Source organism: Thunnus maccoyii, chromosome 3 (assembly GCF_910596095.1).
Source record: "Thunnus maccoyii chromosome 3, fThuMac1.1, whole genome shotgun sequence".
Lineage (NCBI taxonomy): Eukaryota > Metazoa > Chordata > Actinopteri > Scombriformes > Scombridae > Thunnus > Thunnus maccoyii.
This window is the reverse complement of record NC_056535.1, coordinates 4,610,781-4,833,281: the sequence shown is the minus strand read 5'-3', so window position 1 is coordinate 4,833,281 and position 222,501 is coordinate 4,610,781. Positions and strand designations below refer to the sequence as shown.

The 222,501-nt window shown below is 39.4% G+C and overlaps 1 protein-coding gene and 3 long non-coding RNA genes across 7 annotated transcripts; 2 read left to right on the top strand and 2 right to left on the bottom strand.

Annotated features, from left to right (window-relative positions):
• Nucleotides 1-75,994: 75,994 nt before the first annotated feature.
• LOC121891194 lies at nucleotides 75,995-77,915 on the bottom strand. Its single transcript, XR_006094057.1, has 3 exons — nucleotides 77,880-77,915; nucleotides 76,303-76,459; nucleotides 75,995-76,180 (listed from the first exon to the last, which is right to left on the bottom strand). It is a non-coding gene; the product is annotated as an uncharacterized LOC121891194 (long non-coding RNA).
• A 6,508-nt stretch (nucleotides 77,916-84,423) lies between these two features.
• LOC121891189 lies at nucleotides 84,424-85,910 on the top strand. The gene is made up of 3 exons (XR_006094053.1): nucleotides 84,424-84,949; nucleotides 85,502-85,599; nucleotides 85,745-85,910. It is a non-coding gene; the product is annotated as an uncharacterized LOC121891189 (long non-coding RNA).
• Nucleotides 85,911-92,386: 6,476 nt separating this feature from the next.
• Nucleotides 92,387-210,222, top strand: epha8 (eph receptor A8). Of its 4 annotated transcripts, none has more exons than XM_042403951.1 (20): nucleotides 92,387-93,165; nucleotides 122,240-122,304; nucleotides 145,715-145,768; nucleotides 147,120-147,263; nucleotides 147,909-148,058; nucleotides 154,933-155,248; nucleotides 182,608-182,763; nucleotides 182,969-183,394; nucleotides 186,406-186,530; nucleotides 189,393-189,555; nucleotides 192,081-192,213; nucleotides 196,072-196,139; nucleotides 196,460-196,585; nucleotides 197,186-197,371; nucleotides 199,553-199,614; nucleotides 202,211-202,420; nucleotides 206,268-206,417; nucleotides 206,505-206,695; nucleotides 207,658-207,816; nucleotides 209,059-210,222. In XM_042403951.1, exons 1-20 carry the CDS (start codon nucleotides 93,078-93,080, stop codon nucleotides 209,171-209,173), a joined length of 3,087 nt encoding a protein of 1,028 aa, XP_042259885.1. In that variant the 5' UTR covers nucleotides 92,387-93,077; the 3' UTR covers nucleotides 209,174-210,222. The 4 variants fall into 4 exon arrangements, with proteins under 4 accessions (XP_042259885.1, XP_042259875.1, XP_042259898.1 ...); XM_042403941.1 differs by having other exon boundaries at nucleotides 202,211-202,438; XM_042403964.1 differs by lacking the exons at nucleotides 92,387-93,165; nucleotides 122,240-122,304; nucleotides 145,715-145,768; nucleotides 147,120-147,263; nucleotides 147,909-148,058 and adding an exon at nucleotides 153,265-153,335 and having other exon boundaries at nucleotides 202,211-202,438.
• On the bottom strand, nucleotides 145,779-153,164 carry LOC121891185. Its single transcript, XR_006094051.1, has 4 exons — nucleotides 152,800-153,164; nucleotides 148,141-148,272; nucleotides 147,110-147,256; nucleotides 145,779-146,961 (listed from the first exon to the last, which is right to left on the bottom strand). It is a non-coding gene; the product is annotated as an uncharacterized LOC121891185 (long non-coding RNA).
• Nucleotides 210,223-222,501: the final 12,279 nt, after the last annotated feature.

The following is a 222,501-nucleotide window of genomic DNA, read 5'->3' as shown; positions in this document are numbered from 1 at the left end:
CCATGGGCACTTTTTGGCTGCTGACAGCACTGTCAGCCAAAGAGTTGATCACAGTGGACAGTATAGAAGGAGATGGCAGAGATGCTGGTATGTGTCTGTTTGAACAGGAGTTTAGCTGACTTCACTGGTTTTAACACCGGGGCTGAGAGCGTTGCACTACTGTCCTCCGCTTCCATTATCTCGCAACTTTGTGACTTCTTATTTTGAACTTTCAAAGTTAAACACAAAAAAATCTGCATAGCAGAGATATGAAAAGTACCAGGCTTCTATCAGTCTTCTTCAAGCTTATTCACTCCAGAGGCTTGTTTTTTAGGAGCTGTGCCTCGGACAACAACCTCTGCTCATCCAGACTTCTGCAGGACATCATAAGTGAATTTGAACTCTGGTAGGTAGCTTAGGTTCAAGCAGTATATCAGTCTAAATAACACACAATCAAACACAATCAATTGCAGTGTTCCCCCTAACCACTGAGGACCTCCACACCTTCAATCAGGACACCAGTGTTCTCTGGGTCATCTCCAGGCTCCACACCCTCCCTCTGTATGTCATAAACTCCCATCACAGTTTGCTCCATGGAAGTGTTGGCCTCATTGTCTGTGTTCTGTGGAGTAAAATATGACAATAAATAGTCGACATTTTCTGAGTCTAGACAAAGTGTGACAAGAGACTGAAGGCAAGACAAAATTAAATATGCTGATTGCTGATAATAAAATTGTCAGTTGTAAAATTGTCAGTTGTAAAACAAACATTTACGAGGAAAAGGCATACAGTTGGAGATGTGCATTAGTAATGCAGATGCATACATTACAAAAAAAGTATAAAGTGAATCTTCGGTTGGAAATCCCAATGAGCACTGAAAGCATTCATTGGAGAACTAGTAAGGAGGGGACAAGTGAGGGAAGTGACACAGAGACAAACAACCACTATAGTGGAGCTACAGACTTTAGCTGCTACAAGAGTATATGGATCAGTCAACCACATCAAGAACACTGCATAAAACGGTCCTGCTATTATCTAAGAACCATTCAAAGCCCACCTGCAGTTTCCTAGAGGAACTGGGTGGACAGTTTTTTCTTCATGTATAGTCTGCATCTTCATGTTATTGAGAGATTTCAATTGATCAAAATTTGTAAGAGACATGAGTTTCCACCACTTTTTATAACAACAGTGTACATCCACCCGAAGGCAAATGCTGCCTTTGCCTCCAGCACTATCTTTGATGTAGTGCAAAAACTGTAGTCGATTTCACCTGATGCATAAACTTCATATTGGGTGATTTTAACCATGTCTCCCTTAAAAAGACACTTAGAAACTTTTATGTCTCCTGTCCAACCAGGCAGGATAAGACATAAGATCTTTGTTATGGGTCAGTAAAAGACGCTTATAAATCACTCCCACTACCCCCACCAGGCCCTGTGAATCATAACTGTGTGCAACTACTGCCCATATATAAAACAGTTTTAAAGAGAGAAAGCACAGACAAAAGACATAAAAGACTGGACAGAAGAATCTGTGCTCTGCCTGCAAGAATGACTGCACTGACTGGGACATGTTTAAACAGTCTTGTGGTGATGATTTGGACAAACTTATTGATGTAACATTCTCATATGCTGCCTTTTGTAGGAACATGATCATTTCTTGTAAGCGAGTTAAATTTACCCAAACAACAAACCATGAGTGACCAAATCCATTAAGTCCAATATACAGAAAAAGAAACTTGTTTTTAAACAGGGAGTAGCCTCTGATCTGCATGTAGCTACCAAGGAGCTGAAAACAGAACATTTAAAAGAAAAACAGATCTATAAATCTGAACTACAGAACAATATGGCTGCATACAACCTTGGTTCAGCCTGGTCTAGCATGAAAATTGTAGCAGGCCTCCGAAATCCAAAGAACAGCAGTCATGTCACTTTGGATGTCTTCAATTCAGACACTGAGTTTGCTAATCCCTTAATCGTTTTGATACTTTTGATTTTAGTAATGAAATTCAGGAACTGAGTCACAACCTTGAAGACAATCAGCACTTTGACATAGACCAAAAGGATGTTGAAAAGGTATTCCTTTCAGTAAGGGTAAATAATGGACCTGACAACATCTGTGGTTGCTTATTTAAATTTTGTGAAAAAGAATAGAGTCCTGTATCCAACTACATTTTTAAGTCTTTACAGGCACAGCATGTACCGTAAGTCTGGAAGGATGCTGTGGTAGTCCCTGTTCTGAAATCCAGTTCCCCTGTAATGATTTTAGACCAGTTGTTCTCATCAATTTTAATGAAACCTTGGAAAAACTTGACTTTTTAACTAATAGAACACAAAAAGTGAGGGTAAATAGAATTCTGTCTGAACAAGTTTGCTCCTTCACTGGCTCCCCAGAAGGATGTGTACTTTCGCCCATGCTATTTATCCTCCACACAAATATGTGTCAGAGCAGGTGAGAAAATAGGACCATTCTAAAATATGCAGATTCTGTTATTGTTAGTTGGCTCCAGGACAATGAGACTCGCCACAGCTCAGTCATCTATGACTTTGTCAAGTCCTATCTTCAATTAAACATATCTAAAACCAAAGACATGATAATTGATTTTAGAAGAAATGCCCCCACACATGAAATCATATCCATTAAGGGTCAGACAGTGGGATGTGTGCAATACTACAAATATCTTTGGACAATTATTGACTCAAAACTGAACTTTGAAGCAAATTGTGAAGCTCTGTGCAAAAAGGGGCATTAGTGTTTGTTTTGTTTGAGGAAACTGTCCTATTTCCATATTGACAAAACCATGATGACCTTATTCTATCATCCTTTTATTGAATTGATTTCATCTTTTTCTTTGATGTCATGGTTTGGAAACCTATCTTTAAAGAACAGAAACTCTCTGAATCAAATTGTTAAATGGTCTTGTAGGCTGATCAGTAAGTCACAGCTTAACCCAGCATCTCTGTACACCAGAAAGTTACAGCGGATAATCAGCTCGATTTTAAATGACGACTCCCATCCTTCACACAGTGAATTCCAGCTTCTTCCCTCTGGACAGAGGTTTACAGTCCCAACAAAGCGGTATAAAAATAGCTTTGTTCCAGCAGTCATCAATCAAATGAACAAGACGTAGCAACATTGCACAGATGCTATAGAAGCAACGTTTATTTATTTTTTTTACCTTGTATTTTACCTTATTTATTCTAGTAGATATGTATTGTAGTGTTTTTTACAGTCATTTTTCTCTTTTTAAATCCTGATTATTGGAGCCTTGAGCACTTTATCATGTTTGTCTATTGTCTGCACTGTTTGTAAAATGTGTGTCAATATGGATGCCTTGTCTACAGCAAACCAAATCTACCTACTGGTATAAATAAAGTAACCTGAATCTGAACCAAGATTTATAACCTTAGATTTAATCTAGGGAGTTAATTTCCCCAGATTATTAAACAGCATTTTTCTTTTTGTTTTGGGGCCAACTAATAGGATTTCAGTTTTGTCCTCATTTAACTTTAAGAAATGATTGCTCATCAATTTATTCATTGCCACGAGACAGGTAGGAATGGAGTTTATAGCTACAGCATCATTTGGTTCAGCAGAGATGTACAGTTGTGTGTCATCCGCTTAATTTAACACATTGTGCTCTCTGATGATGTCACCAAGTGGCACCATGAAAAGTGAATAATAATGGACCAAGGTAGCTCCTTTCTCTGCAGACAACTGCTTTGGGGTCAGCATGTCTCTCAGACACATGATCTCCAAGACTGACGTAAATCTTTCTCCCTCTGATGTATGTTTTGAACCAGTTTAACACACAGCCAGAAAGACAAACCCGGTTTTCCAGATGATTGATTAGGATATCATGGTCAATCAACCTCTAGAAGGTCTAAGAGGATTAGAATTGAGACCTTATTTTCATCAGAGTTTAGTCTGAGGTCTGTGGTCTGAGTTTATTTGCACTAAAACTATTTTTTCAAGTATCTTACTAATGAATAAAAGGTTGGATATCGGCCTATAACTGGTCAGTGCATTACGATCTAGGTTGTGTTTCTTTAGTAAGGGTTTAATAACGTTTGGGAAGATGCCTGTTTGAAGAGATGTATTTATAATCTTCAGGACATGACTTGAAACACTGTCGAACACCCGCTTAAAAAATGTCGTAGGTACAGGGTTAATACATGAGGTGGAGGAGTTACATTCAGTGACAGTCTTGCAAAACTCAGTTAATATAGTACAGGTGAATTTTCCCATGGTTACATCATTTTTACAGGATTTGCTCAGATCATCTGTGTTTACATCAGCAACAATACTGCAATACCGGCTCTAATTGAAGTTATTTTGTTATATGATGTAAGAATAATATGTTGGAGGGTAAAGGTAAAGTAATCTTTTCTTGCCAGTCATATTGCTTTGTTATAGACAGTCATGGCTTCCTTGTATATATTACAGTGAACTGTGAGCCTAGTTTTCCTCCATTTTCTTTCAGCCGCCTGACCGATTCTCTTGATCTCATTAACACTGTTATTGTTTAACCATGAGAAGATTGTGTCAGTTGACCTCTTTTTAATCTTTAGTGGAGCGGCAGTATTTAAAGCAGATGACAATGTATTGTTGAATTTTTCAACCATTTCATTTAAAAAGCAGTCATAACTGTATGGCTCAAATGATCTCATAATATGAGAAAATTTGTTTCAGCCTTGTCATCTAGGAATCTCTTTTGAACCAAAATTTCCTTTTAGTTTTTGTTAGGATTAGATTGTCAGAAATAGATGATTCAAATACTGAAACGTCAAAGTTTAACCCTGTTGTTATTACCAAGTCTAGAGTGTTACCATACTGATGAGTGGCTTCATTTACATGTTGGGTGAGTTCAAAACTGACTGTGCAGTAAATTCATAGGCTCCATAGCTTTTTATTAATATGAATATTCAGGTCTCCATTCAGATTTGACCTATCATGCCTAGTGATACCAAGTGAGATCAGCTCTGTAGAAATAGTGATGAATATTTTGCTGGCCAATATAATGTAATGCTAAGTACTGATAATTCTGCTTTGAGTTCAAGAGCAAGATATGCAAACAATGTAAATTCACTTAGGTCAATGTGATTACACACTGTTTTGTCTAATTGACTGATAGAAATTATAGTTTGAAGGACAAGCCTCTATCAGTGTTGCTACACCAGTAGTGCTGTTTAACTAGGTCTCAAACAGAAACATACAAATGCAGATTCTTCTCAGTTATCAGATCGTTAACCAAAAGGTATTTGTTAGCCAACGATCTGACATTAAAAAGAGCTCATTTCAGCTGTAGGGATTCTGTGACAGGAAAGGAGACTGGCTGTGGCTGGACATTGACAAATTTAAGATTACTGAGACAGGTACCAGATGGTCTGTAATTGCTACAATGTGTTTGACCATGCCACCAGCTATTTAACATCACTGGCATGTTAAAGGACGTGGCATGGGGTCTGTCTCATCTTCAGTGGACACCTGAGTGGTGATGTCTGTGGTTCTTGCTGTTCAATACATCATCAATTTGACTGAGAGTTTGAACCAACTCCTTGATTGGTGAGTATATTAGAGGGAGGAGGGGAGTCATTGGGTCCTTGCAGCTTTAACTGACTCCTTGATTGGTGAGTGTGGTGGATGGGGGGAGGAGGGTTGTTGGGTCCTTGATTGGGACAGAGTCTTCCTCTGAATGCTTTGGGTGATGTGAGGCAGAGGGTCAGGTGAAGGGGAGCACTGTGCTGTGAGGGGGGGAGATCCTGGCGGGGCTACTTGTGTGAACTGTCCTTCACGATTATCCACATATTCTTGTTTGGGTATGGCATCCCAAGGGCATGACATAGGTTGGCGACGAGTAGTCTGGATCCAGTCATATTTGGGTAAACCCAATCAGGCTTAAAGTTGTCTAAAAATATTGAAATTGTCAATGAACTTTATCCTATGGGTGAAGCATGCCAATGTCAGCCATGTATTCATGATAACTGTGGTAACTCCTGCGATGGTGCTAAGTTTTCACCTGGTTCCTTGTGTAAGCCTGCATTTACAACCTGGCGACCTGAGGGTGTCAGAGTGTGGAATTACTGCAATGGGGAGGGTCATTGGAAGGACTAGTATCCGCTGTTAAAGTCAAGAGTTAAGTGTCCTTCACCATCGCCTCCACATCATTCACCTTCGCCTTTGCGTCGTTTGCTCCCACTATGCTATGCTCAGTTTTGGAGCAGAGACCATTATGTATGGATTTGAGTACTGGTTCTGGTACTGGCCTGATTCCAAAAACTGGTTCTGGTTTTGAGCTGTTCCTCGGCAATGCTTTTGTGTCTTTGGTTGGTAGTGAGGAGCATGTAGTGATTTTGTGACTGACTTTTTTTTGTATGATAAAGCCTGTATGGAGCAGAAGAGTCTATAATTGTAACAATCTCATCTGTGCTAAAGAACAATAAAGCAATCAAGCAAACCCTTCTCAGAATGCTTCAGTATAGGGCTGGGCAATATGGAGAAATAAGTATCACAATAATCATAAGAACTTTTTCTCAACATATCACTGTATCAGCTCACGTGATATCGCGGGTCATGTAATTTAGTTGATGTTAATTACATTAAACTGCATTATCATGCAGTTTAATGCAGTAAGATGTAATATAATGTAATATAAAACTGCAATTTTCAAATGGTATTTCAGATATAATTTTGTGAGAAAATTTTATATGTGCATTTTATTATCAGTTTGGACAACAGATTTCTGTATCACAATATGATCCCATTGAAAGATGGTTAACAATGATATTGAATTGTTGCCCAGCCCTGCTTCAATATAAGTATATGGAATGCTGTGCAGCACAACCAAATCCAAATTTAGACGCTGATACATTGTCCAGAACAAAGAAGAATATTTTGTACAACTGAGATGAGTGAGAAAGGGCCCAATAACATCTGAAATATATGGGGAAAAAAAGAATTTTCAAATTTGAAATGCTTCCATCTTTGCTTTGAATGAAAAACCGTGAAACTTGAAGACAAGAAGTAGGACTAAGGTCAACATGGAGAAAAGTCTCCATGAGGAAAAAATGAAACCTTGCTCAGGTAACTCAGGGACTGCTCATAACCAGGGGGGCATTTCACAAAGCAGGATTAATCAGTTAGTCAGATATTGAATAGCTTCTAATAATTTAATGATTAACCATTTTCAAAATGTATAAATGGATCATATTCTTAACCTCATATTAAGTTTACTTTACAGATTAAAATCCATAACATCGAAATATACTTACCTGTCCAACTTGCTAAGCCTGTTTTGTGAAATACTCCCCTAGTCTTTTGTCTTTGGATACCATGCACGTCAAGACATCTCGACAAGTAGTTACCATTCATTTCTGTATTTCTCTGTTCACACACACTTCCTGCTCCATCCATTCAACCCCTGTGTTCTGTCCATCACTCCCCTCCATCCACTGTCTGTGGGCCAAAGGACTCTGGGAAGTGGCACTTGTAGTCCAGGCTGTAATGCTGTCCTCCATGGTGAAGGATTTGCTGAAGAAAAACAGTACAACAGTCAAGCTTAATACTAACTATAGATATAAAAAATATTCCATATTCAACTTTCATTTATTTCAAACTTATCCCCCATCACCACTGTCCAACAGTAGTTCATGTTGATGAATTAGAAAGCGAGCAAGAATAACTAACTTAAAAACTGTCATCAGATGGGCTGAGCTGTCAAGGTGCTTCCGCTGTGATGACACAGCAGCAGAATTACTTAACTAACTTTAGTTAATCTAACGTTAACTGATCTAGCTAATTTCTCATTATCAATTAATTTATGATATACTTGTTTTTCCATCAACATTATTACATAATAATAATGCCATAATAATAAGCGCATACACAGACAAGAATTTAAAAAGCACAAGCGGCACAAATACATTCTGTGTAGATGTAGTTAGCTTACCTTCTCTCAATACTTAAATGTCTGTTGGAGTGAGTACGGGAATCACTGCTCCCAGAATGGTGACGACGACCACCACTCTTGTTTCATCCTCCTTGCTCTCATTATCCCATATGTGTTTACCAACCACTTTCAGTACTATCCCATTAATCTGGGAGATATCCAGCGAATTAAAAATGCTTTTGTTTAATAGCATCTTGTCCTGCCATAAATACTGTGAACTCTTTCATGCTAATGCTTAAAATTAAGTGATTAACACATCCAGCAGGGGGCCACTCTGCCTTAATACATAGGCAATCTTCCAGTTCTCTCCCATGTCTTCTTGTCTGATACATATATGGGCATAAGGTGTAACAATGACAATGTATTTAAATGCATATAAAATGATACAAGCAGTAATGAAATGTACTCTGAAAATAACACAATTCAACAAAATAGCCCTGCAAGAAATCACAGCGATTATTTCATTTATAATTGATTATTTGAGACAAGACAATGACAACTGATCCGCTTTCTCTGTTATTTAGTTATGTTTATGGCAGCAATACAGTACTTCTATTTGAAATGATAGTAAACAATACAGCCTACACAGCTATGTATACATCTGTATGAATGTGTGTGTGTCAATCCATTTGCATGTTGCATGCACATGTTTTTTAACATACATCTTTGTATGTTGTGTTGTAAATATGTGAAGGTGGTACCTTATATTATGTAATATGTACAACATGGAATTATGAACATTTATTGTCACAACCACAATGAAAAGAATGGAACAGGGTGGCTTTAAGTATCCATGACCAGCAACTACCAGAGAGAAAGATGTATAGGAGTTTAAATTAAGAAATATTGTTAAACTGAGGGAGAAATGGATGCAGCCTCTGATTAATAGCCTGGATCTAATAAGCAGCCAAGAGACACCTAGCCAGAAGACTCATTGGGTGTAAGGAATTCAGGTCTTTTTTGCACTTAACATATTTAGTAAATCTTATCACAGTATGGCTTCTCAAATAAAGTTGACTACTAGCCATCATGCAAGCTACAACAAAAGACTACATTTTAGCTTTTACGGCCCAGTTTAAAGTTTATATCAATTAATCACCGAATGCACTTCAGCAGAATGAGGACATATCATCACATTGTAGAATCTTCACCACACAATTGTCTTATTCTGTGAGGGATTGAGAAATTTGGCATTAAATTACATGTGACTGTATCAAAAGGATAAACTTGGTTGTGTGACAACTAAAAGTGAATGAATAATAACTTTGAAAAACAAAAATAAAGCTTCATTTGGAGAAAAAGATTGCATCTTTTGCTTTTTTCCCTCATAACTCAATGAGGGAATGTTCAATTAAAGTGGTTTCTACTCTTTATTCAAAAGTACCAAGCAACAACTTATTTTCTAAATTCAAATAATGAGTACACATAATGAATAATAACAATAGATACACAGTATGGATATAAAAAATAAAGTCTGAATAATTACAATGGAAAGCCTAAAAGCAATAAAAAAAGAGCAAGTTCTGTACTTCTCTTTTGTGTGAGGCTGAGCATTTTCTTGATATATGATCAGATTCAGGTGTCAGAAAAATTGTGCTAATTCACATTACCAATTTATAAACTTTTCTGATGTCATCGAATAAGTGGCCAGTTAGTCCATGTCTGCGCTCTTTCCCAAGCCAGTAGTTACACTCAATGACGCAAATGTTTCTTCGTATGGACCGTTCACATAGGTTACCCCTGTAGCACTAAAGCTCTTCTTTGTAAGTGCGTCATGTACACTTCAAGTGCTGAGTGTGGACGCCTGTTTGTGGGTGGACAAAGATTCAAGATTTAGTTTATTGTTTATTGTCATTTTCTTGTGTATTTGCATACACAAAAAAACAAAATGCTGTTCCTCCCAGCCCATAGCATTGCAACAACAACAGAAAGGATAAAGATATACTGTCTATCCACAAATTCCCTTTAAAAAATGATAAACACATATAAATCCCAAGAGAAAAAAAAAAGAACAAGCAGTTAGCAGCACACAACTCATTCCACTCTCATAGCCTGTGGTTCACCTGAAAGTGAATGTAACCCTGCTGCTGAGCAGAGTGTTGTATGCCCTCCAGCAATCACTAAGAATTTGACTACCATCTACTACATACTTTTGTATAATGGGTAGCAGATTCCTTCTGGAATGGTGTCTGTCCAAATTTAGTATTGGCCTTCGGCATGTGGCCTCCACCTCTAGCATCCCAAAGACCCATGAATGGGTTCTTCTCCATGTTCTCCCAAATCGTCCACGGCTTTACTACTACAAAGTAAAACATAAATGATACCCTCATGTTATTATTCATGAAACTGAAGGATATGACTTAAAAAAAAAAGATTATAAAAATATTCTTATCTTGTAAAAAGTGTTAATATCCTCTCTCTCAGCCATTCATATTCTCTCTCTCTCTCTCCCTATATACATATATATATATATATATATATATATATATATATATATATATATATAGTGTATATAGTGCATAAACCCCTCATTACAAAGATTAATGCACATTTGAGAGTTCAGTGGTGCAAAAACCATAGGTACTGGTCTACAGAGATGTGGAGAAAAAAGTGATATGGTTAGATGAGTCATGCTTCACCATATTCTCGACAAGTGGGCAAATGTATGTGTGGTGAACATCAAGAGAATGGTACAGGCCTGAATGCTTGACCCCAACAGTGGGGGGCATTTTGCTGGCATGGTTTGGGCCCACTTGTCCCCTTAGAGGGAAGGGTCACTGCAAATCAACACAAAGTTACTCTGGATGATCACCTTCATCCTATGATGAAACATTTCTATCCTGATGGGAGTGGTCTCTTCCAGGATGACAATGCCCCCATTCACAGGGCATGAGGGGTCATTGAATGCTTTGATGAGTATGAAAATGATGTGAATCATATGCTATGGCCTTCGCAGTCACCAGATCTCAACCCAGTTGAACACCCATATGAGATTTTGGGCTGACGTGTTAGACAGCGCTCACCACAACCATCATCAAAACACCAAATGGGGGAATATCTTTTTGAAGAATGGTGTTCATTCCACCATTAGAATTCAGAGACTTGTAGAATCAATGCCAAGGTGCATTGAAGCTGTACTGGCAGCACGTGGTGGCCCAACACCTTACTGAGACACTTTGTGTTGGTTTTTCCTTTAATTTGTCAAAGAAGTCTCGCTCTGCAATCTCACTGTAGCTTAGTGTTATCTAAAAGATTTAAAAAACAATGGTTCATGTTTGCGCATTTCCAAATTGTGCCAACAAAATGACTACTTTTGTTGGATAGGGGCACACTAAAGTTGTGGCTAGTTGTGCTAAAAATGGATGCTGACACTCCTGTCCATACACTGCACCTTGCAGACCATCAGGTCTGCAGTGACCATTTTGACCAGGACTACTGCCAACCAAAGAATAAAAGAAATCCTATACCAAAGCACAAATTCCTAATGAAAAATTCTGTTCCAAGAGTGGAGAGACCTGCTGCAGACAGAGTGGAGGTAATGTTATTAGCTAAAGTTACTGTGTTCACTCGGCATCAGTATAACGATGAACGGGATAACAGCAAAAACAATCACTCAATAAGCTTGCATATTCTATACAGTAGGAGATATCACAGAGATACTCACTGTCAATGAATGATGATGGTAGTTACTAGGGATGTGCAGAGATCCCAGTATTTGTATTTGTATCTGTATTTGTTGAGGCAGCAAAATTATTTGTATCTGTATTTGTATTCGAATAAAAGTGGAAAGAGGCTTAAAAATCCTGGTTTTGTTTTTATGACACTTTTAATTTTAGAAAATTAAAGTGTTACAATAAGTGTTCATGAATAAACTACCTTACAAAGGAGGTCCCCACATTGGGTCTTGAACTGGAGTCTCCCAGATCATAGACGACTACGCTGATTACTGAGCTAAAACTTTACTCATCACCTCATACAGGCAGACCTCTTCCTATTTATACACCCATAACACAGAGACACCACACCGTGTAATGTGTAGGGGGGAACTTCAAAGGCAATTATTGTGTTGCACTTCATTCATTCTTCATTTATTGCCTATTTTTTGCAACCTTTGAGGAAAGGAGAAGGGGAACAACAGGTTATGGAGAGTCCCTTGGGAACACTTTGCTTGTGTCAGTAGCTCAGCTTTATCTCTGGGGAACACCCCCAAATAATTTTTTAAATATTTGTATGAAACAAATATTCGTTTAAAACCCACTATTTGTGCTTTGCCGAATAATGTATTTGTATTCAGGCACACCCCTAGTAGTAACTCAATGAGCCCATATATATGTTCTGTTCTAATGTCCACACTGAAAGACTCATTGAATAATTCTCTCTAGCATTGCCAAGTTGTAGCTCTATAATTGTGTAATGTTTACACCACACCTCAATACCATATGGCTAGTCTGATTTGGAAGACAGGGAAATTGCTGTACACTTACACGTTTTTCTCCCTTATTAGGACCTGTATGAAAATAATTTTTAGTTGGCGCTGTAAAATAGGAATGTTGTTCATACTTTGATGTGGGAAAAACCTACTTCTTTTTTACTTTTCAGAGAAGTGATGTTGGTGATGTTTCTTCAAAAGAAACCAATTCTGCCTCCAACTTGGGCACAATCAGTGGTAAGTTTTGAATTGAATTGTAACCACTCACCATTGATTTTGTCTGTACAAAGACCAGACTACCACCGCATCAACCACAATTTTGACTTTCTTGCATATAGCTACTGAAGATGTATCACAAGTGAGTTGAATGGCTTGTCTTGTCATCTTTGTAAAAGGAAAAACTCGGCTTCATCATACAGCTATCAACTCTGCATAGTACTGCTGTTGAAGTTAGATTGAAAAAAAAATTATCAACACATCATTGCTGTTAGTTATAAATTCCAAAACTATCCTGTCTAATCAATCTCAACAGGAAGATGCAGAGGAACCTGCAGTGAGCGACGTCAGCATGAGCTTTAGAGAGATGGAAATTCTGTTTCCTTTTGCACCACCCAGCACCACCTTGCTTTCTAGCCCAGGTTCTGTTTCTGGCTCTGGCTCAGGAAGCTCCTATGGAGATACTCCAGGAGGATGGGCTGGAAAAGAGGCTGGTGAATGAATCAAAGCTCACTGAACTTTATAAAACATGCAGCAAATGTGGCTGTTGCATAGTTGAGAAAAAAATTACAATTAATTCTAGCCAAATTAAAATTCTGTGGACCTGCCTAAATGGACAGAGAGGGATGGCTGAAAACAATCCTCTGATATGCGCAGCTACACTTTTTATTGGAGCAACACACATGGGCACTGGGCTGAACTACTCGATGTACAAATTCCAAAGCAAACCCAGTTTTATGCCATTCAGTTGAACTAACTCATACCCATTAGTCAGTATGCATACAAAGATTCATTCCAATTTTCAATTCAATTCAATTCAATTCAATTTTCAATTTCAATTCAATTCAATTTTTTTCAATAATTTAATTTTATTTATATAGCGCCAAATCATAACAAAAGTTATCTCAGGGCACTTTTCACATAGAGCAGGTCTAGACTGTACTCTTCAATGATCAATATCACAAAATCATGGAGCGCCTCACTTAGGAAACAGCATCTGGAATTTTACTGTGAAACAGTATAAGCTTTGTTTTTTTCCCCAGGTTACAGTAGCAAATACTACTCTTTCCAAGACGATGCTACAAAAGAAAACTTTCGTTTTGACTTGGTTGAGGTAATTCAGCGTGCAGTATTAGCCTATGTAAAAATATCTCTGTTTGGAACCTAATACATCTGTTTGAAACCTTATTTGACAGGTTGCCAAATACCGTGGATATGCCATATCTGATAAGTCATTGTTATGCTCTAAGTTACAGAAGAATCCAGGTCTGTAGCGATGGAGGTCATGGGGTTCCAGATGGGACTGAACCACTTGCTGTATATGGGAGTGGATGTAGGTGCTTTCCAGGCCCACAAAGCAGTTGTGATGGACACAAATCTCCTTCGAGACTTGAAGCAGATGGCACACTTCAAGCACACTTCTGTCTTGATGCCTTTTATGCTCTATGTAAAGCACTTTGAATTGCCTTGTTGAAATGTGCTATACAAATAAACTTGCCTTGCATTGCCACACTGGTATGGCTTGTTCACAGAGTCATATGTTTTCATTCCTTTACCTGTAGGTTCAACACTTAGTAAAAAAAAAGTCCACTGCTGTGAGGACTAGTACCACTGCACTACTGTCTACACCACAATAATAGTACTAACACTGCACTACTGTTTTACTGTCTATACTACACTAATAGACTAGCACTAATGCTGCTACTACTTTTACACCCTGCTAGTAAACTCACTTTCTCTATTTCTAGTTGTACAAATATTTCTACCAACATGATTATTAGGTCATTTCTCATCTGTGGATGTAGCACCAACTGTGGTTTTCAAGCTTGTACCAACACAGGATCTCTGGAGATTTACCATTCTTCCATGCTGAAGTATGCTCAGAAGAGGCTGCACTTCAGTGTTGCCAACTATTTTCAGTGGGAAGTAGCTAAAGCCTATAGGAAAAGTCGCTAGATGACGTCATGTGCTAATTTGCATATCAATGATGTCATGATGTAATTACATACATACATACAAGATTATAAAATATTTAAAGAAAAGTAAGTTAAATTAAACTAAACTGACTATAACTAGCTATTTAATTAGCTATTTTTCTTTTCAAGCAGCTCCTCAATGTGCATCTAAATCTAGTTCTAATTTTAAAAAACTGTCTTATTTAGCCTGTTGTATCAACTCTGTAACTGAAGTATCATGAATAGAGAGATGGTCATGCACTGGAATAAATTCACTATTGTTAACTGTCTATTTTGACAAAACAAAATCAAACTTAGTAAGTCAAATCATTTAGAATAAAAACAAGGATCAATGATTGGTCTTTAGGTTCACACATTTACAGCTCATTCACAACTCTGTCTTGCTGATGATCGGTCCACTGAATGTGCTGCTGCTGCCCCACCCACTGAACAGTCAATCCAGAGAGCCACATTAGCGCTCATTCACTGAGAAATACTGGCGACTCCCTGTCAAGGAGAGAAGTTGAGGTCCATCCAAAAAGTCGCTAGATATGTCGCTAGCTGCTTTTATGAAAAAAAAAAGTTGCTAAAGGGGTCTGAAAAGTCGCTAAATCTAGCGCTCGCCAAGTTGGCAACACTGCCACAGGCAACAACAAAGGAGGATAAAGATGTGATAAATTACTGGAATGTCTAGTAATAGAGCCTGCACAGTCTCCATTGTTATGTTATGTTGTTATTGTTCACTAGCTGGGAAAATATGTTGTGCAGAGCTCAGCAACATGTTTCATGAGATATAGAGTGGCATTAGGAAAATGTCGAAATCCATGAAACATCTAATGACCACTGTAATATCTGTAAGATAAAGAAGAAATATTATGTGTCATACTTACCTTTGTATTGAACCCGAAGAGAGACCCCAAAACAGACTCATACTTGACCAGGTTGGACTTGTTAGTATTGTTTATACTTTACTGTGGTATTTGCATTGACAGTGATTGTATTCAAACATTTGAAATGGAAGACAAACAGATGTTCTGCTATTATTATAAAGGTTGGAGCAGGTTCAACAGACTGCTTAGCAGTACAGTCAAAAGTGCAGTAATTGAAGAGTCACTCATGGGATGGGTGTGTATACAGAATTATATCAAATAATTCTGAACATGTCCTCTGCCTCCTTGAACCCAGTGTAAATGGAGGGGTACTTGCTTCTGATGGCAGGAACAATGCAACTAGGCAACACTCTTCTATTGCCATGACCAAGGTGCTCTCCTTTGAACGCCCACTCCAGCACCACACAGTAGGCCGCAATTCTGCACTGGCTTGAGGAAAGGGTCAAGTTGATTTGTGAAAAGCATGAAGCAAAACTAAATTATGCAACAGAGATTACACATTAATTAGAGACATTTCTAGGAAAAGAATGCTACTTTATACTTCCATTCCACTACATTTCAGAGGGAAATATTGTACTTTCTACTCCACTACATTTATTTGACAGCTTTAGTTACTTTTAAGATGAAGATTTGACACAATGGATAATATAACGAGCTTTTAAAATACAACACATTGTTAAAGATGAAACCAGTGGTTTCCAACCTTTTTGGCTTTTGACGTCTTACAAAAAGCAGTGTGTAGTCGGGGTCACATTTCACATGTCTATGAGTTGTTAACAGCTCCACCAAATGGTGATTTTTCCCTCTAAACTTCTCACATGGTTTCATTTCAATAAATGTTCAAATGATCCAATATTTCAGCAAAAATCAAAGATTAGAGAAAAAGTCTAAAAACTGAAAACAGATTTGTGTATCAGAACTTTGTTTTTTCTTCTTTCCTATTATCTTTCCCATTAATCATCTCACGACCTCTCAGATTTATCTGGTGACCCTTTAGAGGGGCTGGACCCCTAGGTTGGGAACCACTGGACTAAACCAGCTAACTGTATATAAAGTAGTTGAAACTAGCTCCAACTCTAGCAGCTGCAACAGTAACATGCTGCTCTAACACTGATGCTTCAGTATTAATAATCTAATGATGTCATGTATAACAATATATCAATCAGAGGGACCAAACCACTACTTTTAATTTTATTTAACTACATCAAGCTCATAATTATGTCTGTTTAACTGGTTCCACCATTATGTGTGTATGAAGAATTTTTAGGAAGGACATAGCTTTCAATGACCATGTTACTGAGTTTCAATGCCTACTTGGACAATGAAAGAGTGCTTCTTAATTTAAAATCATTTTGAATTAACAGTACTGCCATTAATACATAATAACAAACCTTGACAAATATAAAATACTTAACACTGAGGTACAGGTTTCAAATATCAGTACTTTATTACCAAATCAGCACAATGGTTGAGAGGACTTAGTCCCGTCAATATCTTTATGAAAATAAAATTAAGAATCAGAGGTTTGTCTGGGTGACAAACATTTATTATGTTACACTTTGATGTAACGCTTCACCTTAGACAGACAAAGCTATATAAAAAAAAAAAGGTCAGTCAAAAAATCACTACATGCTCCTCACTACCAACCAAGGACACAACAGCATTGCAGAGGAACGGCTCAAAACCAGAACTAGTTTTGGGAATCAGGCCAGAACCAGTACTCAAATCCATACACAACAGCAAAGGACACAAAGGCGATGGTGAATGACGCTTAACTCTTGACTTAAACAGTGGACACTAGTCCTTCCAATGACCCTCCCCATGGCTGTAATTACACAGGCAAAAAGGTCAAGGCAAAAAGGCACAAGATCACCTAGGGGTATATAAGCTGTGAGCCTGCAGCCTGCAGTCTTCAGTTGGCAGTTAATGTATAATCAGTAAAGCCACGGAGGATCAGCCAACTCACACTGTTTTCCATTTGTTCTTTTAGGTGGTTAAATGTCATGTTAGCATTTATACAGTTTTTCTATTTAATGTACTGTTATGTATTGTAGTGTGTAATTTGTAGTTTGTCAGCGGTATTTGCGCTAGCTTAGTGTCCTAAACTGGGACGAGTTGGCACTAACTTGCCTTTTATGCTGATGGTTATTGTCTAATTATACCTGTCAAAACGCCAAAGGGAGTCAGATGTAATGTTTGCCTGACTCCACTGATATATATGTATGTGTACGATTTAATGTTAGAGTGTTTTGTAGTTTATATTTTGTTTTATTAATTTTCTTATAATGGTTAATAACGTTTATTTTCAGTTTGTTTATAACGGTTAAGAGAATGTAGACAGTTAGAGTCAGAGCCCGAACAGCTGATTAGCAGCGCTGTTGTTTACCGTTGCCAAGGCAACCAGGCAGCTCACGGAATGCAATATGTCACATGTAGACAGAGATGATGAATGAGAGAGATTATATTGTAATGTAAATGTTGTGTGACTGAAGTTATGAGGGAATAAGATACTGGAAATGATAATAAGAATTATTATAGATATAGATTATAGATCATTGTAGATAATAGACTGATATAGCGTTTTCAAAGCTCTTACATAGATTTGATCATTTTTAATATCCTATTTTATATATATATATATATATATATATATATTTGTGATTCTGTAAGCCTATTGGTCTTAAATGGAAATAGCTACTTTACATGATTACTGTATTTTGAAAAATTGAAATTTTAATATTATAATGTGATTTTGATATTGTATTGTTGTTGTTTTGTGTTGTCAATGTGTTGTTCCAACTAAGTTCAGTTGGCAGTTAATGTATCAGTAAAGCCACGGAGGATCAGTCGACTCACACTGTGTTTTCCATTTGTTCTTTTAGAATAAATGATTTTCTGAAATATGTCTCCCCTTGAGTGAGCCTATACTCTATGGGTGTAACACATAGAGTGTGTACTCCCGCACTACTGTGGGAGTTACCACAGTTATCATGAATAATGGCTGACATCAGCTTGCTTCACCCATGGGATAAAGTTCATTGACAATTACAATATTTTTAGAACTGTATAGACCACTTATAACTTGATGAATTTACACCCAAAATGCTGTCAAAACATTCATTTATAATTTCCACCATAGCCTCCATGATCATCGATTGGGAAAAGGTGCATACATTTATGAGGGAGAGTGCACAGTTAGAGAACCCCAATCATTTTCTTTCAATGAAAAATAGTCTCCTTGAAGCTTATGACAAACCTCAAAAACAAGCTGAGATGCACCAGTGAAACAATAAACGTTTGAAACAGCTGTACTGTATTTTGAAACAGTCAATAAAATTCAGTAAATAGCAAAGCAAATTAAGAAATTAAGAAAAAGAAAAAAAAATCGGTTATAATAATCATCTCCTTATAGTGATCAACTTGACCCAGACAGACATGATCACTATAAGCAGTTTCCACTGTAATTAGAATTAAAATAAGTTCTCTTTCAAATCAAACATCCCAAGATATGAGTGGAAAGTATTGTTCTTGCAACTGCATTTATACCCTTTTTTTTTTTTTTTTACTCAAACGTAGCTTAACTATGTCATAGTGATATGCTACTTCAGTACACTTTAACAACAAATATTATTGGGACCACTAAAGAAAACTGCAGATGAACACTTAATATCCAGGAATTGACATTATACACACTACAACTGACTATCTCTGTAACAAATTGCCCACGATTTCACACGTTGCCCATACACGGTCCAGCCATATGCTAGCTTTTGACCTGGTCTTGTTTTTGGTCCACGCTGATTTTACTACATGGATAATTGTGGCTGGAACAGTTGTACACACACTTGTTTTCAAAAATCGTTTCTGTGAGTGGAGCAGTCATATTCACACACAAACACACAATGAATGCTTTCTATTCAACTGTTAGAATAATAGAATAGAATAAATACAGATTTTTGGACATTTTATCAACATAAAAAAATTGAGCAAGCAACAATATGGTAATTTTTCACTACTTCTGATTTATTTATTTATTTTTTGCAATGCACATGTGTAGATTGTAATAATTCAGTGTTTTAAAACAGTGTTAATATGCATATTGTTGAAGTCATGCAAACATCTTGCTGGACTATTTGTAAACTTTGTTTTTATTATGGGCCAAGAATATTTTGTAGGTTCCAATGTCTATTTTATTGCATTTTATAAATGTGTTTAAGAAGGTTAATTGTTGCACTTAGAACTTTAAAACTTGAAATGAAAGAACTCATACACAAATCCTGAAAGACTGTTTTATGGCTGTCTTCTCAATGAGCCTTGATTATTTTGTTAGCAAAATATTCTACATGCATTTGTTACAAAAGTTGAAAAAATGTTGGATGTTAAAAACCTTAAATGACAGAAGTGCACACATTTTGCAAGACTATTTGTAACTATTTATTTGTACTAAAAGTAAAAACTGGCTCAAGATTGATGCACCAGATTACACAATGGCTGACTATCATAGATGATATTCTAGTGATGGTGAATCTAACATGTAAGTTAAAAATGAAAGAAGAATATTTTGCAAAAGGCTGGGGAAAATGGTTAAACTCTAAAAGGAAAACAATAAAAATAAAGTTTTTTTAAAAAAAAGAAAATGTTAAAAGCTGGCAGACGCAATAGAGCAGACAAATGGCAGCAGTGCTTGATGTCACACTCACTGTGGAAAAGCAGCTGCTCCGCCAACAGATCCATCCGTTCCCTGGCGCTTTGGGCGTCACCAGCATCTCCCTCAAAAGGGTACATGCCTGTCTTAAGTCCTGTAGTGTTGCCTCTGTTTGGTCAACGTCACAAAGAATGTCCAGACTTTTTGAGGACTGTACTGGAATGCACAGTGAGTCACCAAGATACCAAACCAGCACAGTCGAGGAAATAACCTCAGTGAGTTGCAGGAAAATAGGAGTTTGTCAGTGCGCCAGTGAATAGCCTTAATAGTATAATACATGAAGTCTTGGGCTTGAATATTTACTCAATGTAAACATTATATATAGTTTTGACAAGAGCTTGGACAACATGATACACAACATGTAAAAAAATAAAAATTGTTTCCTAAGGTCATATCTATTTCAGTGTTCTAAAATTCTTGATTATGAGTGAGATCATAAATCTTAGATGTATTTCGACAATGACACATGAACTTGAAGTCAAAGCCCAAGTAAAAAACATCTGCACTTAAAAGATCCATAACTTTGTATTTTAATTTAAGTTACACAATTATTATCAAGTATGGGACATTTTGTTCGGCATGTTTTTAGTTAATCTATTTGTGCCTGTTGTATATATTATCATTAGTACCAGTAAATGAAGCAACTCCTGCAAGCTAGTTCAGGAAGCCCAACCCGAGTTGCTGCTCCACTCACATGCTATACTCCCCTCACTGTACTAACATATATCCAACATACCCTTATAATCATGGTGGCATACTTAAGTCATCAGTGCTCTGATCACGCTTTTACTGCACAGTCTCCAAAAGTTTGATTCATAGTTCATAATAATAAACTATTTCCTTACTGAAAATAGTAAAATCTTTATATTTTTGGGCTGGTGTGTGACATGCAAGTGGTCAAATTGATTGAAGATAGTAAATATCATCATTGACCATGAAATAGTCAAAACTTAATATAAATGTTAGAAAGATGGAACCAAGCAAAACAACCAAAGCAAGATAAACCATTAATTTGGTTACACTCAATATGATTTAAAATTTTTACTTTCACTTGTGAATAGAACTAATGTGTACTGGCAGATATAACCTGCCCCCAATGTAAAAATTGGCAGGCTGTGAGACTCCTCAATTCATCCTCTGCACTACAACATAAAAAATAGTTTTGTTTTTGTGACTTGTTGTTTGTTGGATCATTTGTGTGGTTTCCGTTTTTGTTAGTGACATTGAGGGGCTATAGACTACATTTTGTTGTGCAACCTTGTGTTGTAAAATGATAACAAAAATGAATCTTGAATGAATCTTTCATCTTGAAATTATAAAACTGCATAATGGGCTGTGAGAAAACTGAAAGCTTGACAGACATAGCAACAGTAACTATGAAGGGTGGAGCTTAATGAATAAAGTTTGTGACATCATTCCATCTTGCTTGGAAGATCATTTTCCTTTGTGACATCATTCTATCTTGTTTTGATGAATTCCCTTTGTAGTCTTAGGAGAGTAGGAGTAATGAGTAAGGGAACACAGTGTTCAACAGGAAAATACTCTTTTGTTGGAACACACGCAACAAGCATTTGTAACTTACAAATATTTGTAACTTACAAACATCAAAAAACAAAGACAATGTACAACCAAGAGCTGACCGACACCATTGAGGCACTCCGCCAAAGGGAGCAAAGGGAGGTTACCATGGTCAAGAAGAAAGAGGCTGTACAAAGAGAAATTCAGAGGCTTCAGAAAGTTCTGCAAAGTCAAAGAGACTTAACTGAAGACATTGTAATGAAGTCCTTTGACAGGCAGGAAATGCTTAGCAAAAAGATCGCCCGCATCAATGTGCTCAAAGGCAATGAGAAGGTCCTGAGTGAGCAATACAACCAAGAACTTCAGGGCCTAAAAAAGACGAATGATGTCCTCCGAACTACCATCAAGAATCTCGAGGAGCAATGTAGAAGAGAGAGGTTCTTGAAATATGAGGCCATGAATCTCAACATCTTTGAGTCAGAGTCTGACAAGGAAGAGGAAGACCAGAGGGAGAACAAGACGGACTCCCCCCAGGCAGCAGAGTGTGGTGAAAAACCCAAGAAGAAATCTCGGTGGAAGAGATTCATTGGATTTTTCACCCACTCCAGGAAAGAAAAGTAGAATATCCAGCCATCTACACAGACCCGGTAACTGTTTGCATTTCGCTTGAGCTATACGTGTGTAACTTTGACTAGTATCAAATCTATTTTTCCTCCCTGGGATACCCACACAACAACAATATAACAGTTATAACAATTATTCAAGATTCAAGATTTAGTTTATTGTCATTTTCTTGTGTATTTGCATACACAAAAAAACTCCCAGCCGACAGCATCCTTTCTGTTGACAACAACAACAGAAAGGATTAGGATATCTATATCTATGTATGTATATATATATATGTATGTATACATGTATACATGTCTCAGTTGGATGTAGACAGCTCTTGTATGTCAACGAATAACCAGCACCGATGGGGGTGTCATATAATCCATTTTGCTGTCCAGAGAACATTAGGCAGCATGATTGTTGGAGCTGCTGGTTTGTATGGGTTAACAGTCTAGCTTGCACTCCTCCATGCTTGCCCTGCTTCCGTGTCCTGTCGTACCACTTTCAACGTTTCCTCTCTGGCGCAGCTCCAGGCTAGTCCGTTGTCTCCCTTGGGCCCACTAGGCGTAGCAGACAAAGCTCTCCCAGCTGATTTAGCTCCCGGCCAGTATTTCACGTAGCAAAAGTAGTCTTTGTTACAAATATCCAAAAGAAATTAATGATCATAGACATATTTCCCTTGCACACCACACGATGACACAGACGTGGACATGGACAAAGACAATGCATAGTCGGACCTAGGAGAGGCCTCTGCAAACATCGGTCGCGCCACCATCACACCAGTTAATAGAGAGAGAGAGAGAGAATACCACCAACAAGGACCCCTTAATTTCTCTTCTTGTCTTCACAAAATAACTTCTGCTAGCTTCCTCAGTGAAGTTTCTGGAGGCAGTTAGCAGTTCACAGCTAACTAGTTGTTTTGAAAAAAAATATATCCAAAGATGATATTTCTCTTCTGTTCTTGCTGATTAATGCTCTTCTTTAGAGTCTTTTCTGAAGATTATTTGAAGGTTATTTTGCAAAATGTCTTTTTAGGTCCAAGTTTGAGATGTATTCATCTCTGGCGCAGCCACTCTCTCTCATAGAATATAGCAAAATTCAATATAAATAATAAAATAATAATCAAAAAAGATTTTCACACATTTCACTTAGTGTTTTCAATACTACATCCACATATGTTTTTTGTTATGGTTTAATTCAGTTTAGATGGAAACTAATTTAAAAAAAAGTATTGTTCAGCATTTGGTTTTAATAAAGACCCACCAGTGAGTGGGATGATCAGTTTCTCCGGTGAGTTGGGCCTGGTTTTTGCTAGAGAAAATTAGTATTTGCATTAGCATTAACACTGTTAACCATAGATTGAAAATCCACTGTGCCAACCAAGCTAGCAGCTACCGCTAGGGTCAGCTCCACCCTCTCACCCAAATAAAGTCACTACTGGCTCCAAAAGTCAAACATGGCGACAGTCAAATCCAAGATGGCGATGGTCTAATCACTACATTCAAGGCTTCAAAATCAAGCTCCCAGGAACAGCGCCAGGCTGTGAAGCCAATTTGAAATAATGGCCAAACCGTGTAATTACGTCACGTGACGCTATTGGGCCCAAAAAGACTTTTTTCCATAGACTTACATTGTGAAAGAGATGTCTGTAAGTCAGTGAATACATTTTTTTGACTATTCTCACAATCAGAATTTGATCTGTTCAGTCCGATCACATTTCGAAAGCCTAAAAGAGCCGCATGAGTGAATTGTTTTATACCCGTTCAAGTTAACCGGAGGGCTAAACTGGAAGTAGCCGGCTTGGCCAGAGAAAGTCACGAATGCTCTTGCTCTATGGGCCCATGATACTGGAAGATACGGGTAATTTTATATGCGGAAGTCGAACTTTTTTGGCTTCATGCGCCACTGAGCAACTTTCATAGGAATGAACGGGGCCCTGCCTTCGATGCTGTATCCAGTTCTATTTATACATCCATGTTCAAAATAGCAGTTCACAAACCAATGGGTGACGTCACGGTGACTACGTCCATGTTTTTTACAGTCTATGGTTTTTACTGATTTTAGTGTGACTTTGAATAGTGTTTTCTTACTTATGGAACAGAACCAGTTTAACCTGGCTGTATAATCAAATTGAAAGCATTATAAGAGTTATTAGTGGACAATATTAATGTGAAGGAATTCCTTGAGTATTTGTAGACACTTTAACACCAAAACACAGCTGCTAGCCACTAGGTGTGTTACTACAACCTGTTACTTCAGTTCCTTTTGTTACAATTCAGTGTTAGCGGCAGGCTAGCAGCTATCTTTTGGTGTTGAGATGCCTACAAATACTGAACTTGTTCCTTCGTCTGTTCTCCAGACCTGTGGAGTTGCAGTCCGGACTCTGCAGTTGAAAGAAAGTTGGTGTTGTAGATAGAAAGTGAAGTATGACTGTGCAACTGCGTGGGCTCTTTTTCGCCTCCCACTTACTCAGAAACTGATTTTGGTGAGACTTCAAAAGCAGTAAGAACCATGAACTTGGTGTGCCATTACACCCCTAGGGTTAAGTAAAGAGATACAGCCTGGAGAACACTGGAAAGAGCCAGGCTAGCTGTTTCCACCTGATTCCAGTCCTAATGCTAAGGTAAGCTAATTGAATTGTGGCTCTAGCTATATAGCTAATGCACAGGCATGAGAGTGGTATGGTATTTTCATCAATTCCCAGAAAGGACGCAAATAAACATGTTTCCAAAAATGTCCAATTTTCCACTAATCGGTTTTTTTAACCACTTGAGGGAAGACCACCATAAAAGATCTGAAAATCATTGATCCAGATGGACGTTTGCTGGTCATTTATTTTTACAGCAAACCTCCTGAACAAAGTAAGATGAGTTGAAATGCTGATCTATTGAATTTAAAATAAAAAGGTTGAAATTATAAGTGTTCAGAAGAAGTGATTTCAGATTTAAACCTATAAATGGTTCTATTTTCCCCGACAGTCGACATGATAGCAGAAACAAGGCTGATGCACTGCTTGTTTTTAATTAAATATTTAGCTGTCCGTGAGTTGGTCATCCTGTCTGTGAAGGTAGGTCACAGTAGATTTCTTGGAGATGTCAGTGAACCATGTCAGCCTCTGGGGTTGCAGGATGTCCCGATGTAGGTCCACTGCAATTGATCTCACACTTTTCAAAGCATGTCCAACAAATACAAAATACCAAACAATGTTGCTCCTTGTTCAAGAATGTATAAGTCACATTGGTTTTAAAAACCAGCAGCAGCACACTTCCAGTGTCCTGCTTTGCTAGTCATCTGGCTGAAATGCAACCTCTGACTACAGAAGTCGCGTACGCGTTCAGTGTAGTGTTGGGCTTATGCAAAAGCTTCCTGCATATTTGATTTGTTTCGCCGGGCATGATGTAGTAACTGGGCTGTAGTCAACCAAAGAAAATTTTGGTTGACTAAAATTGTACATAATCTTCAAGTAATCAATTAGTCACGCGCGCGTGTGTGTGTAACGGGACAGAGTGCACAGTAAACTCAGCAGCCACACATTTCTCCGTTCTGTAGTTCACTGTTTTGTGTCTTCAGGTTATGCTAACCCATTGTTGCTAACTTTGGAGCTAACCCCCTTTACTTTTCCAGCATTTGGGGAAACAACAGACGTGACTTTTTAGCATTTATTAACTGACACACTGTAGTCTGTTCTGTACATTTACTGCCAGACTGACAACTTACTACTAACCTTTCCCTCTGCCCCGCTCGCATCCACCGTCACTTCTCTGCCCCTCGCTCTTTCCCACTCGCTACGCAAACATACTCCTTAACGGAGCCACGCTACCAATAGTTTCCCAGGCAACGACACAGAGGTTGACTCACGTACCGGAACAGTGCTGCACTGAGACTCCCAAACGCTATCAAATGAATGGATATTCATTCGGATGTCAAATATTAAAAAATATCTTTTTGGGGGCTGGCAGGGGTTCAGGGGTGTCATTATGGAGAAACACAGATTCAGTAAACGTTGAGTACAGTTAGACCCAGCAGTCTCCATTAGGTTGGGCGAGTTGTTTTGAATACAGCTCTCTCTGGAGCCACACAAGACTTGATACAATTTTTTTCACATATGTAGTGGTACTCCCCAGCAACGGGTAAACGGTATCATTTCACTACGGAGATAACGGAACATATTTTAATAATGGTGTTGCACTCAGTCAGTGTTATGGGTCTCTCGTTTGTCATCTGACCGTAGGGTAATCCAGGCTACCTTGGCTAAGCTGGCTAACGTAATGAGCATGCTAGTGGTGCGCTGCCAGAAACATTCTCTAGAATTATTGTTCTGCATGTCGGACTAAGTGGATTATTAAACTATTTTGACAGTAATTCAGTAATTCGCGTCATGGAGTGTATTCTTCATACAACTGTACCATGACGGTTCGGGACAAATACACGTACCAAGACACCTCTACTTAACACACAGGTTAAGTAGAGATCAGTATCAATATCTGATTTTACTTTCAGACAGAAAGTGATTAAGCACATTTAAGAGTGTATCTTTAGCGTATATAGAAGCTTCACTATGTTCACTAGTGAGCAGGTAGTGTACCATGGGATTACCAGATTTTTTTAAAATTTTTTTTAAAGAACATAGCTGCCTGTTGCTGTTAGGAACCAGGTTGATGAAAGTGAAACAAACTGAAGATGTGGGCTGTAAAACCAAAAGAATGGGCTGAAAGATGCTAAAATGCTCTGTAGAGCCGAGAGGCGCTGCAGATTTGGGTGATAATTCTATGTGGGTTTATCACTGTGAGTCAGGGCTTTCACATTATACAAAGTCATTTGATGCATTGCTAATATAAAAATACTAAGTGCAGCTTTAAAGTTTGGATTTTCAAAAAGATCACTGTGAAATTGATGGGAAATCAGTTTCTCTCTCTCTAAACAATTAAACCATGACTATAAACATATATGGAGGTAATGTTGAAAACATTGCAAGTGAAACGTGTGAAAATCTTTTATGATTTGTATTTTATTATTTTATTGCATAATTGTCATAACAATGTTGTGTGGGAGGAAAATAGACTTGAAGCTTAAAAATATGCCTCTGCTTCTCAGTATTATAAAAAACACAGATACACTTGCACCTTTTTTAACTGAAGGTTATTAAGAGTCAATCTCACAAGGGCAGCCTCCAAATACATTTACTGAGGCTCTAATATTGATAAGTTCCCATTTGATCTAGGTAGATTTTTGCCTGTCAGTGTAGTCAACATAGATTGTAAAGTACTTATTAAAGTCCTGGCTCGAGAATATTTTAGCAGATATTATTCATGAAGACCCGGTAGGGTTTGTGAAGGGGAGGTCATCCTAAGACAACCTCAGACAGTTGCTCCATCTTATATGGATGAGTCATCAAGAAAACGCCCAGTAGCAGGCTTCTCCCTTGATACAGAGAAGGCATTTGATAGGGTCGAATGGGTACATGTCTTGGAAGCTTTTGGTTTTGGGTCGAGACTTGTCAACTGGGTTAAAATAATCTATACAGAATCAAGAGCATCAGCACTCACAAATGGATAAATGTCCCCCTTTTTTCAGCTCTCAAGAGGATCAAAGCAAGGAGATCAGCTTTCGCCTTTATTGTCCACTTTATTTCTAGAACCTCTTGCAGTGGCAGTAAGGACGGAAGTGGGAATTAAAGGGGTGAAGGCAGGGGGCAGGGAACATAAATTATTTTTGTATGCGGATGACATTCTTTGACTATCCTCAGACCCAACTTCGTCAGCCCCTATTTTTTTGGAAACAGTTCAAGAGTTCTCACAGATATCTGGTTATAAAATTAATTGGCACAAGTCTGCGGTTATGCCAGTGTCCAAGGTGTGTCATCCTGCAGCAGTTAGTGCATTCCATTTCAAATGGACACCATCAGGGATGAAAGACTGAGAATGGAAAGAAACCTAGAATCAGTACGTAAAAGCTTTATGATCCAAGAAGTAAAGGAGACCTAGCCTTGCCCCATGTAAACCTTTATAATATTGCATTTGAAATGGTAAAGCTAGCCAAACATTGGGCCAGCTGTAGTTCAAACCTTGGAATGACACACATAGAAAAGGAAATCACAGCCCCATTCAAACCAATCGAGACCTTGACACAGAATGCTGTGGGTAGTTTGATTGGTGAGGAGAGGTATACAATACATGCAGCATTCTAGAGTAGTGTGGGCTAAGTTCCCAATACAGACAAAAGTACTCCTCTATATAGAATAATCCATCTGTTAAAATAGGAAAGACAACTTGTTTGTGAAAATCCTGACTGGAGGGGAATTTGAATAAGATTGGAGACCTGTATAATGATAGGGTGTTTTTATCATTCAAGAGATTAGTGAACATTTCAGTCTGAAAGAGAACGGGGATTTTCAGCAAAATCTTGAGTGAACTTGATTTCATCTTACAAAATTTTCTTAAGCCTCTTAAGTTCTGTTTGGAGAGCCTCTTTGCTTTTGCACATGGCATCCTTCTCCTCCTTCACTTTAACTCTGTCAGCCGTATGCCTGAATCTTTCTGCTGGGTCCAGGGAAATTGTCTCATCTAGTTCCTCCTTATTGATGGACTCCTCTCTCAGTTCCTCCTCATCAATGAGTCCTCCTCTTTCGACTCCTTGTCAGTGGAGTTTTCCTCTTCCTGGACAATGGTGCTGTTTGTTTGGGTTGAAACTTCTTCAGCTCTGTGGAATAAATAGCCACGTGGTGTAGGTTGGTGGGCAGTAGTTGTAGGGCCCTGTTGTCCCTTCGCAGGACCTCATTATCATGGTACAGCGAGTAGTTTTCCTGGGTAAGCTTCTCATTTTCTTGGGAAAGTGTCTTGTCGGAAAAAGTTTTCCTGGGTTCGAAAATCCTATTTTTACATTGAGTGCAAGATTATATCTGCCAGTACATTGGCCAGTAAGTTCTGTGAGTTAAAGTAAAAATATTACATCATATTGAGTGTAACTCAAATGAATGGAAATCAAGTAAAAATCTTGATGCTTTATCTTGTTAAAAAAAAAAAATTCCTTCTTGTTCTTTCTACAGTTACTATTATTTCAATAATGACAAAATAGTCTAGAGTGAAGGCCCAAGGCCTAAATGCACTGGAAGCGTCTGATGCGTTTTGAAGTACACCTATTGTTTTTAATGGCCGAACACGCACTAAAAGCGTTATGAGGCGCGTCAAAATGTCTTGACGGCCAAACTCCTACCTTGTTTCGATTTTGGAGCGTCAAAACCTCTGAAATAAAACGTTATATTCTGATTATTTCACAGCAGTCACGTTTTAAAGCATAAATGAATAACCATCAAACAGTCAACAGATGATTCACTGTGGCAAAATGACAAATCTGTGTTGGTTCTGTGGTGTTGGCATTTCAAATCTGACGCTTGCAGTGCGCCATAGGAGCATCAAATGATGCGCGTCAATTATCGCTTTCAGTGCGTTTGAGCCTTGAGATTCCAACTGCAGATGGAATTTGCTCAGTTGTCATGGAAATGTTGATGTACAAATGTCCTTTATCCTGAGTACTTTATCCAAGTCATCCATGTGTTTAATTTTTGTTGCTGTTGTGATTCTAATTCTGAAAATAAACAATTAAAAAGTACAAATCTATCAATTAAATTACAATGCCTTTGTAAGGGAATATGTGGAGGACTGGTACTTGCTTTAATAGCCTGTCTGCCTCTCTATCCCCAAACACATTCCTTAGTTTTTTACTTTTTATTTTTATGGTCTCTCTAATGTTTGCCTTTTTTCTATGATTACAAAGTGTGCTGGTTTATCCGTTTCTCCAGAGTGATGAAACATATCAAAGTGGCATGCTGGGAGATCTGTGAGACATGAAGCAGACCTGCCAACCTGTACGCATTTTACATAGCCGGTACGCATTTCGACAACAAAGTATGCTGGTATGATTTGTCACTTTAAACTACGCAAAAAGCTGGTGACGCCTGTGAATTCAGTTGTGCATGTTCAGTACTCAGCAACAGTGTCTAGCTTGTCGAAAGACAAAAGAGTTCAACCAGTTGTAGGGCCGGATTCATTCCCCCCCGCCTTCACTCAAATATCAGGCGGGGATGAGCATAATTGACAAATGCTTAATGCCACAATGACATCGATTTTATCCGTCTTTCCCCCTCCTCACTCCGGCTGGCTGGTTCCTCAAGTGAGGGCACTTCTTTTAACTCCTCCGCAAAGGTAAACGGACTGGGGTGGATGTGGAAAGTTGAAATTGTGAATTTAGTTAACTAAGCTTAACGCAGACCTGCCAATCTTGGGAAAATAATTAACATTAATAACGTTAGCCTAACATTACGTAGTTTGCAAGCTAGCTTGCTTATTCACCAGGCATTTAAGTTGGCAAAGTAACGCTAAGTTATATTGTCCGTGTGTCGCGGATGTTAAACGTGACTTTTCATAGTACTGTATTCATAATTATCATTGCAGCCAAACCTGTAACTGTAATAAGAGGGGCAGATCATGGCACGATGAAAAAAAGCGAGTGCATGTACCGTGGAAATAATAAGTTACATAGAAATTTACCGGGAGGTGTGTGTGTGTGTTTGTGTGTGTGTGTGTGTGTGTGTGTGTGCCTACTCTAGGAAAATTTCAAGGAAACACCCCCATTGCAAATTAAGTATAATATGTAAGGAGGGATGTGATTGCTTCTACAGTGTCAACAGATATGTTCATGTTCATATATGTTCATATTCAGCCTGTATTGACATCAGGTCATCATACCATTAAGTAATAGCTGTCCTATAATGAGAACAGTTGTATTAACCAGCTCTAAAATATTTATTTCACCATAGCCAACAGTACTGGCATCTGCAGATATTTTTGTAAACAATCTGTTAATGGTATAAATAATTTTCATGTCAGTGCTTCCCTCACGTCTTTTCTGTTTGACTGCTGCATGTATGTAAATGATGCACTTTAATGCATCTGTATGCAAATTATGTACAATAATTAATTGTGCGAACAGCAGTGATTTGTGTCTGATGCATCTGGGTTGCCGAAGTGGTACTCAAAAAATTTGTCTAGGGTTGGCAGGTCTGGAGATGAAGGCTTGAGTAAATACGAAGTGGCATCCTCTGGGGCTGAAAAATGAAGCCAATCCAGAAGTACCAAAAACTGCAGTTCCTCAAATAGCCACTTGAAGCTGGCTCCAAAATTGAGTTGATTCCCATAGACCCCCAAGTTAAAATGCCCAACTTTATAGCAGAAATAAACATTTTTACAGCCTGGTACAAAAAATGGTTTTGGTCTCTATAGCTATTTTTCCCTTTCAAGACAACTGTACAGGGAGCTGATTTATTTTACAACTCACCCATTTAAATTTATTAAGCCATAAAGTTATGCATAATTAAGGACATAGCTGCTTTGAGTGAGCAACCAGGCTTCATTCAGCCCGCCTCAGCTCCACTTCTTTGCCAATTTTGGATTAGTCGGGAGTGAGGCGGAGTCAGACACTGCCAAGATGGCGACGGCTGGAGCTTCTCACTTTGAGCTTCAGAACCTCAGAAACAAATGGGTGACGTCACAGTGAATACGTCCATATTTTTTACAGTCTATGGTAAATACGAAGAAAAATTTAGTGACAAAAGCCGGTTCAGCAGTGTATCCTGCCACTTGTGAGTGAATTCTCATAAGGAGAAGCACAGGCTCTCCCTCAGCACTCCGCTTAATGAAGAACTTCCTGTCTGACAAAAGGCCTTAGTACACATTTGCACATTTGTACATGAGCAAACACACATACACACTAAACAAAATTCTCAGCTTGTTATTCCCCAACAACTTGGGATGTCACTCCAAAGGGTGTTGGGGAAAAAACTAATTTGCTCCAGCCTTTCTGAAAGGTTTTTCTATTTTGTGTTTGCCCATTTTGCTCTGTCTACTTTTCAAGAAATGAGAAAATAATACACTGTCCTTTTTTGAAAATAGACATTGGATTTGGAATTGATTTGTTTGCCCTCTGTTTTTTTTCCATTTTTGTCAGCTTCTAGTTTTGGGGTTTGTCTTTGTTTGGTTGTTTTGTTTAGTTCTCAAATAATGATATTAACGATTTTAGATTTTGATCATTTGCATGTCACACACCAATCCAGTTATTCAGAATTTTACACTTTTTAGGGAGGAAAGTCACTGAATCAGCAAAGGTGCACTAATCAGTTTTTTTATTATTAACAATGGTTCAAACAAAACACCCTAATCAGTAGTCACTCTCAGCTTTCTGGAGCTTTTAACCGACTTTAGCTTATTATTTTGGTTTTCTGGCTCACAAAGTAACTGTTTGGTTTAGCCTCAGTGCCGTCATCAATCCTGTTTAAAGCCGGCAGTTGTTTTATGCAAAAGAGCTCAGATAAACCAAATGTAAGCAGCACCAAACATTGTGGAGCATTTAGAAGCTAGACAGATATTCCTCAGTAGTTGGTGATGACCAAAACAAAGTGAGATGGAAAGTGAATATTGAGTGAGAGTGAATATTTCCAAAGGAATTCTAATGTTGTTGTTGTTTCTGCAAACAGGAAACTTTTGCTAACATGCTAACCACCAAATTTGATATGTGTGATGTCCAGCTTATTATGGAGGTCTGTTAATAAGTGCATGGGCATAATATGATAATAATGCAGCTTTAAAGGAAAAGTTTGACATTTTGGGTAAGAGGTTTATTTGCTTTCTTGCTGAGAGCTAGTTAAGAGGATTGATACCACTTTCATGTCTATATCCTAAGTACAGAGCTAGAGCTGGGTGTCAGTTAGTGTAACTTAGCATAAAGACTGCAAGCAGTAGTAAACAGCTAGCCTGGCTCTGTTCAACATTACAAAAATACAGTCTTAATCCTATTCACCTCTGTATTTAACACCCAGACTGAGTGGTATCAATATTCTCTCAATTTAAGACAGATATTGAAACTTTAATTTAAAGCTGCATTAATCTAATTTTCTAATGTATATAAAGGAAGGAACATAACAGGATGTAAATATTCCTCCAGCTGGTTTTAATACATGGAGACCCTTTATTTTTTATTTTCCATTTGTTGCCAAAGTTTACTGTACTGGTAGCTAATTCTGTGCCCCACATTTATTTTGTTTTGTTTTCTTCTGTTACTTATTTTTCATTGATTTACTGTAGTAACTGGTCTTGTGTGTCATTTAGTTTGTATATATTGGAATTATTATTATTATTTTTCTTTTTGCCATTTTTTTTCTTCAATTTATACAATTTCAATATACGCTGCATTAATCACTTTTTGGTCAGTCAGGGACAGAACTCCACCACTCTATTCCTCCATACACTAAAAATCACACTTATAAAGCTGATATGGCTAATGCGTTAGCAAAAAACTGGCAGCAGACATAGAGCAACATTAGCATTTATTTTGAGTCTTGTTAATGTAAGTCCAATTTTGACTCTCCTTTTAGCTCTGTTTTGGTCTCCATCAACTCTTAAGAAAGGTGTCTGGCTCTTAAGCAACTAAATGATCCACATTCTTCACCAGTTAGTTGCTACCTTTGGCTATCTGCTGATTGGTGCTACTTTTCTGGTGTTTTTTTCACTAAAAGCACCTTGCTGCAGCTGGAAACAAAGTTGATTAAAGCGATAAGAATGAACCAAACAGTAAATCTGCTGGCTGTACCCTAAAACTGGAAATAGAGCGCACTATTTAAACAGACATTGTAAAACATGGAAACTGATCTGAATATTTCTAAAGGTGTCTTCTGGACAACTCGTGTGGTGCTGTGATACAATCTACTATAAATATGTAATTTTACACACTGCATGAATCCATATCCATCTTACTGGAGCCAGACTACACTAGATGATATCATATTTTTAATTAAAACCCCGCATCGCCTGCTGTCAAATCCAATTACAGGACTAACCCTACTTTGAACTTTTACCCAAACAAATCAAATCATGTCATTCCACAAAGTTTCACCTGTTATCCAAACCCATCATCCGGGAGGTCAGGTGAGAGGGGGGGTCCCGTCCAAATGACTCTGGCTTTGGACCTCCCTCATCTCATTTTGCTGCCATCAATAATCATGTCTGTTTGGTATTATGGTATTTGCGCAGAAAAGAACTCTGTGAGCATCCAATTAGCAACCAACAAAATCAACACAACCTGTCACAGTGGATTATCCCAAACCCTCCCATCCATCCCCCACCAACAACCCCCCCGCCCAACTCTCCCACATCACATGCTGGTTTGCTCCACCACCCTATTTACATTTTTATTGGCCAATTATCTCCCTCTCTCCCCAGTCTGTCTGGGAGCAGAGCACTCAGTAATAGGGGGAATCTCAGCTATTCTCTAATTGAAAGACTTTCTGGGGATTATGGAGAGGTCAGAAATAAAGTTGTTTTGAGAAATCATAAACATAAGCCTTTTCACTCACTCTGTTGAGGAATATTATTTTTTCTCCAGCAGCTGTTTATCATTGCAGGAGTTTTTTTTTTTCTCTCCCAAGCAAAGGGGCTTATCTCTCGTCCCTGAATACTTTAAGCAGAGTCTGGAGCTCTTATTACCAACGAGGAAAAACAGGGAGGGACAGAGGGATGATGGGACTTTTAGATGGGTTGAATTAGCCTTGCATGTGCCATTCGCTTTTCTCTTCAATCATTCATGCCTCTGATGTGTCATGATGTTGTAATGTAAAGGTTTGACAACCCTGGGACACGGAAGCCACACATAAACACGCACTCGTGTTATCCCGCCACATCCATCGCTGCACGCTTTAAGGGATGATCCTGACCCACAGAGGGTATGGTTCTTAAAAGGAATAAGGCTGATATTTTGGATTTTAATTGGTTAGTTTTATTCACCAGATGCTTTTCACACCAGGAGGAGAAAGTTTAAGCCGGTTTACAGCTTGCTGGGTCCCTTGGTTTTTGGGACAAATGCTAACAACGCTAACCAGATGTTATTTAAGGGCATCTAGGGGACAAACTTTGAAGTCTTTGCCACCACATCGTTTCTGCTGAAGAAATATAGCCATGTAAAGTTCAAGATTTCAAGCAAACTCTGTAACATACTGTACTCAGGTGAGCCACAGATTTGGAAATAGATATTTGCTGCTGTATAAATAAATGATTTTGTGCTGTTTTTGGTGTGTTTGTGCATATGTTTGTCAGGTATGAATCGTAGGTGATAGGGAGTATGTTAAAAGTTTTTTCCTGTTTTTGAAAGGAGAGGAGGTGCACTAAATTATCTTCAAGCATCTCTCTAAGCAGCAGTTCTTTTGTTTTATTTCTGCTCCATTGGACTACAGATTAGAGAGAGACATGAGGGATGGGAGACGGGGAGGGGATGACATGTGAAAAAGGTCATGGACCAGATTCAAATCCATAATGCACCAGGACAGCGAGGCTTAGGTTAGAGCCAGACAGAACGTGGACAGGACGCCAGGTACCACCTACGCCTCCTGTAATCAGCCATTTGTGGGCAGTCATCTTGTTAGTTTAGGTTGAAAAGCAAACTACATTGGTGGAGTGGAAGCAAATGGAAGTTAAGCATCTAGCTCAATCAGTTTAGTGTGGCTGTATTGTTATATACATTTAGATAGCAGAGATGTAAATCAACTGAATGATGAAACTCCCCAACCTCTTAAAATACCTGAGTAGAACCAGAAAATGTTGCAAAGGTTCATCTTAGTGAAAGAACACGAAGCCCCTGCGTGTAGGATTTTAACATTTCTGACTTTTGCGACTACCTGTGGTAAAATCAAAAAAGACACTGGGTGCAACAGTCCAGATAAGGAAACTAGCCTGAAAGCAACACAGAGGCTGCAGCAATTTTTACCACTGACCCACTTTCCTACAAAGAAAAAAATATACCATCAGAATCATTTTAAAGATGCTGTAATCCCACAAAAATTCCAAACATAGAGGTGTTAAATATGTATGCTGTTTTGTCTATTCCCCAGCACCTACGCTGCTGTTAAGGGGTTAGTTTGTGTAGTTTGGTCTGCAGTTTTATTTTCCACTCTCACTCTTGAATGAACAGATGGATTAGCTGGTATAACATTTAGCCAATATCACTCTCACTTTCACATAGAAGTATCTAACTGGCTTGATTTTTATTAACACAGTGAGAGCACTTCTAGGAGGAAGGTGTCTGTGCTTGGTAAATATGACTGGATGGTATGCAACTTGGTGCAACTTTGGTGCTCTGGAAAAGTCTTTTTGAAACAAAGACAGAAGAACAACAAAAGCAAACAAGACTAATAGTCTATAGCCATGCTAGTAGCTCTGTTAGGCTGTATTTAATGTAAATGCTCACAGCATGCTAACATGCTCCCAATGATGATGCTAGCATGTTGATGTTTAGTTATGTTGAAGTCTCTGGTACATTCAGAGAAGCTCCAAACTCTGAGATGAAAGAGTCAGCTGTACTGTTTTGAACTACTGTATGTTGTCTGGGAAACAAATCCAGATGGGAGATAGTAAGCAACATGGTTGCTGTGATAAGGATGATGTAAATCTGGAGATTTGGTTGCAGGTAGGGTTACTGTCAGTGTTGCGTCTCAGCAACAAACCAACATGCAACTACTAAGATGTATCCCTCTACCATGGGTCGGCAAAGAAACACGATTCAGGGAATCACAAAGAGAGAATTTCATACTTGACACTGTACCTTTGAAAGGTATACCCTTTTCATTTGTATAACTCAATCTGCTGAACCTTCACATTACCTGAACTTTAGCATGCTTTTTTTGCACAGACATTTGTCTTTGTCATGTGCAATCACTTTGGATAGGGTTCATTTCAAGGCTGGTTTGTAAAGGAGGAATGATACAGCCACCAGCATACATGACAAACATAGGAAATGTGAGACTTGAAAAAACCCTTTAAGATGTAAAAAACAGTTCATTCATGACCGCAGGATAAAAAAAGATAAGCCCTTCATATAATACTACAGAATTTGAGAGGTGAAGATGAAGGTGATGATGTAAATATTTTGTATGGTACACAATACATAGTGTTGCTTTGTTTCTTAGCACTCTGCAGCGCTCCCTGGTGAATGTGTGTGTATGAGAAAGAGGCAGGGAGGCGGGAGTGAGGAGGTAAGAGTAAGAATGGAGAGCCAGACAGAATAGAGGAGAGGAAGAGAACATGTAAGTCAGTGATAAAGAGTGTGTGTGTTTAAGGTTCTAGTGATTGCTGGCTGAGGAGATAAGTGGACGGAGTTTGCAGCCCAACAAACAGCAGCCATGAGAGGAGCGGAGAGGAGAGGCTCTTGGGTAAAGACGCGTGCTGCACTTAAGAGCCAATTACCCACCATGTACACATCTCCTCCTCCTCCTCCCTTTTTCCTCCGCTATCTCTCCCTCTCTGCTATCCAACATGGCACTCATCTTAGTTTAATGGCCCACAGGGACTCCAACACACTCATTCCTTCACACACACATACAGGCATGTTTGCATGTGTGCAGTGTGACTGCGCACACAGAGATCCGCCTCATGATGTGTGTGTTTGCAATCCTTTAATCTCTCTTTTAACTCTCTGTTCTTTTACTATCTCATTCCTTCTTTGCCTCACACACACACAGACACACACACACACACACGCACACACACACACACACACTCATCTTATTTTAATGCGTCTGAAGGGGAGGCACTCAGCAGCACAGCAGGGGGGCTTCCTGGCAAGTCACGGAAGCACTGAAAACATACACTCCTGCTCACGCTACCACCATACACACATAGAAACACACACACGCAGGGATGCAGAAACTGTGTACATGCAAACACATAGAATAGCACATAAATAACACACAACATCTCAATGCAGGAATACACACATGCTGACTGTTGTGTTATGCAGGGGACATGCTACATCACAAGATCGCAATAGAAAGTAAAAGTCCTCCAAATTCCGTGACTGGGAGGCTGAAAACATTCTTACCAGTCTACCAGTACTAGACAGGAAACTCTGCCAGAGGCTGTCCTGATCCGACAAGGTCTTTTGGTCTTTTCATCAAACCAACTGAATCACGAACACTTGCTTTCACTTTGCACAGAATTTTTTTTTTTACAACAATAACATTTTCTTTTTCAAAAAGGTATGGTGCAAATGGTCCGTGAGCATTCCCAAAGTAAGATGTCAGCGATTATCAAAGAGAATCACGAGGGCATCAATTAATTTACCAGATTTCCAGTGGTCTAGCTGATATCCCTGCATGTCACTTTGACATTTTTTTCACTCCGTCTGCCTACTGTGACTTCATTAACAACCAACCGTTGATAAATCTGCCTGCTGGAGTGTGTATTCCCTGCTGGTGTTTCGGCTTTTTTGATTTGATCAATACTTGCAAGTCCTTGAGAACACAGAGGGGAGAAAAGCTCGGTCAGTTTTAGAAGTATAATTTTCGGGCTACAGAAGAAGAAGAATAGTGATTGTTCAAGTGCCAAAAATAGCAGGACAGCCAGTGTTGGTGGTTGGCTTCTCAAGAAGTTGCATAAAAAGTAAGGAAAAGTATACTCAACCATGTTGAAAAATGTTTTCTTAAAGGAAGATTTCTCCACATGGGAAATATGAGAAACTTGGGAATTTGCATTTAAAGAGAAATATAATCATACACAAGTTCTATCACAGAGTAGCTTTCAATTTTGTTCAGTTTTGTTAGAAAAGACTGATGACTGGCCAGTTTTCATCACATCTCATCTACTGATGGCGCCAATTCCTACACACAGGCCTCCATAAATGGAATGGTAAATGGACTGCACTTATATAGCACCTTTCTAGTTTTCTAACCACTCAAAGCGCTTTACACTGCATGCCAACATTCAACCGTTCACACACACATTCATACACTTATGGCGGGGGCTACCATGCAAAGTGCCAACCTGCTCATCAGAAAGAGAATCTAATGCATTCACACACACTCGCAAGCAATGTGGGGTTCAATATCTTTCCCAAGGACACTTCAACATGCAGACTGGAGCAGCCGGGGATCGAACCATCGCTCTACCTCTGAGCCACAGCCGCCCCATACTGAGATGGCCATTAAACACTTGCCAAACTGCTGCTGGTTTCGGCCATCAGTGCATTTTAACAGATTATTAGAGGCACATTTCTCTTGACATTTAATTTTCTAAGTGACTGCTGTCTGAATTGTTAAACTGGTAGCATACACGTAGGTGCACTTGGAGCTCAGGCCCAGCCAACCACAGGGCTTCTAAAGCTGATAAATAAATAACAGTTAATAAATACATTTTCTTTTTTTACATTTTTCTCATAGAAACTGCCTCAGAACATGTACAGTATAGTACCATTATACATGTTCAGTGTTTACATGTTTGTTGCAGTTGTTTCGATGTTCTTTGAGGGGGGCCACAGTTTCAGACTTGGAAAACCACTGGTTTAGATAATCTGGCTAAACTGTCTAATCAGCTGACTGTGCCTGTTTCTTGCCCTGTAAGACTCTGTTGCTGTGTTCTGAGCAATATAGAGGCCAGAGCTATAAAAATACCACAAAAAGACCCAAGCTGTAAAAAATCTGAGATATCCTTCAAACAGGACATTTATTTAAAGCTGTTCTAATCAATATTTTCTTTTAGTAATGGATCGAATGACTACCTATAATGTAAAAGGTCTCGCTTGTAGTGATGAAGCCACAAAGCATTATAACCCCTTTAGCATCTTTCAGCTATTTGTTTTGGTATTTCAGACCAGCATTACTGCTGTTGGGTTCAGTCTCACCGCTCTTATTGATTGTACCCAGCAGCAGCTGGCTCTGGGAAACCCACTGTTCACTACCTGCCCAGCAACAAACGGCAGACACATTAAGTTCGTGATTAACTGGTGAACATAATGGAGCATTTGTCTCAGTAGTTGATGTAGACTGAACAAGAGCGAATTACATTACATCACATTACATTACATTGACCAGGTGACCTGAAACACGACTCCAAAGGTAATGCTAATGTTGCTCTGTGTCTGCTGGATATGCAAACTGTTTGCTAACATGTTCACCATATCTACTTTATCAGATGATCATATATCAACATTGTTTATAGCTTGTTCCACTGCTGCAAATCAGCTAAAAAATGACATATTAATGCTTTACACCTGACGTTTAAGTCTCACTTGCTATTGTACTCTGTATTCCCATTCAATCAAACTTATTTGCTCTAACATAAATAGAGAATTAAAACACGACTAACTGTGACACAAAAGTTGAAAAACTTTTCGTAACACGGGACTTTTGTATTTAGGAGAGGAAATATCTTGTAGTGTGTGACGCTAAGCCTCAGTGCAGTTGTTTTGATGTTTCTCACAGTGGCCAAAGGGGGGGAAGCCCGACAGCACCATTTCGAATTGCGTCTCTGGGACAAAGCCTGTTTTTGTTCAGCCCTGTATGCGCACAGAGTCAAAGCGAGGCCAGTGGGCCGAAAGTCTCATGGTCCATAATCCTGATTTTACACTGTAAACAAACCAGCTGCATTCTGTTGAGATGTATACCCGATACTAAAATATCAAGCTTATCAGCCATGGACATAAATATATTTCCAAATGGCAGACACTCTGATTGTTGAATCCCTTCTTCAAGATCCGAGTCCAGCAGACAGTAAAGACGAGGATGGCCCTTGTCATGCTATGTATTATGCAAAATCCTGCAGTTTCCTGAAAAAAGTTGTGTGAGGTTTTTAGAGCAGAACTGAACTGAGCAGAGCGGGACACCAAGTTGTGGTGCTGGTGGCGGTGTGTGGCTTTCAACTACAGTAACAGATGTTTTATCAAGAACACCCAGTGCGCATGATGGGATGTTTTAAAGGTCACTGTTATTCTGTAATAAGAAGCAGTTTCCCAGAGCTACACCATCCTCTACCTGTCAGCAAATAACAGACCTGCAGTGTTTAGCTGCAACTACTGTTCACTGAACAAAAGCAAGGTGTTATTTGGATATTTTCAACTGTTAAAAACATCATGCTAGGACCTGGGATGCAGCTCTTTTACACATTAGATATAGATATTAGAAATATTCATTCAGGCTATCAAATGTTCCCCTCCCATCACTGGACTTAAAGGGAAATCTTGGTATTTTTCAACTTGGGTTGCAACTTATTCTCATAATTCTGACCATTCTGAATCATCACTTTGCACTCACCACATCTTTAGAGATGCAGGAAATGTGATGGCAAAAAGTTTAGCTTTAGGAAGTCTTGCTTGTAGCTGCTTGTTTTGCCGGTGTTGCATTTCCTGAATCTCATCATCAAAGGTGTGCAAATAACGTAAATTTCTCATATAAAAGCTGGTATTCAAATAATGTCCGATCTCAACTACTAGCCAGGTGTATGTTCAGCATGAATAAATAAAGGCCGGTTGCTAATAAAGGCTAGTTCAAAACACATTTAAGGGGGTGGAATCAGCTGTAGCAGCCTGCTACACCAGCTCATATAATACATACAAAAATGTCCATTTCTGGAAGTGCTGAGTGGCATTCACCTCATCTTAGGGGAAAAGAGAAAAGTGAAAAGAATGGAGTTCATTGGTGAATGGAAGCACCATTTCTGTCAGAAGAGGGAAACTGAGAGTATGATGAGTCTTACTGATGGAAATAGTACCTTGGAAATGGACATTACAAAGGACCTATCAAGACAAAAGGTCAACATGGAAGAAGTTTTGAGTTTGCATTAACTAGGGAACAGGGGAAAATACTATTTGAGAATTTATGGTAGTCAGAGAATAAGACCCAGGTTGAAAAATACCAGATTTTCCCAGTTTCCCAGTCAATAGCTCTTTTTACTTACAATATATTTTTACTATAATTATGTTATTTCAAATTTTAATTGTAAAATGTATCTATATAGTTATATCACTTTTTCTCTTACTTTGTAGATACTTGTGTTTTCTCTTCTTTGATTGTTATGCACCACAACACCAAGGCACATTCCTTGTATGTGTAAACCTACTTGGTAATAAACCTGTTTCTGATTCTAGCTGCTGGAGGTTGAGCTAGTTTGAACTAGTTAGTCCAGTGGTTCCCAACCTAGGGGTCGGGCCCCTCCAAAGGGTCACCAGATGAATCCGAGGGGTCCTGAGATGATTAATGGGAGAGGAAAGAAGAAAAAATAAAGTTCTGATACACAAATCTGTTTTCAGTTTTTGGACTTTTTTCTAATCTTTGATATTTGGTGAAATATTGGATCATTTGAACATTTATTGAAATGAAAGCATGTGAGAAGTTTAGAGAGAAAAATCACTATTTGGTGGAGCTGTTAACAACTCATAGACATGTGAAATGTGAGCCCGACTACACACTGCTTTTTGTAAGACGTCAAAAGCCAAAAAGGTTGGAAACCACTGGTTTCATCTTTAACAATGTGTTGTATTTTAAAAGCTTGTTATATTATCCATTGTGTCAAATCTTCATCTGAAAAGTAACTAAAGCTGTCAAATAAATGTAGTGGAGTAGAAAGTACAATATTTCCTTTGAAGTGGAGTGGAAGTATAAACTAGCATCAAATGAAAATACTCAAGTAAAGTACAGTAGTACCTCAAAATTGTACTTAAGTACAGTACTTGAGTAAATGTACTTAGTTACTTTCCACCACTGGCAGACTGGGAGACAGTGCTCTGTCACATGAGCAAATTGCGGTCAGATCCAACATGAAGTGAATTTTTATCTTGCTTTAGCTGTGCAAATGTAAGCGTTGCAGTGTTTTACATTGTGTGTGTTTTGCCTCCAAACAGTTACTGTAATGAACATGTTACCCTGTTATCTGACTGACAGGACAGATGTTTGTTTTAACACCATGCTCTGACTGCATGTGTGTGTCTATGAGATAGCTCAGACTGACTGATTTTAACATTTTCTTCTTGTTCTTTCCTTCCTACTCCTGTCTCCATACTACAAAACATCTCTGTTTCCTTAATGTACAGACATACAGTCTGGGATTACTGCTAACTTTTAAGTTTCAACATTTTTACCCATAGCACTATGTAGAATGAATCATGTCTGTTCCAGTCTTTCCTCTGTCTATGCATTCATCCTGCTTCTAAAATGCTTCACTGTGCATCATATAATACATCAGATGGGCAGCTTTTACCACATTTGCTGTGGAGAAAACAGGAGCAGTTTTATGACCAAAGAGTGAGCGGGGAGCAGCAAATAAAAAATTGGAGCGAAGAAACTGCTGCTTTGCTCACATACATCTACTCTGATGTTTGTCACTATCAGACCAGGGAATGTTGCAGTTTCAACATTCGACCTGAAATGCTGATATAAAATACTTTTCTTACAAGCTACATGTTATATGGAAAGGGTAATTTGCAGTGATGAATTTACATACTATTATCACTCAATAATAGTATGTAGCTCTACAAAGCTAGCCTCTTTAGCCCATTGTTTTGGTATTACATCACATTTACTGTATGGTTCAGTCTCACTGCTCTCATCAACTCAGTTTCTACAGTAGCTGCAAACACACCATACACTAGCACCATGTCCCATTTGTGACCTCAATATTTTATATGCTACTCTGTGATCCGGTCACATAGTGTTCCCTGTGCAAACCTGAGAGGAGAAGTCAACTGAGGTTACATGTGGGACTATTTCTTGGTCGCAAGCAGTTATTTCCTAGAGTCCTGTTGTCACCGTCAGGTTGCCAGGCAACAAGCGGAGGGGAACGTTATGTGACCGAGTTACTGAGTAAGAAGGGATTCACGCCAGTTTGAGTAATTGATTTGTGAGTTTGAAGGTTTATCAGACGCCAACATGCAGCACAGGAGTTTATAATACTCAGAAAACAGGATTTTACAACTCTAGAAAGTTATCACTGCAACTATTATTCTATCTTTTGTCACAACAATTGCGAGGTAAATGGTAGAAATACTCAATCATGTTATAAAGTAATCCACCAGGAAAGTGTGCTTGCATGCATGTGATTGGCCAATGCTGCCATCGCCACGTTGTGTCGCAGCAAAAGTTGAGCCTGGTTGATTTGCCAGGCAACTCTGCATTTTTTTCCCGGAGCCGTCTGCATTGACAGCCCTGCTGCACCGCCAGACTGGCCTCATTCAAATGCATCAGAGGAGTGTGTTTTTACATGCAGGTCTAATGTCGGTATGGAATACTGAGGTCACAAATGGGGCTGACACACGGGTCAAAAATCTAGCGGCTACATTACTAAACATTCCAAACAACTCCTACTGAATGCTAATGTAAATAGGCAACTCTTTGCTAATACTTAGGCCATAACAACTTATGATGATAATATGTCAAAGATGTTTTTCTGTGTGTTGAGGAGTTCAGAAAAATCAATCAGTGCTACTTGAAGTTGATAAGAAACCAACAGAATATTAATTTTGAAAAAAATTCAATACATCTAATAATCTAATTATGTTCAAATCTTTAAATGACTTTGGCAAGCAGCTTGTCCTGGTTTCCTGTTCTGTTTGTGTTGAATATACCTCTCATGGCTCTGCTCTGTGCTTGATTGGAAATGTGTGGAGAGCTTTATTGCAAATCACATGTAGAGAGACAAACGTGCCACGACTTGATCTTAACAGCTAATTACTTTCTCAGCTGCAGGGGAAGTTTCTGATGAAACACAAGTGACATTATGTAGACCAGGTTTAGGATAATATTTAGTGATAATCACATCACAGCACAAAAGGTAGCAGCTCTTAGCGAGCCGCTGAATCAACCGGCCTGGTTGAGGCGTGGGATCAGACGGCTTTTAAACCCACATGCAAAGAAATGGATCGCTCTGTTTCACAGTGTGCTCTCCTTCATGTTCATTGATACACTGAAACGAGAACAAATGGCGGACTAAATTTTTCAGGGGAGGAATCTGCGGGGTGCAAAAGCACATGAGATACCCTGAAAGACACACTCACACATGCGCGTACACACACACACACACATTCACACACATATGTCCCGAGGCGCTTATATCACACACAAAAAGAAATAATTCAGCTTTGCACTCAGAATCACCTCTGATAGTTCCCACCCATGAAATTTCAGCTTTGGCAAAGAAGCAGGCACAAAAAAGAGAAGACCAAAACAAATCGCACAAACACACGCAGACACTCATACACACACACGCCTGCCAAATTTGGATTTGGCCAGGGATCTGTCTCTCACTCTCTGTCTCACTCGCTGTCTCTCTGTCTGTGCTGGTGATTGGTGCCTGGTGGGCTGAATGCCACGAAGGGGCAGATGTTAAACTCCGGTCCTCTCCTCTCTTACATAACTCTTGTTTTATCGGGCCAATTCCCTGTGGTGTAATGAGGCCAATAAAATCAGTGCCTCGTTAGCATACTTATGTAAGCTGAACTAATGAACTGGGCCCAATCCCTCAGCCAGGACGAGAATCGGGATATATTTAGGGAGTGTATATTTATATGTGTATAAGTATTTAATCAATACTGACTCAATTAGTAATGAGGTTGTCATGTCTTTTTGTTTTTTGTCAGCCTCTGTAGTCAGAAGTCAGCTCCACTTTGTGATCAAGAGCCATGGAAATGGTTTATGGCGGCAGTCAACGCATTCTCCCTATAATCCGCTGAATACTTGCATTAGTGAACGAAGACAGCCAGGCGGCATAGCATAAGCCATCCTTAATGCTTTCCAGGGTGATAGCTTGAAGGGGGGGGGAAAGACTGTAGAGGGTGAGGGACGGGTCGAGGAGCGGATGAAGCAGGAGGAGGCTGAGAGGGCTGGAGAGGAAGACAGGGTTAAACTGGGTGAGGTTAGACATGTCAAAGAGAGGAGAGGAGGACAGAGCAAGAGGAGGGCGAAAGGCAAAGACTGGAGGGGGGGTCAATAGGGGAGAGCAGGGAGTCGAGGCTCCTCCATGGGGGTTTGACTTCACCCCCACTGTTCCCTTTGCTGCTTTTTTTTTTACTTATGTTTGGAATCTCACTCACATTTCTTTCATGACATCTTCGCCAGGCGTTGTCCATGCATCGATGCCTTGCCCTCCTTCCACTGTCTGCTCCTTCCTCTGTCTTTGTCGAGGCATAGTGGGAACTATAGGTGTGTGTGTGTGTGTGTGTGTGTATGTGCGTGTATGTGTGAAGTGTGTATGTGTTATATCTAAGCTGGAGTTCTAGATAAGCCTCTCCTAAACAGTGGGAGATCGACAGAACTGCAGGCCGCCAGCCAAGATTAGGAACACCCACCCTCTGAGCAAAACCCTCTGGAAACCAAACACACACACACACACACACACACACACACACACACATATACATGTACATATGAGCTGTGGTGGAAAGCAACAAAGTACATTTACATTTATTACGTACAGTTCTGAGGTACTTGTACTTTACTTGAGTACTTCCATTGTATGCCAGTGTTTACCTCTACCTCTCTACATTTCAAATATTGTACTAATCCACCACTACTACATATATTTGACAGCTGTAGTTACTTTGCACATTAAGTTTTTACACACAAAACACATGACCAACTAATAAAATATAAGGCATGGCCCTAGAGATACATTCAGAACCTGAAAATCCACTTCAATTAACCATACAACCCCCCCCCCCAAAATCTCAGTTTTCAGTTTGTTGCTCAGGTGTGTCTGACTGCGTGCTGCTACGCCTGTCAACCGTCTATTCTCACATGGTACATATGCAGTTTAGCTCAGTGAGGGTGGCAGATTTATCTCTAGAAATTCATGGTAATTTTTGAAACAATGGGCTTTCGATTTCAGACAGACATAGACAAATAGAGGTTTCTCATTTCTAGCTGGGGGGGACCATCGATTTTGTTGGTTGAAATGTCAGCTGTCACTGGCAAATCAGTTGTAGCTGGCCAGCTAAATGACATTAGCTCCATGAGATGGTTGAAAATGGTCTCCAGCTGACTTTAATGTCTCTGACTAATTTCTTATAAAATGAAACCTTGTAAAACTATAAAATGTGCATTTAATACTAATACGATCAGTAAGCTATGATTGAATACTCGCTGTTGGGGATGGTGATGCTTCAGGTGCTAGTTAGTTTGTGGTATTTTCCTGTTTTTATTGGCAGAGGCTTTTGACAGAATGAACAATATGCATCACAAATCTGTTTCATGTTTGACTTTAAAGGGGCTGTCATTGCATCAAGTTTCTATAATAACAACAATGTATGAAATGTCAGTGTGTAATATGAGAGGTGTGAATCATAATGATGAACCTGCAGAGAATTATCAGCGATTTCAGCTCATTGTTTAGCTGTCTGGCTTCAACTTTACTGTTTTGGTTCACTCTTCACTTATAGTCTCCTGTCTGCTCCTAAACGATTCCCATAAGATTGGTTAGAATAGTTTTGTTTCTGTAATGTGATTATCATGCGATTTACCAATCAGTATCTACAGTATAATTAAGTTTCTCATTTTCCTCTCAAGTAAATGTTTTTATTGTGTTTCTAGTATTTCTATCAGAGGAGGAGTATTTTTTACATTGTAATTTTTAATTTTATTGACTGCTTTTTCCACCACTGCATACAATATGAGGCTCACACTGTAGGTGTTCACATACACACACACACATATAATGTAAAAACACACACACACACACACACACACACACACACGCGCTATTTCAGTTTGCTCCACATTCAACGCTCACATTCTCAGTCCCTTCTTTTCTTCCGTCGGCAATGTTTCCATTTGGCAAAGTAGCAAGGCCCAAGACAGTAGTCATCAGAGACCTGACTTTATCTCTCTGTTTTAGAAGGGGAAGAAGGGGGGAAGGGAGGGCGGGAGGAACGGTGATGAGGAAGAGGAGAAGGAGAGGCGGCTAATAATTGCAGCTGGCTTGTTTTAATTGTGCCCGGAGTCCCTCGCGTTTTCAGGGGCCAATAGTGGGACTGAGGCACTGTTGTGTTGATCAGCACGTTCTTTTCTATATATATAATAAACACACACAAACATTAAGCCACAGTGGCTCACACACACACACACACACACACACACACACAGTGTTTTCGACGGCTGCCAAGCTGTCAACAATCACAACAGCGGCCATTATGTGCAGCCGTACCACTGCCCCCCTGCATGGCTCATTCCCAAAAGTGTGTGTTTGTGTGTGTGTACAGGATGTTTGGGAGCGTGTGCGACTATGTTCTTTGAATCTTCAGAACATGTTGTCCAAAGGAAACTCTGCCAAGAGAAACACTGACTGCAGAGTGGCACCAAAGCATTCAACAAAAATCTAAAAAAAAAACTAAAAATCCTCTTTGATTTAGCTCATTTGCATAAAGAAGCAGAAACCCTCGCTGAATTTTAAATTTACGGTTGTCTTTAACTGATGCCTCTGATTCGCATCAGTAAAGTTGACCAAGGTTGTAGTGTTCAAAAGCAGCAAACTACAATCAACCTGGTGGAGAAAACCCTCTTTAATCAAGAGGAGAGAAGCATGTCAAGGAAAAACTTTCCTTACGTCTAGTCTACTTTTTTCTCACCCGTCTTTTGTTTGATGTGCTCACGAGAGAGACAACGGAGAGAGTGAGTGAGTGTGTGTGAGAGAGGTGGAAGAGACAGAGAGTGAGTGAGTGTGCATGAGGGAGATATTCATTATTTGGATAATGAGTCCATCTGGGACAGTATGAGACAGTTCACTTCCCCGGTGGTCAGCTCCAGCATTCAGGGAGAGGACACTTCTCCAGCTCGGAGCTAGAGGACCTGGAGCAGTGCCGCGGCCTCGTTAGCATGCCTACCGACGATCGGCGCTACCGCTGCTGTGCAGAGTTCTGTACGAGAGCACCGTCAAGTGTGTCTCTTCAGGAGTTTCTCTTTATCTACGGGGCTGTGTTGTTTTTGTCCTCGGGTTCAACTGTGCTCAGTGAATTCAGGGGGTTTTATTGTCAGCGTGGCCGAAGCAAAAACAGGAAGTGACAAATCCTGCTTTTCAGTGAAAGCTGTGTATCTCCATAAGTGGCAGCTTTACAAAAGGTTGCCCTTTTTGACTGTTTACTGTGGAGCATGTAAACATTATCCAGTTATTTTATTTAGTATGCATGAAAATATTTCTGTAGCTTTTGTCAGATTGGTTAAAGTAAAGTTTTGACCCTCATTTCCACTGTTGGGCAATAAAGCTTTTTAAAAGTTTTTAGTGAACAGTCGTATAAGGGATTACACTATGAAATTCAGTGATGACATTGCAGTCATCAATCTCAGTAATGCTCTGGTACTTTGTCCTTTGTTTGCTGACTTACTAGGAGAATGATACCAGTTTCATTACATTGTGTTCAGTAGACAAACCGGTCCAGTTACATGCCAGAAATGTGAAAAACTGTAAAAATATTGCAGAAAAGTTTGTGTGAGTCTTGTCTGAGGTGGGGAAGTTGATGTATTGATGAATACAAAATGTGACAAAGTGCAGTAGAATCAGACTTGGTGAATAAATCCACTGAAGAGTGGTCTCAGCCATTCACTTGATGAGTATAACGGATACAAAATGTCCCAAACGATGAAATTAAGGATACTTTAAGACTCAAGCTGTTTGGTGAGATGTAAATGACCTCTGGTGTGTTTACCCGCTCTGTTAGTTTATACTGGTGTCAAAGCTTTAAGTTGAATACAATACGCAGATCCACCTTTCCAGTCAGTCTGTTTCCCAGGGAACTCTGGTGTGCTTCCTTTTTGTGGTTTGAAAGCAAAGTGGACAAACCAGGATTTTATACGTACACTACACAATTATGTGACTTTAACAAAAATTCACAAGATAAACTACTATTACATTCATCTGCTGATCATGGACCTCAAGAAAGTGATTTTATTTGCGATCACTTGCGATGTAGGAATGTAGTGATTATCCCTTAAAAAGTGAAAAGTTAAAAAGAGTGAAATGTAGTGATCCCTGTTGTGACTGTCTGCCTGTGATATTAGGGTACAAATCTCCTTTTTTTGGCCTCTTTTTAGCATTATTTATGACATGTAAGGACCAGTTGCAGTCTAGACTAATAATAGTCATGATTAGTTATTCGTTTGTGAGCTCAGTATGACACCAGAGAACAGAAATAAACACAGTGCAATGCATGACTTGCTCCAGACTTTGATTTTCCTCTGTGGATCCAAGTAACGCTGATGATGCAGGATGACATCACCAAAATGCTCCAGTGAATTAGAAATTGAGGGTTACCTCTCAGTCCATATGACTTCATGTTTACAGCTCATGGTTTGTTTGTTACCGTGAACAGGAAGAAGACAAGGAATAAAAGGCAACATCATTTTGTTTCTACTAACCAACCGACCCAGAGCTGCCATCTAGGTACCCTAAGCATAATTGCTTTATGGTGCAGTTAATAAATATTTAAATTCCCCAAAATTATGAAAAAGCTAATTTTTCCAGTGTTGGAGTGTAACGAACAGTAGATCATTGATGTGTGAAGTGATTTTGAGGACACTATACTGTATGAGTGAAGTTGAAGATTTTTGTAGTATATCTTTTCAGTGTTGCACTTTTTAGACGGTCCCTGTCTACTTGTCTCACAGCCAGCTGTACATAAAGACCATGTTATTAGTCCAGCTCAGAGGACAGTTAGTTTGGGTGATAATTCGGTTGTATCTCGTTGTCTACCTTATTATGGTAGGAAAGAGGCGTTGTTTGTGTTTTAACAACATTTTGCTTATAAGTTATCAGCGGCGCTGAACCAACCACAGGTACATGTAACAGAGTTACATGTACCTGTGGTTGGTACATGTATGAGGAGGTATGAGGAGTTCACACAGCTGGAACATTTTATTCTTTTCTTTTGTATACTTCTTAGTTTCACGTGGTGTGCTGTGAGGTGCATCCCAATTGCTGGAATAAACAAAGTATGGATTTTTCCATAGAGTTGAGCCGTCAATTTAGCACCCATGGCTGATGTGATTTTACCCCGGCTGGGTTTGGTGCTTGCTTCCCGATGGGAGAATCAGAAACGTTAATCAATAGACTCACTTGCTTTCTCCCTCCCTGACTCCCTCTTGTCTCTCTCACCTCAAAAACAAGCCAACAAAAGAGCTGCCTGCCCTCGCCAGCAGTGCGGTATGCGTGAAAACAACTTTATGGCAAGAAGTCAGAGCCCTGTAGTCTCTGAAGTACCTCTTTGAATATGTCATGTTGTGACAGCGCATTCTGGCTCCACCTTTTGTCTCTTCTTCAGTCATGGCACGGTGTCATCCTCCTCCTGTTAGTCTTCCCCTCCTTTTCTCCCCTGAGCCAAAAAAATTAAAAGAAATTCGTTCTTGGTGGACAAGGTCTGCAGGAAAGAAGAAAAGCCAGTGTGCAAGGTCGGAGATAAGTGGAGGTATTAACTTGTGGAATGAGACAGAAAGAGACCAACAGAGATGTACATGCACGCCTGCCTGTGAGTGCACACGGCTGCATTCAGAGCTGCTGCTACAGTAGCACACAGGAAGAAGGCAGGGACACTTCCCTTGTCATTAATCACACTGACAGGCCTTTTGTTGTCAATTAGCAGCTGTGTTCTGGGGAACATTACTCTACTGTTCCTGATTACACACACACACACTCACATATACACATACACACATACACAGTTACATGTTCATGTGGGACCGTGTGGGTGCTGGTACCAACCTTGATTGAACCCACAAAGATAATTGGCTTATTTCTGCAACAGTTCTGTGTCTGCTTAACTGGCTGTTTCTACAATTCGGTGGAGTATCAAGACTAAAATCTAGGCTTTTGATGATAAAGTTGTAATATTTTGAGAAAATGCTCAAGGGAAAGATAAAGAGAGGAACACACAACTTTTAACAATAGATTTACTACAGAAAACATAGTATAAGCAAGGATAATGTAAAGTATGTAAATCAATAACATCAGTGCATTATTTAGTGGGGTGCATAATATATAAAGGAAATAAACTCAAGACTAAACCCAACAAACCAAAGGTCCAGGAAGAGAGATATAGGCTGACTGACAGGTTGTACCCAATTATTGAGTACCACAATACCTTCAATAACCTTCACCATGTTGTTATTACTGCAACCATGACGATGAACATCACCTAACCTTAACAAACTGGTAATTTTTACTGTAAAAAATTAAAAATTACTCCATCACAAATAAAACTCTGAAACTGAATTCAAAATGTTACTTAAGTAGAAGGGGGCCTGCCCATTGGTTCGAAGGTCCAAAAGTGGCGATATATTTTTTTTCCTTTTACAAGACCCAACTCACCCAAGTTCATTAAGATGCAAGATGCAACTTTAAGAATTGTTTTGCCCCTATACCTTGCACTTTTGTCCTTTTGGACGTTACATTGAAATACATTAATGTTGATTACATACATTGCAAAATGTATCTAAAAAGAATAAATGTACATTTTGTAGTAAACTCTTCACTCTGATATGTGCTGTTTCCTTATAGTTACATTTTTAATAGACTTGATAGAAGTGATTCTCACCTTAAATTACAGTTCAATTACAGTGCAATTATATTCAATTACAGTAACAGTAATAGCAATTAGTTACTTTCTAACTCAGCAAATGTAAATGAATAAGTGACCATCTTCACATTTAGTTGACATTCATTCATTTACAGTAATATCTGATATACAATCGAGCTGGACTGTGCACATTGAATATACATACATGGTCTAACTCCCTGAGTAGTGTTTATGGCTTTGTGAAAGCCTGTGGGAAAGTGGACAGTTGACATGTAGCTTAGTGGAGTTCTGATAAGAGAACCTCTGGCTAACTTCTGCACTGGGCAATTACCATAGTCTCCTATGGCATATAAACACTGATCACCCATGTTAATAAAGTGGGAGACTCAATTACAGCAATTCTCTTGTAGTAATTCACCACAGAGTTTGTGGGAATCTCTCACTGTGTGGAGGGCAGCTTGATTACAAACAGATATTATCTTACATTTGGTGTATTAAGGGCAGTCACCTCAGTGAACTTTGCAGACTTCTTGACATGATGCTATTCGGTTCTCATTTCATTACAGAAATCTTTAACTTCTGCAGCTGCATTTGTTAGGAATTATTTTGCTAAACAGTGAAAAGCACATGGGATAACACCACCCGTTTGCATATTTGTTGTGGTACAACTTTTTACTTGTGTCAGGAGGTATCCATTGAAATCTTCAAACAAAGGCAGAGTGAGCCCACCAAGGACCCCGGTGCACAACACTTTTGCTCAAATGCAGAAGTGAATGAACACTGAATGTCATGTGCTCTTCCCCATGCACACTGCACACCTCCAACAAAGTATACTGCTGCCTTATGTACGGAGCCAGAACAGCAACGGTTTCATTTTGGCATCGAAAATAACATTTGGCATTGAAAACAACACCTGAACTGAAAAAGGAAACATTGGCACTGAAACAGGTATTGGCACAGAAAAAAGTTCCATGGAAAAATAAAACATGGACATTAAAAAAATTACAATCTTATTATTTTATTTTGATACTTTTTGCATTATGATGTTTTTCAATATCAATCTTCAGATTTTTTCTTAATCTTTCAGTGACAGATTTTTTTTTACGCTGTCAGTATTTTTTCAGTGTCACTGTTTTTCAGTTTCAACTTTCTGTCAGTGTTTTGGCATAGAGAGGAAGGCCCTTGCTAGGCCTTCATTACCCAGTATGCCTTGTAGTCTGATGAAGATTGGATATCCCAGGGCGATATTATCATGACAGAGATTTTGAGCCAGACTGTTGTAATTTTCGCTCTAGGACTGTTAATATGTCACTTTATTAAGATTTAATATTTTTTTAGGCAATAAAGTTACCATGTAGATTCCCAATATGTGGTCAGTTTATCCAAATAACGACTGTTGTTGTTGAAAGTTGAAACTGAAAAACAGAAAGTTGAAACTGAAAGTGACACTGAAAAAATACTGACAGCATAAAAAAAATCTGTCACTGAAAAAAGACATTAAGAAAAAATCTGAAAATTGACATTGAAAAACACATCATAATGCAAAAAGTATAAAAATAAAATAAAATTATAAGATTGTAAGATTGTAATTTTTTTAATGTCTGTGTTTTATTTTTCAGTGGAACTTTTTTCAGTGCCAATACTTGTTTCAGTGCCAATACTTGTTTCAATGCCAATACAACTTTTTCCAATTTAAGTGTTTCAATGCCAATGTTTGCTTTTTCAGTTCAGGTTTTGTTTTCAATGCCAAAATATAACTGATGCTGTTCTGGCTCCATACCTATGGGCGTAATTTATCTGTTCTGTATTTAATTCTGACCCCAACAGAATGTTTATGCCCTCTACCAGTAATGCCCAATGAGAGTGATTCTTCTGTGGAAGTATGCCTCTCAGAACTGGCAAGCTCAAGTACAGAAGCTTGTGGGCTTTTCAGAATTTGCGTTCAGTCAGAGATCAAGCAACAGTATCTGGAGGTTTTATAGATAGGAGGTGTTTGTCCATGACTGCTGTTTGTGGGCCAATGTACCATGGCTCAGAATAACTATTAGAATCAATCCATAAATTCGCTGGACACACCAAGCAACACACAGTGCATATTCAGGGACCAATTAGATCAAACTTTGCTAAATCTACAGTGACAGATGGGCCCAATATAGTCTTCCCTTCTCTTTCAGCAGTTTGTCCTATTTCTACTGTCGTCTTATTTCTGTCACTTGGTTTTTCATCTGAACATGTGTAAACCTCCTTTTCCTTTCCTTGTTTGCACCCCAGGGTGAAGGCAGACTCCACAGCCATATTCACCATTAAATTGCTTAAAATTCTGTTGTAATGGCCTTGCTACTGAATCACACACACAACACAATGGGTGCACTTTCGGGTGTCTCCGTGACTGATCACTAGAATGCTTCCACTCAAAACCAGCTTGTGAAAAATTGGTGCATTCCTCCACAAATGGTTTGAAGTAGCAGGTCATGTCTGGCTTTTGGGATCCAAACCACAAAGCCCATAAAAGTACATGCTTATCTCTACTCTCAGGTGGTATCTCAACACAGTAATGCAACACAGTATTGGCCAAATACTGAATTTAGAGGACTGAAAGACTGGTACACCATCATAATTAAATATAAGGGACAGGAAATCATCTTCACTGTTTGATTTCAAGGTCTGATATAAGGTGTCATCACATATATCATTTATTACATGCCTACTATTGTCATCAGCATGAAAACAGAGATACATGCATACCTTGATTCTCAATAATATCTTTCAGCTGATCCTTTAAAGGGCAAGTCCATTATTATTATTATTACTTTTGCATTACGTGGAAGGGGGTAATGTTCTGCTGCATCTGCCGAGGGCAACCCAACTTGGCTGACAAGTTATCAGAACTGAGTGAATTGTGAAAAGTCCATTTGATAAGTTAATTTACATTTTAAGTGACTGACGACGACGCAAATAAAGTCTTCAGCTGTTTCCTACTGTCAGAGGAAAAAACCTCCATTATTGTTAAATTTAACAGAGCTGAGCTTACCGGTAAACATCTACTCCTTCTAAAAGATAATTTATGATTTCTTATGACTCATAAACAGACACTAACTCATTCAGCAAACATTTAACGTAATTCAGTATCAATTTTAGCTCCATGTAAAGTGAATAAACGCGATGTTTCCCAGATAATTTCCTGTCTGACTTAATGATGCAGTTTACACATTTTTATAACTGCTGATTTATTAAACTACTGAGTGAAACATGACACAGAATTTAGCAGAAGACCTCAGTAATATATAAAAAGCCTGTTTTGTCAGGTAATAAACGTTATCAGTGTCTGATAACCAATAATGACACACTGTCATTATTTATACTTAGGCATTCTGATAAGACTACCTCTGTTGTCTTCTGCCCTTGATAATTAAGTGTATTTTGACATAAAAATAATTATGTTTTATGAGGGGACAGAGCTGTGGTCAAGGTCTGGTTAGGTTTAGGCACAGAAAACACTGATCATGGTTTGGGTTAAAATGATCATTTGAACATCAAGGGAGAGAGTGTATTTTTGGAGCAACTGGCCTTCAGAGCAGTGGGCTTTTGTTTTCAGGATAACAGGCCATTGGACTAATGAGCTTTTGGTCCAAAAGGACATTTTTCAAACTATTGGGGTTTCGGAATAATGGGCCATCGGACTAATGGCATGACACCAGTAGAAGTACTTTAGTATTATCAGCAAATTGTACCTAAAGTAACAAAAGGCTTCTTTAAGAGTGTTATATAATATTGTATATTATATTGTTTGTTTGTATTATTAATACATGTGAGAACATTTTAAGTTGTAGTTCAAAATGTGGAGCCAATTTTAGATACTTTGAGTAGATTACTAGGAATAGTACTGCATCATATAAGTGTAGCATATGTTTTTAATTAATAATAATATTATTACACGTTATTCATATAGCACCTTTCACACAAAGTGCATAACAAATTCATATTATTTTATGTAAAATCCTGAAATTAACCAAGTGGCAAATAAATGTAGTGCAGTTAAAAAGTATAATGAAATGTAGCAGAGTAGAAGTATAAAGTAGCATAAAATGGAAATACTCAAGTAAAGTACCTCAACTTTGTACTTAAATACAGTACTTGAGTAAATGTACTCAAACCTACACACATCATAAACTGTATTTATTTTCAACAGTGATTAGTAACAGACCAGCAACGTATTTTGTCATTTAGTTTAAGGTACTTGTTGGAATAAAGTTATAATATGATACAAATGTAATTTCATGAGAAAAAGTTATTGTGAAAAACAACTTTACTCTCATGACATTTTAAATAACTTTTAAATAGGACTTTATTCTCAAAATATGTTAAGGTATAACAATTTATATTACAATTTATTGAAAGGTATTATATATGGTATTATCTTTGTGATGACAAACTGCAAGAAAATATATGTGTACAGTCTCTTTTTTGACCCTATATATAAAACTAGTCATTGCTCCATCTAATCTTTGTTTCATTTCTTACAAGATTCTGAAATAAACAGCAGTCTGTAACAATTTGAATGATGTGGATGTTTCTAGCCTCATTACCATTTGAGACAGTCTCTCACCAAAACAATCAGTAGAAAACCGTGCATAATGACCATGTAACATGGCCATTACTTATGAGTATGCATTATCATGGTTACGCATAACTTGACCTTTGAAGTGTTAGACAATATGCAATTTGGAATTTCTCACCTGATACACCAAACTATCTCTCAAAGCCATACACACTTTGAGGGGTGATTATGGATGCAGCCACATGCTCTGTGCCAGTGGCTGTTGTTGCTTTGTCTGTTAAAGCTTGATGAAAGTAAAGCCTATTTTAACAAGACAATTCTCCATGTAGTGGGTTTAATTTAAGTATGGCTGCTGCATGGCACAAAGAAATATGGTTGAAATAATTGCCGTCCTTCACTCTCTGCAAACCCCAGTAGACACAACACATCCATCTAAAGTTGATTTCATTCATATTAATCAACATAAATCATGTGAAAACTTAATGTTCGTCTCCTCATAGGTGACCTATGAGACCTGAACAGTCTTGTTTGCTCTGGCCCTGTGAGAATGTAAGTCATTCCCAGAAAACAGAAATGTTGAATGGATGAAACACTGAGAGAAAATGAGCCTCATGCAAGAACATTTTCATATTCTTATCTGAAACTTCCTCAAAACTTTTTCAATTGGCATGATCAATGCCCCCAACTTGCTATATAAGACTATTTGCCCCCTCTACTTGTGTGTGAGTCCCATTCACAAAAATGGCACCAAAAAGCAATAAGAAAAACGTCACAACTGCAGGACTTGAAGAGCCAGTGTGGCATTGAAGCATCAGCTGGTGACTGGTGATGATCTTCAGAAGAATGGAGACAAAATAGAAAACTTTGTGCTGCAACAAACTTCTCAGTGCTTTGGTGAACCTGACTTTGTTTTTTCACAGAATATTATGTTGGACTTTGCCAACTCTGAATACACAACAGAACAACAGCGACTGTGTTGCCTGTCACATGGGCAGCTGCATCCATCTGCAGAGGTTGAGCACAAACAGATCCTGGTTCCTCATCGTCCATAGTGATTGGTTGTAGTTTTCACCCCTTCATCCACCGTTGTTTCCCAAACCAAGCTGAAATGGAGACTGCAGACGTGGAGGTTTTTTACCGTCCACCAATGTGTTCTGGCAGCATTCTGGCTTGCGTGCAGTTCTCAGTAAGTTTGCAAAGATCCGCATAACTAACTCAAGCACGCCGTTTGTTTTAATGATTCTTGCATACTGTTATGATATATCTGGACTCTGGACTCTCCCCTTGGTAAAGAGATATAATGCTGATCACTGCTAACTTTGTTTCTGTAAACACACCATCAGTGGCCTTGGATATGACCATGTGCAATGCATTCTGGTTGTTGTAGGATTTTCACCCTTAGAGCAATAAGGTCATCTGCTGCCTTTTTCTCAGTTTTCTCTAGTCATAGGGCACCAATTTTAAAAATAATTGCACATTTGCACTACATAGTTGACCTAGTTTTAAGAAACCATCAGCAGTACAGCAGTAAATGGGGGACCTTCCATCACTTCAGACATTAGAGTTATTAGAGATATCTTAAGTGTGTGTAGTGAAGTGGAAGCTTTCTGTTGGTATCATTAAATGGAACACCAGGGATCAAATTAGATTCTTCCTCTGGGGACCCTGAATGTACTAAAATTAGTGATGAACCGATAGACTGACTGACTGACATCACCACAATGCCACGCTGCTTGCATGACTAGAAACAAATTTTAAAAACTAGACATTGAAGAGACAGTAACAGTGGTGGGAGCTATTTTTTTGGGAAATCATCATTTATTCATCTACACAGCCACTCTGTACAGCGTCTCCAGCCACACTCAGGTATATGCTTGAGGTGAAGAACATTAGTGACCTTGCATGTTAGCATGTTGTGCTTGTTCTGAGAGATGTACTGACCAAGCTCACTCACATGAGAATGTAATATGGTCTCATCTCAGTTGTAAACTATCAAACAATGAAGCCAGACGTGTGATAAAAAATGGTTTTGCAGTCATGCTTGGCCTTTGTTACTCATATAAGAACAAGAGTCCTGATTCAGTTTGCTTCCCACATCCCTTTTAACGAGCTGATCAGGAGAACCTGCTCAGTGATTCCAAATCACCACTGCAAGATGCACACTGAATACAAATGTGCATCGGCTTCATTTGTGTCATTTAATTAAAGTGTTGACATTGAACAGTGAGCTAGAGAAAGACTGTCAGCTGAATCAGTGGATAACTTGACCATGCAGATGGACAGTAGCCAGTTACGCACACACACACACACACACACACACACACACACACACACACACATACAGACACACACACTTTCTCTCACACATAAATGGATTTACAGTGTCTGGTGTTCTTTGTCCCTCTGCTTTATCTCCACTCTTGGCAAACAAATAAATAGCCTACATTCAGACGAGATAAGCTCATCAACTGTATGTTTGTGTGCAGCAGTTGTGTGTGTGTGTGTGTGTGTTTAAAGGCTTTAAACACTGCTTTAAGGCACCACGGGTATTATGCCCCCAAGATGAAAAATTTTGGATTCAGGCATTATCCTATGCGTGCATCTGCGTGCATGTTATCCTGACAATACTTCTGGGTCAACTCGCTCAGCATTGAACTCTATTTGACCCTACCTCCCATGATGCAACACTCCGAGTAACCTCCCACGGCTTCCCACAATTCCTACCATCCCTTTTCAATCACAGGCACAGAGATACATTCAGACTCGCAGATAGACACACTTAATGCGGGGATGCTGACACAAACTCACAGCTCCATCCTCTCTGCCGGAGCTGCTGCTCTCTTTCTCAAAGTGACAAAGGACTCTAAGGCTGTTTGGTGACAGTCTTTGTTTACCTCCCTTCGCTCTCTCCTCCTCCTCTTCCTCCTCCTCGTCTTCCTCTCCCTATTCCTCGCTCAGTTTTTTAATAAACCACCCCTCTGAGAGAGTCTGTCATGGATAAAGAGATCCTCAGACCGAGACTAGGATTGAGAGGGGACGACCCTGTTGTCTCTGCAGTGAGTTGCACAATACGTGACATAGATCTATTTTCGTACTCTCTTATTCAAGCTTAGGAGTGTGTGTGTGTGTGTTTCCTTGCTGCCTCTATGATGATAGGTCTCTCTCACACTCTCTCTCTCTCTCTCTCACACACACACAAACACACACAGTGGGGCCGTTGCAGTTTATCAGCTGCAAAATTTGTCCCCTATCGATTCTACGCCTTAAATGAAAATTGGTGCTGGGAGAATTAATCATAAAACGCTGCGAAATGAATTGACATCACTGTTTCCAGCTTGTAAAAAAAATCTCAAGGGTGCGAAGACAGATAGCTTCCTCTAATTATCCTCGCACGTACACACCGGCAGGCATGCCCATACGAACCCACGCACACGCGCACACACACGCACACACAAGAGGCACTTCCTTAAGGCAGGTAGGCGTCCTTTAGAAGTGTAAATGAGCGAGGAGATTTGTTTGGAGATGACAGAGGGGAGGATAGGAGGAGGTGTCTGCAGTCAGATCAGATGGTCTTACCTTCAGTGTACTTAAAGGCTCTACTCACTGTTATGTTCCGCCTCAATGACAAGTATTCCCACTGTGACTTTACGTTTATATTATGAGGATATGTAAGAAGGAATCAATGACCCAGAAACAACAGTAGGGGGGGCCTTAATGATTATGGAGAGAGAAATCCAAGTTCAATTTTTCTGAGAGCTGTAGAAGAAAAGGAAATCATCAATATTGTTAGCAAGTGTAAGAATAAAATGTCTACTGAGTGGAATGAAGTCAGTAGGCAAATAGTCAAGAACGTCATTGATGTCATTGCAAAATCACTAACTCATTTGTAACTTGTCCTCTCAAACTGTTACATTTACAAGCAAAATGAAAACTAAAAGTTATTTCATTAAATGAAGCGGGGGATAGACACCACTTTCACGGTTCTTTACTTTCCTCATTCTCTAAGATACTGGAAAAACTCTGCATACACCTGTGTATAGACCAAAAAAAGTATGCTGTGGGAGTATTTATGGATCTAAAAACAGCTTTTGATACCATTGATCAGAATATATTACTCGATAAATTGGAAAGGTATTAGAGGGATTGTGCCAAATTGGTTGAGAAGCTATTTAAGAAACAGGCAATAATTTGTAAAGATAGACGACTATAAATCAATCCAAGTAATGGATATTACTTGTGGAGTCCCTCAGGGGTCAGTATTTGGCCCCAATTTTTTTTCATCTTGTACATAATTGACATAAGTAGAGAATCAAAAATATTGATTTTTATAAATTACTGAATTACTGTATGGATGTATGGGGTAGCATGTACAAAAGCAACTTACACTCATTATGCATACTTCAAAAAAGAGCCATGTGGATAGTTAACAATTGCCAGATATCATGAACACATGTTATTAGAGTCACATGCTCTGAAATTGGATCTGGTGGAATTTAAGACAAATACTGTATAAAGCAAGAAACTATTTACTTCCGGGTAACATACAAATAATGTTCTTATACAGATAGTGAGGTTATAATTTAATAGGAAAGTTTAATTTAAACAAAACAACATCGTGTTTGTACCACTCTGAAGAGTATGTGTATTTCAATTGGCAGGGTAAATTTGTGGAATGGTATATAATTCAAGCGAAGTCCAAATATAAATCAATTCAAGAAGGTGTACAAAAAAAAAATAAAAATTAAGAGGTATAGTGATGATGAGGAAGGGTTGATAGGATGAATGTTGAGGTAATTGTTTAAATTATATCTGATTGACACTAGGTGGATATTTGGGCTGTACATAATAGCACTGAAGTAGTTGGTTGTGAGCTATACATATAATATTGAGTTAATCGTTTGAGTTATGAAGAAGGGGTAGGACCATATAAGTGTACAATTCTTCCTACTCCTTTTCAGACATGTAATATTTATGTATGTTGTTTATTTATGTTTATGATACTTTGTTTATTGAGAGTTTGCTGTATATGTTTACTGTCTTGTTTTGTTTTTGTTTTTTATTTGTTACATGTTTGAAATACACATACAAACAAACAAACAGATAATAAATAAATGGTTCTTTAATTATAGTGAGATATTCTCATATAAACAGTGTTTGTTTTGCTACTCTTTATTGCTGATTGCTATGACATAATATCTTTCCTGGGAAAACTCATCTGTCACACAGGAAGTGATGCGCTTCACATCTTCAAAAGCAGCAACAACTGTTTGTTTGAGATAAACAGGAAAACTACACTCTGTGTTCAGTGAATTTCAGAGGTGGCACAATTACAAGAAAAGTCAATAGAAAGAGGAAATTCGTAAATTGACAAGATACATCTATGTGAGTTGAAAATGTCTGAGCAAAAACAATTCTAATATTCTGGAGCTTAATAAACACACTGCAGCGAGAGGAAAACGGAGACTGGAGGGAAATAATAAAAAGAAGTGAAGTTACTGGAGAGTTCTGTGTTCAGTCTGAGGCAGAGCTGAAACACATAAACACACACAGAGACACACTCCCACTCAGCTAGCTTACAGCTAACATCCATACAGTCAGTATATTAGCTGTTTGAGGCAAATAAACACAACTGGTCCAGCAGTCAAATTCACTTCCTGTCTCAGCGCACCTTAAACCTGCAATAACTGATGTTAACTGATGTGTTGTGTGACCACAACATTGACATATCATCACATTTCAACTTCTTATTTGCACATCCAGCAGTTACGGAGCATCATTATCATTCATTTGGAGTCATGTTTCTGTCCATCTGGTGAATACAAGACCAATATTCACTCTCTTTTAACTCTGTTTTTGGTCTTTACCAACTCCTGAGTGAAATATCTGGCTCTTTAGCTGTTAAACGCTCCACTATGTTCACCAGCTAGTCTACAGCTAACTGTGTCTGTTTGCTGTTTGGTACTGAGCAGGTAGTGTCTTTGAGCAGGCAGTGGCTTTTTAGAGCTTTTTCTCTAAAAACAGCTGCCTGCTGTGGCTGAAAACAACACTACAGCCATTATACCAAAACAGTAAAGTTACAGCCAGACAGCTAAACAATGAGCTGAAACTCACTATAAAGCTCGGTAAAGCCGAGGGGAGCTGCACTAATAATTTTCTGTAGATTCATCACTATGAGTGATGCCTCTTACATTACACACTGTCATTTGATACATTGTTATTTTAAAAAATATCAATTAAGAAAAAAGTAGAGCAGAGTTGTGCCCTTTGGTTGCTGGAGCTGGACCCTACACAAGTACATGTGGGTGAAAAGTGAACTGTATTAGTAAGGTGTTGTTCGACCTCAAGCCTCCAGAGCAGCTTCAGTGTTTCTTTTTCATTGATTCTCCAAGTCTCTGGACTCTGGAGGGATGAACAGCATTCTTCAAAGATATTCTTCTCTCATTTTGATGGAGAGTAATGTAGGTATATTCACATTAGATGTCCTTTTAATGACATTGTCTTGTCTTCAGCCCCTAAAAAGGATGTGATTTGATGGTTTTGATGAAGAAGTATCTGCATTCAGGTCTAGGCACACCCAATTATATTTTGTGCTCTGTAACAAAATTAATTTACATTTTAAGCTTCTAAGAGTTGCTCTGATCCTCACCAACTTAGTCATGAGTCAGTATATGCGTTAAATGCCACATATTGGCCTTTGCAATAAATGTATCTCTCTCACTTGAAGGGCTTTATATGACCAGCTTCTTTTTAGCATCACTACTGCACACGGCCATCACTGCTGCCAGGATTACTCAATATGTTCTGATTTAAATCTAAATATTTTGTGCAGTACAAGGGTAATCTCTTGTCTAGATGTGTTCTTCCTGTTCTTAGCACTATTGTGTATAACCCTATTTCTGTGTAGGTCGATTTTATTTATAGAGGTCTTTGAACTAACAAGTTTGTCACAATGTGATTTACAGAGAACAAGGGCACAAAAACAGATAGAAACAGGGATAATGAAAGCACTAAAACAAGTACTTCACAATCTCTGTGAAACAGGCAAGAGAGTGTGCATCAGTGTTTCAGTTAGCCTTGTGTCACCTTGTCACATTTGCTTGGTAAGGTGAGCCAACACAGGTGAAAATATTGTCCTGTGGCAGCATGGAGAGTCTGTCATTAGAGCTGTCATCACAGAAACAAGGATACAGGTTTAAATCCTTCCCCAATACCAGCCAGTGGACATGTTCACTCAGGTTTTTCCTTGGATGAAAAATAATTATTTAATGCATGTTTGTTTAGTTAAATTACATGACCATGCTCTACTCCTCTCACTGCAACATATATCCGATGTACCCTTCTAATTATGGCAGTGCACTTACTGTAAGCCGTCAGTGCTTTGCTCATTCTTTCGCTACCGTTCCTGCTGCCACACCACTCACCTGAAGACCATGCTGTCACTTACAGCTAGGGGTTGGGGGGAAAAAATGATTCTTAGATGCATCGCGATGTGGACGTGGACGATTCTGCACTGATTCACAAATATCAAAAATCGATTTTCTAAATGTTAGTTAATAACGTGACGTTGACGGGACCAAAAAGGCGGAACTCAACTGCGAGGGGCAGTGCAGCACCATAATTAATCAAAGAAACTATTTTTTCAGGCAAACCAGCCTATGAAATGCTACCATGTCATCCTGACTAGATACCTTCATTACACCTCTGGCACACAGAAGTCAAAGCAACGCACACTGAGCGGATTAACCGGATGACAAAGAGATTTTTTTATTGTGTGTATTTATCATATTGAGCTACTGGAAACCATCCATTTAACCTGTATACTTTTGACATAAACCGCCTTGTGATGTAGACTGCATTAACACCACTGTTCATATGTTGCATACCACATGTTACCATAACAACTTATGAAAAATTGATCCAATTCTGAATCTCTCTATTTGTGTAACATAATATTGATTAGTGTTGAAGTAAATATGTGTTAAGTCCACAGTACCACTGTAGTGTAAAGGCAACATAAGATATAAGAACTATTGCTCTGAGTGTAATGATGATAATAATAATAATAATAATAATAATAATAATAATAATAATAATAATGATAGAGCCTGTTTGTCAGATGCCTGATCAGAAAAATACTGGACCTCAAATTCCTGTGACACATAGATTAAATTAATCACTATTATTTATTCATTATTTATTATTTATCAATTTATCATCAACCAATTTCAATTTATCATTTATCAACATATCAGAATATCCTTGAGATGCTGCAGGGATTTCATGAACTGAAGAAGCTTTTCATACAGTATAAATCAGCTGTGGACACCAAATAAATACTGTATTGATCATTTATTTGAATGTTAGACACTAATGTCTATTAGATTGTTTGAAAATCTGATATTGGAGCTTAAATTTCATCATTTTATTTCAGCCCAGTGCAGCAGGGATTTGCATCTCCATTACAACAGGGCTACCCACTTGAAGGTGTGACAATACAGTTCAATCTAATCTAATCTAAAATAGAGGAAATCCAAGCAGGCATCAGTAGCCTCTACAGTGTACAGTAGATACTGTTTGCCATCATTTTTGACTACATTTTTTGTTTTCATTTTATAATAAACACTTTTTTCTGTGAAGCACCTTCTTGACTTTACTTTCAATGATGCAATAATGATAATAATAATAGTAATAATAATAATAATAAACAGGATAAACAAATATATAAAGCATTGTGTGCCCCCTCACAAAAGTCAAATGCCCGTCCTATTGATTTGCTGTAGTGCCTGGTCTATATATATATATATATATATATATATATATATATATATATATATATATGTATATAACAACTATAGGGTTATATGCAGCGATCCCCCCTAAGCTGCATCTTTCCATTGAGAGAGAGACACTGTGCACATTTAGGCAGGAGGCACAGCAGTGTAACTTAACCAGGCGTAGATGTAGCAAAAGTTATGCGTTTTAAAATGAAAACATATGAGGGTGGATGTAGCCTTAATGTGCTTGCTGTGTGTTTGGTAACAGTATATATGATTTATTATCAAGATTATGTTGAAAGTGACAGTACAGTATACTGTAGTATATGAAAGTAAAGTCAAGAAGGCGCTCCACAGAAAAAGTGTTTATACAGCAAAAACTACATTAACAAATTCAATCACTGAAAAGATTGCAGGACTACAGTAGAAGTGTAATTCTTCAAAGGATGTGACTGAGAGTGTGTTTACAGTATGTAGGTGCATGTATGGGGGGGGGGGGCATCCTGCAGAAAAAGTTTGGGAACCTTTTCTTTCAGTTGTCTTGTCAATAAATCAGATTAAATGTTGTTTCTGGAATTTGCTAAAGAAACGCATCCCAATAATTTTAACAGAGTCTATTATGGCTGTGCCCAAGTTTATGTATCCATACTTTGCACAAATTATGGCATTAAAACTTTAGAGGGGAAGTCAAGAAGGAAGCCTCCTACAAAAGAACCAACATTCTCCCCACAGAGACCAAACCTGAGGGAGGCTTCTGCCCTCTGTGCATCCGGCAGAGAAACAAGCTCAGGGTGCAAAATGTCACAGAGGCGCCGCAAGATAAACACGTAAAACCACTTCATTGATGTCAAACAGTAACTTTACGTTACACATCTTACTTTAGTTTATTTAACTTATCAGAAGAGCTGTTTAAGTTAAATATCAGCTGAAATGAAAAGATTGTCTTCAGGAGTCAGACAGCTCCACTTCCAGTGTAGTCAACCAGCAGATCCACCACCCATGCAGGGTGCTAGCACAGCCATTGGGAGCAATTTGGGGTTCAGTATCTTGCCCAAAGACACTTCGATTTGTGGACCGGAGGAGCTGGACGACCTGCTCTCCATTCGGGAATACTGTACCTGTAATCTGCCTTGCTGTTCTGTATAAAAAGGTACGGATACAGAGTGGGGGGGCAGAGTTTCTCCGCCAATAAGCTGGCTATGGAGGTAACCACAGAGCCGGATTGACTCGGTGTGTAAAAGGGACAGCCGGCACAGCGGCAAAGGGAGATGACGCTGTTGTGTTAGCCGGAATTCACACCAAATCAGTACAATGCAGGGCAGTACAGCTGCAGGGTTGAGCGGAGGTGTGGATGTGTTTGTGCGTTAATCAATCAATCAATCAATTTTTATAGCGCCAAATCACAACAAAAGTCATCTCAGGGCACTTTTCACATAGAGCAGGTTGAGACCTAACTCTTTAGAACGTTAGAACGTAACCACTGTGAAACAATCAGAACATAACGTTTTATGTATCTGATTCACCAGCTTTCTCACTACTAGCGCTCCCTCTCTTCATCCACTCTCTAGCTCGCTCGACCTCAGCTGCTCTCTCTCTCTCTCACTGGTGCTCTCAGCTCTCTCTCTCTCTTTTTCTCTCTTCTTTTTTAAAAATGACTCAGGAAGCCTACAGAAAAAGTCTAACTTAACTTTTAACGTTACCAAGTGAAGAGAAATGTCCTCCCCTCGTCCTAGTAACGTCTTTGTTCTCCCTCATGGCAGAGTTTACTGCTCTGATCAGTCTGCTATGTAAAAGCACACACAGAGGCAGCTTAGTGCTGAAGTGAATGTCAATGATTTGGAAAATATCATGCCTCTGCAGAAGTGTGATGCGTTCTAACAAGTCAACGAAACACAAAAGTGCAACACAAACTGATCCTTTGATGAGTTTTTCACAGGCATAGGTATTGACAGTTTTGGCAGCTTTCATGCGCCCTCATGGCTTTTCTCCCGCAGCCAAGGATCATCAAGTTGGCAGTCCAAAAGTCTCAAAATTGTTTGGTGGAAGGGCCAGTGATACTTTTATCACAAAGAACAGTTGTCCTAACCTGATTCATGGTGATCAAATTTTAGCGGATCATGGATTCATCATCACAGATGTATGACCTCCAGGTGTAACTCTGGCTCTTCCAGCATTTAGTTACAGAAAGGCGTTGCTTGGAAAATGTCAGAATCAATGTTGAGCATGCAATTCGAAGGTTGAAAGGTTTTAAATTTTTGAGAAATGTAATCCCTGGTAGGGTAAAAAAATGTTAATGACATTGTAAGTATTTGTGTGGGGCTATGTGACTTGCAACCTCAGTTAATTCAGGGGGAAAGAGGAAGAAGAGGCATCTGAAATGGATAAAGGTGAAGACATAGATGAGCAAGAAGGAAATAAATATTTATGTGACATTGCAAGGCAAATGCATCTGTCTCAAATGCTGTAGCTGTACTTTCGTAATTTTCCTTGCCCCTCCCTCATTACTGCCACTGAGGTGCCTTTGAGCAAGGCCCTTAACCCCAACTGCTCTAGTGGAGCTGCTCAGTGGCCAGCAGATCATACACTGGTTGTACTGGGCAGCTTCCAGTTATGAATGTGTAACTGTGTGAATGTGATCAGGACTTTCCTGAAAAAGAGAGCATTGCTCTCAGTGAAAATTCCCCTGAATAAATAAAGGTTAAAAAAAAAAAAAAAAAAAAAGGTCCATGACCTGGCCCTTGAATGTTCTCAACTGTCTGGCACCACGTTTTTCCAAGTGGATTGGTTCCAAGCACACACTGGAACCAAGCCGTGCCTGTGAAGCCCTAGGTCACAACATCTTTCACCTTGTAAAATAGTCCTGCTGTATGACTGCAGCACTTCCCTCTGTTAACCATACAGTCATAGTTCACACCTACGGCTTTGCCATCCTTCCTCTGCAGAGTTAATTCAACATTATGATAGTTGTTAATGGACTATGAGTATCGGTCAGGTCCTTTTAGACTGATTTGTTCATCATCTGGTGAAGTGTGCAATATTTGGCCAACCTATCCAGAGCTTAGGCAATTTTGACCCTCTATGAGTAACATGTAGTTGGCAATTTGTTGCCACCGTAGTAATGGCAGCACCGCTAGATGGCGGAACACATGAGGCTGTTGTGGGATTTGTCTTTATGCTCTGAAGCTACATTTTCTTGGGGTGGAGTCAGTATTGTCACTCCCCACTCCCTGCTGTGGCGAGCTCAGTGCTTCCTTGTGGGGAATGACATTAGGCTCGTTTGAGATGAACTGCGCCTTGCCTGGAAAGCGGGCCGGATCAGGCGGCAGTAGCAGGGAGCGGTGACAAAAAGCTGCAGTCATGACAGTTTCCAGCAGCCTTCCAAGAATATACAGGAAGTCACAAATATTTACATCCTGTTAGATCAGATCCCAATTCAAGAAAATGTTATTAGATCAATCTACTCAAGTAGCTACTCAATCACTAACATTGTTTTAATGATGTTCTGTATGATAGTGTACAGCCTATTAAAATTACCTTGTGATAATCAAAACAGCATTTATTCTGTAATCTCAAATATTAAACTATTAAATTCTTTTACATAGAAATTTAATCACTGTAGCAAGTGGACCACTACCTGCCAGTCAACATGCTGACCATAGTCAGCTGCCGTCAGACTTGTCAAACTCATTCACATCTTATTCCAGAGATATAGAAATTCAACTAGAACAGAATTATTTGTATCCAGTGTAATTCTGTTTGTCTTGCCTTTAGTTTTGTGGAGAGGTTCTGGTATAAATTTTTAGCTTCCCACCACTCCTGCCTAGATGTTTATTTACCTTAGATTAATGTATAGCCTAGCTGACTATATGCAGGTCAAAGTGTGTTTTTATATGTGAATGTCTTTGTGTACATATCAAATCGATATTTATTGTATAAAAATGTATTTTTAATGTGCAAACAAATAAATTAATTAATTAATACTCAAAATACCAGGGGACAGGAGCAGAAATACACATCTGTAGAGGACATAACCTAGCTCATATAATACATAACTTGTCATTTAATGTATAACCCTTGAATATACAATTATCATTTAATACATAACCTTTGAATCTAAGTATGATTTCCTGTGTTACTGGCTCCCTTCCGCTGAACTTTGCTCGAACTTTAACTGAACATTAACTGTCCCCCGTGCAAATTTGAGACAAAGGGTGAGCCTTCAATTGAGAAACGCCTTAATCAATCATCCATGTGTTTTTCTCATTGAGTGTAACTATTGAGTCTTTGTTCCTATGCATATAAAAACTCTGATTCCTCGGCAGATGCTGACTGTCACTTTGTAGGTTTCGGTCCTTTTGCACAAAAGATAAATAAATATACAAAAGCCAAATTCCTCTTTCTTGGTCTCCTTTATTCGGTCTACTTCCACCACAATATCCTTTATCTGTAAAATATTCAGACTGTCTGGGCTTCACATCTGTACAGAGGAGAATCTTTATGTCACACTTGTTAGCAAAAGTTTTATGTTATTTCAGTTCATAATGCTTAGAATTAGATAATGACAAAATGTTCATATTGTGTCTATTTGGCTGATAAATCATCAACCACACATCTGAATTCTTAGTACAGGATCAGACTGATAAAATCAAAATCTTTACAATCACACAAAAAATGAAGAGTTTCTGTACAACGTCATGTTGTTGATCAAACACCTGAGCCAATCAGCTCTTTCACCAGGGGACAGCCAGGCGTTACCCATCATGCCCTGATCCTTGCAGTCGGTGGAGAGCACCTGGCCCTAAAAACTGCGGTCTGTACTGTGTATTAGAGAAGCTGTCGTGGGACAAATATCACACAGGGATACAGAGGATGTTTTCAATGTGAGCATCATTTCATTTACAAACAATTTTTACTAAAGCAATATCTTTGGGCACATTCTCAATTGTGAAATGACCAATAGTGGACTTGCGCACAGAAATTAGGCTACACCTGCTGACACACAACTTGATAGAATCTGTTACTACTACACATAGCTAAGGCTAGTCATATTTAGCAGTGTAATTTGGTCATTCTATCCTTTAGTTTAGCATGGCAGTGGATTAGAATGATAAAGTTTTACTTGTGAAAGCTGCTCAGCTAAAGATGGCTTTTCATTTATGCAGTGGGGAGGAAAAACATGTTCCAATTTTTGCTTATTCATGTAACCGTTAACGACTTTGTGTAATCTTAATTCACAGGCACATTTTTTTCTACTCAAAATCTTCTTTTCATAATTATGGTAATAAAGTACATGATACCTAAAAATTCCTTTTAAATATTGTGGAAAAACTAGTTGGAACAACTTAATTTAGTAATCTACTTAAAAACTTTACACCACCAGTGATTAAGTATGTGGTAATTAAAAATATCTTTGATTGTAGAGTGAAAGCTAACCCTCAATGTAGTTTGTTGGTTCAACATAATCTTATCAGAAGTTGTCATAATTCAAAAAGCTTGATGCAAACATTAATTTGTTGAGCCAAAACATTTGTTTTTAGATTGTGCGAGCAACAATCCCATTATTGTTAATGCTGGCCCTGGTCCAGACCTGACAGACTAAATAGTGGAGTTACATTTGAAATTTAGACAGCATCTGCCAGACAACGAACAAGAAGGCTCAGAGTCTGACTCTGAAAGGTTGTGAGTTTTAGTTCATAACTGTTATTTCATTGCTGGGAACTGAATGTAATTAATGTTGTCAGTGTTAAATGTTCTAGTCAGAGTCTGATCTTCACTGAGCGGCTAACATATATCCCACTGTAACATTTCAAATCTAATAAAAGACTTGGAAAGAAGCTTATATAAAGCTTATGTAAAAGACTGCAAGATAATTGCAAATGCAAGCATCAGTAGGCCTACTAGAGTGAAAATTAGTTTTAATGTCTGAAATCTTCCCAGGTACAAATAAAATATTTAAACAAATTAAGTCACAGTCATAACTCTTTTGACCAAAGTATTGTGCTGACTGTTGTATTTGCCACTCATTGGGGAGTGACTGTATGGTGTCATGCAGTGCTATACAGAGAGACTAATTAGCCAATGTGGTGCAGGATACATGGATGGCGACTGCAGGGTTGGAAGGGGAACATGGAGAGGGAACAAAGGAAATGGAAGTTGAGGATTTTGAATTTAGAAGCAGGAGAGCCTCAGAGAAGAGAAAGAAAAAGAAAGTTGATTCATTGAGTCATAATGAGAGTGAACATGAAAAAGAAATCAACATGGTTGGACTTAAGATTCAGGGTTTGATAAAAGGTGCTGGACATGGAGCTTTGTCAGAAAAGCACACTGTGGCAAGATAGATTAAGAATGAAGTGGGCGAAGTTAAACTGATCGATATAAAACGATCCGGCTTGATAGTAGTTGAGTGAATGTCAAAGACAGATGGAAAAAAACCTTGAAAATCTCAATGTTAGGTGCTTGGATGGATGTGTACTCATGTTTTCCATTTAGCAAGAAAGCTCCAATAAAAGCTGTTGTTGATGGAATCTCACACTGAATGGATGTACAGATTCAAAGAGTGTAAAGGGGGTGATGGACAGCTATGGAATAAGAATGTACGAGACAAAATCCGTTATGCCAGTGTCTTCTTTGCAAAGGGACTCATGCAGCATGGGAGAATAACTGTCCAAAGAGAGTAAGAGAGGCAGAAATAATCAGGGTCAGATCTAAGAAGACACTTGAGCATGAGGAAGTAGGGAAGAAATGTTTATGATGTGAGACAAGCAGCTGGAGGACAAATCAGTCAGGAACCATGATGAGTTTTGCTTTTATAAGGATCAGGTGAGGTTTGTGGCATTTTTCACAGTGATTATTAACTGTACTGCAGCAGTAGAAAGAAAATCTGAGAAAATTGACATAATTGTAGATGCAGCAAGGAGATCTAAGAGATCTGTAAGGGATCTCTGAAGAGCGAGGAGCAAGAAAACACAAGAGCAGCCTTCACGGAAGTCTTTTACCGGCTGACACGCCCCCTTATTGGATATCAGTTACTGATTGGATGCTGCAGCTGATCGGACTGATCGGATACATCTCTGTAGTTTTATACCAATGTGGAGACAGATAACAGATTAAATTTAAGTGTATCACTCCCAAGTTTTATATTTTATTTCTTTTCTGATTTATCGTCTAGTTAAAAAACTGTGTTAATTGGTTGAACAACAAAAGAACCATAAACAACTTCATTTATTAGAAAGATTTTTCTTTTCATGATCTTGTTATTTCCCCCATGAACTTTTATTATGGATAAAGTTAAAGTCAGGGAGAGTCTGTCTGTCAGCAAGAAACACAGCTTAAACACATTTATATTTTACATAATTTGTCGTTATATCTATTCAGTCACATGACACTATTCAGACTGAAAATTCCTGAGTGTCGGGTTTGAAGTTACATAATTTCAATTTTCCCTGAAACATTTAGCCTAATAAATAATTTCCAGTGTTCAAAAGACACTGTGATCATATTCTGGGTTATTCAACAATGAATTCACAATCAGAATATCAATAAATACAGATGCAAATAATTCATAAATATTATGAATGCATTCTGCCAGTAGAAATGGTTCATGTGCCTCTGACCAGGACACAGTGCACAGTATAAATACAGAATGTGGGTTTTTATTCATGTGCAGGTGTTTGTTGAACAGGTAAAAGTCATTGAACACACCGCTCTCAACCAATACCCTCAAGGTTCAAGTCCTGTCCACCATCAGTTTCCTGGCTACAGAGACACTTGAGAGTGAAATTGCAGATGGGGCTGGGATATTGCAACCTTCTCTGACCTGTGCCATCCCAAATGTTTTAAATGGCATCATAAGGCTAATGCCCGACCATATTAAATTCCTTTGTGATGAACAACATCAGAGTAATGTGGAGAGGGGGTTCAATGACATTGCTGGACTGCCAAACACTTTTGGAGCAATAGACTGCACCCACATGTGCATCAAAGCTCTATCTACCGACTCCATCCAATTTATGAACCAGAAAAATGACCATTCCATCAACATGCAGGTAATCTATGATGCTGACTGCCACATATTCAACATTGTGGCCCGCTGGCCAGGAGGTACCCACTGCTCCACCACTATTAAATCTAAACCTTATATTTTGTTTATGCTAAACTGTTTTAGATTGTTTAGGTGGCAGGGGATATGGCCTGAAAACATGGCTCATGACCCCATTTGCCAGTCCCGTAACCTTCAAGAGGTGCGCTATGACCACATCCATGCCCACACACGCACCATAATAGAGCACACCTTTGGGCTGCTCATGGGCCATTGGATGTGTTTGGACACAGTGGGGGGCACCTTCCCTGAAGGAAGCTGAGGTGTGCAGAATCATTCTGGCATGCTGTGTTCTTCACAACACTGCAATGACTCATGGCATTCCTCTACCTCCTGGAACAGAGCCGCAACTAGACTGCAGGCCACATGACGCACAGGATGCACAACCAAGTGTGGGACCTCCTGGCAGGGCTGCAGGCCTGCCATGAGTTAATGCAGCGTCTCTAATGATGGTTGATGAAGTTAAATGTCTAATTTTAAAATAGCAAACTGAATAATACTGTTATGAAATAACTGGCTTTTCCATGTTGGACACTTAAACATGTTCCCTTATTGAAGCCACTACATTTTTCTGAGGTGTGCTTTGAGAAGTGGAATGTGTGGCTGGCAGCTGGGAGTGAGAGGTCAATGGCATGTCATCCTCCACTCCAGCATCATCTGAGCCTACAATTCAAATTCGTTGTTTGCATTGCTATTTTCATTTGGATGAAATGTGCATGTTATTCTGATTGCAATTTTCGTTTGAATAAAATGTTTGATTGCATTTTGTGCTCGTTAATTACAAAAAACAGAGGCAACTGCAAATATCATCTTACATTTATTAAATAAATTGTTGAAAGTATCCCACTTGTGGATGTTTGTCCAATAATTGCGGCAAGTCTTTCATCTTGGGCTGACATCAAGTGGTCCTTGTCCTCCGTCTGTTAACTTCTTTTTCTTTTGGTCTGTTATTCTTTTTTTGCATCAACTTTTATATCAAATCATTTATTTCTTACCTCAGCCACAGTTTGTATATCAGGGGACACAACATTCACTGCCTCCAGTTATTGCAGCCCAAGTTTCATGCTTTTTTCCCTATTGTCACTCCCACGGAAAAACTTTCGGAAAACTGTGCCTTTTCTGGCTTCCACCTTGGACACTATTGTCTTGATTTCTTCAGTCGTTAGATTCTTAAACTTTTCTGCTTTAGGGGCCATGCTTCTCCGCTTTCTCCTTGGTGCACCTCTAGGCAAACGCACATATGGTTGACAAATTAAAGGAAAAAACTGGTACAGGTCTGAATGCTTGACCTGAGAGGATCCGGTGGCTCTGTTATGCTGTGGGGGGCATTTTGCTGGCATGGTTTGGGTCCACTTGTCCCCTTAGAGGGAAGGGTCACTGCAAATCAATACAAAGTTGTTCTGAATGATCACCTTTATCCTATGATGTAACATTTCTATCCTGATGGGAGCGGTCTCTTCCAGAATGACAATGCTCCAATTCACAGGGCACGAGGAGTCACTGAATGGTTTGATGAGTATGAAAATGATGTGAATCATATGTTATGGCCTTCACAGTCACCAGATCTCAACCCAACTGAATACATGAGAGATTTTGGACTGATATCCACCATCATCAAAACACCAAATGAGGGAATATCTTTTTGAAGAATGGTGTTCATGGTTCATGGTGTTGGCATTGATTTTACAAGTCTCTGGAACTCTTCTGGAGGGATGAACATCATTCTTCAAACAGATATTCTCTCATTTGGTGATATGATAGAAATGTTTCATCATAGGATAAAGGTGATGACTCAGAACAACTTTGTATTGATTTGCAGTGACCCTTCCCTCTAAGGGGACAAGTAGACCCAAACCATGCCAGCAAAATGCCCCCCACAGCATAACAGAGCCACCAGATCCCCTTACTGTATTGGTCAAACATTCAGACCTGTACCAGTTTTTCCTTTAATTTGTCACCCGTCTGTATCTCCTTATATAGAGAAATGGGGGCCTGGCAGTATGCAGATTGCAAAGATTCTGATTCACTAACATACACATGGTGATAAGAACAAAATCAAAAAACAAAAAGTTAGGCTAAAATGACCCAACTCCAGCTCCATATTTAACAGACAGATATGAGATATGACAGATTTTCTCATCTCCCTCCTGGAAAGATAGCAAATAAGCACAATTCAAAAATTAGATTAACTTTAATGGATCATTAGATGAAAGACACAGATACTTGAACAAGGTCATGATGTAAAAAATGCTCTTGTGTGTGTTTTCACCTTGTAAATTTGTATTCTGATTGAGGAGACTTCACATCCTTCACCCATCATGCCTTGCCTTTATTAATATGACCGCTCCCTTTCACCACAATGACTTTTTTTGGTCTGATATCCTTCAAATATTCAATCCATCTGTCTTCATCTTTTTGTCTTTTTCCTGATTTAAGAAACAACAAGCCATGTGTCACACAGGCAGTCTCTGACCCTCAGTACTGCCACATGCACACATACAGAGTGACACACACACACACACACACACACACACACACACACACACAGTGTCTGACAGGGTCTCGGTGGAGCAGTCTGTCAGTCTGTCAACTCTTGGGGTTTCCAAATAAGTCAAGACAAGCTTTCTTGGACAGAAGATACAAGACAACTCATCACTTTTGGCTATTCGTCTTTTGGGATGTCAGTCTTATGCTGAAATGTCATGTTCATCGGAGAACACGAAACAGGAAAAAAACAACCAAAATAGAACAACCACAAAGACTTTGGGTCATCATGTTGTAGATTCAGGGCTAATTCTTGTTTTCATGGAAATGGATTGTTAGGAAATGGTGTGTATTGTGAGAGGACACTTGAGGCTTAAAGGCAGCCAGCTAATTAGGACTAAACTGTATTAGCACAACAACAACGCTGACCCCTTCAAGCCCCCTCTCCCTCTTGCACACTCACTTTCTGATTTTCTCAGACGCACACACACACAAAGAAATGAAAATACAGCTCCTTGTGTACACTCTTGTAAACACGCAGTCATACACAAAGTGTGACCTCGTTATTGATGTTTTGCTTGGTTAAAACCCTCTCACGGTCCCTGCTGCTCATGGCTGCTCTGAAGAAGAAAAAAAAAACAGATTGGCCAATTAACTGTCAACTACTCAACACCGTGTTCTTTTTTACTTCAAGGGTCTATGTAATAATGGACCATCTTCATCTGATTTGTGTTTACTGACACATAATCACTGTTGTATCGATGGTATGAAATTGGGTTTGAAATCTGTAAGACAATGTACACAGTTCAAGACTAAAAGCCTGTATACCAGATAAAGTTTGAAATTCTGTAAATTAAAATTAAATAGTGGCCAGCCATTTATTTAAATTAGCAACCGTATGTGTTTTACATGTATTATATACAGTATTTTAACATTTTAGTAGGATGTCTCCCTGTTTTCCTATTGCTCCTGTTTTAATTTACTGTTGATGGAAATAATTTCCATCATGTTTACCTGTTGTCTTTATAAATTTAGGATTATATGGATCAACACAGTCATGCTGCACTCAGTGCTCTACTGTTCTGAGTTTCTTTATGAAACAAAAATACTGTTTTCATATATTGTCCAGATATTCTACTTTGCTGTTTTTTCATTCAGTTTAAGCTATTCAATAAAAGTCAATGCTTCCTGCTCAGATATGTCAAATTAATTCCAGCAGCTCAAAGAAAAAAAAATCCCTCCCTGTGTTTTTAAAGGGGACCTATTATGTACATTTTTTAGGTCTATTTTTTTATTTTTTGACTCCACAAGAGGAGCTTTGCATGATTCACAGTTCAAAAAAACTCATTATTGATCTTATACTTGTCAAGATGGTGAGTGGAGCAGGTGGACCCAAACGCAAGAGACAGCAGGCAGGCAGGATACGATGCAGAATATTTAACGAACAATATAAAGTCACTGAAGACACTGGGAACAGGAACCAGGAACATAAACGCAGGAACACCAAAGATACTTAGACACAGGAACAAGGGCCAGGAACACAGGACATAAACGCAGAACAAACGCAGATGACTTGACATAGAATGAACAGAAAACCAGGACTTAAATACACAGGGTGTGATTGCAAACTGAACACAGGTGAGGGAAACGAAACACAGGTGAAACACATGAAGTAATCAACAAATGTGGGCAAACCCAGGAAGTAAAGCTAACAAGAAACAAGGAGAAAACATTTCAAAATAAGACAGGGACTAAAGTAATCAGACAACAGGTGACACAACACACGGGCAGACTGGGAGCTGATAAACTGGGGAAGACACTAGGAGCAGGGCTGGGCTAACAAGGGTGATGCAGGGCAGGTGAGAGGAGGTGCACATAAACACAGGAGGAACACACAAGGGAAACAGAGAAAACCAAGAGAACAAAAACAAAGTCCAGGCAGAATGTGACAATACTTTATGCAGCCCCTCAGTTCAGCCTCTGTATCTAATAGAGTCTAATAGAGAGCTCCTGTCTTTTCAAGGACCCCATTCTGATGAGCCCACTCTGTTCTGATTGGCCAGCAGCTGCCGAGTGGCAGCCATATCAGAGTCGTGTTAAGTTGCTGCTAATGCAAACACAACATATCCTGCTTTACTACTTTAAATTGAAAGCTTTTAAATAACTAAGTAAAATTGTGAACTTTATTGTGGAGAATTCACAGGAAGTGAAACGTTACTCACTGAATTAGCAGAGCTTTATTAACAACGCTAAAAACCAGTCAAAATAACAAGATATGGACATATTTGGAGCTCTTTGTTCAGCAGATCAGTTAGAAATAATGCGGGGAGGAATAATACAAGCAGAAACAGCCACAGCGATGATGATATTTTATGAAGAGCTGCGGACGACCAGCACACGTCCAACAGGTAAACTACTCATTTTACTTTGCAGTGCTGTGTAATGGGGTCATGGATGATGTGACTACCCCCAAAACAATGGAAAAATGCCATAATGTTAGCGGAGCGGAGCAGTGAAGTTGCGTAGATGACCATATAAAGAAATCCATCATGAGCTGACATCGGCTCAAGCTGAAAGTGGGAATACCGTTGGAAACCAAGCTTTCAAATTACTCCGAAGCTGAGCTGTTTGCAAACAGGGATTACTTCTACATACGTTTACCTCATTATTTGACACTTTGGCCACGTTAAACATGAACATCTGACACTAACATTATATATGTGCTTGAAAATAAGGAAAAGCATAATAGTTGCCCTTTAATGTGAAAATGCGTATGAAGGTTGAGTTTGATTTACACCTAACACAGAATGAAAGAACAGCAAAAGAAGCAAGTGGAATTAATAAGTGAATGAACACTAATTCTGTCAAAAAGAGGAACTTGGAACAGCAGATTGGCATGACACTTCCTAAATTTTTACTTATCTTGATAAATCCATAATAATACACATTTCAGCAGCATTATACAGGCATTTTACAGAAATAGTCATATTACACTCAGCACTCTGCTGCTCTGACTTACAGTTCATTTTGACTTTGCTGTTTTTGTCTTAGTTTTAGTTTTTAAAGCTAACATCAATAAAATTCAACACTTCCTGCACAGATGTTTTACATGAACCCTTTCTATGTTGCAACGGGCATAATTCCTCCCTTTTCTAATAGACTTCTAATTTGAAACATCTGCAGGAAGTGTTAAAGGATGTGGCTGGCAATTTTCTTTATTTTTCTTATTGTCAACAAATCTCATGTGCAGAATCAAACCAACAATAAGTTGATCTACTCAAAGTATTGTGTGTGTATCCAAAGCCTGATATATCTTATTCCTCTGTGGCATAGACCTCCGTTGTTGTTCAAAAACTATCAAACACATCAGTGAGCAACACTGTTACACTGGGTTACATGTTCCAACACCTCAAACGACTTGTTAGTTTGTTTAGAAAGGGCCCTGAAGACTTATAACAGCGATTACGTTTTCAGTCTCTGGAGAGTTGTCCCTTGTATAGCAGGTACCACTTAGCATGAGCAGTAACGCGATTTCCTTTAGAGCTTCTCTAGCTTGTTATGCTACATATCACAACCTCTTGAATTTGTACTACGTTGTACATTGGGAATTTCTCAAAGAACTTCAGTACAAAGCTAAGGTTTTTCTAATGGATCCATCACTTAAACCGGTCTCCATGGATTATATTTCATTGTCTCAATAGAACCTGAAACACATGTCCACCAACATAGTCCCGTGCATTATTTAATCAGTCTGAAAGCCAGCTTAGTGCTGTTAAAATGAACTGTATGTTGTATTTACCTTTTGTGCCTTTTATAGTACAAGTTATTCCATCTCCCCCCTCAATTGTTTTTACACTGGCTTTTTTTTAGAGGCCAACATTTTTGCTTGTGCTGGACTATTGAATGTTTGGATTGGCAATTAATTGAGACTCAGCCATAATTCAACACAGGCTTTTATCCATGAATTTACAGCATGAAAATAAAGCCTCAGCTTCCATACTTTTGAATGTATACAAGGATGATTCATGTTGTTCAAATAGATATTTATTGCTGTTTGTATCAGCAGTATAAATGTTTCACAGTGTCTATGTGAAGGGTCAGTGTTGCTACATACCAACTGAATAACCAACTGAGAAAAATTGAAAATACAGTTGATAAATGATAAAATAACTTTCTCTGCTATTAGTTAACAATGACGCCGCTTTCGAGAAGATACTTCAATGTTGATATGTTTAGCTGTATGCACAAGTAACACAAAATGCCACATTTTTAAACTGCAGAACCTCTAATGTAGTGCAACTAGAAGCTGCAGCAAAAACATACATGGACCTGTGTGAAGTACCGTATAAGAAAGCACAGGAGAGAAAAACGAATGAGGCAGCAATCAGTAACATATGCAGGTAAATTAGACTGAATAATCAACACTCATTACTTGAAGTCTAACATACTAATCAGGCTGTGAGCAGTCTGTAGTTTGTAGCCTTGTCTGAAGGAACTGATTTCAAAACAGATTACATCGCTTTGTGTAAATGTGTTTTAGCAGTGCGTCAGACTTGGCTAGACAGTCAGTTTTGACAGCTTAGAGTTGAATTCTGTTTGGTTCTGGCTGCTCAGTCAAAAGCAGCTGGGTTCAAAGGAAGCATCACAGATAGCCAGCAGAAGACTGCAAATGTTTTAGCTGAGATGTAGGCTCATTAAAACCAGCAGACCTAAATGCTCTGAGAGATTTCACAGGGTTACACACTCAGCTTGAACAAGTTGCTCACAAAATGTCTTGCTAGAAGGAATCATCTTTGAAGAGATGATATTAATCCTACAATGAATATCATGATTAGCAGTAACATTAATGAAAGCTGGTAAAAGGTCCTCTAAACAGACCCACAGAGCTCAGTGTGTCCATCTAGACTTTTGTTAAGTTTGTCGGGAGTACAGTTGGGTTACTTATGGTCCAGCTTTGTCTAGTGGGAACTAAAATTGCATTGTAGGGATTTGATTTCCACTGAGATCACTTCTAATGTAACATACCCTCGATCACATTACAGTATGGGAATAAAGTGTCACCAAGCAAACCATTGCAAACTTAATTTTCAAAGTTTGATAATTATACACTTTTGTTTATCATAGCAGCCTAGTATACCTAAAAGTTACATCCATATTGGACAACTCTATAACTCCATAACATTCAGTGCTAATGCAGGAAGTGGTGTAGCTTTTATGTAGCAAGACAGAAAGTAAGGGTGTGAAGGTCAGAGTGGTGGATGGGTGTTTTTTTTTTGTGAGACTATTATGCAGATCCTATCATAGATCTAATATTGATGCTTGCTTTTTATTAACTATTACCATGATCTTTCCTTAACCTTAACCAGATGCATAAAGAATTTTAAAAACATTGGCACTGAATGTAAAAAAAGTTATTGAACATAATCCAGGGTTCTGCACCATTGTCCAATATCAATGTTATTTGCCCGGTGCTCGAGTTGAACAGTTACAGTACTGTATTAGATTTGTTTTTAACCTTCAGTCAGTTCTAGATTGATGTTTTTTGTTTCCATAAACACTTTCTTGTGACTTTTTATTTTTCTTGACAAGTACTGCCAAGACCCCTAAGCCTAAGTGTGTGGGCAGTGATTACGCAAAGCAGCAGCCTCATAATGTTCTCTAGGCTTTAACCAGGTCCTCTTGACTGAAATTCCTCCATCTGACTCGCCAGAACCCTCTATAAGAGGTGCCAGGAGTAGACAATGTCCAATCAGATATGTTGAAGCCTCTCAGTATTGTTGGGGTAGGTGGTGCCCATTAGAATGAGAGAGTAGAGTGGCGAGGCAGCAGTTTCTACTTCATGATTGATGCACTCTTTAAAACCTCAGCTCTGAGGTTGCTTCACAGCTAATGTAGTGAATGTCGGTTGTGTAATACAGTGCAAAGCTGAATTTATAGGCAGCATGAATGCATAAAAATCAGTTGAACGAAGCAGATGGAGGCAAACACGCAGATTATCCATAGCAGCAGAACAAACCGACGTGAAGACGTATGTCCTAGAGTAATATGTGGTTATCTCAAGTCGTATGCCTCCTCTTCATTATGCTCTGTGACGGGAGCAAAAAAAGAGAGGCTCTGGAGGGAAATGAGAGCAACTACTGGAATTTTTCTGGTAAGTTTAGAAATAGGTTTGGTACAAACATACATACAGAATACACACTGCACACAGAGTTGGTGTTTGTTGTTACATAAATATCAGTCCTGTCAGTCTGGGAACTGGACCATTTGCAGTTTGTGAATAAAAATCTGTCAAATTGTGAGATGAAAAGTTGCTTTGGAGGCAGGCTCGAAGGATAGAACATCACATTTAAAAAGGGCACTCAATGCTCCACAAACACCATTTCTGACAACATTGCCTGATGTCAGTTTAGTGCATCATGCCAATGTTTACCATGTAAGTGCATGCTTTGTTAGCATTACCTCAAACTACAGCTAGGACTGAGTTCAGTAGGTATGCTATAATGAGCAGGAAGTTGGCATAACTGTGAAATGTTGTTGGTGGAGCTAAATAAAAAATTGAATGCATTTGACCGTGTTCCAATATTTACCAGCCAATAGTAGAGATATGTTTAGATAAATTGGCTGTTGTTGATGGTATTCATGCATATGTGTTTTGTACAATATTGCATATGTGCATTTGCATATGTGTTTTAATGTATACATGTATTGCCAGGGGCTTCAAGTTGACAGTGAGATACTGTCTCTGCATTTCAACAGTCAACCCTCTAACAGTTACATTAGCAAATTGGTGAAAGCTGACAATTGTTTAAATGTGCTGTAGATTTTAGAGGGACTTTGACTGTATGGATTTTTTTCTTTATGGATTAGGCAAAATCTGCTGCATCAGTTAAAGTGTATCTGTAAAAACGTTGTATAACTTTATATCATCTTCTACCATCTGCTTTTTTGATATGGCTATTTTAGTAACCAAGTCCTATCCGTTGCTGAATATTTCACCCTCATTTTTTGCAGCCTGTTATGACTCAACTTTAGTCACAAAGCTCGTCTCTGCGAGCTTACCTGTTAAGCCCAGAACTTCTGACCCTGAACTGTGTAAGCTGCAGCACCCTGATAAGACAGTTCACTGACCTTCATGTTGGAGAGCAGAGATGAGAAGTGGGGGATGATAAGCAAAAAAGATGAAGAGATGCAATAAGGTCTTTGCAGGTGATCTGAATAGTTTCAGATACTCAGTGTTTGTCTGTTGCTGTTGCCAGAAAGGTGAGAGGAAAATGATTATCTTAAAAAAGGTGAACATGTCAGGACACTGGAGTGGACGGCAGGGTTGTAGAGTCTCACTGGTGCTGCATTTGCTCAAACAAGCCATCCAGATGAGAGGAAGATTAGATGAGATGAGTCCTGGCTGATTCAGCTGGCTGACTTTGTGACTGCAAATATACGGTAGTTACCTTCATACAGGGATGTAGCAGGGAGGGAATCCATCTGAACTTGGCTCACTTACCTATTAAGAGAAATAACGTACGCCTTATTTAGTCCTATAAAAAACAAATGTCATAAATTCTTAAATAAGGAAAGAAAAAAAATCTAACAAAAACTCAACATTTCCTGTAGATGTTCCACATTAAAAGTGGCCAGGGGTAGGCTTTTATTGTGAAACATATGTGCAGGAAGAGATTCAAACAATAGCCTTTCCAGCATTAACAAAAAATATGCCTAAATTTGCCTTAGAAGGCTTTAATGTGAATGTGACATCTTTGCAGGAAGTGTTGATTCTGATTGTTTGTAGCTAAACAACAAACCAAAAAAAGTAGAACAGGCTACAATTATTTAAAGATCGAACAAGTGAATGAGTTCTGTTACAAAGAAAAACTCAGAGCAGCACAGTGTTGGCATGACTGTTGTTTTATAGCAATGTAGAGTAAATTATCCTGAACATAAACATGGAGGAAGTTCTTGAGTTTGTATTAACAGCAAAAGTTATTCACGTCAAATTAAAACTCAAATATACTTAGTTTATCAATTGGAAATGGAGGCTCTTCTCTAATATATGTCTGTTGCAAATAAGGGCTTCTTTGAACTTGACATGTCCCTACCAATATTTTAACGGATCTCTAGCGATCGTGCTATTTTAACTCCACATAATGTTACCAGTAATGTCTCTGCAGGTTGCCAGGTTTGTGTGTTTTCTGGGAAAAGTGGGTTATTATGATAAAAGCTGTGTTCCAAATCAGGGGCCATATCGTTTTCATCCATTTGAAGACTGAATGCATCACAGCGGAGCAACAAGACTGTACCATTTCAAAGGCTCATTCAAATGGGGCCAATAAATGCAGCGTTCTTTTCCCGAATTTGGAGGATCAAACAGCTGGATCCTTCGCAGCCCAACCTATCCCAAGATTCATTGCATGTTGGTGATGATTACACTTTTAAATGTAAGTATTAGGTTTCAACTCACTCAAATAGCCAACAATACAAATGTTAATAAAAACTAAGAGGCCTTAAAACCTCAAATTTTCAACGTTGCTAGCTAGCTTGCTACTTGGAGCCGCTGCACTGCAGCTTGGCTGCCTGCATCCAACCTAAGTCACAGGTTCAAAAGTTGACTTATATCTTACTGAGATTTTATAGATAATTTATACTTCATATTATTTACATAAATGGACCAAGGTGAACAAAGATGGACAGACCCTGCTTGCTTTTCAGACAGTTGACTATCACTTTCAAAGTCCAGTACAAGTGTTGGGAGTGATTACATGGCTAACCTGAAGTTGGTTATTTAGCTACTTAAGCTGCTTTTGTTTGGTGGTGTGAAATGTTTTTTAAACCCATAACAGGGCATCCAAGTAAAAGATTTCTGGGGGAATTTGTGTCTGTTCTGCCATGTCACCTTTTCCAATCCAAATCAATCCATATCAAGTTTGCATCCCTGTGTCAACATGATTGATTAGTGTTTCCCTTTTTTCTTGTTTTCTCTCTGTGTTTAGGACAATTCTGGAGAAAATGAGCATGCTGGACAAGGTGACTCTCCTGTGAGCAAAAACAAAAGAAAAAAGAAAAAAAGGGACAATTAAAAAAATAGCAAGTATGTACATCTGATTTTAAATTGAAATATTTATTTACTGCGCAAGTTAATAAACACACTTTTTGCTGAAATTTGTTTTGCTGCTGCTGCTGCTGCTGTTGTTGTTAACTGCAATGATTGATTTCCTCTGCTTTATGACTGCAAGTGTCCAGGGTCAGGAGAGGCCATGAGTGGGGAAACCCACTGCTGCAACTTGGCCTCGGTTTGTCCTCATGGATGACGTGTTGGGACAGAGGCATTCCACCACACCCACTGTCCTAATTACCTCCATCCCTGAGGACACACCAGGGCCAAGTACAGCAGTGGATGACCAGGAGGAGGAGGAGGAGGAGTAGGAGGAGGAGGAGGAGGAAAGCCAGCCAGAGCCACTTAAGAGAAAGAGAGATAGAGAGAGGATGAGCTTCTTCAGCTCATGAAAAAAGACATGAGGATAGAGGGAGGCAGAGGAGAGGAGAGCAGTGAGAGAATTGCTCTTCTCTCTACTCGAGAGATTTATTAAAAAATAAAAAATATTAAATGAATGAATTAACATAACGTAATTTTTAAATACATTGTTTATTTCATGTACAGCGGTCTTTACAACTATTTACAACATAAATAAAGTACATAAGGAATAACAGGTCCTTGAAAAGTCTTAAATTCAGTGTTATAAATATTAGGTCTTAGAAAATGTGTTTATGTATACTTTAGTTCAGCTGAGCAGGGAGTCCCCGATGGTGCTGCTGGACCTGGATGGGCTGCCACAATAAAACCCTGGTGTCTTCTGTCAGGGAGACATCATCTGGGCTGGTCTCCAGAGTGTGTTTGGGGATGCATCTCTCCAGCGTCTACCGCATCGTCCATCGACTGGGTTTGCAGAGCCGAGCCATTCGACAGCTGTCACTAAGATGTTTTCAGAAAGAGGCAAGAATAAAAGATGGTTCATAGAAAATACTACTTCACAACCTTATTTTGAAAAAAAGAAAATCTCACCACCAAATATTTCAACAGACAAAACTGTTCTACAAAACATTTGAAATAAACAGGCTTTAGCATTCTTTTACCTGTCTGTATAAAAATAGTCGTGGTCAGGGGGTAGCTCCTCCAGGGCACACACCTCTGCAGACAGCTGGTCATGCCAGAGAGCACCACTGTCTGTCTCCAAACCAGCCTTCTCCCCCTCATCCTCTTCCACATCCTCCCCAGGCTCATCCTCCGGGGCCATGATGTCACCAGCCCAAAGGCAGATGTTATGGATGGCACCTGGAAAGGTAAAATGGTTAAAAAAAAAAGAAGAATGAAATGAAATTGTACCTCCTGAAAAAATAATTCATCCTTGTTGATTTACTCTTCTTCAGTATTACTTACGTGAGGTACAAAGATGTGGTGAGAGATGACCCAGAAAGTGGTGTTCATCATCCCAAAAGCACGCTGTATAATGAAGCGTGACCTGGAATGAAAGATGTTGAAGCGTTGGACTCCTGCATCTTGTAGCGCTATCTATCTATCTATCTATCTATCTATCTATCTATTCAACATGTTTTAGCTGATTAATGACATGACCATTTTTTAATATTAAAGTAAGGTTAGGGTTATTTTAAATGTGAAATCATATTGTCAAAGTCAAATGACATTAGCCATATAATATACACCAACTAACTGTTATTAACTAGCTAACGTTAGCTAGCAAATTACTGTTGGCTAAAAGCACACAACCAATCTTAATTTACCTGCCCATCGTCCTCTCCCAGCTTGACCTACATCACACGCTGGTGCTGGCAGTGAAGCAGTAGTAGTGGAGTCAGTGATGAACGGTGATGAATCTGAAGCAGTTACTATTTATTGTCTAAATGTAACAGAATATATTTTTTATTTCACATTTTTAGTTTATGTCTGGCATCATTTTATGACACGCTGACCGGTGAGCTGCAGCCTCTCAGGTGAGCTTTGATGTCATAGTGAAAGATCTCGTCATAAGTTAAGGAGCTGAATGAAAACTGATAATAAGTTTTTGAGATCATTTAAATCTGTCTAAGCCTGAGCATTGTTGTGTCTCTGTCGTGAAACTGTTGAGTTGTGTCGCCTAAATCGAAACACTGAAACGACCGAGCTACAGAATCTCAGGTGAGGTTTGAAAACCTCACAGCAGATAGTCGGTTTAAACAGGTTTTTCTTGTAACACTTATTGTGAAAATCTATCAGATGTCCATTTGAAATATTAATTTTAGTCTCAGATTTATATTAACTTAAATGTAAAATATCTATTTAAAATCAGAAATAACAAATCATGACACACGTGTGGTTTTAGGAGAATTATACCAACAAATACATATTCAATTAAGTAAATGTTTTGCTGAGTCAGACACTGTGTGTATGTGTGTGCCACGTGTGCATATGAATGAGCAAGTGCACATATATAACTGTATATTTTGTCCGTCCCCACTAAACATAAAACTAAATCTACGCGATTGGAAAATAAAGTGCCCTGCTACTATGTAACACTTAACAGTATATGTATAAAGTAAGTAAAGGAGTATATTCTTGGGGGGGAAAAAATGCTTTTCTGATAAAAGCAATTATTATGTTAATTGGTGATGATAACAGTTGTCAAGTAAAATTATAGCTTTCAGTGTCATTCTATGGTTGGTTAGTTTATAGTTGAAATTAATTTACCTGAAATGAATTCACTTGCTTTGAAGTGACTCGATTACACTGAGGTGAAATGAACTGAGCCGAACTGATCAGAGAACTAAAGTGAGAGCGGCGACGGAGTCACTGACTGTGTTTTGAGCAGCTCTGTCACTACCGCGCTATATTTAGCCAACACACACCAACAAGCCCCACAACAGTAGGCACGCACTGACCCCCACCATCTGCTCACTCTCTCTCTCTCTCTCACACACACACACACACACACAAACACACATGCAGTCACGTATACGGTACAAGCACACATCTTAAGGTTTTAATGCCAACTGGTGCCCACAGACCCCCTAGGTGAACCCAGGTGGAGTTACTTAGATTCCTGTCACGAGGTGGTCTTACACACACACACACACACACACACATATACAGGGGGACTCCCCACTTTGTTGCTGCGGAGACAGTGGTTCGTAAATTTCCTCATTATGGAGGATGCATATACTCTAAGTATACAACAACAAGGTTTCTCAAAGACTTACTGTGAGAGCAGAGAGCTATGGGGAGCCATTTTAATGAGCTTGCCTGTGTGTGTGTGTGTGTGTGTGTGTGTGTGTGTAGGTTCAGTCTGTGTATATAATACCACATCTATCACGCATTTATATCCCTCACACTGCTTCAGTTATGGTAAAAGCACAAAATGACCCTACACTATTAGTATTATTCCTCTTTGTGTCCACATTTATATTCATATTCTGAGTCATATCCCCGCACTATTATTATTATAATACCTGTGCCTCAGAGCACTATTACTCACACACTCTCGGACGTTTTACTTTGAATGTGAAAATTTTCAACCGCCTCCCGTAGCCAGAAATGAGAGAAGACTTTACACCGCTGCCTAAACTGAGATGTCTCACTGATGTGTCTCTGCATAGAAAATCAATTACTGAAGATGTGAAAGGTGACTGAGACAGCAGCCAGGGAGATTTTCTGGGGATACACATCTATTTTCTGGTTCTATACAATGCAATAAAATGGATCATGTTTGGGTGCGAAAACACAGCAAATATTTTATGGTGAGCTGCTTCAGGCTGCACATCTTAATGGAAAGTCACTGTACATTAGTGGATGTTTTTTTTTTTTTTTAAATATTCTCCATGTTATGCTGGTAATAGAAAAAAAACATAGATTTACTTGTTCTGTGTTTGAACTCTTTTTGTCAGCCTGTCCCTTACAAAGTATCTTTTTCTTCTCTAACAAATCCCTCTGGTCATGCGTTTACATCAGAGACGCTGACAGAAATCAGTGTTTTTTGTTTTTTTTTCTGGTAAAGATTGGGCTTTAAGGGTTCCAAGAGCGTTCTCTCCTCTACTCTTGAAAGATTGGAGCGTCGGAGTGAAGATGACAGTGTTGTTGTCCTCACAGGCGTGCAGCCTATTAGACAGGCAGACTGACAGTGCAGCCTAGTGGTAAAGCAACGGAGCCTCACACATGAACACACACACACACACACACTGCAGATCAGGGACAAAACAGCCACAGAGAATAACGACGTCTGCCTGAGTATGATGCGTATCCCTCTGCATCTGAGTGCGTTTGCGTCTTACTCGCTCCACCCTTTACTGAGACATTGCACGTAGGCACAAGGCTCCCCTATACATGCTGTGGAGGAACCATTATAAACTCACACAGAAACCTCTGTGTCTCCAGGCTTGAGGGGGGGTGGAGGAAGGAGTTTGGCAGGCGCGGCGCTGCCTGAATTTGGCCTGGACACTCATCACAACTAAATCTCCATCTCCTTCACTTGAACAGGCCAGCTGCATGTATGTTCACACTCAACATTCAGGGACATTCCTCACTTATAAACATTTTGCAGGACAAGTGTGACTCCTTTTTTTCTTCCTGTTGTGCGTGCGATGTGCATCAAGCGGTCCCGCGACAGTGATGCTTCAACAGCAGCAGCAGCACCAGTCTTGTTGTGATGGCAGCCGAGCGGCGACAGTGTTGTGCTGCCGTGTCCTGGGGCTTACAGGGCGTACAGTTCAGTTTGGAAACTCAGCATGGTAGCAGTGCTGGCAGACGTCTGAGCAGGGCGGTGACACACTCACCCTGTACACATTACAATAAAGTTACAACTCAAGAGAGCAGCTGGCCCCGGTAAACAGAGGGATGTTGGTAAATAGCTATAATCCATCATAAGGCAAAGAAAATACAGCATCACTGATAAAGCTTATTAAGGAAACCTTTAAAATGATCAAATATTGAATAGTATTTTAAAACCCAAGTAATAACATAACCTAAGAATTATTATTATTATTATTATTATTTTTATTACATGTTAGTAGTAGTAAGTGTTACTGCAGTACTGTTATTGGTACAGTAGTAGTTGTAGTAGAAGTACAAACTACATTATTGTTATTAGTTCTATTAGTTCTCATAACCGTTAGTTCTATTATTATTAGCTATTTATATTATTATTATTATTATTATTATTATTATTATTATTATTATAAGTATAAATTTTGCACATGACACATTGTTAGTTTTATTAAATTAGTGGCAGTTGCAGTAGTAAACTAAATACAAATGACATTATAATAAATATTATTTGTTGTAGTACAAATTGTACCAATTACACATTATTATTATCATTATTATTATTATTATTAATTATTATTATTATTATGATATTGGTTATATAGTAGCAGTAGTAGTATAAGTGTCTTGTAGCTATTGTAGTAGTAAAATTACAAGTACAAAAACACAATATTATTCACAATATTACTCAATATCAAACTCATTTATATTAGCAGTAGCAGTAGTATTAGTAGCAGTATTAATAACAGCAGCTGTAGTAGTAATTTTATATAATATAATTCTGTTTTTAATAAATACAGAATCAGTCTGATGCTAATTGATATGATGAACACTAAAAGTGTATATTGTTGAGATTAAAAGTTCATTGTTGACTGAGCTGACAAAAGAATCTCACCTTGAGGTCCATTTAGCAGCTGTTCCAGAGCTTTTGATCATATTATATGATCTAAATCAAGAGAACAGAACAGGAACAGCTGCTAAATGGACTTTGAGGTGAGATTGTTTTGTCAACTATATTATTATTATTATTGCATCAGTTTAACATCAGTTAACATTAATGGAGTTGCGTTTAGCTTTAGTGTCAGTGCGGTAAACCACAGTGTGTGTAATCATCGCTCACTTCAACACAGCTCAGGTCATTCTGAAGCGGTGTGTGTGTGTGTGTCTCGTGCTGCAGTGTGACCAGAGTGAAACATCTATTGATCAGGACAGGTGCTGTGATCTGAAACATTTGCAGAGTTCCTCACCATCACATGAATCAATACAAGATCACAAGCTGCGTTTACATGCATCCATATATTCCACTAATAATTGGAAGAATAGCCCAATCAGAATAAAAATGCCTCATGTAACCACCTCGATCAGAAGAGACTGGACCGATCGGAAGGAATTCTCAGTCGGGTTGAGAGGGGTGGTGTAAACCTTTGATGATACGTTCAATAGGAAAATATTAGTGCCTGATAATCATGTAGACACTTAATCTGATCGTTTGTCTCTGTCTCTGTTTACTCCACATGCCCATCACATCACACATTAGGCGATGTGACGGTAGAGAGAGAGAGAGAGAGAGAGAGAGTGTGTGTGACAGAGTATGAAGTTAGCAGCTGTGAACGTAGCAGTACAGTGTGTGTACAGTTTAGGCTGTTTGTCAGTGAATAAATGCTACAACTCCTGAAGATCAAATTAGCCGCTCCTAAACAGAGAGCGGAGAAATGTCTGGCTGCTGAGTCTCTCCTGAGTTTTACTCAAGCAACCTCCCCCCCCCCACACCCCTCCACCCCTCGGTTGTTGGGCTGACGGTGGCCGGTAGGAACATTTTGACATATCGCCCTGATGTATTCATCACTTTTGCACTTTTGCACAGCAGTTCTGATTAAATGTGTCATTGCATATAAACACCAGAATGTATTAAATCACATCCAATGTAAACAGTTGACCCGAAATCTTCAATCTGAATTTCAATCAAAATGAAAAAAAAATGTTCATGTAACCACAGCTATAGTCCTTGAACACACACACACACACACACACACACGCGCGCGCACACACACGTGTGGATTCACTCGGCTGCATCTGAACATAGATAATAGCTTTAAGAACGCAATACAGAAGATCGATAACCGATCATTGTCCTTGAGCCTTGAGACATGCTGCTGTTTTCAGTCCATCCCATCAGTCAGATATTTGCCACTGGGTAGGTGAGAGTGTGTGGGAGAAGCAAGCCAATGACAAATGAGGGTAAATAACAGGGAGAGGGGGAGAGAGGGATGCAGTGTGCCAGCTCATGACCCAGAGAGATAAACAGAAAGTGAGAGTTGGCCAGGCAGGTAGGACAGGAGGGTGTGGCAAAGAAAAGAGCATTTAGTGAGCAGCGCCGGCCGATCCTGCGCTCTAATTGGCTGCCGAGACTTTGACAGACGCGCTTGTCCCTCCCCCCCTCCGGCTGCCTGCTGAAAGTGTATGTATGTATGTGTGTGTGTGCGTGAAGGAGCCGGCAGACTGAAGCGAGCCACAGAGGCAGGCTCTAACTCCAACCCAATGAGCTCGCAGCCCTCACACTCACACACACTCTTCACACACACACACACTCTCTCCTCAGCCTCAGCGCCGGCTCTCGCTTCAACCCTGGGACACAGAAGAAGAAGAAGGAGAGAAGAGAGAGGCAGTGAGTGGCAGAGAGGGAGAGTGAGGGCGAGGGAGTAAGAGAGGAGAGAGGGAGAGAGGCAGAGGGAGACTGGCGGGGTGTGAGGGAGAACACCATGGCTTCAGATCCGGGGCTGGCTGCGATGCTGCTATGGACTATATCACTACAAGCTCTGGGCACCGCAGGAACTAACAGCAACGAAGGTAAGAGAGAGTGTGTGTGTGTGTGTGTGTATGTACAGACAGAGTTGAATAATGCATATTCTCTGACAGCGAGGATTAACTTCATACATGTGGAGCTCTCTGAAAACACATGAAACAGCAACGAGCCGACGTGACCCATGCGTGACACACACGGGTCAACAAATGTATACACACACACTTATAGATAGTGTGTTTGCGTGTGACATGACATCAAAGTTTGCTGTGCACAACAACTCAAGAAAATCCAGGTGATGCTCATATGTGTGTGTGTGTGTGTGAACTCGTTTTGACATTGCTCATATTTGCCCGGTTTGCGTGTCAGTTGCAACAGCGCATGTGCTCGCTCTGGGGTTAGGCTGTGACGTGAAAGTGTGTGTGAGAGTGTGTGTGCCGTTTCCATCCTGACCTGAGGCAAACATCTTATGAATCAATCACACTTGTGTTTTTCCATTTGAGCTTCTTAAAGTGTGTGTGTGTGTGTGTCTTCTTGTCACACACACTCTGCTCCCTTAAGCCCTTGCTTGGGTTTGTTTACTTCCATTCTCCCGTCCTTCATCTTTCCACCACGAGACGGAAAACTGTTGTTGTCACTTGTTCAACTAATGCCACACACACACCCCACAAAGTCCCCCCGGCACCTCTTTTATATGTGTGTGTGTGTGTGATAGGGTCCCTGACATAGGTCTGGTCTCAAGAGGCTGAGTGACAGCAGCGATTCGACTGTTAGGGCCTTCATCGCCCCGGCGGCAACATTCAGCTTACCGCTGCAGGAAAAAAGGCAGCAGAAGAAGAGATAAAGCGAAAAAAAAAAAGAGATCAGTACCTTGGTTCAGGTGGGATCATCTCAGCAGTGGAGAGGTGAGGGCAGGCCACTTATCCTGTGTTAAGCTCTGTAAAGTCGGGACGGGACAGAGCAGGAAGCGAGGACTACCATGCAGTCAGACAGACAGACAGACCGACCGTCTGTTCGGCCACATTTACAACCCGCCATTAAAATCTTGTGTTATTTATATGTCAGGTTTTTATTTCCTACCCCTCTCCGCTGCTCCTATTTAGAGCATTTACCATAATTTTGCAAATTGACTTCCAGGTCAAGTGTCTTCATCTTTCCTTCATTTATGCCTTCGCTGTTTGATTCAAATACATTCACTCTCTCCCGTGATGACTGCTGCCCTTTACTGATTAGCGATTCAGTGCGATTAGACGCACATTCCCCCCCCGTTACCTATACAGAACCTATCTGACAGTCAGCATTCAGTTGTAAGTGAAATGGAAAACAAAGAGTTCCTGATGAAAACTCTGTTTTTCTCTCCATCATTTGTCTGAATGTGTTTTCACAGTTAAACCGCCGTGTTACTGATCAATCGCTCTCAATTTATAAGTTAAACACGAACAGCTAATGAAAATTAGATCACCACAAAAAATATGCCTCCTATGCAAAAAACTTTTTTAATAAATATAATCTAGTTTATTATTTTGTTTGTATATCATATATAGATAGATCATATGTAGGTCTTATATATTAAATCTAGACTGTGAGGCGCATTTGGAAACCTAAATGATTCACTTTGTATTAAGAAAATAGACTGAAGCTGGTGATATTTTCCACCAATATTTATTCACTTTTTTTTTAATGAATTTAGACATTTAGGCATTTTTTCCTTTATTTGATAGTTGACAGTATGAAGGGAAAAGAGGGATACAACACTCAACAAAGGGTCCCGGCTGGGATCAAACTGGGGACACAGCGATCCAGGACATCACTGGGATTTTCAATTTGGTTTCCTAAAAATGAAGAAAATTCAGTGTTTCAAGGTTGTGAATCCTCCTTAAAACAGAAATGAGACCATCATGTGACACTAAAACTTAATTTTGTTGAAAACATTTTACTTCTAACGAGATAATTAATTTGAACCTTTACAGAATATATTCACCAATAATTTAGTGGGAACCATTTAAATTGTCTGATTGGAGTCTTTTCAGTTTGAGGGCTTGAAGTATATAATTATGGCTCATAAACACAGTGGTGGAAAATTGTGAGTAGAAATATTAAATGGTCTTCTAGGCCTCCTCTAAAAACTTGTATTTGTTGTTATGAGATGAAAACGGAGGCATCCAGTGGTGGAGGACTTTCCTATGGTGGCTTCCAACATGGTGAACTTGAAAACATGATGATGAAGTGGATCCTATTTCAAAGTTTCAATCGATGTGTACGAATCCATTCGATCCAATTGATTTCTATTCACACCACTTCACCTTAAAAGACGTCTCTGTCCATGAATAAAGTCACCAGAGTTGTGAATATAACGTTCCCTAAGATTAGATTGAGCTCTTAGCCCGCACTCAAATTAATATAACTAAACACAAGAAAAACAAATCAATTTTTCAAGGTCCTGCAAAATAGTAACCACTGCTTTCATTCTATTTTGTAAAGTGATTATGGGCAAAATTGTAATTAAGCCCAAATAAATAGCTCATCTCTAAACGCTAACAGATTTCTTTTTTTTTTTTCTTCTTCTTTTGTCGGGTGTCCCATTGCACTCTTAAGTGATAGTACAGAAAATTAATTTCTCTTCTTCGCTTTGGTTTGGCTGCAGTCCGACTCGAGGGCAATTACAAATATTACATGTACGAGGAAAAGAAAACCTTTAGAATGAATTAACAGCTGGAAATTAAATTGGTGGAGGAGCAGGTAACACTCACTCAGCCCTGCAGAACTCGGCTCGACAAAACACACACACACACACACACACACACACACACACACACACACACACACACACACACTCATACACGCAACGCTCAAGAGCACGGACACAAGAAAGACGCTGTGAATGATTTTTAGATGTAAAGTGAAAATGTGACATGGCCATGACCAGCCATTTTGTTATTGTCCATTGTTCATGTTTCTAGTCATATTCATCTTGTGTAGATACATATAAATGAGGAGGAGAGTTTTATAAGACTGGTGCTTCCAAACGCTCCACTACTCACTGACACAATGAGGTTTTTTTATTGTATATGTAAGTCGAGCCGCTTCACATCATAACTCTAGTGTCCTTCAAACCCTGTCATTTATTTGTGTTTGGAGCGCTGTGTGTGTGTGTGTGTGTGTGTACATATATGTGTGTGTATGATTGGTAAGAGGGCGTCAGAGCTGAAGGAGCGAGACAAAAGGAAAGCCAGCCTTAATATTTTGACATCTCATAATGTTTTTGCATATGTCTTAAATATTAGACACACTGTGCACGATTATTACACAATCATATTGCTGCTGCTTTCTATCCAGAAACAATAAATACAGAGAAGAGAATGATCTAGAATCAGTGACAGACCAGCAGGGATTTAGTGGAGGAAGGTAAAGCCTCCACCGCTTAGCTTACCCACATATTTCATTTGCAGGGACGGAGCGTGGCACCTTATAAAGTGATGTAAATCTGAACGTTCTCTATGTGAATTCATAACAGAAATTGTGGGAAGATTTGTAGTCTCAGAGGTAAGGTCAAGAGTATTTAAAAGCACTTTTGTTTTTTTTGTTTTTTAAATGTTTTTATAAAGTGAAAAAAGAGCAAATTGCAGTAAAAAGGTGCTCTAAGAGGCATACAGTCGCTGTCCTGTGAAAACCATGTATCTCCAAAACATTAACTTTTCATAAGTGATAAAACAGGTTTTTATTTTCAGCTTTGTGATGCACATTTTTTCAAATAATCCAATGAGTTTTAAATTATTATTTTGGTAGTGATATAATTTTCTCAATCCCTAAAGTAACACACAATTCTTCTGTTTATGTGAAAAATTCAAAATCACCAAAATCAGGAGGTACATGGTTGTCATTGGACGGCAAAAACACCTTGAAAATGCAATGTCGGTAAAACTGTGATCTCGCTGGCAACCTTTTTCACACATCATCCATCTGACTCTTTTCCCATTTTTCCTCATACTCCACTGCAGTGGTTCTCAAACTTTTTATAAGATTTATCACCTCAGAAAACATTTGGCTCTCCAACTACCACCATCATGACCGACGTTAAAACAGTGGTGTAGGCCCAGTTCAGCTGCACACAGTTCACACAGGAGGTAAATTTATTCCTAATAAGAATATTATTTATTGTTGACTGTTGTCAGCCAAAACCACGCTGTACACAGGGGTAGCACTAAAACTGGCACTGAAAGTCTTCCACACAACTCCCATACAACGCAAGGGCAGCCCTTCACACACACACACACACACACACACACACACACATACACACACACATACAGCAAGTGAGAACATTAAGAATAACAACTGCATACCAACAACCTGCTCAGGGATGATGATGATGATGATGATGGAAGTCAGTCAGAGCTGATATTATGTTAAATGCTGCACAATAATCATGATTTTTGTATTAATTTGAATGGCCAACAACGTTCTACACCAGTTTTAGAATATTTTACACTACAACAGACAGCAAATTTGAACAGCAACATGCTGTATGTCAAAGCAGCATAGTACCATATTCAGATATGGACAGTTCACAGACAGAATGCAGGTTTATTCCTAATCAGAAGATGATTTATTGTTGACTGAGCCACAGCCACGCTATACGGGTAGCAATAGAATGAGGCGCTTTATAACACACACACACACACACACACACACACACAGCAACTGAAAACATTAACTCTGAACAGGCCATAGACAGTGCTTTACAAACAGGCTTTCATTGAAGACCTCCTGCTCTCTCACTCTTGCATTCTGGGGTCTGCCGGCAGGGAGTTGACTGTGTTCTGGCAGGGTAAGGGTTTTTGCTGTTTGGCTTTGGGGCCATTATTGGAGAAATCAGAGATTCTTTTTTAAAACATGGTGAAGTGCAGTATTGATACCTAACGCACCATTACCGGTCACTGATATCCACGATCCTTTGCGCCTAGCTAAGAGCTCTGCATTTGTGCATCAGATACACTTAAAATACATTCAGTGTCCTAAATGAAATCAAATCTCATAAAAAAAAATAACAAAGGGTTGATTTCAACCATTTAACAAACAACCATGTTTTATAGACTGCTTTTGCTAAAATGTTTTAAAATTTTTAGGTGAAATACAAATAATATTAAAAGTTGGCCAGCATGTTGGTGACTATTGACAATGTACATAAGCCTAAAGAGAAAGGCGCGCCTGTGAATACAGTCTGTCTGGGTCAGTCGAGATCGGCTTCAGTCTCAGGTTTAGCTCAGCATCCATCCTGCTTCTGTATTTCTTTTTAATGACGGCAAGTGAAGAGAAGTCTGTCTCGCACAGATATGTGGTCACAAAAGGAAGGAGAAAGCGCACGGCCTTGTCAAAAAGCACAGGGTATTTGCTGTGTTGCTATATCCAAAAGTCCAACAACGACTGACTTCTGAAAGCATACTTCAATGTTTTGTTGCAAGACAGTTCTTTGGGTTGTCCTTGGGTATTTCAAAGGTTTCGATGCTGAACGGATTTCTCATCCAGTTGTTCGCTTCGCCCATCGCTGTGAAATATTCATGGAACTGTTGTCTGAGCGAGATAAGGTGCGCAACGATGTTGTCCCCACAACATCAAGGGTCAGGTCATTGTCAGACACAAAGCTGTCCAAAGTGGGGAAAGCTGAAATATCATCTGTCTTGACTTTGATTTCGAACAACTCCATCTTTTTCAGCTCTGCGTTGATTTTGTGCTGCACATCAAAAAAAAAAATGACGGAGAGTCCCTGTAATCCCAAATTCAATTCATTTAAAGAGGAGAAAATGTCCAACAGGTATGCCAGTTGACTGTGCCACACAGTATCTTCCCCTCATCAAAAACTTCTGATGAGGGGAAGCTCTTCTCCTGTAAGAACATTTGGACTTCTGTGTGCAATTTGAAAAGCCTCAAAGCACCTTCCCTCTTGATAGCCACCTTACCTCCATATGAAGCATGAGCTGCTACTCTGCTGTGGTGACTTATCATAGCCTTGACACCATCTGTGCAGACTCCAACATACTTTTTTCTCTTGGACAAACGCTGTATTTATGGTCTGCAGAAATTGACAGAATAGAAAGTCCTCCTGAGCTGCACCATCATGCTCATTTCTGATGTAAACAAGCAAATTGGCCAAATCTGCAACATCAGTCGTCTAGTCTAGCTGGATAGAATAATAGCGACTACTTTTAATGCACTCAGTCAGTTTATGTTCAACGTCATCTGCCATGGCTCCTATTCTCTGCGATACAGTGTCGTTTGAAAGTGGCACCAAGATGAACTGTTTGGCAGCCTTCTCCCCACACATGATGTGTGTCATCTCTTTGGCTTCACTGGTGCTGCTGAAGTAGCCACTAGCACTTGTGCTCGGTTCACTGTCGTCCACTTCAGTTTCTGCAGGGCTTCTCGAAATACTGTCCTTCTGATCCGCACCATTCTTACTAATAGTTCCTGTTTGGAGCCACGATAGCAACGTTTTTGAACCATTTGTCATTTTAGCTACCTCCGCTTACTATCTTGCCATCACAGGTTAGCTTGTAACTAATCATGGATGTTTGCGTGTGCTACTACCCGACTACGTAGCAGGCTGATATCGAAACAAAAATATTACATGAGGGGCAAAAGTTATTTTAAGTCCCATTACAATGTTCTCGTGGTTAAGGTATTTTCATTTGTAGTAGTATTTTGATATTATTATATGTTTTTAAATTAATTTTATTTCATTTTTAAAAAATATGTCAGAGATTCCTCCATGTACCACTAGAGGGAGCATGCGTACCATAGTTTGAGAACCAGTGGTCTACTGTAAAATAAAGTCTAAAATATGTTTAAGAAAAAAAAAAAAAAAAAAAAAGTTATATTTGCAATTATAAAAAGAATTACATTGTATTTATAATTGTGGTTTATTATGTTGAGTTAATTGGGAGGTTGGGATGGATCACCAACATATTTAACCTCCTACTTAAATATGGAGTCTGATATGTTTAAATTTTTTTATTACTATAACTGGTAATATGGAGACCCAAGGCATTCAAAATTGAATAAATAAATGATAAACAATAGATTATGAAATAAATAACCATATGAATAAATACAGACAATATACAGTATATAATATTTATATACCATTAAACTGTGAAATAATCCAATATTTTATTTTGAACACAGCTCATTATTATGAGATTTTATGAAATTAGTTAGTGCAGGTCATTTTTAGTTCAGTCCAAAATTGTATTTAGGTTATTTCACAATGTCATGGTTAGACTAAATATACTGTATACACTGTATATTTATTGGCATAACTTATTCATATAATCATTTATTTTGTAATGTTCCATTTATCTTATTTTGAACACATTGGGTCTCCATAGACTGTAGTGTTTTCCTGCTACGATAACAAAATTGAGAATCCCACATTCCAGATTTTGCTTTAGATGCTTTTCTGCACTGACAATAAAGACTGAATCACACACTCCTCCTAGAACAGAACAGTTCTTCCTGTTACATCTGAGGAAGAGGTACGAACTCAGAACATGACCACTGTGATAAAAGTCCTTTAAACTAGGAGCTATTTGGTGTTTTCAAGAGAAAACTTTTGTCGGGACATGCTGAATCTGTGTAATTTTGAGGGATGAAAATTGCAAAATTTAACTTACTGGTACAAAATACTGGTCATTAGTGTTTGAATCTGCTTCAAACATACAGGGAGCAGGAAATGAAGACCAACCTTGTTGTATCCAGCAGCTCCCACATTTGTTGTGACCATGTACTCAGTCATTTGCTGTATAGAGGTGGTGGTTTCCCTGAGCAGCCCCTCCTGTCTGTGGGCACTGTCCCTGATTCAACTCCTGCACACAGTTTCACACTGTCGCATTCCCAGCGAGGATAGAGAGCGTTCCTTCAGGTTGTTGTTAGTACTGAAGAACATGAAAAGACCCATGCAGAGAGCAGGAATTGCTGCTAATGAGCAAACTGTAGGTGGATGATTATTACCACATACCTCTGCTGCAGGAGGACCAAGAGCAGGGAACAATGATTAGCAACAAAGACTTTTTTAGGGCATGATTTTAAGATTTGAACACGTAATTTAGAAGCAACAAAATCTCAGGGAAAACAGGAAATGAAGAGAGAAAAGTTGAAAGAAGTCTGACTACTGGGAGCTGCAGTTTTTTCTCTTTGTACAATAAAAGGCAAAGACAAATTTTAGCTTGTAAGAAAATCAAAAAAAAAAAAAAAAAAAAAGAAGATTTTGATCACTGCTACAGTCGGCTCGGATGCTGCTGTTTGTATTGATCTCTCCTCAATCAATAGTGTACCTGCCGCATGTTTAGTAACACATAAAATAAAATAACACCAGAGTTTTCATAATTAATAGCTTGGAGGGAAAACCTTTATGCCACATATTACTGAGAAAAATATTTATTGTGCTTAGCGCTCAGGTTATTTGAGCGTGTTGTCCTTTTCTGTGTCTACACCTCAGTATCTTGCTCAAGGACACTCCAGTACGCTTACTGATGAGACTCGTCGCTGAAAAGAAAGATGTTTTCCTCCATATTTCAGCTCCTAACACCTATTATCGACTCACGGAGCGGCCTGTTTCCACCTCCTCACCGCACAGAGCGGCCAAACTATACCCCAAAGTCTCACGCATCAAAAATAGATCACCACCCTCATCAATCAGTCTGTCAGTTTGTGTCTCTCACACATACTCTTGCTTCTTTTGTTTGTGTTGCTCAATAAGTTACAGCTGTCAGTTCGGTCAATAATAGATAGAAGACAATTAGGAGATATGGTGGGCTCTAGGAGAAGTCTGGGAGGGGTTGTGTTCCATGCTAACAGAGCGCTGTATTAATAAGTCATGACTTCACCATGAAACTATGAAAGGATCTTTTAAATGAGAGGTTTATTAATTACGCTTTAACAGCAAAGGACTGTGATTTACTTCTGTGTATCACTTTAAAAACAATATAATTTATCAAAAGTAATGTCATTAATTGCTGAAACTGTGCTTTTACCTGGCTCATAACCTGTCTCACTTTTAGCTTGATAATAACAGTTTCCAGTGTCATCCTGTGGGGACTAAGCCAATATGTGCAGCGTTGTGGGGGCGCATTAAAAAACCAGAGATGGCGTGAACCTTTCCCTCTCTCCGTCTGCTGGTTTGTCTTAACACAGGTTGCTGTCGGGCAGCTGGCTGCTCCCCCTTTTCTCCCCAAGGCACCGGTCTTTATTGAGACATCAGCCTTGTTAGCCAGCTGTCCACAGGAATATAGAAACTACCAGATCAATACAGTCGAGTCTGTCAGTCCTCCTGAGCTGTGGCCAGGAGCAGGCCAGGCCTCAGAAAGCAGCGGCCTCTCTTGAGCCCTTTCTGCCCATTAGCGGGACCTGATGCTGGGCTGGCCAGAGTTCAGCAGCCCCTTATGCCGGCTTGGCTACGCTCAGTGATTGCAGTTGTATTGTTGGGTAATTTATGTTTCTCTGCTCTGCTAGCATGTGGAGTAGAAGATCCCTCACTGGGATGGCTGAGGATAAAGCAAAGGAGTGAGAGACAGAGAGAGAAGGTTGCAGGCGACGCTTTACAGCTCTGTAATGGGCTGGTGTTGTGGTTGTGTTAGCACATCCCTCCTGGAGAGAGATCTCTATGATGTTCCCTTCATGGGGACTGATAAATGACAGAGATCTGGCTCTGCAGCAACACCCTCCTCTCCTCAGTCATAGACAGACAGAGGAGCACAGCGTGTGTTAGAAACAAAAGAGCGGCTGTGTGATAGAGGGATATACAGGCAAAAGAGAGAGAAAGACTGAAGGAGAGAAACAAGAAGAGTGTGAGACGGTCACGGAGAGAGAACAAAGTGAGATGAGGAGAGGGAAAGAAGGGGGAGGCTGCTGTCTTAAATGCGTCTCTTCAAGTTCCATCGGCGGGTGTCTTTATCAACACCAGCGGAGAGCGCCTAGCTGATAATTTGCTGCTCTCAATTCCCTTCAATCCATTAAAGGATTTAAATGTTCATTAAGTTTAATAGAAGCCCAGCGAAGGTCTAATATGCTCTGATAAACGTCGACAAACCTGCCAACCTGTTCCAATTGCTGCGGCAACAAAGAGCCATCCAACTAATAAGGTCAAACTCAAAGTTTGTGCTCAGCTCACTTTGTGAAGAGTGTTTCCTCTGAGTCATATGCACTCAAACAGCAACAAGCTGAGAGTCCAGACTAGATGACAAAATAATTTGTCATTGCTCATTTTCCAATCTGCTACCTCTATGGTTGAGGTTCAGTTGAGTTTGAGCGACTAAAAGTACTTGTTAAAGGTATAGAAAAACTGTGATCATGCTTAAAAGAAAGCAGTGTTGACTGTTGGTAGGATCTGAACGTTGGTGTCTCAGATCTCCTGTACAGCCTGGCCACTGCACTGGCAACAACACACAGCACCACTTTTGCAGAACTTTTAACATGTGTGGAAACATTTCCTGCACTTTTTACAAGTTTAAAAGAGGGAAGGGGGGAATTCCTTGCTATTTCTATTTCCCACAAGACTGTTAGGGCCTTACTATAGATAAACTACCTAAGGTTTAGCTGTAAAAAATATCCTCTAACCTCTGCTGAGAGGTGTCTTTAAATCTTTAAACGCAATAAAGCGCACCCTTGCTCAATTTCAGTTTAATTCAGCTTTTGTTGCTACAGCCTTACTTGGCCTGGTATGACTAGTAGCTTATGGTGACTAATGTTAGCTCACGTTAGCAAACTTTAGCTAGATTTTATTATGTAACTGTCATTACTGAATATTTGCTTACTTTATTTAACACAACTTTAACTAAAACATTTTAACCAGATGTAAACACACCCTTCAGTCACCAGCAGACAGGCTTCTTTGTGTCCTGCTTGTGACTCACTCAAGAGAATCTTGGGAAATTAAGGTAAAGTCACTGTGCCTATATTGTAGTTACCAGCTGTGGCCACAGTTGCTGCTGTTCAGCAAAAGTTATAGTCTTGCTGCCAAAGATTATGTCATCTATTGGCGATTACATAAAAGAAAAGCCTATAATATGTGATTCCTAACAGTGTATTTGTAATATTTGTGAACTTGTAAATGTAAAGTAGTAAATGACAGTGTAAGGGTTTATGCTCAATCAGAACTAGTTTGTATGATAAGTTGTCTGAGCACGCAAGAAATAAAACGTGTTTATGCTTCCAAAAGGGACAATATAGACCGTCCAGGGGTACATGGTGCACATTTTCTGACAGTCTCACAGTGTTGCACTCAGTAGTTGTTCACATGAAAAGTGGCATAAATTGAATTAAACTAAAATAGAAAAAAAGACAGCTACAGAGAGAAGTTCAAACCCCTGCTCCTCTCTCACCTCTGCAGTGTTGGATGTGAATGTCGAATTGTCAGTTTTGGAGAGTAACAGAAATGGCTGGAACTCCTGACTATTCAGCCTGAAATCTATGAAAATGGTTTTGCTCCTCCACTGTTACTGTATCAAAGTCATTTGCTCTCCAGGCCTGACCACTTCTCCCCAACACCTTCCCTTAGAGATTTTGTGGCCATATAACCATGAAATGCTACTTCTGCCTTTGCTTCTGAGAGACAACAGTCAAAAGAGGTCCCTCTCAGGTAAACCTAAACATGGGTTGTTTTAGGTACTCGAACAAAAGCCTGATGCTGTCATTTTTCTGGTGAGGACAGTCTTGAATTCATAAGGCGCACAGCAGGAGAGATTTGCAATCTGATTGTGACACGTAAGCTAGATGCTCAGGTGAGTCCCAAACAGACTGTGATGCAGGCTGATGGATCTCTCCTGTTTCCATAAGGAAATAATGTGTTTTACACCCAGTGATCTGTCCATATATCACAGGCCTGATGTAATTAATATGTGGACGGCGGTGGGGGGAAGCACATAACTCATCTCTCATCTGATGAAAATCCAAAATGCACACACAACACAAACAGATGCGTGCACACACACACACACACTCCATCTAACCAAGTTATCTATGTGAGGATGATATTAATGCCTGGAATATGTGAGGCATTAGTCTAAAGGGAACGGAAGCGTTTATAATGTCTAACTTATACACACAGATAGGGAGAAAGAAAAAGGGAGGAGAAGGTGAATAAATCAAATGGAGGGTATTTTGGCAAAAGGTTTGTAAAAGTCTGTTTCAATGTCTTGCATCAGTGCCTAGCCTGTGAGTTACCTCCTACTGAACCACAGCATTTAGTGTAAAAAAAAAGAAAAAAAAGAAAGAGTGTTAAAAACACCCTCTCCTTGTTTAGAGGACAGGACTCCGTGTGGTAAATGAAGCCTAAAAACTACCTTTGCCTGTCCTGACCTCTTGACTCTTACAGTGTACCATCACTGTTTTACAGCAAATTCATCATTACTCCGAGACACATCCAGAGCACAGGACAAGATGTTACGAGTATGTCTAGATCCTTTATTTATAAAAAAAAAAGTCTTACAGTCAAAATAATTCACAAAGGTTGCCTGCTAAAGAGGGAGAAACTGTAATTTAGCATTTACAGCACAATCTCCCAGACTGCCAAGCCATTGTGCCACCTGCAAGTAATTTATTTTATTACCACTTGTAAAAATGTGTTTTATTTCCCTTCTTTATCTATTCTCTTTTAGCACAGCCAGCTCTGTGTTTTATCACAGTGTGAATGGCTAACACGACTAATCAGGGCAGTCATACGTATGTGAGGAAGGTCTTGTAAAAATACAGAGAGCAAACTCGATAGAAGAAGATAAATCATTTCAAGGTTGATTCTGGGAAGTTGCCAGAAAAACTGAGAAAAAAACAACAGCTAACTGAATTAAATAATTATCATTTAAACTGCAAGAGTCAAACCTGAAAAGAAAAAGAAGACTAAACTTGTAGACAACCCTTCCGGTGATGTTTAATGGAACGATCCAGTAGCGTCTAACCCACAAAAAGAGCCAAAGCAGGGAGTCCAAATATTCCTTTTTTCTCTCTCTCTCTGTACTGTCATCTTCTGTCTTTTATACTCGGCCCTTTTAAATGCATGAAGCTAAATTCATTCATCTACTCACACTCATACTGGATTAACAACAAAGCTTGTGTATCCCTGCGAGGCCTTGGAGCTGAGACAGTGTTGGTGACGCCGGAGCAACAGCTTTCGGTTGTGATGACAGAGGAGGAAAAAGCTCGAGTTAGCTCTGCAATGCAACTTTCTCCACTCTGACATGTCATCCTTCAGGGAAAACAAACACGTTAATACAGCAGCATGTCATCACATCAAGTGTTAGAATTTATGCTTTGATACTGAGTCACGCACCTCAGTTCCTGTTGTTTTTATGCTATTTTTAACCTCAGACTGCTTTATTTTAGTTGTTGCTAATAACACTGAGAGTCACTGCGTCGTGTCGCGGTGTCGCTGCATGGACAGCTGGTGGCTGCGTGACGGCGCTCATTCAGGCGGACGGCATCAGGACTTTACTGTGACTGGGCTTCACACACACACACACACACACACACACACACACACACACTGATACGCAGTCAAGAACATGTAAGCAAAAAGTCATACACATGCATGTGGACACCAAAAAGAAGACTACATCAAGACTTATTACTCACTCATTAATCACAATCATCATCTATTACTGCTGGCTCAGTGCTCCATGCTAATGTAATATGACACAAAAGAGACTAGTTGTTTTCTTAGCAGGTGGAGCTGGAGAGGGCTGGAAGGTTGGGAGCTGTTAGATATCAATTCACAATGGATGAATATGTAGATACTCTTGTGAAGCAGCTAAAAAGGAGAGAGGCTGCATGGTCTTCTAAATTTGTTATTTCAGTAATAGAGGCAATTTAGAAATTTTAAACTGCATCTGGATCCGCATAAAAATACATATAGTGATAGGCAATTGTGGAATATATGTATCGAAGTTTGCAGTAAGAAAACAGTGTAAATGATCCTTAGCCTGTGACCTAATTTAAACACAATTTCTTTTCTCATTTCATATCTGTTTACAGGTTTTTGAAATACCCTGCTAACAATCTGACAAATGGGTCTGAAAACATAACAGAGCCATATAATAACAGCTTCTGACAAACGGTTTTTTTTGCTAAAGGATTAGCTTTCCCTCTTTGATCTGCCATTCTTGTAGTATTAATATGCTACACTGTTAGCATAGAGCAGCAGTGCTAATGACCATACATACAGAAATGATTGTATTGCCACTGTTCTCAGTGCTGGTTATTAATAACACTTTACATGTAATAAATGGTACATAACACACTAACGTAGGTGTAAACAGATGTAAGTGTTTATTAATGTATTTGCCTGTAACTCCTGCTGTGGGCAGCAATGAATGGATGGTGGTATTTACACAGAAAATGAATGACAATATAAAACACAGTTGTAATTATAGAAAACATGTCTTCATAGAAGAAATGATCATATTTGACAAATACTGTACCTTAATAAACATGTAAAAATGACTCCATATCTGCATTATATTGTGTTATAAACCATTTATTTAAATTTTATATACTGCTTATAAATGTTGAATAGAGGGACTTAAAGTAAAGTGTTACCAGTTGAATGATGGTGATACAGCCAGTGTTACTTACGGTCAACAAATTCCATAAAAAGGGTTAGTCGGTCTCTCAATAGTCTCTGCCTTTTGTACCCTGTCTGTGGAATCAAAGCCTATTCATTCCTAATGAATGGGTCACAATAGCCTACAGTTCATTTGCTATAAAGGCACAGTAATTTCACAAAACAGCTGACCACTGTAGTTATTAGCAACTGTTAGTTAAACAGCAGGAAATGCTTTTGTTGGGGACTGTTTTTAGCTGCAGATCAATACACATTTAATGTTCTAGTGAATATTTACCACAGCAGAATGGTGTATGTGGGATTGACTCATTGACCATAATACAGACCAGACATTTGGACGTCTCAATGTTTTAGTTTTTTATGTCATGTTAGCGAGCTTGTTGCAATAATAATATGAATACAGCATATGGAGATTGAGTAGCTAAGTAGGCGATGACAGACTGGTTACCTCACCTATGGATGACTTACTGCAGTTTCTTGCCAAATCATATCATTTCCTTGAGACCTGGAATCAAATGTTTTGTGGCCCGTTACCAGTCACAGGCCTGGGGTTGGGAACCCCCAGCTTTAACTAGCATGACTAGTGTACTAATGATTTTTCATGAAACAGAGTCATGACCACCTCATGTAGTATAGTATGTGTCCCACTTTATCATGTTATCTACCAATGGATACAACGTCTTCTCTCACTTTAAGCACACACACTCCAGAGCAGAAATAGTAACATGACCGTGGCACGTAAGTTGCACTGACTGACAGTAATTATCACCATTCATCATTAAGCATAAGCCAGGGATGATAAGAGCTCTTTATGTAAAATGTCAGCTCACTGAAATGATGAAAATGATTAAAGGGCATCAGTGTGAAATAGAGACATACTGTACATGCTGCACAAGGGCTGAAACAAGCTGACAGCGCGGGGGCCTGCGGGTGGAGCAGCCAGCGAGGGAGAAAATAAATAAAGAATAAAAGTAATTTTATTTATTAAAAAGGAAGGCAGAGTGAGAAGCGGGCTGGTATAGAAACATAACAAAGATCTCTAGGCTGCAAGTCAAGTCCGTATTGATAAAATATCGCTGTCATCTTGACTCTCCTATTCTCTCTGCTCTATCTCGCTGCCTTTCTGTTGAGCGTGGCTAACCTCTGCGTGAACTCTCTCTATCATAAATCAATAGGTTGGGGCATACTTTGTTAGCTTCTGCACAGGCAGGCCATGCTAAAAGTCAGCGGCTGTGTTTTGTTCAGCAGGTGTTGCAGACAACGTCAACCCAGATCTCTGTGCACGCTATCGGCTGCAGAAATCACACTCTGTCATCTGCTTTCAGACTCTCTTCTTCTTGTTTGCAACACCCCTCTTCTTTCTCACCACCCCCCCCCCCCCCCCCTTCTTTCCTCACCTCTCCTCTTTACCTGCTCTATAAATAGCTCCACATGCTTCTCCTCCGCTACGTCTATACCCCTCTGGATGTTTTCCCTGGGGGAGCCAGGCAGGCCTGGGCAGCAGTATAGCCTGCTATTCACTCCTCTCCCCTGGGAAAGGATGAGCCTCGCTGGCCCTAAGCATCCTCCACCCTCCATCATGCAGCAAACACGATGCCTTGCAGGGATATACAAAGCAGGGTCCCGTGCTCCAGCCTGGGAGCACCTGCTAAAATAAGATATGAGGGATTGTGCAGGGGTGCGCTGGCCAGTGTAAAGCAAATCATGTAGTTGCCACTCCAGCAGAGGAGCAGCCACTCCACTGCCCTCTCTCTGTGACCCAATCTTGTGATTTTGGAAAGGAGTAAACTGGGGCGTGTTTACAGGATAATCTGCTGGGGTTTTTTTTGTTTTTTGGGGGGGGGGGTTTGTGGTAGAAAAAGCGCTGTCTCTAGTGCATTTTGTGCTGATATTATAGAAAAAGTTGCATGCTGCACACTTCCATGCTTCATTTCCATAACAGTTTCAGATATCTGGCGGTAATGATGATATGTGCTGTTGTGTTTCTAGTGTAAAAATACTTGTAGCTTACAGTGGCAGCAGATCCGTGTATGCATGTTGGATTCCTGTGTATTTTGTTCAGCCATTTACAGCGTCTGTGATGTGGAGCGATAAGACAGTCGGCAGCCTTTTAAGTGCGAGTTCCCGCCTCGCTATTGTGATTGAAAAAAGATTTCATGTCAGGACTGCTTATCAGTCAATTAGAGACACATGCATATCCACAAATACTCTGCAGGTGCTGCACGTGCAACAAACGCACCGAACACACACCACAACTAGAGATAAATCTGCATGTCACATCTCCTAATTAAATCATGAATTATATAACAACAATAAAGACAATATGCCGTCTTCATCATAAGATTCTTCCCATGTTAGTAACAATACATCAACACAAAAATATTAGAATTCCGTACTATGCTCGTCGTCTCCTATACTATTGATTCTGTAAAATCAACAAATCAAAAATGCATGAGCCAGGTAACGATTTCATCAAAAAACTATCAAGCATGTTACGGTGTCCTATTACTCTGGGATAAAGCTAGAAACAGTTTAGTACACCTAAATCAAGTCAGTCCCTGTTCCCTGTCTGCTGGAGTCCCCTGAGGGCCGGCTGTGCAGCATGGTGCCCATCTGCAGCCTGCACAGTCCTGGAGGGTGTCTGCGGTCACAACGTACTGGACAGATTGTTCGCTGTCTTCTTTACTTATATTTTCATAAATTAAAAGACGTGATTTGTTTGGCGTATTAAACTATTTCTGGAATTATTCCAAAGCAAATGCACAAATCACTTTTTGAAAAAAAAAACGGTGGTGTTTTTGATTTGCTCATTTACAGATTTCGCCGGGTCAATCACACACGGTGAAGTGTTTCATTACGAAATGTGTTTTCTAGCTGATTGTGCATATTTTCACATTTTCCTGATAATGAACATCTGTGGTTCACATGTGTTCAGACATGTCCTTCATATGACAGCAGTACAGTATGCGGGTATTTTTCCTGTTTTCTTCAGTAGAAGTAGCGCAATAAAATAGCAACATAACAATATAACAATGTCAATGTTACAAGTAAAAGTCCTTCATCCAAAGTAAAAGTACAGATTATTACAGTCAAAATGTACTCAAAGTTTAAAGTACACTGTATTATCATATATAACATGATTTGATTGTTAATACTGGTGCATCAGTGTGTTAGCAGCATTTTACTGTTGAGGCTGCTTGAAGTGAAGTCTGAACTACTTACAGTTTTAGTTCAGTGATTTTCAAACTAAGAGTCAGTCCCCTCCAAAGGGTCAGAAGGATAAATCTGAAGGGTCATGAGATAATTAATGAGGGGGGAAAGAAGAAAAAAAAAAAAAGTCTGTATTTATGTTTTGGGCTTCTCTCCACTCTTGTAAAATTTGTTACTTTCCTGCACTGGTCAAAACATGTTCTCAACTTTTGAGATCCAGACTATTGAAAATGAAGCAGGGCCCTTGTACCAATGAGACCATTTTCAGTCCACCTTTGCAATTTTTATGGCAAAAAACCCCCAAAAAAACGCTGATTTCAAAAAATGGACTGGTATGCCAGTGGGTTTGCTCTGTTCTCTTTTTAGAAAGTTTTCTTTTTCAGCACATTTTTTCGAGACACACTTTTGCTGCAAAAATGAATAATCGCCAAACACTAAAAATGTATGTTTTTATCAAGGACAGTGGTGATCTGTTATAATGTTTGTGAATGTGTGTGTGTGTGTGTGTGTGTACCACTGCCTGGTTACTGTTGTTGTTGGCAGTTATAGGCTCTGTTTACCACTTTAAACCTCTAAAATGTCATTCCTCGCACTCACAAAACAAACAGACAGTTGACAGGAGAAGATGAAAAGTTGAAAACAAAGTGTTTTTTAGGGGGGTGTCATAATAAACCTCTCGGCTGTCTTCTCCCTCCATCCGTCTGTACTGCTTTCTCTGCACCAAGGACAAAATGCTTACACCACAATGGAGACACACGGAGAAAAGAAGGGCCTCTGGGGAGAAGAACTTCAGGGAGAGTTTGGAAAAAGATGAGACGAGGAGGAAGAAGAGGAAGAGGAGGAGGAGGAGGAGGAGGAGGAGAGAAGAAGGTTAGTGTAGGTGTAGAGGTAACGAGATGAAGCTTTAATGATCCCTGTGGGGAAAATAGGCCACTGCTGCAACAAATACTAAGAGGACAGAAGAAAGAAAGAGAGAGAGAAATAGTGTCAGCAGTAGCAAGCTTGAAAAGATATTACCAGGCGGAGTATATATGGAAAGGTATGGACTGCAACAATGGTAACTGAGACGTATAAAGTCAGCTTATGTTCTGTTTAGGAATATACCTAAAGCATGAAAATGTGCAGTGTCTTGACAAATCATGACAAATCATTGGGAAAAAAATAGGATATAAGGGAGAAAAAAGGTGAGATTAAAGTAAACAAACACATAAAAATCCATTAACAAGGAATTACAAATGTTAATACATATATTAAATATTCTGCTGCTTCTAAAGAAGAGAGACTGACTGGTTGTGCTACTACATCTCTGGCTCCAGTGTTACATGCTAACTCTCCATAGCATACACTGCTAGGAGTGGGTTTCCTCCAAGTGCTCTGGTCTACTTTGACGGTCCAAAGACATGCAGCTCAGTTGAGTTGGAGACTCTTAATTGGTGTGGTGGTTGGTGTGAATATGAGCGTGAATGTGTTTGGCTGTTTACCTTTTCCCAGTGCATGCTGGGATAGGCCCCAGCCCCTTACGACCCTGAGCAGGATAAGCAGGTATAGATAATGGATGGATGGATCCTGATATTATACAAAGTAAGATGAGTGGCCTTTTAGTTATTTTAATAATGTTGCAGATGTGTTATTTACATGTACACTATTTGAATTTAAAACAAAGGCATCATTATTATGACTAATTAGCTGATGAATCCAGGCAGTAGGTCTATATCATGTTCGTATTCATTACAGACCTGATCATTCACCTATCTTTAGCATCCAAAGTGTATTGATAGTTTCTTCTTTCTCACTGATGGGATAAGGCCAGTGTCTATGTCACTTAGCATAGTGTTAGCTAAATTGTTAGCATAGTACCATACCAACAATGCACTGATCATTTCATTTTCAGATATCAAGCACTGATCCAATACCTTTTTTTTTCTCAAATTTAAAATCTGTGTACCACGCTGCTTAGCGCTCATTGTGATTATTTTTGAAGAGGCCAGGGATTCCTCTGGTGTTACATGAAGTTGTTGATAACTATTGTCTGTGTTGCTGTGGCCTGAAATATCTTATTCCTCTGTGCCATAGAGCTCCATTGTTCTCCGAAAACTATTAAAAACACATCAGTGAGCCACACTGTTGTTGTGACATACCCCTTCATTACCATGAACACACACACACACACACACACACACACACACATTGTAGTTTATTTTGACTCAATCCTACACACACTGTCCTGCTGCCAGAAATACTCACTATAGCACCAAATGTGGATTAATCCGCATCTGAAAATAGTCCCTTTTCCTCATGTTTGAGTAACATTTCCTACAGCATCCAGCTGTTTTAGGAAACTACTTTTTGAAAATGAAATCATATACTTAAAAAAATAAAAGATTTACATGTTTGGTGGGAACCAATGACTTTGGCTTGAGGAGGAGGAGGAGGAGGAGGAGGAGGAGGAGGAGGAGGAGGAGAGGAGCAGCACAAGTAGTTTGACATGATTGTTTGTAATTGATGACAGCAGCCAGAATGTCAGGCTTTTTTTTCTATAAAAACGATTAATTCCCTGTCTACACTCTCAACCAAGTGTAACGAGCTGCCTGCATACAATGTCAAGGACTCTGTCACCACATCACTTTAAACTCCTAATATAAGCACTTCATTGTCTTTTCTTCTTGTTTAACTTGGTTAGTACCATGGACTCCATGTCTTGTGATAATGATCATGTTATAACTGATCAGCCATTTTGCTTTACATCATTTTCTGTCGCCAACAGGCATAAACTCTCGAAACAGCCGGTTCCAAGAAAATCTGCACGTCTGTAACCTGCATCGATGCTTCTATCGATCGTCTCCTCCTGCGATAAACAAGAGAATGTTATTAGAACACACAAAGTTTGACTTGATGGTGTTTTGTTGTTCTGAGTTTAGTGATGTGTGTGACTCATCACCTGATGAGAAAGGAAAATCTGTGACAGTGGGGAGCAGCAGTGAAGTTAACACTTAAGGGAGGAGCGACACTTAATGCACCGATTGTGTTACTTTCATGACGAGGTTAGTTTTAAAAAATGTTAGAAAACATTTTTAAATGAGAGTACAGGATTCATTTGACTTTTGCTACATGACACTGTACTTTAACCTTTGTAATACAGCATTTGTAAGCAGTATATAAACACTTAATGGTTTATATCTATACACTATAATGTGCTTGTAGTAGATATTAGGTCACATTAGGTACATTGATACAACAGTTATTCAATATGCAATCATTCACAAATTGATTTAAAACTGTTAATAAATGTGCTCATAAACAGCTGAGCTTCATTCTTGACCTTGGAAATAGAAATCTGATGAAAAGTTTAACTCAAGGTCCACTTACTAAATTTTACTTTCAGCAACACCTCATGGCCTTGAAGTTTGATCAGTTGTCATGGAGAGTGAGAATGCATTTATAAATACACGAATACTTCATTAATAACTAAAATAAAATATATATTGTATTGTCAGTCAGTCATTATCTGATCACTAGTTATTGATACTTCACAGGAAGAGTTGAAATTATTGACAAATACATGAATAAACATTTAAAAATGTCCTTTTATCTACAGTTATAAACCATTTATTAATCACTTATTTATGGCTTATAAATATCCGATAGGTAGTTTAAAAAAAGTGTTTCTAGTTTTCTGCAATGAGAGAAACGTGTTCAGTTAATTAGGTTTACAGCAAAAATAAACAGTATGTAGAAATACTACATCCTGGTTATCATGATGTAGAAGTAAATTACACGGTATGGAAACAGGGCCAGCAACCAGGAGGAAGCTGGTATATTGTGCAGTGACATATGTCAGTTTGTGGGAAAGCAGCTGCTGCAACACTAATATGTTATGTATTGGGTGAGATCCCAGCTTGCAGTTTTGCTCCCATGTGTTGTGGTTTATTTGCAGTCCATTTGTCATCCAGAGAGCCACAAAACTTTGTTCCCTACTCTGTAAAAAAAAAAAAAAAAGGATTACTGGCTGAGTAAAGTTTGTAAAAGTCAGTTGAGAGATTGTTTTTTTTTTTTTTTTTTTTGGAAGCACTGTTTACATCTTTTTACAAACCAGACTTTTTAGGGAATCTGTTGCCACGGTGACAACTGCATCAGGAGAAATATATGAGAGGTTTTCAAGAAAAATAAAATGTATGCACAGATATACAAATTGTGGGGATAAATTGCAATATAGTACACATTACAATATTCTAATATAAGTTAACAAACAGGCTGGTGTCCAGGATGATGAGGATCCTCAAAAGCTGATTTCTAGATCAAAAAATAAACATGTGAATATTTCTGATAATATATTGAATGATAGGATGGCTGATTTTGACTTTTTTAGGCTAAATTTTTCTACCTTACCACAGACCAAAAACTAAGTGAATTATAGTAAAATAACTTTGCCCTTTTTATCACATACCTGGGAGTGTAGAGAACGGATTCAAACATGTACACTATAACATAAGGAGATAACATTTACAGAATTAAATGAAGTTTAACTGCTAATGAAGTTAAATGAATGAATGAATAAAAAGTGTAATTTTACATTTTTTAAATACTCAGAAAATTGTACAGAATTTAGTTGATGGCTTATCAAAAATTTCTTGGGAATTTTGACTCGTGAGCTCTGTATTTCTAAAATTCTGACTAAGGGCCCGGAATATGCTGTTTGCAAAGTCACAATATATTTATTTTCTTATTTGTAGATGCATGGCACCTTCTAGTAAGCGACAGCCTTGGTATCCAAAATAAAACTTTTTTTTCGTAGTAAATTTATCATGCAGCACAGTCGTGCCTGAGAAATCATGTCTTGCTTAGTTTATGGTTTTGATGTGGAAATGCTTGAAAAGAGCGGCTTCAAACAGCCGCCATGCTGTCGTACTCGAGTGTCCTTGTGTGCGGCAATAACGTGACCCACTACATTCATGCTCCTTTCCCCTCTATTTGCTCACAGGCAACAGATTGATATATTTTTCAATCAAAGGAATCAATGAACATCTTTAATTGTATTCCACCTTTCATTTCACATGTCTAATTTTGTTCTGCATACAAGCCATCACCAGTCATCATCAGGATTACTGTTGTAAAAGTGTTAGAAATAAATTTAAATCTGAGGAGGAGGTGGGTGGGGGGGGGGGGGGGTTCAAGTCATTTTGTATTGGTTTGTTGCCACCGTGAGCGAACAAAGGCCGAGAGTGTTGTTGTTTTTTTGTTTTTTTCTTTTTGAGAGGCAGTAATTTATGTGGACTTGCTCTCATAATTGGGGAGTGGGGAATTGGTGTTGGACTGCGGAGCAAATGCAAAACAAAACTAGAAAGGATAGAAGATGGCTGTCTCTGTGTGTGTGAGTGTGTCAGCATGCATGTGTGAAAATAAGAGAGAGAGAGAGGGAGTGAGAGGGGTTTTTGGTGTTTTGGTGGAGCTCCTCTCATCTCTGTGAAGGCTTTTATCGTCTCCTCTGGTCGCGGCGCTGATGAGGAGCTTTACAGGCGGCGAGAAGAGAGAGAAGAGAAGGAGAAGCTTGTTAGAGAAGGGAGGTGTTGATGAGATAATTACACAGCTGTCATAGTCCCTGTCTGGCCCAAGAGCTGTGCCATCAGTGTGTCTGTGTGTGTGTGTGTGTGTGTGTGTGTGTGTACCCATATGTGTCAGCTGTCTGTGTGTGTATGTATTTGTACATGTTTGCAAGGCTGTACTTCTGTTGAATGTGTGTTTCATTGTGTGTGTGTGTGTTATTCTCTTCCAGAAAATGGTACAATGCACATTTTTGATTGCTCTCGCATGTTGTCTGCTATCTCTGTGTATGTATGTATATATACAGCGCTGTGTGTGTGTGTGTGGTTAGACACTTGGTGTAGAATAATAGCTGCACTTTCTCCTTTGAAATGTATGGCCATGTCTTTTGGGGTGGAAATGAGGTTTTGAGCATCTATTCTGCTATTTCCTTCTTCTATAGTTCCCCCCACTGTGTGTGTGTGTGTGTGTGTGTGTGTGTGTATGTGTGGGGGTTTTTTTTTGTTGTTTTGTTTTGTCGTTGTCGGCTTTATGGAGTCACTGCAGGCGCTGCAGGCAAACTCCACTTCCTCCAAGACAGCCCATAATTCTTCCATGTTGACTTCAGACACATACACTCCCTCTTTCAGCCTGCCATGACCACTGCATGGGACAAAGAGAGTGTGTGTGTGTGTGTGTGTGTGTGTGTGTGTGTGTGTGTGTGTGTGTGCGTGTGCATGCGTGCGCGTCACTGCCTTTCGAAAGCGTTGGTGGGCCCGGCTGCTGATTTGATACATACTCGCAACATGAATGCCAGGCCGCAGGCGTCCACACACCAGCCAACCCACTGGCCAGATTGAGTCGCAGGGCGAGAGGGGAAAGTAATGGCGGAGGAAAGTTGACCACCGCCCTGGGAAATATGCGGCGTGTCTCTGAGCGAGCGAAAACAAGCTCTCAAGTCGGCGGACAGCTTTTTCATTTGGCGCTCTCCAAGATGAGGAGTGCGAGGGCGAGAGAGAGAAATTGGTGGAGGTGGTGTGGTGTGGGGGGTGGGGGGGGGGCGCGTGGAGTGGGGGCTGCTATTGGTGGTTTGTGTTTCAGTTATGAACAGAACGCTGTGAAACAGGAACAAACTCAATTTCAAGCCCGGAGTCCTTGAGGAGAAGCACTTGGTCCCCCCCCCCCCCCCCCCCCCAGCTGCCTCCACCGTCAAATGAAGACTTGACCTCTTCTCTGCTGCAGACTTTTTTTTTTTTAGTTGGAGCTCTGCCACTGAAGCACAGGACCCTCCGACCTCAGTCAGTACCCTGGAAAAACAAGCCTTGTTTCAATCCATCTGTCTACTGACTGTGGCTGTAATGACAAAACCTGAAAATTTAGGCTGAAGGAGTCACCAACACAAACAAAAACCCCTGGCCATGAGGGTGGAGGTGTGATGTAAGGAGAGAGAGAGAGAGAGAGAGAGAGAGAGAGAGAGAGAGAGAGAGAGAGAGAGAGAGAGAGAGAGAGAGAGAGAGAGAGAGAGAGAGAGAGAGAGAACTGAGCCTCAGATCTGTTTTCCTGCATGTAAGATGAGAAGAAGTGAGAAGGAGAAAAAAACAAAAACAAAGAGCTAATTACTGCCTGTCCTCTGTTTTATTCACACAGATCCTGTCACATAAAAGCAAAGTACCAGACATGCCACTAAACCTTATCGCTTGTATACGAGTCATAATTCAGACAGCTAGAGAAAATTAGATAAATGACTCCCACCACCTTCAAAGACAGAGGGATTTCTCATTTGAGTGGAAATTAAATTAATACCACTGGGAAAAGCTTGTGAATCTTCACAGGGTGTGCTGTGGTGATAATACATCGCCTCGTGTTTTCAGATTTGGGGGGGTTATGTTTGTCTTTTTTTTTTTTTTTTGTCCTTTAATAATAACAGTATAACAGAGCAAAATTCCCTCGGTGCGTTGAAGAATTATTAAATCCACTTGCGCCAGTACGCCGCTTTCATTATGTCACTTCGGTGGGCTGATGAAGAGCACTCAGAGGAGTGTAATTGGCGGCATCCATTTGTGACCTTGGCTAGAGCGTGAGGGGCCAGCGCACCATCAATACGAGACGATGGGACGTCGGCGCCCTGAGGGAGAGAAAGGCAGAGAGAAAGCTGGTAGAAGGGGGAGGGATGGATGGAGGGATGAGAGGATGGTGGCACTGCCATCTGTCTATGTGTTCTGACCCACTGCCCTCCTCAGCGGCCCAATGCCCAAATTAGGAGGAGTGACACACTAGCTAATTGCAACACGTGAGTGTTTGTGTGTGTTTGTGTGGGAAGCAACAGTCTTTGCACGGAGAAATTAGAAGATCATGAAGCTCCACTTAGCATGATTTTTATGGAAAAATACTCCCGTCTTATTAGTCTAAATCATGAAGTGGAGCTGCAGCAGACAAGAGTGCTCTATTCCCATTACCATGCTTTAGTATCAGCCCATTTGCCTCTATGAATTGTGGGTGTAGACACTACTTGACCCACAGGAAGTGACACATTGACACTTTACAGCAAATCACAAAACTCTCGCCGAAGCAGAAGCAACCGAGCACTGTTAAGTTGCACAGATTGCTAATCACCAGCATCTTGTGTGCAGTTTACTAGCATGTTACAACATTCTTGCTATTCAAGTTCATTATTTTCAGAATGACTGACCCTGTTTGGAGCCATCAAAGAGCCAGACTGCCTGGTATAGTTTTAATAAAGTGATTTTGCAGATCATTGAGTTTTTTTGGACATCATTTGTGTTACATTACTGTAGATCTTTTTTTAGGTTGAAGTTGAGCAGATCTATGCTGGGAGTTTGTAGTTTCCAAACTTTCAGCACTTAAAGCTCCATTCATTTTTTTTTATATCAGCAGAGAACTATCAGGCAGCTGTGCAGCTCTACGGTGCTTATTAGCCATGCTAAGTGGTGTGGCTCTATGGTGGTGTGGGTTATTCCAGACTGAAATAACTAATGGATGGACTGAAAGGAAATTTGGTACAGATAATAGTCCACAAAGGATGAATCTATGATGATCTCCTGACTTTTTATGAAGCTCCATTATCAGGATAAAATTTTAACCAGACTAATACTTTGGTTTATAACCAGATACCTTCAAAACAAATGACATTCCCATCAGCCTGATCTGTGTTACATATTTCTTGCTACTTAGAAAATCTTAGCATGCTAACACACCAAACTAAGATAGCATGCTGTGATAAGTACAAACAGATCAGCTGCGTGGCTATACACTCATAGTCATGTTGATTATTAGTCTATTTTAGATCATTGCTTTGGTTTTAATACAACACATCATGCGGTTCAGTCTCATCAAGCTCGTTTCCAGCAGCAGCAAGCGGCTGTTTTTAGCGGACAACTTCATACCGACATTTAGGCTAGCTAACGTAAGTAAGTTGAACCTCTAGAAGCAACAGAGCCAGACGTGTTTCTCACAAGTTGATAGAGATGAAAGCAGAGAGTGAATCAGGTGGACAGAAACACGACTCCAGTTGAAGGATAATGTTGCTTAGTGTCTGCTGTATGGATGCTGAACTTTACAAGCTAATATGTCAGATGTGATGAGTGTTTTTCCATTTGTTTTGGGGTTCCTCTACCCCTTGTGCTCAAAATGTAGCAGCTTTAAATGAAATGGAAAGGACTTTATTGACCAAACAGGTCCAACAGTTTGCTCACACAGTCCAGAGGTCTAATGAGGCAGAATGAAAAACACCTGTGTAAGTGTACCACAGATGCTTGAAATACTGATCGCTGTGGTGTCTTTATATTGCAGATGTAGGTGCTGCTGTTCTCTCTTCAGCCATGATACTTCCCTATCAACTTAAATAATATAATAATGATAATGATAATAAAATGTTGTTGTTTTCCTTTCTACCAGTGGTCAGAAACGTCCCCCAAACTGTGTATATGTAAAACATCTGATGTCAGATCTCTCTTGGACTTGATGCTTATTTTCAGTTTGCTACTTTTTCAAAGTAACCAGCTAGCAGCTCTAGATTATAGATGATCTGTCTGTGTTTATCTGAAGACTCATCAGTATGAATGAAAAGTATCCACACATGAACTTAGCCAGTTGAGGTGGAGAAGGCCAGGTTCACTTCTCGCTGCAAGGCAAAAACGTTGCATATTGTAGCTTTAACATGCAGGAGATACAGGAAGAGAACAAGTGTCAGACAGAAAGATGAAAGATGAGAGAAGTGTTTTGTTAAACTCATTCTAATGTGAGAAACATCACTTGGCTGCTTGACAAGCAGCCCTGAGGCAGAGCTGGGAGTGCTGAAGGGGAGACACACGCGCACACGCACACACACACATCTGCAAGATATGGACACTGCCACTGGGTGGAATTAGTAGTTCACTTAGTTCTTCGTCGGCTTTTTCCTCATCTGTACATCCCTCTTTCTTGTAATATCCTGTCACTCAGATCTGAAGGTGTGTCGAGACAGAATGTGAAACAAATTGTGAATGCATCAACATTGCACACAAAGTCAATGGAAAAGATGCGAGTGGGAGAGAACGGATGCACATTCGCTCTAGGCGGCACAAATTAAGCACAAGATGCTAAAATGCTTTTCCTGGGACTTGATGAATCTACCAGACAAATGTATAGCAACAAGAGGAAACATTAGAGAAACTGGAGAAAAATAATAAACAGAACTTTTGGTGAGTAATGTTATTGATATCAGTCAGAGGCTGAGCTGTCACACAAACTGGCACACTAGCAAAGTACAGTCAGCTGTGTTGGCTAGCTAACATTACAGCTAACGTCTGTACTGTCAGTAGCTACTGGCTGTTTGGGACGAATAAACATGGACTGTTCAAACATTTTAGCAAACGCAAGGAGAAAATTTGGTTTTCCATAAAACCTTCACTTCAATAAGTTCAGTCTAAGCTAATACCCAATACGCTAAGCTAATAAAGATAAATATTTGTCATTTTGTACTTTTGTCTGTTTAAGAAAATGAATCAGCATTCAGAAATGACTGAATAATACTGTAAGTGTAGGTGGTAGTGACATGTTTAATAATACAGTGAATATCAATTATGTCTGTCACCTGAGGAGAAGCTCAGCAAATTGAATTTGTAAAATGAATGAAAAGTAAGAAGAAACTGACATTTATTATTTTGAATAAGAGCTATGAGCTGCTGGGTGACAGTTATAATGGTGATTTGTCAAATTATTTCTGAATTTTTGGCAGGTATTACACACTGTACAAGTGTGCTTGTCTTTGCACACATGCTGGTGTTATGTTACTCATGTTATATATATTTTGTTTACAACTTGGGATGTATATACATTGAACAGTTGTTAAAGCAAAGAGAAAAGAAAAGGTGCAGTCTGTCCGGTGACATTCATATTTAATTCAACAGTTTATTGGATATTTTACAGTATTTTAACAGCCAGTCGATGCTGAGGTCCTGGACTGTTTCATCCCGCAAATTTAACAGTAAACTATTTGTGTCTTGTTCTGTTCTGAGCTTGGACGGCTGAGGTTCCAGCTCTGAGGGTGAACCAGGTGAAGGTGACATCACACACTGTGACACCCGGCTCAGAGTTGCTGTGACGACCGTCCCGCCTCATCAGTCACACCTGTCAGACAGGTGTATGTGTGTATGTGCTTGAGTCCGTCGGGTTCCAGTGCACACAGAGGATGGTGATGAAGGACAGGATGGATGGAGGGAGGATGAGAAAAACTATCATTTAAAGTTCATCACTTACACCTCTCTGTTGTTGTTCTTTCTCTGCAGTGAATCTACTGGACACGACGACGATCACAGGAGACTGGGGCTGGCTAACGTATCCGTCACATGGGGTAAGATTTAAGAATGTAACACACATACATGTCCACTAAGGAATATCCACCAAGAACAAGCTTTTCACATAATAGAAGTGCTGTAAACATACATATTTGAACAAATCCAACTCTTGATCCCAAAATGATCAATATCAAATCAATGTCAAGTCAGCATTGTATGTTTGCTGGGTAATCCTCATTGTCCTGTATCTCTGTGAAATCCCAACTGCACAAATTCTCACCACAAAGTGACACCTGTTGCAAAGGTATTCCTATTTTTATCCCCTGTCATCTGAAAGCATGTGATTTTCCAGTTAAGAGGGAGCCTGTGCTTATTAAATGGTATCCGGTTGTCACGGTGACACCAAAGGGCTAATTACATGTTCGTCTGTTGCAGCCAGACAACTACATGTAACGCTCACCTAATTCAAACATCGGGTCCAACATTTTCAACCCCCTCCGCATATCGGCAGCGAGGTGCAAATCACAGGAGGGGGGAGCCCAGCTGCCCCACATGGGAAGAGGAGGGGGTGGTGGAGGGAAAAGGGAGAGAGATGAAAGAGAACGAAGGAGGTGACAGTGAGGGCACGGCGTCGCTACATTAGCATATTGTAATGCCACATGATGATGCCTGGGGGTGATGAATTAGGACTCCAGCAGTGATTTTTATAGCAGTGAGATGCCACCGTATCCCTGACTCCCCTGGCTGTCAGTGAAGTGGTAGAAACATTTAACTCACCTCCGGCCCACACAACAGAAGGCGGTGTGATTGAACGGTGGCCAGGAGGAACAGATGGATTGTCTTTCAAGTCCAGAGAAAAGAGCTGGAAGAATTGGATTAGAGTTCTGGGGCGAAATGACTCCTTCTGTGTAAAATCAGCGTGAGAAGTGAGTCTCTTCTGCCTGACAGGTCCGTGTTATAACATCTAGATTACATAAACCCAGCCTGTAGTGTTTCATTTAATCGGTCCAATATGCCAGATATATTAATTCATAGCTATTCATTCCTAGACATTGTTTCACTATGAGCTCCTGCACTTGAAATGTTTGATTGAATGGATTCAGGAGCTCAGCTTTGTGTCAGCTTACATGAGGTATGAATCTTGTGCTGAATGGCAAGGATCTGAAGTTGTTTCTTGCGGTGCTAATTTAAAAGTGGCATACGTGTACAGGGATAAAAAACGACTAGACTGTTGTCTTTTGGAGTGCAGATGAAGGTTTATGTTAGCTTGCTAAATTAACTCTGAGGCTGTGTCCGAAATCACTCCCTCAACCACTACTCTTTACATAGTAGATGCTACTTAAGTTTCAGATGCTTATGAATAATCATCATTTAGCGTCATGTCTGACACGTGTAATGTGGATGTATTCAGAGACCTGGACAGCTTGTTCTAAGATGGCGGCCCTTTCCCCTCCGATAAAAGTTGCTCAACGGACACATTCCCTGAAGAATTTCAGGCTTCCTCAAATAATTTTAGAGCTCAATCCACCATTATAGGCTAATGGAGCATTAGACTGCTGAGTCCTACATTCCTTCACTAAAACAACGGACTGGTGAATTTTGAAACGTTTTACAGAATTTCTAATAGTCTTGTATTGGAATAGATCAAATCCAACCATACAAACATTAATTTCAGATTGTTTGTGATGCTTTGAAAAAACTATCAATTGTTCTGAGCATGGAAACAGAAGCACACATTAAATGAACTGTAATGTACAGGATCTGACTAAAGGAACCCAAAAAACACAGAAAAGCATTCATTCATATGGAAATATCACATTTTGTAAAAATGTTTCCTGTTTCCCTTTAAAATGACAATATTAGCATTAAGTAATTGAGGAGCTCAAGTCACCATTGTGATAGAGAGTTAGCTAAACAGCATTTTTCCATGTAATGACGATGCATTTTCTTTCTACCAATAAGGTGAAATCAATATTTGACACCTATATGTGAATGTGTCCAGTCATGCCCATTATGCAAAATCTAGGTCACAGAGGTTAGCAGTTAGGTCACAGGACAAAAAAACCCCTGACTTCTTTGTTTGTTACAGCGCCGACATAAAAATGGCATTTTGTTATGTATCTATAGGGTACAGTATATTATATCCTATGATGCATCATAGGATATAAAATATAAACAGATTTAACTTAAGTAATTCATTATATTAAATTCTCAAATGATGACTTTGAAAGTCATGTGAAGTGTTTTTTGAGTTTTGCTGTTGTTGTTTTCACTTGCCTTTTTAACCGTGTAATGATTTTGGTGTTTATGAGGCTATTACTGAGAAAAGGAATTGCAAAGCAAAAAAAGTGCTTTATGTAAAACATTAAGGATAGTTTAATGTAAGATTAAGAGCAATTTGGACTTGAGACAAAATGCAAACTACTAACCAAGCTGAAATCTGTATCAGCATGTCAGGTCAATAACTCTGGACAGTGTCTGCAAACTGCCTGATATCAGCAGCATTCCCATTTTGTCAGATACTCATACACATTTTACCAGAATATGTGTGGTGTAATGCAGTGTGACATATTCATTAAGGTTGTGCTAAAACACTAGTGAGACAAATAAGAATGTCAATGCTTCTGCCATGTTGAGATCAAATAGTCAGTGTACAGATTGCTGCACAACTAGCTCAACATTGTATTACTGCTCATACACAGATACTCACATTGTGACCACTGACAGTGACCATGTGTATTTTGACAGTCATTTATGTAGGTACATAGTGTTTGTAAAAAAAAAAAAAAAAAGAGCTCAGCTGTCTTAGTGTGAGTAGTAAGTCACAAGGTAAGTAGGTGAAGAGTGAGGGAGCTGCTGTCCTCCATGTGGGAGGTTTGATGTACTCGGAGCAGTAAGTGCCACTGTAGACTGGGTATGTTTTGAGCTTGATAATGATGCATTCAAACTGATTCCTCAGCAAAGCTATCAGAACAGCAGCAGCTGCGGGTCGGCTTCTGCTTTCAGGTTTTTCAGCCAGTCTGACTGGGAGCCAGAAAAGTACCAATGAACGCCAGTGTTAGCACTGCTAAAGACAACATTCTCAGTGCTTTTGCTCCAGGATAAACTACTGCAACTACAAGCAGCCATAAAGAACCTGAAAGTACCTGACATATAGGTGTTTATAATAAGTGATATGACAATGCAGAGGTAGGTTCAGTCTTTTTTAATACAATACTCACATATGTACATTGAAAAAGTTTGCTGCTGTAATCATTACTCTGCTCCATACTGGCAGTGGAGAGATACTGTTCTAGCCCAACTACACTGTAAAAGATGGCGGACAAAATCTGCAGAATTGTAAAGACTTGTCTACACAGGAGGCACTTCCGCTGTCTGTAACCTGTATAGAACTGCTACTAAGTAGTGGTGCGCACAACTCCAAATCTTAAGATTATATCGGGTGCGCAGTTGTGATAAAGACTAAATAAACAAAACAAAACAACAGCACTCACTAATCCATCTTCATGCCATCATCATCAGCGTAGAGAACAAAAGATATAACAATACAAATATAGATAATCAGGTGAGACCCAAAGTCCAATCAGTGACAAGACCATATAATTATACAATAGGATCCATGTGTGAAAACCCACATACAGCCTCCTCAAATGGAAGAAATGTGGCCTCGGTAATCAACATGAACGGCAACCGGTGTCATGAGCCTGAGAGAAACAACCTACGGGACTGGACGTCCCAGACAGGAGACACACATCAAGCAACAATGCAAAAATGTAACTTAAATGAGTAGTCATCAAGCGATCTATCACCAATCATTGTTATGTTAAACTGTTGGTTTTTTTAAATGGCGTTCAATGCACTTAACGTTACTCACTTCTCTGCTGAAAAGCGGCTTCATTGTGGCCGTCACCCTTGAAGCAAAAGCCTCTCACGGTGTGGTTTTTGATGAAGTGCTGCCTGGCAAATGCTCTCCCTCTGGCTGGGGACCTCCCAGCCGCACAGGCGGTGCTGAAGCCGAAGTGGTGGGCGGCAGCCGCTGTCACCTGCTGCCAGCGCCCCATCCATTGACTCTACCCGTCCTCCCAGCTAAACAGCCGTTGCTGAAGCCACAGCTGCCGGCGGCTAGGTTTAAAATAATTCCTTGAGTGCTAATATTGACTGAAAATGGCCCCGTTCACCAGTAACAGTGGATTCTCCGAAGTGAATCCCAGTTTTCTCAGATGAAAGTTTATAAAACTACCCGGTGTAAAAATAGTAACTATGAGTACTGCGCTCTAGTGTTTATATATTGGAGAGGGCGGGGTGTTGTGCTAGTAACCCATCTATGTCATACAGCCACCGTTTCAGACCCACCCAAAAAATCCTGAACACAGTTGGTGAAAAACAGTTTAACGCTCTTAACTCCACAATTCAGTTCTACATAGTTCACAGTCTTTTCACATGTTTTCAGCAATTTTCTTGACATGTATAATGTGTTTAAAAAGAAATCTCTCATTTTCCTTTAGACAGACTTTATTGTTGGCATGGCATGTGAAAATCAGAACTTGTTCTTACTGAGACACTATGAATAGTGTGACTAATATGCAAGGTGCTTTAGACAGAATGTTTATGTGTGCATGTGTGTGTGAGAACGAGAAAAACATTACTGAGACCTCATGGGCTCTTTGATAAATGGATGTTTTGACAGTTTCTAAATCTCACTCGCTCTCTTTAAAACACTCTCACACTCACACTCACACTCACTCTCACACTCATTCAGAACACATATAAGGTCATATTTTGCTATCCTGACAGTTTACAGTGTTATAAATGTGCCATGCTAGCAGCATCAGTTTTTCAGCTGCCCTCTGCTCCGGGCAGCAGCAGCAGCTCTTTGATGGTCTTAGGTCGAGAAAACACAACTGCAGTGGAAAGGAAAAGATTTCTGTCGTCTGATGATTATGTCACGCAAAGCTGTTTTCTTTTGAAGCTGAGAGTGACTTATGTTTGTACGGTCATGCCTTGTTAGATCCGCAAAGTGCCTGAGAAGTTTAGATTCTGCAATATCATGCGAAATACTGTTACATAACGAATACATAAAACTCGGCTCTGCAGTTATCTGCAGGCTCAATAACATTATTTTTACACTGAGGTATTGTTCAGGAGGCGACACACATGTCGCTGTGAGCGAGCGAGCGAGGCAAAGGTGAGAGAGAGAGGAAAAAATAGATAGAGAGGTTGCCTACGGGGAATACAAGAGGAATAAGTGTCAAATCCATGCTGGAGGAAGATGGATTGAAATTGTCAGTGTGTAGTTTCCTGAATGTGAAGTCATATTCAGACAGAGGGACAGGGGTCGGGGACAGACAGTTTCCTCTATGCAGCTCAGACAACAGTTTATTTTGCTTTTCTATTGTTTATTTAGTTTCCTCCCAGATGAATTCACTTTCCAATTACAGTATCTTTTAAAGCTGCACTACTTCCTTAATATATTCATACGAAAATGGGTCAAATGACAATGTGTAATGTCTTGTATGTATTTGTATTGAGGAACCCATAGATTATAACCCAACTGGGCAGTTCTCTTTAGCATTTGAGTGTCTTTTAGGTGATTGTTTTGGTTTTTTACAGCTTGCAGCCTTACTGTTTCGGTTCATTATCAGTGCTCTCATCAACTTTCTTTCCTAGATGCAGCTGTGCACTGCACCAAACAGCAAACATTAGTGAATAGCTGGCTGAACATAGTGCATCATTAAGCAACTAAAGAACCAGATCTTTCTCAGGTTGGTGGAGACCAAAACAGAGCTAAAAGGAGAGCAAATGTTGTACTTACATTCATCAGGTGGCCAGAAACACAACGTCTATATCGAAACACGATGTCTATATCGGCAAGTGTTTGCTAACATATTCACCATAACAACCTTATAAGGTGATAATGTATCTATGTTGTGTTTATAGTTTTTTGTCGTGCCCCTACTTTAAGTGGCAAAAAATAAATTAATGCAGCTTTAAAGGATGAGGCTGGTGATATTCTGTATTTTTCTTATTGTCAACAAATCCCATCATAAGACAGACTGACAATGAATTGAACAAGGATTGGAAGGAACAAAGCCTGATATATCTTAATCCGCTGTGCCGTAGAGCTCCACGGTTGTCCAAAAACTATTAAAAACACATCAGTGAGCCACACTGTTACACTGCCTGACATGTTCCTGCACTGGAATGAACACAGACAGTGTAGTTTATTTTGACTCAGTTCACATACACTGTCACTAGTTCACTAGAATATGTATTCTAGTACATATTAGTACATATCTAGTGATATATATTCATCCACAGCTGAAAATAGTCCCCAACAAATGCACTATGTCTTCCTGTTTGAATGTTGTTTGCTTGAAACTACAGTGCCCAGTTGTTTTAGGAAATTAATGAGCCTTTTGAAAAAATGTAACTGTATATTTATGGCCTACTCTTTAACATTTATGTCTGTGGATCTGTATAAGGAACCAATGGGCTCGGGGCTGAGAGCCACAGACAGGGTAGGGATGTTAGAAATTATTGAGACAAACTAACACATTGTTGGTTTTGGTCATTTAATGGAATTTGTGGTCAGTAGGAAAAGTACAGAATAACACCAGCTTCATCCTTTAACAACCAAGCCAGCAGCAAATCCCTGAATCCCAAATCCCTAAATGAGAGAAAAATGAGACATCACCAAGATGTGAGCTTGTAAGAATGGAGAGAGGAGGAAGCTGAATTTTTTTTTTTTTTTTAGAAATGTTACAGCCGGATTAAAATGTTTCCAGCAAAATAGCTGAAGATTGTCAGCTTGCACTTACTGTTCAATCGATGGTGTGTGTAAGTGTGAGTGTGTGTGTGTATAAGGTCTTTATTAGCACCCTGACCTCTCCCTCTCTAGGAGTCTCGTTTAGATGACATCATGACAGATCACGTCTTCGACTCAAGGGGCTTCTTTCCATCCAATTTATTCAGGCAATGGTTAGGACGCCCGTGGGCTGTCCCGGGAGCATCGTTCTCAGTTTTTCTCTCGCTCTCTCCCTCTCTCTCTCACATGCACACACACGCGCACACACACTCACTCTCTCTCTCTGTGAGCTTGTCAGATAGGGCAGGAAGACTTCATTATCCTCCCGTCCGATCTATGTTGGCCATGACAGGTTCATCCACCGGCCACCCCACAATCAATAGAGCTGACAGTGGTGTGTGTGTGTGTGTGTGTGTGTGTGTGTGTGTGTGTATGTGTGTGTGTGTGTGTGAGAGAGATTATTAACGTGGGCCGTGGAAGCCATGATGTGGATGAGCAAGTGATGAGCTGAAGTGTCAAAAGCCCACAGTCTGTTGCTATTACTAACTCTTTCTCCAACTCCTTCTTACTTTCTCTTTTTCCTCTCTCTCTCTCTCTCTCTCTCACACACACACACACACACATACACACATATTTGCATATTGCTTTCTGTGCCGTCTGACAGTGACTTCCGCCGCTGGTTCTACCTGCAGGGGTCATGCAGGTAAGCTGCAGTGTAGAACAGCTGGATGTTAATATACTAACATAATTAGTTTTCCCACCATGTATTCCTGCTGTAAAATGCTTTCAATTCATGTTTTCTAAATGTATGTTATTATCTCAAAATAGAAGATTTCTGTCAATCGACAGTTGTGACTTTTAAATGATGATGAAGAACTAAATGTAATTTGAAGAATTTCTAACGAGGTAATTGAACTTTTTTGTGGGAAACCTGTCTGACACAAGTTATTATTCAAAGCAGAGTATTTTGATATGTCTTAAACATGTCTGCAGGGGATCTCTAATTTAGAAATTAGGCCCAATTTAGGCTGTCTAAAAACTGGCAACCAAGAAATAATGTGTCTGCTCTGTCAGACATCTCCTCCATCAACATCAGCACACACGGGAGCAGGCTGGAATATGACCATAATAGTGTTGGAAGGTAACCTCTAGTTATCATTCACACCTGTACGCATCCTGTGCCTGCTGCTTTCACATCACAACAATATAAAACAAGGGAATATGACAGTTACTTATCTACATTTATTTTCCACCGTTGGCTCGGGTTAATGTGACTTTATCTACCTGGTTTCACACAGATTTGTGGATGTAAGATAATGCTATGGTGCTAAAGGTTGAAGGCTATCAGCCATCAGTCTATAATGTCCTGGTTTGTAGATATTTTGGAACTTGAAGTGCATCGTGACTGCTGTCCAAAGTGCTGGTCCCAGGTTCTGCTGGCATGAGGGAAGTTCTCAGGCATTGAGCCGCTTTGAGGCACCACTCTGGCATTTTCTTTTATTCTTGGTCATCTAAGTGCTGATGTCAGACTGTGCTTATGTTGCCAACTTGTGCTGATTTAAAGTTGCATCTGACTATTAACTGAACTAACGCTAACTAACTAACTCATGAAGAACAGGCGTCATTCATTCCAATGGAGGGTAGCTGATGGACAGTAACAGACTAGTGCCCCCCATTCTTGTTTCCATAAATTAATAATACTAACACAAGAATCTTGTATACTGTAGCATTGAACATGCTTTAAGTTGTTTGTTTAAAAGGGCTACACTTGCAATTTTGGATGATATCTACTAGGGGTGCAACGGATCGCAGTTGATCTGTGATCTGTATGGATCGCCCCCCATGGTTCGGCACACGTGAACTGCAGATTAATTGCAAAATTTAATATCTCATTTAAGACAAAGTAAACAAACTGCTGTAAGTGCAAGTCATGGACAGACAGCGCGTCGCTAACGGGGATTTTGAAGAGCAACAACCAAACCAGCATCTAACGGGTCCGTAGTGACATCTGCAGATATGTTTACATGCTGTTCAATGTGCTGAAGCTGAACAGCTAATTTGCTACGTAGCTGCTAACTAATGTTAGCGGCGCACTTTTCACCAGTGGATGTTTGTTTGGTGGCTCGTTCAACAAACTAAGCACCAGGATGAGACGCATGTTCATGTTTGTAAGTTTTGATAATGTGGACACAGGCTGTTGTTTCATTCACTACCATGTTTAATGGAAGAAGGTATCACGCTTCATATTGCAATTTAATTTAACAATTGAGCTTTGAATATTTTATATATTTTAAGATTTAACATTGGATATCTTGAATGTTGTTTTCATTTAAGACCATGAGCAAAAGTTTCATGCTGTATGTGTTTTAGAGGATATATGGAAAAAGTTTTATTTGTTTGTCTCCCTTTTTTTTTTTTTTGCTGATCCGAAAAATGATCCGATCCGTGACTCAAATCCATGATATGATCCAAACCATGAGTTCTGTGATCCGTTGCACCCCTAATATCTACTGTAATCTTCCTCCTACAAGCACCTGCCAAATAAATGTAACGTAATATTTGGGATGTTGATGATGATTATAATGTAACATGCAATTTTTAATATATTAATTCTAAAACACATCATTAACAGAGATTTGCAGCTCTTGATCACATATTGTAAATACTTGACAATCACCACTGTTGGAATATTTTACTAATCATAATAACCAAACTCCACGAACCAAGCTTCACATTTTGATCACAATAACTGTCTGCTGTAGATATATAAAAACAAGGGCAACAAAAACAGTCAAAATAGCGGAGCAGGTTGTGCACATGTAATAGACACTGATGTGTGGCATGTGTTATAACAAAGGGAAAAAACTACATTTTTCACATGAATATTTCCTTTTAAACACTCAGTAACAACACCCTGCTTAATTTTGCTTTGTTTATATTAGTTGTGTGTGTTAATGCGAGACCCGTGACCACCTGAACTTGCTGGTCACATCCCACTATCCTCTGTTCTTTATTATATTTCTTATAGTAGTAATTGTTTTGTGATTAATGAGCTAGTCCAGAAGGTATTCACTCTACTTAGACTTTATCCAGGAAGGTCGACGAGAATATCGACCATCAACATTGTTTCCTTATCATTTCAGGAAAAGAAATGGACTAATTCAAAAGGAGGAGAGGATACAATTTAAAGTTTTTGGGGGCAAAAGAGAAAAGTCTAACAGTTGGTAACAAAGCAATAAAACAACAATGACACACTAAAGCACTGCCATGCATACAGAACACTGTCTTTCTTGTCTCTTTATATTTATTTTACATTATATTGCTGGAAAGTAAATTGAAAAGAACTGAACTGTTAATTGAGCAGTTTAATCATGCTTGTAACCAGCTTGTTTAACTAATAATTTGATGTTATACAGTGTGAATTCATGATTACAACTTAAAAAGCTCATATAGGAACTGACTGTTGAACTAGAGAAACACATTTACACAAACATTTACACATAAATTGTCTCTTAACTTTAAAGTTATTCATAAATAACTTTTTGGGACGAGAAGTGCAACACATTTTTTGTGACAGTTTTCTCTATTCTGCTGTTATCAATAACACCATCCTCCAGGTCTGATTACACACTTCCTCAACACACTTTCAGCTAGTCTTTGGCTGATCGAGGTGCTAATACACCTCTGCAGCTGCTCTTGGGAAGTATTTCACTTATCAATCGGGGTAAAATTTTCCCGTCATGGCAGGTTTTCAATTGTATGTTACAGTGTTTTAATAAAATGTTCAAGCCTCCCAGTCTTTGACCTAAAAAAAGCACCCTCTATTGTTCAAAATAGTGAAAAAAAAACGACTGGCATTCATACCTATAACTGCCACCAGGTGAAATTTACCTGTATATGAAATGCATTTATTTCTGTGCGGTTCATGTTTAAACATTCTAAGTTGCTAGGCAATGGCATTTGTTGGGAGTGTGTGATCTGATAACTACGTCAAGTCATAATGAAATGATAAAAAGAGCAGAGGAGAATGACCTGCAAAAACTGCTGAATGTCTGCTCGAAGTGTGTTTGAGGGACATGTATAATCAGATGTGTTCAAATGAAGATGATTTTGCTTCCTCACAAACATTCACTGTGTGTAAAACTTATTTTTAGTTATTTGATTATTCATTCATTTCTGTTTTGTCATGTTACCGTTTATTGTTTATAGGCTATTTTCCCTAATTTACCAGATGCCTTGCTCTGTTTTCATGATTGGAACATCAAAAAAGAAATATATATTTGTGTTATGATGTTATAAATTAAAGAAAAAAAGCTTCTTGGTGATGCTCTCTTATTCACACATTGTTGAAATGCCTAAATTAATAATTGATTAGCTGAAATTGTGCGTTTGGCTTTGTCATGTTGATTTTGTTGCGACATTAAATTACCCATAAGTGTGGTGGTTGTTGATTATTATTATTATGGTTCATTATTGTCCTTTTTTGGTGTATTTAGGCTACTTTGGTCATTTAAATAACATGGGTTATCTCATTATATGATGAATGTCGTTTTATAAATATATCACACCACCCAAATATGCAAATATTCCTTCTAATACTGTTCTTAAAGATACTTAGATTATAAAACAGGACGACCAAATCACAGGTGATGATTAAACAAACTCATTTCGTGACTTTAGACATTTCTTTGTGAAGATAATGCCTTAATACAATGACAGAGGATATTTTTTAGTATTAGAAATGCCGTAGCCAGGTGCATAGGTAAATTTTACCCGTTGGCGGCTTTAGGTATATAATGACCCCTGGTGGTATTAATAAACATGCTAGGTGAAGATGCGCTGCAGGTATCACTAGAGGGTCTGGATGTGGCATCTGCAGCTGCAGAGGAGTATGCAGATGGTAGATGGTGCTCAGTCTGGAGATGGACCGTCTTGATTTGAAAGATCTCATGCCAGAACTTCCCCCGAAGAAAGCTGAAGCCTGTGTGATCTAGGTTTGAATTTTCCTGATCATTGCAGCAGTCCTCGGAGGGGAAACTGCCCAGGTGTTAGGATGAGAGATCTGAGGTCAACAGACCACCTCAGCCTTGACAGGGTTTGACAGACAGCTCTATTCTGCTGTCGGCTTTAACAGGAGCAGCAGGGATTATCTGTTTGGAATGAAATGATCTGAAATGGGCCTCAAGTGTGGAGTCATCTCCCTCCCTTGCAGCTTTTCTTGGAGTCTTGCAGACTTCTAAAGGCTGTTGCACCAGCTAAATGTGCGTAACTTAAGCCAAGCTCAGACCAAAAACTGCCCTGTGTTAAAACACTACAAGACGGCGTGGTGGTGGGGGCGTGTTGTTTAAGGTACCGGTGAGACAATGAAATACAATCCAGGAAGTCGAGTTGGAGCTACAGATTAATGCATTTAAAGGTTTATCAGTAGCCAGAACACTACAGAACAGTTTGTAATACTCACAGACAGGATTTTACAACTCTGGAAAGTTATCACGGTGTAAACTGTGTTCAATCTTTCTTCTCCACAATCATGAGGTAAACAGTCGAATATGGTGTTCATGTTTCAAAATAATCCAACAGGAATGTGCACTTGCATGTATGTGATTGGCCAACGCAGCACCTTGCTGGATGATGTTGGGTTGCGTTGCAGTAAAAGTTGAGACCGGTTCAACTTTTTGCCGGATAGCCGCTTTTGCCAAGCACTGCTCCAATACAAATGAATGGGAGGGCTGCATTTTTTCACATGGAGCTGATATTAGGCTGAACGCCCCCTCAGGGCATTTTCAAAGTTTCAAGTTTCTTTTCACACGGGAAAAAAATCCATCATTCATAGATGCTGCAGTATTTGCAGTAAAGATTGAAATAAAACATTATTTCTTGAGTTTTACAGCTCATTGTTGACATTTGAAACAGTACAGTGTGTGTGTCCACTGACCCTGCTGTCTGCCTCCATTTGAAGGATTTTAGTCTCGACTTTAAAGCCAAAAATCCAGTCGGCTTTACATTTAGCTGTTGCAACAGTCTTTTAACATATGTATAGAAACTGTTCAATGAATGGATCTAGATAGATGTGTACCTCTCTCCATTATCCATCATTAGCCATCATCCCCTGGTGAAGCAGGTGGATAATTTGAAAAAATAAAAGTCTTGGGAACCAAAAATCGAATAGGACATTCCCTAAATACTCCCGAGTGAGAGTGCTGGAAGCCTGGAGAGGTGAACAGAGGACACTGATGAGGCTCTCTGAGGTAGAAACTGCCACAGATGATATTTGGCAGGAAAGCCTCCATGATAATACCTCCACCCCCCCAAACACACTCAACTTTATCATGAACACTATTCTAATTTCTCTATGTAAGAGTGTTTTCATGTTTTTACACACAGTCACATGCACACACACACACACACACAGATACATACTGTCCTGTAAGAACTGCATCTCAGAATAGATTACAATTAAACCATCTCCCCCACTGATCCCAGACTAGTGCAATTAACACTCCTATTCCAGAAAGGTTATCGCTGTCAAAGAACCACAGATGCGCGCGCGCGCACACACACACACACACACACACACACACAAGCAAAGTTATTAAGTCTGTTCTGGTTGTGTGGCTGATAGTCTGAGAGGCAGGAAGGTGTTGGGCAGAGCCTGATATTTCCACTGAGTTAATATGCAGACCTGTTACTTCACATAGAGCCCAGCATTAAGCCTGGAAATGCCACCAGCGAACACACACACACACACACACACACACACACAGTGTTACACAGCCATCACACCCCACTGACTCTCTTCCTCTATCTTCATCATTCTCTTTCTATCCCTCCCGCTCTGTCTTTTTTTTTCTCTCTGTCTATGATTTTTAAAGAAACCTCCATCAAACATACTAATCTGAAATTAGATCTTTCAAAGGCGACGCTGTTCTCCGGCTTTGTCTTGTCTTTCTTTCGACGTCTCTCGCACTAAAATGTGTGTGTTGTCTGCAGCTTCTGTACAGTTTAAGGCTACAAAATAAGAGCAAGAGAGTGACAGTAAAGGATTACAAGCAGTTAGGTTGTCCCATAATCTGGCCATTACCAGCTCAAATCTGCCAGTACTGCTTTACTTACATTTGCTGATGAAGATCACGCGATATGACCGAAAGCCTCAGAACATATAACGTAAATGCGTCTCGGTAAGATGGTTTTCTCAACTGCTGTTTCAAAAATTAAGTCATCAAAGAAAATATCTCAACACTCAAAATTGAACTTTGGCTTAACCGCTGTAATGTTCAGTGTGTAATCCTGCGGTTTTCAACATGCCATTATTTCATCAACAGAAAATTAGTAAGAAACTAATATGGTAATTAATTAAATGTTACACATTCTCTGGTTGCAGCTTCTCTAATGTGAAGATGTAATGCTTTTCTTTGTTTTATATCATTCCAAATTGATTCTCTTCAATTTTGGACTGTTAGTTGGAAAAAACAGGAAATTTTCTGGAAGAACTTTTGATAATCAGTGTCTGCTCACGGCAACATGAGCATGATTTTAAAAAACTAGTCTTCTGTTTAGGAAACTCAAAGCATACAAAACTTCAAATTTTAAAATCAGTCGTAAATTGGACCGTGATTGGCTCCGAAGTAGTTGTGATGTGACAAATCCTACTTGTAAGTACACAAGAAACTTTCTTTCTTTAGCGGATGAATGTGAAAACAAACTCTGCTCGCACATCATTCTGCACAGTGAAGAGAACAACATCCAGCTGAAGGGATGGGTCAACGCTGACTTGTGGCATGGGACAAAGTACACACATGGGAACGTAGGACCCAACCACAAGTCTTCTGGCTCAGAGTCCTAAACACTCAACAAATACCATCCAGCACGACCACCTGCTATGACCTCTGTTTGGTACAAGAATGTAGACTGTTGTTGACTAGAAAACACAGTGAATCTAATCCAAATAGCAATTATGTTCCCTCAAAACGTATTAAGCAAAACCATTTAGTAGCTCCTTGAACCATTTAATAGTATGAAAAGCAGGAGACAAGGTTGACTTATCTTGTTACATTCCTGAATTCTTGTAATTTATTTAAAAAAAAAAAAAAAAAGTGATTTCACAAAAACATTCTTTTATTTTTGTAGGAAGAATGCACATTACCATGAACTCAACATTTACAACTATATTGCAGCTTGAGTGACCTATTGTTTTTTTATTTATTTAATTTGTCTTTATTATCTACTGTATAAAGAACAATAACCTGTGCAGCACTCTCACCTCTATATTAAAAACGACTCTGAAAAAGATTGAAAAACTTCATTTTCTGCACATACGTTATCAACAGCTGCCACATCTGCATAAAATCTTCACCCTGGCCCTGCCATTATACATGAGACTATTATTGTTTTCATTTGATTTGATTTTCATAAATGCAGTCAAAATTACAGTGAAGCGTGAAGCAATATGAAAGGTAACAGGTCAGATTTGTTATTCCAGTGTTTACTACATCGGATGTGTCTATTGTTTATGTAAATAATTGATGGCAGGAAGAAGGCCTTTAGAGGACAAATAAGGACGGTGAAGGTCACAGATGACAACATACAGTAACAGAACAGTATGACTTATGGCTCATTTCTTTATTTCTCTCTCATTTCTTATTTTTCATTAAAAAAGTTCAATACAACAGCAGCGTGTTTGTTTGTGCAGTCTGGAAAGCCTTGAAGCAAATCTTGTCAGAAATGTAACTTGTATAGGAAATATTTTCCATCAGCACCCCCAACACTCTGCAAGAATGTTTGTGTGTGTGTGTGTGTATGTGTGTGTGTGTACCCACAGCTGCCTTCAGCCTCTTCAGAAACAACAATGATGAATAGAGTCTTAAACAGGCAACTCCCTCTCTATTGTCCCTCACACCAGCAGCACATAATCATCTCTCTTTTCAACTCCTTTTCTCTCTGTATTTGCTAATCAATCTTTCATTCTCTCTTTCATCCTTTTTTTTTTTTTTGACATCCACTCTCTTTCATATCACACTTTATGAATAGACCGATATTGATGTCATGCTACAGGGCGTCGGACTCGTATGAGAGTACGGCCGGAGACTCGGAGAGGCGACTGCATTAAACAAACACTTTTAGCCTTTTACTCTGCTTAACAACAGCTCATCTGATCTTCAGGCAACTCAGATTGCAACTTCTTTGTCTAAGCGGGAGTGCTAAATAGCCTGGATAAAACAAAAGAGAGTGAGAATAAAGAGAGAAAGGGAGCGTGGAGAATCAGAAAAAAAAAAATCAAGGATCAGATGAGTATTAATTGCCACAAAAGAGTCAGAAGAGGCTGAGCCATTCGTCTGCGGGACCCCGGATCGTCCCGATCAGGAAGACAATTAGCAATAAATGAGAAGAAACTGAGATTTTGTCTTTGTTTGTATTTTATGTAATGAAGATAGTGACGATACAAGTAATAATATCAGTACACCCGGGGCATGCTGGGGAATCAGTGGACTGAGGTGCAATTGAGTCGTAACATCACAGGTTCAAATTTAGTACACTGGTGCAACGCTGAGCTTATCGTCCACTCTCTTATCACCGCTCCTTCCTGTCTGTCTGCTCCAGCACTCTGTAGTGCTTCTCAAAACTCTGCTGCAAAGTGACTTACAAGCAGGGCTGTAGTGGTCGGCTCTGTCACGGGTCCACGAGGGCTGTGATGATGAAGACGTAAACCTTTCAGTCTTAACAACCAATCTCCAACAATCTCCAAGGCTTCTAGTATAGATGTTTCACTTAAAGCCAAATGACACACATACATGAATAGTTTGATTTTCATGTGTGACTTTCCCAAAAGCATTTTGTGTTTCTCAACTGCTGTATCTGACAATTGTGCATTAATTATGTAATAAACCCTTAAACGGCATGGGGAAACAATACATAATATAGTTGTTATACTGTATAATGACAGCTTCTGTAGTAAAACCTGTCAATCATTTTACAGCAGGTTCCAATCATGTGTTTTGAATTTAGCTGGATTTAGATCATGCCTTAAAAAAATGATGGACCTTAACAGTTATTCTGCTCTCTCACATGTCTCTCTTCATAACCTGAATCCTGCTGGTTCTGAATCAGTTTCTTTCTTTTCCTCCATCATATTTTTTCCTAAAGGGGACATATTATGCTTTTTGTGACTTTTATGTTATTAACATATCTGTTGTCAGATGTTAAATATGTTAGTATGTTAAGTTCCACTGCAACCTGCTCTCAGTGCTTCGTTTGCAATGTTTTTTTCAACCTTGCTAACGAGCTCGCGTGCATGCCCGTCTATTCTGTAGCCTTTGTTGCTAAGGTTGTTGTTGTTGTTTTTCCATGTGTTGTCCACTCTCATATTTTGGATCAGATTTCAGCTCGAACATGTACTATTTGAGCAGTTGACATTTCGAGCAAAGAATGAGAAAAAGTAGTTAAATCCTACTACTTTAGTTTGTTGCATGGTTTGCTGTCCAATCAGAAGAGAGTGTGCTCCTAGGGAGGGGATCCTTAAAGAGACAGGAGCTAAAACGGCCTGTCACAGACAGAGGCTGAACTGAGGGGGCTGCATAAAGGGTCAGTATAAGATAACTAAGGAGTTTTTAACTGTAAATCATGCAAAAAAAATATTCCAGTAGAGCCCCAGATTAAAAACATAGACCTGTAAATGTGCAGAATATGTCCCCTTTAAATCTTCAGTCTGATGCACCTACTTTCCCTCACTTCTTCCTCTCTCTGGCTTCCGTTTTTAAAAATCTGACAGTGCATGAAGCAGAACTCAAACTTGCATAGTGTTAATTACAGCAGTTGTGGATTAACAATTTAATGTGGTGGGAATACAGCTTATGAGCTTTAAAGTTACATTCAAGCTAATTACTAAAACACAGCAACAAGCTGATAAAGTGGATGGTTGAAACAACACGGAAGTAAAAAATAACTTTAAACTCATAACCATCTATTTACTTCATGGTCTTTATCTGACAGACTACTGTTTGATGCATCATTTATTAGATGTCATATGTTCACTCTCTGAACTCTCTGAACTCTGATTTATTCCTCTGCTCCAGGCAAGCAGCCAGCTTCAGTCAGGGTTTGTTTGTTTTACATCCCGTGTAGCACGAGCGGGTGGTGAGTTGATGGTTGCTCCGTGTTAACAGATGACAATATTGGTGACATGAGGATAAAGTGTTCCAGCAGAAACATCCTGGAATTTGCTAATTGAGCCAGAAGGAACCTTGAATGAAGCTTTAAATGTAATTGACAACTTACAGAGTGAGTGATTAGAGTTTTGGTTTTACTGGTTTGAAGAGTTTGGTCTTAATGCAAAACAGTGGAACACAGTTCAACGAGTGTCAATTTGGTCATGCAAATTTGAATTTTTCATACATTTTCCATATCATGATGGAGATATTTTTGAAATGTGTGATGATTAACGATGATCACAACATATGTAAGACACTTTTAAAAAATGTTTATTTATTTTTATATCACTGCCCAGAAAGTTGACTGTTCTGGCCTTTATCCAAAATGAAATGTAAAACCTTTCTTGTGTTTAAAAAAAAAAAAAAAAAAAAAAAACTACTCAGAAACAGAACAGCATTTTTTATTTTGTATTGAAAAATAGAGATTGAGTGACAAACTCATCTGATAATAAAGGCCCGTGTGAGATGTGGCTTAGAATTTCCAGTAAGTGCTACGAGATTTCAATGTTGTTTTTTCACCGTTTGTGGTTATTTACATGACTAATTGAAAGACTGTATATAAAGTAACATCAACCTGAGAGACAGCTGAAATCATTTGGATAATAAAGCATTGAACTGCACAGTATGTTGAGAGAATTGTGCGACATGTTTTATTTTGATGGACTTAAGTGAACTGATCAGAAACAGCTCAGCACTACTACAACCTAGTAAATTGTTGAAAACACTCCTGAAACAGACTTGTACAGTCTGGATTCACTTTGGAGATAATGGAGATGAAACATTTTGGTGTTTGACAAATGAAGTGAAAATATATTTTCATTTACTGTACGGAGATGATAGACATTTTATATTCATACGCTTGTTTGTACCTGCGGTATATTTGCATTGTGTGCTGCCACGTTTGATTTCTCCTGATGAGAGATCCGATGAGTCGACAGGCAGGAAACAGATGTGCAATTTACTGCCAATTAATTTCTCCGTCTCATTCTCTCTCTAAGTTGTACTTTACTCTCTCTCTCTCTCTCTCTCTGACACACACACACACACACACATATCCGCACACACCCACGCTGCTGCATTGTCAGTCAGCCGCTCTGTGCAGCACCGCATCTCTGTTGTCGCCATGATAGAAAACTCTCTTATCGCTCTCTCAGAAGATAAACATGCCCTGCTGATTCTCCCTGACTTCTTCTTCTTCTTCTTCTTCCTGTCTGTCTGCTGAGCGTGTGCAGAAAAGATTTCCATTATTCTCACAACTAAACAACAACCAATCTCCACCAATCTCATCACCTCCCCTCTTGCTGTACAGCTCCCAACCTCCTGACAATCTACTGTGATCTTTCACTCCTGGAGAAAATTACAAGGAGGTAAAAATCTAAGATTTCCCAAGAAAAAGACAAAAAAAAAAAAAAAAAGGAGAAGTTGAGAGTGCAGTGACGGCAAGAAGGGAATAATGAGGGAGATAGAGAGGTTATACACCGCACTAATTAGTCCGGGTCTTCACAAGTTCAAGGACGGTTTCAATTTAGCTGATAAAGATGAGAGGATGAGGACGGGGCGGGGGGGATGGGTGAGATGGGTGAGACTTCCTACATCTTAATTATCCCAGTGGTTTTTGGCTGGTGGCGCCTTAGGGAGTGTGTGTGTGTGTGTGTGTGTGTGTGTGTGTGTGTGTGTGTGTGTGTGTGTGTGTGTGTGTGTGTTGGAGCGGTGCAGGGGGGGGCAGGTTGAGTCTAGGGTGAGGAGAGGAGTTCCACGGAGAGCCCTTGCAGTCGTCTTATCCGGGGCCGAGTTCAGCTGGGCGTGGCCCAAAGCTTCCCAGGGTCAACGCTTTCCCTTTCAATTACTCCTCCGCTCGCCCGAGGATCCCGAGCCCAGGAGGAGAACGGGTAACGCCGGGGTTAAATACACATGCACGTCTTCATTCACGCATACATACAGATCGGCTGTGCTCACACCTTTGTAAAATAATCAACGCCAGAATCGTTTGGTTAGAATTTATTGTGACCGTGATCCAAGAGAGCATCGGTTTTGAGTCTGATGAATACCAATTTTAACCTGTAATCCTCACTGCAGCTCATGTGAAGGAGGGAGATTGGGAGAATTGCTTTTCTCTTGGTAGAGGAGGAGGAGGAAGTCATATAGTTTGGTGCTGAAGTGAGTCACCGGTTCTGTTTACATCCACTGAGATATTTCTGTTTTATTATTGCTTTTTTTTTTTTTTTTCACGGAGAGGCAGGGGCGATGGGGCGATTGTGCATTTTTTTGTGAAGCTAAAAAATGTAATAACATCATTAAAAAACTGTAAAACAAATAAAAGACAAAAACAAATAAAACAGATAAGGAAGAACAGTTTAAATCAAAATATATTCAAATAGTTGTGAGAAGTGATCCTGCATATTGGGGAGTAGCTACATTAAGTTTGGGAGGATATATTAAGTTATCCGGTCTAATGGGATTTGGCGCCTCCTCCCACTTGACCGTTATTAGCTTGTGTGGGTTGTCGAATTGAGCAGAGTGAAATTCTGGGTTTAGAGGTGTTTGTGTCAGTATCAGTTGGCAAAAATAATTTGTGAATGTCTCCTCCTCCTCCTCCTCCACTTCCTCCTCCTGATGTAACGACATAGCTGAGGGAGATGTGGGTGGAGGCCAGTCGTCCTCAGCTCGCTACGGCTCCATATCGCCGCAGTTCTCCAGAGACTTCTGAGCAGCCCAATCGAATCCCTGGACACTTTGATTAGATCCTTCTCGCCCACGTGTTTTTAAAGACTTTAAAGATCCTGTTTTCCAGGAAATTAAAAGATTTCATTGCAAGTGAACTTTCTACTGTCCTGCTCAAACATGAACATGGGCAGGGGATCTAGTTGGTTGCCTGCTTGGTCTACGCCATGTTTACACAGTTACATTCACATTCAGTTGCCGATCTTCTTTCAACAGAAGATATACTGAATGACGGAGCTGCTGTTAAAATCCCATTCCCCTGCAGTTTGAGTTAAGCTGTTTGTGGGAACTTTTGACACTCTGTGATTGAGTCTTCATGTCACCATGAATAAACCAGTTGACAGAACAACCCCATTTCCTCTTTTACTCATCTTTGGTGGGATGTGTCTAATACAGGAGCACGAAAGGATGACTTTTTTTTTTTTTCATGACATCGAAAAAGTAACTGTGCAACTGGATTTGCACTGACAATGAGAACCGTGAGTAGGTGTAACATGCTTCTATGCAGCATTAAGCTGTTGAGAGGTGAGGCAGGCATCTTCACCAGGTTGGATTGGAAAGTTCCTGTTTTTGTCAATCTGGGTGTTATTTTCATATTTTTGTCCATTATATTATATTTGTTGTTTTGATAACATTCATTACTTACATTATTTAGGGAATGCAGACGCAAGAACACTGATCAGCATTAAAACGTTGTAAATTCACAGAGATGATGCCAAAGTCATAGCATAGCCAACACATCATAATTACACACATGTCCACAAAACAAAATACAAAAGCAGAACACAGCCGTAATGGATTTTTATTTCCTGTTATTTCCTTCCTGTTATCATTTACTGTACACTGTTGATCTTAAACAGTGCACTGTGATGAATAAATCTTCTCCATCAGAGCCTTGATAGGACGACAGACTGACAGCCCCAGTAATATTATACTGATATAAATCATACATATGTTATTATGATAGATTGACACAAACATAAAGTTGGATAAAGTCACGAGTGACTGAGAAATATAAGTTATTGCAGAAAAAATAAATATAAAAATGTTAATTTAAAGTAAGCTCACTGTAAAGCTATTAAATTCTAGAAGGTCTTTCCAAATAATATATTATACAGCGCTTTAAATTATAACATAATTAGTGTCCCGGATTTTTAATTTTATTTTATCATATTTAATTTAGAAGTAATAATTTGATTCGTTTTTTCAAACAACTGAGAAGCCCTACTTGTCATTTTGTCATCTTTGAACAATATAACACACATCTCCTGACACTTTAATGACACAGAATAGAAATCATAATCAATAACTGGAGGCTTCTGTCTCTCTTCTCTTTCTTACTCTCTCTCTCTCTCTCTCTCTCTCCAACATTATAACTGTGACTATTTTGGGGCAGTTTAGCCTGTGCCACACATAGTCCACCTGTAGCTAGAATAGAGGCTTTGACCTTTGACCTTTTTATGCATCAACCCAAAAACAAGCTCAATGGTTATGTTGGTGATGAACAAAAATCAAATATATTCAGTGTGTGTTTTAACTCCTTTATACACTGACTGGGACTGACATCTGAAGACTGACTGATTTATCACAGACCTGACAGCTAAGTGACAACTCACTATGATCTTGCAAAATGAAATGCAAATGTATGCATAATGTAAATGCCTTGTTTATATGGAGCAAAAATAAAGCGGCTGGTGTCTTCAGTGGGGCTGCTATCTGTTCATGGAAATGAGATTATGTTCAATCATCTGGTTTTACACAGCAAAGTGTTCCTGTGTACATACACACTGATGATTAAAAATCATCTAAATTTAGAACTTAATCTTCCTGTTCGTCCTACTACATGAAATCTAGGTATTTTCTGGGCTCCTCCGTGTTTAGATAGAAGTGTTTGGGAGTGCAGCTTATATCTCTTTACAATACACACAGGAGGAGGTGGAACGGGCCTCTTCCTGTGATTCAGTTTACTCCTGTTGCTGGATTTAGTACTGCAGTATACTGTAGGTGTAACGCACATGAACACGTTTAGAAATACCAACACATTTCACTTCCTGTTCCTCCTCGTAATTCTATTACTGGCCGCCGGCGGCATTCGGTAAACAATGTAAATCTAATTACATACATGAGGGGCATCTCATTAAAAGGAAAATGTGTCCCGTCGGAATTACGTTAAGTGAATTCCGACATGCGAAAAATGTGGAGCACATGATTGCATGTGTTAACCGTCAGTCGCCGGGACGCCAGAGTGGAATACATCAACATATTTAAAACCAGCAGTAATCCCAGTTTAACTGGGTTTATGGAGATTTTAAGATGAAGCTTTTAGATTTAAAAAAAAAAACATGAGAAAGTGAATGAGAAAGGGGGATTTTTAAACTTAACACAAAAACATCTCTAATGTTTGTCTTTGTGTGCATCACGCCGACACGGTCTTACAGATAATGAGGTTTGAAATCACCAGCAATCGTCTGGAAACTTAAACCACACTACACTGTAGCATATAATACACCTGCCACACTAGCATGACCGCCGCCTGTATGACAGGAGTCATCACATGAAGTCAAAGCTAATAATCTCCTCATGTGGTTAGGGAGACGCGCGGGCACTGACGAATCGACGATCATGTGGGAAATATAGACGGCAGCCGCATAGGATTCTGAAAGACGTGTGAACATGTGACTGACCCAGGAATGTTTCCCTCTCTCTCTCTCTGTCTTTGTCTTTCTCTCCGCCCAGTGGGACGCCATTAACGAGATGGACGAGTACTTCAGTCCTATCCACACATACCAGGTGTGTAACGCTTTCAGTGTGCGGTGGGGTTGAATGTATTATTAGGATTATTATAATAATCTCCAGGATCACTTTGTTTTCCTGGGAAACTGGGATTGTTCACGGTGAATGAAGTGTGACTGTAAAACACAAACTGTGGATAATTAATCAGAAGTTGTTCTTTACTATCTGTTCAATTAAATGGTATCATATTTGTTGTTATTATTAATATTAAAGATTATGCCACAATTCCTGTTGAGAAAGTTTATTTTGTTTTACCTGGTGCTCTCTGCCAACCTGTAGAATCATATCACATGTGGTGGTCACAACATTGAGAGACCCCGTGATCCCCAGAAAAGACACCAAAGGGTCTTAAGTTGTTTGTTTTTTTTTATCTATTACTTATTCAGTTAACAACCGTCTATAATAAAGCTGAAACGATTAGTTGATTGACAGAAAATTAATCATCAACAACTTTAATTGTATAAAAAACTTTTTGAGCGAAAATGTCAAAAACTCAGAGGTTCCAGTGAATAATTGTATGATAGCAAATTTAATAACATTTGACATTTGTTCTGTTTGTTGATCAAAACAAGCTATTTGAAGACATCACCTTGGACTCACCTTGGACAGTGATGGGCATTTTCCACAAATTTCTGACATTTTCAGTTAAACAACTGAGAAAACTAATATCATCAGATAAATGATCAATAGTTGTGACCCAAGTCTATAACTTATATACTTATATTTGCTGTTTCAAAGCTTCTCCAGTAAAATTCTAGTAGGGAGATTGATTCATTCATCAGTTAATTGTTTGTAGGCTTAACAGTAGTCAAATTTCAAAGTTTTGAAAAATTAAAACATGAAAAAATATAAGACTATACACATGGATGGACAAGCCATAGAACTTATATATTTCTATAATGCTAAACCAGTAAGATGCTATATGAAATGTTTTAACATCAGGAAGTAACCTCCACATTCATTTGAGACATTACTATGATTTCAGTAAAGACCTGCTGCAGAGTGTATCACCTGCACTGCATTTTACATTGTGTGCACTGGATTTAGTTTTTTGGAATCTGTTTGCTTTATGACACAAAACCGGGAACGCTTTATGATTTGCAAGGATACATATTTCTACCATTCTGACTATCACGATCGCAGATTCATCTTCATTTCAGCTTAGGCTTCTTCACCTGATTACATATTATCTGTTGTGAAGAACAGAGCAACAAATAGGAGGAGGGAAAGAAGTCAAAAGGACCAAAAATGTGATCATTTCAAGGGCCCACACAGCACATTTAATGCCTGAGAAGGTTTGTTTTTATTGATAACGTATCTTGCTGTTATGACACTTACTTCGAATCAGGTCTGTAATGTGATGAGCCCCAGCCAGAACAACTGGCTGAGGACGGGCTGGATCCCTCGTGAAGGAGCCAGGAGGATCTACATCGAGGTCAAGTTCACCCTGAGAGACTGCAACAGCATGCCTGGAGTACTGGGCACCTGCAAGGTAACACACAGACAGACAGGAGAGGGTTGGATAGCGAGTTTTTAAATGCACATAATATAACTTATATTCTTGTATAATATATGGTTAGCATTTTAAAAAAAAAATCACATTAGCATTCAAAAACCACAATCTGAGATGAAGTCTATTTAAACTCTTACACAGGTGGGGTGACTGGAAGTACTTAACAATGACCTTTATGCATAATTAGTAACTACAAATTTAGCTTTAAAGAGGAAGTTCACCCAGACTAATAATCTGGCTTGCTTTGCCAACTAGTGGTGATAAAATGCTTTTCCTACACCCTGTGCAGCAGCAGTGTACCATAGCACTATACAACCAAACTACATCACAGCTGGGCGAGGTCACAAGTACACAGACCACACCCAGCGCAGCTGTGTTTTTCCTTCTTCCAAAATCTAGCATGGACATGTGAGGACTTTGACAAACTGCTGCAAAATAATCTCACTCAAAACCTCTAGTCATATGGAAATCTTAATGGTATTGGTTGATTATTGGTTGATACCAAAACAACATAGACTTGACATCAGATTTCTATTTCAACTCACTTTATATTACAGTGAACCCACAGTACTCACACACTTCACTGTATATTCACATCAGATTGTGTTTCCGTTTGTTCTCCAGGAAACCTTCAACTTGTACTACTACGAGTCTGACAGAGCGGTGGGCTCGGCCATACGGGAGAACCAGTTCATTAAGATTGACACCATCGCTGCTGATGAGAGCTTCACGGGGGTGGACCTGGGAGTCCGCAGACTTAAACTCAACACTGAGGTATGAGCAACGGCTCTGAACAACATCATGAAAACTGACTGATACAATAGGTAAATGTCAGTGCAGGCTCTTTGAATCTTACTTTGGAAACTTTATTCCAATTCTTAGCACGTACGCCTCCACAGGAGTTCAAGACGAGTTGGAAACATCCACGGCCCTGGAGAGCCTCCTCCAGTCTCATCACTCAGGCTGTTTTGTGCTCAGTTTTGCAGATCTGTAAAAGCAAACAAACAGCAGGGCTTGGTTCAGTATCATGGGAAATACTGTGATATTGATAACAGCCTCAGTCTGATACTGGAGAGTAGAACTATACTTTTATTGATACATTACATTGTTACAAAAAGATATGAAAGACATTGTGTACTTCACCGCACACTATCATTGGATTTCTTAGGCATTAATACTGAGTTAGCCACTTCAATTAGGTGGCAGTTATGCTGGTATAGGAGCTTTGCCAATAACACTCGGCACGTGACTGTAATGCCAAATAGCAATTTTGAACTTCCTAACTTCTGAACTGTCTAATAATAATGTATATATATTGTAGAATAATGGATATGTGACAGAATTTAGCCCCAGTGAAGGTGATAGGAGATAGACAGAGACTTCTTCATTGACAAAAAAAAGTGATTTATTCAAATCTATGTAGCCAAAAACTTCAAATCAAACTTATCTTAAGTGGCTTAACCTTTTTGTTGTCCTTGGGTCAATTTTGACCCGGGAGGATAACAGGTGTCATTATGTGCTGTGTATCCTGACTAATCTTTTACATATACATTACATATATATTTTCCTCTGATCTCAACTATAGTTAAAATAATTCATAATTTCTTAGTCAGGATACTGTTTTCTGTTCCTCCTGGGTCAAAATTGACCCGAGGACAACAGGAGGGTTAACTCAAGAAAGTTCAACAAACTTAGGCATGATCACATGCACACAGCTACACAGACATCCTCTTTTTTTGTAATCATACAACAGAATAAGAAGATGTAGAAACACTAGAAGTAATTTCCAAATATTAAAACTAGGCTAAGGCTTAAAATACATGTAAGAATTATTATATATGACTTTAGTATAGAGTGAGTATTTTTGCCTTTTAGTTGGATGATGAACAATTTATTCTGAATATGTCATGTACATTAAAAAAAAAAAAACTTAAATGTAATGTCAGGCTGCTACTGAAGCAAAGAGCTGAAAAGTAGTTAATGGCTGATGAGGTCTCTCTGACCCAAATGTTGCATTTATAATCATGGGAGCCAATTAACAGTGTGGACTATTTTGCTGATAAAAGACTACTGCTTTAGTTTTTATTTCCAATTATCATCACACAGTTGTCTCATGTTATTCTGAGCTGCAGTGAAATCATCCGCGCTGTCAGCTATCACTCCGGGGATAAAATCAACTTTGCACAGTTAAAATGCATCATTATGTGTTTAGTGTAGTAAACGATTTCTCTGCTTGTTAGAAGCTCGGTTTTAAAACTAGAGTGGAAATAGAAAGCCTGGAACAATTAAATGTTTCTACTGAAATATAAACCTTTTTAACCTGTCACATTATTGTCAAGTCAAGACTTTTGTTCTTGTCGGGATCCTGTAGGAATGATTAATCTTTTTTTCCATTGATCTGATTGGTCAGTGGTCGGACATTGTGGCCAAACTATGTAATTACAACTTAAGCATCCTTCAGCACACTGGCCCAGAAAGACTTTTTCCTAAAGACAGAGCAGGTTAGATGTTCAGCATAAGTTACCATGGTGATTTATCCCGGTAAAAAGTGAGCCGGCTTCATGTTCCCAGAAAACCTGAGTTAAGCCCAAAGATAGCTTGCTAACTAGAGATGTAATGGTTCTGAAACCAAGACACAAATGTCTACGGTTTCGAGACGTGTTCTGTCTTCCGTGTCACGGTCTCTAGAAGAGCTGCACAATTACAAGCCCAGGTTAAAAAACAGGTAAAAAACTGAATAAAGTTCACATGAAAAATGAGTGTTTCTCTGACACTTTTCAGCAGACACAGGACATCTGGGAGGGGCTGCTAGCTGAGCTGCTGCTAACGTTTGTTCAACTTGTTTCTCTGACAACTTAAGATCCAGACATTCAGCAGGTTTTTACAGGGAGCCAAATTATCCGCAGAGGTCTCCTCTCCAAAACAAATGTACACAGGGATTAAAACCGGTAAAAGCAGTGAATAAAGCAGTTTCGTGTTGAAAATCAGTGTTTCTCTGATGCTGTTCGGCAGATACAGGATGTCAGGGAGGGTCTGTTAGCCGAGCTGCTGCTAACGTTTACTCAGCTTGTTTCTCTGATAACTTAAGGTCCAGACGTTCAACAGGTTTTTACCGGGAGCCAAATTATCTGCAGAGGTCTCCTCCTCTTCAAAAACAAACATACACAGGGATTAAAACCTGCAAAAACAGTTAACAAAGCAGTTTCACGTTAAAAATAAGTGTTTCTCCAATGCTGTTCAGCAGACACAGGATGTCCAGGAGGGGCTCTGTGTGAGCTGAACTGCTGCTAACGTTTGCTCCTCTTTTTTCTCCAATAACTTTAGATCCAGACACCCGATGACTAAAATCATCTGGTTAAAAGATATAATTAAAATAACCACAATCTAAAAAGTTTATTGTAAAAATGTGGCTTAAAACTGAATAAAAGTCAATTTATGACAGTTTCTGGCAGACAACCACAACATCAACATGCAACATGCATCTTGTACACATACACTCTTTGGTAGAGGGGGTGTGACACCGTTTACAGGCGACCAAATGAAACAGACAGTTACCTTGATTAAAATTACTGATTTCTCTGGGTTTGAAAATTGTTGGAAACATTTGAGATAATTTAAGTACACAACTCAACAAAATATATAACAATATAATACAATATAATCTAGTTGTTTTTAAACATTTTAATGCAGAATAATTACATATTATAGCTTTCAAGCAAATAACTGTTACATACATTAATGTATATACTGTATGTTGTCTATACTGAATGCTAATCCTATTTATTGTGACATATTCAGGTTGTTTGGCTTATCTGCTGGAAACCTACATGTTACAATGGTTGAAAATTTGTTTTTTTATGGCGGTTTTGAACAATATTCTATAAACTACAAATCATCTTACATTGCCTGTTTACCTACTGTAAATTGAATTTGAAAACTGAATTTTAGATATTATTATCATTTTTAATTTTTCAGTGGAAATGAGGGATTGACTGTTCCTTTATGGGTTGACAAAATTCCTCTTTTGGTATTATTTGAAAACATATTGTCACAAAGCTGAAAACAGGCCTGATTTTCAAAGCTCATGAATAGTTGACTGTTTTGGAGATAGAGGATTTTCACAGGACAGCAAGGATGATTTATTTGATCTCATCTTACAGTATTCTTGTCATTCTATAGATAATAGTCAGTCAAAGGTTTGGACACACTTTCTGGTACTGTATGTTTTCTTTCCTTTCCCAGAAAACCAGAGCAGCTGAAACCAGAATGTGTCCATTGCTGGGAATTTAAGCACACAGTGCAGCAGGAGTGAAAGTGCCTGAAGCAACTTAAATGACAACTGTTGATACTGATTACACACCATATGTTTAATCCTGTCATTTACATGAAATAGTGAGAAAAACAACCCTTAAATAGCCCCGACAAATCTGCAAAACTCAAAATTAGCTGTCCAATTAGCACACAGCGCTGATGTATCAACAGCTTGGTGTGTCAATATGACAACGAAAAAAAATGTCTTCAATACATCAAATCAGTTTGTAAACAAAGCTACTAATTAAGCTGCAGTGATGATGTTCCAGCAGTTAGAAACTGCTCCTTTAAAGGAATACAAAAGCAGATCTGTGCTTTCTATACATCAGTGTACTCTTCTCTTACATCTTTAGGGGAAACAGAAAATATAAAGAGAAAAGGTTCATACTGTAATATCAAGGAAACCTCATCAGATTGGCTTGTCTGCACTACTGGTGTAATCTTATTAAACAGGCCTAAAAACAGGACAGGTCTTAACGCCAGCATGAACACAAAATCAATCATAATTCATCATTAATTATTACAGCTACAGTAGCTACAGTAGCTACAGTAGTACTGTACTTGTAACAGCTTTAGTAAGAAAATGACATGACAGTAACCCAGCAAATGAAGATTTAATTCTTAAAGTTAGATGTTGGCTTGGACAATAAGGAGATAATAAAATAACAATATGTCATCAGACAGTATGTCTTGTCAGTCTTTCTTGTTCATGTTTAAGCTCAAGTTTACTGTGATATTATTTACAATACTATATCCAACATAATGATGTATGCAACATCAGGGAACCCCTGTGGCTTAGGAATTGGGACTCTTACTATTAACTGCAACATTCCTGGCTCTGGACCTGTGTTGTATGTTAATCCACCTTGTTTCCTATCATCTATCTAGTGGTGCTATATAATAAAGACATAAATATCCAAAATCATGCACAGCAGACTGTAAACAGCATGTCTGACAACAAAATACAACCTGTATACACTCATAAACACCTGCCTAACAACAATATATCACCAGAGACAACAGGTTCTTACTGTTATATATTACCCTATTGGATGTTAATGGAGTTATTATTATAGCAAAGGTTCAGGAAGAAGACCACAATCCTTTCTCTCACTAAATTCAATCACCTGTGCCTCACTAATTCAACCATCCGTGCATACCTATATAAGCGTGTCTAACCCCTTTCTCTCCCGCAAATGCTTACCTCCTGTCCGTGCTCCGTGATCCACGTTCCTCGGCAACATAATGCCCACGACTAGATCCAGCAGTACCAACATGATATCTCCTTCACCACCACATCCACATCCACATGGAACCCTTCTCCTCCAGACGCCACACTTCTGATCAGCTGGGATCAAGACGCTCCACACGCATCCACGCAATGGTCCACTCGGACGCAGCTCTTTTCCAAGCGATTAACATCTTCAACTGGATGTTTGCTCACCTCCAGCGAGCTCTCAAAGAGACAGTCGTCCCACTCCTACGAAACGATGATAAAGACAAACTTTCCAACTCTATGCAGACTCCACTTCCATCAGCCCTCTCACCGGCAGCTCAAATCCTCCCGCTCTTCCGGGTTCATTTCCCGCCACCTGGCTGACGCACACCGATGACGTCACAACGCCGGCTGAACTCCAGATACAAATCCCGTTTCGCCGAACCTCCTGCTCCTCTCTGCCTTCACCTCCACCACTGCTCCGGACGGCCGCTCACTTCCAGGTTCCCCGCCCACCGCTACCTGTACGCCACACATCGATGACGTCAAGACGCAGCCAACTGCTTCAGCCCATGGATGTATAATAAGAGCTGGATAGGGCGCCGCCGCTCAGCCTTGCAGCCAATTTTTTGCACCATTTTTCTAAAATGGTGTGGTCTTTGTTAGTGAAATGAGTTTTACTGCCCAGAGAAAAAAATCTGTCCTTTTATTTTCTACAGATGATCACAGATCAGTTTGCGTGGGTTAACAATATAGTCAAAAGTGATACGATATGAAAAACAAGCATATAAAAATGTAAAAACGTCCATGCTACCAGGTTGTTCTTGGAAGCAGAGCAGTTGATTAATGACTGCTGCCAAACTCCAGTACAGAGATTCAATTAAGGCTGTATTCACACTGCTCCACCTGTTTTGTTCAAAAGCCACTGTGGCGTTTATTTATATGTAAAAGTTCCAGCTTTAAGTTGCACTGACTCTTCTTAACACTTTGCTAAAACACACAAACTTTCATAAATAACAAATATGTATTTCCATATTTTTCATGCTAAAAGTATATATATTTGTTTACAGCACTTGCCTACTTCGACTAAATCTGTCTCCTCTTTGGCCGACTCTCTAAGGTGATTTTATGAAGCAGTCTCACAATACAGCCTCTACTGGTCAAATTCAGACTTAACTCATTTGTACGAAGTGTTCATTCTGAAAATACATTTGTAAAGTCACTACAGGTGTTCAACATAATAAATTCAGTAAAGTAACATTAAATTACACACATTTGCAAGTGCAGTTGCCGTATACTTTAGGATAGAGGTTCCCTTTTTGCCTTGTGCCCTAAAAATGAGGCAATGTCTACTTGGGATCCCTGTCACTCACTGTCACTCGTTGTAAGTAGTTCCACCACTGATTTCACATTGTTACATTAAATCATTTTTAGAGGTCAGAAAATATTAATCTACAGAGTCCTGAAAGATCTTTTTTTTTCTTTTTTTTAAATCTTGTGTGTTATCGTGTATAATATCTTTTACAGATAAAATGTTTAAATCTATTAAGTATTTCACAAGAAAAAGACTATTTTGTGCACCAGAACTATGCTTCGTCATCTGTCGTATCCTGTTAATTGTCTCACTTCCTCTTACATTTAATTGGTGACCCCTTCAAAAGGGTTCCAACCCCAGGTTAAGAACCTCTGTATGAGGGCACTATTTCCCTGGAACTGGGCTCAAATGCAAATGCCTTTCATGACAAAACAATAACCAAAACTGCACTGCATCATTTGATCTGCATAAACAGATCAAACCACTTTCTGGGTAGTTGGAGCCAAGATATTACCAAACTAGTGCAAAAAAACTAACCGATGAAATTTGCAGCATGACTGGCTTTGTATAACTGCTGACTTTGCAGTGGCACATAAATGATTGTTGTTACAAAAACTTTGTTCTGTGTTCTCTGTCCACCCTATTGCTACATCCAGCTCACTGATGCAGCCACTGTAAAGAGTGTACTCGAACACCTCATATGTGTAATATTTTCTGTGTGATATTTGATGTAAAAGCATATTAACACTCCCATGATGACCTGTGATGTGTGAGATCAAAGTGTTAAAACCCTTGTGTCGTCACAGGTGCGAGGCGTGGGTCCTCTAAACAGACGAGGCTTCTACCTGGCCTTCCAGGACATCGGCGCGTGCATCGCCCTCACCTCGGTACGGGTGTACTACAAGCGCTGTGTGGGCGTGAGCCGTAACCTGGCGGTGTTCACTGACGTTGTGACGGGCGCCGACTCGTCCTCTCTGGTGGAGGTCAGAGGTCAGTGTGTGGATCACGCCGAGGAGAGGGACACACCCAAGATGTACTGCAGCGCTGAAGGCGAGTGGCTGGTGCCCATCGGCAGGTGTGTGTGTTCTGCCGGATTCGAAGAGCACAGAGACTCCTGTGTAGGTAAGTTAACTGAAGATGTGTTTGCTGAGCTTTAAATGAACTCTGGTGAGTTTGTCCATTTGGTTTGGTTCAGTTAGGATGGTGAAAACATTCATTTGACCTCTGGCATTAACCAATTAACTGCACCATCTTCAAAAAGGAGAGTGTCTGTCGGCTCCAAACAAACTCTGGTGTGGTTTGATTGCGGTGGGAACACAACAAATACCAACCACAAGGTTGTGTCATAGTGATTTTAGGCTGAATTTAAAATCTAAACTATCATTAAATTTACTTAATCCAAATGCTGATTGCAAGAACTCACAAGAAAATCATTTCCCAGGTGATCCTTATAAGTAATCTATATAATTATGCACAATCATAAAGTCAGTGTAAGGATTTTACCTGAAATATCAGAAAGTGGAAAAGAGTTCAAAGGGGAGTTGTGTTCATGTCTTACTTTCCTTGTTAAAATGTCAGTGAAACATAGCAACCGTCTAATGTCCCCTTCCCCATAATATTACGCTACAAATTGCTTCCTCTTCGTGCTGTTTCTAGCTGTTTCTGTCATCATATTTAAGACAGGTGAGGTCCACCGTGAGGTCAAGAGTCTCGACTAAAGCTGGGGACAAACCTGATGACCTCCTTAAAATGAATTCTCAAATGTCGCTGTACTAAATCAAAAACCAGAGTCATTAGATCGAGCTTGCCTTACCGATTCATACTGCAACCAAGCGGAAAAGGGATTAGATTATTAAGTAATAGCATTTTTTTTTTTTTTTTTTATCATTCTTTATTCCACGTGCAAATCAACAGCCCTGATTCCACTTGTAAAGATCAAACATGACAGGCGACTGGATCAAAAGGCAAGTAATTAGAATCATTGAAGGCACTGAATACAATCGCAACCAGCTTGTAACCGTGACCCATGGGGTCCTACATGAACACACAGCTTCCTGGCAAAGTTCAAACAGCTTTGATTATTTCACATGAGAGATTTCTGTCTGTGCTGTTTCTGTACTGTTCTTACTGGTTTGAAATGGAGTGATGTCATTCCTGTGCACCGGTCAGGATTTATCAACATTTGAATCACAATCTGATGTGAGTTGTGGGATTGTTTGCTTGTGCTTCCAGGCTGCTGTCAATCAGCTCTGATTTAAACTCTACACACCCTGTCAACACCAACTGATGGTCTCAGTCCAGTTTGGTCAAATCAGTCATGGCGCCCAAATCATACTCGTAATGGGCTCAACAGTGTGTATCCACCACAATAATGCTCATGACTACCCGTTTCTTTTTTTCAGTGGATCAATGTGGTTGCCTAGTTGATACTCGAAAACGCAGGTACATTCTGTCTCGATTGGTAAATTTGTCAACTCACAAGAATCATGTAGGCATCAGAGTTCCCCATTTATTTAACTATCTGAAAGATTCTTCTGAGCTCAGAGCATCAGCAGAAAAGTCTGCAGATTGCAAAAAGCCTTCACAGCAAACACATGAATTTGGAAAGGTTCTAACCTTTCTAGTGAATAAAGAAGTCTGTTTGAAGTTGTGGCTGTGGATCACATCAGGAAAAAAATAAATGAAGTTCAAGGTCTGGTCAAAAGCTTCTCTGAGATCTAGCAGTTTTTTCACAAATATGAGATACTAGTCAAGTGTCTATCTGAGCTCAAGTGTCTTCTTTCAGTCCATGATGAATAATAAGTGAAACGTGTCTTGATCCTCTTTTGTTTTTCTTCCTTTTAATCTAAATTCTGTTTGTTTTTTATCTTTTTTTGATTCTTTTCCCAAGAGTTTTGATGTGCTGACTTCATTCAGAGACCTGTGCATATTTCAGGTTGCCATGGGTTACAGTAATTAAAACCTATTAATCACAGAACGATGGATAATTAAACGCTAAAAGCAGTTTGTCAGCTAAACGAGCCGAACGAGACACGCAACACCGGTTCCCTTGCACCCCCCCCACCCCCCCCCACCCCCACCCACCTAAACACCTACACACACACACACACACACACACACACAAATCTCTGTTGTGTCTCACCAATCTGAGGCCAGCAGCAAACACCCTCTTGGTTCGACACAGTGAGAGCTCCTTGTCAAAATGTGTTTAAAAGCGTGGGAAGTGGAGTGTTTGTGTGTGTGTGTGTGTGTGTGTGTGTGTGTGTGTCCGGTTCAGAGGGCCACTTGCAGACTTTCTATAATTAGTTGCAGGCAATTAGCATCAGCACAGAAATGCAAAACAGGACCTATAAAGAGAAACGGGGAAAAATGTGGCCAGAAGGAAGGAAAAAAATCACCTCAAGTCACGTTTCGTTTATGGAGCAGATTTTATCCACATTTTAAACATACTAATGTAAGTTATCTGAGGTTGTAGAGAAATGATCTTTTAAGGAGGAGGGGGAAAAAAAACAAAAGCATCTGATAATAGAAGTCATTTTGCTTTATGATAATCCTCAGCTGGAGGTCTTTAACCTTGTATTTTATTTACCATTACATCACCGCAGCCAGAGCAGAAAGTGGAAGGAGGGGAAATAAAGAGCTCTTCAATATATTCTCCGCTGACGTCTTGTCTCTTCTGGCACCAAACTGGGTCGCCGTGCTAATTCACCCTCGCCAAAGCCAGCCACAGTCACGCACACACGAGACCAGACAAGACACAGAGAGGAGGGGAGGGCACGAGATGGTGAAAGGGAGGCGACTTAAGTGGTGAAGGCTTGTATGTGTGTGTGGAAGGGGGGGGGATATAAAAAAAAATCAGACATGAATGTGCGTGAATATGTGTGTGTATATGAGCGTGCTTAAGTGGCTCTCCCCTGATAAAGGTGCAGAGCCCTGGCTGAGAGCACGACATGATGTATGTGTGTGTGTGTGTGTGTGTGTGCATGTGTGTGAGCAAAGGGTTGCGTGACATGCAGTTGAAAGTGTCACAGGAAAGGAAGCGATGAAAGACGAAGGGAAAAAGAGAAGGAGGGTAGAGGGAGAAAGACTGGCGGAGTGGTTGACTGGACCCCTCGTCCACTTGAGTTTACATCAAAACACTGCGTGTGTGTGTGTAGTTGTGCATACAGTACATGTGTGCAGATGTGTACTGTATGTGTGTATGTGTGTGTGTGTGTGTGTGTGTGTGTATGCGTGCCTCCCGGTGCCAGTGAAGAATGGACTAAAGTGCCCCATACAGTGAGAGCGATCGAGGACACACTGATATGAGACACACACACTTAGGCTGGTCACATTTACTCAGCTCAGCTGGCTCATCCAAGCCTGACACACACACATACACACACACACACACACACACACACAGAGGGGGAGAGGGGTGGGTACTTACTCACATGTGGGTTAGCTTACTCCTCTGCTCAGTCAATGGACCACAGCCTGTCCTCCTACTCTCTGAACTGCGCTGTCTGATACTTTCATGTGATTTATGACTGAGTTTGCTGGAAATAACATAATCCAGCTACTAGAGGGAGAATAGAAACAACAATATTAACCCCTTAACATACAATTTTCCCCCTTTTGCCTCTCTTTTAAATAAGCTTATTAAAATCATCTTATTTCAGCCTTCCTGTCAGCATCAGCTTGTTCCAGCATTTTACTGTATGATGTTTACATCATGTGAAACATTCAACACGTCTGCACCATTCTGTCAAATGGAAATTAGCAACTAACTGTTATTTAAATTGTTGATTAATCAGTCACAGGTGACATCTTCAAGATTCTTGTTTTGTTTGACCAAAACTCAAAGATATTTCATTTACTGTTATACTGTATATGGGGGGGAAAAGCAGCAAATCTGCATGTTTGAGAAGCTGGAGGCAGAATTGATTAATAGTCTTTTGGTTTACTAATCATTTAGTTGACTAATTGTTTTTAGCTTTACATTTGTTGTATCGCTGGAAACAATTAGATCTAAACCAGAATGTAAAATAAAGTTTGGTGTGTTTAACCAGTCTTTGAACAGTATGAGTTTGTATTGTCTGACCTACTAAACGCTCAGTGACATTTATAAGGTTAAAAGTGTTTTGTTTAGACCAAAGGAAAAATCGCCAGTGACAGTTTATTTCACGGGTCCGCAAAAAGAGGATTTCCTAATTATTTTCTGGTTTTGTAGAGAGAACAGGCAGTGTTATTTGGCTCTAATTATGGGTGAAACAGACATTCTTTAACTGATAGATTAACTTACAATTCATTAATTCTAATTAATTGCTAAGCTAGAGTAAACTAGAGCCATGTGTACGGCGGGTAAACTGAAGAAATTCCTTTGGAAATGAACAAGTGCTTCAAATCTCTGCACAACTAACTAAACTAAATAAAATAACTCAAAACTGTCTTTATTTTCTATATAATTAATAGCAAATTTCTCACAAACCTTCTGGAAACTCTGAAGAAGTCATCAGGAAATAATGGTTCCATAAAGCATAAACCATATATTCTCAGTTATAATTCATTTTATCACCGAATACAAACAAATCAAACTACTGCTTTAAAAAAAAAAGTTTAAAAAATGTAGAACTAACACATACCCTCATCACTCTGATTATACCTTCCTGTAGTAAATAAAGCTTCAAATATAAACACATATTATCACATTAACATAGCCTGTATCTGCTTGAAAATTGTACATTTTTCTTTTTTTAAGAAAAGAAGAAGGCATCAGGCAAAAGTAATTCACCTATCGATCGTGCATGAACAAATTCATTTTTCTGGTTTGATCCAATGTCTGTGGACTTTGCAGGCTTTTAGCTGTGCCACATGTGTATAACAGTATTGTATAATATAATCTGATGTGTGTTAAAGCTGGGAAAGATACAAACATGACCACAACAAATAATGAGATTTAGAATTGTACTGTCAGTCAGAGCAAATTAAATGTTTTTTTAATCTAGTGTCTGATTATTTGCTCAAATTGGAAAAAAATTGCTTTTGGATGGCACTGCTGAAATTATAACAATACAAATATTAGAACCATTCCTAACACAGTCGTTCAGCTTTAGCCTTTAAATGACATGTGTGTTCAAACCTTGTGTGTGTCCGAGTGTGCAGTCCTTACAGGTCTTGTAATTCGTCACCTCAGACAACAATTATTGGCCCTTCCAGTCACTGAGGGATTGTGCAATTGTTCAGAGCCTCAGACTCTCCTCCCTGTCAGTCAGAGAGCAGGAGGGAGGGAGGAGGGGAGGAGAGGCTTAAAGAGTGAAGGGAAGGTTGGGAGATTGAAAGAAAAAAAAAGCAGCATGAATAAAAAGGAGCAGGGCGATGGAAGGGCTAAGAAGAGGTGAGAGGTTAAAAAAAAGTGAAATGAAAGAATAAAAAATACAAAGACAGATTATGAGACAAAGTAAAAATGAGAGAAGTGTGGCGTCAGAAAAAGAAAAAGGTGTGACACTCGCCTCATAATGTGATCGTTATCTGTCGATGTGGCACCATAGAGAAATATCAGAGGAAGACAGCAGCAGGCGACAAGGAGGATTTAATATTCCTCTATTATTTATTTCATCACACACACACACACACACACACACACACACACACACACACACACACACACGGAGGAGCTGAGGGCTTTATCCTTTCTCTAGCCTGTCAGCACCTCCTTCCTCCCTGCTGTCACTCCTCCTCACTTTTAGTATTTCCTCTTCAGACAAACAATATGATGCACATATGCAGAGTTGGAGACACTCCACACACACATGCATGTAAAATTCATTGAAATTCCAGAAACTAGACCTGTGCATGTTCATCTCTGACAAGGTCCCCATGTGCCTAAAGTCCAGACAGGTGAAAACAACTGACACCCAGCTGTGGAAAAGGAGTTGAACCAGTATAACGGCTTCCTTATATACTGTATGATTAATGACTATCAGACTAGTATTATTTCTATTAAATGTTGAGTACCATTCTCTCTCTCTTCGCCCCTGATGAAGATGGAGGTTTCTTCCTGAAAACATAACAAATTGATTTTATTGAATTATTCTGTTTTTAGTTAATTCATCCTTCGTATTACCAGCGTATCCAGCTCAACTCATGTTTAAATGATTGGTTGAATAATTTATTATTTGATCAACGGAAAATAAATCATCAACAATTTAAATCATCATTTAATTTGTCAAGCAAATACGCCAAACTTGCACTGCTTCCAGCTTATCAAATGTATTAATTTCCTGCTTGTCTCCATTTTATATGACTGGAAATAGAATATTTTTTGGATTTTGGACTGTTGGTTGTACAAAACAAACTGAAGACAGTCTTTTCAGAAAAATTGTGATGGGCATTTTTGACTATTTTCTGACATTTTTAGCATAAACATTTAATAATAGACAGACAGATGGTGTGTGAGATGTTGTTTGAGGATGCGTTTAAGTCAAAGCACTTGAAGCAGTAAAAATGTCAGTTGAAGTTGAAGCAGTGAAAGGGTTTGAAGCGTTTGCTGAAGAGTAAGCATTAAAAGGACTTCAGGCGTCATTTGAAGTGGAATTGCTGAAAACATTTCAAACTTCAGTTTTAAGTGTAATTTAGTAAACCATATAAAGAGTTGAATCGACAGTCTGTATGTAAACACTAAAAGCAGTTGAAGTGACAGTTGAGTAGTAAGAGGTGAAAGCAGCTGAAATGTCAGTTGATGTATTAGCAATGAAAGACGTGGAAGTGTTTGATCAATAAGACCTGAAATCAGTTGAAGTGTCACTTCAGCTGTAGGAGTGTATGAAGTGAATGAAAGCAGTTGATGTGGTGGTGAGATGCACATGAACACTGTACAGAGTTTAATCGAAATTAAGCTTATGGATCTATTTCTTCGTCATGTACCGAGCGCCGCGTAGCAGCTACGTCTTTCAGCCAACTCCCGCTATGACTTCCTGCAGGCTGCAAAGTTCCTAATGAAGATGCAGTTAAGTGATTTGGGGAACAGATGATTTGGTGAGAACTTCATTATTCTCTGGCTCATGACCACTTGAGTGGAACACAGTATTCATAATTGCTGTCAAAATCAACTTGTGGCGGCGCGCTATCGAGAACGTATAAGGAGCTCAAATTGAAACGGTCTCCAGAGAGGGAGAGACGGGGGAATACGGAGTGATCAAATTAGTTCCATCCTCCTGGCAGTTTGTAAACAACTGCTGATCAACAACACTGTTACTGTTTAGAGGCAAGTGACACCAAGGCTCCAGAAACACACCCACACTTACAGCCTCGAGGCGGGAAAGCTGCCCGGTTTGTGTGCACACACACACACACACACACACAGGATTTTAGTCCTTTAACATCATTTCACAAGAGATTTGTATTAACTTCATATGAACTCTAAGGAACATAATCACTTTTTTATTAAAGGAAAATTACAGATTAATCCGACTTGGATGGCAGTGTTGTAGTTCTGGTCATCATTCCTATCTGTCATCATAACATTGTACACACTAAAGTAGTTGCAAAGTCCCGGGACACGGCAACATCGCTAAAGTTCAACAATCAGACAGGTTTTAAAGAAACCTCCAGGTTATTCAAACTTATTTAGAAGAGAAAACAAAGGCTAAAATTATTAACCAAACTCTCAGACATAAACATTCCTCTTGGATGTCTTTTGCTTTCAATCCCAACAGCTGTGCCGTCTACTGGAAGTGAGCCACTGAACATTTTGCTTCTGGGCTGCATGGAAACTATATTATTAGCCAAAACAACTGAGGAATTGTATAACTTTATAGACTATATGTGCAGTAATTACCTTGAACATGGTGGGATCTGTCTGTGCTGCATCGTTCCTGATCCAAAACAATAGGATACTTACAGTTATCTTAGCATGCAGGGTCCATTTACTCAAGTACTCAAGTACTGTACTTCAGTAGTTAAAATTAGCTCCATGTGAAACAGCTACAAAGAGGACAGGCCTGGTGCTGTGCCATTAGATGTCTGTTTCCATCAGATGTAGACATTCAACCAATCAGAGTTTCGTAGGCAGAGTTATGAATAATGACAACATCTTCCTACATAGCTGGCTACCTAGACACATCCATGACGAAGTGTAAGAAAAATGGCCACAAGCACTACAAATGTTACAAAAATAAGAGACGAGATAAACTGAATGACTGAAGAGAAATAAAATGGCTATTCACTCTTTAAGGCTAACAAGCTAGCTAATATAATTAAGCAGCTAGGGGAGATAAAGGCCTAACATGTTCTAATGTCTAAATATTTGATGTACCTTTCGTGTAGCCTTTATGTCACTGTGAGCCCTTAACAACCCTGTCCACCCTGTTGGACTTCACTGTAGTGATGTCACCGTGTTCCCAGAGCTCAGCAATTACTTTGGCGAGTACAATGTTTTCACAACTGACTGGTTAAAACTATGAAAATAAGACCCAAGATGTAATAAACCAGAATTACAGCACAGCAAGTAGCAGGGCATGAAAAGCAGCTAATTGAAACATCCTCACTCAGCTAAATTGGGATATTCAACCTCACAATAACACTGGGAGGCTTCCTTACAAGCTGATAGATAAACTCCCATCGTGTTCATACAGCACACATGCACGCAATCACACATAATGCAGCTATTGCCACAGAGTGACGTCGACCGTACTGATATGGCTAAACAGAAACTTTACAGAAGCACTAAACAACAGCTATCACAGCTGCTGCGGCTGCATGTTGTGCATTGGGAAACGAGGCGTTGGGAACGTATGCACACACGCAAATGTGTGTGTGTGTGTGAGTGTGTGTGTCCAAATGTGTGGTCTCATTAAACGTGTAAGCAGTGTACATCTGTTTGTTAGAGTATGTGAGCGTCAGTGCTGAGGGATTTGTCGCTGCCATGCCAAGACTAATTAGTCTTTTTGTGTGCGTCTGGTTGGTCCTCGTTGGTGGATGGATTTTGATTGGTCAGTCAGGAGAGGAGAGGAGAGGAGCTGGAAATAAGGAACAAAAAGAGGAGAAGAGAAGAGAGGAATGGAGAAAAGGAAAGGTGGAACAGAAAGGAGAGGAGGTACTAAGGAAAGAGGAGAGGAAGGAAAGGAAAGGAGAGGAGGAAGGGAGGGACAGAAAGAGGAGAGGAGAAGAGGGAGGCAGGGAAAGAGAAGAGAAGAGAGGAAAGGAGAGGTGAAAGCAAAGAACAGAAAGAGGAAAGGTGAGGAATGGAGGAAGGCAGGGAAAGTTAGAGGAGATGGAGGTAGTGAGGAAATAGGAGAGGAGAGAAGAAGAAGGATGATGGGGGAAGGAAAGGAGAATGAAAGAGGGGAGGAAAAGAAACAGTGGATGGGAAGAGATGGTATTATTAAACAGTTTAATACTGTTAAGCCATCATGACTCTATGTGTGTGTGTGTGCGTGCATGCGTGTGTGTGTGAGAGTGAGTGAGTGAGTGAGAGAGCGAGTGAGCGAGCGATAACAGAATGAATCATATCTCAGCCAGACACAGCACTGTTGTGTCACTCAAACTTCCCTCCAATCTTTGTTGTGATTGGCCGAAGCCCTATCTCCACAGCAGGTGCTGAGGGCTACACATCAGTACACAAAGCAACTTTGCTGACACACACACACACACACACACACACACACACACACACAAACACACACAATTGTGCACACGCTTGCATACCCATGTTACCAGACACACAAAGACACACTCTCACAAACAAATCCTCTTATGTGCAGCCCATATGAATGCTTAATTCAGGAATGAAAACACACGCGCAAAAGGCCGAGCGCTGCTGGGTAAATTATTGATTGAGTGTGTGCCACCCTTGGCCTGCAGTAGCCACTCATGTCCCAGTCCAGTGTCTAAGAGCTATTAGCGCTGACAGTAAAGAGACAGGCAACATGATAGCAGATCACTGAGAAGCTGGCAGCCTCCATCTGAAGGGACTGCGGGACTTCTTGAAATGATTTTCTGCCCTGACTTCTTGTTGAGTTAAACTGATGTGCACACAGGGCGCTGTCATTTACTTCTCCCTCTTCCAGGCCTCCACTGAAGAGAGCAGCGTTCCTATGGATGTGGATGGTTGAATGTATGGGTGTGTGTGTGTGTGTGTGTGATGAATCGTGACGATGTTGGCATTTGAAGAACATTTGAGACTAAAATTTCTGCCACACAAAAACTTCAGTTGATTCCTAAGATAAATGAAACTTGTCTATAATTTTCTTAAAAACCAGAGTTAAATGCTACCTTTTGTCAGTTTCTAGCTTTCTATCTTAAATTATGTTCAATCTTGATCAAATTTGCCAACATTTGAGCTGATATGATATGATATTGGTATTTGTCAAATAGCTACTACTATGTCAAAGGATGGATTAAGCTGCTATAAGGGCCCCTGTGTGAGCTGTGCAGCCCCAATGATCCACTATAGTTCCTCCCACTCTCTGTCTATTCTGTATGCATTCTGCTGCTTTTCAAGGATAAGGCTTGTGATATCCTATTTGTTGTTGTTGCTGTTGTTGTCAACAAAACCCATGAAAAACTGAAAATGCATAGTGTGTCTTTCCACCTTCCCTACCCTGTCTGTACCCAAGCTCCTGGCTCCTACTGAAAACTGGTCACAAATATGCAGTTTTATATATAATTTAAAAAAGGCCCAATAATTTCCTAAAACAGCAGTTTTTTAGTAAATGTAACAGGAGTAAATTGTGCATTTGTTGGGAACTACTTTCACCTGTGGATTAATACGTATTCGGTGCTCTACTGAGTATTTCCAGCAGCAGGTAATTAGAAAGTGTGACTGACATAAAATAAACTACAGTTTGTGTGTTCATGATGATGTCAGCCAGTGCAAAGGTGTGACTCATGATGTGTTTTTGAACAACAATGAAGCTTTATGGCGCAGGAAGAAGATATTTCAGACTTTGGATACACAGGTAACACTAGTTAGGATACATTGATTGCTGGTTTTGGTCTTTTCATGGAATTAGTTGACATAAGAGAAATGTAGAATATCACCACACACAGCTGCAAACGGCAGCTTTATTCTATTTTATCGTAAATTGCACCAAACACTATTTTTATTGTTGTGTGCTGGTTAGTTTGTGTAATTTTACTAAAAAGAAATATATTTAGGAATATGAACCATTTAAACATAACATCAAGTGAAACAATAATAGTTTTACACAGAGCCTCACGCTGCACTAAGTGTTCATTTCAGTTTCTATAGTTCTGCATATTATACCAAACACATCTTCAAGTAGTGTAATCAGCACAAACTCTGTGGGGCATCAGAGGCTGTTGGTCACTCTTTTGAGTTGGTAATTCATTTTTACGTTAGAACAACAATAGAATTTAAAAACTTGTGATATTTTTCATGCATTTCTTAATTTGATAGGAATTCATGAGTGTTTAACCAGCATTTTGAGCTGTATAGAAACCAGTAGTGCTTTCTTTGATTTATTACATTTTGAAATCTACATCTAAAAATTCAGTCTGTATATGATATCAGATTTTCAGGACTTACATGGATGTGAGCATGTGAAACAAAGTCTTACCAAAATACAATGTTCTTTTCCTTTTATTATTAATGGATAAAGTCTTTAATCAGCAGTTGTAAACAAAATCATAATATTAAATTGCAGATTAACATTTGATTTAGCTGTGCTTGTTTTTATGTCATGTAAAACGCTGTTAGTTTGAAAAGTTCATAATGTAGCACAATTGCAGGTCACTAATTCCAGGTATCAAAGGTTAATCAGACTATTCAAAGCGCTTTTGACAACCTCTGTCTTGAGTAGTTTTGATGGAGCTTAGTTCTGAGTGTGTTCCCTACCTGTTTATTTTGTCTTGGTGATCCTGAGAGGAATGTTTTCTTATCCTGCCAGGAATTATCATTTGACCGCACGTCTGCTCAGACATTCATCTCAAAACACGTGTTCCAAAGTAGTTCTGTCTGTACTTCCTAATCTAAATGTAGACTCCCCCCTTGTTATGTGAGCTGCTTGATGAATCAGTGAGGACTTGTACCTTGTTTTGAATGTTAAGTTTAGTGAACTTTTGTTTTCTTCTGATCCCTCTGAGACGGATATGTCATGACTAGAGCTGCCTGGCAGAGCGGGTGTGACCGTATTAGCACAGTGTGACTCCGTCAGTGTTCAGCTCTCTCCGTGCACACTTTGTCCTTTTCAAATATATAAATAATCAAAAACAGTTGATTAATTTCCCCTCTGATGCATCGTGGCAATTGCTAATGTCGGAAAAAAGAGAAAAGTTTAGTCTCCCTTCCTCCCATCCCTCCCCCGCTGCCTCTCCCCACGCCTTTCCCCTCTCGCTTGCGTTTCCGACACACACTTTACACTGTCTGATCTTCTCAATCTGCTGCTAATATGGCTTTCAGAATGCCTCTTTTTTGAGCTACCCTTCCCCTCGACCCCCCCTCCCTCTCCTCCCACTCCCTCCATCAGACGCAGTTTAATGGAGAGACAGCCATTCAATCGGATAATTAACATCCGTTTAACGCTCATTAACCAGGATGTATTTGTCTCGTTTGATTTGTAATTACCAGGCCTTTTTTCACAGGAAAACACTGCGGTAATGTTCCCTTTTGTGATGGCTTCATTGATGGAATTGATTTGAACCCAGCAGGGAGGCCAACAGGGAGGCAAAGAGAGGCAGGAATGTTCAGTACCAGTCAAAAGTTTGGACACACCTTCCCATTCACTTGAATGAGAAATTGTGCCCAAACTTTTGACTGGTACTGTATATGGACTTAAGATATTGACACCATACTTGTTATTTGCCTTAGTTTCTCTGATATAAGTGTTTTTCCAGCAGACAGAAGTGCAGACAGCTAGAGAGGATTCAAATGCTAGTATCTGTACCATAAACTATAACATATCTATACTTGTGAGTGTGTGTATCTTTGAAAAACAGACAGACTTATAGACACACATGATTCACACGTAAAAGGCATGTAGGAGAGAATATGCCTAAATCATTAAAGGATAGGTTCAAAATTTTTCAAGTCTGTCTTAAACAGTGTTGGGCATTAATGCATTACTTGCAACACATTACAGTAATATTAATACTTTTTTCTTTTACTTTTTTTACAGTTTGAAATTCAGTAATCAAATTACTGTTACTAATCTCGGTAACGCTCCATTATTTTTACACTTACGCTCGCTGTCTTACCAGGATTAATGGAGGGTTGATATCAGTGTGGTCTCTGCGTTCAGCTGACAGACGCTCTGGAGGAGGAGAAATGCAACTGGCAGTAATTCCAAAGTTGTGTTGTAGCTTAGCTGGCTTGCTAACATTAGTCACAGGTACGCCTACATTCAGGAGTCACCTGACGCTGGTTTAGTTCAGAGCTGGAGGGTGGGTGAATTGCACAGCTTAGGTCGGGACTTCTTCCAAACTGTTTACTGCCTGCTTGTTGAACCACAAACGCCTCATTTTCTATTTCATTGTGTTGAATACAAAGATGCAGGGTGTGTGTGGAGTATTTTGACTTGTTTAAAGGCAACTTCGACAGGACTGATGGCTGAGTAACAAAAGTAATAAAGTAATATAATTATTTTTTCATCACTAATTAATTACAGTTTTCAAGCAACTTGCCCAACACTGGTCTTAAAACAGCAGTCAGGTGTCCATATGAACAGTGAAAGAGGTTTTCCTCGCTGTAATCATTCCTCCTGTTCATACTGGTTATTAAAAGATCCCCTTCAAACATGCTTTCAGTGTAAGTGATGGAGGCCCATCACAGTCATTTTGTGCAAAAATGCATTTAAAAGTTGATGTGAAGCTTATATGAGGCTTCAGCAGTCTGAGTTAGTCATATCAAGTGGATATCTGACACATTTACAGTCTTTTTAGCATCAAATTCCCTCTTTGTGTTTCATCAGACAGTGTTTCCCTGTTGAGCTGTGGTGGAAGTAGAGTAACAAAAAGAGAGACTTTGGCACTAAAACTTCATATAAGCTTCAGATAAACTTTTAAATACATTTTTGCAGCGAAGGAGGACTGTGGATTTTGTCTCCCATCTCTTCCATTGTGAATATATTATGAAGGGATTTTCTAATGGTCAGTATGAACAGGAGGAATGATTACAGCAAAAATATGTTTCAGTGTTCATTTGTGCACCTGACTGTTGTTTTAAGACAGACTTGAAAAATTGTGAACCCGTCCTTTAAAGTCTAACTGGAATTGCATGTTTATGTTTTGCAACAGCATGCAGATCTGCTCTGTGAATACTGTACATTAATACCCTAAAGTGAGAAATGTATACTATATTTTTTGGTTCTTTTTTTGATTTGTCTGTCTACATATCAGATTTTTTGCAAATAGCCAATCAAATCAATGCATTTGCATTTGTATTAAACCTATAATTATTTATTTTTTGGTCACATGGGCAGCACAACAGACTATAATCACACTTTATAAATGTAATATTATTGACATAATGTATTTGCAACCGATTTTCATTTCCAGCAGACAGACCTACGTTAGGGTTAATTTAAGGACATGTTACTTGCCACAAATATTCTCCACTGAGCGCTGTGTTGGTCGCCACCAGCTCCCGAGGGAAATCTCTGGCTCTTTAGCTGCTAAATGCTTCACTGTGTTCACCAGCTAGTCTCTGACTATGTCAGTCAGATGTTTGGTGCTGGGCAGGTAGTGTACAGTGTGTTTATTAAAGCTGTCTGCCATGAGATGATGAGAGCCATGGAGCGAACAAAAACAGTAAAAATGCAGGTATAAGAAAATCCAGACCAATAAGCTGAAAGACACTAAAATGTTCAGTAGAGCTGAGGACAGCTGCAGAGTCTGGTGATCATTCTCTTCGGGGTTTGTCACTACAAGTAACACCTTTCACATTACACATAGTCATCTGAACCATGGCTAAAAGAAAAATACTGATGGGTGCAGCTTTAAGTCCAACTGAAATTAAATTAAAGCAAACATCTTCTGCTCCTTAAATCACGTCCTGTGCTCTCTTTTGAGAGAGAAATCAGTATCAACAAGGGAGACACTGGAGTTGAATTTTTTGGTTTCATAACTGCACACCCTTGTCTGTAGATTGACAAGGGAGAACTTCTTTGCATATACATGTATCACTTTGTATTCATCACCCTTTTTTCCAAATCAACATACAGAAAAGACATACAGACATATGGTCAATCAAATCATTCCAATCAGGAGAGACTAACTGAAAGAGAGACTTAAAGAGTTATTAAATGAGCTTATCTCACATTGTGTGCACAGCATGGAAAAATTGCAGGGATATGTGAGGAGTCCTTGGCGATTAGACCCAACTGTGATGTCATCATATTTGGGGGGTAATCACTCCATGAGCCGCAGAGGAATATCCCCCCCAGTGGAGTCTAGACACTGGTGACAGTGAAGGAGGGAAAAACAGACTTGTTGGCACTTCTGATGAGCTCAGTGGAAGAACCCATGGACAGCTGGTTCTGAATAACCTGGAGGTGGATGAGGAGGAGGGTCACATCAATCTCACACTGAAATGACAGCTGACAGCAGCAGAGAAAAGTAGAGTTTTAAAGTTTGACAGCAACAAGATGATTGGCTCACAGAGGTCGTGGCAAAATTTGATTGGTTGAATTGAGTCAGTTCTAGTCATCTGGTAAAAGGAAAATAGAGACAAAGAGAGAAAAAATCTAAATAAATAGTGAAAGTTCATTAAGGCTTTGTGCTGACTGCTCATGCTTACTCTAAGTTTAATTTGATTTGAACTTGATTTTCATAAAACATGAATTGTTACCATTCTGTGACTGACTGACAATGACAAGCCAGACAGCAACCTGCTGAGCTACCAAACAAACAAAAAAAAGCACTAACACCAGTCAGCAGGCTTGATAATTAGTTAATATTTATTAAACACTGAATAGTTTTAAAACCTTCTTGCAATGTCGGCCAGTTTGGATGCTAAATGTTGTGGTCCATTGTCTTCAAAGCCACTGCTAACAAAAAGCTGTCTGTCCTTGGCTTGTAAGCTATACTTACCAGCAAGTTAGTTTACATCAGCTGTCAATCAAACACCTGTACTGGACCACCCACTCAGAGGCTAAGAGGCTTGTAGTATGAAACATTTCCTTTTTTCAATAACAAAAAATTAGAAAAATGCTGAAAGGATTCCTATAAACAAACACTGATGACTTTTGTGGTTTCTATTGGATTAATTAGGAAGACCGCTCAGACAAATGCTGCAATGTCCAGAGTCTCTGTAATATTTTCCTCTCTGTTCACACTTTTTCTCAATAAGGTCAGCTAATTATGTGGTAGATGACCTCAGAAATGTGTTGTGATCATATTGCCAGAGGAAACACAGGTACCCGGTGGGATAAACTAACGCTTTTTCACTTTGACAGTTTAAAATTTGCTATTTTTCTCCAGGTGACTTTTTTTTTGTTTTTTCTGAGTTGGGGCCTTGGTGGTAGGTAGCCAACTGTGGCTCAGCACCAGGCTTTAGGTTTTATTGCAGTGTTCAGCCTCACTTGTTCCCACTTTGCAGTCTAATAAATGCTGCCACAGACTGGTTATTTTCTCTTCTAATGTGTCTCTGTGGCAGAGTCCAGGAGCTGACTGTGTAATGAGCTGTCCACTGTCTTGTGCTAAATGTGCTAAAGTTTGTGAATATGCCGTACAGTATAAACTACAGTCTAGGTTTGTGCCAAATGGTGATCAGATCAACTATCGACAACTGATCAGATCATCGACAACTGAATCGGCGATTATTAGGGTAACTAGAATGTTCTAATAAAAAATAAAAAATAAAATCTACTCCCTACTGTGCATTTACAGGACATGTTTCTGGTGGAGTGGCATGTCTGTGCACTGTCAATCAGCACAAGCAACCCATTTGTGATCCCTTTTCCATCTGCCAATCCTGACAAGTGCGCTGTTGCAGTCTGACAAAACCCAGCATCTCCATTCTCCATATGCCTGCTCAGTGCTCAACAAAGCTTTGCTCTTTTCCCTGCTCCACTATCTTTACATGCTGGGTCTATTATTGCTGAAGCGGCTCATGTCTCTGAAACATGCAATAGTGAATGTATATAAATGCCTGTATTTATTGACAGATGACTTAAAATGGATTTCAAGTATGCATTTCATTTGCTACTGACTTTGTCTTCACACAATTTACAGCAAACCTAGTTTTTTATGTTTGTAATTAGAGACAATGAGACCAAGAGAAGAAGAGAGGGACCTCTGTTCAGTCTCCTGCTCTCTGTGATCACGTACACTGCAGCCGAATGCACCATATAGTTCTCATTTACACATTTTTCTGTGTCTGTTATCAGACATCTGAAGTAGTGTGAAATCTGATCAGCTCATAAACGGTTCATACAGTAAATACAAGCTCTCGGGCTGCAGATAACATCATTATTTTATGAGCACTACATCATCTGACAAAATGAACAAAAATGCAGATTAACGAGAGATCGGCTATACTGATATTTAAAATGAGTGATCACAGAGAAAGACCTCCCCATCCACCATTCATTGGTGATCTCTGGTGATGACAATAGGACGATATTAAAGTACGGACACCCTGCTACAGACAATATAACAGTTATAATACAGTTGCATCTTGGATTCATTATAATCATGATTAAGATGAATGAAAATATTTTTAATTTTCTGTGAATTGTAACTTGTATTTTATTTAACACATAAATCATAATACAGTTCAACATTAGTGTCATGGATGTCAGTACCAATCTGACCACAGCCATGTCCCAGAATGCCACAGGACACTTTTACTTGCAAGGGACACTGATAATGATTTTATTTTCCTGTGTTGTCCTCTGGTCATGGCACTAACAAGCTCAACCCATCTATCTTTCTTGCTTTAAAGATCCTTAACCAGTCCCATCTATTCTCCCCCCAAAGTCATCTGTCTCCATGCACCTGGACCTAAAGCCGAGTAAATCAGGCGTACCTCATATTGGAAGGTGATGCCGTCATTTAAAGTGTACAGTGAGCTGTAAGGGAGCGACAATCCAGCTGTTAGTATCTGGATTGGCACTGTAGGAGGAGGGACACTGTGGATGGTGAGTGTCCCATTTCCACAGCTGATCTCACCAACACCTTCATCCATCACTCAGACAGCTTTAGCGGCTCGTTAGTGGCTTCATGTGGTCCCTGGGGAACCAGCTAAGGAGCCTTTGGCTAACTTTGTCACTGGATTTTTGGAGTGCACTCACTTCCTTACAAGGTCGCTGCTGCTTGAGGTCTAGGACATCAGGACTGGAGATGTTCTTAAAGAACTTTTCAATCTGCTCTTGTTGATGCATAAGTTTAAGGATAAGTAGCAAAGTAAACATTTGTGATCAAATAATTCCGGCTTTTCTACTTTCTGTTATTGACTGATGCAGCACAATTATGGTTCAACATGTGTCCGGTAAATAAAAGGTTCTGCATTTGCTTCTCTAAATCCTAGTATTTAGTAGTTTTTTACAATGCAACATACTGTGGCACACAGGAAAATGAAATGTTTTGTTTGGAAGACAATAACTGGTTAAAAGATAGGTTCACATTTTATTTCAAGTCTGTCTTAAAAGAGAAGTCAGGTGCCTGTATGTACATTGAAACAATTTTCATTCATATTGTGCTTCCAATAAAAATGATTGGTGGACAAAATCCACAATCCTTGTTAGTGAAAAAATAAATTCAAAGTTTATCTGAAGTTAGTATGTAGTTTCAGCAATCTGAGTTCATCAAATCCAGAGTATCTTCCAAGGTTATAATCTTTTATGCCCTTTGTGTTACTATCCCTTCATCACAGCTCAGCATGGAAACACTGCCTGTGGAAACAGAGAGGGAATTTTATACTAAAAAACAGTAACTGTGGAAGGTCCACCCTTGATTTCATTACCTTAGGCTGGAATGGATTTTTGCACACAACAGGGGCTGTGGATTTTGTCCTCCATCACATGCATTGGAAGCACATTAGGAAGGAATCTCATAAAGACCAGCATGGACAGGAGGAATAGAGCACCTGACTGTTCTTTTATGACAGACTTGGAAAAAATGTGAACCTATTCTTTTGGTCTCAACCACTTTTAGACACAGTCCTGACTCAGGCTGAACTCCCATTTGGACTTCCTGACTAAATCTTCAAACTGTTCGGATTCAAACTCGACAGGAACAGACTAGACTTAAGCAGTTTCAACTACAGCTGTAGCAAAAAGTGACCTCTGTGACTGGCAGTGCCAAAACAACTCAACAACAATTCTAAAGATGGAGACAAAAGACAAAAGAAAAGTGAGAAAAGTGCTGATTTGCACCTTTAATTATTAATTAATTGAAATTAATTTAAAACATTTCCAAGTAAGAAAAATGACTTGTGTCTTTTGGCAGACAAAAGAAAACATCCCAGAGAGCCATTAAAAAATAACAAATGGAGTTCTGTTAACTGAGGTACATGTGACCATCACAATGTTAATGCATTCCAGCTCGTAAGCCTGAATGTAGACGGTTATGCGTCTTTCAATGCTATAAATCTATTTAAATTCTTCTACTTCTAATTCTTCCACAATTTTGAGTCTTACTTTACTGTTTATGGGGATTTTTTTTTTTTACAACCACCATAAAATGTGTCTTTACACATTTTAGTGATTTATTTTTTCAGTCCTTATTTTTTTTAAATGAAGAAATGCATTTATTGTTTTCATTTTATTATTGATTTTTCAAATGTATCCTTGAAGCAGAGCAGGCTCTGAGCCAGCACAGCACGCTAAATGTGAGCTTTCACCAGCCAACCCAGGTTACACTTAAGACCCCACTCCCCTCCGCTCCTCCCCACTCCTCCCTCAGTCTCCTCACGCGTGGGACGATGATGTGCTTTCTCCAGCTCCCCCTTTTTCCCAATGTATTTATTTACCCACTTATACAGGGAATAAATCAAGGTCAGCACACAGTGCCGCACACGGCTATTAAGATTCATTGTAATGCAAATTCTCCTGTAGCGAGTGCACTACATTGACAGGTACTGACACGCAAGGCAACACACAAACAAACACACAGTAACACACACACACACACACACGTACAGACACTTTTACCAACACACACATTCCGTTAACACTTTACCTAACGCAGTGCGACCAAACAGAGATGCATGTGCCTTTTCACACCACATCCCTTTCCTTTCTATTTCCACAACTTTTTCTGTTCATAGGCCATGTTTCTATTCTATTATATCCATCACTTTGTCTGAGAGATAATTGATTATATGTTCTTATTATGATCAATACACAGTAGAATTAAATGTCTGTAAACATAACAAAACAAATAATGTTCTGAAATTCTTTTCATGGAAAAAAAATAGTTTTGACTACAGTCGGTCATAACAGTGTTTAAACTGTTACCGTTTGTTGTGTTATCCTGTTGGATGCTGTCAAAGAAAATGTAATATTTTTGGAACCTGGATCATATTTGTAAAGTTTTGGCTATAATTCATAAGAACTTCCCAACTTTACTATCTTCATTTCAGAGACATAGGTCTGCAGTGACACAGCCTAGACACAACAAAAAAGCAAACTTTCAAAAAGGTTTATTTCATAATACAACAGTACCCAAGTGCAGAGAACACACCGCACACATCATTTCAGACTTTATGTAGATCACTGCCGCATGAAACAAGAACTGCCGCAATGGAGAGAGAAAACTGAGTAAACTGGCCACAGACATGATGCAAATGAATGAAATAACTCTTAAACTGACTTGACCGAAGGTAGCTTAGTGCCTTCCAGACACCAACACACCCAAGACTGATCCAGAATCAGCACCCTGGACAGCAGTCGTGACTCTCCCAAAATGAACATCTCTCATTAATTCTGTTTCAAAGACTTTGTGAACGTTTGTTTAATTTAACATGCTGCAAGCTGTGTTTCTGTCAGACTATCTTTTCACGTTCTTGTTACAAGGGAGTGAACTGTAAAGGTCTCAAAAATGTTGGGCCCCTGTTTGTTCCTTCATTATATGCCTAAAACACTGAAATCAACTAGTACTCCTACACTGGGACCATACCTCGCTTCAGGTTGTCTGTGTTTCAATTAGTTTTGGACAATTTGAATAAAAAACAACTGATAGTTCATATTGTGCTCATGGTGCATATCCCTAACCTTCAGTCTTAAAACTCATTTTTGACAGAGGCCTCTACAAGACAGGGCTGCAAGATACTGTAAGCTTATGATGCAAGACCCACATGATACAATGTAGTGCTTGTGGTGCAAATTCCTAATCAAATTTGCCATTAATCAAATTACTTACAACTGAAAACACACAGTAAACTTTGGGGATCTGAGGCCACTGGTTGCATACTTTGTGTTTTTCGTAATCTAGTGTTTTCCAATCAAGTATTCTTACTATCAGTCCCAATCCAAGTACGTTAGAGTATTTTCCAATACAAAGTTCCACAGTCTCAAATGTTTATTTTGATAATTTGGTTATAGTTCTTCTTTTAAATTTCTTTTTTTTTTAATTCATCATTCTGCATTAAGAAAATATAACATACATCACAGTTTTTCTTGTAAAATATCACTGAAATAGCATCACTCACTCAAACTCGCTGTCAGTGTGGAAACATAAATGAAACTACCGGTTGCCATTGACTTGCACATGTGATTCATAGTTTACTCTCTCACAACACAGTGCGTTCAGAAGAGGTTTCCTCATCGAGTAAATAAAAGGATTGTGACATCCCAGGCTGTAACCAGAAACTTTCAAAGCCCTGGCTCAGTTTGTGCTGGAAGAACAGCACTCACATCCTGTTTGTGCTGTAAAGATTGTGCTGGGAGATTCCAGACAAATCTGACTTGGTGGCACACAAAGTAAAACACAAAACATAGAGTAGATGGTATGAAGCACATTGGAGATGTTGTTATTCTAAGGCATTTTCAATGGATTTTTCCCAATATCATTTCATTAGCCAGGCATTAGTTGTCATTCTACATTGACCACATTGGTCTTGGAGCTGTTGGTCTCTTTATTTGTCTTCTGATTATGATATTATTATTATTATTATTATTATTCCTATATATATATTTTCATCCTTTCCTTCATCCAGAGCACCAAATGAGCAGCATATCAGAAGTGAAGTGAAAGGTTATCACAGCTGGTCTTGACATGGGCCGCCTTCGCTCTCCCTTTGCATATTTACCTGTGTGCTGATAAATTCATTTTGCGTATGCTTACTGTGGCTGCATCAAACACCTCATGTGTATGTTTGTGTGTGTTCTGCATTATCATAACCTTTGCATGTGTGTGTATATGTGTGAGTGTGTGTAGAACTCCTGGTGAATCTGTCAGAGACTTCAAAGCGCACGCCGCCTCTCTCCTTGATGAACGAGCTGTTCCGATGTTTATCGTGACCTGCTTTTCAACTCAGGGGCTTCACAAAAAACATCAAGGGATGGAGGGATTAACGGGATAAAAAGGAGGAAGAGAAAACAGTCTGGGATAAATATTGCAAATAGAAATAGTTTCTGGTTCCTGTGGGGCGACAGTGAAAGAGAAGATCACTATCGCCCCCAGTCTGTTTATCTATAGTGATACAAATATTGTGTGCGTGTGTGTGTGTGTGTGTGGTGATGGTGTCTGTGCACATATCTGAGCATCTGCTCTGTGTTTTACATTATCAGCACTTGTGCAGGTGTGTGTGTGTGTGGGTGTGTATGTAGTGTGTTGCACATTTTTAGAGGTAAAGTTCATTCTCAGTTACAGTTGTCATAGTTTCATCCTACAGTTTCGACCTCTTATTGCAAAGTAGTTAAAGGCTCAATTTCCTCATATTACATTTACACTCATTTTACATCAAGTTAGTAATGGCAGATACTTAAGCATTAGCATATGGCACTATAGCCAGATGAAATACTCAATAGAGTCTAGCACTATAAAAAAATCAATTTTAAGATGCCCTCCAGACATATTTCAAGACATTTTTCTACTTTTTACTTAGATAAAAATTATTCAGCTAACTACTGGAAAGGTTAACTCCTTCTCCAGGTCTGAAATATATGGATCTGCAAATATGAAGACAGTACGTCAGGCTTTGCATCTACCACTTGGTTCATTTACATTCAATTCAGAACATGATAATCACTAAACACAGCCAAACAAATTACATATAAATTACTTATAAAAGTATGTGTGTTTCATGTTTGTATGCTCAGAAATTACACTCATATAAAGCTGGATAATGGCTGGATTTTGATTGCTAGCTAAAAGTTAACTAACAGACTATGCAATAATCAGATAGATGGAACTAAAATGGGGTTCAAAGGATTAATACAGCTTTTTGTCGGTCTGATAATGTTGTCTTATATTGCAACAATTTCAATAGCTAGCTACCCAAAGGCTGCCATTAGCAATGAGCCCTAATGCTAATGCTAATTCCTGGTCACATTCATATTCATATTGAGAAGACTACACTTATGAGCAGCTGAGTGGATAAAACCATCATCAGCCCACTAGTTGTAATTCCAAGTTGGAGATATTCAGAACTGATTGGCTGAGATATCTCCCTCTTGACGAAAAGAACTACAGAAGCAAAATGGCTGTGAAGCCCCGTCGCTGGCAGTTACATCTAAATAAAATCAAACATCAACACAAATACAGTCAATTCAGCTAATTATAAAAGAGTTACATGTTTGTTTGAACTTGGTTTCACTTCTTAACAAACATATATGTCTTTAATAGCTAATTTAGCATGTTTCTCTGGTGAGAGGGCTAGTTATGGGGCTAACCATCTTAGAGTAATGGATGAAATCAACAGGAGGTTCTTCTCATACTGTAGACATTGTGTGATTGGATCATGACACTAGTGCTAACTTCATCCACTGTCAATTAGCAAATGTGTTGCAAGGAGGAAGCTTTTTTAAAGATACTGGTTAATTATATATACTGACTCCTGCTGACATCCCAGGATACATCGCTGGACGGTGTCAGGCTTCAGAATCAACGTTTTGGCAGGACTCATGGACTTCTGTGTGAAACTGCAGGTCCCTCTTGGTTTGTTGGCATGTCAACCTAATGTCTGTAAATAAAATCCAGACATTTCTGTCTCAGCACAGGATTCTTTGGTAAATAGTGGAAGGAAGCTGAGCTGGTAAATCCTTTTCTGCAAAATACAAGCTGCTCTCAGCTCCACCACACCTTACATTACAGTACTGGCTCACTCAGCTCCAGCTTAGAGCTCCCAGCTCTGCTTTGCATCCTAAAATGTAGACCTCATTATGTTTAGATTGTTTCAAGTTTGACTACAAGCCACTGCCTGTCACTCCAATGTCACAGAAAAGTCTGTATGACAGACACACACACACTGAGAACAAAGTGTCATGCTCTCCCTCTTTGTCCACATTAGCATGTTTCTCTGTGACTTTTCATGAAAGCAGGTCTTCTCAGCAGAGAGGACAGGAAGAAAGACGCTGACATTTTCAGCAGTGGCATTGACAGCTAAGAAGTCATGGCACATCCTATGGTGAATCATAAATGATGGGAATTCAATTATGAAATCCAGCCATATAGAGGAAGCCCTGCTGTGAAAGCACCATTCTGTAAATGTCTTATGTACCACCCTAAATTAATTAAAAATGACTAACCCAAATGTCAAGCACAAAGGAATCTTCCCCTTTCTGTGGAGGAAAGTAAAACCAGCCCTCCAACTAATTTTGCACACATCAGTCTGTACAATAAGTGTAATATTCAGTGGGAGTTACCGTAAGAAAAACACATCTGAGTGGATGAGCTAAAATAATTATAAATGAAGCTGAGTGACAGTGTGAATTGTGCTGAAACAATTATGTGATTGTGTAAATATATACTGATATTGTTACAATGTATTTGAGCTGCAACAATTAGTCAATTAATTGATTAGTTGATGATTGAAAATTCATCTGCAAATATTTTGATAATCAATTAATTGTTTGAGTTTTTTTTGCAAGCAAGAATGCAAAAAATCATTGGTTCCTCAAATGTGAGGATTTGCTGCTTGTCTTTGGCCTGTATGACATATCTGGACTATTGGTTAGACAAAACAATACATTTACAAATTATAATGGGCATATGTCACTATTTTCTGACATTTACAGTTAATCAAATATGTTTGAAAATTTCATTCCAGATATACTTTCATCTTTCTTTGAACTCATGTGAACTCACATCTTTTTATGTTCACTGTATTATCAGAGCAAGAAAAGCTGGCTTGTATCTATGATGAGGAACTCACCCCTCTGGCAGTGGTAGGCAAATAGCAGCAAAAATATGTGGCCCTATAAAAAAACATGAAGTTTCCCATTTTATAGATTACAGCAAATCTTATACATGACTCCTCATAAATCTACAGTAAATAACAATGTAAACACAAGGCTCATATAAATCCCAATAGATTAGACCTGCAAACATCTTATGAATTTACTTAGATGAATAACAAAGGTACGTAACATAATTTGGCTGATCTGAGCAGAACAGATTTATGTCAATTTTGCTTCAGCGATAAATGAAGCAGGCCACTGTTTACTGTGTGTGGATAAGTTATCAATCACATTTTTAGTCTTGTACTGTAACACAGAGGTTATGTTCATGTTTATGAGTCCATTTTTTGCAAAAATGAGTATTAACATAAGCTGCTGTAACTCTATGAGCTGTTGCTTACTGATGGGAATTATGAAATCTGCCTTCAGACACAACCCTAAAATTGCTATATAAATCAATTTATTCTCGCATGAATTAAAAGAAATAAACAGAACATATTAAAAATATATAAGGCTTTGTTTTTAGGTGAATGTTTTTAGGTTATGGTGAGTGGAGTGCTCACTCAAAAAGACAAAAAGTATCAAAGTCACATGACCTTTGTGTTTTGTAAGTAAAAGTACTTAAAACTTAAACTCATTTTATAATGCTCATTTTTCCATATTCAATATTTTCCAATATGAATATGAATAGTTTTCTGTTTTACTACATAATATTTTCTATTTTAATTTTGGTTTGTTTTTGTTTGTACAGAAGACCAGATGATACTATTTTGACTATTTACCCCACTGCATCTAATAAGAGCAAGAACACTGAAAACCTGGAAAGAAATCTATGTTTGTTTTATTTATTTTAACTTTGAAGGCAAAGATTACAATTTTTTCTCACCATATTGTTTTAGTTTCCTCTCCATTTTCATTTCTATTTCAATTTTACATGTCTGTCAAAACTTACTCATGCATAATGTGGGTGTGCGAGTAGAAGAGAGTGAAAACACTCCAGGCCTAAGCCACAGACACCAGGGTAGGATTCCTGGCAGCTGCACCTTTGACTGGACACTTCAAATAAAACACCATGCAAAGCTGCAGGTAGGAAGCCAATTAGGGATCATGTCCTGGTGGTTAAAGAAGCATCATTCAAATGGTTTAATTTTTCAAAAGAAATAGCTGTTTCACCATTGCATTAACTACGGTTCCACTGAACATTTAGCTGAAAATAAAAAGGCTGCAAAAAATTCTAATTCTGCCTATCAAATTGAACGCCATCATGCAGGACATCATAAAATCTAACCAAATGGTTAAGTTGCACATCAATTGTATGTGTTTGTCTATGTGTTTCTATGCAGCCATGGGGGACATTTGCATGTGTACTTTTCAGGTAAAAGCATTCAAATGCATCTAAAAATGTCTCAGCCAGTAATCCACAATACATTTTAACTGTTCACTTTGTTATAATTTCACTCATGTTGGTTATCCAATTTCATGCTTCTTTCAGCACCTTTGAAGTCTAAGCACCTAAAATGGTCTTCTATAAACATAACACTAAAAAGGTTAGGAAAACACTGCATCTGTAAACTAACCAACAGCATTCTGGGAAACATAAATTACCCTGTGAGGGAGAGCAAACACGAGCATGCCGGTGTCTACTGCTAAAGCTGCTGCTTTCTGAGTGTATGCAAGGTTTACCCCTGCCCCATTTACCATAGCAGAAGCCTATTAAATGCCTGGAAAAAGAGTATATTTATCAGAGCCCCCTCCATTATTAATCAGTGCAGAGTTAAAAATGAATATGTATCAGAGGAGCTGAATAAGGTTGAAACACGGTCTGGATTCTGATGGTCTCACTGGGAGTATCAACAGTGCAAAGCCTTTTCAGCCCAAATCTGAGCAGAAAGAAGTATGACTTTCATCTCCCCTGCTCTGCGGTCTCTACGGTTACAAGGCCTGTAATTATACATAGATTTGGAGAAGGGGGGGGTTGGGTTATGTCCTAAAATGAATGCTTTGGAGGAGATGACATAGTTCTGAAAAAGTTGAAGCGGCGTTGATATGCACAGCTTGCTATAGGAGTGTGATTCATGCCTTTCTGGCTGCGCTCTCTCAATTTTATCATGGTCTGAGTGATTATGAGAGTGCAGAGCCCTTCCCTGCAAGCTCTCTATTTACTCTATTTATTCTCTCTCTCTCTCTCTCTCTCTGCAGCCTGTGAGGTGGGTTTCTATAAGCCAGTGGCGGGCGATGGCCTGTGTGGTAAATGTCCTCAACACAGCCACTCAGAGACCAGAGCCGCCCTCGCCTGCCCCTGTGACTCCAACTACTATCGAGCGGCAGATGACCCACCAGCAGCTCCATGCTCCCGTAAGCACAAACACACGGTACACAAGATTATCTAATCCCACAGGCAAAACCATATCCAAGACATGTGCACACAAACACTTGCACACATCCGCAATGTACAGCAACTATGGAATGATGTGCCGGACTTATCTATGCCTCAAAAATCCAATTTCCTACAGCGATCAAACCTGTGAATGAACTTGAACACTGTCTTTCTTTTCTCCAGGCCCTCCATCTGCTCCAGTAAACGTCATCTCCTCGGTCAACGGGACGTCTGTGAATTTAGAGTGGGATCGCCCTCTGGACACCGGAGGTCGCAGCGACCTACAGTATAACGTGTTGTGTCAGAAGTGCTCAGGAGAAGGAGGGCCCTGCGAGGACTGTGCATCCTCCCCAGGAGGCACTGGTGGAGGGAAGGCAGTCGGAGGGGCGAGTTTTGGGGCCGTGGGAGGAGGGATGGTGGAGCGTTCGGGCACAGCCGCAGTTCGATTCGTCCCACGCCAGACCGGGTTGACGGAGCCCTGGGTGACGGTGCTCAACCTGGTGGCCCACACCAACTACTCCTTCCGCATCCTGGCCAAGAATGCGGTGACGCACCTGAGCAACGAGCCATCACTCTACGCCTTGGTCAACATTACAACGAACCAGGCAGGTAGGGTTCGAAACAATGACATACAGTATCACATCATCAAGGCACATAGATGTTAGGAGGCAGGACAATGGTTGTATGTGAAAGAATTTGTGATGGCTCAAGCTCAGACCATAGAACTACGATGTCTCATGTTAAAATCCAACCTTGAATAACTTGTTGTAAATTATCCAGAGAAAGAGAAATAAAAGATAAACTTAGCCCATGGGGCATGTTGGCAGCTCACTTGCAGTTGCATCATTTTGAGTTTAAATCCAGCCTTGGCCCTTCATCAAAAGTCTTTCTCTTCTCTCCTTGCTGTCTCTCTCCACTGTCAAATTTAGCAAAAGTGCCAAAATAACAATCTTTGAAAGAAATGTGCTGTCTCAACGACATTTTGTGCTGATAATGAAAAACAGGTTGTGCCACCCACACTTTGTTTCCATAAGGACTGGTTGGAATAGCTGCCACCGTCAGCAAACAGTGCTCATGTCCAACTCTGACACTTCTATACTCCATACTGAGTCTATAAACGGCCAGCTTTATCTTCATCTTGATTGACTTTTCAGTAATCACTACCAATAACCCTGTCATTGATTGACGGCCACTTAAGTATTGAGTAGGTAACTTTCCAACTTTACATAGATGGAAAAAAATTTTTTTTAGAATAGCTTATATCTGTCCCTTCTGTAGCCACTGAAACCCTATAATAGTGTGAACGCAGCCAATGAATCAAAGGACTTATTTTAGTTCAGGTAGGATCAGGGGTTTTGGTTTTAATAGAGCAAAGCTTTGTTAATTTTTGGTCATGGTCTCCAAGTGTGGCCCACCATCAGTAGATGACCACCCACAGTGACTGACAAGTTGTGAGTTAATAGGAAATATAGGAAGAAAGGAGAGATGTCAAATGACATACAACATGGGTAGCCAGCTGAAATCTAACAAGGGATGTTGTGAACATAGTAGGTGTCTTAACCACTAAGCCACAAGGATGCCTCACAAAAATCCCTTTAATGTTCAAACTAGAGTTCACCATGGTCTGCATGGAACAGGACTGAAAAGACTGTCATCACGAGAAAAATGACAGCGTACGCATATATTTGAAATTACCTCTTGTGGCTCATCAAATTATGACTTGTGTGTCTCAAAAGTAAAAGGTGGAGATAGTGTAATGTTGTTGTAGTGCTGCAAAATGTCATAAGAAGGAGTTCAGGATGGGTCAACAAAGACTGCTACTTGTATTATGTGTCCTGGCCAGTGTCAGTTTCTGTTAACCCAATCTTTCCCTAACATTAAAGTTGTACTTGACATATCAATATTTTCATGTTACTAATGGATGGAATGACATTGTGTAATGGGAAAGTGGTCCTTCACACCGACAAACCCACAGAGAATTATTAATGGCTTTGCAGTCCCCTCAGCTCTACATACTATTTTAGCATCTTTCAGCACATTGTTTTATGTTCCTAAGTGTGGTGGTTTTAGTTTTCACCACTTCCATTGACCTCATTTCCAGCAGTAGCAAGAGCTTTGTTTTAAACAAAAATTTCTGATAAACCAAGACTAAACAGCAGACAGATGAAGTTAGCAACTAGCTGGTAAACATAGTAGTTTAGCTGTTAAAGAGCCAGATATTTTTCTCAAAAAAAAAGAAAGAAAAGAAAAAAAGTTAAAAATAGAATGAATACTTGGCTTAAATACAGTACATCAAGAGGCCAGAAAGGTGACTCCAAATGAATGCTGTTTCTAAATGTCTGCTGGATGTGTAAACAGGCAATAATGTTTGCTAACTCATTCTGTTTTCAGCTTGTTTTGCTGCCCCCAAGTGGCTAAAAAAGTACTGCTGCTGCTTTAACTGTGTAGTTTTTGTCCTTAAGGGGCTGGTATTGTGGAAAACAAGAAAAATGAGCTTCTGGGATGGATTAGGGTGATGGTGGGGGCCCTCCTGTGCTGTAAAATTACTCATTTCTATCTCCTCTTTCTTTTTAAGTAATTTGAATTTTTGAAATTCGCAGCTCAAGCGCTACCCTGATAGTGTGCGTAACTTCTGTTGTCAGAGTTTGCATTTCAGCCAGATGACGAGCAAAGCAAGACACTGGAAGTGTGATAAATCTAAGCTAGCAACCTCCTACCTAGACATGATTTTAACCATTCTGAAACATTTGAAATCTCAGCTGTGCAACAGCTGATTCTTAACCTTCATTATAATATTATTATATATTCATATATTATATTGTCTTATGTCTCCAACAGCAGTCATTACTACAGGTAAAGATGTGGCATAAGGGAATTTGTATTATTCATTAGGTCATATTCCAATTGGCTGGGGGTGAAGGTGGGGGCCACCCCCCAGCCAATCGGAGTAGGTACTCAATAATAATGCTGATTTTATGTAAATAGCTTCCGAATCAGCCTGCTGGAAGACAGAGGGGAATCTGGGCTCTAAGAAAAGATGGATTTAGAGAAATCTAAACAACTTTTGGTGAATAAAATGTCATCTATATGTTTAAAATAGAGACTCAGAGTTGACAAAAATGAGTCAAAAGAAGGCCATAATATCGGATCTTTAAACCAAGCCCACATCTCAACTATAGGGATGGCAGATCAGAAAACACATACATAAAATGTAATCATATACAGTTTGAAGGACACTCACAAAACCATGATGTCCTGCAGATACGGGTGTCAGATCAGAAAAAGAACTGTTTTGGCAGGCAGTGACAAAAGTGCTGTGTTGTTTAGTTTCGAGTTTTGAAACCACATGGTAGTCACATTTGTCAGAATAATTTGAATTTAGCAGAATGCTTCAATTCAACACCAATTGATGTAGCTGTGAAAGCTGTGCAAGTTTAAGAATCTTCAAAAGTCCATCATCATTTCATCATCCTGTCTGAATGTGTTTCATAAAATTCAGCACTTCCTGTGTAAACAGAACTTTACTCCAGTGTATTCTCATCACCTTGCTGTTTGTGATTGTCTTTGAGGAACCACATCTTGAACTGACAAAGCAGTAATTTCTCCTGTTTCTTGTTCAGCCCCCTCTGAAGTGTTAGCCATCCGCCAGGAGAACACCAGTCAGAACAGTGTGACTCTGCTGTGGCATGAACCCGACCAGCCCAACGGTGTTATTTTGGAGTATGACATCAAATACTATGAGAAGGTACTTACTGTTGCATCACCACCACTCAAGAACTGCACTGAAACAAATACTGTTTGTGTCTACACATGGGGTTGTGTCTACATATTTTGTATATTTTCCAAAATGGCAAACACAAAACTATCCTAGCAGCTTATGAGGGGGGAAAAAGTGACACAGCTCATTGTCTTCAAAGGGCTGCGACTAAGCTGAGCCAAGATATTGTGAATGCAGAGAAGTGGCGGTTGGATAGACTCTGGATAACTTAATCCAAGAAAAAGATCCTGCTGGCAGCTTGGCTAATTGAAAGGAAATGGGGGTCGAGAAAAGGAGAGCAAGGAGGAGGATGAGATGGTGTAGATTCCAACTTAGTGCAAGTGACGGTGACAGCAAGCGGCTGGCGGGCGCATAAGCCTCACGACAAGCTAATTGCTGAAAGTGTGTGAATGTGTGCATGCACGTGTGTTTGGGTGAGAAGATCTGTGTGTGTGTGTATGTGTGTGTATGTGTGTGTTGATAGAAATCAGCTAATTGCGGAGGGAGCGGCCTTGGGGCGTGCAGTCTCATAGCCAAACAACAGGATGGTGTGGAGAGCGCTGAAGGATTAGCTCGTCTCTTGCACTGGTGTCTTAATCTGGCCTTGCTCAGGGGGCAAGACGCCTGTGGGGGATTTTCAAGTGGACAAGTCAGCAATGTGCTTTCTTAAGGTTTCTATACGACTGTACTAAACAACAATGAGTCACAGCAGGGTGGAGGCTGCAGCAGCATACCAGCTGAGGATAATAATGAAGACAAAAAAAAGGCTCTTATTTCTGCACCAAGCACTTCTTCATAATTAGGCTCTTATCCTTTCTAAGGACACATGCATGGTTTACTTTTTTCCTCTGTTTGGATGCACCTTGCACCTCTTATTATTTTTATATTTATTCTACCTCCACACTTATGAATTATCTCTGAATTAAGTTTCAAAAGATGCTGCAGTAAGCAGATGAAAACAAGGTGAGGATAGCAAAGAAGATGATTATGATAATGATCAACTTTATTGTTAATCAAGACTTCAAAAAAAAACAAAAACAAGCTTCCTTCAAAACAATAAATGCATCCCCCTTTTTTAATGAATATGTACATAAAAAACTAAACTTAACATGGCAAGTAAGTGTAATAAGATTGACAATTTACATTTGAACAAATGGTGCATCATAAAAGAAGCTATCATCTGAAGGGAAAATGAAAATAAGACAAAGACTCCTCAGAGTACCTGTCATTTTTCCTGACTGATAGAACCTGATCAAAAGATGTTTTAGGTAATTACCTGCCAGTTACATCAGACTGGCAGATAAGGCTGTATTCATGTATGATAACAGGATAAAGGATAAGAAATCTAACACATATGATTTAAGAAAAGACTGTAAAAAGTGGGGGGTAAAGCTTTTCATAAATGGCAGATCTAATGTGATCTGCTCATTTTTATCTTGTTTCAAGATAGTGACCTACTTTCAAAAAACTACAACAAATGGCCCTGCATTCTTAAAAAAAAGGTTTACAAAATGATCTTAATACTGTAAGCATTTTGACTGATAGCATTAGTGGTGTTTAATTCAGACATATAACACATAAAGATGACAAGCATACTCAGAATACGAAAGACAATTCTGTCTGTGGCTGTTGGAACATACAACGATTTTTTTTTGTCATTAATTTTTATTGCAACACCAGCAAATAACAGACAGTACCACAGGTTGCTGAATACATTTTTATTATTTATCCCACCTACTACTAAATCTTGCGGTTTATTTCCACCAATTTTCCACATCAAAGTTCATTTCCAGATGTTGGGGAGTAATACTGCATATGTGAAAAAAGTTATATAAAACCTTTTGTGTCCCCAGAGAAAGTTGTGTAAAATCTGATAGATTTCCTCAAGTGATGTTACTCGAGTCAGTGTCTGCTGGGGCTGAAGACTACAAGTTTGAAAATGAAACAAATCATTGTGAAGTTAGAGAGAAGTAAAGTTCCCAGACCTCTGTAGTTCCTCATCTCTGCTGAGGGCTAGCAGCTCCAGGCTACATTAGCCTCTACTAGCATAAAACACCTGAATCTCCTATTGTGCTGTCAGCAAGAAACAAGAAAGAGTAATGCATGGAAGAAAAGAGACAGTATCTCTGGCTCTGCTGCACTGATGTTGAGCCTTTTTTTAGAAACTGTCCATTGTGAAGCCAACAATGTTATTGGAGTGTAGTGCTAAATCAGTTGAGTACTCTTTTGAACCAAAAAACTGATACAATACCGTTTTGAAGACACACTTCATGTTCTTTTTAATTGAGCTAATTGACCATAGGAGATGAGAATGATGAGACAAGAAACTGTGGTGAAAAATTGTTTCTGAATGAAATAACTAGATGGGAATGTCTGATTTTGGATAATCCTGAAAAACAAACACCTGACGAATCAAGCTACTTTATCCCACTGATGCAAAAATCACAAAAATATAAAATATAAAGCTGCCCTGCTCATTAATGTACCCACAATGGATTGATACGACCAGAGATAGCCTATTAAAGGGGTAGCTTAGTATAAATGGCAAAATCTCTGACAGTTGACAAATTTGACAGTTGACAAAACTACACATTACTGTGCAGTGCATACTTGCATTCTCACCTTAAGTGTCACCGACAATAAACTGGCCACATCTGGTGTTGTGTTCATGTTTGGAGTTGTGAAATGCATGCATCTACAGTATTACATGCTATATATCGTAAACCACTTCCTGTAAAGAGTTAATAAGGAGCAGCAAAGCTTTCATGGGGATACACAGTGAGCTCATAAGCTGACCAGCATGTCAATTTCCCAAAACCTAATCTTTAAATGTGTTCGTTTCTCTCACAGGATAATGAAGAGCACAGTTATTCCACTCTGAAGTCAAGAAATACCAGTGCCCGAGTTTCGGGACTGAAGCCGGGCACCAAGTACATCTTCCAAGTCCGAGCCAGAACGTCAGCAGGTTGCGGACGCTTTAGCCAGAATGTGGAGATTCAGACTGGGAAAGCAGGTGTGTGTGTGTATTGTATGATGTTCTATAAGAAACAGAGAAATAGAGAGGGTGTACTGTATCACTGAATTGTTGCTTAAAACCATCTGCCTGCCCTCAGCCAGAGGAACCCTTCAGCAGTTGTATGCTGTTTAATGCAGTGGAAAAAGTCCAGTAAGACAGTTTGTTCTGTTAAAAGACTTGGCACAGAAAGCTTCTCAAAGCCAGGCCAGACTGCACAGCATGGTCTGGGGCTCAAGAGGCTTGGGTGTCAGTAAGGCCGATAACCGCCTCAGTCCATCCCTCTGTTCCATTGATCTGCGCTTTGTTAGAGGGTCACCCCTGTCAGCAAAACTGCAGCCTATCCTAGCTTTAAACTGCTGTACACAGTCCCGGGGTAGGGTAGGAGCCTTCATGACTTTGTCCACCTGAGGCAAGTACAACACGGAAAGTTAGGTGATACTAAAGACCCCTTTTATTGGAATATTTTTCTTTCCTAATAGGGGATTTGGCAGAAAACGTGCAGAGCTGACTCTAGGTCTGCAAAGCTCAACCTCCTGCTTGGTTGGAGTCCCAGTGCTGTTTCATTGACTAATAGTCTCCCTTCATTCTGCTGTTCACTGGACCCCAACGTTCCTCCACTTGATACTGATTCATTTTCAGTCTCTGGAAAACAAGAGAACTGCACACATCCCACTAGCCTACATGCTGAGTAATCAATAAGTCCTAAAATTTATGAGACTGAGTAGCCTTTTTCCAGCACAATCGTATCCATCCTTCTGCAAACAGCTCTGTAGTTTCTCAGTGTTGAGTTGTATCCAAGCTTGTGTGACATTGAACAGTAAGCTGCCTCAAGGTGTAACCTGGTAATCAGACTGAATTTTTTTTTTGCTGTGCTAGCTGCTCTATGGATGGAAATGTTGTTCTGCCTGTTCACCATTCTGACTGAAATATCTTAACATTGATTGCAATGAAATTTGTTACACACAGTCATGTTCTCCACAGAATTAACTGTAATAACTTTAGTTATCCCCTGATCTTTCATCTAGCACTATCATCAGGTCAAAATGTTAATATGTGTTATAAGTTTCTGCAAAACTAAACATGTACTTAATGTTTTGTGCTAAATCGTAAATGTTAGCATGCTAACACAATAAACTAATATGGTGAACATGGAAAACTAAAGCTAAATATCAGCATGTTAGCACAGTCATTATAAATGAGAATGTTAGCATGCTGACGTTAGCATTTAGCTCAAAGCACTGCTGTGCTTAGGTACAACTCCACAGAGCTGTTAGTGTGGTTGAAGACTCTTACTTCATTAAAAATGTTATAACCTTCCCATTTTCTGGGAAGGTTATTTTGCCTTAACCAGTCAGTAGTGACTGGTGTATCCTTCTCAACATTTTCAGCTAACACAAGTTGTGGTAGTTGCTCAGTTGATTCTTCAACCAGAAGAACAACCATCAGTGAGCACAACACCAGACCTATATAGATCGCTGAAAATAAATCTGAGATGTGGGCAGTTCAGAGGTCTGGACTCAGGCTACTTTACATGATTTAAAGTAATACATTTAGTGTGAATTTACAAAGTTCACTTGCATGCAGTGTCTGCAATTTACAAAAGTTAGTTTAAAGCTGCTTTACATTTTCATGCAGCACCAGCCAAAGACCAACATTGTCATAATTTGATTAAAATGTACATAGTGTAACAACTTTTCATGTGTAATGTAATTACAGGTAAGTATGTACATCCTCACTGAAACCTTTTTTGCATCACTGTGCCAACTCATCTAGACCCCTTCCCCCAACTAGTTAGAGTTTCATCCCTAACTGGCCTCCCACCTACCAACAATTGCTATTAGTGTTGCTTACGATACCTGACCAAGATGGACGCCTTGCTTCAGGAAGTGAAACTCGGTCTCTGTTTTAGGTGTACGAACTCATGTTGTTATTCCATAAATCACTTAATGCATCATCATTTTATCTATTACATTTGAATTTTATTTTACATGAAAAAATGCCACCACAATCATGATATAATTACATAATATGGGAAAAGCATTTTTATTACATTATAGGAAGGTTACCATACATCAGTTTATATAACATTTTATATAACATTACATTATCCGTAGTCACTACTATGTGCACTTAATGTATCAATTTTGACAGGTATAAGACAAATGATGACAAAGCATTAAAATGTTTTTTTGACAGACAGTACATCTTGCATTTCCATGTCGGTATTTATAAAAGTGTGCTCAAAGGTAAAAGCTTAATCACATATACATCTGGGACAGCAAACAATCTTTTATAGGAATATTTCCTGCCCATAATGCGACGGACAAACTTTCAAAATGCAAACAGGTGGTAATTAGAAAATGCCAATCTCTTTAATGAAGCTTCCAATTCTTGTTTATCTTGTTTAACCAAGAACACTCTCCCTGCCACCTGTGTTTGCCAGTGTGTGTCAGCGCGTGTGTAAATGGAAACTGCAAACACCTTTTCTTCAGCTGATGTAATGTGTTTGTGTGTCTCTGCAGCTCCCCTGCGCTACAACACCATGACCATCATCTGGATCTGCATGGCCCTGGTGTCCACACTGGTCACCTTTCTGGCCATCATCATCTGCAGGAAACGGCAAGGCTACACTTTACCACACTACCCATCGCTGCTGTGTGTGGAACACTTTCTTACACTACTCTACCTTGCCTCTCTTTGTGTGATGTTGCTTGTGATCAAAATCCCATGTGCATTGTATTTCTCCCTGCTTTTGCCACGTGTAGTATTGGCTTCAACTAAAATGAAAGTAAAATTGTAATCTGAGTGAAGCTGTCTTAGAATAGTCTTAAAATGTAGTCCTGAAGTGGGGAAGGATCTCATTTAAGCCTTTATTTGAGAAGCTAAAATACCTTTGTTCCCTTTTGTCAAATTGATGTGTGCATAATACAGGGTTGCACAAATAATCTGCATGCTTTTCTACCAGAAGTAAGGCTGATGAGTAGAGAGGAGTTTTGAAAGCTAATGCCTCAGCTTCTCACATCTCCTCAACTCTCCCTGTCTTCTCACTGTCTTATTTAGTTAATTTGCTAACTTATGATTTCCACCTCATAGTGGATTTAATTATGATGATTCATGTCCAGTAGCTTGCAAGCCAAATGTTCCCACTTATCCCATCAGCCCCTCCTCCCCCTTTTGATGTCTTCAACTTACATCTCTGTAGTACTGCAACGAATAATTAATTTCACTGTACTTAATTAACTCATACTTCAATGCATATTAAATGTTTCCTTTCCATTCTGTTTGAGGAAAAAAAAATAAGTTGGAGGATTTATAGTTGTTATCTAGTTGAAATCATGTTGTCCTTACAAGTCCAGTATATGAAATGCTAATAAGATGGAAGATGAAAAGAGAAAGTCTTTATCCTGCTAGAGGTTTCTCTCTTTAAGGAAAAAGTTGAAATTGGCTGTAGGCCAAATTAATATCTAATTGATGAGAAAATACCTTAAATTCCATATGACTGAACGGGCCTGGGACAGTTTCAGTACTTACACAAGAAATAAACCTGAATGATAATGAAAAATACCTCAAGCCACCGCAGCTGAATTAATAGTTGATCACCTGATATTTTTAATTACATCTTAATATATATGAATATACATGTCAGATAATAAAATATACACCTCATTTGGCTAATGCTAGTGCCCCGCTGTTATTCAAGCTAAATCATGCTAGTGTCCTAACATGGAGACATATAGATGGTTTTTATGTCTTCATCTCATCACTTAATGGAACAATTTGTCACAACAACTGGTGTATTTGATTTAAGCAGACCCTTTTTCTTTTCCTCTATTAGTAGCATGTGCTTCCGTCTCATAGCTTGGACAAGTGAATGATTTGCGTAGAAGGGACAGAGTTCCTGTCAGCAACACAACAGCCATGCCAGGTTTTCAAAGTAACCAAATTGAAAGAAATAATAATTATGCCTTTAAGACTCAAATTAGTATCTATTATTAATATCTCAATTGCTCAAATATTAGTAGAGAGGTAGAAGTCATTTGTAAAATATAGTTTTAGCTTAAAAGTAGTACAGAATGAAATCCAAACAATCTAAAGCAGCCTTACCTTCTGATCACACTGTTTATAGTCATTCTGACTTGAACTCAACATACACGCTTGCAATGATGGCTGAGACTCAAAGAATGAGAAGGAACCCCACAGCGTGATGTAGAAACATTCAAATTTGTGAGGATGTCCTCTGATGCACTGTACCGGCCGGCGTACAACAGTGCTATTTTTGATTCCTACAGGAAACTCGGGAAGCACAAAGCTGATTTCTTCTCCGCCTCACGTCTATTTAAAGAGCACTGTGTTTCAGCTTGGACACGTCCCCTTGAACAAATTCAAAACGTGTTTCCAAACCCAGATTCCCCCACCCCCTGCTAACTAACTCTCACATCGGCCAGTAACAGCTTGTGTTTTACTTCACTCGTGCGACCCAAAGTGCCTTTTTTTTTATACTAGTTGATATGGAAAACAGTGACAGTAGTCCAGTCTCCCCTGAGTCTCCACATTCACTGACTGCCAAAACAATGGTTCAGATCTGGACTTGTGGCTGTACGCATAATTTACCTACTCAAAAAAGTGGATTTAATGTTAACATAAACACAGAAATAGGATGCAACCACACCAGACAATGGCAGGACCAGATGTGTCTCTTGCACATACAGAATGGCAATGCCAATCAATCTTTACAACTTGCACATCATACTTATATTATACATTTTCAACATACTACAGAGCCAGGACCTACAGTATTCTGTGCACAAGCTAGAACAGCAGCAGATGAACTAGTTTGTCATGTGTCAGTGCAGGGGCAACATTAGAAAATAACTACACAAACTGTGCTGAGTATATAAACTGAGTGCTTTATGCTAAATAAAGCTTCACTCATAAAGTGCAAAAGACAGCCTGCTACTTTTGAATCTGCATATGTGAAGAAGGATTTAAATCCCTTTGCCTTTTCTCTCCTAAACACCCTCCAGAGATGTGTTAATGCCTTCTTTATATGAGGACTGATGTCAGTCAACGTTACTAGCAAAACATGGAAGCATACTAATAGAAACATATGTGTATTACTTTATCTATTTAAATTATTAGCAAACCTCATAACTTAACCAAAGTAAAAAGGGTCTGTTCATCCAAATTACAATATATATTTATATAATACATGTTTTTCATTTCCTTCTAGTGATATAAAAATCCCATTCCACAAACTAATTTCCATTCACCTCCATTGCATTGGGGTGGCAGCAGAAATCTCAGAATGATACTGCGTCTAAAAACCTGTACGAATAAATATTATACAGTATATATTATATTTTTTGTAATTTGGCTGTACTGACACTTAATGTTCATTTGCGATGACTGACCTCTTTCATCTTCCACCTTGTTGGTACTGGGAAACCTGAATAACAAGAGGAACAGGTTGACATGTTATTCCCCATCACTGGTGGCCTTAACTATGTTTCACCCGTTTCAATTGAAACAAGCCCCGCCCTCCCAAAGGCAATTCTAATATGCAAGAATTGAATAATTCACCCACTTTAAAAAAACAAAAAACAAACATATTGTGATGAGCTGTGGTTATCTCATCTTCAAAGATGACACGCTGGACACCGCTGCAAAGCTACCAGCCAGCTTTAATTGCAGTTAGAACGAGTTAGCAACTCAGCATTCATTATGCTGCTTCAGGTCCAGGTCCCTGTCCAGCAGAGTGCCAGTGGTTGCACTGCAGTCATGCTCCACAGTCAGCGAGTTACTCTACTTTCACATCGCTGAAAACGTTAAAAAAACAAATATTAACCGGAGGAACCGACTAACGAGCTGGTGAGTGAGTAGGAGCCGCGGGCCTGTCAACGGGGAGGAGGTCAGTCGCCTGCCAGGTGGCGGAGCATTGAGAGCCGGTGAGGATTGAGCTGAATCCCTGCTGAGCTTCTCTGTCTGACTAAGATCTGCAGAGAGCAGATGATCAGCAGCGAGCCAATCACAGGCCGGACACACAACCGCATGGTCACACTGGCTCCATGGTCCCCAGGGAGCATCGGAGAAACAACAACCAAAACAAAACCGCTTTATGAAAATCAGAAGATAACTGAGTGGTGCCTTCATGTGCAACTCGTAAACTCAATGAACGACAGAAAGTTAAAGTTATTCTCTCGTTTTTGTTTTTTTTTTGAGGGGGGGTGGGGGCACATTAGCTCTTGAAACGGGCTCCCAGATGCTTAAGGCCGCCATTGTTCCCCCATAAATAACTAAGCATCACCAAATGATGAATAGCTCTGTAAAAAGTTAATAATTCATCATGAACAATTATTGATTTATTAATTATGAGCTGTGGTTTTATCTGCAGGGGAGTTTGATAGTACAAATGTTTCACTATTGTCCTGTATTCATCTCGCTGTATGTTTATGTGTTTGTGTGTGTGTGTGTGTGTGTTTGTCCTTTGTGTGTGCATGTGTGTGTTTTGTATAGACACTGTGGCTACAGCAAGGCCTTCCAGGACTCTGATGAGGAGAAGATGCATTACCAGAACGGTCACGGTATGTCTGGCCCGTTCCTCAATTATTACCAATAAAAGATTAGATTGTGTTCCTTGAAGAGGTCGCATTTTCATCCCGATGTAATAAAGTTCATCCTTAGAGCAAACAATTTTCACCACGCTCTGAGCGATTACAGAAGCACAGCGGCCTTATTCCCTGCATGCTGTTTATTCCTTCCCTCTCTCCATCTGCTCCTTTCTCCGAATCATTTATTTCCTTTTCATCAAGTTTTTCCCTCCACACACCAGTGACAGGGGCTCAGATGTGATGTTGCTCTCATTCTCTGATATGTGACCAAATGCTAATGTTGTGTATCTTAGTGTCATTCCCCGATGCGAGGTTCTATATCGACCCGCACACATACGAGGACCCCTGCCAGGCGGTCCATGAGTTTGCCCGAGAAATTGAAGCTTCCAGGATCAAAATAGAGAAAATCATTGGCTCAGGTAAAACCATCAACTTGTGTGCGCTTACACACACATACAGAGACACACATACACACACGCACACACACACAGTGAAAATCATTGGCTGAGCTAACTTAAAATCATTGGCCGGTGTAAAGGCTGTGGTGTGCAGCAGAGAGGAGGATGGCAGAGCGGAATCAGAGCGTTGCGTGGGGCTGTCAGTCAAAGCTCCTCAGACAAGCAGGGAATACTAACAGTGTGTCAGCTCTACAATACACTTTGCTAGATATGACTGCTGCACCCATAAAGAGGGATAAAGAGTACAAAACTGAGGAAGACAAATAACGGCAATCACACTTAAAGTTTCTCTGCGCCAAAGATAAGAATTAATGAGAAAGCGGATGATGGATGATTGGCTTACTTCAGGTTTTGCACATATATGTAGACAGACAGCCTATAAGTGGATTTGTTTCTCTTATCTCACTCGGGAAATTAACTTAAGACACATTCTCATTTACAACCATGGCTTAAGAGGGGGTGGGGGTGCAGCTGAACACAATGCATGCTGAATATTCCTGGTTGAATGTATTTGGTGCTGAGTTGGGATCATTTTGTGTGTGTGTGTGTGTGTGTGTTTAGGGGAGTTTGGGGAGGTGTGTTATGGACGCATGAGGCTCCCGGGGAAACGGGACATCCCAGTGGCGCTGAAGACCCTGAAGGCAGGATACACAGAGAAGCAGAAGAGGGACTTCCTGGCTGAGGCGTCCATCATGGCCCAGTTCGACCATCCCAATGTTATCCGATTGGAGGGAGTGGTAACCCAGAGTACGCTGACGATTAAACTGTCTATCAGTCTGAAGCCAGTTTCAGGATTATTGACTGTAGAGTAGTTAGACAGACATCTGGAATATTAATCAGCATGAATTAATTATCAATAAAAAATACCTTTTTAGGCTACCCACATATCATAAGCTTTGTCTATGTGTAATGTAATGTAGGTTAGAGACGACTTGTGCAAAGTTGTCACAGATTTTGCCCCATAGCTCTTGAGCTCTTGAGACCTCTTCCTTTCACTTACAATTCTGGCTCCACATTCACATTCTGTTTAAATAAGCCCATTGTGATTCTGAGGTGGACCTGGGCTGAAGAAATGAAAAGACAGGAAAGGATGGGGTATAAATGGCCTAGTATTTTCCAAGGAGTTCAACTCACATAGGACTATTAGAACGTGTGACATTTTTGGAGGTAAAAGAGTTACTGAATCTTTACTGGGATGATAATAATCACATTTTACCTCCTAAAATACATCCCATCTGCCAGGTAATACCTGAGTGTAAATGAGTGTAAGTGCTGACTTGCTTTAGGCTCTTTCAAACCTTGTTTCTTTAAACCTGCAGTGTGGAACTTTTAAATATAAATGAAAGTCTGTTACATCCAAGCCCTTGCCAAATGAGGTCACACAACACTGATGAAGCCTATCACCATTAGATTAATCTCTATATTTCACAGTATATGGAGTTTTGAATCTCATGTCGGGGGCGACATTCCCGTGTTGGCCATTTGACCGTTAATTGTGCTGCTCTTCTACATTTTCCAAATGTTCTGTTCTATTGAAACGATTTCGTGGGGGTTGTGTGATGCTCAAAACAATTTATCAACTGTTTTACAGCCGCAACAGTAGGTTACGGCCAGTGGTGTACTGACCATTGGAAATACTGGGACAAATCCCAGTGGGCTGTCAAAAAAGACGTTTTTGGGCCGGTGGACCGTCAAAACATATCCGTTTTTACTGGCTATCTCTTTGTGCCTGTCATTCGGGGCGTGCATGAGAGCGTGCTGCATGCCTGTGTCAGGCAATCACAGCCGAGTGCCCCCCCTTTACTCTCACTGTCCAGAAGAGGGAGACAAAAATCCCACACTCTAGCTTTAAAGGATCAGTTCACCCAAATCACAAAAACACACAATATGTTTTTTTTTCCACATTCAACCCCTGTTAGTGATTAGAAAAACTCAAAAGAATGATTTTCTTCAAAGTATAACTGCCACACTTTTAATAGAACCGGTTCATAGTGAGCTCCATGGATTATCCTGAGACTCTGTTTCTGTTGACCTTTTTTAGTTTTCTGTGCCACAGACCAGATTCCATTCACTTGCATTGTATTGTGGTTGTGGCAGTATTCTCATGCTGTGTCCCAGTTTTATACTACGTACTAACTGTATACAGTATGTACAATAGTATACTTTTGATACAGCTACAAGAAGCATCATTTTTGTTTTTCATCATCTTTCTGGAGCTGTCTCACCACTGTTCACAATGTATTTTCATGTTTTGCTGGTGTTAGACGCAACCACTATTTCCTCTGTGCATTGCATTGTGGGACAATAATGAACACCAAAGGCGCACTTAATTTAAGCCCTTTTTTTAATTGCATGCATACTTTTGGAGCACACTTAGTTTTATCACTTTGATAGTGTGAACTCACTACATACTCAAAACCTGCTCAGAATTAACATGCAGTGTGGTGCTGAGACATAAAGTGTCAAATGAAATAAACACTGTATCTGCATGATGCAATTCCATGAGGGGTGAAAAAAAAAAAAGTGAAACTGTTTTTGTGGTATTAGTGAAGTGACCCTTAAGTGAGGTCAAGGGGAAAAATACATGCAACAATAAAATAAAGTCACTTTATTTGCAAAAGCTAAAAAGTTCATCTCAGGGTAACTGTTAAAAAAATGTTGTATTAAGTTTTGCATACGAAAGAGCACTGTTTTGACTTCTATTTAATTCTCTCTGATGCCACAAAGCATCAAAAGTAGTAGTATTTAGTTTCGACAACACTCTTTTCTTCATACAGTAATTTTGTATAGTATTTCATCCTTTTATACACCATATGTAACACAGACAGTAAATCAGTGTTAAACATGCTTGTAAATAGGTTGTTTGTACACTGTAGATATTCAGTGCAGCGTAGGAACACTCCTGTATGTTTCTGTTTGTCTTTCCAGGCAAACCAGTGATGATCATCACAGAGTACATGGAGAACGGCTCTCTGGACTCCTTCCTCAGGGTTGGTATTGAAGCCTTTTGTCTTGAAGGTTCTTAGAAGTATTTGAGAATCCTAATGGTTCTCAGTCTTCTCAGACTTTGTTGCTAATGCGTCATTTTTACTGCACCTCTCAAAGATCATTTGCACTCATGTACTGAGTGGACATACTGTATCTGTAGTCTTTTTATCTGATTCTCTGTTAATGAGTAGGTGGATATCTTCTCTTTGCCCGTTCAAACATAGTGGCTGTCGCTGCTCATCATCAATGTCCAGTGAAAATGAAAAAAAACTTGATTTAGGCTTGTTGACTGTTTGTTATTTATCAGAGGGAGGCGGGTGGCTGGGGTGTGACTTAGATTTTTTTTTTTATCTTGACCCTCCCCGGAGCTACAAATATTTTTCCTGGAGCCTCCCTGAGTGACTGGGGGAAAATACATCACCCTCCCTCTACCATAAATAACCATGTTTTATTATATTCACACCAAAGGTAGGTAGTATTGGAGAACATAAAAAGCAAGCTGACTTTTTCCAACCATTACATTTAGTAGCGATCCATGACTCTTAAACTTCTTAAGCCTCCTGACCCCCCTTCCCTCATAAGAAAAAAACAAACTACCAGCCCAACTTACTGCATCGTCTCCTATAGTACTGCATAAGTAACCTATGTCAACTCCAGCTCTGAAACAAAAATAAGACGCTAAAAACTAGTCCAGCCAATGTAACAAGCAAACAGCACAGAGGGAGTTATCACCAAAACAAACCAGATAATTTCTTAGGCAAAATGCAAATCCTCCTTACAAATAATCACATCATCACACAAGATGTGTGCACTTCAGCAGAATATGAGTGCATGACAGCCAGCCCTCCCACCACACAAAACCAACATTTATTAAGCCTACACACACATACACACATCACAGCGCGCACACAGTCAACATTACCAACATGTGCATATTAATGACCGTTTTTCCAAATAAAGTAACATACACACCAGTGGCAGCAATAGCCAGAATAATATCAGCTGGCATGGAGGCCGCTATTAGATTTTCAAATTTAGCCTTTGATGATCACATTAACGAAAGTTACTTGAAAACAAAATCCTTGGGTTGAAGAAAGCCTTGGTTTTCTGCACTAAATTAGCTCTGGTGTAGGTAACTGTTATTCCATTGCCGATTAACTCCAATTTTTCCTTAAATTAGTCTTGAAAAAGGCATGAATAATCCTTACTAGCCATGGTTACTCCTGGCTTGATTATCTATTTTTTACCTGCTAGATTGTGATTGGGTCCACTCCATTTCAGTATGCCGGTGCACCGCAACATGTAACGGCAAAGGCCAGGGAAACTGTTTAAATGGAGTGTAATCTGCCTGTAATCTGTGTAATCTGTCAACCAGTGGCACCAACCACGTAATTGTCAGCTGACAAAACAAACAATGTCGGCCTACAGGGCAAAAGCCATGGTAGCTTTCCTAGCTGTCAAATAATCACAGCGGTATGACTGACATTCATCAGTTCTCTGTTTTATCAGTCTCTCTTGCTCTCACCCTGAAATTTGGCGGCAGTTCTGGCGTATCTGCTGGCTACAATAACTGTCCAGTGGTGTGCAGAATCTGCCTACAGGTGTACCAGCGTGGTAATGGTGCAGACCCATTCACAGCACACAGCAGCCTGAACTTGTCATAAAGTATCGACAACAAAGCCTGCTCATTCAGAGGGATGATTGGTCAATTTTGCTGTCATTTGAATTACTCGGCCCTCAGTAAAATTATAGCTGGACTACCAATCACAGAGCTGAAAGCAGCATTTTCTCCCTAGCAACTGTGGAGGCACAAAATTCGAATAGGCTGACAAAAGGTGCTTCTTTCATTTAACCCTTCACATCCCAACACAAACTGAATAGGAAGGTTTGAATGGTTTATTTCCTCAGAAACGTTTTCTGAGTCCCGTCACCAAAAAACAAGTATTTTGAAAAGAAAAAATTTAAAGAAAAGAAAGAATTTATTCAAAATAAATACAAAATGCAACCATTTCAAGTTGTACGTCCCTCCCCTAAGCCAAAATAAAAAAACATAAATCCCTTCCCAGTGCTACAAAAAATAACAGTCCCTTACATTCCATTAAAAAAACCCAAAAAAAACAGTAGTTTTAAAGGAGTTTCATGATAATTCAGTTTTCTCAAAACAAAAAGTCATGGTTTTCACTTGAGAGTGACATTATACTTACTGTATATTTAGAGATACTGCACACATCACTTCCTGTGTATGGAAGGATTGTTGCCAGGAGAAAGCTATCAGGCTCTGGTGGTTTAGAGCAGCAAAAGTTTTCTTTAACAAGTTAAAGGTTGAATTAACATTGTATTACATTGGCAATGTCAAACTGCTAAGGTATCTGCTTATGTGAATTTAATGTGGATTATTACTTAAAAGCAAATCCCTCGCATGTATTATTCTCTTATCTTCACTCTCTTCTCTATCTTGATTAAAATCTCTTCTATTATCATTCTCTTCATCTTTTCTGCTGCTATACATCACATCTTTTTGATCTGCCATTAAAACCATCTCTACTTACCTCCTCCTTCCTGATATTTCTTTCCTTTCCCTTTTCCGACATCCCGTAGAGACACGACGGCCAGTTTACCGTTATCCAACTGGTTGGGTTGCTGCGTGGCATTGCAGCTGGTATGACCTACCTGTCTGACCTAGGCTACATCCACAGAGACCTGGCTGCCCGCAACATCCTGGTCAACAGCAACCTGGTGTGTAAGGTGTCTGACTTCGGCCTATCCCGAGTGCTGGAGGACGACCCTGACGCCGCATACACCACCAGTGTGAGTTTTCACATTGAGGCAAGCATTAATTCAGCCACACCCACACATTCAGACACGTTTTTTAAAGACATGGTCAGAGTGAGGTCATTACATGTGATGGGACTTCAGTAATCTGAAATTTGAAAATTTTATCGTAAAAGTTTGACATTTTGGGAAATAGACTTATTTATTTTGTTTACTCAAGAATGACATGAAAATATTGATACCACTCTTATATCTGCATTAAGTATGGTGCGAGATCTCTGAGATGATTAGCTTAGCTTAGCACAAAGCGTGGAAGCAAGGGGACACAGCTAGCCTGACTCTGTACAAAGTTCAAAAATCTGCCAACTAGCACAACTAAAGTTCAATAATTAACATGTAGTATCTTTTGTTTAATGCATAAACAAACAGAATTGCGAGTCTTCCCATTCACTCGAATGAGAAAGTGTGTCCAAACTTTTGACTGGTACCATACATACTGGAACAATTTCTTGGTGAACGGTGGATTCCTGGAGTCTTGTCACACCAGTTTAGACATTGCGTAGAAGTGTGGGCGGAAAGTGAGTCTTCTGTTTGTCAAGACATACTTACACTATATAGCTCCCACTAAAACCACAAATTGTTGTTTCTACATTTCAGTTTGTGCACGAATCGTGCTAGTTAGAGAACTGTTGAATTGGACAGAGCTAGGTTAGTTGTATCCCCCTGCTTCCAGTCTTTATGCTAAGCTAGGCTAATCACCTCCTGGCTCTAGCTCCATACTTAATGCACATACATGAGAGTAGTATCGATCATCTCATCTAACTCTCAACAAGAATGCCAAGAAGTGTATTTCCCAAAATGTAAATGTTTTGAATTTTAAGCTTCAGACTGAAAAGACAAACTATAGAAATGGTGTGATCAGCTTTTTCTAGCTATAATGTCACCAGAATCATCTGATTATTTTATTAGAGCAAATATAAGGCGTCACAGTTTGGGGGACAGGTTTTATATTAAGTGATTTAAATTGTTAAGATAAGTAAAATGTATTTATTTCTCTGATACAGCCTTCATTTAAAAAGGGAGTCTCACTGAGATCTGGCCAGGAAAACTGCATCAAGACCAACATAAAAGTTAGAGACAAACACAATTGTACAAAAGCAATACAAAGTCACGTGAAAGCGAGAGCAAAGTAAAGTGCTCCAGGAGGCAGCAGTCCAATATTGAACGTGCAGCCTAATGGGAACAACTGTATTAAGTCTTGACTAAAAAAAAGGCAGCTCCTCACAGAGTCTGATACTATCAGCTCACAGCACACAGATGGAAATCAGAGTTTAACACATTTCTCTGTTACAATCTGTTAAAGCACAGCAGTCAGATTACAGAAAGCAAGGTGATTTTGTGCAGCATTACTCAGAGACATTCTGAAGGGATTGCAGATTGTGATTTTACAGTACACTACAGTATCATTATGGCACATCTCGAATTAATGGTTGATAATGGCTGATGATTAATACAATTCACATTACTGTCTGAGAACTGTTGAAAAGTGAATAAGTGCGTGTGTCCATATAGTGTTTTTCTCTGACAGAAAGCGTTGGCAGAGCGTTGGGGAGCGCTGGGATGTAGTGCTTGTGCGGTGAGAGAAAAAAACTCTGCAAGTGGGTTTTGTTTCTATGACAACAATATCTTGACAATTTCTATGACAACATATCACCTCTCTAATTGCCGTTGTATGATAGACTAATATTGCCCCTTTGCTTTGATGCTTGATTGAGTTTCTGTCTGACATAGGTCCTATCATAAAGCTCAGGATAGACACAGCCAGAACAAGCTTCTCCTCCATTTTCTTGGTTACCAGGGTGACGAGTCCCGTCCCATCTAATATATGATTGGTTGCCTGAAAAGGAGTGTCAGTGATGACACCAGCACCTTTCTGAAAAGTTCAGTGATTTTCAACTAGAGGTGCTCAGAGCAACGGCACAAAAAAGTCAGAGCCCTTTGAAAAAAGACACTGGGTGCACAGCTTTTTCTCTAGACAGCTGCATGCTGCTGCATACACTCTCTCCTCTTTGGGAACAACTGAGAAAAGATGCTGGCGCTCAGAAAAAAACACTATATGCACACGAACCCTAAAGCTGCTTATTGTGTGGAAGCTGGCAGCAAAGTCACTTTGAAGAACCTGAAAGTATTAAGATCATGAGTTAGGGTTAGAGAATTCCAGTTGTAGGTTGCCACTTTTAATTTTTTAGCAGGACATCAAGCTCCAAGCTCTTTAGGGGTCCAAAATGTTGGCCTGATCTGAAATGCAGTAGACTTAAACAGACTCTGTTAGAGAAAGAACACTAACATCTGCAGCTGTTTGATGCATCATCAAGTAATAAGCAGCTGCAGAGGGAAAGAGCAGCTTTAGGCTATATAACAGATAATATATCCTATAATCATAATATCCTACAAACAAATTAAATCATAGAAACTAATTCAAAAAATAACTTTATATGCTTCAAAGTAATTTTTAGATATAATTGAAAGTCCTGTTTTCACCAGATACTCAACCATTTAAATATTAGACATATTGACTCAGACCCTGGGCCCATGGCAGTAAAAGAGAGACTATCTGACCTGATTAGGCTGTCAGTCTCTCACAGCCGATCTAGACCCGTGAAGACCTCTACATCAAGTATCTATAATGGGCTGCATTTTGAGAGTAACCTTCAAATGTTTTAAAATAACCTACAGGGAGTGCTTTGTTTGTGTAAGAAGTGATGTATCCATTTTTCAACCTAATGAACTGTCAGTTTTATATCAAGAATAATGTAAGTAGTTCACATACTTGCTAACATCTTTTCCTGATCACATATCCACAATGACTCACTTTAGTCTCTAGTGTGTCATTGAAGTTTCTGCTAACATGCACATTTACTCAACGGTGGAAGTACATTTATTCAAGTACTGCACTTTAGTACACTTTAGTATATAATGGTATACTTGTCACTCCATTACGTTTATTTTACTGGTATAGTTATTTGATACTGATATGAATAAGATTCTATATACAAAAAATAAACACATACATAACAATATAACAGTATGAAAAAGGCCAATCTGCAAAATGAATACTTTTCCTTTTTTATTTTATTGGTTATGCTGATAATACCTATGATGTTTTTACTTGTATTGGGTTATTTTTACACTGTGGTATTACCACTTCACTTCAGTTGGTTGTAAAACTGAAATAATAAGCTGAAAGATACCAAAAAGCAGCTAGAGCTGAGGGGAGCTTCAGAGTTGGGTAATAATTCTCTGTGGGTTCATAGGAGTGACTCCTCCCATTACAAAGAGTCATTTGATCTATTGCTATATATATAATAATATTATATTGCTATAATATAGTAAAAATATTGATTCACTTTAAGTAAAGGCTTTAAATACTTATTTTCCCAACCCTGTCTGTAGCACTTACTTCCAAGAATATTTGTTTCTACTGAAGAAAAAGGGTCACCAATATGTAGTTTCATTTTTTAAAAAGCCTCAGTAATTTCCTACAACAGCTTGTCACCGTGGTTCTTAGCAAACGTTACTCAAACAGGAGGAAATAATGCATTTGTCTGGGACTATTTTCTGAAGCGTATTGATTCACATTTGGTACCCTAGTGAGTATTTACAGCAGCAGGACGATGTATGTGGAAGCTCTACAGAGGAATAAGATATTTCAGGCTTTGATACACAAACTACTCTTGTTAGTAGATTCATTGTTGGTTTTTTTGGTAACAAAGAATCTCGCCAGACTCTGATCATATGTTTAATTGTCTAACCATAACATTTTTTCTAAATCTGTTTCAGAAAGTTGTTACATCCTGATTGTCCTTCTCTTTCTTCCCTATAGGGCGGGAAAATCCCAATCCGCTGGACAGCCCCGGAGGCCATCGCCTACAGGAAGTTCTCCTCCTCCAGTGATGTATGGAGCTACGGTGTGGTCATGTGGGAGGTGATGTCCTACGGAGAGCGACCATATTGGAACCTCACCAACAGAGATGTGAGTGTTGTCTGTTGACCATAGCTAACCGATGTATTTCCATAGCAGACTCTGAAGTCTTATCCATTTTTTACTGTCCATGTGCAGGTGATCAAGTCTGTGGAAGAAGGCTACAGGCTTCCTGCTCCTATGGGCTGCCCTGCTGCTCTACACACACTCATGCTGGACTGCTGGCAGAAGGATCGCAACGAGAGGCCACGCTTTTGCCAGATAGTCACCGTTCTTGACAAGCTAATCCGCAACCCAGATAACCTGAAGTCTATTGACACGCTCTGCAGGTGGGTGGGCGGCTGAATAGATCCATTTCTGCAGCAAAGCAACATGGGTGCATTATGTCACATACTGAGGAGTTCTTTGATTTAATTTGGCTAGACTGTTCGCCAACATTTAATCAAATATTGGTTCATGTGATTAGCGGATTAAGCAGCAAATCAATGCAAGACACACCAGCGTGGGGTTGAGAAGATGATCTCCAGGACAATATATGGTGACAGACTGCTAGGCTACTAAGTAACTGTCCTGGTGTGGGAGGCAGAGTAAATCCAGTCTCATCCTGCTGCTATCAAACATGAGCGCAGTGGGATAAAGTTGCAGCCTAAAGTTTCACTCAAAGTTCTTTGGCAGATGAAGCGAGCGGTCGTGTTCGCTTTCCAATAAGCTCATCTCTGACAGACGCGCTGTGCATTAAGTAAAAGCCTCGCTATGATATTGACATTGATCCGCGGTGAATCTGGGACCAGGTTTGAGAGGACACCCAGCTGAAGCTGGACCTGTGTAAATTGCTTAGTTCAGATCCCAGGTCTTCCGAAGTCAGTGGTGCGCGGCACTGCACGTCTGTGCATCTGTGTGTGTGTGTGTGTGTGTGTGTGTGTGTGTGTGTGTGTAGTGAGGAAACGGCAGGTAGAGGAAGAGGCAGAGGAGGAGTGTAAAGGATTTCTCCCTGTATTAATCTACCCAAAGCAGTCATCCTGCAACCACAGCCGCCACCTCTTCTCTATCATTTTAACTTCTATTGATTTTCTGCCTCGGTTACTTGCACATTTCAAAGCCCCCCACCTCCCTCGACTCCTTTCCCCCCCCAACCCTTCTCCTTCCCGCTCACTTTTTGACTCTTCTTGTTTTCGTACTCCCTCCAACTAATCTTTTTGTCTTGCCATTCATCTTCCTCTCTCTCTCTCTCTCTCTCTCTCTCTCTCTCTCTGTCTATCTATGGCCATCTGTCTCTCTCACTCGGTCGCAGTTTAAACAGTCCTCCGCTGATGGACAGAGCTATTCCCGACTTCAGTAGCTGTAACTCAGTAGACGAGTGGCTGGACACCATAAAGATGGGCCGCTACAAGGACCGCTTTGCAGCAGGGGGGTACCACACTCTGGGTCACGTCATAGGCATGAACCAAGGGTATGTACTGACCATGATGGAGAGTTATAACAACTCAGAGGTGATGCTGAGCTGTTAGCTGCTGGGCTCCACCAACTCTGTGTGATATTTGTAGCTTAAAGACCCTGCAGGCTGAAAAATAACTTCAGTCTGTACTGTCTGACTGTTTGATTGACACTTTGAAATTTAGTTTCTGCATACTGTAAAAAAGCTCCCAATAAATCTCAGCCAATCAAGCTAAAATCAGTTTGGCCAGTCATTTCAGCACCACTCATTTGCTCTATTAATTAACACCTCCACAGTTCTGTCTACTGCATTTCCTCCATTGAGCTCAGTCATAAACATAATAAACCCTCCTATAGTACCTTGATATCTGTGCCAGGAGTTTCTTTTCCATCCGGCCTTCAAGAAGCACAGTGTAAAAGTTAAATATATTTCCAACACATTGTGAGTTGTGTGGAGGGATTTCAGTTACAGATAATTCTTGGCTGAAGCTTTAGATAGTTCATACTATGTTAAACAATGTATCCAAATAATGACATAGTTTCAAATAATGGTAAGTAATAATCAGCCCAATAATTTGTGCTGATCACAAACATGCTCACATGGTAACAACATCATGTCATACTCACCAATCTGTTACTCTGAGTTTCTCTTTTTTAACAGAATTACTGTTCACATTCACTTATTAATTCCAACCGTTTCTGCTTTGCTGTTTTTTTGATCGGTGTTAAGCTTCTGTCAGTGAAGCTCAACACTTACTGCAGTTATGTATTTCACATTAAAAGGCCTATCAGGGAAGGGAGGGATTACACCCTTTCTGTCTTGGAATGAAGGAATATCTGTGCAGGATAGCTGCTGTGTGTCATTCAACACTGATTGAAAGAATGGCAAAGTAGAAAGTAGGCAAAAAGTTGACTGATGGATTTAATGATGAGGAAACAATATCCAGAATTTGTAAAGACAACAGATAAAGGAAGTTTTGAGTATCAATTAACAGCGGACAGCATCAAAAGCAAGGTAAAAGGGTAGCAGATAGACAACAGGTAGATATCTTATTAATTAACACAATGAATAAATTATGAATACAGGCCTATGTCGAATACAATTCATTCAAATAGCAGACGAATTTACTGTATGTTCCAACAAAACTTTTTATGCCTAAACATGCCTAAAAAAAGCCTCCTTATTTTCCCTACAATGTAAGTCATCAGCATTATGACTGTCATGGAACGCTCTGTGTACATTTTTTGTGTCATGCAGGGATATCCAGAGGCTCGGAGTGACGCTGATGGGCCACCAGAAGAAGATCATGACCAGTGTCCAGCTGATGAGAGCACAGGTCCTGAACAAGAGTGTGCCATCAGTGCATGTATAACTCCAACGCTGAGGTTTCTGTCTGCTGAAATCTAGAAACCCAGGTTTCTATAAGGTCTAGAGGAACTCCACGGGAAACAAGATGATCAGATAAATGGGAGAAGAAGATATGTGGGAACTTTACAAGACTTTTTCCTTGAGAGACTGAAGAACAAAACGTGAAAGGTTTTAACTATGGAGCAAGTAAACATGACTTCTATGGGACAAGTCCAACCTTTCATTTTTTTTTTCCTTTCCGATTACATTTTCTGAGTTTAAATGTCTTGTTTATAAATGGAAAGACTGCCTTAATTACCACAAATTATTTTAATTTTATTGTCTACAAAGAGAAGATAATTTATCAATCATGAATTTATCAGAGTAATATGATTTACTGAACCGGACAATAGTAAGAGTATATGGAGTAATGTAGAGTGTGGGGGTGGGGGTGTGTTCAAATGTTCTGTTCTGACACTCACTGCCTCTCAACAGCTGGAATAGGATGAGGCACAGAATGACGCTTGAGTCAGAAAAAGTGGAGAAAAGTGAGATAGGGCTAACCCGAGTTGCCAGATCATCTCCACAGTGGAGAAGACCTATTTCACCCCAGGCTATTAATACCAACAACAGGCACATTTCTCCGCCGTCCAACCTTGATGAATGACCCCAGGAGAGCCCTAGAGCCCTCTGCCCAGTTTGAAGCTGCCCGGCGCACAACTACTGTACTTGGAAGACGTGTATGATTCAGTTACAGTGCACTTTATTCTACAATCTCTCTGTGTTGTAGAGGCTTTGAAGTTGTGTCACAAATCTCCTCGCAGCCATAACGTGAGCAGCAATGTTGGTCCGTTACAAAATTAACTGTTTAAAAATATAACATAGATAATTATTCATATGCAGTAACAACCAAGAAGAAAAAGAGATATTTGGAAATATTAGTATTAGAAGCCAAAGTGTCTCATCAAGATTCCTTTACAAAGTAGTCTTCACTGTGACAGCAAATTAGAAAACTATATATATATGAAATTATATATCGGTCACTTCATACATTTGCCTCTATTTCAAATGTTTTCCAAATGCACTGATATTTTAAATGTATAGAAAGTATATTTGAAATTTATTGCAACTGTTGCAAATCTAAAATATATTATTTTAAACTATTTTAAGCAGTTTAAAATGATATATATTTTAAACTGCCTAAGAATCTATTTCAAATATATTATTTAATATATTACTATATATATTTCTCAAGGCATGTCAGGCTACATGCTTTTCCTTGATTACATATATAGACATACATTATCATTTCGCTTAAAATTATTTTTGAAATGCATTTGGAAAATCCCAAATATTGGAAATGTATTAATGGCCAAAATTAACATCAGTTAACCTTAGCATTTGCTTTTTTAGTGCTGTTTGTAAGCTACAATAGGTAGCTGGCAGCAGGCTCATTTAAGCAAAGCAGCTGGTTTTAATTTCCATTGACCACTAGATGCTACAGTAACTCTAGCTTGTACATTATCTGGTGTACAACCAGAGTGAGATACTGATTTGTTAGCTAACTGTTGCTGATAATATCTAAATATAAAATGACTCAAATGTGTTTGTGAAAAAAATATCAGTAGAAAAAGGCAGCACAAAATGTATACGTCTGCTGAATTCTGTTGAAACGTTTAGGACACCCGTCTACAATGATTGTCAAGGTCTCCAACATGGCTTCCAGTGGCCTGCCAAGCACCCAGTGTTGAACTGGTTTTAGCAGACAGACAAAACCTAGTCTGTCCGATGACGTCATCATTAAGCCCAAAAAACAAAATTATCCTTGAGTGGAGCCTGATTTAGCCTATACGCCAAACCTGGGCAATTTTCAACAACATTTTTATATTTCCTTAAATAATCCCTTAAATATTAATCCTTAAAATTCCTAAATACTAATCCAATATTAATGTGTTGTGCATCTTTTTAGCTTTCAACCAAAATTAGACATATATTAGGGTTGATCGTCCATCATACCCAAAAGTTTCAATATCTTCTGAATAATATTTTGCTGGGAGGGGTGCGTTGCATCTGAAAGCCCTCTTATTCTCTTGACATTTATGAACAAAATGGTACAGAAGTTATTTAATTCAGTGGATCTCACTTTTGGGATCAACATCAGCGCTAATACAATTCAGTGCAATAATTCTGAGGACATATCCGAACACATTTTTGTGAATGCTGGGAACATAGTACACATAAGCTACGCAGACTGTAAAATAAAGTGTTACTTCTGATTAAATGTGATTACACTGTTTGCCTCAGTGTTGATGAAAAGGTGAAGACGAACATGTAAGTAGAATGTTTATATCTAAATGCTCTCAAAACGACATGATCAGCCCTAATTTATCCCTCTCCGTGCCATCAAGAGAATGTCTTTTCTTGTTCACCTTGGTAGGTTTTCCTCTCGATGGTTGATGTCAGTTTTTATTAGAGAAGAACCTCATGATATTTCTTGAATATGTATTATAGTGACATTTCACTACAGGTTTCAAACGATTTCTTTTTTTCTTTAGGATGCTTTTGAAGACACTGGACTTGAACTGAAAAACCCATATTTTATAAAGTTAGGATATGTTTTTGCTAGATGAATTGATTTATAATGTATACAGCAAGTTCAGTCACTGGAAGGAAGAGAAAAAAAAAAACAACAACCGGATTTATTCACATTTTATTATTTATTCATGCTCATTTGTTTTCCAAATAATACAAATCTGAGAGGTTTTATTACAGTTGATGAATCATCCTTATTGCTAATGATAAATCATAAATGTGCAAACTGTCCATAAATACACAATAAAGGAACGTTTGTCTGTGTGTGACTGCAACAGTGATTTTACGCCTGTTTATAAATTCCCACCGAATTCCCACCACACTTCAGTTCCACTAGCTTTCAGTTCTTACGCACACTCTAAACCTCATGGGAAATGTAGTCGTTGAATGCAAATACAAATGTTGTTTCATGTTGATGTAAAGTCGCACTAATCGAAAATTCCATGTTAACAGTGGATCACATAACTACACATAATGTGAAAGGTACCACTCGAGTGACAAACCCACAGAGAACAGAGAATTATCATCCGATCGTGCAGTTCCCTCAACATTTATTATAGGCCTGAATATAAGATGATCCACCCTCTATTTTTTCTTAGCCTTTTTTGAAGATCCGAAACACCTTGAGGCTAAACCTGCTGGGAAAGTTTCCCCAAGATACTCACAGAAAGTGCTCATCTTTGAAGCCTTTTTCCTCATATAAAGGTGAAACATGAAATACTTCCATTAAAGCAGAACGTAAATCCCACATTTGTGGTCACATACTTACACTCTCTCCTGTCAGGCTCCTGAAGCAGTCAGAATGAGTTATCATGTTTCAGTCTGTTTGAGCTCCTCACCGTGACATTCTGTGACACCAGTATGTTTTTGCTGCCTGACAGATGATTCTGTCCTCGGCCTGTTTATGCAGTATTAGGCTGTATTCAGAATAAATCAGGCAGTGCGCTGCACCGCTGCAGGGTTGAGTGGAGGTGTGTGGGGGGTGTGGGTGTGTTTGTGCTCTAGAACATAACCACTGTGAAACAATCAGCAAATAACGTTTTATTGATCTGATTTACCAGCTTTCACACTACCACCACTCCCTCTATTCATTCACTCTCTTCCTCACTCAACCACAGCTGCTCTCTCTCTCTCTCTCTCTCTCTCTCTCTCTCTCTCTCTCTCGTCTTAAAATGAGTCAGGAAGAAAAGTCTAACTTTACTTTTAACGTTATCAAATGAAGAGAAATGTCCTCCCTCCTCCTAGCAACGTCTTTGTACTCCCTCATGGCAGGGTTTTACAGCTCTGATCAGTCTGATCGCCGGCTGTGATTGGCCACCGCAGCGTGACATTGGGATGTGTGTCTCCAAAAGTTGACTCTTGATCAACTTTCTCACCGCAGACCAGTCCGGCGCCACAGTGGCCGAAACCCCTGCAGCCTGAATGCACTACCTCCTTTAAAATGAATGGGAGGACTGGTGTTTTTGCTGCACTGCCTGATTTGTCCTGAATACAGCCTTAATACATCAGGAGAAGCAGGAATTTATTTGTGCCAAGGCAGCAAAACACGAGCTGTCAAAAACTCCAATACAGTAGGTTAAAGTGGGCTTACTGAACATCTGCTAGCCTAGTAACATTAAGGCTACAAACAACCTATAGACAACACATGATGTAACACTCTCTATTCAAAAAGAATATCTGATGTTGTGAGCACATAATTATCTAGTTCTCAAATATAATATGACTTCCAACTTTTCAAATTTAATATTCAAGAAAAATGTTGTCTTACATTTGGGTCAGTACAGTAGCTCATTGTTTTGGTTTCAGGTCTGCAAATTCCACTCTGCTCGACCTTGTTTTAAGCAGCGGGCAGCTCAAAAAGACCCACAAAATGCCCTGATAAACCCACTCTACACTACCAGCTCAGCACCAAACAGCAGCGGTTAACTAAAGACAGTCAAACATATAGCAGCTAACAAGCTACATGTTTTTCTCAGGAGTTGCAGACTGAGCTAAAAGGAGAGTGAATTTGTTAGGTGGACAGAAACACCTCCCTGAATGAATGCTAAAACAAATGCTCATGTTGCTCTGTGTCTACTACATGAGTAAGTGGACAATTGTTTGCTAACAGGTTAGCTATTAAAAACTTTCTGTGTGTTATTTAGCTTTTTTCCTCTGTCTGTCTGGTTATTCATGAAATGCAAATTTTAGTTAGAATAATAATTTAGCCTAGAATATCCAGATAGACAACACGTTTCAGCCTTTCAGACAGGCTAATGGAAACCCCTCAATGAAAAAATATATTGTTTCAATGAGACGAGTGGAGCAGAATCTAGCTTAAAAAGATGTTGGGACTTTGGCTCCCTATGGTGAAAAAATAATATCTGTTTACCAAAAAACACAAGGGGTGCCTTAAATAAACTGCACTCACATCCTGATGCACTCAACCTCCCTGCATGGTATTATCTATGGATCCGTCCTGATGAAAATGAAAAACATTCTGAATGTGTCTGTCTGTCAGACCATGGAGAGAGATTTGTTGAGGGGTGGTGCATCATTGAAGCAATCACCTCACATGGTCCAAAGATCATTTGTAATGTATTTGTCCTGTGCTCAGAGAGGGCAGAGCTCAAGAAAATTCATTTAAGAATCGTCTTTGACAAAGAAAACCATCATTACTCACTCTGGTTGGTCACATACAACAAGCATATTTATATTCACCCTGAGGTGTTAGATCAGGAGTCGATCTGAACTTTGTAGTGCCATAACGCTCACTCTGCGAGACTCAGGTTGAAAACAATTGACTTTGACTTCCTTAATGCTCGTTGTTGAGTTTTTGAGTAAATTGCTTTTTTCTTCTGTGGGAATGAGCCCTGACCCAGCTCTGAAACATCATTTTGAGCTCAGTCTGAATAGGGAATGGGCCTGATGAATCTGTGTCTGAGTAATTGTCCTTTCCTTCACCTTAGGAGGGCTGTTAGGAGATAATCCTCTCCTTGGTGAAACAAGACCTAACACAACATCATTAATCTCATTACTAAGGCCGTGTTGCTTTGTTGCCACCGAGTCCCACGCCCAATTATCAGCCGCAGCCCCGTCCCCATGATGATGCCAACTCCCCCTCATCGCTGACGACCATCTACACTGTCCCCTGATTGACTTCTCTGAGAGAAGCGGTGATAGCGCTTCGTATCTGCAATCAGGAACCCTCCGAGCTTCGGCTGCGTCTGTGTCCTCATGTCCCCCTCGATGTCCCGTGGTTGACTGCGAACGGAGCGCAAAGCCGATCACGACAAGAGTGTTTTTGCTGTTTCTTATCGCCTCACAGCAGGTCCACAACATGAGGCAGCGGCAGACAATGCAGATGGATTTAAACACTCGAGCACTAATTGTCAAGTTTGTTTCTATCGTAAAGAAGCAAGAATAAAAATTCATTAACAAGCTTTCAAATCTGTGTAAATCTCTGCACAGTCATAATGAAGTCTTTGTGAACAACCTTGGAACAATGCATGTGTATAGCTTGTAGTGTTGTAATTCCACCAGTATATTTCATCAAGTAAACAATCGGTGAAGGCTGAACAAGAAGCAGTCACAAGGGATTGCCTTGTCAGTTCACTCTGCTTGGTGCTATATGGGTAGTTTTAGTTTTGTTCTTTATCATTTTTACACTGCTGTATTGGGACTTTTCACTAAACAAAACAAAAAATATCTTTCAGCTCCATTATTTCTAACCACTTTTGTTTGACAGAATGGGGAAAACGGTGAGCAAATTCATTACCAACTGGATTTTATTGGATTGACCTGCCACTGTTCTTCACAAAATGTGATTAATATGCTATAAGAGGAGAGGGAAACTCTCTGTTGAATAAGCCTAAACCCTCAGTTCAGTGTGAGGCCATCCTGCCTTCTCAAAAAGAGCAGTAACACAGAAGCCTTGTATTTTGTGCAGTAAACTAATGACTGGTTGGAAAATAGCCAGAAAATAAATATGACTTTTGCAAATGTGTCAGAGAGCTCCTCCCAGAAACAAAAGCACCTGATCAGGGGTCATGTTTGAATTAAATTACCAGTCAGTGTGTTTACATGCATTTAGCTTACTTTCTGTAGAAAAGACTTTCTGTCTTTGGTCTCATGTAAATGAGAAACCCGGTTTCCACAATCAGAGTGGAGTATTAATAAACAGTATTCCCTCAGCTGGATTTCTCCTGGAGAAAGCAGTTTTTTGGTCATGTATAACTGGGATGTCTAATCTGCTCTTTACATGTGAGCAAGTACCTAACAAAGACTTCAGACAGAGAATGTACCGCCGTGACAGCAGAGCAACAGGATGAAAGGAAGGATCATTACATGTAGCAGTACGTAACCTTGCATTCACAATTATTTAATTCAAGCACAGACTGACCCAGAAACTAATACCAAGGAGCCTCTAGAAGTCTAAATTAGATGGTTGTAAAATTCAGTCACATTCACGTTGTAAGGAAAAACAGCATGCTCTCACATAAAGCCTGTCCTCTCACTGCACTGTCCGTGTAAATCTATATTTCATGGTTCCAAAATAAAGTCAGGATTAGAGGAGAAATCTCATTACTGACCTGCTCCATATGTGTAAAAGTGGATTTACAGTAACCAGATTACTGCAGTGTTTCTTGCACTAACAAGTGAAAGTGTCAACTCAATCTAAGCGGAAGTCTGATAAGTTGGATGAGGTAGGTATTTATATCTATATATATTGACTCAGCCTGTATGTTCCTTTTTGGCAAGATCCTACACATTCATTCACAGGCAGTTTCATTTACTGTGTATCAAGCGGTTTGTAAAATTTAATTCATTATACCAGTTTTAGTCAACATGAAGACATTTTTGATGGGACAACCTGGTGGCTCTGAGGTTTGAGGCTCTGTGAATCACAATGCCTCCAGTTTGTGTCCAGCCAGGGACCTTTGTTGCATGTCACTCCCCATCACTCTCCTGCAATATCTCATGGTTTTGGTGATTTGATGTCTGGGTGTTTAGATTAAAAGTGGGCTGAAGTTTGTGAAAAAATTGTGAAGTTTTTAGACATCTGGGTTAAATGTAACCTTTATTTCAACTGCAGTTCAGTAAATATATTTCAATAAACCTGAAAATTTTTTACTGACTTTTCTCTAAATTTTGCTATTTGCTTGTGAAATACTACCTGTTTGATATCTTCAGGTCTGTAACATCTGCTCAAATGAAGTTGATGCAAAGACCAAATGATGTTGCAACACATGAATGAAAATGGATCTTTCTATATTAAAGGTACTATGCAAGACTTTCCTAAAACACAATAGACTCATACAAAAGTACCACTAATCCCTCTCAATCATCACTTATGACCCACTAGAAGTGTGTGACGCTGTATTTATCCACAGAGACACTGCCCTCTGCCTGTATTTTCTTATTTTCTTATTATTTTAGTGTTCGGGACACTTCTAGGCGTCGTAGGTATGTAGCCCCCAGCCAATAACAGCACACAGGGTGTGAGGTCAGTACCATTGGCTAAAAAAATAATGGATGTAGTCAAAGTGACGTCATCCATTGGTTTGTGGACTGCCATTTTGAAGCCTCGAGTTTAGCGATTCGACCAACACCATCTTGGATTTGACCGTCCCCATGTTTTATTTTTGGAGCCAAAAGTGACCATATTTGGACGAGAGGGTGGAGCTGACCCTAGCGCTGGCGTGATTAGCACTGGTTAGCATGGTGCATTTAAAGTCTATGGTTAACTGTGGTTTAAAACCATTAAAACAAAATGTACTTACTTGAAAAACTGAACCTTAGAGGGTCTTTTAGTACAACCAAGCACTGAACTTTTTTAGGCGACCAAAATGTCACAGTTACCTCGCATGAACTGAAAACACTGTGAAATAGCAGCAGCTACGCCTATACTCTGTGTAACTGGGGTTACGCCGTGGTTATGTTACGTTATCAACGTTGATACGCTGTGGTAGTGAGTTGTCAATCACAATGCTGCCACATCCTAAACTCATTAGGAAAGTGTTTACTGAGGTAGTAAATCAATAAATCAAGTGAGAAGTAAGGTAATTTTCTCATTGACAATCTGACTTCTTGTATGACCAGTGGAGTCGCCCCCTTCTGGCCATTAAAAAGAATGCAGGTCTTAAGTAGTTCCGCATTGGCTTCACTTCTCAGACCGGGAGCTACCTGCTTGGTCAGGACTTGTAGCGTAGCGACCCAGTGACATCGCAGTCTCTGTCTCCTCTGCTTCACTCTGCTCTCTGTCTCTGTGGAGTATAAAGAGCTGCAGGTCTGTGTGTCTGCTTGACTGAGGGCCGGGCTGAGCTACACACATGCAGAGTAGAGAGGCCACACCAGACAGGATGAAGCTCTGCATTCACACAAAATCTGTCAATGCAGCATCTTCCCGCAGGGTTGTGTGGTGGTGTGGGCGTGTTTATTTGTGCTTTAGAATGTAACTGCCATGAAACAATCAGAAAATAACGTTTTATTACTCTGATTCATTGCTTTGCTGTTGCCAGTGCTGCTCACTCTCTTCATTCACTCTATAGCTCACGCGACCACCACCTCTCTGTACTGTACAAAAAGGTGCATCAGTGTCACTATGTTATAAATTGAGAAATTACAAGAATAGGAATATCAAGTATCAATAGAAAGAAAAATAAAAAAAACAGACAAAAGTTTATTTGGTGTAACATCCACCACGTAACAGGAGAAACTGAGTTCACAGTTTCAAAAACTGTCGCAGACTGTGGATCTGAAAATATATTTTCTATGCACCATTTTACACAAACACTATTATATTGTGCATATATTCATAACTTAATGGTGCTGCTCTGAAAATAAGACATATATTATTCATGAAGTACACAGAGGCTGACAAAATAAATATAAATAAATAAATTTAAATGAAATACATACGTAAACTTAAGAATCAACATAGTGCTGAGTCCTTTGGATTTTGTTACTGTGTTGGGGGTGTAGATGTGGTCAGTTCATGGTGTTATTTCCAAAGAGTAAAAAAAGATAAAAGAATCTGTTAAATCTGTCATTCACAGCCATGACAGCTTTTCCCCATACTGAAAATCAGCTTTGTACACCCTTGTGTCTCTAAGTGTCAGCCTAAGTGTTTACCAAATAATGTATGTATGCAGACGAATGAATAATAATCACTGTGTAAATGTTTGCCACATGGTAACAGATTTAAAGCTGCAATTATTCATGTGTTTGCTCAGAATGAATCGCATTTAGTCATTATATTGACATAAAGATTTTAGTCAGCTGCTGGACAGTATTTCAAACACCAAGATGCCTGGCAGGCTGAAATACAAGTTCACTTACTGGCCACCTCTAATCATGAAGTCATTAAATTGACATCAAGATTGTCACAAACATGTCAGACTTGTTTGACTCTTGTTGTTATATTGGATAATTCATCTATCTATCCTTCTCTTATTATTTTGTTTATATTATATTCAGTTTTTAACTTGCTTTAACCATATCGGCCTTGAATTGAGCTTTGATGCACACCAGTCAATATGGATAATCAAAACAGTCTCTAACACAGTCTGAACTCTTGACAGTCCCAGAGATAATAGCCCAATTTCTAAATAAGTTTTTTAAAGACTCCCTCCAATGAAAATCAAGTTTTTAACCTTGTTCATGTGGTGTTTTTCATATGCCACAAGACATACCCTGGCTGAGCATTACCGCTTTTAAACTGCAGTGTACCAAATACAGTCAAAAACACAGTTTCAGTAAGGCAGGATTTCATACCTCACAAATCTAAGGAACCAATCATTTATAATAAAAGATAATTATATGCAAAGTCTACCTCCTTGGGTTTTACCCGACAGTTGATTCCAATCTGCACAAGTCTGGCATATTGCTATTTATCCTAGTTTACATCAGGAGAAAAACAGCAGTTCCTCATCTCCCGATGAACACTCAGTCTCAGTTGGATCAGATGCATTTGATTATCCATTGAGCGTTGACCAGAAAGAGCGATGGAATGGCTGGTCTGGTCGCATTAGCTTTTAGCTTGGCTACAGACCAGCCCGCTAACCCCTCCTCTGCTTCCATGCACACCACTTCCTCTTGCCTCTGAGCCGTTGTAGTCTACTACAGCAGTCCACTGCCGCAGGGCGTTGTGTCCTAAGGAGCTGCAGTCTGCTGAGTGCTGCTCTAAGCCTCGGTGGAAGTGAGGCGGGCGAGTTGTTGATAATGTTCAGAAGTTCGGTTGGGCTGTACCTTCTTGGCCTAGTTGCACTGGTCGTACTATCTGTACACTTACTCACATTAAGAGAAGAGTCCCTAACACTCTTTACACCATAACTGGGATCCAGAGAAACCACTGCACTGCTGCATGCCGACATGAATATATTTGCATATTCATAGATTCTGGACTTTTTAATGAGCGAGGAGTAGATGTCTTTAAGGATTTTAAAGTGGTAATTATACTTTTTTGTGGAAAAACCATATCAGACACACATTATTGTTCCAAGCAGAGTATCTTCATACGTCTTAATATATGTCTGGAGAGGATCTTTAAAAGACGCCTGCTGAGTTGTGTTTGGGTTGTGCTCAAGTCATGTAGCCATAAGGAGAAGATGTGAAGATCTGCGCTCATCAAAAGATCTTTGGCATCTCAAGAAGGGCAGTTTCAGAACTTTGATATTCATGAAACAGACGCTATACTGATGGAATGATTAAGAAGTGGTGGATGAAATCATAATTTTCCTCAGAGGTTGCAGAGTAGCTATGTATTTGAAATGTTAGAAAATAATGGACAATAGGGATGTAATGGTACACAAAATTCATGGTTCGGTATGTTTTTGGTACAGCAGAAAAAAAAGGTAGAAAATAATATTTTGGTCCTTTATTTTGAAAAATGTAAACATCCAAGAACGACTTATTGGCCAAAACTATTGGCTAAATGGTTCAGTTGTGCTGCAGTTGAAAAGGAAAACAACCTTTCTGTTTCCTGCAAGGAGTCAGGACACGTGCTGACAGCTGTTTTATGATGATTTGTGGTCTAACTGTATATAAAGTAGTTGAAACTAGCTCCACCTCCACCAGCTACAACAGTAACACGCTGCTTACACATTGATGCTTCAGTATTAATAATCTAATGATGGCATATGTAATAATATATCAGTCAGGGGGACCAAACCACTACTCTTACTGCACTATTCTTAAACTACATTTTTCTCTCTCAGAACTGGTTCTTATGACATGCTGTCTGACCACGTCAGAAATCAGATGTGTTTATAGCATGGATGTATTATAAGAGCTGGATACTGGACTAAAAATGGCACCCATTCAGTCCTATAGGAATTGCTCACCTGGTGCATACGCCAAAAAAAGTTTCTAGTTTCCGAGTTAGCTTCTGCATTGTGCGGCCCACTGAATATACGCAGTAGTGTTTCCCCCGCTGGCCCTGCCCGCGAGCTCCCACTCGGCCCATAGACTTTACATTGTGATGATGTCACAGATTTTTAAATTGCTTTTCTTGGCTCGAGGAAAGTTTTACAAACATAAAACCTCCATGGATCAAAAGTTCATAATAGAAAGAGTCATAATTGACGTTGTTTGCAGTTCGAGGGGTCCTGTCAACAGTTTTACAGGAGTCTCTTTTATAATGGTGGTCTATGGGGAAAATCCTTTTTGGGCTGCAGGGGGATTTTTTGCTGCAATACCGCGAGTGGCCACTGGGAAAAATTGGCTGCAAGGCTGAGCGGCAGCGCCCTATCCAGCTCTTATCATACATCCATGGTTTATAGTTGTTCTGAAAGGCTTCACTCAAAGGCGGAGTGAAAAGCTGACCATCACACAGAGGGGAGGGGGATGGGGAGACGCGGTATCGTTTCACTATGGAGATAACAGAGCATATTTTAATAATAGTGTTGCACTTGGTCAGTGTTATGGGTCTCTCGTATGTCCTTCTGATGGCAGCGACGCTACAGGGTAACCAGGGTAACCAGGCCACCTTGGCTAAAGCAGCTAGCATAACTACAGCTAAGTGGTGCGCTGCCAAACCGTTCCAGGAGGAACTCGTACTGTCCATACCGTGACAATTTGGGATGAATACACATACCGTTACACCCCTATTGGACAGAGAGATAATGTTCGAGCAAGAGACAATTTAATGTTGATTATGAAGATTTTAGCTTGTTAGGTTTGTTTCTGTTCATCCATCCATCCATTTTTGCAGGTCGCAGTAGCAGCAGGCTAATCAGTGTAGACTACATGTCTCCCCAGCCACAGCCTCCAGCTCCTCCTGAGGGTTCTCACGGTGTTCTGGAGTCAGCTGGAGTTTACAGTCTGATCCTATGGTTTGATCCCTCCAGCTTGTTCTGTTTGTTCCTCCCAATCAGCCTGTAATACCTTCACAGAGAGATATCTGGATGACATCTTGATCAGATGCTTAAACAACCTCAACTAGAGCGGCCATTCTACTCAAAAAGTTTTCCAAACACACAAGAAAGACTCTATATAGATTCACTGAAAGTCATGTCTTCCTCTGCATCTGGTGTTATTTATTATCCAAAGCTTATAGTTATTAGTTGGGATTTAAACATATGCTGATCAGCAGGGTTTTCAGTTTCAGCTTTTGAATTGAGTCACTTTATCTGTCAACCTGTCAGTTACTTGTGAGCAATTCCACAAGATCCTCTTTTGCTTGCCGATTACAACCAAGTTGGAGTGAGCTGAACAGAGAACCACCACACCAGACCTGTAGGTTCTAAACTCATTTATTTCACACTTGGCCTCAGTTTATGC

What these genes read in the sequence shown, in the direction of transcription:
- epha8 (XM_042403941.1), top strand. Translation starts at nt 93,078, where the DNA reads ATGGCTTCAGATCCGGGGCTGGCTGCGATGCTGCTATGGACTATATCA. An exon ending in GACTTAAACTCAACACTGAG is followed by an intron (nt 148,059 to 154,932) that starts GTATGAGCAACG and finishes GTGTCGTCACAG; the next exon opens with GTGCGAGGCGTGGGTCCTCT. An exon ending in TCTATTGACACGCTCTGCAG is followed by an intron (nt 206,696 to 207,657) that starts GTGGGTGGGCGG and finishes ACTCGGTCGCAG; the next exon opens with TTTAAACAGTCCTCCGCTGA.